Consider the following 243,793-nt stretch of genomic DNA (forward strand, 5'->3'; position numbering starts at 1 on the left):
TTTTTTTTTTTTTTAAATATTGTTTAATAAGAAAATAACTAATTCACATAGATTGATATAAAACTTCAACTCCTAAGTCTCCTAGTGAATCTTAATAATTAAAGATATTAAAAAATTTGGCAGCAATCTTATTTTAATGTAAAATTTTCATTTCAACAAATCTAATATCTTCCGTAGCTCATGTACGGCACACGTGAGTAGGTGACTCGTGTCAATAATGCTCAGCAAAGAAAACGCACGTGTTAATGAAGTTGTATTTTTATCTGCACGTATTAAATAAAGTTAATACAAAGGTACAATATTAAAGTTTTATTAGGGCCTGCCACGTTCAAAAGGCCTCATGCTATCCCATAGAAAAAAGTTATGACACTAGGCTATATTGGGCTTCTGAACAAAAACAAAAGTTATATTGGGCTTAGTGAACAAAACTAAACCAATTCTCAAACCTCATGGATCTAATAAAAGAATTTTATTCAGGTGCGGTGAAGACGTCCGCACCTGATCGAGCCTGCTTAAGAAAATATATTCAAACTAAATTGTAGAAGGGATGCACCAAAAATAAATTTAAGTTAAAGGATGAATGTAATAAAATATTGTCAAGTGCTCAGCAGATGCAAAATCTGTATTTTGAGCTAATTTTTGTCCTAAAGCTTAACTGCTTAAGTTTCCAACCGGTTGATCTTGTAATTAAGAAAATTATATTTTTTTGCTCTCTAATTAAAGTATCCTTTATTATATACTAAAATAATATTTCTCTCTTCATTTTAATGTGTATTTTTGTTGTAATGTAGATAGATAACTATAGAGGTTGAACAAATTTTTTATTTTGATAAAAACAAACAATTATTCCATTAAACCCTACAACCTGTGGTGGTAGCTAGGTTTAGGGCTCACCAAATAGCCCAAGGCCCGAAGCCCACCCGAAGCCCGCCCGGCCCATTGGGCCCGAAGCCCGATTTGGCCCGACATTTGGGCCGGCCCGGCCCGGCCCGAAAATTTCTTGGGTTGGGCTTGGGCCATCCCCTTGAAGCCCACGGCCCGCCCAAAGCCCGGCCCGAAGCCCAAAGCCCGTTTAATATCTTCAATAAAAAAAAATATAAGATTTTGGCTATGTTATGAATTGAACTTGAGATCTCATAGAACAAATTTCAACTCTCAACCAACTGAGCTGACTAGTTTATTTGTCTAATTTGTGAATCATAACATATTTAATAGGTTTTTCGTTTGTTTACTCTAATAAATTATTAATATGCTTATTAAGTTATTATATAATTCTATAATATTAGTAAATAGTAATAGTGTAAAGTGTAAACTATACTATGTAATACCATAAATAATAAACTTTGAAAATTATATACAACATTACAAATTTACAACTATAATAAAACATAAATGTATATGTATATATACAACTTTTATAATACAACTATAATTAAAGTTATTAAACCATGATTGTTCATTAATTTAATAATTTGAACCGTTCATTTTATATGTTGATAGTCAAAGATTATCCTTACAAAAAATCGGCCAAATCGGAATTCATTTACCCATTCGATTATCATTAAAAAAACCATGATCATTCATTAATTCGACCATCGTTACGTCACTTTTACATATAAATACACTTGAAGAGTTGAAGAGTATAATTCTAATAACTTTCTCGTTGAAACCTTATTGTTTTCATAATTGTGAAGACCACAACGTGATTTCAACAATCTGAGCCGTTCATTTTCTATATTCATAGTCAAAGATCATCCTTACAAAAAATCAGCAAAATCAGAACTCATCTACCCATTCGATTATCATTAGAAAAATCACGATCGTTCATAAGTTGGACCACCATTATCTAATTTCTACATTTCCAATTGAACTAATTTTTTGCAGGGATGATCTTTGAGTGAAAAACTAAAAAATGAACGGTTCGGATCATTGAAAACTTGGAAACACGATCGAGAGGTGAGCTTCTACATATAAATACACTTGAAGAGTTGAAGAATATAATTCTAATAACTTTCCGGTTGAAACATTGTCGTTTCCATAATTGTGAAGACCACAACGTGATTTTAACAATCTTAGCCGTTCATTTTTTATGTTAATAGTCAAAGATCATCCTTACAAAAAATTGGCTATATCGGAATTCATCTACCCATTCGATTATCATTAGAAAAACCACAATCGTTCATTAATTCGACCACCGTTATGTCACTTTTACATCTCTGATTAAGCTAATTTTTTGCAAGAATTCTCTTTGAGTGGGGAACTAAAACTTGAACGATTCGGATCGTTGAAAACACGATCGATATGTGAACTTCTACATATAAATACACTTGAAGAGTATAATTCTAATAACTTTCCCGTTGAAACCTTGTTGTTTCCATAATTATGAAGACCACAACGTGATTTCAACAATTTGACCCGTTCATTTTCTATGTTCATAGTCAAAGATCATCCGTACAAAAAATCGGCTAAATCGACATTCATCTACCCATTCGATCATCATTAGAAAAACCACGATCGTTCATTAATTCGACCATCATTATGTCACTTTTACATCTCCGATTAAGCTAATTTTTTGCACGAATTATCTTTGAGTGAGGAATTAAAATTTGAACGGTTCGGATCGTTGACAACACAATTGCATCGTTTGTTTATAAAAATATGTAATAAAATATATAATAAAACATATGTACATTTATGTTTTATTATAGTTGTAATGTTGTATATAATTTTAAAATTTTATTATTTATGGTATTACACTATTACTAACATAATAGTATTATAGAATAACTTAATAAGCATATTAATAATTTATTGAAGTAAACAAACGAAAAAGCTATTAAATATGTTATGATTCACAAACTTAACAAATAAACTGGTCAGCTCAGTTGGTTGAGAGTTGAAGTTTGTTATGTGAGGTCTCATGTTCAAATCACAACATAGCCAAAATCCTATATTTTTTTTTAACATATATATGTGTCTAAACAGGCTTTGGGCCTATTTGGGCCGCCCGTTTGGGCCTAGCCCGGCCCGGCCCTCCAAGCCCGCAAGCCAAAGCCCGATGGGCGGGCCTTGGGCTTGTGTATTAAAGCCCAAGCCCAGCCCGGCCCGGCCCGAAAGCCCTATTGGGCTTCTATCATTCAAGCCCGAGCCCGGCCCGGCCCATTGCCGACCCCTAGCTAGGTTGAACAAAATTGATTCTTCTATATATCAACTTTGGCACCCCACTGTCGAAAGTTTTGAACTTTTGATGACTTAACGAAGCTACTATATATATACCTATCATAAGCAAATTGTCCTAATAATCTTGGCTAGGAATATAGCACTCGCATTTATAAGGGACTATAACCTAAAATGTATATCCTCAATAAAAACAAAAAGAAATAATATATGGGTTATTTTCATTTTTTAAGACCATTGCCTCTGTATTTTCCTTAAACTTGTTATTTAATAATGTTGAGTAGCTGTAAACCTAGACACCTGAGTTTAACTCTTGGAGCCAGGCAACAAGGAAGGTAAAATTTTTTGTGAATCCCCTAGATCAGGCGTGAATTGGCTGCCTTTGACCGGCTCAAAAGATTAGTCTAGTACACAAAAGCTGACCGAGAATACCCTTGGTTACCAAAAAAAAACACTATTTACACAAATTATGAAATTTATATTAAATTGGTGTACTAATTAAATTCAGTTAGCTAGCATATGGATGCATGAGAGTACCATATACATATAGTTAATTCTATATTTCTAATTGCACCCACAAATATGCTCAACAAACACACCCATAAATTTATAATATCCTTTGTGTTGTTGTTGATTCATTTTTTTTAATAAAAATTCCCCTCCTCTTAGGCTGACATAACCATGTTTAGAAAAATTATAAAATGTTGAAATAAAAAAAGCATGGAAATAAAATATGGACATTAATAGGAAATAGTTCCATTGTGTTTAACATAAGTCTTGTTCGTGTGCCTTAACCCTGACTATTCAAAATGGAATAGTTTTGATATCTCCATTTAAATGTTTGGAACATACGAGAAATCAAGATTAAAGAATTATTTATTAGAGTGTGTTAATTTCAAGATACTGACAAGCTAAAAACTTATTCAAAACCACTGTAAAATATAAATTTAACTTGCATATAACATTTTAAGAGGGCAACTCTAACACAAGTCCAACCCATCCAAAATAAAAACTGAAATTAACATAAGCCCAACTCACTTAAAATAAAAACTGAAACTAACACAAGTCTAACCAACCCAAAATTAAAAACTAAAACAAACACAAGCTCAACTCACCCGAAATAGCTTCAGCAAAAGCCAAAGTGAAATTGCGTTAGAAAACTGCAGACATATTTTTACTACACTTTTGACAAATATAAGTTTTATATACTAAAGAAACTAAAAGAATTTGAGAGAAGATGATTTAAAAAAAAAAAAAACGAACCAAAACAAAACTAAATAAGCTAAGTAACCTAGAGGTTACAAATATTACCTTATTATTATTTTTTAACAATAGATATATTAGAGATTAAGTAGGATTCTTGGTAAATATTGAAATAGACTATAAATTTTTAAGCTTTTCCAATAATTCTCTTTTTTCCCCCGGATCACAAAATTTGTTTAGTTGGTTATCGAATAATGTGACAATATTAAAGTTAGGATAAACTCTGAAGAAATTAATGACTCTAGCTAATATTATTAGTAGAGTGTAAGTTTTCGAGTACTGCACAATTAGGTGATAGAATTGTCCTATGATTAATATATTTAATACCTTTATGGATCTCAAATTCTCAATTCTGTTTTACAGCGACATGATTACATTGGTATGGAGCACGTATCGTGTGGTACATGCAATGCGAATTGATAGCAAGGTAAAAAACTTGAAATATTTGAATAAAGAGTGTGTTAGAAATTTTAAATTTATATTCTAAATTTAATCTAATGATATCTCAATATGTCATTTATTCATACATTCATCTTCAACATTATTTATTTCATAATAAATAAAATATTGATATGTGTAAATTGTAATGACACATTATTTTTGGATCCAAATTTAAAATTTCTTGTTTAATCGAATAATTAAATTATTTAAATAAAATTCATAAAAAAACAAATAAATAAATCAAACAAACTGATTAATATAAATTTCGCTTTCAAGTTGGTTGCACCCATGAAAAGGACCAGTGCTAGCTATTGTTGTAGTACGTGAATAATTGGGATATACCCTCTACTTATGGGAATATATATGGACCAGTGCCACTATTTATATTTTTAAAATTTTATATTAGAAAGAATTGAAGAGTGAATTTATCATAATCCTAATCTATTATCACACCCACCTTCACTATTTAGGTTAACTCCAAAAGTTTAATGTCACCGATATTTTAGTCAATAACATAGTATTTGTACAGTATTTTAGTAGTTAAACATAAATTAACAAAATTCCAGACGACAAAATAAATAAATTTACAAAAAAGAACATTTCACGTAATCAATTAGATTATTAAATTAAGTCTTTTGGGTTAGTCTAGTAAATGTAGATAATTCTATTGGTTAGGATTAGGATATGTTCAATTGGTTAAAGGCCAAAAATGAAAAATACAATGATAACCCATCCTACCCTTAAAAATTGATGATAGGCTAGTCCACATTAATGAAAGCACGTGTTGGGCACGACGCACAGGCTCGTTGTTGTTGTTGTTGTTTTTTTGTTTTTTTTTTTTTTTTTTTCTGGTTTTTCATGTTTTACAATGTGGCTATTGTTTGACAAAAACTATGCATGCTTTATGTGCACTTAGCGTTTTTTTGTTTGTTTTGTCGATTTAATTGAGTGTTTTTTAACATTAGGTAGATTGATTTAACATTAAATATGTGAAATGGACTCTAAAATTATTAAATTTTAATTGAGATTGAGTGCGGCTAAATTTATTAATTAACCAAATATTATGAAACTCGTTTAATTTAATAAGTAAGATATTAACAGGAATCATCCATCCAGTGATCAATTTGAATCAGTCACAACATTATTGTTGGGATTTGTTTTGCTGACTAGCTTAATTATCTGTATCCCAGTAATTTGAAGCTCATTGTACGTATCAATCGGAATCTGAACAGTTCATCACTGGCAATCCTCCCTATTGAATGCACAGTAAAAGAAAAGTCAAACATATGATCCAATCTCTTGCAAAAAGCATAGGGTATACACTATACATAACCGCAAATTAAAGAAAAAATATGAGTGGGTGTTATTAATATTATACCTTATTAATATAAACACATTATCTAATACCATTACACGTTAAATTGATTATACCACATGACAGTATATTGGTTATAGACTATAGTCCATAATTTTTCCAAATTAAGAGAGAGAAACTAAAGAAATATATAAAATTGAAAACATACAAAAATATGAAGAGTAATTAATTAAATAAATACCAGGAAAAGATAATTAAACACAGCATGTCGTTGATATATCTTGGGACTCTGATACACATACAGGTTGTTGGAGTCGTAGCAATATATATATATATATATATAATATATGTTAATGGTCTAGTAAATTAAAATATTACGATTATGTTTTTTTGTTACATTTGACTATTTGAGAGAATCAAATTCTGAATTTAATTTAATATTAACTCTTATCTCATTTATCCTCGTCACTTGAATTAACCCAAAAGCTTTATATCACATCATTTTAATGCTTGTTGAAGACACTATAAACATAATTATTAAAAGAATTTATTAATTCTGTTAAAAGTGCGAGAAACGTGAGGTATTAATAAGTACTTTAGAATCCAAAATAGGGTTGATATATCAGACTTCTCATGCTTATAAGATGATTTCAAGATGATTTCTCTGATTCATAGATTGTATTGTATTGAAACGTGGGGCCCACGCTTCTAGAAAAAGGAGAAGCTTTTTTTTTTTTTTTTTTGCTTTTTCCTATGTGTGTATATATACAATGTGAGCATATTGTGATTCACCACCACCGACTCTTAGAAAGGCTACCAACATACCTTACCTAATCTAGTTTTGCATGTACACCTCCTTCCTCTTAAGGCCATAAGTCATAAAGCTCCACAGCCCCGTAATTTCCTATTGTTCCTTTGTTCCTCTCCACAAACCACGTAGCACTACTACCACTGCTTTCCTCTCATATCCTTAATTTGCTATTTAAATTGAAGCAAAAAGAATTTAGCATTCTGAGTATGTTATAGCCAGAGAGATCGATCGATCGATCACATCAAAGAAAAACAAAAATATAAAATTAATCCCAGAGAGGCAGACACCATGAGAGACGATGGCAATTCATCGAAAGGAGATGATATCAGTCAGAGTAGTGAGAAGCAGAAGGTTCCATTTTTCAAGATGTTCGCGTTCGCCGATCGGTTGGACGTGGCGTTGATGGTGGTGGGGAGCATATGCGCCGTCGGAAATGGGATTTCTCAGCCGCTCATGACCATCATCTTTGGTGGCCTCATCAACGCCTTCGGCTCCACGGCTCCCCACAACATCCTTCACATCGTTTCTAAGGTATACAGGATCAATCACATGATACATGCACCCCCATTTTTGTATATACTCGACTCGTGTAATATTAATTCTTTTTTTTTTTTTTTGGGTTGTTGATGGGGTTTCTTTGTATGGTTAATTGGTTATACATGTTTTTGTTATGGAGGAAGATATCTTGAGATTTTAATTCTTAATAATTGATTGATTTTGATGGGATTTTATTTTATTTTATTTTTTTTCTATCAATACAATATTGGGGGAGGAGAGTTCGAAATTAGGATTACAATCCCTGGAAGAGTTTGTCTAAAGTACTGATTAGTTGAAATGATATCTGATATCTGATTGTGCAATAATGGTTGATACTCTTTTTTTTTTCTTTTTTTTTGAAAGAAGAAATGGTTGATCATGTTCACATCATAAACCCTAAAAAATATTTATTTCGCAGTTACAGAACGGAGCATTTATTGAAGTGTTAATTTATTGTTCTAGACTTCTAGGAGAACCCAATCTTGCTATCTTCCTAAGTTTGAAGTTTGAACACATGGAAGTTTGGAATTTACCTAATTTCATTAATTGTGCTGCCATCTGTTAAAGGAAGCTTTTGATTTCCAAATACGTGTCAAATGAAACAACCGTAGCCATTGATTTCCTTATTTATTTCTTTTTCTTTATTGAAGAGGTTGTCTAATATCGTCATTTAAGCTGTCTAAAGTCCTAAAGTCCAATCCAGCTTTAAAGCCTGAAATACCCTATGCATGAAAACCATTTGTGAGCTCATTACCATAGTAACTGTATAATTAATTTTTAATTTGACTTCCTCTGTTTGGAACCGTTGTTTCAGGTGTCTCTCAAGTTTGTGTACTTGGCCATTGGTACCGGCATGGCTTCATTTCTGCGTAAGTGTCAAGAATATTAAAAAACTATATTAATTTTTTAATTTATGTATTATTAATTATTAATTATTGGATGATTTTATTTTTAGTTAGTCTGAAAATGGGTTGATACAGATAGCAGTAAATTGCTTAATTAATGGTTAATGACTCTGTGGCTTCCATATATATATATATATTAATTGCAGAGGTGGCATGTTGGATGGTGACTGGGGAAAGACAGGCCACTCGCATTCGAGGTCTGTACTTGAAGACAATACTAAGACAGGATATTGCCTTCTTTGACACTGAAACCTCCACTGGTGAGATCATTGGGAGGATGTCTGGGGACACCATTCTCATTCAAGATGCCATGGGTGAAAAGGTAATTATCATTGCAACGTGTCAATGTGATCATTAAGCTAGTCATCATTTGCATGTCTATTTTATTCATCAATATTTCATATTCAGTCTCTCACAATATACAGATTGTTTCAGATTAACTGATTGATAATTAATAGAGTATAACATGTCGACTTGTTCAGATTGAAATTGACAGTTTGACAACATAACATGTCAAACCGGTTCATTTTGATAATTTGTGGCAGGTGGGGAAGTTCATACAACTCCTTTCAACTTTTCTGGGGGGTTTTGTGGTTGCTTTTATCAAAGGGTGGCATCTCACCCTTGTATTGCTGGCCTGCATTCCTGCTATTGTCATTGCTGGTGGAATCATGGCAAACATCGTTTCGAAGATGTCTACGCGAGGACAACATGCTTATGCAGAAGCTGGCACTATAGTAGAACAAACAGTTGGAGCCATTAGAACAGTAAGCCCTTGATATTATATAAATCTCTCCTTAATTAATTTACTTACTTACCATATATATTACATACTTAATACATTATATCTTAATTAATTAATATTAAGAAAACGTTTTTGCAAGCTAGGTTGCATCTTTCACTGGGGAGAAGCAAGCAATAGAAAAATACAATGTGAAGCTGAAAGTTGCCTACAATACTATGGTTCAGCAAGGGCTAGTCACAGGGGTTGGACTTGGTGTATTTATGCTCATTATCTTTGGCACTTATGGACTTGCCGTATGGTATGGATCCAAAATGATCATTGAAAAAGGATACAATGGGGGCCGGGTCATGAATGTTTTATTTGCAATGATGACTGGTGGAATGTAAGTGTATACATATATACCACTGCACATTTTACATTTTGGGATTTATATATCTTGGTAGTTTGATTGGTTGTAGTAATTAGTAGTAGTATTACTCTCAGTCTAACACATTTGGTTGTGGTTTATTGGACTAGGTCACTGGGCCAGACATCCCCATCTTTGAATGCATTTGCATCAGGGCGAGCTGCTGCATACAAAATGCTTGAGACCATCAAAAGAACACCAAAGATTGACCCCTATGATACTAGTGGAATTGTATTGGAAGATGTTAAAGGTGAGGTCGAACTCAAAGATGTGAGTTTCAGGTACCCTGCCAGGCCAGATGTGCAGATCTTTGCTGGGTTCTCATTGCATGTTCCAAGTGGCACAACCACTGCTTTGGTTGGGCAGAGTGGGAGTGGGAAGTCAACAGTAATCGGCCTAGTAGAAAGGTTCTATGATCCAGAAGCTGGTGAAGTACTTATAGATGGTGTGGATTTGAAGAAGTTGCAGCTTAAATCGATAAGGCAGAAGATTGGGCTGGTTAGTCAGGAACCCAATCTCTTCACAACAAGTATACGGGAGAACATAAAATATGGGAAGGATAATGCAAGTGATGAGGAAATTAGAAGAGCAACCCAGCTTGCAAATGCAGCAAAGTTCATTGACAAGCTGCCCCAGGTAAACCCATTAATTCATGTTCATGATGAAGCATTTTGCTTGGTCTGCTTTGACATATATTTTTGTTATTTAGAGACTGGTGTTTGTAACATATATAGAATCCTGTGTTTTCTTTACAGGGGCTGGACACAATGGTAGGTGAGCATGGAACATCACTATCCGGTGGACAAAAGCAGAGAATTGCAATTGCAAGAGCCATTTTGAAGAACCCGAAAATTCTTCTTCTGGATGAAGCAACAAGCGCCCTGGATGCTGAGTCGGAACGCATTGTTCAAGACGCACTGGTGAAGTTGATGTCAAATAGGACAACCATAGTTGTTGCACATCGTCTGACAACCATTCGGAATGCTGATTGTATAGCAGTAGTGCATAGAGGGAAAATTGTGGAAAAAGGTAAGACCATACCATACCTACTATATATTCAAATTTGCAACAAATTGCTCCACAAGATGACATTGTCATTGGATTGATTCATAGGAACTCATGAGGAGTTGACCAAAGATCCAGAAGGAGCTTACAGCCAACTAATTCGCCTGCAAGAAGGAGCTAGTGTAGAAAAAGACGCACAAGCTTCTGACCCTGATAACATAGATAGTGGTTTAGATATAGATAGCACCATGCTCAGCTCTAGGAGCCGGAGATTATCAATGGGGAGATCTTTAAGCAGAGGTTCATCAGGTAGCCGCCGGTCATTCACTATTGGCTTTAACAACATTCCTGTTCCAATTAATATCCAAGAAACTGAAGAGGGAGATGTGGAGAATCTTGAAAGACCTAAGATTGATCCCGAAAAGCGTAAACAAGTTTCCATCAAAAGGCTGGCCTACCTGAACAAACCTGAGGTTCCAGTTCTACTGCTTGGAGCCATTGCTGCAGCAATGCATGGTGTACTTTTCCCTGTCTTCGGCTTACTACTCTCAAAAGCCATTACAATGTTCTATGAACCGCATAATGAGCTACGGAAAGACTCCAGAAAGTGGGCAGGAGTGTATGTAGGTTTGGGTTGCTATGGTCTGTTGGTGATTCCAGTGCAGAATTTCTTCTTTGGAGTTGCAGGTGGGAAATTGGTGGAGCGAATTCGCTCCATGACATTCCAGAAGGTTGTGCACCAGCAAATCAGTTGGTTTGATAATCCCGAAAATTCAAGGTGTGTTAAAGAAGCTGTAATTTTCTAAACTCTAAATTTTCAAATATTTAAAGTGGTAAAATTTTTTGTACTTTCAGTGGTGCCATTGGTGCAAGGTTATCATCTGATGCTTCAACCGTGAAGGGTCTTGTTGGCGACTCCTTAGCCTTGATTGCGCAGAATATAGCAACGATCATAGCAGGGTTAGTTATAGGTTTCACAGCTAACTGGAGACTGGCACTTCTAATTTTAGGTGTGTCTCCATTTATGATTTTGCAAGGCTTAGTCCAGGCAAGATTTCTTAAAGGTTTCAGTGCGGATGCCAAGGTCAGTCCTGGTCCAAGAGTTGTTTAGTCGATCAGAAAATCAAATCAAAGTGTGCTGAATAAACTGTCAATGTTTTGAATATGATCTGCAGGTTATGTATGAAGAAGCCAGTCAAGTGGCAAACGATGCAATTGGTAGCATCCGAACTGTTGCATCATTTGGTTCTGAAAAGAAGGTAATGGATGCATACGAGGAGAAGTGTGCGGCTCCCATGAAACAAGGAGTACGGACAGGAGTAGCAAGTGGTGCAGGTTTTGGCTTTTCGTTCTTGATAATGTACTGCACAAATGCATTAATCTTCTACGTTGGAGCTATTTTTGTGAAAAAGGGGCATGCTACATTTGAACAAGTGTTCAAGGTGATATTTTAGCTGTTTGTTCCCTTCGTCTTACCTTCATTCCCAAGTGCTTTTGCTCCAATTCTAACAAATCACTATTTGCAGGTTTTCTTTGCTTTAACAATCTCAGCAATGGGGGTTTCACAAGCTACTGGTATGGCTCCTGACTCCAACAAAGCCAAGGACTCAGCAGCTTCAATATTTCAAATTCTTGACAGCAAGCCTAAGATTGATTCAAGCAACGATGATGGCATAACTCTATCGCTTTTAATTGGAGAAATTGAGCTAGAACATGTCAGCTTCAGATATCCCTCACGCCCGGATGTGCAGATCTTTCGAGACATTTGTTTGAAAATGCCCTCTGGAAAGGTATTCTGGGTCTGTCTATTTTGCTTGCACATTTGAGTTACATGCATACTTAGCTTACAATTCTTTCTGCAGACTGTTGCTTTGGTTGGAGAGAGTGGCAGTGGGAAGTCAACAGTTATAGGCCTCATAGAGAGATTCTACGATCCTGATTCAGGTCGTGTACTATTAGATGGAGTAGAAATCCAAAAGTTCAAGCTAAGCTGGCTCAGGCAACAGATTGGGTTGGTTGGTCAAGAACCAGTCCTCTTCAACGAATCCATTCGTACCAACATTGCTTATGGCAAGCAAGGAGATGTTTCTGAGGAAGAGATCATAGCCGCCACCAAAGCAGCAAATGCACACAATTTCATATCCTCATTGCCTCAAGGCTATGACACCTCTGTTGGCGAACGAGGGGTTCAGTTATCGGGAGGGCAGAAGCAACGAATCGCCATTGCCAGGGCAATACTCAAGGACCCTAAAATCCTTTTACTTGATGAAGCTACAAGTGCACTAGATGCAGAGTCAGAGCGCATAGTGCAAGATGCTTTGGACAGAGTTATGGTGAACAGAACAACCGTTGTTGTTGCTCACCGCCTTACCACAATCAGAGGGGCAGACATAATTTCAGTGGTGAAGAATGGTGTGATTGCAGAGAAGGGAAGCCATGATTTCCTAATGAAGATCACTGATGGTGCTTATGCATCTTTGGTGGCACTTCACAGCTCAAGTACATAAGGAAAACTAAGACTAGTACTTGACTAGCATAGTATACATTGCAGGTTATGGCAACATATAATGCAGTGGATGTGGTGTTCACAGAAACTCTAAGCTTGTGATGTTTTAAGTTTTGTTTGGACATGAGTACGTTTTTGTATGTATCGCAATCTTGTGGCACATAAATGAATGCCACTAGACAGTGCAAGGCTCTAAGTTTAGTTTTAACTAGAATTTTTGCCCGCGCGTTGCTGCGGGTAACAACAATTGATAAAACGTTTTAAAGAGAGATGTGTTTGCTTTGTTAAGGTTGTGATGAGATGTTAAAAGAGTTATGAACATTGTAAATATATGATGAGTTGTTGCGTGTCAGATCATTCAAAATATAAGTGCCTTTCATAGGCTGTGTTTAAGTGCCTTTGATCCCCAGGCATGGCTGTTTGTTGTTTTAAGATATTGATGATATCTTAAAAGTGCAAACAGGATTCAAAAAATATTACAATACATGTGAGGAATGTGTGTGATGTTGAACAAAACATAAAGGGATGTACAGTGGTTGATTGTTCAAAAAAGCCATTTATGGTGATTGAGAATGGATTCAAATTGTGCTTGGTGACTTGTCCTCGCTTGCTTTCTGATGAGGGTTGGTTGGTTGCAAGGGGAGATGCTCATCATGTGTTTTTCCTTCTTTTGCTGTGGGGCTTTTGTCTTCTCTGTTAGCTTCTGTTGAGGGGATTTTTTCTGCTGTGCTGCATTTTTTGATGAGTATACAAAGTGTTAGAAATTGGAAGATGTTAGGTTAAAGTTAAGAAAGAAGGAATGAAGAGCAGATATTAATTGTCTTTTTTGTTTGTTGTGTGATTTGTTTTTGAGGTAAAAGAAATAATATATGATTATTAAATGATGAGGATGAAAGAATGAATGTTAAAATTGATGGTTGACTGCAATATGTATAAGATGAAACAAAATGAATAATGCAGGTAAGAATATATGTTTGGTCAAATTGATACATCATGATATGTCAGTGAAGGACTCGATAAAGTTTATTTTCATTACTTTTCTCTCTCAAGTCTCAACCATGAAAAGGTTATGAGAATATAAGATGCAGAGTATATACTTGATTTTATATATAGATAGCCCAAGTTCATTTTTTTTTGCCCATGTCCTGTAAAAAAATTTTCCTTCAAATTCAAGTATTCTCCATGCAGTGAATTGGAAAACTATTTACCATTGGTTGGAAAAGAAATAACCTAATTTCTGCATGGCATCATAAGTAGCAAAAAACAATGGTTGATGATTAAGAAGATTAGTAACTAAACCAAGCAATTTATGGCTATGAAGTGTAGCTTTTGGTTGGGTTTATTTGAATGTAATAATATTGCACCAAAAATTGTGTAAGTATGCAGTGGTGATCAAGAGTATTGTACGTCATCATTTGAGCATGGGTTATACCTGGCTGTGGATTTTGCTGTTTTTTTTTTGAAGGCCACGAGAGGAATGTCATCTGGGCTTGAAATGTCCTCTGTGGGTATTGGATTTGTAGCTGTCTCTGCGCCAGTGATTTCTTTAATTGCTGCTTCTCTGCTGGAGATGGTTTTTGGAACAACAGGGAAAAAAATAATGCATGTTAGAATTCAGAGAAATGTGTTATAAGTTGAATAGTATTAGGATGAGGGGTTAGAGGTTTTACAGATTGGGTACCTTTTGAATTTTTTCCTCACATTCATTAGAGAAGTGAAAAGAGCCCTTTTGACTGCAGCTTTTTTGGGTGATGGGAGAGTGGGGTATTTTGTGGAAGTCCTTGATGAACCAGAAGGTGTTTTTGGGGGGAATTTTTTGAAAGTAGGAGATGGGGTGGAAAGAAGATTTTTTTGGTTCATTTCTTCCGCTTCATGTATAACCATCTGTTGATCTGTGGGAAGAGAGGGTTGTTCAAGGACTTGGGGTTCATCATCAAAAACAGCGTGGATGAGAAGGTCATTTCTTTTGAAATCATTTTTCATGCTGCCAAACCTGATCTGGAAATTTTTAGTTTGGCCTCTAAGTCGAAGGATGTGATCTGGGAATTGATTCTGGTCACTAAAGCCCTGTTCAACAACCAAGCTGAAGCATGATATTCCAAAGAGTTGTTCAGCGGGGTCTCCAATTATGATAACACTGGTTGTGTTAGTTGCATCTGCAATTGCGAAGCTGACCTTGAACCTGTATTTTGAATGCCAGCAGCCATTGTTCAATTGAAGAATGCAAGTTAAGAAAGTATAAGAAGGTTAAACATATTTTATTGTGTGGTATATAGATGTGTTTAATTTTTATTTGATTGTTTGTGGTTGTGGAAATGTTATTAGGTCTGAAAGTTATGAACATTGTATTTTGGTAATATTATGAAGTGCATGCAGAAAAGTGATTATATATACTTTAATTATGTAAGGTGTGTGTTAAGGGATTTGTTATTGATGAAGCTGACCTTGAACCTGTATTTTCAATGGCAGCAGCCATTGTTCAATTGAAGAATGCAAGTTAAGAAAGTAGAAGAAGGTTAAACATATTTTATTCTGTGGTATATAGATGCGTTTAATTTTTATTTGATTGTTTGTAGTTGTGGAAATGTTATAAGCCTGAAAGTTATGAACATTGTATTTTGGTAATATTATGAAGTGCATGCAGAAAAGTGATTATATATACTTTAATTATGTAAGGTGTGTGTTAAGGGATTTGTTATTGATGAAAATAGTGATTATGGATGTGTGTTATAGATGGCAAATATAGGTTTTGTAAATGTGGAGTATGCATGGTATTTTGTAAGAATGCGTTTGATGTACAGCTAATAATCAGACAAAGTGATTATATTGTATGAAGTATACAGTCTATAATTGTTTGGTAAAGGTAAAAAGAAAGAAAAAAAAATTGGTTACCAAGGAATAGGAAGTGTGCTGAGGGTGCCGTGTCTTGGACAAAGGAGTTCATCACTCTGAGGTGAAGGCTTGACTTGTTTGTGGCAAGTTGGACATGCTCTGTACCACCATCCAGCATTTGTGTTGAACCGTGTAATGGTTGCACGGCACATAATCAGTTTGTCCTATAAGTTGTTGCAAATACATAATCAGGGTATTGAACATTTTTACATGAAATGAAAGATTTAAAATGTATGGCTTGACCTATTTGTTTTGATAAAGATGTGCATAAATGACAATGATGATGCAATTAGGAAAATAGGCTGTTTAAGTAAATTATATGAAGTGTATAAGAAAAAATAGACAATTTGATAATGGTTTAATTGAGAGGAGATTTTGATTTTTGGTGGTTTATGTTAGGCAACAGATATGCAGGATTAGAAATGGTTTAAATGCAGAATAATTTGAATAAAACTTTTGTTTAACATATTATATGAAGCGCGAAAGTTAATGGTTTTAGTTGTGTAGAAATGGTTGAGTTTGTGGACAATGGGTAGAAAGTTTTTGGTATTAGTGAAAACATTAAAAACAAATTGAATAAGTGTAAACATTTTTTGAATATTTGTTAGCATTTTATAGTTAATTGTGGAAAACAGGGTTTAGAAATAAATTGTAATCATTTGATGTCAAAATTGATGTTCCATAATTATAAGGATGTTATATTCAATGTTTCATTTTGTGGGAATATAATACATGATTATAAGTATTTTATGTCCATGTTGCTAATGTGTAAGTTATAGTTATTTTATAAGGACTTTAGTTGTCAGGTGGCAGTTAGTTAATATTAATATTTGTAGTTAATTGGTATAGATAGGTCTGTGTAAGCATTGTTTAGCAAGGTGTATTTGGTACAGGTATAGGACAGTCAGTTTGAGAAAGTTTGTATTGTGCAAGTGCCTGTGATTAATTAGTTGGTTAGAATGGATATGCATCGCTGGTAACCAGTGTAAAGCAATGTAGTTAGGCAGTGAGTAAATATTTAGAGACTTTATATTTCAGAAAGGCAAGCAGACATGTGAACATCAGTAAAGATGCCAAACCAGTAAAAGTGTGTAAGTTATGATATTATGAAAGAGTATAGTATAATAATCGTGTTAAAAATGTGAAACTATCGAGAGTTTGTGGCTGATAATCAAAAGAAGAAAAAAATTGTAGATGGTTATAAGATTTTGTTGTGAATGTGCATTACCTTGTGCAAATCTGGATCAAGTATATTCAATTCCGCTATATGCACCTTTTGACTCTCTTTTAATTGTTGATAAGGAAGGTGTACCATTGCTGAAGGTGGAAGTACTTTGATAGCCACTGCATTATCTTTGAAACTGAATTGTTGTTGCAAAAAAGATTGAATTAGAGAGTTATATTAAAAAAGTAGAACTCGTATATTGAAAAAGTTATAAAAATCTTACGCAATCTTGTAGGATTCAAGTTCTGGTATTGGTGGATTGATGAAATACAAGGTTGAGTTAGTGCTGCTAAGAACAGGTTTTCCTGTGCATGGTTAAAAGAAAGATTAAAGAGTTTTTTTAATGAATATTGGAGATGCAAATAATAGGAAGTTGAGAAAAGGTATCAGTTACCTTGATATTCTTTCACTTTGACGCTTGTGAAAACGATAAAAGTTGGTGGCGGCAACTGTTCTATAGCAGCATGATCAAAATTCTTTGCTGCATCGCTCCATAGTGTAATTCTAATTGTTTGATGGCTGCAACAATAAATGCAGGAGAAAATGTTTGAATGGTGATCATAAAAGCGTCAAGTTTGTAAGGTTTTGGTTAATGGTTGTACCTGATGTTTTCTATATACACTTCACATTTGCTCTCCAACCTTGTTTTCTCAATCATCTTTTGTTCCAAACGCTGTATTGCAGTTATGTGTCCCATCACATCTTCCAATGCATGAAAAAATGATAGTCAGTTGTTTAAAGTGTATAAGAGAAGTGTGCAATTAAAATTTGAGTGGTGTAAGAGAATAAAAAAAGGGAATGAAAATAATGGGATTAAATGTGTTCTGATCAGCACCTGTTAGAATGGTGGTTGTATTTATCCGTGCGGATAGTTGATTGTAATCCATGAGATGAAAACGGTGTGCTGGAATTTTTGGTTGAACAACTGTCAATCTCTTGAAGATGGTTCTCTCGTTGAAAATGATAGCAGCAGCATGAGGAACAACTTTGTAGACTGATCTGCTTTTGATTGTGTGAAAGCAGCTTATGTCATAGGCAGCTCCTGATTGTATCTTTGGAGCGACACAATCATAGTCAATCTCTTTGACTGTTGCTTGAATTGCGTCACCCTTGTTTCAGAAGAAAAATAAGGTTAATTAATCATGGTAGAATTGCAGCAATGAAGAAAATACATAAATCTTAAAAGTGCAAATACCAAATGATTGATGATATTGAAATATGAGAAAATGGAGCATAGAATTGATTGGTTTGTATGAGTTATGTGGACAGCATAGTAAGTTATACCTGTGCTATATAAACTTAGTTACATTACTCATGGTATGTGTGGAGCATATTAATTTTGATAATTGAATAAAGCTAGTATTTAGTATTAAAGACAAAATGTAGGTAGTTCAATATTTCACATGTGGAGACAATTTGTAGAGGGATTGTGTAAGGTTTTTTCAGCAGATAATTGTGGGTGTGAAGATCTGAAGTAATTATATATGAGTTTTGTTATTTAAAAGGTTGAAATGATGCTTTAATTATATGTTGTAATTTTGATTAAAAAAGATGGTGGTAGGCAGTATTAGCTTAATTTTGTTGAGATATTTAGATAATGTTAGTAGTATAAAGTGGTTGTGAGGAGTATTGTTTTTGAACATTTGATTTTTCATATGTAATAGTTTGGAAAAAAATATTGTTAGCTATTTAAGTTACATTATTTAGGATGAAAACAGTTTTGCAAGATGTTTTTACATTGAAAAATGGGGTTGGGAAAGTATGTCTGATGTACATTTAGGCAAAAATAATCTGTTTTTTAAAAATAGATTTGTTTAAAGGAACAAGTACATTAGTAGAATAAGTAATGGGGAGAGTTTATTTACCATTGCATCAACCAATATGCATTCTAAACCAGCAAATTGGTGATCAGATCCAAAGACTTTTGGCCTCCAGGTCCTGCAGATCCGAACTCTAATTCTGAGTTTGTCTTGATGAGGTTGCAAGCTCCTTATTGGACTTGTATCCATTGCATCAGTGGGCTGAAAAAACAAAGACATTTTGTGCAAGTAAAGGAAGAAATATATTCTGCTAAATAAGTATAGGTATAAATTATATAGAGATGTTTAGATATGCACGGAGAGAAGTTGAAACCTGAAACTAAATTTTGGAGAACATCTTTATAGACAATGTTTTTAGTGTATTTATTTGGCATCTCTCCATTGTTGTCTATAATTATTTTAAGGCCTTCCCTTGATGTAACCCTAGACAATGCAACATATAGTTGTCCATGGGTGAAGACAGGCTGGGGAAGATATAAACCAACTGTTTTAAGGGATTGTCCTTGGCTCTTATTTATGGTCATTGCATAGCTTGGTCTAATTGGGAATTGACGCCTTTTAAAAGTGAAAGGCCATTTTTTTTCTGTTGCTGTGAGGATGATTCTAGGTATAAAGAATTTATGGCCTATGTTGCTACCAGTTAGTACCTTTGCTTCAATAACCCTATTAGTCATTTGGGTTATGACTAACCTAGTTCCATTACATAGCCCTGAAGATTGATTTAAGTTTCTTAATAACATGATGGGCATGCCTATTTTTAAAGTTAGAGTATGTGGAGGTAAGCCATTGAATTCAAGCTGATTAAGGAATTCTGTGGGATACATCATGGTAAGATTTTCTAAATTTCCAGATGAGGAGCATAGACAATCAGAACTTAAATAAGTTCTGGCTTCTGCAGGTAATAAATTGATGGCATAGTTATTTATCTCAGTGACAGTAGAATTCTTAGGTGTAACTATGGCTCTTTCTCTTAAGTAAGCATAATTGTCAAAGTTGGTAAGAAAATCTGGGTATGCTGCTAAAAAAATTGATTCAACTGGATTTGTGTAAGAGTCAATCAATAAATCTTCAGGAATTTCTACCCAAGAGACCTCTTCATCTGTTTGATCATTTATATCACAGATTTCACCATCACCAATTTTGAGTATCCAAGCAGCAAAGTCTGCAAGTTTTGTTCTTTCCTGAATGTTTAACCCCTCTCTTAACAGCCTCATATTCTCTTTCAAACAAAAAATTTTGAAAGAGGGCCATAAGTATGAACTGTTAAGAGTGGCATGTATTATTTCTTCCCTTGTTCCACCTGGAATAACTGGCAGTATTTGCCTAAAATCACCCCCCAGTAAAAAAGGTTTCCCACCAAATGGGAGAGGTTGACCTGAACTATCTAAATCCGATAAAATATCGCATAATGATTTATCCAGTGCTTCAAAGCAGTCTTTATGATTCATTGGTGCTTCATCCCAAACAACTAAGGCAGCTTTTTCAATCAATTTAGCGAGATGAGTGTGTTTTTTTATTTGACATGTGGAAGAATCAGTCAGATTGAGGGGAATTTGAAACCTAGAATGAGCTGTTCTGCCTCCAGGTAAGAGCAATGATGCAATACCTGATGAAGCAACAGCTAGAACAATTTGACCCTGAGATCTAATTTTATTAATGATTGTGTGCCACAAAAAAGTCTTTCCAGTTCCCCCATGGCCATAAACAAAAAACAAACCAGATTTTTTTTCATTTATGGCAGTGATAACAGAATCATACACGTGTCTTTGTTCTTTGTTGAGTTGAGTGATTAAAACAGAATGCTGATTGGCTAAGTGATGAAGATCATAATTTAATTCTTCCCTTAACAATTTGTTCCTAATTTGTAACATGCTGTGCTCATCAGGAATTGGAAGATTATGATCTTTTAAGCTGCTAGATGATGCATTAAACAATAGCTCAAGCTCATACAGAAGTGAATTTTGTAATTCAGATTGTGGCACAATGAGATTAGGCATACAAAATGTTTTTCTAAGATTATATAACATGTCATCACACATATTTTGCCAATGAGCATTGAAAATGAATGCAGGATCTGCTACATCACAAAACAAAATGATTGTAACAAATAATTGTCTTAATTCAGAGCATGATGCTGCGTCAACAACATTTTCTAAGGCCTCAATCCATTCCTTATCATCCCCTAACAGACCTAAAGACCTACATGCAGACTGATATGATGGGTGTTTAATGCCATTAAGAGTTTTTATATCATCAAAATCAAAGGCACCTTTATGGGAATTTAAAAGCATTCTCAAGTAATATAATTCTCCAGCTGCAGGGTGTACATAGGCTATTCTCCCTATAGATTTCCCTTGTTTTCTAGGTGTCCAAATCTTATCGCGAGAATTCCATACAAATTTAGAAGGAAATTCTGAATAAGATAAGTTTCGTGCTTGAGGATAGTTTTTATTTGCTTGAAACCAACTGGTTAACATCGTATCTTGAATTGTGGCTCGGTTAAGAATTGAATCAAGTGATTGATCTTCAGCGAAGATAACACTTTGGTTTAAAGGCAGATGTATAGGCAATCGTTCAACAGCAGGTTGTCTAGAATGAATGGGAAATTGAAATAATCTCCATGCAGCTTCATATGGTGATATATATCTACAATTAAGATAGGATAATATTTCATCATGTGGCTTGTTTTCAATTATTACCCTAGCTCTATCCGAACCTTTGTTGATGTATTTGAATAAATATTTTATGAGCATTGATTGACAACACAGTTCAACATTTATATGAGCATTATATCTTAGCAGTAACTCTGAATTGTAAGGCACTATAAAGCTGTTATCAAGTTTAATTCCATTTTTGAGCACAAATCTATTAGGATTATCGCGACGCCTATACGTAGGAAAACCACTGGTTTCAAAAACAGTTTCACTTTTGTATTGCTTTGGGAAAAATTTAGAGCACTTTCCTGCTCGCATGCAAGGAGAATTAGGATTTAAATGACCACATGGACCATGGATCATGAACTGATCTACAATATGATAAAGTGTTGGATCCACAGCTTTGTCTGGCAATTCAGCTGAGATTATCGAGTCAATATCTGCTGCAGACAATGACTTGAAATCGTGTTCTAACCAAATGAGGAGGTGACAATGAGGCAAGCCTCTTTTTTGAAATTCAATCGTATGAACTTCTGTTTGATGCAACAGACATGAAAAAAAGGACACGATTAATTAAATTTGTATTTAAAAAGGTAGAAAATCAACAAAGAATAAATTATCTTTGATGAAATTCACCTGCTGCAAGTGGTCCGAAAGGTTGTCCTGATTTGATGTAACTAACCAAGTCATTTAGTTTGATTTTGAATATTCTAGCAATGATATCAGGCCTATCCTCTGGTTTGCAGCCAGGTTTTCTAAGAAGTTCTCTAATAATTTCAGGCCATTTGACATTGGAAGTAAAGGTAATAAAAAGATCTGGATTTCCATAATGCCTACAAATTGCCATAGCATCTTGGTAATTATTAATCATATATCTAGCACTTCCAATGTGTGAGGTTGGCAATATAATCCGCTGTCCTAGATCAGTGGCATTTGTATGACCCATTGAAACTGCATCATAAATGCCTTTATAAACTTCACTTCTGAGATTTTTTTGATTTTTTCTAATGAAATCTAATCTATCCTCTTCAAGAGTTGCATAGGCATCCACTAAAAATTGTTGAAATAATCTACCACCTTTCAACAGTGTACTAAATTCAAATTGTCTCTCCTGAATTTGATAGGCTATAAAGGCTCTCATAGGCACCCTTCCTGTTTTTGGCTGATGACCTTTAAAATCATGATTCCATTTAATATCAGGGCTATAACCATCTTCACCATGAGGAAATAGAATAGGATATTGTAAAGACATGAATTTTGGGTTTAATTTTGTTATTCGTTTCAACTCTCCACTTTGATTTTCTATGACAATATCTCTATTTGAGTCAAACAGACCAATATCTCCCACTATGAGACCAGCAATTTCATCAGATGTTGGGCTTTCATATTGTTTGCCATGATCTAATTGTTTTCCCATTATTCTGACTTTCATATCATTAATAGAAGTGCTTTCTAACTTATCCCTGACTGTTCTAAAGAATTTTACCAAGTCATTTGATTGGTCAAACATTTTAATAAGGCCTTCAACAACTTTTGGATCAAGATTTGTATTATTTTGTTTACAATTAACTGCATTAAGGCGATTCATAACTTCATTATAGGTATCATAGATATAGAGCTGGGCAAATTTTGGAGACTCACCTTCCGGTGGTAACAATGATCCCATTAAATGATGAACCTGCCCACTAATCTTAAAAATGTAAGGACCCGGCCTATTGTTAATCGAATGATCAATTTTGGCTCCCATTGAAGTGAATGCAAACATAGAATTGTATGCCCTAATATTGTCTCTAAATATTGAGCTTTTTTGGCCTTTGCTCGGATCAAGTAAATTGTCTAAAAAGTTGGGAGTTGGTTTGGTAATTGGAAGTTTAACTTTTCCTTGCAAACAACAGAGAGTGAACAAAGGCTGTTTGTCTATAGATTTTTTAGCAATGGATTCATTCAGCCAAAAAAGTGCACCACAGTAAATGCACTTATAATCCTTATCTCCAAAATCTACATATTTGTGAATCATTCCTATGGAAAGAAGAAGTGTAAAAGAAAGAAAGAGTATCAATGCATATTATTATTGATAGGAGAATAATTTAGAAATGCTGAAATAAATTTTAATAAAATATTTAACATACTTTGTCTTTTCTTCTGATAAAATGATTGGCTCCTATAGGTGTGATTTGCAGTGTTTTCATTCAATGTGGAGTTGAGGGGTGGAAGTTCAGAATGTAAAACATTTACATCAGAGGATAGAACATCAGAATCAGAGTCCAATTGTTCCAAAGGGACCTGTTCTGTAGTTGGCTGAATTGGATTAGTATGCGTTAAAGTTGTATTCCTAATAGACTTGTGTTTTTTCCTATGAGTTGGAGGATTTGATTCAGAGGCAGCGGTAGAAAGAACATGACAGACATTTTCAGGGGCAACTTGCACACCAGTTGAAATATGAGGACAGTCATCTTTATCTAACATGAGAAATCTAGCACGAACCCTAGACTTTTTATTCATCACATTCGAAGAAAGAAACCTGAAGCAATCAATAAATAGCTGGAAGAAAAGAAAGACAGACATATAAATAAATTGCAAATTTAATAGAAGATATATATAACAACCAATGAAAAGAAATTCATACTTATCTATGAGCAGAAGAATTCTAAGATGATAAATAACAGATGCATATGAAACACATTTAAAAAACAGGCAGCAGAAAGTGACCTTTTTGCGCAGCAACAACAAATGCCTTAAGAACGCAGCGTGAAGATCAAGCTCAAACAACTAATACAACAGTACCTACAAAACATACATATGAATGTTCGAAGTGAAGCAATCACATAAAAATAAAGGAAAACTTAGATATAGGACAAATAAAAGATTTTAAAAGTATACAAATAAATGTATAAGGGAGCCAATTAAAACTGATTGATTTGAAAGCCAAACATTTAAAAAAACAAAAAGAGATTTTTTATCGATGAGATTGAAAGGAAAAAGCCTGAAGCAATCAATAAATAGGTGGAGGAAAACAAAACAGACATATAAATAGATTACAAATTGAAAAGAAGATATATATAACAACCAATCAATGGAAAATCATATTTATTTATGAGCAGAATATGTCTAAGATGATAAGTAACAAATGCATATCGAAGATATTTAAAAAACAGGTAGCAGAAGCTAACCTTTTTGCGCAGCAAGAACAAATGCCACAACAACGCAGCCTCAAGATGAAGCTCAAACAACTAAGAGAGCAGTACCTAGAAAATATACACATGAATGTTAAAAATCAAGCAATGACATAAAAATAAAGGAAAATTTAGATATAAGAGAAATAAAAGATTAAAAAAGTACAGACATAAAAGTATAACGGAGGCAATTGAAATTGATTTATTTGAAAGCCAAACATGAAAAAAAACAAAAAGAATTGAAGTGGCGGCATAAATCTTAATATTTTTATTCTATCAAATGAAAAAAAAAAATAGATTTAGAATAAGAAAAAATGTTAAGGAAGATAAATAAGAATGGTTGATGGGAATATGTATAGCATGAGAGAAAATTAAGAAGATATGTAGAAAGCAATATTTGATAAGAGTCAAAGACTCTGATGTGCGCCAATATAAACCAAAGCAATGGAACCAGTTAAATTCAGACAGAGAAAGAGAGGAGAAAAAAGGGAAGGTCGAAAAACAAAAAGGCAGTAACATAATCTAATGCATACTAATGAAAGTTGATACCTGTGTAGGCAGCTATATAGCCAATAAAAATGATAGTTAATTAATTTTATGGCTGAAAAAAGTTGATCATGCAAGAACTATATTAAGAGAACAATTAAATAACTGCATAAACTAATTATTTTCATGGAGTGTATAAATTTTTTTCAAGGTAAAGATTTCTAAACAGAACCCAGGAGTACGGCGTAATAGAAAGAAAAAAACAGGAGGCAGACATGAAACACTCACAGAAAAAAACTAATAGAAAATAAACAAAAATGGATATTTAAAGATATAACAATAAATGCAAGCACACACCCAGAGCAATGATACACAAAATGCAAACAGAGACGCAGCGAAGAGAAGCCAAGCAAACAGAAGCAGAATGATATGAAAAAATGAGATAAGAGAGAGATGGAACTTATCTGATAAGGAGCAGGTAGAAACGAAAGGACGGATCTGAATCACACCACCCGAAACACAAACGAACGGCAATCGAAAAGCCAGATGAAGCTGAAACAGTGAAGTTGTCAGTGAGATTTGACAAAAGATAAAAGAAAAAAAAAAAAACCCTAAAAAATTTGTGGCTGACCTCTTCGATGCGATGAATTAATCGCATCATCTGTTTGAAATACTGAACCAGCCCAACACATCAAACGACAAAATAAACCAAGGCAGATTGTTGATCCACTCGGAATCACAACCACACAAATAAATGAAGGTGCGACCCAGTTCGAATCACAACCGGAGGAATACATGAAGGTGGGATCAAAGCCCCCACAGCAGATGGTTCATCTGGTTGAAACATTAACCATGAACCCAGATAAAGCAAGAGAACACGAATGACCATAAAGCACAGACGCATTTGTGGTATTATCAAAATGGCAAACAGATCAAAAAAAAAAAAGCGTGTGAGAAGAAACCGCAGAGAAATAAAGCAATGGCAGACAATGTAAAAATTTCGAAACAACATGGGCTAGAAACAGACAGGGACGAAATTACAAAAAAGGGCCGAAGAAAAGGGGAAAACTCAAAAGGCGAAGCACGTGTAAATTAAGGCTGTTAGAAGGGCAAAACGGAATTTTCACGATGAACAGGCTATGAACAGTGTGAACAGTGGCGACCGAACCCTGTTTTAGTATATATAGAATTTTTAGTATAATACTGTTTTATGTTGCATGAGTCTTACTAGCTACAAAATCTCATTAGGGATGTATAGAGAAGCAGCCAGAAATACCAATTTAAATCTTGGTGAGATAAAAGGTAGATTCTGCAGACTTTAAAGGTCTTTTTTTTGCTTCTTTTTGTTTTTATTTTAGTGTGGCATAATCAAATCAATCTTCCATGTGGAAAAAAAAAAAGTGTGAAACTTCAAGGCAAAACCCAAAAAGATAGGACAAAAGCCCAAATGAAGAGTCTTCCATTCCATGTGGGCCGAATACATAAAACTTCTCTTGATCTGAGGCCCAGTACGCCACCACTTGCGGCCGTTATCTCTAACAGTCTGTGGCTCTAACCTGTCAGACTGTGCAACCCATTCCACAAGTTTGGCTACCCTCTTTAATGATGTTGGGGATAATACTATTAATATTATTGATGAATAAAAGGACAAATAAGTCTAACCATTATTATATATTTATATATGAAGAGACAAATATGTCTATTAATGTATATTTGTTTATTAGATTTGAAGATCCATTAGATAATTTCTTTTTTTATCAATCTACACTTGGCAACAACATTCATGTTTTGTCTTTCATTACCATCTATGTATAATATAATTGATTTGATTTGCACAGTTGATAATGAACACAATTGTCATACCCATGAGTTTTATATTGATAGACTTGCATATACAGCCAACAAAATAGTAACATACCATGCAATAATCGTTTGCGTTTCTTTAGTAAGTAACTTGTTTACATAACTCCCTATTGAAATTAGGTAACGATTTTTTTAAAAAATTATAAGACCAACCAAGATGAGATCGATATGAGCTGTCTGTGTCTTGGGTCTTTGGCCCTCACGCTCACCCAAAAAAAAAAAGATGAGATCGATATGTAACCAAGTGAAGATCTCAGATCTTTAACTGACCGTAGCATTTTCTATGCCCAACAAACATAACACGCTCCCTGTCAGTAGGGCGTGAACCCTAGTAGGCTAGAAGCAATGGTTCCATAATTCCATTCCATGCCTCACTGACCAGCCGCCCATCCATTACTCTGATCTTCTTTTTTTCTTTTTCCTTTTTCTGCTAAAAAAAAAGCAATGGAATAACCACTTTCTAAGTATCTATGTAATTTGCATGGATTTTGAATTAAGGAGCTAATTAATGGCTTAATAACTTAATACAATAATGTAGTCCATGTAATCACAAATTTGAAGATTTCAATTTGAAAAATACTTAACACACAACTATTTTTATCTATGTCCTAAAGTCAAAGTTGGTAGAGAAATTTGGAAAAATTAACTTATTTTGGTTTCAAATTTTCTATTAAAGATTTTAAACTATTTTTTTTTTAACTTTAACTCTCGAGTAGTACTCGAGCTTTCTCGAGAAGTGTTTTAACCTCCTTGAATAGTGCTAGAACCTTACCGAGTAGTGCTCAAGGGATGTTCAAGCACTTCTCAAGAGAAGTTCAAACAATACTCAAATGATCAAATTTTTTAAAAATTATAAAAAGAAAAGTCTTTAATTTACTTAAATTTGGATTCGTTTTTCAAATTTCTCAAATTGGTACTTACATTTTCCTATATAATTTAGTGATCACCCGGATTTCTCATGAGTCATGAGTGACCACTGTCTATAATTAGCAAACCTTTTTTTACTATTTCTTTGCTTTTTAATAACAAGCAGCACCAACTCAACTGTCAAGAAAGGCCTGTGTTTAACAGAATTGCGACAGAAACAAAAAACAAATGCAGACCAAAAACAACAGTACTATACTTTCTTCAGCTTCTTGAGCTTCTTAGGCGCTGCACACACATACCACAAAGTCTTCTTCTCTTCTAGTTTGTGCTTTATTCTATCACAAACACATTCACTCAGCTTTTGGTTTTAGAACCAAGAGAAAACAGAGTAAAAACTGAGTGAAAGTTGACAGAGGAGAAGCAGAGGTCTCATCGTCTTCGGCGCTATGACGATGAGCAGTGACGAGTCCACGTTGTGGGCTACCTGGGCTATAGCTCATGTGGAATTTTGTTTTTACTAGTTTACTAAGGTTAATTTCACACTTAAACCCGCTCCAAATATTGACCCCAGCCCACTTATACCCAACTACCCAAATTCTTCACTAATCACTAGCAATCCAAAACAAACATTAGTCCTCTTCACTCTTCAGCTTTCTCTCTCCTCTGTCCACTTCAGTCTTCAACACATCGTCTCTCCACTGTCTAGGATCACATCTTCCAATCCAAATATGAATTATGCAAGTTTTTGGTGAAAAATCTACAACTCAACTTCAAGCTCCTAGGTAGTATTTGGCCCTCTCTTTTTTGTTCTTTTTTTTTTAATTCGCCAATTTTAAAATTAAGAATTTTATTATTTTATATGATGAAAATTAGAGATTTGATGATTAAATTAGTACTTGATTTTAATTAATATATTAGTAAATTAATTAGGATATGATTATTTTGATTATTGTATATAGAATTTGCTTTATTGGCCATCTGGTGGAGTGCCTCACTTGTCCTAGCTGTTGAGGTGTAGTGTCTTGCTAGGGTAAATTTATTGTCTCTATAAATCTATAATATTGATGCATGTTTAATTGTTCTTTTGTATTTGCATTGCATGTTTAATTATTTTTTTGTTATCTTTTATTTTTATGTGAGTTTTATCTATGTATAGATATGCATTTTAAGAAATAAGGCTCATTATGTCCCCCTACTAGATATATTTTTTTATTAATAAAATTTATTCGTCGAATTTTTTATAAACTAAGGTTAGTCCATTCCATTTTGGAATCCTAGATTCGTCCCTGAGGATGAGCCAAGCTGAACAAGAAGGGGATGTGAAAGCAGAGGACCAAAGGGTCCCATTCTATAAGCTTTTCTCGTTCGCAGATCGCCTGGACTTGGTGTTAATGGTTGTAGGGACTATAGGCGCCATAGTGAATGGGGTGGCGCAGCCTCTCATGTCAGTCATCTTCGGCGACCTTGTTAACTCTTTCGGTTCGTCTGATAAATCCCAAGTGCTTAAGCAGGTTTCTAAGGTACACTTAATTCCATTTACAGCTATACTCTAGTATTTATTTATTTGTTTATTTTGTTGGTTTTTATTAGCCTACCATTTCGGTTTTTTGAGAAGATTGTTGGAACTTGTGGGATTAATTCCCAAAGTTACTTATTTTACTATGAAGTGTGATTTTCTTTTTCTGTGTGGCAATGATGAATAACCATGTCAAACAAAGCAAGTGTGGTATACTGTTTTAGTTTGTTTATTAGAGGGATGAACTGATCCAAACCTTAACAGAGATTGTAAATTTGCGATTTTCAGGTGTCATTGGACTTTGTATACTTGGCCATTGGTACAGGCATTGCTTCATTTCTGCGTAAGTGCAATTTATCATTTTTCTCTAATGCATATTATTTTGGTTTTTCTTGAGTGGATATTTTGTGAGCCAAAGCTGCAAAAGGAAAATTTGAGTTCAATATTTTCTAAGCTTGCAGCTTTGATGTTATAATGCCTACAGATTTTGTTTAGTGCTTAGGTTCTACTCGTTTACTTCAAATAAGTTTTCAACACATCTACACAAAAAATGCTTAATTATCAATGTGTGCCATCCATTACAGAGGTGTCCTGTTGGATGGTGACTGGAGAAAGACAGGCCACCCGAATACGAACTCTGTACTTGAAAACAATACTTAGACAGGACATTGCCTTCTTTGACACTGAAACTACTACTGGAGAAGTCATTGGGAGGATGTCTGGAGACACCATTCTCATTCAAGATGCCATGGGTGAAAAGGTGAACTACTTTCTATCTCTCTTTCCTCCTCTAAATTTCATGTTAAATGCACATTTGATCCCAAATTTGGAAAACCAGCATTGACATCCTTTTTTGATAATCTGTGACAGGTGGGGAAGTTCATACAACTCATTTCAACTTTCTTCGGTGCCTTTGTGATTGCATTTGTGAGAGGGTGGCTTCTCTCGCTTGTTTTGCTTTCATGTATTCCTGCCATAATCATTGCTGGTGGAGTCATGGCAACCATGATGTCAAAAATGTCAAGCCGCGGACAACTTGCTTATGCAGAAGCTGGCAATGTAGTAGAACAAACAATTGGAGCCATCAGAACAGTAAGGCACTGATATCAAATCTCAATAACTTAATACAAATTCATATACTTACTAACTTGGAAGTGCTCTGTTCTAATTTTTGCAAAGGTTGCATCTTTCACTGGGGAGAAACAAGCAATAGAGAAATACAACAGCAAGCTAAAAATTGCATACAATGCAATGGTTCAAATAGGACTAGCCTCAGGGATTGGACGCGGTGTACTTATGCTAATTGTCTATGGAACTCTTGGACTTGCCATATGGTATGGATCCGAATTGATTATCAAAAAAGGATACAATGGGGGACAAGTCATCAACATAATGTTTGCCATCATGACTGGAGGATCGTAAGTATTCCACAGAAACCAACATGATGTTTTGTTACCTGCCAAATACCTGATGCGTTTGATTGTAAACTGTAGGTCATTGGGCCAGGCATCTCCATCTCTGAATGCATTTGCATCAGGGCAAGCTGCTGCATATAAAATGTTCGAGACAATCAAACGACAACCAAAAATCGATCCCTATGACACTAGTGGGATTGTATTGGAAGACATAAGAGGTGAACTAGAACTCATAGATGTGTGCTTCAGATATCCTGCTAGGCTGGATGTGCAGATCTTTTCCGGATTCTCCTTGCATGTTCCAAGCGGCACAACTGCTGCTTTAGTTGGGCAGAGTGGAAGTGGGAAGTCAACAGTAATAAGCCTACTAGAAAGATTTTATGATCCGGATTCTGGTGAAGTACTTATAGATGGTGTAGATTTGAAGAAGTTTCAGCTTAAATGGATAAGAGAAAAGATTGGGCTTGTTAGTCAGGAACCAATTCTCTTTACAACTACTATAAAGGAGAATATAGCATATGGAAAGGAGAATGCAACTCAGGAGGAGATTAGAACAGCAATCGAGGTAGCTAATGCAGCAAAATTCATTGACAAACTGCCCCAGGTAAACCACAATCTTTATGTTTGACCATTTATGTTCATCAACTGTAATAACAAGGTTTGGGAGATAGAACAGCAATTGAGCCAGCAATTGAGCTTGCTAATGCTGCAAAAACACAAGATAGTCTTTTATGCTCATAAGTCATAACTATAATAACAAGGTTTAGGGGAGAAGAACAGCAATTGAACTTTTGTAATACTGCAAAATTCACTGATAAGCTGCCCAAGGTAAAACCAATTCTTTATGCATCGCCCCTTTTAATTGTTTAAGTCTAGCAGTCCAATTGGTATGCCTTAACATCCTCTTTTGCAGGGACTAGACACAATGGTAGGTGAGCATGGAACACAGTTATCTGGTGGACAAAAGCAACGTATTGCAATTGCAAGAGCCATTCTGAAGAACCCAAGAATTCTTCTTCTTGATGAAGCAACTAGCGCCCTTGATGCTGAATCAGAACGTGTTGTTCAAGATGCACTAGTAAAAATCATGTCAAATCGGACAACAGTAGTTGTTGCACATCGTTTGACAACTATTAGGAGTGCGGACATTATAGCTGTGGTGCATCAAGGAAAAATTGTAGAGAAAGGTAGGACTCAACCATCAACATCATTTTCAAAGTTCATTTTGTTCGCTGTAACTTACACATAAAAAATTGACTTATAGGAACTCATGCGGAGTTGATCAAAGATCCAGAAGGAGCTTACTCCCAACTAGTTCGCCTGCAAGAAGGAGCTAGGGAAGCAGAAGATGGTGGAGCCTCTGACACAGATAAACTAGATTGCAGTACTGATATAGCTGAGGGCATGGTCAGTTCAGGGAGCCAGATATTATCAACACAGACATCCATAAGCAGAGGATCATCAGGTAAGGCCGATGTTCCTGAGCCTGCTTGTATTCATAAGACTGACGATGGAGGAAAGGTAAATTTTGGAAGAAATGAGATAGATGCCGAAAGGTGTAAAAAAGTTTCCATCAAAAGATTGGCCTACCTGAACAAGCCTGAGTTTCCAGCTTTGCTGCTTGGATGTGTTGCTGCAGCCATACATGGCATAGTTCAACCTGCACTAGCCCTATTGCTTGCAATATCCATTCAAATGTTTTATGAACCTCTAAGTAAACAACGAAAGGATTCCAAGTTTTGGGCACTTGTATTTGTGGGCTTGGGTTGCATTGTTCTGGTGGTAGCTCCAGTGCAGAATTTCCTTTTTGGAGTGGCAGGTGGAAAATTGGTGCAGCGAATTCGTTCCTTAACATTTGAGAAGGTTGTGCACCAAGAAATCAATTGGTTTGATGATCCTGCGAACTCAAGGTGTGTTAAAGAAACAGTAATTTTGAGATGCTCTAAATTCTGAAACTATTTAACTTGAACCTTTGTCACTTTGCAGTGGTGCAGTTGGTGCAAGGTTATCTTCTGATGCTTCAATAGTGAGGAGTCTTGTTGGTGATTCCTTGGCCCTGATTGCCCAAAATATAGCAACAGTCATTGCAGGGCTAATAATAGCATTCACAGCTAACTGGATACTGGCATTTGTTATTCTAGCTGTGTCACCATTGGTGATTATGCAAAACTACCTCCAGACAAAATTTCTTGAAGGGTTCAGTGCTGATGCCAAGGTCAATATCTGTCACCTCCGGCACTTTTCATTTTATGAATGAAAGTGTTTGAATATTTTGATAACGTTTTTGAAACTATGCAGGTTATGTATGAAGAAGCCAGTCAAGTAGCAAACGATGCAATCGGCAGCATCAGAACTGTTGCATCATTTTGTGCTGAAAACAGGGTGATGGAGACTTACCAGAAGAAGTGTGAGGCACCTGTGACACAAGGACTGAGGTTAGGACTAGTAAGCGGTGCAGGTTTTGGTTTTTCGTTCTTCACAGTGTACTGCACAATGGCATTTATGTTCTACATTGGAGCTATTCTTGTGAACCATGGAAAAGCAACATTTGAAGAAGTATTTAAGGTTAGATTTTAGCTGTTTGTTTCTTTCCTCACCTTCATGAATGAATGCTTTTGTTCTAATTCTCACAAATGCTTACTTGCAGGTCTTCTTTGCCCTAACCATTTCAGCAATGAGTGTTTCCGAAACTAGTGCCATGGCTCCTGACTCCAATAAAGCCAAGGATTCTGCAGCTTCAATATTTGAAATGCTTGACAGCAAGCCTAAAATTGATTCAAGCAACAATGAGGGCATGACACTATCAACTATAACTGGTGATATTGAGCTTGAACATGTCAGCTTTACATATCCCTCACGCCCGGATGTCCAAATCTTCCGAGACTTGTGTTTGGGCATCCCTGCTGGTAAGGTAAATATCACCTCCACTCTACTCCGGGCATGTCAATTTTATAAAACACTTGGATCTATTTGCTTAGCTTAAAATTCTATCTGCAGACAGTTGCTTTGGTTGGAGAGAGTGGTAGTGGAAAGTCAACAGTGATCAGCCTCATAGAGAGATTTTACAATCCAGACTCGGGTCATATACTATTAGATGGAGTGGAAATCAAAAAGTTGAGACTAGGCTGGCTCAGGCAACAGATGGGGTTGGTGGGTCAAGAACCAATTCTCTTTAACGAATCCATTCGTACCAACATTGCTTATGGCAAGCAAGGAGATGTTACTGAAGAAGAGATCATTGCTGCCACCAACGCAGCAAACGCGCACAGCTTCATATCTTCATTGCCTCAAGGCTATGACACCTCTGTAGGGGAACGAGGGGTACAATTATCAGGAGGGCAGAAGCAACGGATTGCCATTGCAAGGGCTATACTGAAGAACCCGAAAATTCTTTTACTTGATGAAGCTACAAGTGCACTGGATGCAGAGTCTGAGCGTGTGGTGCAAGATGCCTTAGACAGAGTCATGGCAGGCAGAACAACTATTGTTGTTGCTCACCGCCTTACCACGATCAAAGGGGCTGACATAATTGCAGTGGTGAAGAATGGTGTGATTGCAGAGAAGGGAAGCCATGATTTTCTAATGAAGATCAATGATGGTGCTTATGCATCTTTGGTGGCACTTCACATGACTTCTTCAGTATGAGGAGGAAGAAGAGAAGAGTGACTCGTTAGTGTCGTTTGGAGTGCTGTGCATTAGTTCAGTTTCTTAAACTGCAGACAGTGGATTATATATATACTTATTCTAGTAAATTGGTTCAAGATTTGTATCCACCAACAACAGTAATTGAATATATGTTGCACAAAAATGGCACATGCAATGGATGTGAATAAAAACTGCAAGATGCTCTAGTGTATGCTTCCATGGCGTTTGGTTGCACTTGGGCATATGGTGAAGTGGTGAACCAACGTTAAACTGTCAGAAAGGAAGTGAGTGTATTTAGAACTACTCATGCTATTTATACATTTATGATTTATGGTAACACATATTTTGGTGAAATCTACTATAACCGGGTATGACACTATCAACTATAACCGGAGATATTGAGCTTTTGAGCATGTCAGCTTTACATATTCCGAGACTTGTGTTTGAGCATCCCCGCCGGCAAGACTCTAGAAGTGTCAATTTTTTATTTATATATACTTTATTTTTAACACATTCTGGTGAAATTATCAAAGAACCCTCACTTTCTAATAGTAAAATATTGGAGAGTTTTTCTTTTATTTTGAGCCGTAAGTGCGAACTAAATAGGAACTCTAATCACTTGTCAAAGATGGTACTAGCCCCAAGTGCAAACAAACTAAACGGAATAATCTTAAACACTCTTCACAAAATGTATAAAAGGATTAATCAACCTACTGTATAGCCTTCACAATCAAAATGTTGTAATTGTCCATCATTAACCAGCTAAACAGACCCACAAGATTTTGTTGCTGCATAAAATGATGCATTCACACCTTTTCCATAATTTAAACACCGAGGGCCATACTCTGTCTTGAGAATTTGTAAGAAACAATATGCACACACATATCCTGACTAATGGAGACCAAACAACTAGCACATGAAAAACCCAACATCATAACCAGCAAATCTCGTCATTTTGCAAATAAAGACAATCGTAAAAATGAAATGAATACTTGGGCAGGGTCAGTAAACTTCAGTGGTGAGATCACTGGCTGGAATCCGCTGGCGCTTCTCCACATAGGCTGATGGAAACCATCCTGCTTTACCTTTGCACTCTCCTTCTGACCATCCTGATGAGCTCACCTGGAGTTTTTTCAGAACAGTAAACAAGCAAATATTAGGAAATTCCAATTCAACTAAGGAAAACACAAGGTTTGGCTCCTTTCCTATTTATTCCATAGCATCTGAACAAAGCATGGCCTATGTTTGCTTATGGTTGAATATGTTGAACTTTATGACTAAGGTAGGGAGGCAGTGACAATGCTGATCAGAATAAGTTTCATGTATGGGGGCTATCATACTAGTTTCCTGTTTTATATGTGCAGCACACACACACACGGAGAGAGGAAACAAGCTAAAAATGGAGATATGATACAACGGTCATGATACCAATGTGGTTGCAATGAAGGAAGCATTAGAAGCCTCACTGCCAGGGGAGTTAACTCATATCATAAGAGGCATTGGTTAATCAGCTTAGAGATTTCAAATTTAACTCTTATAACATTTTATTTTCTCTAGATTTGTTGAGCTACTAGAATAAATCTCTGAAAAATGGTGGAAGGATATACCTTCCACCCACCTTCCACCCCTTAATCAGTGGCAGGATATCGAAAATCTCAAAATGTCGACCAACATTCATTTTAAACACTGGGATTGAGGATATTACCTTTCGCACAACAACATAGTCACCCACTGACAAGCTTAGTTCCTTCTCTGATGCAGCACTGAAAAAATGAGTTGCCTGAAAGAGTTAAAACAAAAGGACTTTTAGACGTTCAGATTCTTAGATGTTTAACATATGGTGTGTCAGGGAGCCAGTTCAAGAATGACTACAACAAGCACTAAATCATATATTTTAAAAAGAAAGATTAACTTTATACGAAGTTAATATCTTCAGAAGAATCTACCTTTTAACCATTTTATGTGTCCTTTCCTAATTTCTTTCGCAAGAAGGTGCTGAAAGAATTTATGTTAAAATGTCTTAGCCACATCACTGTGATATATGACCATAAAACAATTATTTCCCTTTTTAATATCTCAATTTATCTGTTAAGTCCTCTCCAACTTCTTTCTATAAAACCTCAGTTGTTAACTTTCTCTATCAACTATATGACCCCTGCATTGTGCAGCTTATTGCTACTCTTACATATTCATGTGAATTTTTGAAAAAAGGGTGAATAACGTTTTTTCTATCTAGTTAAGAATTACAGCCTCCCAGACTAGAAAAAGGTAGCACACCTCAGCCAAGTAGTAAATTGTTTTCTCTGAGCAGTTCTCTTGTGGAATCATGGGAGGAGCAGACTCTTTCCGCTGTTTCTCTGATACCATCTGCCACAAAATCCAGGCCATGACTTAAGTTCATATTGTTAATTGGAAAAGAGTTTTTCTGAAGAAAATCAAGAGTGGAACTAACCTCAGCTTCAACCTCACCAAGAATGGCAGCCACTCTCAGATGATAATTCTTTTCTCCTTCAACCTTAACAAAGCCAATGTTAATATGTGTATCAACTGCAGAATCACTATAATCTTCAACATAGAAACTCATGCGCTGAAAATCAAGTGCATTTATACCAAAGCAACAAGCCTCTGGAAAGTCAGTCTTTGCTGCTGTGCTTCCACAGCAGCTAATGCAGCTGCAGCTTCTATACCCAGAACGGCCATGTTTGCTTTTAATTCCTGCATCTTTGCTTCTGCTGCATGCAGCTTTCCAACATTTTCGTGATTTTGGGCTTCTCTTACTCGTGCTTGTCTTCTGGAAACTTCTACTGCCTGATTGTGTCTTATGGTCAATAATGAGTTCACACGGTGAATATCTTAAGTTATGACGCATGATAAGATAGGAGTGTCAACTTTTACCTGTGTCTCTGCTTCCTGCCTCATTCGACTATAACGTTGAGCAAGATGGCGGGCATCTTCCAAAGGAGCACTAGTTATCATTGCTCTTAAAGGATCTAAAATCTAAAAATATAGAGAACGATGAGTTCCATGCCTCATCTTAACTCATTAATGAATATTACAGTTCAACACAAAATTAAGTGCATTAAAAGTCCACCTAAAGTTGCACTCTATTTATAAGCTTCAAATGTAAGTATTTAAAGTACAATAATTTCAATTTTACAAAAAAAGAAGTACAATAATTTCAGACACCAAATTTGTTAGCTAACGAAATACCTAGAATATAATTCTAAATCATGCACATGTGAACTTAAAAAATATTCATGTAAAATTTTAAGTCCTGCACCACAGCACCAAATAGTCTTTCTTCACTTATCCATTAATTTTGGATGAGAAATTTACATGCATTTTCTCTTTTCCAATGCTGAATGCTTAAATGCAACTATGGCTGAGAAATAGTTACCAGAAATACAGAAGAATTTTTTCATCGACAAAGTAATATAAAAATGATATTAATGTATATATATATATATATACATATATATAGATGAATCATGTATCCAACTGTGTGATACAAGAACTAATTTCTTCCAGAATTTATATATGGATTACATACATATGATAGAAAATATCTGATGATGATTTGAGTTCATTAGCACAAGATATATAAATTATATTTAGAAGTCAACCTGTGAAAATAACAGCTTATTCAAGTCTTCTTGTTCCTTTTCCACATGCTTACGAGCATCACCATATATAGATGCACCCTTAGCTAAAATTTTATCATCGATGTTTTCAGCACCATATCTGCTACAATCCTCAGACAACTTGGTTCCTGACTACCACAAAAAGATTACAAATAATAAGTGCAACAACAAAGGCTAATTACATGTGTTCTATTTACGAAGTGAAGTTATAGAAGCCAATTTCCAGGTTATTGACTCCATTACGCAATTTCCATTAGATAACCCAACGTCATTGAATATGAATAATATATTTCTACCTGCTTCAATATGCCTATACCCTATGGCTGTAAATGCCTCGGCTGCTTTAACAAGTTCTTTCTGAAAATCCTGTGAATAAAAATTACGAAAATGAGCTTAACAGATGTAACAGGTTTGGCACCAAAGGGAAAATAAAACCCCAAAGAAATTAAACATTTTAGAAAAGCATGACAGGAAGTTTCCAAATTTGTGAACCAAGGATTGTAAAACAAATAGTCAAGTATAGTGATGCCTACCAGGTCTGGAACCTACTTTCCTTTTGTTACAGTAATTGACAACATCAAAGCAATGCTATTTTCCATCTCTAAAATTTTTATTATTTCCCATCTCCTCCTATCTTCATAACATTGCTCCGCAATACAAGAAATTTGGGGAATCTAAAGAGTTTTAATTTGTTCAGGTGAGACAATTGAACATCTGATACAAGAGCATCTGTGAAGCTTTCCAAGACTAAGTAGACCCACTAGCCAACTTGGTTTCGGTTCTACTTAGTTTGGGATTTTAGTTGTTTGTTTATCTTTTATTTGTCTTATTTGATTTTTATGTTTTATTTGGCACATGTTAGTTACTTAGTTATGCTCCTAGTATTTTTTTTTCAATAGTCATGTGACATCATGTGAGCTTTTAAGTATTTTTTGAAGACTCAGATTAAATAGTTATTTAAGTAATCAATGGCTAGGATGCTACGGCTGCAGTAACCCTAGTATAAATACTCACTTAAGAGACTTTTAATGTTTTAGAACTCATTTATCGACGTTCCAACTTTGGTCCTATTACTTTCTATCTCTTTTTTCCTATTTGTTTGTAGCTAGATATCCTTTTCTAGTGTGGTTTACACTGCTAAAACTACCAGACAGTAGTCTACATTTCTATCCTACGCCAATATAAATTAAAAAAGCAAGTGAGATAATTGAGAATAAAAAATGAAATCAACAATTTTCCAATCGCCAAAGTGCACAAACTCAGACTTTGTTCTTTTCCAAATTAAGCATTTTCTTTCTACATGATAATCTCACTGATACAATAATGGCTCATTCATAATAAACTGACATGGCATCAACATATATGAGGCATTTTGCTTTAGCTTTCACAAATAGAGAAAGAATAGAACATTTCAAGTTAATGTATAATGTCAAAAGGCTCTTGGTCACATCTGTACCTTTCCAGCACGAGTGGACCTGTATAGTTTCTCTAGCTGTTGATGTCTCTGCATCTCAACCTCATCTATTACCACTACATCTGAGCTTTCATAACCAGTCCCACCGAACTGCTTTATTACAGCCTGAAATTTAAAAGAAACATATAACACCAAACAGATGGACAGAAACAATAGCAACAAATTGAGACATATAGAGCAAAATGAGTCCCATTTGCTCAATTTAAAATGAGATTTATATATTCCGAAATCATCTTAAAATGAGTCCCATTTCCTCAATTCAATTAACTGTCCTAGAATTGAAAGCATTATTCAACAACAATTAAATTTCGATCCAATAATTAACTGGGTAGCATGGAAATCACTTGTACTTTAGTAGCCTAATCATTTCTTGAGTAAATCAACACAAACACAAAGCATAAAGTCCATCCCGCATTTTCTCTGTAACCCAGCAGAGAACTAGCCAGCTTAAAAACAACAAGAACAAGATAATTATACTACAACAAATCAATGGGAGTTCGCAAATACCTGCTGTTGTTTCGCGACCTGTTCCCGGAGCTTACTGGCTTGTTTTCTTAAAGCATCCATTGTTCTTCTTCTTCTTCTTCAGGCTCGGTGTTCCCTTGGAGAGCAAATAATTGAGATCAGACTGAAAACGACGACGTGTTGCTAAAAAAGTGAGCTAGCGAGGCTTTGAATTTGAAGCTCTTATGGATCTGGAACTCCGAAAGCCAATCAGTGCTTTCACATTTTGGCCATTACTGGGTCGGGTTATGACTTATGACACAGCTGAGGAGCTGCTCTCTGTTTCTTGGGAAGAGATTGTGTGGTGGTGAGGTGTATGATTTGCTTAAGTTTATGACCGTTGGATGGACTTTGATTGAAATTTTTGAGTATGGGCCTAATAGATGAGCTTACACTGGATCTTGGGTTTTTTCCTGAAGGCCCACCTAATTCGTCGGGCATAGTCCACAAAACCCTTTTCATGTTTGCTAACTTACGGAGAAAGGCAAATGTTGGGAAGTGATTGTGTGGTAGTGAGGTGTATGATTTGCTTAAGATAATGCTTATGATAATGACCGTTCGATGGGCTCTGTTAAAGGTGACCCTTATGATTCTTGTGGAATTGTATTGGAAGATGTTAAAGGTGAGGTACAACTCAAAGATTTGCACGAAGAATGACTCTAGCTAGAGAAAAACTTACTTATAATAGTTATTCCAATAGATAGCTTCTGTATTGAAATTAAATAATTTTGTATGTAATGAAGTATAAAAGTATATGTGTCATCATGTTATTGGATTGAGATATCAAATAAGTCATATCTTCATTGTAGAGAAGTTTTTCTCCTCCAACTAATATTATTAGTTGTGCTTAAATTTTCGAGTTTTTGGAGAACTAAGAAAAAATTAATATTTTTTTAGAACCTTTGAATTAATTAAAAAAAATGCTTATTCCTTCCATCCTCCACCCAAAACCACCATCTTCTTCATCATCAGGGGGAGAGAGATGTGAGTTTTTGGAGACGGATGGAGGAAAGGGAGAGAGAAAGAGAGGGGGTGGGTCGGGGCAGGGGGTGCGGGGTGATGAAGGCTAGGTTGGGCGGGACAGGGACGCCACAAGGGGAGGGGGTTAGGGGAGAGGGGGCGCTGGGCGAGCGGGTGGTATTGGATGGGGAAGAAGAACCAAATTTATTTATTTTTATTCGAAGTTTTTAAAAATATATTGGCAAAAAAAAAAGTTTAAAAAAGTATTAATTTTTTTTATATGTGGTGAAAAGACGAAAGTACTCCAGCCATGTCAACATATAATATTTTCATTTACAAAAAACTAAAAATTTAATGGAGGTATGTTTTTAACACAGAATGAAAATTAAGATATTTTTTTACAAGTTTTTAAAATTGGAATACTAACTTGAAACAATATGTAAAGTTAAAATAATAAAATGTAATTTGCTCTAATTTCATTATGCCATTTGTTAATAGAAGCTTTTGGTTTTCAAATACGTGTCAAAAGAAACAACTGTGGTTAAATTTCTTTATTTGATTTGATGGCCAAATATCTTTCCCGTTATTGAAGAGATTGGTCTAATTTCCTCATTTAATCGGTCAAAACCCATGCTTGCAAAACATTTGTGAGCTAATTACCAAAAGTAAGCGCATAATTAATTTTTAAAGGTGTGAAGTTGTATTGGAAGATTTTAAAGGTTAGGTCGAACTCAAAGATGTGTATTTCAGGTACCCAGCCAGGCCAGATGTGCAGATCTTTGCTGGGTTCTCTTTGCATGTACAGCTTGCAAATGCAGCAAAGTTCATTGACAAGCTTACATGGCAATAAATTCTTCTTCTGGATGCTGAGTCGGAACGCATTGTTCAAGATGCACTGGTGAAGTTGATGTCAAATAGGACAACCATAGTTGTAGCATAGAGGGAAAATTGTGGAAAAAGGTAAGACCAAACCATACCTACTATATATTCAAATTTGCAACAAATTGCTCCCCAAGATCACATCAAGAACCAAATTGTTGGAAGTTGGATGATTCATTCATCAAATCAAGAACAAGGGTTAGCTACCCTTAGATCAACAAATTACTATTGAAGGTCAAATTAGAGGAATTCTTTTATAAAGAATCCAATTAGTGATATTACTTTTAGACATTTCATTTTGTACAAATTAAAACGAGTTAATTACACTTACACCCCTGAGGTTTATCGTCTTTTCACATATACCTCATGGGATTTCAAAAATTACATATACACCCCATGAGGTTTCAAAACTATTGCATATAACCTCTTACAAGAGAAAAAAAATAAATAAACAAAAAAGAAAATATTTGTATTGAGATTGGACCTTACACCTTGAATATCTTATTAGGTCATTTCACCCCTTAGAATGTTTTTTTGCATAATTTTTCATCATTTTTCATCTCATAGAGGGGTTATATGCACCAATTTTGAAACCTCAGGGGGTGTATGTGTAATTATTGAAATTTCAGAGAGTATATGTGAAAAAACGATAAATCTCAGGAGATGTAAGTATAATTAAGTCAATTAAAACATCTAAAGATAATGAAATCCAAGTTTTAAATGTAAATTTAAATTAAAAAAAGTAACGAGGAGAAACTACCTTTTTCTTTTTTTTAATTGCTTACCATTTAATCATTTATTACTTTATTTGGTTGTCAAATTTCTAAGATTCTTTTGAATTGTTTGTTGTAAAACATGAAGCAATTTTTCAAACTAATTAATTTAATCACAAGTTTTATTTCCTGCCAAGAACTTAAGCAACTTTTCAATTTGAGCAACATATCCAAAATTCCAAATCATATCATTTTTAAGCCAAATTTAGTTCCAACCATAAAATAATGACAATGATGATAATTTTCCCAAAAAGCAAAAATCAATAAAATAATGTTGATGGCACACAGTCACAAAGAATCACATGCACCCCAAATCCATTATTATTTATTACGAGTCCAGAAAAATCGTTAATCCAAACACCCCCATGAGGCCATGACAAAATCATTAATCCCATGACACAAGTATGACATATTCCACACCACACACCCCTCCATTGTTTTGGCCACATCCCCATGAAAATAACCAAAATGGCCCCACCAGTCCATTGGGCCCCACCCTAATATTTTCATATTTTCATTTCCCACTCATCACCAACATTCCAAAATTCAAAAATTCACACATATCCACCACCTCAGGATCCCACCCTTGACAAAATGACACTTGCATTAAAATTAGACCCTAAATCATATCTCTAATTTATTAGTACCCAAAAAACCAAACAAATAACAAATTCTCAAACAGAGAGCATCTTAATGCACAGAGATACATTACAGTCTCATTTCATTTCCACACACGAGGCTTCGACAATTTCTACGGAAATCCCAATAGATCCTCATCCCCAACCGGTCATTCCTTTCTTAAAGCACACCCACAGACCACATAAACGCTTTTGGAGAGACAGAGCTTCGGGGTCTCGAATACGATCTGTGAGAGACCCCATTTCGTGCACGCCCTAAAGACCCAATAATCATGCCAAAAGGTGCCAAGAAGAGAAAAGCTGCCAAGAAAAAGAAGGAAAATGAAGCCCACAGCGGAAGATCCTCACCCAACAACAATCCTCTAGGTGCTTTCATTATTTATGTTTGCCTCACCTTTTGAATACACGCATACCTATCTGTTACTCAATTGTTTACGCATCTTTTTCAGCGTTTGTTCTGGTTGTTTTTATCAATTTGGTCTAATGGGTATGATTGTTTTGATTGAATTAAGGTAACCCATCTGTCAGGTAATGATATACTCAGCTTTGTCAGTCTTGGTTTTGGTTATTTTATCCATTTGGTTCAATGGGTATTTGTTTATGTCGTCTGCTTAGCTTTAGTCTGGTTGAAATAATTGTGCTTGAATGGCAGTACTTACCCATCTCTCAATTCATAACCCATGTGTCCCTAATTTTAGCTTTGATTTTTGTTTGCTTCAAATTGGCTTAATGGGTATTGGTCAAATTCACTAGTTTTGTTTGATTTTGCTTCAAATTGGCTTAAAGGGATTTGGATAAATTTACTAGCTTTGTTTGATTTTGATTGAAACTCTTGTAATTGAATCAAACCATGTCAGGTAATGATGATGCGAAATCAGGAGAGGTTAGCCCAACATCTTTTCGACCAGTTGGTGAGGATAAGCCCATGAAGGGAGTTCCTAGTGATGCGGAGGCTGTTCAGAAAGTTGAATTGAAGAGGGAACTGAAAGAGGACTCGGAAAGCAGAAATGTGATCATTGACCATACCGAGTCTTCAAAGGAATCATATAATGGGGATGATAGAAGCTCTAGCAGTAGTAGTAGTAGTAGTTCGGATGACGAGTCTCGAGTTGTTGAGAGGATACGGAAGGAGAAGGCCTATGCTTCAGTTTCAGAGGAAAAACCTCTTAATGATTCAGTTACGCCAGTTGATTCTTTACCAGCAGAAGTGATTCAGACTACTGAAGATGCACCATCTGGGAAGATTACAAGTTCATCAGCAGAGAAGGCCCCTTTAGTTGATTCTGTCAACCCTGTGGTTTCTGTGTCTGAGGAGGCTATTCACCTTACTGAAAGTACTCTGGTTGAAAGTTCAGTGATCTCTGATAATGAGGTCAAAACGGGGTTGGAGAATGGTGCAAAGAAATTGTTGCCTACTGGGGCTCCAGTAACATTGACAGATTCTGTATCAAAGAAAATTGAGGATAGAGCATCTCCTTTACTGAACGGGAATGCTAAGGCATCGTCGAGTGTGGTGAAATCTGTGTCTAAAGGAAATGAGAGTAAAGTACAGCCACCATTGGGTGCTTCTCCGGCTCAAATTAATAATGATACTGAATCCATCAAAGATTCTGAGATTCCAGAATATTCTGAGAATCAGGTATTGCCCACATATTCTTGTTTGCAAGTTTGATTTGACTGATTGTAGATCTTCCTTTTCTTTGACAACTAAATGCAACTTTCTTTGCTGAACTGTACGTAGCCTCTGGTAGCTCCATCCCCACGAGTGGTGCAAAAAACATCTTGGTTTGGCTGCTGTGGGATTCTGGATGTGATAGCAGGCTCCAGTAGATAAGTTCAGGTTGGGATTTTTCTATGAAGTCAAATAGATTTGTCTTGCCTTTATTTCTTTTTTTTTTTTTTTTTTTTGGTTTTCAAGTTTTGCTTTATTACTTAGATCTGCTTATAATGTATTGTTTGTCCATGTGATAGCACACTGGAGAACTGAGAAGTGAGAAGTGGTTAGGATGTTTATGGTTGCCATAGCTGTTTAAGTCTATCACTATCATGCTTCAGAAATTTTTAATTCTTGATCTTTTCCAACTGAGGTCTCATATGTGTCTCTTTGCTTACCAGTATGTCTAGGTCAAGAGGCAATTGGTTACTCATTTATTAAGTTTCTATACAGTTCCAGACTCATTGAAAATTAATCTTATCAGTGTCCTCAATGTGAACCTACAAAATGTAGTTATTTCTTATCTAGTATAGAAGATAGTATATCTAGTAAATAATTATGCTGAGCAATAACTCTCATTTATAATTCATGTTCTTGTTTCACTTTTGAGGAAGTGTTATATTTAGATGAAATATGGGATACCATCTCACAGTGTCTCTAATTGCTCCTCATATAATTTAGACTTCAGACTCTAGGGCCATGAGATAAGATTAGAGTTTTATGACAAGTTACTTAGGAAGTGCTTTGAAATTAATTTTGTTCAGCTTGTATAAATTGCAATTTAGTGTAACATAGTAACCAAGTGCTGGAATTGTATAGATTGGTTGCCATGAAGGGGTTTTATATCAGTTATTATGCTTGCTGCCCATGAAACGTAAATGGTGGATGGTGAATTATCTTTGATGTGTTGTATTGTGTGTTTTTTTTTACTAAATTTAAAAGGAAATTTAGTTACAAGCCTAGAAGGATTGTCACAATGTAAGTATTGAGTAGTAAAGGCATGATGCCTGTGTAGTGGGTGTTGTCATTTTGGATGTTTCTGTTTCCTACTTCTATTCAGTTTTCTTTGCTGCATAGAAGTAGATTAATCTGCTTAAATTGTCTCATATTCTGGAAACTGCGCTGATGTTTCTCCGTAGATTCTTATACCTCAATATTTCTCGTTGGATTCAATCTGACTGCATGAAGGGTTTTAAGACCTTACAAACTGAAGGTTGGTTGACTTTTTCAAGGTTTCCTCTGATGCAGAAACAAAGCATGATGGGGTTTGGTGGACTCTTGAAGCTTGTGAAAGTGAAGGATCTGGTTCAGAGAATTTTCTGATATTTTGGTATTAGAACTTATAAGTTTTTCCCCAAAAGAATAATGGGCAAGAGGCCCGATGTGATAAATCATTTTAAGTTTTGTGGTGGTGATAGTGTCAGGAATGGTAGGCAGCTGAATATATCCAGCTTTTACAACTTTCATTGTTGTTGATTTTGCAGAATAGTTTTCTGTGTTGTATTTAGTTCCTTTTGCATTGGTAGGAGGGCAGTGGACCAATGGTGTGATCAAAAATTGCAAGAACCTTTATAATATCAAATATTCAACTTGATTGCTTTCATGGATCGTGGTTTTTCCTCAAAACAAAAATAAATTTATTTTTTTGTCTGGTTATAATGCAGCTTCATGTATTGCGATCTTGGTGGAGCTGTTTGATATTTGGATGCCTTCTCTTCAACAAAAGATGTTTATGTTTACTTTTTGGATAGGATTATTAAAGTTCCTTTTTGGTTTTGGGACTATTTAGTTGGGTGCAGACTCCTTTAACTTGGGTCTGGTTGAAGACAATGATTGAATTTTCTAAGGATTGGTCATAGGCTTCTCCATTTGCGAATACAAGGGGGCACTGGTCTGCCATGGATGTCGAATTGTTATGGATAGAAACTTGGTCATTTTTGTGTCAAACTTTAGCAAGTATGATGTTTTAAAAGCACAAATTTCCCATAAAGTCGCTGCAGTAAAATGAAACTTTCACCAGTTTGGTGCATATTACTGTGTTCGAAATCTATCAAGGTAGAGGAGGTGATTCATAATGCATTTCTGTGCACCTCTTACAATTTCTACATAAAATCCAATCCAATCATATCACACTATTCACACCATAATATGCTATTCCCATGGCTGGGTTTATACAGAAAATGTGTAGGATGAAAATAAAATAAAACAAAACAAGGCAATGCAGACACAGCAAACAAACACCAAAGTCACTCAACTTTCCTAGCTCATCTCCTTGACACAACGCTATGAATGGCAGCTATATATAGAAGCTGCGTAACTGAAAGGATGATCAAGAATGCCTCCATTGTTCTCTGCAAGAAACAGAGCAAGTGTGTCTCAGTATACTTGAAAAAACGCATTTGCCAAAAACTTAAAAATGTGTTTTTTCTTTGTCTTACCAAACGAGCATTTCTGATATTCAGCTCAATCTCCTTCCAAGCAAAGCTGCAGGAATTATGTGGCTGGTTAATATAAAGCAAAATTAGTTCAAACAGTTTGAATGCAAAGTTTGAATGCAAAGTTTGAATGCAAAATTAGTTCAAACAATTTCTACGGAAATCCCAATAGATCCTCATCCCCAACCGGTCATTCCTTTCTTAAAGCACACCCACAGACCCACATAAACGCTTTTGGAGAGACAGAGCTTCGGGGTCTCGAATACGATCTGTGAGAGACCCCATTTCGTGCACGCCCTAAAGACCCAATAATCATGCCAAAAGGTGCCAAGAAGAGAAAAGCTGCCAAGAAAAAGAAGGAAAATGAAGCCCACAGCGGAAGATCCTCACCCAACAACAATCCTCTAGGTGCTTTCATTATTTATGTTTGCCTCACCTTTTGAATACACGCCTACCTATCTGTCACTCAATTGTTTACGCATCTTTTTCAGCGTTTGTTCTGGTTGTTTTTATCAATTTGGGCTAATGGGTATGATTGTTTTGATTGAATTAAGGTAACCCATCTGTCAGGTAATGATATACTCAGCTTTGTCAGTCTTGGTTTTGGTTATTTTATCCATTTGGTTCAATGGGTATTTGTTTATGTCGTCTGCTTAGCTTTAGTCTGGTTGAAATAATTGTGCTTGAATGGCAGTACTTACCCATCTCTCAATTCATAACCCATGTGTCCCTAATTTTAGCTTTGATTTTTGTTTGCTTCAAATTGGCTTAATGGGTATTGGTCAAATTCACTAGTTTTGTTTGATTTTGCTTCAAATTGGCTTAAATGGGTATTGGATAAATTTACTAGCTTTGTTTGATTTTGATTGAAACTCTTGTAATTGAATCAAACCATGTCAGGTAATGATGATGCGAAATCAGGAGAGGTTAGCCCAACATCTTTTCGACCAGTTGGTGAGGATAAGCCCATGAAGGGAGTTCCTAGTGATGCGGAGGCTGTTCAGAAAGTTGAATTGAAGAGGGAACTGAAAGAGGACTCGGAAAGCAGAAATGTGATCATTGACCATACCGAGTCTTCAAAGGAATCATATAATGGGGATGATAGAAGCTCTAGCAGTAGTAGTAGTAGTAGTTCGGATGACGAGTCTCGAGTTGTTGAGAGGATACGGAAGGAGAAGGCCTATGCTTCAGTTTCAGAGGAAAAGCCTCTTAATGATTCAGTTACGCCAGTTGATTCTTTACCAGCAGAAGTGATTCAGACTACTGAAGATGCACCATCTGGGAAGATTACAAGTTCATCAGCAGAGAAGGCCCCTTTAGTTGATTCTGTCAACCCTGTGGTTTCTGTGTCTGAGGAGGCTATTCACCTTACAGAAAGTACTCTGGTTGAAAGTTCAGTGATCTCTGATAATGAGGTCAAAACGGGGTTGGAGAATGGTGCAAAGAAATTGTTGCCTACTGGGGCTCCAGTAACATTGACAGATTCTGTATCAAAGAAAATTGAGGATAGAGCATCTCCTTTACTGAACGGGAATGCTAAGGCATCGTCGAGTGTGGTGAAATCTGTGTCTAAAGAAAATGTGTAGGATGAAAATACAATAAAACAAAACAAGGCAATGCAGACACAGCAAACAAACACCAAAGTCACTCAACTTTCCTAGCTCATCTCTTTGACACAACGCTATTCACACCATAATATGCTAGATGAGTTTCTTCAGTTGATGCAGTAACTCTTCAACCTTCTGAATTTTCTGGTTGAGTTCTTCAGTCAGCCGTAAGGTCTCTGCTTCTACAAGCTTTGGTTGCTGGGCTATCTCCTCCACAAGCTTTAAAACCTCCTTTCTGGTAAGTGGCTTGTGATCTTCAAGCTCAGCTGCAATCTTTTGCTGTTTTTGGAATAGTATTTTCTGATTTTTATGGATTTCGTCCAACCGATCTGATAACCGGATCTGGAACTCGTGTAAACTATGAAAATGCTTTAAAGAAACACGAGATAATAATCCTATATATAGAAGCTGCGTAACTGAAAGGATGATCAAGAATGCCTCCATTGTTCTCTGCAAGAAACAGAGCAAGTGTGTCTCAGTATACTTGAAAAAACGCATTTGCCAAAAACTTAAAAATGTGTTTTTTCTTTGTCTTACCAAACGAGCATTTCTGATATTCAGCTCAATCTCCTTCCAAGCAAAGCTGCAGGAATTATGTGGCTGGTTAATATAAAGCAAAATTAGTTCAAACAGTTTGAATGCATCTATTGTAGTGGATGGTAATGGCTAACCCCATGGCAAGGAGAGTGAGGGTCCAGGCAATGGTAGCAGCTGCAGCTGCTGATGGCAAGCCATCAGCTGTCCAAGAACGAAGATGGTTGATTCCAGATATGGCTGAAGCAACACCAATAACTCCGGCGATTAAAGCGAATGTCACAAAGAACCCGGTGGCAGCATTTCCCATTGGAAAGTATATGGGTGAGAAATGTGCCGGCAGATCAAAACCAGGACCTGCAAGAGTCAATTGTTAGATGACCACTTGACCCCCAAAATTAAAGTTTAAACTGTTAAGGAGGTTTCAAATTTAGGACTTCATGAATTAAAACTCTAATACCATATCGGACTTCAAAAATTTAAAATAGTTAGAAAATGAACTAACAATGTACATCACATGCATGTAACAAGTGAACAAGAAAGAGGAAGAGAGGGAGGTTCACCAATAATGAAACCATGGTCAATTGCTTTATTCATGGCCCAGCCACCAATGGCCAACACAATGACATACATGCAGAAATTGAGAAGCAAAAGCAGCCCAGCAACAGGTTTTAACTGCTGGTTGGCCATTTTTTTGTGTGATCAAAAGCTGTTGGGGAGAGGAAACAGGCCAAAAGTGCAATGCAGAAAAGGGTTGTTGTACTTGTTAAATGTGTTTAGTGCAAGAGATGGGTCTTTATATATATAAATGGCCCTTTGGATGAAGAAGGTTTTGGTTCTTTTCTTGCTAAGGCTGTTGGTTCCAAAGGGTTCTGTGGGGTTGTAAAGGAGATGGTGAATGCTTCATAATCAAGGCATGCCAAGAAATTCCAGATTCTTACTTGGCTTGGCTCACATTTTTAAGTATTCTTTTAGTGGTACATTCTTCATCTAGGCTTTGTGCCATCAATTGTTCCTAAGAGATCAAAAAAGCTATATTCTTTGCCACTTGGGGTGGGGATGTAGTGCTAAATCTTTGTTTGGGTCTAATTCTAATCATACTTCTTTAACCCAAAAAAGAAAGAAAGTAAAACGGTGCCTTTGAGTAGGATGAGAAACCTAGGAAACGAACCAAAACGGTGCGTTTTATGTTGTTCATGGATAATCTCAACTACTATATGCAATCTCTGTCTGTTTCCCTCTTTCCTATAAACCGTTGCGGATTAACAGTCATGGTAAGAGTTCCCGCCATTTTTCAAAGCCTCGGAATATCACACTTTCCATTCTCATTCTCTATTTCACGCTCTAAGTACTCTAAAAATGTTACAGAATTCTCCAAATGCTTGGTGGGTTTGATGAAATACACCACATTGAGTACCCAATCTTACAGGTCACTGCTCTCAAATCACCTAAAGAACCTGTTGATGCAAATTTCCGTAAGAGAGATGCAACAACTTAGAGATGGTGATCTGGCTGATCAGAAGTCTTGCTGGATGATGATGTGAGATCTTCCTGTAAGAGAAACAAGATCAAAGGAGATGGACCGGTGTGGTACCAGCCAAACACGCTCCGATGATGAAGTCAGTGATGGTGTATTTGATGGTAGGTGAGGAAGAGCAAAGGATGAACTTGGGAGAATAGGAAGAACAAGGCAAATGTTCTAGGCTTATTCCCAGCAAGTTGGGTATGCTCTTGGGTGAGTGAAGGCTTTTTTGTAAGTGTTTGTCTGGTGAGAGGTTGATAGCTAGATCCCTCATTTTGCACATATAAGTTGGTATATATAGGCAAAGGAGTTTGTGATGAGTAAGTTACCTACATATGACTGGCTGGTTGAGAAAGATCCACGCGTTCGGTCGTGAACAGTGACATGCACAGCTACCCACCTCCTTTGCATTCAATGCTGCATTGAATGCAAGTATGGAAGATCCAGGTGAACTGCATCAGTAGTCATGAATGTAGGCTGGATTGTCTCTTTTGTCAGAAGACCTTTGTCAGGTGCATTTAAATGTGGCGGTTCATCCCAACGTGATCTTCCTTGGAATGGCGGCGGAGAGCCGAGCCGACCCGAACACATGTTCTTATGTGTATACATGAAGCCCATGTGTGATCGGGTCAGACACGGGACCCCGGACCGAACCGATCCAGCAGATAGGGGTCCTTCCGAGTCATAACTGGCTGACGCTAGAACTCGAAATAGGGTTCCTTCCACGCCGAGCCGAGCCGAGCCGGGATAATCATGGAAAGATGAACATTCAATCCCTTGGAAGATCATCGGTTCGGGTCAGACCGGGCATGGAGGACTCGGCGTGGAGATCCGGTCTGAGCTGGCAGAGGAAGTGCCGAGCTGTGATGATGTGGAGGTCAAAGTCTGACCGCTGAGAAGTCAAACACTGAAGTTGGGTCTGACCAGCCACGTGTCCAGCCTTGATTGGCTGTTGGATCGGTGTGGGTTTATCCACAAACAGGAGTCCCCCAGCTTCCGATCCGAGCGGACAGTGGTGGATTGGAAGTTGAGGTGTAGTGGCCTTCCCAAAGATGGCATGCTGCTTGATCCGAGCCGAACCGGACAAGTCCATGTTCCCAAAGATCCGAACAAGTGACGACTTGTGTTTGGCCAAAATATCTCGGGGATAGGTGAAGGGACGTTTGGTGTCTGCATGGGGGAACGTAAGGGTCACATCATTTATGGGTATTTTGAATGTTGACAGGTGGCAAGATCTGGGATTTGAAGCTCCACTTTTGGATGGCTGAGATCAGTTTGCATGGAGGTATAAAAATGGCTGTTTCTCTCTCTTCCCTTTCATTTTCCATCTTCAGTTTCCAGAAACTCTCTCTCTCTCCCCGCGAAACTCATCCTCTCTCCGTCGATTGAGTGGTGGTCTGATCCCAAATCCGACCAGGTACGGTCATAGGCGAGGTGGTTCCGAGGGTATTGGGAGCGGAGAGTTTGGCCGGACAAAAACCAGTAAGTGATTATGTCCATTTCTGTTTGTTTTGTGTTTTTCGGGTTTCTGGGTTTTGTTCTTGGCTGTTCTTCGAAAAAGAACTTTTCGATCCAAAAAGCGAGAGAAAGAGATAAAAAAGGTGTTTGTGATGTCTGAAACCGACTCGAGCGGTCGGCTCGGCTCGGGGGGCGCCTTTGAAGGTGACAGTGAGGCTGAACTGAGCCGAAGCCCACCAGGGGGTGAGGCAGACTGGGATAGTCTGTCCGAGGAGCTGAACGAGGTCATCTCGACCTTGGATCGGAACCCAGGTGAAGTACGCCAACCTCGGGGCGATGAGGAGGATGATCAGGCCGAGCCGAGCTCAAGTGTTCCGAGAAGACTCATCTCGGGTTTGGAGGAAAAGAACAGGGGTCACGAGGCGTCGACTTCGGATCGACTCGGCTCGGTGATGGGGAGTCCGATCGATCCGGACTTCTATGAGGAGTTGGCGTGGAAGGCCGACCAGATTCAAAACGAGATAACCGAGTTTCATCTCCAGGATCTGAGGGCTCGGTACACTATCCCCGAGGCCGTGCTGACAAGGCTGCCGACCGAGGGAGAGAAGCCGAGCCGACCCCCCAAGGGATGGGTGACCATGTACTCTGAAATGTTTGAAAACGGGGTTCGGCTCCCTCTGCATCCATTCCTGCAGAACTGGTTGGCGATGATCGGCGCGGCGCCGCACCAGCTCAACCCCAATGTGTATAGGATAATCTTGTCTATGCACATCTTGTGGCACAAGGTGCACAAGTGTGTGCCAGACAAGGATATCTTGTTCTGCTCCTACGCCTTGAGGTCGAAGCAGACTGAGCTCGGCTTCTACAACCTGCAGGCCTACTCGGGGCCGCTGTTCTCAGGGAATCCTTCTTCCCAGAAGACTTGGAAGATGAGATTCTTCTTTGTTTCTGGGGATTGGGAGTTCGCCGATCCGAACAGTCCCACTTCGGCTCGGGTCCCCAGAGCCTTTAGGATTCCAGGTGGGCATTGGAAGTCTGGGGCCGATCCGATGACAACTTGTATATGTTTTGTGATAATTATTTTTTCTTGTGTCTAACTCATTTTCGTTTCGTCTTTGCAGTTAGTTAGGGCAAGTACAAACTCCGAGGCGAGCTCAAGGATCAGATCGCTGCGATCAGGGACTCACCAGCAAAATATCTGTCCACGAAATTCCTGCTCGGGGAAACCCAAATCAGATCGAGCGGAATCTCCTGGTTTGTGCCCAGGTGGAATCCGCGAGCCGAGAAGGGGATGAGTTCCGCCGAGATGGAGGCTCGGCTGAGGAGGAAGGCGGAAAGGAGCGCACAAAGGAAAGCTGCAGGTCGGCCCCCTGTCGAGCCGATCCCAGCGCCAGCCGCCGCGGCAGCCCAACCTGGGCCTTCGGTGCCGAGGCCAGTTCCGCATGGGGAGAAGAGGAAAGGCCCCGCGACCGAGGCTCGGCCGGAGAAGAGAACCCGGACCGATCCCAGTGGTGCCGAAGCCGAGGTTTCTGGCTCGGCCTCCATGAAGACGGTGGAGGTGGACTCCTCCATCGAGCCATTCGTGACTGGCTTCAAACGAGTGGTCACGCCGAAGGTGGTGGAAGGGCTCTGGGCCGGTCAGGAGACGCCGAGCTTCGGAGGGAAGGCACTGAACGCTTCCCGCCAAGCTATGGTGGTAAGTATCCCTGACCTCGGCCTTCATATTCTTTTTATGCTCGGCTCGGACTAACTTTTTTCTATGTTTTACAGCTCGCCCTCAGGCAGTTTGAGGTAGCCCAAGCCGCCGTCGATGCCGAGGCAAAGATGAGGAGGCTTCGGGAGAGGAACGGCGAGCTGAGGGAAAAGCTGGCCGAGGCCGAGCGGGAGGTCAAGGCGGAGCGCGATCGGTCGACCGGTCTTCGGACCAAGCTGGCTGAGAAGGAAGTGGAGGTAGCTCGGCTCGGAAAGGAGCTCCTGGAGTCCGAGAAGAAGGTGGCCGACCTGGGCCAGTTTGTCGGCGATCTCCAGCGAGATGTGGAGGCTGCCGAGCGGAGAGCCGTCGAGTCTCGACGTCAAGCTGGACTGCCGAGCGTCCAGGCACTTGCCAATGCCCAATTCGAGAGGTACCAGGAGCTGCTGGAGGAGATCCGCTCGAAGAGACCGGACTGGGATGTGTCCTTCCTCGGCGAGTCCGACGGCGAGGAGGATACCCAGGGAAGTCAGCAGGAAGAGCTTCCTCTTCCCGATCGCCAAGCCCCCGCCGAGGTGGTCGTGTCAGTGGCTGAGCCGACTCCGGAGGATCCTTCGCTGCCTGAGTGTGAGCCGACCTCGATTCCTCCGATCCCCGAATCCGATCCCAACGCTGAGACGCAGATCGGTGGGGTCGAGGTGGTGTAGCTCGGGGAGGAGACGCCCGAGGGGTCCACCGAGCCGATCCAGGAGGGGCCAGCCGAGCGATCCGCATGATACCTGCAGTTTTTTGTTTATATGTGTTTGTTGTTTTTTTTTTGTTCCCGAGCCGATTTGTGGCTCGGGTTTGGTTGATTTTGGAACGATTTGTGTTTGGATTTATCTTGTCAATTTATTCAGTACTTTCTTTATGAATTAAGTTGTTGGCAGTTCAGCTCGGAAATTAAGCTAAAGACATAACCAGTAACACATGAATAAGAAAGTGATAAAAGTAACAATTATGATAAAAACAAAGGCATTTTGAGATCGGCCCGACTTGGCGATCGCAATGGAATAAAATGTAATGATAAATTACAAATTGTCTTCGAATCAGCCTGATAGGCAAGATGAAGATAAGTAAGAATTTGGAAACCCTAATGATCCTAGATGGGCTTGATATACCCATTGAAATTTTAGGATTTTTGTTTTTGGGAAAAATATTCAAACCTACTTTCAGATCGGCTCGGCATGCACGATGAAAGTTTGGGATGAGGGTATATTTTTCCTTTAGAAATATCTTGTTGAACGTTAGGACTGTAGAAAGTCACTTCGGCTCGGACATTGATTTTTATAGACCTGGTAAGTCTGTACTATGTCGAGCATCGGGCCGAAATTGGCGCACCAGCTCGGCACAGGAGTTTATAGACCTGATGAGTCTGTAATATGCCGAGCATCAGGCCGAAAATGGCGCGCCAGCTCGACACATGAGTTTATAGACCTGATGAGTCTGTAATATGCCGAGCATCGGGCCGAAAATGGCGCTTCAGCTCGGCACATGAGTTTATTACTTTTTTGAAGGAAACACTTAGATCTTTCCTCTTTGTTGAAAGTGTATAGGAGTAGAGTCCCCAGTGTTTGCTTCGAAAAAGGAGAAGAAGATGAGTCAAAATGTGTTCATCCTTTCATTGATTGGAACAAATGTTAGGTCGGACAGTCCCCGATCCTAACTATATTTTACTGATAATAAGTCTTCAAGTGTTCAGCGTTCCAGCTATGCTTGAGAGGCTTCCCAGCCAGAGTGGCCAAGTTGTAAGTGTCAGGCTTGACTATGCCTGTGATTCTATATGGTCTGGTCCAGTTCGGATCGAATGAGCTCTCCTTGATGGCAAGAGGATTCTTCTTCATGACGAGACTGCCCAATCTGAAGCTCCTGGGTTTGACCCTTTGGTTGTAGTATTTGGCTACCCTCTATTGGTAGGCGGCTCGGCGGAGATTGGCGTCGGTTCGCCTCTCCTCGATCATGTCTAGGCCGAGCCGAAGTCCGGTGTCATTGGTCTCCGGATTGTATGTGCCGGTCCTGAATGAAGGAGTCCCCATTTCGACCGGGACGACAACGTCGGTTCCGAATGCCAATGAATAAGGTGTTTCCTTCGTGGAGTTGCGATAGGAAGTTCGGTAGGACCATAACACCTCTGGCAAGAGTTCAGGCCAATTCCCTTTAGCATTATCAAGCTTGGTCTTCAGGGTCTTCTTGATGATCTTGTTGATGGCCTCGACTTGTCCGTTTGATTGCGGATGGTAAGGGGCGGTGAAGCGCAAGTTGATGTTCAGACGTGAACAAAAACTTCTGAACTTCTTACAGTCGAATTGTTTGCCATTGTCCGCGATGATGGTGTGCGGCATGCCGAACCGGCATATGATGTTCTTCCAGACGAAAGTTTCCATCCGTTCGGCTGTGGTGGTGGCTAGGGGCTCAGCTTCGGCCCATTTTGTGAAGTAGTCGACTGCTACTACGGCCATCGTTACTTGCCCTTTCGCCTTCGGCATAGGGTCGATCAGATCGAGTCCCTACTGCGCGAATGGTCAGGGACTGGATATGGAGGTCAGCAATTGAGGAGGTTGATGGGGGACCGCGGCAAACTGCTGGCATTTAACACAAGCGCGAGAGAGATGATCTGCGTCCTTGTTCAGCGTCGGCCAGAAGTAACCATGTCTGATCGTCTTGTAGGCGAGGGCTCTTCCTCCAGAGTGGTTTCCGCATATCCCCTCATGGATTTCTCTCAGTACATCCTGACCTTCTTGGGGGGTGACACACCACAAGTAGGGTAGGGAGAAACTCCTCTTGTAGAGCTGACCGTCGATCATGCTGAACTGAGCCGACCTCGTCTTGATGAGACGTGCCTTGTCCCTCTCTGGGGGGAGGATCCCGGAGACCAAGTGGCTGATGATCGGCGTCATCCAGTTCGGCTCGGCCTCGGTCTGCATGATGGCAGATCCTTCTTCGGTAGTGCTAGGCCTATTCAGGATTTCAACTGGAACGTGCCTAGCGGATCCGGTATCTGTGGCTGAGGCCACGCGTGCCAAGGCATCGGCTCTGCAGTTTTCTGCCCTCGGGATTTGGGATAATTTGTACTCATGGAAGTTCCCGAGCAACAAACGAATTTTCTCGAGATAGGCAGTCATGCTAGGTTCTCGAGTCTCATACTCTCCCAATATCTGATTGACGATCAGTTGGGAGACGCTGAAGATGTTCAGTTTGGTCGCACCGAGCTCTTTTGCCAACCTGAGTCCGGCGATGAGTGCCTCATACTCTGCTTCATTGTTAGATGCTTGAAATCTGAAGCGAAGAGCATATTCCATCACCACTTGTTCTGGGGAGATCAAAACAAGCCCGGCTTCACTTCCCATTGCGTTGGAAGATCCGTCCACGTAGAGGGTCCAGGTAAGAAGATCAGCCTGGCTGTGATCGCCGTTTTTGTTCGGATCGGACGCGGTTGGTGTAGCGTCGGCGCACGGTGGATCTTCCGTTGCGGTGGTTGACTCGCAGATGAAGTCTGACATGGCCTGACCTTTAATGGCCGTCCTGGGACGGTAGATGATGTCAAACTCGCCAAGCTCGATTGACCATTTGATGAGCCGACCCGAAGTCTCGGGTTTTGCCAGGATTTGCCTGAGCGGCTGATCAGTCAAGACGACGATCGAGTGAGCCTGGAAGTAGGGTCTTAATTTCCGAGCCGAGCTGACCAGGGCGAGAGCCATCTTCTCAAATTTTGGATATCTGGTCTCGGCATCGGCAAGGGCTCGGCTTGTGTAGAAGACCGGATGTTGTACACCGCCGACCTCTCTTACCAGAACTGAGCTGAGAGCTGAGTCAGAAACGGAGAGATAGAGAAAAAGTTCTTCACTTTCCTCTGGTTTGGATAAGATGGGAGGTTCCCCCATGTGCCTTTTCAGATCTTGAAAGGCCTGCTCGCATTGGGGGGTCCATTCTATGCCTTTCCCTGCTCCCTTCAAAGCCTTGAAGAAAGGGAGGCACCGGTCAGTGGACTTTGAGATGAACCGGTTCAGGGCGGCGACTCTTCCAGTCAGACTCTGGATTTCTTTGCGTGTCTTTGGGGATTTCATGTTAATCAAGGCTTGGATCTTTTCTGGATTGGCCTCGATCCCCCGTTGGCTGACCAGGTAGCCAAGGAACTTTCCCGACCGAACCCCAAAGACACATTTGGCTGGGTTCAGCCGCATCTGATACTCCTTCAGCACTCCGAACATGTCTGAGAGGTCCTTGACGTGGTCGTCCGCCTTGATGCTTTTGACCAGCATGTCGTCCACATAGACTTCTACGGTTTTACCTATGGAAGATCTGAACATGTGGTTGACCAGCCTTTGGTAGGTGGCTTCAGCGTTCTTGAGGCCGAAGGGCATGACCTTGTAGCAGTACATGCCGCGATCGGTTATGAAGGATGTGTTTTCCTGATCAGATTTGTGCATGAGGATCTGGTTGTACCCGGAATAGGCATCCATGAAGCTGAGGAGCTTGTGTCCCGCCGTCGCATCGACGAGCTGATCTATCCTGGGTAGTGGAAAACTATCCTTGGGACATGCCTTGTTCAGATCGGTGAAGTCCACGCACATCCTCCATTTCCCATTGTTCTTCTTTATCATGACCACGTTGGCGAGCCAGTTGGGATAGTTGACCCCCCGGATGAACCCGTTGTTTTGCAACTTGGTCACCTCTTCGGCCATGGCGGCGTACCTGACCGGATCGTACGACCTCCTCTTCTGATGGACCGGTTTGCATCCCGGGTCGATGTTCAGCCTGTGGGTGATCACGTCAGACAATATGCCTGGCATGTCATCGTAAGACCAGGCGAACACTTCCGCATTGGCGCGGAGGAAGTCGAGTATGGCTGATCGCTGTTCAGGGCCGAGCTGGGCACCTACTCGGACGAGCCGATCGGGTGTGTCCTCTGAGATCGGCACTTCTTCCCAGGCCTCGGCCGGGAGGGGGCGAGAATATGAGTTCGGCTCGGCCGTGAAGTCGAACGTCTCTGCCTTTGGCCACCTGCCCGAGTCAGCTATAGAGTCGAGTTCCTGGGAGTTCGGCAGTTGACTCTTCTGCCTGATAGAGGTGGCGTAGCAGGACCGAGCTGAACACTGGTCTCCCTGGATGACGATGCAGTCATCGCCCACTGGACACTTGATGAGAAGATTGGCGTAGTGGACGATGCAGTCGAGGTCGACCAGGGCCGGTCTGCCCAGGATGATGTTATAAGCTGATGGCCGCTTGACAACGATGAAGTACGTCATGCAAGTTTTCTTAACTGGCCCCTTCCCGAGCGAAAGGGGAAGGTAGATGTGTCCGAGGGGTTGAACCACTTCTCCCCCGAACCCGACCAAGGCGGGTGTATCAGCTTCTAACTCATCCTCGCCGATGGCCATCTGCTCGAACGCAGAGTGGTAGAGGATGTTGACCGAGCTCCCCCCGTCGATGAAGGAACGCGCGATGGTGGTTCCAGCCACCTCAGCCACTATGACGACCGGATCATAATGGAGGAAGATGATCTCATTCGCCTCGTTTGGCTCAAAGGTGACCGGTGCCCAGTCTTTCCGTTGTCTTTTGGAAGTGCTGGGCTGACCCGCTTGGATCGACAGGGACTCGTGAGCCTGAGCCGCCTGTCTGACGTACTCCTTCTGGGATCGGTTCGAGCTTCCCACAAAGGTTGGGCTCCCGTCGTTTGATCCAATGGCGGCATCCCGGACGTCGATGGTGTTGGTGGGCTTCTTCAGTGCGGCCTTGGGTACCCTAGGCCCGCCGGCCAGGAATTGATTGATCTTACCCGCCCGGGCAAGAGTCTCAATTCCGTCGCGGAGGGCGTAGCAATCACCCGTGACGTGGCCGTGGTTGGAATGGTATTGGCAGAAGACGCCCTCCTTGATCTTATCTGGGGGTGGTCCCTTGATCTCCCTTGCAGCTGGGAGTTGGTCCTTAACCTTGGAGAAGATCGTCTCCAAACCGGCGTTGAGGGGAGTGTACTCCGTGTACTGAACGAACTTGGGCCCCTTGCCCAGAAGTTGGCGCGGTTCCTCAACTCGGGACTTCTTGGTTTGGGCCTGAGGTTTGGGGCTCGCGACCTCTCCTTCCTTCCGTTGGGCCGGGGTTGGCTTGGAATTCAGGGCCTCCACCTGAGCATCTCACTCTTCAGCCCGCGCCCATTTGGTGGCTTCAGCAGAAAGCTCATCATAGGTGGATGGAGGGTTCCTCATCAGATGGGAGCGAAGTCCCCCGGCGAGCAGACCTTGCATAAGAGCGTTCTTAGCCGATCTGTCGTCGCAATCGTCACACTTCGTATATTCGATGTTGAAGCGGATCAGATAGGTCTTAAGGCTCTCCCCTTCCTGCTGTTTGATGAGCGACATATCGTTCAAGTTGTAGAGTCGTTCGGATACAACCCGATATCTCGTCAGGAAGGCTCTCCGGAGATCGGAGAAAGAGTCAATGGAGTTCGGCTGGAGAGTTCGGAACCATCCCCGAGCCGATCCCTTCAAGGTTGAAGGGAAGATTCTGCACTTCGTGGCCTCAGACGCCTGGCGGGCCTCCATGGCGTATCTGAAGCTGTCAAGATAATCGTAGGGATCCTTAGTCCCGTCGTACTGAATCATCTTGGGGGGTTTCGTATCCCGGGAGACCTCAGCATCCATGATCCTGCTAGTGTACGGGAGGGGGAGCTCTTCCCCGTGATCGGCTCTACCGGTGTACCCCCTGGAGACCTCGACCTGGCCGAGCCGATCGTGGACACTCCGGATTTGGCTTTGGACCAAAGTCCGGACAAGATTTTCCACATTGGGTGGGGTCGGCTCGGCCGCAGTTTCCTCTGAGCACTCGGTCCGGTTACCGAGTCTCTCATTCACCGGCTGACGAGTGATCCTCTCGCCTACCGGACGCCGATCAGACATGATCATGGTAGATCCTAGTCAGTCACTCGCGGATCGCCTCCCCGAATGAGCTCCTGATGGGGGAGAATCTTGGCTGGTGGTAGGGCCGAGCCTATCCCTGATTGGGACCCTGGGTTCGACCGAACCGGTTGGACTGATGGCCCCCAACCTGGATCGGGCTGGAGGTCGCTGACTGGTGTTGAGGTCGGCACGGTTTTCCCTCAAACTCCTGGGAGAATGTTTCCCGAAGGCCACCTGCTTTTGCTGAAGGAGACGGTGGGCGCTCAGGAACTCATCCTGTTCAGCCGGGGGCATGTCTTCGAAGCCCGAAAAGGTACAATACTCATCCTGCCGAGCGGGCTGATCGTCCGGCTCGGCCGGAGTACTCTGCCGAGAAGGAGACGGCGAAAGGACCTCCTGCTCGGTTCGGGTCCGACGCGATCGGAAACCCGATCTATCACTGTTCTCGAGCTGAGCACGATGACGCGCAAGTTCCCCGGCCAGCTCGGCCTGTTTTGCGAGCAGCTCATTATTCTGCTTGAGAAGTGCATTCTTAGCGGCTAGATGTCGTTGGTTCTCCCTAAGGAGTTTGTGAGCAGCCCTGATTTTTGAGGGGCCTTTAGACTTTGGCGTCCTGGGGAGTTGTGCTCCCCTCGTCTTCTCAGGTGTTTCAGGCTGATGTTGTTCATCATTCTGAGACGCTCGTGAAGAAGAACTGCTGTCACGAAAGATGGTAGCCATGATGACTTGTTTGGAGGAAGAAATTAGCACTTGTGGTGATGAACACAACGGCTGAGGATGATCTTCCCACAGACGGCGCCAATCTGTTGATGCAAATTTCCGTAAGAGAGATGCAACAACTTAGAGATGGTGATCTGGCTGATCAGAAGTCTTGCTGGATGATGATGTGAGATCTTCCTGTAAGAGAAACAAGATCAAAGGAGATGGACCGGTGTGGTACCAGCCAAACACGCTCCGATGATGAAGTCAGTGATGGTGTATTTGATGGTAGGTGAGGAAGAGCAAAGGATGAACTTGGGAGAATAGGAAGAACAAGACAAATGTTCTGGGCTTATTCCCAGCAAGTTGGGTATGCTCTTGGGTGAGTGAAGGCTTTTTTGTAAGTGTTTGTCTGGTGAGAGGTTGATAGCTAGATCCCCCATTTTGCACATATAAGTTGGTATATATAGGCAAAGGAGTTTGTGATGAGTAAGTTACCTACATATGACTGGCTGGTTGAGAAAGATCCACGCGTTCGGTCGTGAACAGTGGCATGCACAGCTACCCACCTCCTTTGCATTCAATGCTGCATTGAATGCAAGTATGGAAGATCCAGGTGAACTGCATCAGTAGTCATGAATGTAGGCTGGATTGTCTCTTTTGTCAGAAGACCTTTGTCAGGTGCATTTAAGTGTGGCGGTTCATCCCAACGTGATCTTCCTTGGAATGGCGGCGGAGAGCTGAGCCGACCCGAACACATGTTCTTATGTGTATACATGAAGCCCATGTGTGATCGGGTCGGACACGGGACCCCGGACCGAACCGATCCAGCAGATAGGGGTCCTTCCGAGTCATAACTGGCTGACGCTAGAACTCGAAATGAGGTTCCTTCCGCGCCGAGCCGAGCCGAGCCGGGATAATCGTGGAAAGATGAACATTCAATCCCTTGGAAGATCATCGGTTCGGGTCGGACCGGGCATGGAGGACTCGGCGTGGAGATCCGGTCTGAGCTGGCAGAGGAAGTGCCGAGCTGTGATGATGTGGAGGTCAAAGTCTGACCGCTGAGAAGTCAAACACTGAAGTTGAGTCTGACCAGCCACGTGTCCAGCCCTGATTGGCTGTTGGATCGGTGTGGGTTTATCCACAAACAGAACCAAAGAGTGGATGAAGCTCGTTTGGTTTTCAACCAAATCCCTTTTCCTGGGGTTGATTTATACACCATGATGAGCACGGGTTATGCACGATTGCACAGGCTCGATGATGCACTGAAACTGTTCTACGAAATGCCCGTGAAAGATACGATCTCCTGGAATTCAATGATCAAAGGGTGTTTGGACAGTGGGGATTTAAGTAAGGCCAAGGAGTTTTTTGATGGAATGCTTGGAAAGAATGTTGTTTCTTGGACAACGATTATGAATGGGTTCTTGCAGTTTGGTGAAGTTGAGGTGGCAGAGCAATTGTTTCGTGAGATGCCTGCGAGGGATGTGGCAGTTTGGAATTCAATGATTCATGGGTATTTTAATAATGGAAGAGTTGAAGATGCTAAACAGTTATTTAAGGTGATGCCTTGCAAGAATGTGATTTCATGGACTTCGATGATTGGCGGGTTTGATCGGAATGGGAGGACGGATGAAGCCTTGGTACTTTTCCGGGAGATGATGGGTTCTGGGGTTCAACCCACTTTGACCACATTTGTGTGTGTGGTGACAGCTTGTGCAAATTTGTTGGGTTTAGATTTGGGTGTTCAGATTCATGATCAGACTGTCAAGTTGGGGTACTGTTTTGATGAGTTTATAGCTCCTTCACTTATAACACTTTATGCAAACTGCAAGCAAATAGAGAATTCTTACAAGGTTTTTGAGGAGAGTTTGAATAAAAATGTGGTAGTATGGACGGCTCTTTTAACAGGATATGGTTTGAGTTGTAAACATGAAGAGGCACTAAAGGTTTTTAGGGACATGGTGAAATTGGATGTCCTTCCAAATGATTCTTCTTTCACTAGTGCTTTGAATTCATGTTGTGGATTAGAAGATCTGGATAGGGGAAAGGAGATTCATTCGGCAGCTATTAAGCTAGGTTTTGAAACTGATGTCTTTGTGGGTAATTCCCTTATTGTCTTGTATACCAAATGTGGAAATATAAACGATGGAGTTGCTATATTTAAGAGAATTGGTGAGAGGAACATTGTCTCATGGAACTCAACCATCGTTGGATGTGCACAACATGGTTGTGGCATGTGGGCTTTGACTCCCTTTAAGCAAATGATACGTGCAGGTGTAGACCCAGATGAAATTACATTCACGGGGTTGCTTTCTGCATGTAGCCATTCCGGGATGTTGCAGAAAGCAAGATGCTTTTTCAAATTTTTCCTTCAGCATAAATCTGTTGAGGTGAAACTCGAGCACTATGCATGTATGGTGGATGTCTTAGGTCGATGTGGCAAGTTGGAAGAAGCGGAGGAGTTGATTAGAAACTTGCCTGTGCAAGCAAATAAGATGGTATGGCTAACTCTACTCAGTGCTTGTAGGTTGCATTCCAATTTGGATGTGGCTGAAAGAGCTGCAAAAAGCATTTTTGATTTGGAGCCGCATTGTAGTGCTGCTTATGTCTTGTTATCTAATTTATATGCTTCTGCAAATAGATGGAGTGATGTCTCCAGAATACGAGAGAAGATGAAACATAGTGGAACTGTAAAACAACTCGGTTCCAGTTGGGTTACTCTGAACTCTGAAGGGACTGAGGCATGAACTTGTTTCTGGAGATAGGTCCCACGTACTTTGTGAGCAAATCTATCAAAAACTGGATTTGTTGGGAGGAAAATTGAAGGAACTTGATTATGTTCCTGATCACCAGTTTGCTTTGCATGATGCTGAGGTTGAACAAAAGGAAGAGATGCTGTCTTACCACAGCGAGAGGCTTGCCATTGGATTTGGGTTGATTAGTACTGTGGATGGCAGTACCATCTCAGAAGTTGAATCAAGTTGTTTGAATATATATATATATATATATATATATATACGGGGTCATTCTTCTAGTCCAAGTAACCAGGATGTCCTACACTTCTACAATTTCTGAGATTTTAACCAGAGTTGTTTTTCCGGAATAATTCATACTACAATGAAAAGCAGAAGCTGAAGAAGAGAGGTAGGTGTCAATAAATTATTTTACCGAATGTAAAGTTTGTGATTTTACTTTTACTTTATTTTTTCTAGCATTCTCTTGATAGATTGGGCTTATGGGCTTAGCGGGCCCTTATTGTCTTTTGGGTACCTTTGTTTATTGGGCTACTAATCTCACTCTTGTGGGCTTGCTCTGTCGCCTTTTCCTATCAAAGAAAGTTTGGATTTTTCATCTTTTGACCAAAAAATTCGTTTTACATAAATTTAAGTAAATTACTCTAAATTATATTTTATAGTCCTTAATAATAAAAAAACTCACCTAAAAATTTGCAATGATAAATGAGTTCATTTTGTATAAATAAAGCATACGTTATATTTTCTTCTTTGTTTTTGATACCGAGCACTCGACGTGTTTTTTTGTTTTTAACTAGACATCGCACAGTGACAATTAGTAACAGTATAATACGGGTGTTTTATGCAATTCAAATAGTAACTGTCGCACAGTGACAATTGTTGAGTACTCTGTGTAGCATTCGATGAATAGTACCTAGTGCTCGGTAAAAGTGCCAAGCACTCGGCTCAATAAAGTGGATTGGCTTGTCATCGTAGTTTTGTAGATGAACTAGTCAATCATGGGTTTTTTTGTTTTGGACTTTAGAGAAAAACCCTAAATTTTTTTAAAATTTCCAGTAATGTATAAACAAATCAAATGTCAATTAATTCAAGATTAGGATGGGTAGTTAACTAGTTCTATACTTCATAAAAAATAAAAAACAAAAGATTTGGTCCTTTTAGTTGAATTCATAAAACTGCGTGCTAGAGTTAGACCCAACTTTTTTAAAAAAAAATTGTAATTGCAAAAAGACAAAAGATAAAAAAGGAAGTTGTTTTTTCCTGGCTTTTAAAACTGTTCTTTTGTGATTGAGAAAAAGGAAGTTGTGATTGAGACTTTGAAAGAGAGAGAGAAAAAAAAAACGTTGAATGTCTAAAATGCCTGTTTCCTAAAAGAAAAAAAGAAAAAAGAGAGACAGAGAGAGCAATATATAATTATATATTGTGTGCGTGTGTATGGTGTGTATATACTAATGGCTTATTATTTGGTTTATCTCTGAAAAATATTTTGAATTCTCACGTCACCTTATGATTGTTTTATCTTATATTACCCTTTGATATTATATCTCGTGTCTTATTTAATTTGATTTCGTCAAATCCATCAATATCAACGATAAAAGTGCTGATGTGACGTCTATGTGTGCATAAAAATTAATTAAATATTATTTTAAGATTTTTATTTAAAAAAAAAAATCAATGTAAGGATATACAGTGTGATGTGAGAATTTGAAATACTTATAAGGCCGAACCAAATAATAAGCCTATATTAATTTGAGTTTGGAAGAGTTGTTTACTTGTTTGAAGAGATGGAGAGTTCTAGTTCAGTTGCTAATCGAATTAAACCCAATCTTTTGAGAACTGATTCAACAAAATCTCAGGGAAAGAGTTGTATGCAGTGGATGAAAGAGTATTTTCAATCTAAGAAACAATTGGATGCTCTGAATACCATACACGTTCTAGCAATTAGGCTTGGGGTTCGTCTCTCTCGCAGTGTTGTAGTCCTAATGTTCTTGATGTGTGAAGGGAAAGAGATGGCAGCCAAGTTTCAAAAGTTCAGGCGCTCAGTTTCAGAGGCAATGGCTCCAAAGTCCACAATCGATTGCAAGAGCTATGCTGTAAAACGCAGAATCACTCATCTACTGGAAATAGCAGACCAAGAATTGGACAAGATTAAGCAGAAGATGAATGAGAAACTGAGGGAATGCTCCGCCGCTATGATATATAATTCGATAAGTATTTCGATCAATTATATTTCGGGGTAATTTCGAAGATGGAGGCGATTTTGAGCTATCCTTATCTGCCGGAATCACAAGCATTGATGTACACAAAGTTACCAATTGTGGTAGAACACCTCAAGAAATTGGAGACCCTATTGAATGGGATGGAAACGAAGATAAATAGGTTTGGCGAAGACTTCACTGACCTGGTTGTGTTTTCAGATTCGACCATTAGTGATTTTCTGAATGTAATGGAGCCCAAGATAAAAGAAGTGTGGAACAATTTGGGGTTGCCAGAAGAAGAAGAAAGAGAGAATAAGAGACAAAATGCTTGAATCTGACATGAATTGAATTGGCATACTCTAGTGGTTTTTGTAGCTACATATAAGATTGAGTAGTAGTTTTCTGTTTTTCTTTTTGGCCTGATCGAGTAATTTTGTAGTGGTTGATACAAAATATCAGTATTTTGTAACCCAGTATCTAATTAAGATGGTTAAGCTTTGCAAATTTCATTTGAGTACTCCTCCAATTATCATACCTAAACCACATTGTATCATAGTTTTCTTAATTTACGTACCATGCTAAAATGACACTCTTTGGAATTTTACAAACAGCTTAGAAATTGATTCTCCCTATATATTCTTCACTAAGCATGTGATCGACTTTCTTGAACTTTTTATTTCATAAATATATTTTATACAAGACCAAGTTACAAGTCAAGCATAGACGCGACGTTGTTTCAGATTGGAGTGGGGAGGGTCATTGTAATTGCATGTGGTCTCCAATATAGTCCGACCAGAAAAATGTAGGATGCAGCAGCAGGATCAAAGAGAAATATTCTATGATGAGCGTTTCTCTCACATTCCGCATTAATCTCCCATCCGAATTGCATACATAAATAACAAACCCAAGAGTTATGGAAGTGTCTGGCTTGCGGCAGTAGCATAAACCTTTTCCTCAAACAAAACAAACTATTTTTTCTCTTGAATTGGTGTTCTTGACAGTGCTGGTAAAAGAAAGAAGATGCAGAATATAAAGTAATCTAGTGTATGCATTATCAGGAATTTCACAAACATCTGAGGAATTGATTCTTTTATTCATTTGGTTGAGGAATATAAAGTAATCTAGTGTATGCATTATCAGTAATCTAGTGTATGCATTATAAGGTAACCCATCTGTCAGGTAATGGTATACTCAGCTTTGTCAGTCTTGGTTTTGGTTATTTTATCCATTTGGTTCAATGGGTATTTGTTTATGTCGTCTGCTTAGCTTTAGTCTGGTTGAAATAATTGTGCTTGAATGGCAGTACTTACCCATCTCTCAATTCATAACCCATGTGTCCCTAATTTTAGCTTTGATTTTTGTTTTTTTTTTTTTTGTTTGCTTCAAATTGGCTTAATGGGTATTGGTCAAATCCACTAGTTTTGTTTGATTTTGCTTCAAATTGGCTTAACGGGTATTGGATGAATTTACTAGCTTTGTTTGATTTTGATTGAAACTCTTGTAATTGAATCAAACCATGTCAGGTAATGATGATGCGAAATCAGGAGAGGTTAGCCCAACATCTATTCTACCAGTTGGTGAGGACAAGCCCGTGAAGGGAGTTCCTAGTGATAAGGAGGCTGTTCAAAAAGTTGAATTGAAGAGGGAACTGAAAGAGGACTCGGAAAGCAGAAATGTGATTATTGACCATACCGAGTCTTCAAAGGAATCATATAATGGGGATGATAGAAGCTCTAGCAGTAGTAGTAGTAGTTCAGATGACGAGTCTCGAGTTCTTGAGAGGATACGGAAGGAGAAGGCCTATGCTTCAGTTTCAGAGGAAAAACCTCTTAATGATTCAGTTACGCCAGTTGATTCTTTACCAGCAGAAGTGATTCAGACTACTGAAGATGCACCATCTGGGAAGATTACAAGTTCATCAGCAGAGAAGGCCCCTTTAGTTGATTCTGTCAACCCTGTGGTTTCTGTATCTGAGGAGGCTATTCACCTTACAGAAAGTACTCTGGTTGAAAGTTCAGTGATCTCTGATAATGAGGTCAAAACGGGGTTGGAGAATGGTGCAAAGAAATTGTTGCCTACTGGGGCTCCAGTAACACTGACAGATTCTGTATCAAAGAAAATTGAGGATAGAGCATCTCCTTTACTGAACGGGAATGCTAAGGCATCGTCGAGTGTGGTGAAATCTGTGTCTAAAGGAAATGAGAGTAAAGTACAGCCACCATTGGGTGCTTCTCCGGCTCAAATTAATAATGATACTGAATCCATCAAAGATTCTGAGATTCCAGAATATTCTGAGAATCAGGTATTGCCCACATATTCTTATTTGCAAGTTTGATTTGACTGATTGTAGATCTTCTTTTTCTTTGACAACTGAATGCAACTTTCTTTGCTGAACTGTACGTAGCCTCTGGTAGCTCCATCCCCACGAGTGGTGCAAAAAACATCTTGGTTTAGCTGCTGTGGGATTCTGGATGTGATAACAGGCCCCAGTAGATAAGTTCAGGTTGGGATTTTTCTATGAAGTCAAATAGATTTGTCTTGCCTTTTTTTTCTTTTTTTCTTTTTTTTTTTTTTTGGTTTTCAAGTTTTGCTTTATTACTTAGATCTGCTTATAATGTATTGTTTGTCCGTGTGATAGCACACTGGAGAACTGAGAAGTGAGAAGTGGTTAGGATGTTATATGGTTGCCATAGCTGTTTAAGTGCTTCAGAAATTTTTAATTCTTGATCTTTTCCAACTAAGGTCTCATATGTGTTTCTTTGCTTACCAGTATGTCTAGGTCAAGAGGCAATTGGTTACTCATTTATTAAGTTTCTATACAGTTCCAGACTCATTGAAAATTTATCTTATCAGTGTCCTCGATGTGAACCTACAAAATGTAGTTATTTCTTATCTAGTATAGAAGATAATATATCTAGTAAATAATTATGCTGAGCAATAACTCTCATTTATAATTCATGTTCTTGTTTCACTTTTGAGGAAGTGTTATATTTAGATGAAATATGGGATAACACCTCACTGTCTCTAATTGCTCCTCATATAATTTAGAATTCAGACTCTAGGGCCATGAGATAAGGTTAGAGTTTTATGACAAGTTACTTAGGAAGTGCTTTGAAATTAATTGTGTTCAGTTTGTGCTTGTATAAATTGCAATTTTAGTGTAACATAGTAACCGGCCAAGTGCTGGAATTGAATAGATTGGTTGCCATGAAGGGATTTTATATCAGTTATTATGCTTGCTGCCCATGAAAACGTAAATGGTGGATGGTGAATTATCTTTGATGTGTTGTATTGTGTGTTTTTTTTTTCTAAATTTAAAAGGAAATTTAGTTACAAGCCTAGAAGGATTGTCACAATGTAAGTATTGAGTAGTAACGGCATGATGCCTGTGTAGTGGGTGTTGTCATTTTGGATGTTTCTGTTTCCTACTTCTATTCAGTTTTCTTTGCTGCATAGAAGTAGATTAATCTGCTTAAATTGTCTCATATTCTGGAAACTGCGCTGATGTTTCTCCTTAGATTCTTATACCTCAATATTTCTCGTTGGATTCAATCTGACTGCATGAAGGGTTTTAAGACCTTACAAACTGAAGGTTGGTTGACTTTTTCAAGGTTTCCTCTGATGCAGAAACAAAGCATGATGGGGTTTGGTGGACTCTTGAAGCTTGTGAAAGTGAAGGATCTGGTTCAGAGAATTTTCTGATATTTTGGTATTAGAACTTATAAGTTTTTCCCAAAGAATAATGGGCAAGAGGCCCGATGTGATAGATCATTTTAAGTTTTGTGGTGGTGATAGTGTCAGGAATGGTAGGCAGCTGAATATATCCAGCTTTTACAACTTTCATTGTTGTTGATTTTGCAGAATAGTTTTCTGTGTTGTATTTAGTTCCTTTTGCATTCGTAGGAGGGCAATGGACCAATGGTGTGATCTAAAATTGCAAGAACCTTTATAATATCAAATATTCAACTTGATTGCTTTCATGGATCGTGGTTTTTCCTCAAACAAAAATAAATTTATTTTTTTGTCTGGTTATAATGCAGCTTCATGTTTTGCGATCTTGGTGGAGCTGTTTGATGTTTGGATGCCTTCTCTTCAACAAAAGATGTTTATGTTTACTTTTTGGATAGGATTATTAAAGTTCCTTTTTGGTTTTGGGACTATTTAGTTGGGTGCAGACTCCTTTAACTTGGGTCTGGCTGAAGACAATGATTGAATTTTCTAAGGATTGGTCATAGGCTTCTCCATTTGCGAATACAAGGGGGCACTGGTCTGCCATGGATGTCGAATTGTTATGGATAGAAACTTGGTCATTTTTGTGTCAAACTTTAGCTAGTATGATGTTTTAAAAGCACAAATTTCCCATAAAGTCGCTGCAGTAAAATGAAACTTTCACCAGTTTGGTGCATATTGCTGTGTTCGAAATCTATCAAGGTAGAGGAGGTGATTCATATTTCATAATGCATTTCTGTGCACCACTTACAATTTCTACATAAAATCCAATCCAATCATATCACACTATTCACACCATAATATGCTATTCCCATGGCTGGGTTTATACAGAAAATGTGTAGGATGAAAATAAAATAAAACAAAACAAGGCAATGCAGACACAGCACACAAACAACAAAGTCACTCAACTTTCCTAGCTCATCTCCTTGACACAACGCTATGAATGGCAGCTATATATAGAAGCTGCGTAACTGAAAGGATGATCAAGAATGCCTCCATTGTTCTCTACAAGAAACAGAGCAAGTGTGTCTCAGTATACTTGAAAAAACGCATTTGCCAAAAACTTAAAAATGTGTTTTTTCTTTGTCTTACCAATCGAGCATTTCTGATATTCAGCTCAATCTCCTTCCAAGCAAAGCTGCAGGAATTATGTGGCTGGTTAATATAAAGCAAAATTAGTTCAAACAGTTTGAATGCATCTATTGTAGTGGATGGTAATGGCTAACCCCATGGCAAGGAGAGTGAGGGTCCAGGCAATGGTAGCAGCTGCAGCTGCGGATGGCAAGCCATCAGCTGTCCAAGAACGAAGATGGTTGATTCCAGATATGGCTGAAGCAACACCAACAACTCCGGCGATTAAAGCGAATGTCACAAAGAACCCGGTGGCAGCATTTCCCATTGGAAAGTATATGGGTGAGAAATGTGCCGGCAGATCAAAACCAGGACCTGCAAGAGTCAATTGTTAGATGACCACTTTACCCCCAAAAGTAAAGTTTAAACTGTTAAGGAGGTTTCAAATTTAGGACTTCATGAATTAAAACTCTAATACCATATCGGACTTCAAAAATTTAAAATAGTTAGAAAATGAACTAACAATGTACATCACATGCATGTAACATGTGAACAAGAAAGAGGAAGAGAGGGAGGTTCACCAATAATGAAACCATGGTCAATTGCTTTATTCATGGCCCAGCCACCAATGGCCAACACAATGACATACATGCAGAAATTGAGAAGCAAAAGCAGCCCAGCAACAGGTTTTAACTGCTGGTTGGCCATTTTTTTGTGTGATCAAAAGCTGTTGGGGAGAGGAAACAGGCCAAAAGTGCAATGCAGAAAAGGGTTGTTGTACTTGTTAAATGTGTTTAGTGCAAGAGATGGGTCTTTATATATATAAATGGCCCTTTGGATGAAGAAGGTTTTGGTTCTTTTCTTGCTAAGGCTGTTGGTTCCAAAGGGTTCTGTGGGGCTGTAAAGGAGATGGTGAATGCTTCATAATCAAGGCATGCCAAGAAATTCCAGATTCTTACTTGGCTTGGCTCACATTTTTAAGTATTCTTTTAGTGGTACATTCTTCATCTAGGCTTTGTGCCATCAATTGTTCCTAAGAGATCAAAAAAGCTATATTCTTTGCCACTTGGGGTGGGGATGTAGTGCTAAATCTTTGTTTGGGTCTAATTCTAATCATACTTCTTTAACCCAGAAAAGAAAGAAAGTAAAACGGTGCCTTTGAGTAGGATGAGAAACTTAGGAAACGAACCAAAACGGTGCGTTTGAGCCTTGAAGAGTATGATACGGTGCGTTTTATGTTGTTCATGGATAATCCCAACTACTATATGCAATCTCTGTCTGTCTCCCTCTTTCCTATAAACCGTTGCCGATTAACGGTCATGGTAAGAGTTCCCGCCATTTTTCAAAGCCTCGGAATATCACACTTTCCATTCTCATTCTCTATTTCACGCTCTAAGTACTCTAAAAATGTTACAGAATTCTCCAAATGCTTGGTGGGTTTGATGAAATACACCACATTGAGTACCCAATCTTACAGGTCACTGCTCTCAAATCACCTAAAGAACCAAAGAGTGAACGAAGCTCGTTTGGTTTTCAACCAAATCCCTTTTCCTGGGGTTGATTTATACACCATGATGATCACGGGTTATGCACGATTGCACAGGCTCGATGATGCACTGAAACTGTTCTACGAAATGCCCGTGAAAGATACAATCTCCTGGAATTCAATGATCAAAGGGTGTTTGGACAGTGGGGATTTAAGTAAGGCCAAGGAGCTTTTTGATGGAATGCCTGGAAAGAATGTTGTTTCTTGGACAACGATTATGAATGGGTTCTTGCAGTTTGGTGAAGTTGAGGTGGCAGAGCAATTGTTTCGTGAGATGCCTGCGAGGGATTTGGCAGTTTGGAATTCAATGATTCATGGGTATTTTAATAATGGAAGAGTTGAAGATGCTAAACAGTTGTTTAAGGTGATGCCTTGCAAGAATGTGATTTCGTGGACTTCGATGATTGGCGGGTTTGATCGGAATGGGAGGACGGATGAAGCCTTGGTACTTTTCCGGGAGATGATGGGTTCTGGGGTACAACCCACTTTGACCACATTTGTGTGTGTGGTGACAGCTTGTGCAAATTTGTTGGGTTTAGATTTGGGTGTTCAGATTCATGATCAGACTGTCAAGTTGGGGTACTGTTTTGATGAGTTTATAGCTCCTTCACTTATAACACTTTATGCAAACTGCAAGCAAATAGAGAATTCTTACAAGGTTTTCGAGGAGAGTTTGAATAAAAATGTGGTAGTATGGACGGCTCTTTTAACAGGATATGGTTTGAGTTGTAAACATGAAGAGGCACTAAAGGTTTTTAGGGACATGGTGAAATTGGATGTCCTTCCAAATGATTCTTCTTTCACTAGTGCTTTGAATTCATGTTGTGGATTAGAAGATCTGGATAGGGGAAAGGAGATTCATTCGGCAGCTATTAAGCTAGGTTTTGAAACTGATGTCTTTGTGGGTAATTCCCTTATTGTCTTGTATACCAAATGTGGAAATATAAACGATGGAGTTGCTATATTTAAGAGAATTGGTGAGAGGAACATTGTCTCATGGAACTCAACCATCGTTGGATGTGCACAACATGGTTGTGGCATGTGGGCTTTGACTCTCTTTAACCAAATGATACGTGCAGGTGTAGACCCAGATGAAATTACATTCACGGGGTTGCTTTCTGCATGTAGCCATTCCGGGATGTTGCAGAAAGCAAGATGCTTTTTCAAATTTTTCCTTCAGCATAAATCTGTTGAGGTGAAACTCGAGCACTATGCATGTATGGTGGATGTCTTAGGTCGATGTGGCAAGTTGGAAGAAGCGGAGGAGTTGATTAGAAACTTGCCTGTGCAAGCAAATAAGATGGTATGGCTAACTCTACTCAGTGCTTGTAGGTTGCATTCCAATTTGGATGTGGCTGAAAGAGCTGCAAAAAGCATTTTTGATTTGGAGCCGCATTGTAGTGCTGCTTATGTCTTGTTATCTAATTTATATGCTTCTGCAAATAGATGGAGTGATGTCTCCAGAATACGAGAGAAGATGAAACATAGTGGAACTGTAAAACAACTCGGTTCCAGTTGGGTTACTCTGAACTCTGAAGGGACTGAGGCATGAATTTGTTTCTGGAGATAGGTCCCACGTACTTTGTGAGCAAATCTATCAAAAACTGGATTGGTTGGGAGGAAAATTGAAGGAACTTGGTTATGTTCCTGATCACCAGTTTGCTTTGCATGATGCTGAGGTTGAACAAAAGGAAGAGATGCTGTCTTACCACAGCGAGAGGCTTGCCATTGTATTTGGGTTGATTAGTACTGTGGATGGCAGTACCATCTCAGAAGTTGAATCAAGTTGTTTGAATATATATATATATATATATATATATATATATATATACGGGGTCATTCTTCTGGTCCAAGTAACCAGGATGTCCTACACTTCTACAATTTCTGAGATTTTAACCAGAGTTGTTTTTCAGGAATAATTCATACTACAATGAAAAGCAGAAGCTGAAGAAGAGCGGTAGGTGTCAATAAATTATTTTACCGAATGTAAAGTTTGTGATGTTACTTTTACTTTATTTTTTTAGCATTCTCTTGATAGATTGGGCTTATGGGCTTAGCCAGCCCTTATTGTCTTTTGGGTACCTTTGTTTATTGGGCTACTAATCTCACTCTTTTGGGCCTGCTCTGTCGCCTTTTCCTATCAAAGAAAGTTTGGATTTTCATCTTTCGACCAAAAAATTTGTTTTACATAAATTTAAGTAAATTTCTCTAAATTATATTTTATAGTCCTTAATAATAAACAAACCCACCTAAAAAATAATGATAAATAGGTTAATTTTGTATTAATAAAGCGTACGTTATATTTTCTTTCTTGTTTTTTGTGCCAGGCGCTCGACGTGTTTTTTTTTTTTAACTAGACAAATTGTCACTGTCCCACAGTGGCAATTAGTAACAGTATAATACAGGTGTTTTATGCAATTTAAATAGTTAATGTCACACAATGACAATTGTTGAGTACTCTGTGTAGCATTCGATGAATAGTACCTAGTGCTCGGTAAAAGTGCCGAGCACTCGGCTTAATAAAGTAGACTGGCTTGTTATCGTATTTTTGTAGGTGAACCAATCAATCATAGGCTTTTTCATTTTGGACTTTAGAGGAAAAACCCTAAAATTTTTTAAAATTTCCAGTAATGTATAAACAAATCAAATGTCAATTAATTCAAGATTAGGATGGGTAGTTCTATACTTCATAAAAAATAAAAAACAAAAGATTTGGTCCTTTTAGTTGAATTCATAAAACTGCGCGCTAGAGTTAGACCCAACTTTTTAAAAAAAAATTTGTAATTGCAAAAAGACAAAAGAGAAAAAAGGAAAGTTGTTTTTTCCTAGCTTTTAAAACTGTTCGTCTGTGATTGAGACTTTGAAAGAGAGAAAAAAAAAGACGTAGAATGTCTAAAATGCTCGTTTCCTAAAAGAAAAAAAGAAAAGAGAGACGGAGAGACAGAGAGAGCAATATATAATTATATATTGTGTGCGTATGTATGGTGTGTATATACTAATGGCTTATTATTTGGTTTATCTCTGAAAAATATTTTGAATTCTCACATCACCTTATGATTGTTTTATCTTATATTACCCTTTGATATTATATCTCGTGTCTTATTTAATCTGATTTCGTCAAATCCATCAATATCAACGATAAAAGTGCTGATGTGGCGTCTATGTGTGCATAAAAATTAATTAAATATTATTTTAAGATTTTTATTTAAAAAAAAAATCAATGTAAGGATATAGAGTGTGATGTGAGAATTCGAAATACTTATAAGGCCGAACCAAATAATAAGCCTATATTAATGTGAGTTTGGAAGAGTTGTTTACTTGTTTGAAGAGATGGAGAGTTCTAGTTCAGTTGCTAATCGTATTAAACCCAATTTTTTGAGAACTGATTCAACAAAATCTCAGGGAAAGAGTTGTATGCAGTGGATGAAAGAGTATTTTCAATCTAAGAAACAATTGGATGCTCTGAATACCATACACGTTCTAGCAATTAGGCTTGGGGTTCGTCTCTCTCGCAGTGTTGTAGTCCTAATGTTCTTGATGTGTGAAGGGAAAGAGATGGCAGCCAAGTTTCAAAAGTTCAGGCGCTCAGTTTCAGAGGCAATGGCTCCAAAGGCCACAATCGATTGCAAGAGCTATGCTGTAAAACGCAGAATCAGTCATCTACTGGAAATAGCAGACCAAGAATTGGACAAGATTAAGCAGAAGATGAATGAGAAACTGAGGGAATGCTCCGCCGCTATGATATATAATTCGATAAGTACTGGACTCTATGAAGATTCAAATTATGGTACGATTGGTCAAGTGCTCGATCAATTATATTTCGGGGTAATTTCGAAGATGGAGGCGATTTTGAGCTATCCTTATCTGCCCGAATCACAAGCATTGATGTACACAAAGTTACCAATTGTGGTAGAACACCTCAAGAAATTGGAGACCCTATTGAATGGGATGGAAACGAAGATAAATAGGTTTGGCGAAGACTTCACTGACCTGGTTGTGTTTTCAGATTCGACCATTAGTGATTTTCTGAATGTAATGGAGCCCAAGATAAAAGAAGTGTGGAACAATTTGGGGTTGCCAGAAGAAGAAGAAAGAGAGAATAAGAGACAAAATGCTTGAATCTGACATGAATTGAATTGGCATACTCTAGTGGTTTTTGTAGCTACATATAAGATTGAGTAGTAGTTTTCTGTTTTTCTTTTTGGCCTGATCGAGTAATTTTGTAGTGGTTGATACAAAATATCAGTATTTTGTAACCCAGTATCTAATTAAGATGGTTAAGCTTTGCAAATTTCATTTGAGTACTCCTCCAATTATCATACCTAAACCACATTGTATCATAGTTTTCTTAATTTACGTACCATGCTAAAATGACACTCTTTGGAATTTTACAAACAACTTTTCTTGAACTTTTTATTTCATAAATATATTTTATACAAGACCAAGTTACAAGTCAAGCATAGACGCGACGTTGTTTCGGATTGGAGTGGGGAGGGTCATTGTAATTGTGGTCTCCATCACCGTCAATATGTTCCAATAAATTATCCACATATAGTCCGACCAGAAAAATGTAGGATGCAGCAGCAGGATCAAAGAGAAATATTCTATGATGAGCGTTTCTCTCACATTCCGCATTAATCTCCCATCCGAATTACATATATAAAAAACAAACCCAAGAGTTATGGAAGTGTCTGGCTTGCGGCAGTAGCATAAACCTTTTCCTCAAACAAAACAAACTATTCTTGATCTTGATCGAATTGGTGTTCTTGACAGTGCTGGTAAATTAAAGAAAGAAGATGCAGAATATAAAGTAATCTAGTGTATGCATTATCAGGAATTTCACAAACATCTGAGGAATTGATTCTTGTTATACTTGAATAAATATATTTTATACAAGACCAAGTTAGAGCACATACGTAGACATGTTAAGCATAGAGTCGACCACATCGTTTGAGATTGGACTTGGAGGGGGCCATTGTAAATGTGCTGCTAAGAGATTTGGTCTCAATCACCATATCCATCTGCCTAATAAGTGTCCTTCCATAGTACGTCCAACTGGAAAAAGAAGAGGCCACACAACTTAGATTACATTGCTATCCACAATACAAAGAGGGTTGAAAAGCAAACAGCATATGTGTAAATATATGTAATATTTAGATCTCTATGTAAATGTACCATGCATGAAAATTTAGAACTCTAGAGTTATGAAAGCACCTCACTTGCTGCAGTAGCATAAGCCAGTTCGTCAAACATAACAGCAAAGTTCTTGATCGAGTTGGTGTTCTGAACCAGATGAGGGAAGGTGTTTCTTAAATGCCCCCACTCTTCATATACAGCAATATAATAATCTTTTTCTCTATTTATCAATATATATAGAGACCCTTTCCATTGAGAGATTCCTTTAAGGAATCTCTCGTGGGTTCACTCCATATTATATTTTGATAATCGAAACCATATACATATATATACTTACGTTTTCTTGACCATTTTTTGTCGTACAATTGGCAGCAATTGAGTCCTCCAATTGTCTCTTGTGTCCATTGAGGGTTCTCCACTTCGAGAATGTTGAGGAGGCCTCCGATTAATATTGGCCATACCCATCAAATCAAATCTTGCCAAACATAAGCTAAGGTCTACCTCTTACAAGAGAAAGACTTGATGTCACTAGACCAAATGGTCATTAGTCACTCCCCACAAAAGGGATACAAAGAGCAATACGAAGCCATGAAGAGGGCAATTGCAGAGTTGCAGAAGGAGAAATAAAAAGCCATGAAGAAAAAGTTCATTGGAAAGAAAAAAAAAAGAAGCAAAAGTTTGGTGAAACGTTCCTATAACTACAGGGTTTCCTTGTTGGATTTGGTTTACTAGAAGTTATCCACACCACTACATATAATATATATGATAGTGATTGGTCTTCCTAAGTGTGCCGCATAGCAGCTTTTTTCTTGTACTGTTCTTAGAGATTGGAAGGATCAAATTCTCTCTTTTTTTTGGTAGAGTGGAAGCTGAAAAACCAAAACCAAAATAACTATTATTACAAAAGCACTCTTGGACATGCCCAAGATGCCATCAATCAAGGGAAAGAGATTGCAGCAAAGTTTCAACACTTCAGGGGTTCAGTTTCAGAGGCAATGACTACCAAGTCTACAATCAATTGCAAGAGTTATGCTGTAAAACAGAGAATCACTGATCTACTGGAAATAGCAGACAAGAATTGAACAAACTTAAGCAGAGAAGGAATGAAGCACTGAATGAATGCTCGATTGCTGTGAAATATAATTCAGCAAGCACTGGCCTGTATGAAGATGCAAACTATGGTTCGATTGGTCAAGTGCTTGATCAATTATATTTCAAGGTAATTTCAAAGATGGATGCGATTTTGAGCTATCCATATCTTCCTGACTCGTTGGCATTGATGAACACAAAATTACCAGTTATGGTAGAAGTACTCAAGCAATTGGAGAGGCTATTGAATGGGATGGAAAGGAAGATAAATGGGTTTGTAGAAGACTTCACTGACCTGGTTGTGTTTGCGGATTTGACCATTAATGATTTTCTGAATGTAATGGAACCGAAGATAAATGAACTGTGGAACAATTTGGGGTCTGAAACTGAATTTTTTTTTTTTTTACCACTGATTTGAAACTGAATTGAATTGGCAGGCTTTAGTAGGTTTTATAGACGGCTGGTTATGGTGGTTAAATTTATTTTCATTATGAATGTTATTTATATTATACTAATTTTAGTAAAAGTGAGGGATGATGTGAGATTAAATTTTTCTTTCCTAATTAAGTCAGAAGTGAATTACCATCCTCCATGAATTCCACCTTAAGAAAGACTCCATACAAAATTACACCACATTAAAAAACTCTTACCTTTAACACACCAAAATTTGACTATAAGAGTTTCTATTAAAAACACTAAACTGATATGGCGTATAAGAATATGGATTGCTTCATGTGGTAATGGCTGTGATCACAATTGCTGCTACAAAATGTACTGACCAGTGGCCACTTTATGGAATGTCTTGCAAAGAACCAACTGGTCAAATGCTCAATCAATTGTTTTGTGCAGTGGTTTCAGCTGCCCGGATCGCTGGCATTGATGAACACGAAAGTTGCCAATTGTGGTGCGACAACTCGAGGAATTGGAGACCAAGTTTTTTTTTTTTTTTGGCCAAGAATTGGAGACCAAGTTGAATGGGATCAAAACGGACATAAGTACATTGAGAGAAAACTTGGACGCCAGGGTAGGGTTTGTGGTTGGACCAATAATGAATCATTTTTTGAATACAATGGAATCCAAGATAAATCAACTGTGGAACAATTTGGGCTTGCCAGATGAGAAGAAACATAGAATAAGAGAGAAAGGACTTGAAGAAGTGAATTGAAGTGGTATGCTTTAGTAGTTTCTGTAGCTACTGGTCATGAATGGTGCTTTAGTATTTTGTACTAGATTTCTGCTCCTTTCTTTTTGTGACCTCATCCAGCAATTTTGTACTCGTTCATAGAGGTCACAATTTTGAAGGGAAATATATATTAGACTAGTTATAATTTTCTCTTGTTGTTCTTGTTGTTGCTGGTTAGTTGCTTGTTTAGTGGAGATCCAAGTCTTGACAATATGTAAAAACGTTTTCTCTATACAAGACCAAGTTATAAGTTATAACACATGTATACATGTCAAGCATGGATGCCACATCATTGTTTACTAGTGATATAGTTAGCTTGTTTACTACTGTGGGTTTATGGGCTTAGCTTTTGGGTTTAGTCAAGCCCTTACTGTCTGTTGGGTGTCTCTGTTTGTTGGGCTGGTCCTTAGTGGATCTCTCTCTTTTGGACTTCCTCATTCAAGTAATGTATAAAGTATAAACACAACAAAACAACAACAAAAATTGTCAATGAATTCCATATGGGAAGAGATGCAATTTTGCAAGTTTAACTTGATCTCCAACAAGTTATTTACAGTAAAGAACAGAATCAATCAATGTTCCTCAAGAAGCTGAAAAAAAAAAAAAAAATTCCCACTTATTATAGGCAGAACTAGCTATATGTGCATGCTTAGAATTGTTCAAAATTGAAACTTTGCAAGTACCCACTTGATCTCTCTCTTGTTTGATTTGTTGTTGTTGTTGTTGCTTCCCTTCTTGTCTGCTTCTTCTTCTTCACCACATTCCCACCAAAAACCAGAGCAGCCACAATCCCAACACAAGCAGTCAAACCCAGCAATGGCAGAGCCCACTTTACCTTCCACCAACCCTTCACAGCCTTTTCCTCCTTTCCCTTCAACTCCTCTCTCTTCTTCCTCTTCAACTCCTCTATGGCCCTCTTCAGCTCCAGAGACTCACTCATCTTCCACTCCATCTCCCTCTCCCTCATTGCCCCTTCCTCATTCTCTTTCACAGCATCCAATTCCTCTTTCATCACCTGAAAATCGAGCAGCCCAACCGCGCTCCTCGCTATCATCAAGTCCAGCATTTCGATCTCCGCGCGCAGCTCGGAAACCCCTTTCTCGCTGATACTGTTGGTTCCTCTCTCCGGCATTACGTCGAACACCTTGTCGTCGAGTTGGGTTGTTCCGAGTTCTTCGGGTTTGCTCACGTCCATGGCTTTCTCGTAACTTTCTTCAGCTTCGGGGATGTTTTTGGAGTCTTCGATTTGAATTTCCAGAGGTTCCTCAGTGGGATCGTTCTCCCGTGCATGATGGTCCGCGCGCTCCATGGTAGTGCAGCTCGCCATTGATATACGGACAAGGAAGATTGCGGTTTGCTTGGTGATAGTGTGGTAGATTCTCATTCAAGCAGAGTTCACTGAAACTAATAGTAAAGCCGATTTAGCGAGCCATTGTTTAAAAACTGCTTCATGTGATCATGTCTAAGGTTGGCTTCAGCTGGTCAAAAAAAATTTGAATAGGGTTGCCTTCCGGAGTAAATTTTATTTTTTATTTTTTACCAAAGCTTCAGGGGTAATTTGGGTAGTGCATCATGGAAGGGTAACAGTAACACTGCTGAAATATGATTGGAGTGCATTTTGTAACGAGTGCTTCTATATGCACACGAGAGTACACAAAGAGAGAAGGAAAGGAGGAGTGAGGACAGAGGATAGAGGGGAGGGGAGGATGTTGGTATTCCCGAGTTCCTCTCATATGCACACATTCTTTCCTCTCATTACATACCCCTCATTTTTAATTTAGAAAATTACAAATTTATTCTAATTCTAAATTACTATAAAGAATAAATATTATTTAAAAAAAAAAAACCAACAAACCACCTAAGACTCTGATCTCAACCTCCACCCTGCCTCTTGCCACCTCATCTCTGCCCTTGTTGCTAGCGGTCAGTACATTCCTCCTCCCTCTCTCTCTCTCTCTTTCTTTCTCTTTTCCACCTCCTTTGTCGGACGAGAAGGGAGGCCGGCAACCTTGTCGGCCCCCAAATTAGAGGTCAAAAACTTCTGATCTAGAGGCCGAAAAGACCTCCCTTCTTGTCCGATAAGGAGGGTGCGAAAGAGAAAGAGAAATCCTCTTTCTCTCTCTTTCTCTATCGCACCTCCTTTGTCGGACACCCAAATTGGAGGTCAAAAACTTCTTATCTGGAGGCCGGAAAAGTCGTCGGCCTCCCTTCCCGTTCGACAAGAAGGGTGCGAAAGAGAAAGAAAAAGACGAGGAAGAGACAGAGAAAGAGAGTGGAAGAGAGAGAGAGAGAAGGAACTCTAGCGACAAATCTGACAAGACCGGTGGGTGTAGGGGTGGAATCAGGCCTTGGGTTGGTTGTTTGTGTTTTTTTTTTTTTTTTTTTTTGTAGGTGTGGGTATTTTGGATTTTTGGGAGTGGTTATTGAGAAATTGTAAAATTTAAAAAGTTATATGGAGTGTATAAGAGTAAATGGTGTGTAGTAAAAAGAAATTATGTGTGTATATAGCAACACTCACTCTTTGTAATTTACCGTTTGGGTTAACTACAAAAGCTCTCAGAATTATGATCGGTTTTATACTCTACCCTTGAATTAAATTCTGACATTTTACCACCTCCATTATGTTCCGTCAAACATATATCCGGTAAAAATCAAATAGGCCTTCAAACATATTTCGAGACGGCATTAAAAATGATATATCAAAAGCTGTTTGGCAGGCTTGGATTAAGGGAGCGCAATTTTTTTGAAAATTATAATAATAGAACCCCATGTATGGATTGATAGGAAGGCAACAATCAAGTATAATTGGATGCTCGATCAGTATTAAAATATGTCTACAACACATCAATATAAAACAAGAACATGCTGACAATAAAACATAGCACAAAGACCAACTCATCCATATTGAACAAACAAGAGCTGAGTAGTGAAATTACTAGTTCACCTATTCTCAGCTCACCTATTGTGCATCGCGAGTTTACCGCCTTTCAGTGTGCTTATTCATATTAACAAAGAATTGAACAAAAACAAAAGTTGGAAGACAGCTGTAAAATCTTATTTTGAAGAGTATGAAGGCAAAGAAAAAGATGAACAACTTTTCATCTTGAGGATTTCCAATAAATTTCTTCTTAAACATTCAGTTTTTACCACATGTACACTTGTACATCACTACATCGCCCCCCGATGAAATTCCAATCTATGCTATATTTTACCCCGAGTGGCCTTACTAGTACGATAGAACAAGAGAGGCCACCAGACTACCCTACTATAATCTACTTCAACCAGTAGAAAGCCAATAATACCACAGAAACAAGCCACTCCTTAGTATGTAGCAACAAAGCATAAGCTAGAACAATCAAACAGTACAGAAAACTACACCATTTTTTAACAAATCATTTCATTAAATGAATAATGAAACCACATGTAAGACTGCTAGCGCTGTAACAATCAAGTAAAAATTCAAAGCTGAGTATAAAAATATGTCTACAACTCATCATAATAAAGCCAAGAAAAGGCTCACTACAAAACATAACACAAAGATTAGCTCATTCATCCTCTTGGCTACGCAACCTTGCAAGTTTGTTTGTAACAACAACATCAAGCTGGGCAGCTCTCTCAACAATTTCCTTCCTCTTCCTTGTCGACACATTGTGTGCAATCTCAGCACAGTAGGTCCTGATAACATAAATGCAAAAAAGCTTACTGGTCAGAACTGAAAGTAGAAAAGCAGATTAGAAAAAAAGAAAAGAGAAAACAGTTCTCAGCTCACCTATTGTGCATCATCAACAGTTCTAGTTCCTTGACATTGTGCACAACAAACTTCTTGAAATGATTAGGAAGATAGTGACGAGTCTTCTTGTCTGAACCATAGCCAATGTTGGGCATCAAAGTGACTCCCTTGAACTTTCTTCTTACACGTGAATCAATACCCTTTGGTCTTCTCCAGTTGGTCTGCAAAGAAATATCGATGCACCAGAATTATTCAAAGCACTTGTGACTAGGGAAATAAACCAGCTTAGACTGACAAAAATACTAGTTGACAAATGGATGTATGCAGGGTTATAGTAACAGTAAGCTGTTGAGAAACAAAGCTCACTGTGTCGCAAGACCTGTATAAAATTTAATGTATGCCCTGTAAACGAAATGTCCAGCTACAAATATAAAATCTGGACATCAGATACCATAGGCAAATGACTCCATAAATAAACATGCACGGATATCCACAAAATCACAAAATCGGCACGACAGATAAGAAATCACAACTTTATCTAAAAAACCAAATCTAAACACTGCAATCTCAGCCGAAAGATGGTGATAATTAACTTAATAATCACAAGTATATCAGAAATGTTAATGTTTGCATCATAGATTGCAGGAGAACTTTAGAAAATCAAAGACGATTATTAAAATTAGTAAAAGAACTAGATTAGTAAATAATGAAAAATACTGTAAGAGAAAAAGGTATGCAACATAGATCAGATGGTAGTGCATGTTAGAATTCATCATTCAATTGCAGAATAGATGGGTAACAAATCATCACTTCTGGTTGCATATCCCCAACAATAAAACCTTTTCGGGAAAAGGGACAAAAAAGTAAAAACAAAACACTATCATATTCATCAAATGGGATCAGATAAAAAATCTGGTCTAAATCACCACTTTGCACAAACACAAGGGAGAGTAGAATTATATTTAGTGGCGCCAAACAAAACAAGCGCACAAGACAAACAAGATGACAAAAAAATGACAAAAGAAGTAAGTTACTGTAAATAAGATCAGATAGTCGATCACTGATTCACCCTATTGCATCTTAAGATGCAAGTAAGACGTCAAAAGCTATCTTCATATCTGTCATAATGAAGTTCAAAACAATAAAATACAAACAAAAAAATGATTTGATAAATAGAAAAAAACATTGATCCATATAAGATCTCTGCCTGTCAGTATAACTTTTTTGGAATTAAAAATAGCCCATAGAAATAATCAAGCCCAAAATCCAAATGAGTATCACAGTAATTTAATTTTGAAACAAAAACAAAACCCAAAGAAATGCATATAGAATGCTATCAAACAAAGCAAGTTAATAATAAACATATGTCAATAGAATCAGATTTGAGCATGTCATTCACCACATGCATCAAATAGATGCAAGTAAGACTGGGGCGACAACAGTATCATCATTTTCACCAGCTAAACTCAACACTAACAGCAAAAGAAAAATATGAAAAATTAAAAAAATAAAACGGAAGGAAATTAAGCAGCAAGTGATAATTGTGAAGGTGGGTATACCTTGACGCAGATCTTGCGGTCGCTTTGGGGCCTTATGAACTTCTTGACCCGCTTCTTCACGATCGCCTTCTTCAGCAACGGGACCGCCATTTTCACTTACCTCCTGCAATTATTTTTAACCAGCAAAGAAGAGTAAATTGTGTTAGCCAAAACCAATCGAATCAAATGAGACTAATGGAACAGATCTGAAACCATAGACGAGTAAGGGAGGGAGGCAGGGAGGGAGGGAGGGAGAGAGAGAGAGAGAGAGAGAGAGAGAGAGAGAGAGAGAGAGAGAGAGGCTCACAGGGAAGTTAGGGTTTTGCTTAGCCGCCGAGCTCCAGTTTCTTCTGGGGCCTTGCGAGGTTTTATAAGCAAGAGTGTGCTTTCGGGTTACTAGGGTTTTGTCATTTGGGGTATGAAAACTAATGGGTCTGTTTGGTAAACGGCTTAACATAACCCCACTGAAGTTACCCTTCCTCCATTTGAACTGGGCTTAAAGAGACCCAAAAAAAAATAACTGGGCTTAAAGAGCCTACTGATTCTTTCCTCTCATGTTGACCTTCCAAACTGGGCCTGGCCTATTATTTTCTTGCTCATGGTCACAAATTAGGGTTAATCCAAAGATTAGTTTAATACAAAAACAATGTGGTTTGTGATTTTCCAAAAAATAAAAAATTGTAAAACATCCCATCTCGAACACCTTTCGATGTGTTGTTCTCGTGATCTGTTTTAAGTATCTAATGGTCAGGATGGGATATCTTGCAAACCCTTTTTTAGCTCCTAACTTTTTCATAGAGTATAATGCTATCTTATCATATATCTAGAATATATAGTTATCTTAAAAAGATTTTGTTGATTTTAAGTAACAATATGTAATTTTTTTTATTTGAAGTTTGAACTATCAAAATGTTTATGTCATTTCACTTTAGATATTAAATTTCAGTTTAGATACTAACTTTAAAAAATACAATTATATCTTTGTCTAACGGTCATTACTTTTTTATTAATTTATTATTTTTTCAATATTTATAAGGCTTAAACTTTAATGTTTAGTTTTTGAGTTATAAGACTTCATCCTCCAAACATAAATCAAAAGCATTAAATCTTTATAAATTTTAAATTTTTATTAATTTGAAATTAGTTGTGCCTGTTTTTCAAGTCACAACTGTATAACAAATTAATTTGTAACCTAATCCAAAATGTCTTGCTCTAAGTTAATACTTAAACTAAAAATAATAATATTTTATTACTTTACTAAAAAACTATTAATATTTGATATTTAATCCTAATTTTCTAAACTTAAAACAACATATTTTTTTGTTTGTTGCATTGGTAGTAACATCTACCTTTTCATAATAAGCAAAGAGAGGTATTAACTTATTTCTTAAAACAATATATTTTCGTTTTTTTTTTAAATAATAATAATATATATTTTTTCCATAAATAAGAGTTTTTGTCCATTATATTACAAAGACTCGTATACACCTTTTTTCTTTTTCTTTTTTCTCTTTTGCGTAGATAAAAAAAAATGTAGATTCAGTTGGTTGCGATTCACTCTGTAACCTCCATTATACAAAGCTTATCAAAAGAACAGGCCTTTAAAGAGCTGTAAATCGAACAACAAAACTCATAGGAGTTGGGAGAGCTAGGGGTAACATCAACCCACTCTTTATCCACCAGCTCCACATGCAAATTTTGCTTTGGGATCACATAAAACTTGAGTTTATTGATTTGTTTTGTCAACTTGTTCACAAAGTCTGTTGAGAATATCATGTCAAAACTCTCTTCAAAATCCTTTGTATCTTTGAAGATTTGGATCCCAACCTCAGCTTTGCGCGAATTAACAAACCCAAGAAGTAGTGAGTTCCCACCTACATATCTTTGATTGGTGCTGCATACCTGAAAGAAGGTACAGAAGCAATGAATCAAGTAAAAGAAAATAATAAGCTTAACGAATCATCAACAATGCAAGCAGACACAGCATTCATATGCAGCCTATGCGCCATGTGAAACACTAATAATCTGCAGCATAGTTTGGCATGCTGTAAGCCAGTAGATAAATGCAATAGCATTCTGAACAGCAATGGCAAGTAGCCATGACACCATATGAAATGCTTCCATATGCAAACAAAAAAAATTGAAGCATCAGTCCACTAAGTATAAACCTGTTGGAACAGTTTAAGATAAGAAAATTTAGTACTTTAACTTCACTCAACTCCACATAGGCAGGTTATGCAACAAAGTAGGTTTCTTCCTTTCTGTAACGTTTATTTGGAGAAGGTTTCCAATAGATGCCTTCATAACTTGAATGCCTAGTGGCTAAAGAAAGTTGGTGAAAACTGACAAGCATATATGACATGCAGCCATGAAACGTGGGGCTTTATTGTATGTCTAAATGATGCAGGAGCATCTGCTAGGGTTTCCAAAATAATTTCCTAGATTGATTAGGAATTTAGGAGTCTAGTTTCTTGATTATTAGATCTTAATTAATAAGGATTTGCCTTTATGTTTTCCTAGTTAGTTTAGGTTTATGTTTTCCTCGTTACCTTAGGTTTATGTTTTCCCTATATAAGCTTAAGGCTTAGGTTGTAATACAGTTTTTATGCAATATATTTTTTCTGATAATTCAGATTTGAGAGCTTCTTTTGGGTCCCTAACCCTAGAACTCATTTATCTACGTTCCAACTTTGATAATATAGCTTTATTCTCTTCTTTTCCTATTGTTTGTTGCTGGAAGTATTCTATACAGTGGTGTTTTTGCCCTAAAACTATTGCTAGACAGCAGCCTTTGCTCTTGTCTTGCATCACTAAAGCACAATAAACCATATATGTGAGTTCTTGTCGATTTTTTTTCCTTTTTTTTTTTTTTGTGTGCTCTGAGAGAGACAAAACTACAAAAGTGTCTTCTAACATCAATATATGTGTAACTTGTGAACCGACTCAACATCTAAACTATATAACCAATTTTTCTAACCTCAATATACTCCACACCCATTTCACCAAGATTCTCTGGAATATTGTGTGAAGAAAGCAAACTGAAAACTCCTCCAGACCCAACTGGTGACTGGAGTATTTCCCAGGGTGATTTCATCAAAATCTTATGCTTCTTCTCTTCTTCCACTGAATTGCTGACAACCGGAAGTTTTTCTTCCTCTAATAACCAGACCTGTGAGAGGGTCAAAGAGGACATAAGAAACATATACAAATTATAAAATCAAACTCTAGGCAGCTGTGATTTCTTTCTATCATTTTTCACTTGACATAAAATAAGGACACCTTTCCCATCTGAAAAAGAAGTAAGACATATGTATCTCAGTGTTCTATAAATGATGATCAGTTTAAAGTTCACACGCATGTGTGAACCAGGGGTCCGAGGATCACATCATTAGGTTGGACAATGCATATCACAATTAGTGTCTACATTTTGAGTTCAAATACTTGGTCCAACTGGAATGTTAAAATAATATTTTTTCTGTGAATTTCAATTAAAACATCGGTATAAGTCAAGTTTAATCAGAATTTTGGATTACTGAACTTTGAAAGGAAAATATAATTTTGAATTTATGCCTGTGAAGTGAGAATTACTGTTTCCATGGAGTACCGGATTGGCGGATTGTGGCCATTATTTATGGCAATTAATATGACTAGTACCATACCACGCCATAATGCTATATCAAAATTGTAAAGAGAAACTCTTCATGTTATGCTATAACCACAAACCTTTTCAGGGACAAAGCCGAAGTAATCATTTTCTGAGAAATGCATCCTTAAAGATTGAATATTCTGAGCTGAGCAAACCAAAATCAAAGGCACTGATGTACGGTCTTCCATCTGCAACAAGATACGTCCATTAGACCATGCTGTGAAAACATTCTCCAAACAAGGGTAGCCCCGCCACGCCACAAAAAGAAGGGAAGAAATAATTTTGACCATTTTTGTACAAGTTATTCTCACAAGTAATGAAACATGAATCTTAATGGAGAGCTATTAAGTACTCAATAAAGTTTCTACAATGAAGTGGGAGCATGAATACGCTCAAGGAAACTGACAACTCAAATATGCCCGCACTCTAGTGTGTATATTCACAAGTGAAAGAAAATCTCTACATGTATAACATTTGTTACTGACCCCAAAAAAAAAATATATAACATTTGTTACACATCGTTTGCCCCACTGAAATTTACTTGAGAAAAATTGTCCATATTAAGCACAGTTTAAATTGAAGTGGAGAGCTGAACAACAAAATCCTGAAACGTACATAACACCAGAACTCCAGCCAGAACTTGAAGTGATCACAAATTTGTTGCAAATTTTATAATGAAAGGGAACATGTGGAAAAATATAGATTATCTTTAAAGATCATCAGAAAGAGCACCTCAAATCAAAAATAAAGAATCAGTATAACCTTTACAAATCTCTGATCATCGCAAAGTAATGTCTGAAGATAGGGAATTATTGATTTCTCAGTGCCGTCGGAATTTTCAAGATCAGGTTTACAGCCCAGTTGCGGATTTCCACTGTCATTTACAACTAAAGCAATGGCAACTTTGCCTTTAGATATGAGATCTACCCCCTTCTCTTGCAAATGAAAATGTGTACCCAGCTTATCTTTACTTGCAGAAGAAATGAGACATTTCTCTGATATTTCCAGAATACTACTTCGTTCTTCGGCTTTGAGGGCGCTGACCATCTCAGTTTCTTTCCACCTGAATCAAGAAGTCAGACAAAGGTTAAATGCCAAAACATCTGACAGTAGAACAGACATCCATTATGCAGTCAGTGCACACAGTTTCATCTCGAGTGGACACAGTGGCGGAGCCACAGCATAACCAGAGGGGACACGTGCCCCCCTTCTCTCAACTTAGTTTGATTTGTTTTCTGATTTTAATTTTAAATAGATATAGTTTTTGGTATGTAAATCACAAAATTTACATCCAAGTGCCCCCCTTCAAGTATCTCCCTTCCAGTCTTTTCACTCCTCTCTTACTCTCATGCTAATTCTTTCAGATATTTCTTTCTTAGCAAGGGTATGATCACACATTCTTCTCATCTTTGGTTAATATTTACTCATGTAACAAATTTGAATAAATAAAGAGTGTAAAATTGAAAATTTTTGTAACAAAATAAAAATTAGCTTGAAATGTTACTAAAAAAAATAGCTTGCATTGTTAGGTGCCCCCCTTGTCAAAATTTCCTGGCTCCGCCACTGAGTGAACATCTTTGTTTGAGAGAGAGAGAGAGAGAGAGAGATTCCTACAATCAGATTTCAATAATAGATACCGAAACCACTTTCAGTTTAGGTTAGAATATTTGAAGCATAAATCCATTCATTCTACTTCATGAAACAGGTGATCAAGAAAATAAAATGTAAACAAATCATATTAAATTCACCTTTTAGACAGTATCTCAACATGTTCTATAGCCTGTTGAAGCAATTTTGAATTTACACCAACAATCTGATCAGCAAGTAAGTTCCGTTGTGCTTTCTCTCCAAATCTTAACCCATCAAACACATGTTTTTGGTCCATTTCACACAGTTTCTTTTTTGCTGCTATGAAGCGCTTCTGGAACTTTTTTTTCTCTTTCCATTCCTGAAATGTATCAAAAGATGAAGAACTGAAGGCACAAATGCCACCAAGTACAATAGTATGCTAATTTAAAGAAAACAATGGCATATTAATCTACCTTAAAAATGCACTACAGTTGTAGTGAATTAACACCCCCTGTGATCTTGTCCTTGATGTATTCTAGAGTTAAAACAGATATAGCAAACAACACACAATATGGCAGCAAAAGTAAACACAAAGAACACCAAGATTTGTTATCGAGGTTCGGCTAACTTTGCCTACGTCCCCGTGTGATCCTTAGAGAATCACAGCTGCACTATGTATAGAATAAGAGTACAAGAACTTATTGAAACCCTAGACTACCCAACTCGCAGCCGCTCTCTTCTCTCTTGCACAAATAGCTCTCTTGTGTTTTTCCCTCTTGAAAAACCCTTCCCTTGAAGTCACTCACCCTTGAGTCTCTAACCCGAGTCTCCCTTTGAGTTTCTTCCCTAGAAGTCTCTAGCTATATATATTTTTTTTTTATGAGACTTGCAGCAGCCTATTTATAGAGCATAGACTTACCACTTACAATATGGATTCCTAATCCTAATAGAATTAGGTAATCTACCTATTAGCTAATTCTATTCCCTTGTACACAAGGAAAACCCTTTAGAACTCCTTCCCACATTAGGAAAGTCTTGTGCAAGTCCTATTTGTCTTCCAAAATCGTACCCCACTAGGAAAACACCAAACTACCCCACTGCCCAGTCTCCCTACTGCTCTTGGCCAGATCTGTAGCTTCCTCCAGAAATTTCCGACGAGACAAAAACACAACAATCTCCACCTTGGCGAGTCGGAACCAAAGCCATGAATGTTGTACCTTCGAGATATTCTCTAGTCTTGAAGTAACCTCGAACAAACCTCCAAGAACCCCTTCACATTGGCAAAAAACCTATTGCCTCTATGCACCTTAAGTGAGAAGGTGCTCCACCTCAATCAACTAACTTTGAAGATTGAGCAAGCTCACCCCGAGCTTGTACCTTCGAATCTTAATTGCAGCCTCAAGATTCTCTTCGCCTTTTGTTCCATAAACCCATTCATAGCCAACGTTCTCCTTGGATTTAGGAACTAACTTCCAACTGAAGTTCCTTTGTAGAGACAACCTAGCACACCTCCGACGTTCCCATTCCTTGCTCTCACAAGCCCCCTTGAATGTAGCCGTATTTCCCTTACTAACACCATAGTAACCTCTGTCCTTTTCCCACCAAAACTTGTGAGTTAGCTTGATGGTACTTTTGGGCTTGGACTGCCTTGTGCTCTTTTTCTCCACCTGTTCTTGAACCTTTGTTGATTGTTGTTGCTGCCCAAACTCTTCAACCCTTGTGTTATGCTCCACCAGCTCAGAGTTGGCCTTCTCTTGAACTGGATTTACCTTCATAACCACCTTGGTTGCCTTCATGGTTGCATCTTCCTTAACAACAATCAAACCTTCCTCATCTTTATTGACTTCCCTTGCTGCATCCTTGAAGTCAATCTTTGATGAATAACTAACCAAGCAACAATCATGGTTTGTTGCTTCTTCTTCTTTAGCCGTAGCACTTATTTGATGAGACTCTTCCTTTGTGAGATGATGCCCTTGCTCTCCCTTGTTACAATGCTCCATGAGCTCAACATCCAAGCTCTCTTTGGTAGACGCAGCTGCTCCACCTATCACTGTAACCCCGGAAAGCTTGTAGAGATTATTAGATTGCACAACTCCCTTCAGGATCACACTTAATCCTTTTGAGACTTGGAGCTTCCCTGCTCTAGACTTGAATGCATACCCATTCTTCTCTAGAGTTCCAAGAGAGATAAGATTTCTTTTCAATGTAGGAATATATCGCACATTCCCAAGCAACCTAACAATTCCATCTCGCATCTTCACCTTGACTGTGCCGACGCCATGAATCTTGCACACAGAGTTATCCCCCAACAAAACTTTGCCCTTACTAGATTCCTCATATGTATGAAACCACTCCTTGTTTGCACACATATGAAAACTACATCCGGAGTCCAAATACCAAGCATGTGGAGTAGAATTACCTGAAGATACCACCAAAAGCTCCCCATCGTCGACCACGACGTTACTTGAGTTTTCATCCCTTTTCTTCTTCTTCTCCAGCCATATCTGGCAATCCCTTTTCCAGTGGTCTAGTGAACCACACTCAAAGCAACCACCTTCTTCATCGGAATCATTGGACTTCCCCTTTTTGCTAGATCTACCCCTCCTTTCCTTCCCTCGACTCTTCTCCTTGCCCTTAGCATAAAGACCTTGTGATGACTGAGTGCCTTCGGTCAAATCATCTAACTTTGCATATGACTGAAGCGCTTGCACCACGTCATCAAGCTTTAGAGTCTCCTTTCCAAACATCAAAGTTGTTCGGAAGTGCTTGAAAGAAGATGGCAGAGATCTCAGCAAGATGATAGCCTTATCATCATCTTTGTAAACTTCTTCGACCTTGTCGAGATTAGCTATGCAATGCTGAAATTTGCATACATGATCCGCTACATCTCCACCTTCTTCTAGTCGAAGTCCGAAGAGTTCATCCTTCAAGAAGAGTTTATTGGACACCGTCTTGCCCATATAAACACTCTCTAACTTGTCCCATGCTTCTTTTGCTGTCATCGCCTCTGTGATGTGAGACCTCACGGATCTTGTAAGGTGGATCTCTATTGAACTCTTGGCCTTCTTGAGAACCTTGTTCCATGTTCCTTCTGACGTGGTTGTCGGCTTCTCACCAAGAAGTGCATCATCCAGATCCTGCTGCACCAGCACATTCTTCATCATCCGTTGCCAATCTGTGAAATCATCCTTGCCATCATATGGCTTCAAAGCATGCCTTAAATCCCCTAAGTCCATGCTTCGACCTCCTCTAAACATTGCAGAAACCTTCTAGCCAACCTGGCTCTGATACCAATTGTAGTGAATTAACACCCCCTGTGATCTTGTCCTTGATGTATTCTAGAGTTAAAACAGATATAGCAAACAACACACAATATGGCAGCAAAAGTAAACACAAAGAACACCAAGATTTGTTATTGAGGTTCGGCTAACTTTGCCTACGTCCCCGTGTGATCCTTAGAGAATCACAGCTGCACTATGTATAGAATAAGAGTACAAGAACTTATTGAAACCCTAGACTACCCAACTCGCAGCCGCTCTCTTCTCTCTTGCACAAATAGCTCTCTTGTGTTTTTCCCTCTTGAAAAACCCTTCCCTTGAAGTCACTCACCCTTGAGTCTCTAACCCGAGTCTCCCTTTGAGTTTCTTCCCTAGAAGTCTCTAGCTATATATTTTTTTTTTTATGAGACTTGCAGCAGCCTATTTATAGAGCATAGACTTACCACTTACAATATGGATTCCTAATCCTAATAGAATTAGGTAATCTACCTATTAGCTAATTCTATTCCCTTGTACACAAGGAAAACCCTTTAGAACTCCTTCCCACATTAGGAAAGTCTTGTGCAAGTCCTATTTGTCTTCTAAAATCGTACCCCACTAGGAAAACACCAAACTACCCCACTGCCCAGTCTCCCTACTGCTCTTGGCCAGATCTGTAGCTTCCTCCAGAAATTTCCGACGAGACAAAAACACAACAAACCTGCTTTAGTAAGCTTTGCAGAAGGTATCCGTGTAATGCTTATCAAGGGGAAAAAAAAAAAAAAAAACTTAATCTAACAGAAAATCATTTGCCAGTTTCCACACTCTAATTCTGCATTAGTACAAAATCTCATAGATAATATGGCATAGGACCAATCTCCATGAGATCACATAATCCACCTATAATTCAACCCATAGAAAGCCAGGAGTTCCCTACTGTAATCAGGGTATGAGAGGACATAAGATTACTATATATATATATATATATATCTAAAAGTACAATCCAATTAGCCTCTAACATATCTATTGTCACAAAAGCACCAACTGGTGGGACTTTGACTTTGTAATTCTTTCAATGATAGAATGCAAAGCTTGATAACATGGATTATAATGCATGAGCATATTAGATAATGCCATTTTGGAAAAGGTTGGGGTTAAGTAAAAACAAATTAGTGTAGAACAGGAGAGTGTGCCTCACAAGCTGGCGCCTTTCTTTCTTGGACCTCTCATCAAAGCGTAAATTTAGTTCAAGTAGTCCCTTTGGAGGTGTAATCTGCATTTCTTTTCTTTCCATATCAACATTTGGAACAATTTCTTCGACAAACGGTATCCATACAAGGTGACCAGATAATCTTGTTCCTGTTGGCTTTGACTTTCCAGTTGAATCAAGGATATCTAGAGATGAATCAAGCATAACCTGTAGAAGATCACTCGCTCCACTGTTGAAAACATTAACAACATTTCCCACAGGTTCACCAGTTTCCTGAAAGCAAGAAACATATCTTATGACATTAAAAACCCTAAGTTAAGTTCTGACCATGATAAGAAAAAGAAAAAGACAACTTTCTCCCCAGAGTAAGAGAAAGAAAAATCAATAAGGATAAATAAAAGCTATTAATAAAACAAAGTTCAGGTTATCAAAGGAAGAACTTCAGTATAAAATGATGCCATTTTTTTTTTTTTAAACAGACCACAGGGATACAAAAGAAATTAGCTGTAAGGAACACACACATATGCTTGTGCGCAAAGCCATATTTTCAAAATACAATACATTATCAACACAAACCTTGAGAATAACTCTCATTCCGACAAGATCACGAGTATAGATTTCACCTTCCCCCAACTCCGGCCTATCTTCTTCCCTCACAAGTAAAGTTGAACCAATAAGCTGCCTAGCCTGAACAAATAATCAATGGTTAATTGGTTATAGACACATTAAAAATTTATGATTGTGAACACAAACAAGTTTTCAATGTTCTCAAGGACAAAGAAGTGTGCCTTGGAAAGCTTAATCATGAAACTCTATTATAAGTATTTTAAACCCAAATTAGGCTACCCCCATATGTTTATGCATAAACAGAACTAACACAAAATGAAATTAGAGAAAAGAAAGTGAAACAAGTGAATTAATACATGAACATCTGAAAACATAAGTTAGCTCTCAATAAGCTTACTTGGTCCACTGTGTCAATTCCTCTCAATCTAAGTATCCAACTCTTTTGGCCAGGGTGTCCTCTTCCCTCCACCAGCTCAACTTCTTGAACTGTTTCTCTGCCTGATATTTGTTGTCTCAACCATCTTCTTCCAGGCTAAAAGAAAACATCAATTTACCATAAAATAAATTATAGTATTCAAGGAAAACCACCCCAATCAAATAATGACATTCCAAATGCATTTTCATTGTTTTACCTCGGAAAACCTCAATTCAGGAAAGTCAGTGCTGGGTTTCACACGAATCTCCCCTTGAAGCCCATGGACATTGGCAATGTACCCAACTTTAACGAATCCTGACTCTGTCTTTGCAGTCTCAACAATCTCTTCAGCAACTTGAGTCACAAAACAGACAATGAAAAAATTTTATTATACAATTGACTAGGAAAAGGATTTCAACATCATCAGAGGATATTCCACATGTGTTTTCAAGTCTCATGAATTCCAAGATAATTTTTCTATCTGGAAAGACCAAAACCACCAAATGGCATTTCCATAAGCATTTCATAATTATTCAGTATATTATGCATCATATATACCAGTTTTTACAATTATGTAGTTGCAGGAGAGAACAAACAAAAAGAAAAAAGCACACAGACTCAAACATGGAAAGATTATAGGCATAAACCCAAAGAAAATTACACCCAATAACAAATTTACAACGAATAGGTTAACAAACAATAGCACAAATCTATCAAATGAAACGAAATCCTCAGAAAATTCTTAAGTGACTAAACAAGCAAATTCAAAAACTTATTACATATATGAAAAGTGTACAAGTGTCTATACATATGTACGTGCATATACATAATATATGGTGATGAACGTATACATGCGTACCTACGTACATACAATGCTTACATGCATACATACATATATGTTAAAGGTTTTAACACATTAATTACTGGTGGTTCAACTAAACATATGAACTGCGACTACAACTTACTAACCTCATTCATTTTTGAGCTTCTGAGCTGCTCAAAACCAAAATTAAGCAGACCCAGTACACAAAAGACCGAGATAAATCAAACCCATTAACAATATATCTCCGAATTAAAGGAATAAATTCCTATTGATAAGTGAAGTACAAGTTACCAGTGCTGTGTAGAGGAAGGAGGGCAGGGCGGTAATTGTGCAGACGATTGAAGGGCAACCGGAGAGTTGAGAAAACTGAGTCAACTCGAGTGAGTCGACTTTGAAGTGGAGCAGCGAGTCTATGAGAGGTGGGGGGAAGAGTGGGAAGTGGATTTGAAGAACAGAGAAAGGAAGCTCTCTGCATTTTTGGGCCGACTCACTGAGAGTAAGCAAAGCCTTGGGTTTTACACATGGATAATGGTTTAAACACACGGTGCTGCTACTAAGAGTATGTACACTGATCTTTTACTATATATTATATTATATGCTATATTTAGTATGATTTTTAACATTTAACAATAACTTTTGTGTCTTAGCCAAAAAAAAAAAACAATAACTTTTGTGTTTTTGGCCAAAAAAAAAAACAATAACTTTTGTGTTTTTTGCTTGAATGACACAAAATTATAGCTATATGTTTATATTTTTAATATATTCATACAATAATGCTAGTTGTCCCACATTTTTTTTCTCACATTATTAAATTATTTTAATAATTATATTATTATAAATATTTTAATGAAATCTTTAATATAAACCTAATATTAAATATATTTTAATATTATTATTTTAATACTCAAATTAATATTTTAGTATTTTTGTAAAATTTAGAAATTGTAAAATTTGAATAGATGGTCAATTCAAGGAGTAAAATTTCGAAATTTTCGGCGAAATTTCGCTGAAAATTTCGTTTTTTAAGGGTATGGAAATTTTAACACTATACCAAATTAATTTCGAAAAAATTTCGCCGAAATTTTCGAGTCACGGGGTGGGAGGCGCGGGTTCTGGGCGAGTGAGGAGGCGCGAGGCTAGCTGGGCAAGGAGGGAGGAGGCGAGCGATGGGCGCGGACGGTGGATCTGTGCGAGGTGAGCGAGCGGCGCGAGACTGGCTGAGGAAGAAGGGATGAGGCAAGCAACAGGCACGGGCGGTGCGGGCGGCGCGGGAGGAGGGCGCAGATCTGGTGGCTGGGGAAGGACTGAAGGAAGGGAAGACCAGTGGGGGAAGAAGAGGAAAAGAAAAGAAAAAAAGAGGAAGGGCACGGGGGAAGAAGAGGAAAAGGGAGAAAAAGAAAAGAAGAGAAAAGAAAGGAAAAGGAAAAAAAAAAGAAAAAAAAAAAGAAGAGAAAAAATGAAAGAATTATTTTTTTTTTTTAAAGTAGATTGAGATTTGGAGTCTTTAGACAATTGGAAAGAAAAAAAAAAGGTTTGAGATTTTATTTGGGGTTTGATCTGGTCATTTTTGTGTTTCGTTTAGTTATAAACATAAATTATGAAAAAGAAATTTATCCCCTTATCATAAAGTTTCATTTTCTTAATGGTTTTCCAATTTTGATAATTTGTAAAATTGAAATTTTAAGTAAACAGTTGTCGCCGCTGCTGCTATCGGATTGATTCTATTTTAACCCAATTCGGCTTAATTTAACTATCAAAGACCATTTCCAAGTCCCTTTGAGCAAGCTTGCTACTTTTCGTTGCCACATTAGTGATTTATTCGTGTAATTTTATTATGTAATTATTAATTAGTGAAGTATTTTTTTAACAGTATTGTCTCCGGCGCACATTATATTCATCACATATCACATGAAATCTACTATATTATTTGATTTCTTCAATGTTTTTTATCAATGTAGTAGACTAGTAGATAATATGTTAAATAAACATATGGTCAAGTTTCATTCAAAATTTTCATATTTTGATAGCAATTTTCAACGTTTTTGTCTAATTTTATCGAAATCGAAATTTCCGCGAAAATTTCCGTCGAAATTTCCATCGAAAATTTCCTCGAAACCGAAATTTTACTCATTGGGTCAATTAACTTATGACAGCTGCCCATTCTCATGCCTCTTGCTGAAACATTTTTCATTCTTGTGAATATCATTTCCTCTCTTTCTCCTCGTGGGACCCAACACTTTTTCAACCAATCGCTTTTTTTCACTTTGTTTTTTATTTTTTTTACCCATATTTTTAAAATTGTGAGTCTACTTTTTTCTTGAGTTTCTCAATAACAATTGCTAACTTTTCTGCTATATATAGTGAAAAATTTAACAATAGTATAGTAGATGCTAAATTTAGCTATATCATTGTAGTGAGCTTTTTTATCAATTCAGCTATATTTAACATATAACATAGCATTTAGTCATATCATTATACATGCTCTAAGTACTAGTAAAGCCAAAAATTTTGGCCAAAATTTAATAGAGGTTAAAGTGCGAGGGTTTTTTTTCCTAAAAATGAACCATTTTTTATCGAGGGTTAATTGCAGTTATAAACTTATAGTACTTGAATTATTGTCCATGTTCCACTTTTGTCCTCAAATTAAAATTATATCAAAATGGTGCTTAAATTTCTAACCTATGGCACTTTGGTCCGAACATCAACTTTGTTAATTTTTTTATTTATTTTAGGGCAAATTACATAAAAGTACCTCAACTAACCACCCTATTTCACTTGAGTATCCTAATAAAAAAAAGTTGCTCGTAGGTACTTCAATTATTGATTTTGCACACCCAGGTACCTTCGTCAACTATTCCGTCAAGAAAGCCGTTAATTGTCCACGTGGCACACTGACATACCTTTAAAAAAATGTCATGTAGACAAAAAAATAATAAAAAATGAAATAATTATTTTAAAAAACTAAAAAAATAAAAAAATAAAAAATGGAGCACTGTTGTAGCACCCCTCCCTCCGAGACCTACCCAACCTAGCCACTCACCCCCCGACCTCAGCCACCTTGTCGCCGACCCCAGCCATCACGCCGCCGACCCACCTGGCCATCTACCCTCTGTTTCCCCGCCCTCTCCTCTCTCTCTCTCTCTCTCTCTCTCTCTCTCTCTCTCTCTTTCTCTTTCTCTCCGAAGTGGTCGAGGAATCAAGGACGAGAAATTAAGATGGAAGCTATCATAGAGTGAGCTGGAGGGGTCAGCAATGATCCTCTGAATGTTGGAAGGGTTGGGGTTGGGCTGGGGTTTCGGAGAGAGAGAAGAGAGGCGGGGAAACAGAGGGTGGGTGGCCAGGCGGGTCGGCGGCGTGGTGGTTGGGGTCGGCGACAAGGTGGCTGGGGTCGGGAGGTGGGTGGCTGGGTTGGGTAGGTCTCGAAATGAGGGGTGTTGCAACAGTGCCCCATTTTTTCTTTATTTTTTAGTTTTTTTAATTTAATTATTGTGTTTTTAATTTTTTTTAGTTTTTTAAAATAATTATTTCATTTTTAAAGTTTATTTCATTTTTTATTATTTTTTGTCCATGTGACATTTTTTAAACGGTATGTCAGTGTGCCACGTGGACAATTAACGGCTTTCTAGACGGAATAGTTGACGGAGGTACCTGGGTGTGCAAAATCAGTAATTGAGGTACCTACGATCAACTTTTTTTTTATTGGGATACTCAAGTGAAATAGAGTGGTTAGTTGAGATACTTTTGTGTAATTTGTCCTTTATTTTAAGAGTAAAATCCAATCTCCTACCACCTCCCCACTCTCTTCAATGTCTCCATCAATTCATCATTCATCATGCCAATTGCGAAGGCCATTCTTACCGAGGCCAAGCTCCAAAGCTTCAATAAGCTCTTCCTTTTTCTTATCTTAACCCAATCCAAATAGATTGAAGCCATACATACCTTGTTGGAGAAACTATGCAGTAAAGATAAATAGATAATAAAAGAAATGAACTTTATTAGAGCTTTGGAGCTTGGTCTTTGCGGGAATGGCCTCATAAATTGACTAATGAATTGAGGGATATGGAAGGGGTGGGTAAGAAGTTGAGGAACTACGTCAAAGTGGATAGATGATCTTTTATTTTAAATAAACATAAAAATTAACAGAGTTTATGTTTTAAACCAAAGTGACACATGGAAAAAAAAAATTGAAAATTATTTTGATACAAACTTTAATTTGAGAATAAAAGTATGACATAAATAATAAGATTTAGGGACTATTGCTGCAATTAACACTTTTATTAATTAACAATTAGTTTTTTGATATTTTTCTCTACTTTGAGAGATTCTAAATTTGAATCCTCGTCTCCCTCATAAAAATATATTTTTCATCCTTCTTTTCTTTATTAAGACAAAGAGATAATCCTAAGTTGGTAACACATAGAAGCAAACTTTCCTTTCAAGTACGTGGTGATGAGTCTGATGACTGATGAGAGAATGAAGCCACGGTGGCCGTACGATGCACCACACGCCAACAGCTCCCCACACGCCTATGTTATGTAACTTGTGTTATGTTATGCGCCAAGCCGCCAACCCAACCCGCTTTTATTTTGATGTTGAAGACACTCCTCCTTCGAAAGACACACATAGATAGGGATGTTTTTATATTTTCTTTTTCTTGCTTTTTCTGTTTTCCTTTTTTTGTTATATATGGTTTTTAAACTTCAATTTCAAATATCATTCAAACTCTCTCGATCAATTCATTTTCAATATGTCTCTATCCTGCCAACAAAAAAAATCAATTTCAATAAATATCTTCAAATTAATGAAATTTGAAATTTGAAATTCATAATAATGCATCATTCAAATTTATAGATTAAGAAGTGGTGGGATGACCAATGAATAACGATGGTGGTTTAGTAAAAATTTTAAAACTTATAAGGCTTTCATGAAAAAAACAATTCTTACAAGTTTCTAAAGTAAATGTTCGACACTTATTACAATTATTCACAATCAATACATATTATATAAATTCAATTATTCTTTTGTGCCTCACGTATCAATTTGATAGCGTAATCTCATACTGGTCTTTATTTTCATTGAATCATTCGAAATTTAGGAAAAAAATAATTTAATCCATATACATTATTTATGAATTTTATCAAGTTCTATACACATTACAGGTTTGTGTTTATTTAAGATTGGGAAAATGAATGTTCATTAATAAAACAAACAGAGAGGACGAGGGACAGCCCTTTAATTTCTTAACTAATTTATGTATGAGTTGTAAGTAAGTGCATCATCACTCACCTTCTTTAGTCCACTTGGCACCAAAGGATACCTTTGGGCTTGAGTCAAGAGACGCCATAAGAAAATTTAAAGTTCACTTTTCTAAATGCATATCCTTTTAAGGAAAGTTTTCTTTAAATTATCAAAACGTATGTTCTCAAAACTCAGGCTGGCGTACTTCACTATCTTGGCAAAACAAATTATGCTTTCTAAAAAAGTTAGGCTGCATAACCTCTAACAGGAAATATGCTTCTTTTTCCATAATCAAACTACGTTTTTTGGAAAATACTATTTATTTAAGTTTTTTTTTTTTCAATTTCTTTTTTTATCACAGTTTTTTTCCTCAACTTATGTGTTATGTTTTATGCACACCACATAATTATGTGTGTACGTTTATTCTAATTACAATCCTAAAACATCTAATAATGATTCCCTAGTAATTAGAGTGAAAATTTATATATTTTAGTAAGAGGAATACTATCCACCTTTACAATTTATTTTTTTCTTTATTATTCTTATTTCACAGTGTAAATTCATGATCGGAACCGTTCATTTTTTAGATCTATGAAAATTATTTATGCAAAAAATCAATCAAATCGAAAATTATTTGATTATGTAACTGTGATCATATAAACATACAGTTTTAGTAACAATTTGATTCACCATTTGTTTATTTAATAACAATTACATGCCCAAACAATTTTTGATTTAGTTGTTTTTTTGCAAAGATCATCTTCAAATAATTATCTAAAAAAATAAACAGTTTTGATCATAAAAATATAATGTGAAATAAGAATAATAAGGAGAAAGTCAATGAAGAAGGTGGATATCATTTCCATTTTAGTAATTAATTATAAGAAGTATAGTCCCTCGTTTTTATTCTTTAATGAAAAATATAGACCATTGTCAATAGTATTTGAGAGGGCATTTTTTTGGTTGTAGACACCAATGAAATAAAATAAAATTCCCAATATATTCCCATCACATTAGAGTATTAGACAAATCATCTTCTAATACACCTTTGAGGCATTGACAACTCATAAGCTTGTATTTATATCGAGTTTGAATATTTTATATTTTGTCAAATAAAGAAAGAGAAAGTCAGGTGCGAGAGTGAATATGCAAGTATGAAACCAAATTGGAAAGGTCCATTAATCAACATGTGAATGAATTACCAGTGGAATATTCCTACAATACTTTAAATTAAAAAGCTTTCACATTTTCTTGAAGAGGAAATTACAGATTTAGTCCAGTTATTTTATAACTAGTTCAATTTTGGTCCACAATCTTTTTTAAGTTCTGTTTTGGTTCACTAATTGTTTCACTTGTTCAATAAAGGTCCAGATTTGTTTTCTCAAATTTGGCCTGCTTTTTATCCTATCAAATCTCACCCAAATTCAGCAAATATATACTTGTTTTAAAGCTATGCATTTCTTCTTTACAACCATATAAAGATCATTCAAATTGGAGTTCTAAAACTCAAGATAATTGACCCTAAAGTAGGGTACCAAAAACTGCCAATTTTTCAAATTTCACCAAATCTCAATTCTCTTAAATTATAATACTCCAAATTTGTTTTTATGACTAAGAAATGATGAAATATAGCTTATACTTCAATTATAATTGAAGAAAACACAATCCAAAAGATTTAAAGTCACAAATCTGGACCTTTATTGAACAAATGAAACAATTAGTGGACCAAAACAGAACTTAAAAAAAATCGTGGACCAAAATTGAACTAGGTATAAAATAAGTGGACCAAATCTGTAATTTCCTCTTTTCTTGAATGATGGGACTCATCTCACACTATCTCTTAATTAACTAGTGGATTATCCTTACTTTGTTTTTTTTGGCCACCGGATTATCCTTCGTTAACCTAACTTAAAAGACAACAATTCACTGAAAGATTATATTGCAAGATGAATCCAACAATATAATTTTTAACTTAAACTCGTACCAAAAAATATATATATGTAGAAAAATAAAGTTATGATTTTGTTTAAACATAATTAGGCTAGTACACAATAATTTGAATGAATTGAGAACAGTGAACACCATATCAGTATAATATGCATATTATGTATTACAAATTTACAATCACACACAAAATTATTCATTACACAATAATTTAAAGTACAAAAATAAATGGCAACTACCTAAAGATATTATGGTTTAGTATAAGCTGATGCGGCTTATCTATTATCCAAATTTTATCACGTTATCCTTTTCATAATTCATCATCAAATTTTACCATATATAGTCCGGATAAGTGTTTAATCAAATGGCAAACTTTCCTTTTTTTTAATATTAAATAAAATTAATCCATTAAAAACACCAATGCTATTGAACATCAAATTCAATTTAAATACAGTTGAATCCACCCCACCACCATCATAACCCAAACCCAAACCCAAATCCAAATCCAAATCCAAACCCAAACCCAAACCCACTCTCCCTCAATCATTCTCCACTCCTTTTTGCTCCTCACGTCCAATCATCATCACTCTCTCTCTCTCTCTCTCTCTCTCTCTCTCTCTAAACAAATTCCAATTAGTTTTTAGAGAGAGAAACTAGCAGCAGTGGCAAGGAACACTGTTTCTCTCTCTCACTAGCAATCCTCTCCCTCTGATCGTCTGCACTGTGAAGCTCTAGGGCTTGGCTTGCCTTTGTACGTCTTAAGGTACTTTCTGTTCTCAATTTTATAGTATTTTGCAAGTTTGATCAAATGGGTTTGTGGACTTGCATAGTTTTTTTAGTGCAGTAGTTGCCGAAGTTTGTATATAATATTCCTTAATTTTTCTCGTTATTTATTAAGGTCTTTGGTTGGGCTTTAACTTATATAAAATATGGCCAAATTGCAAAGTTTATCGAGCTTGTTGGTATGTATATGCCAACCGTGCTAAACAGTTTAGTCCCAAAAGAAGCAAGGAATTAACGGATTAATCAATAATCAGCGACCCCAGGAACTTAAGAGCTTAAAGTGATATGCTTTTCTAAGATTTTATTTTTAGTTTTATATTACTTTTGAGACGGTTTTAATGTATTCTATTAAAAATATGGTCTTTTTGTTCCATGTGAAAAGGTGTTTGATATATATGGGCTTAAGCTGGTTGCGATTATATGTGTCCCCGTAAATTGTCCCGTTTGTTGAGGAGGACACGTACCTACTTAACAATTTGCTGTTAATTTGTATCCCAACTCTTAATTAAATGCATTTATATGGTTGATTTCATGAATTAGGCGCTTTTTTTTTTTTAAGTTGTATTCTTATGTGGGATTTGATTTCTTGTAATTAGGGTGCTTACATTGAAGTCGTTTTTCTGATCCAGTTCTCTATGGTTTAGCGTTTAGGGTAATCAGATTGCTAAACTACAGTTCTACATAAAAATCAAGGTTTTCTGGATTTTGCAGGACTGAATATTAAACTAAATTTGATTCTCTGCCACTTTGTGTACAAGAACTTCACTAATTTGCTTAAAAAGTTAAGAAAGATTTGAAATTTATGCTTGAATTCCTTTACATTCTATAACTCAGTGCTATTACTTTGAATGGGATGATGAGTATGGGGTTTAGGTTTCTTTTAGACAGATATTACTGCATCTTTCTGAAACTTATTGCTAGAGAACAAGTGAAGTTTGGGTTCATAATAATCTCAATGTGCGTGCATGGGTGTTTTTCATTGACCAACAGCATACCTTGTTCTTTTTGGTGATAATGTATATCAGATTTTCTAGTACTCTGAGTTGCAGCTTTTCAATTTCTCTTACTGTCTTTACCACAACAGTAGTTAACTCTTATGTATTGTTATTTGTAAGCAGAGACGGGATGCAATGAATCAGTATTTGAACTTTTCATCTTCTGGTAATATTCCAATATCATATATCATATTATGTACAGACTATATGCAGTTTATTTTTCTGATTGACATGTCTGTTAACTTGTCATCTTGTAGGTCCTACTGAGATTCCAATGGTGGATGTACCTAAAGAAGCGGGTAGAGGAGCATGGGGGATTTTATCTGGATCTGGTTCCCACCATGCCTCAAGTGATGCTACCCTTTTTTCAAGCTCATTACCTGTTCTTCCACATCCGAAGTGTATGTGCGAGCTATTATATGAAGATTTTCAATGCCACATTTAGTAGGGAGATTCTTATATATTTTTGCATCCTTGCAGTGAACTTGAATGATACTGAACATGGCTGCCAATCTATTGATGATCTCTCGTCTGGCTTAGAGAAACTCCAACATAATTTGGAGACTCATGCAATTGGAAACTTGCTTCCTGGCGACGAAGAGGAGCTTTTAGCTGGCATAGCAGATGATCTTGACCTCAGTGGGTTGCCTGGTTCACTGGAAGACTTGGAAGAGTATGATCTCTTTGGTAGTGGAGGTGGTATGGAATTGGAAAATGATTCACAGGAGAGCCTGAGAATTGGCATGTCAAAAGTAAGTTTATGTGATGGTGCTCTTGGGAATGGGATGGCTCATTATGCTCTTTCAAATGGTGTGGGAGCTGTTGCTGGAGAACATCCATATGGAGAGCATCCTTCCAGAACATTATTTGTGCGAAATATCAATAGTAATGTTGAGGATTCAGAACTGAAAGCACTTTTTGAGGTAATTCAATTAAGGCAGAGCTCCTTATGTTTTAGCTTTTATGTCAGTACTACCCATATTATTTGTTCACTTGATCTGCTATGTCTATGGTCTTCATAAATTCTGTTCAAGTTCTTTGATATATTGCATATGCTTCCTGTGTGACATTATTACAATTTTCATGTTTTCTCTTAGATACTGGTGCATCATTTATGAAAACTAAAGAAGTTTGTCCGAGTGTGGTTAATTTTTACCATAAAAAAGTATTTGTAAAAAACTGTAGTTTGGATGCGTCTACAAAAGTAATTGAAAAGAAAATCTGGGGGCATCAATTGTTCTATAGCTTGTCAGACTGGCATTGATATGACTTGCTAATCCCCTCTCAAGCAATAGTGATGGATTAAATTATTCAAGGATATGTCTGACACCCAATTGATTTTAGCATATCTACAAGACATGAATGCAGAACTAGTTATTAAGGTCCGAGAGTCTAGTCAAGATGTTTTATTTTATTGGCCCACCATAAACATTTGTTTTTCTTTTATTTCATAGGCTTCGTGTTAAATTATTTATTTATATGTTTATCTATTTTGTAGCAATACGGCAATATTAGAACACTGTACACTGCATGTAAACACAGGGGCTTTGTGATGATATCTTATTATGATATTCGTGCTGCTCGAACTGCTATGCGCACATTACAAAATAAGCCACTGCGACGGAGGAAACTTGATATTCACTTCTCAATTCCAAAGGTCAAAATAGCTTTCCAGTTCTTTATTAGTCATTTACTGTTACCCTTTTATAGTTTCATCAATTTTGCATTCTTTTTCATATACCACACCAGGATAATCCATCAGAGAAGGATATTAATCAAGGAACCTTGGTAGTTTTTAATTTGGATACATCAGTTTCAAATGAAGACCTCCGTCAAATATTTGGGGCTTATGGCGAGGTCAAAGAGGTGATAAGTTTATCTTATTTTTCCTCTTCCATTTCCTGTTTTGCATTTCTTTTTTTTTCTTTAAACAATTGTCTTAGGTGCTTAACAATTTTTTTTGGTGTTCATTATACAAAGCAGATAAGGGAAACACCGCACAAGAGACATCATAAATTTATTGAGTATTATGATGTTAGAGCCGCAGAAGCAGCACTTAAGTCGTTAAATAGGAGCGACATAGCTGGTAAACGCATAAAGCTTGAACCCAGTCGCCCTGGTGGAGCTCGTCGAAAGTTAGTATATTGATATAAATGTTATGATTTCTTGATATTTTTTTTATTTGGACTAAATGTTGGTGTCTTTAATTGATTTTACATTGTTCCTTTTAGCTTGATGTTGCAACTGAATCAAGACCTTGAACAAGATGAATCTTGGAATTATCGGCATCCAGTGGGTTCACCGATAACCAACTCTCCACCAGGCAACTTTTTCTTTGAGACACTTTGTATCACTAGTGAACATATAATGCCTTCATCAAGATATTATTTGTGTATATTCTTTTCATACTGCATTTTCTTTTTTAACAAAATGCGGTCAATGTGACATTCTTGACAGGTAGCTGGGTGCAGTTCAGCAACCCCATTGAACATAGCCCTATACATAGTATTAGTAAATCCCCTGGTTTCAGGACCCTGAGTCCAACAAACAGCAATCACTTGGCTGGATTAGCGTCAATTCTGCATCCCCAAGTATCAAACACTGTGAAGGTTGCACCTATTGCCAATAACCAAGGAAGGGGGAGTCATGTGGATCATATATTTACCAATACAAACTCATCCCATGGATCTGCGTTTCAACAATCGCATTCTTTTCCAGAGCCAAAGCTAAGCCATTCCCATGGGACCATGCACTCATTTGGTCCTTCAACTTCTAGTGGTTCTGGTATGGAAACATTATCAGGTCCACAATTTCTTTGGGGAAGTCCGACTCCGTACTCAGAACACACCAATTCTTCGGCTTGGCCTCAAAAATCAGTGGGACATCAACTTACATCCAATGGGAAGGGCCATGCCTTTCCATTCTCAGGTCATCATGGCTCTTTCCTCAGCTCATCCCATCATCATCATCATGTTGGATCTGCCCCATCTGGTGTTCCTCTAGACAGACACTTCAATTACTTTACGGAGTCACCAGAAACTTCATTTTTGAGTCCTGTTGCCTATGGTGGAGTGGGTTTAGGCCCCAGTGGTGGAAACTTTATGATTAACATGGGTGCTCGTGCTCCGATGAATGGTGGCATTTCCATACCAGGAAACATGTCTGAAAGTAGTTCTTCAAGTTTTAAAATGATGTCCTCACCGAAGCTTAGCCCTGTGTTTTTAGGTAATGGCCCATACACAGGACTGCTGCCTACAAGCATTGATGGTTTGATTGAGCGTGAGCGGAGCAGACGAGTTGAGAATAATGGGAACCATGTTGATAGCAAGAAACAGTTTCAGCTTGATTTGGATAAGATTATCAGCGGGGAAGATACTCGTACGACATTAATGATAAAAAATATTCCAAATAAGTAAGACCTGATCTTTATAATAGTTCTCTCATATTTTTATTATTTTGGATGGTTGGTTATCATGATTTTCATATTTTTATCATCCTATAGATACACCTCGAAAATGTTACTTGCTGCAATAGATGAAAATCACAGGGGTACTTATGATTTTCTCTATCTGCCGATTGATTTTAAGGTAACTTTTGGCTTCTTCAAGAGTACGCGTTGACACTTTTTCTTCAATAGTTTAGTTTTCACCTTCTTTTCTCCTGCAATTCTTCCTTGAGTTGATTACAATGAATGATTTTCCTTTATGTGCAGAACAAATGCAATGTGGGCTATGCATTTATCAATATGCTATCTCCTTCACACATCATCCCATTTTATGAGGTGCTATTTATATTTATTTTATTTTATTTTTGCTCTTTTAGGTTTTGTATGTTCAATTCTTTGGTTTGTTTCTGCATCATTGTCTTCATTGAATGCTGTGCTGTGTTCGGTCTATTTCAGTCTTTTCTTTTACCCTTACAAATCTTAGTTTTAGCTTAGCAACTGACATGGTTTTGGCATGTTATACAAAGAAAAAGGATTTGTTACTAATGTACACTTATTCCTGTGATTCATACAGGCATTTAATGGAAAGAAGTGGGAGAAGTTTAATAGCGAGAAAGTTGCCTCTTTGGCTTATGCTCGAATCCAGGGGAAGGCAGCTCTTGTGGCCCACTTTCAAAATTCAAGCCTAATGAATGAAGATAAACGTTGTCGCCCGATTCTCTTTCACTCAGAGGGTTCAGAGGCTGGCGATCTGGTGCTTGAATTTCCCTGATGTTTGCCTTTTGAATTGTTTGTTTTGATACACACACACACACACAAATGACATGTTTGATATAATCTTGTGCATATTTTCTTTGTAGATCATCCAGGAACATCTTCCTTCGATTAATTTGAACATCCAGGTCTGTCAGACAAAGGAGTTGGACTCTGAGTTGTCAGAAAGCCCAGAGTTTGGCTCTGATGAGAAGCCTGATAAGAGTTAACAGTGTATTTGAAGCTGAATGTTCTCGGCCCAATTTGGTGGTGGCCGTGACTTCTAACCATCATATATGATAAGTGTATAAATTTAGGAGTCGAAAAAGGACAAGGCATGCAGATTTTGTATTGTAGTCCTTTTGTAGTATTTTCTAGGGGTTCAGGAGAAACAGTAGCAGCGTTTTGTTTCATGTCCAGTTAATGGCCTGATATGAGCAGGACAAAGTAAAGCTTATTGGTGAATCCAATTCTCCCAGCTGCCAGATGCATTTGTCACCCAGTTGTGCAGGTCTCTTATTTTTGTTTTTGTGACTTGGGGTTGGATAATAGTCTGCAAATATGATGTTGATGTAGGTATATGGGTAGATTTGTTTTGAGCGTGAGGGATGGTGATTTAACATGGGGTACAAAATTGTATAGAGGCGGACAAACATGCTTCTTTTTTTGGCATTCTTGTTGGTGTTATTGAAATGGGAAATTCAAATATGTATTTGAGATGTGAAATTGCACAGATAATGGTTTCCATTTTTATCAAACTTGAATTATTCAAAGACATTCAAATGTGAATTTATCTTTCTTTCAAACGTGCCTTAAAAAAAAGACATTCAAATGTGTATTTGAGCATCGAGATGTGAAGAAAGAAAAATGAGACGATCGCTCATGAATTATTGTCACTATTTCTTGACTAAAACTTCTGGTCAAGCCATGTCTAATTGCTATGACAGGATGTTTACCTATGTATTCAAGGTCCAAATTGGTTAAATTGATTTCATTAACCTCTCACCCAACTACTAGTAGGGGTGGGCAAACGACCCAATAACCCGACCAACCGGATCACGTTGGATAAAGTTGAGCCGATCGGTTTTCTTTCTCAAAATGTACACAGAGATAAGTTTCAATAAAAAATTTCTAACTTCAAAAAACTTAATCTTTCATATAAAATAATAGTAAAGTCAACGGAAGGTCCTAGCAACTTATTAGGCTACTTAGCTGTTACTATCTTGAATTCTGCAATTAGAGAAGTCAATTTTTATTTTTTATTTCATCACAATTCACTTTCTCTTTAGTCATGTTTTTCTTTGATAGTTTCTTTATTCCAAGGACAATGTACAAGAAATTGCAATGGTGCAAGATGAATATGCTTTGCATGGCATTGAACATAGATTTTACCATCACAGGAGTGCAAGTGCATCTAATAATTACACACCTACTTACTTTGATTGAGGGGCTGGAATGGTAGGACATTTATATACATCATCATCTGAAGATTTGCATTTATACTTAATACCTTTTTTTTCCATTCAAAGTTGGAAAAATACAATGATGAACTGCTGGAGTGACAATACCTGCACATGAGGAAGGATTGCTGCTTGACAAACCAAGTACAGTGTAAGTTGAGTAAAGCTGTGATAAATACTATGGTTAATCAGATTTTAAGTGTTTCAAGCAAAGATAGATTCCTTGGTTCAGACAACCTTCCTGATGCCATAAACATCAAGAAACTTTAATAAACCGAGATTCTGATGAAATTTAAGTCATCCTGCTCATATCTGCTTGTGATACTGACACTCTCTGCCTTTCCTTCTTTGTTTTCAGTGCAAGGTCAATGAGGAAGTAGCATTTAGCATGCTCTCTAACATACTGGACCTGACCATTCATTCTATTGAGAAGTTTCCTGGACATGTTTAGTCCAAGCCCTTCTTGTGAAGTCCACCGATTTCCTCCCTCAAACATATCTTGGATAAGTGCAGAGGGAAGGCCTCGACCAGGGTGAGTCATTCTACATGCCAAAGAAAATGACAATTAGTCTGCTTGGACCATTAACAATGGTTATAACCTTCTTCTAACATTGTTGTAATAAACATACGGATGTAATATTAAGATACCAATAGCAATTCAAATATGTTAATGGAACATTTGGAGAAATAATGAACAATAATGGCCAAGTGGGTTTGGCAGAGAAGCCATTTCTCAGTAGTTAACAGGAGGGACAGAGAGAGAGAGAGAGAGAGAGAGAGAGAGAGAGAGAGAGAAGGGGGGGGGGGGGAGGAACAAAATTGACTAAGAATAAAAAAAGGTGATAGAGAAATGGTTAAATAAAAAGATAACTCCTCAGGTCATAAATATGTTAAAAAATTACTTTAAAAGATGATAAGGACAAATACAACTGCTGTTAAATTTAGTAGTTGTGCATAGTCAAAATATGAACCAAGCTATGGTTGAGGTACCTGAACTGTAAACGGATATAATTGTTGCCCTCCTGTATTAACTTTAGACTAGGTGAAATTTTGATTTCAACCCATCCATCTGGGGAAGGTGCATGATGCACCACATTGAGCAGGAAATCTGACAAGACCAACTGAAGCCTGAGTTGATCACCATGCAAAGATAATGATTTAATTTCTTCTGGAATCTCATGTAACAGCTGCAGATTCTTTTCCCTCAGCGAGATCATTGATTGACTAACAATGGCATCCAAAACGTTTCCCAAGAGAAATTCTTCCATGTTCAGCTTCACACTGCTGCTATATTGTCACACAGGTTCAACAGTACACCAAAAGACTATATCATTTATGTATTAAGTGCTATCTTATGGTGCAATTATTTTAGAATGTTTTGGAGAAAAATTAACTGTTTCGAAAAGATAAAATGATCAATATGTTTATAAGAGAATATCCTCAGTGATAATGAAACCAAGAGGTAGGAAAAGCATTAGAATATGCATTGTGAAAAATGAAAATCTGAACCATAAAATAAGCAAAAAAAAAAAAAAGCTAAAACATCTAATAAAGAGAAAAAAGAAAAGAAAAAAAACTTCACAATACTCGGATGAGTTGCACTATCAAGAAAAGGAGGAATAAATAGATTTTCTTCACCGTTTTAATAATTTTTCTGCTTATTCTTCATGGGATGTGCTGTTGAATAAGAATGCCTTTCAAAACAAAGTTCTAAATAAGTACAAATCAATTGCTCCAGGTCCCATTTCTATTGTATATCTGTTTTATTTATTTTTTTATTTTTTTAACATTCTTCAGATGATATGCATGCATGCCCTTTAGAGAGTGCATTTTCATTTGCCTTTTCTGTGGGTCAAGAACTTGAGAAGACACAAGTCATGTTTGTTATAAAAAGCTTTGAAAGGTTAAGCTAATGTCAATGCTTGTGATTAAATTTTTTTGTGGTGGTAACAGTGCCTCTTCAGTGTAATTAAAAGTTAAAACCTATTGATTTTGTAAAATTCTCATTCTAGATTATATAATTATTATGCACATGGTGAAAGAAAAGAATCAATAAACTACAAATAGAGTTAAAGTGTTCACTTATGCATATCATGAACTAGTTAAGAAGAAGACTCACCCTTCCTCCATGCTTCTCATATCCATATCCTCAATGATTGTCATGATTTGTCTTTCGCATGCATCACTAGTGTCAAGAAATTGCTTCTGATATTCTGAAATAGCTGTATTTTCAAGGAGTCTGTGGGTAAACCGAATACCATTTAAAGGATTTTTCATCTCTTGTCGTATATAAGTTAACTCCTTAAGTTTTGAAAAGCATTCACTATCTTCTTGTCTGCATCCTTCCAAGGCCTGCTGCAGGTCAGGCAAAAAAATTTGCAAGAAGCAGAAACAACCAATTATATTCCCACTTGCATCAGTCCTCTTGTTTGCTGTTAAGATCACCTCAACAAAGTTCCCTTTTCTATCAAAAAACCCAAATGGAAACTTCTCAATATCTTGACCACTGATTCCTTGATACAATAGAATCATAAATTTAGTCAGTGTATCTTGACCTTTAAGCCGACAGATACCTCCAAATATTTCCCCAGGAAGCATTTTACCAATGACATCATCTCTTGTCCAACCAGTCAGCTTTTGCATGGCCGCATTCCATTCAGAGCAGCAGGTATTCTCGTCAGATGCAAAAATGGGTGGAATCAATGGGTTAAGACTCTGTATGATAGCCTTATAATCCCCTTGCAAGCGAACAAATTTATCCATAACAACTTTTTCACAAGTAATATCTTGACCCACAAAGCATACACCAACAACATTCTTTGCATAATTCCTACTTGTGCAAGTGTTGGCCACAATATATACCACTGAGTTTTGTGGAGGAAGCCCAAAATTTCTCAGTTTTAACTCAATATTCTTGTCCTCCTCACCTGGATTGTATTATAGAAGTTAACAAATGGACACACTGTTTCGGAAATTTAAGATTTAAACTCAAAGAGGCATATTAGGACAAATTCTAGGCAATTTTGAAAATTTCAAAAAGAAATGCCATGCAAAAGTCCAAAGCCTAAGTCATCATGTGTATCATTCAAATTTTTGCCAGTACAACTGACTGAACAAGAAGTCTTACTTAATGTATGAACCATCACTCAAAGAATAAGAAAAAAGATTTTTGTGTCCGACAAAATATTAAGAACGCAGATTCATCATGATGGATACCATTCCTCATAATGCCCTTGAAACAGGCTCTGTTTTTATCACATCAGTTTCTTAATTATACCACAGCCTATTTTGCCGAGGTAAAGGAGGATGTAAATTTTTAAATAAGGAAAATTGAAAAACATAGGATATTTTGATAATGTCTGTCAAGATAAAGATTTGACAGGGTAAAAGAAACTTAAACACTCCTGTCTTCACTAGTAGAAGGATGTTTGTCTGTGAGCAATAAAGCACAACAGTTGCACTAATAAGAAAAGTCATCTGCTCTACTTTGAGGCAGTTCTTTAGAAGAGTGAAGGCGAAGGACTGTGGACCAAATATTTGAGAGATCATAAGGTGGCCTTTTAACTTGTTGGAAGATATGAACATATGGTCCCAGTTAGGCATTTACAGTAGAGAGGACAAATGGATTAGTGCAACCACGCCATACAGCACAAAAATTCAAGAAGTTAGCCAAAAGAACTGATCTTTCATGCAATGGATGACAATAGAAGTTGTACAAGTTAGAAAGCTATTTGCATAATACTCGGTTAGTTATAAGCATGCAATGTAATATGCTATGACATTTGAGTGACATTAAAATCCTAAAAGATATGTACTTCATAATAAATGCAAGAAAAGGTTTACCTCGTAAGGCTCTGGATAAAAGATTTCCAACAGCTCCACGTGAGTCCTCATGAACAATTTCATTAACCAAAGACTTCCCCATAGCTTTGCTATCTTGTAATCCTGTCAATTCGGCCATCTTTGCATTCCATCCATTGATGAGACCAGCTGTATCAACCCCAAAAATTGGGACTGTAGCTGTCTCAATCAATTTAACCATTTCACATGCAACAGAACTGAGTTCATCCATGCCCTGCAACTGCATCTCAGTATCATTCTGACGGGCATTATTTATTGCCCTAGAACCACTTTCCTCCATATCCTGAAAAGAGTCTCTCATTATGAGCTGTAAAGAGTGAATTGCATTAATTTCTGAGACCTCCCAAGGCAAACTTCTACTTTTTACCACTTCAAGGAAAGCTTTAAATGATGATCTTGGGTGCATCCTTCCACCATCATCCTTATCCTCTGGATGATGTTTAGCTCCTCCCCATTTGACTTCCTCTGCAGTGTGAGACCTGAACCAAAACAAGAAATCCTTTGAACTGACTCTTGCAGTAGCCATACCACAGACTGCATCACCCAGTAAAGCTGCACCTGGGTAGCCAGCATCCGCCAAACTGTCAGTACTCAGACCTGTGGAATCCCCATGATTATTTAGCAGCCACTCTGCTAAATCTTTAACCTGTGATTCAGTTGGAGTTACACCCAGCAACCAACATGTCCCGCCATAATACAATGCAGCCCCATCACACTTCACAAGATTCATTATACTGGGAGATTGGGTCACAATACCAGAGGGGGAATCGCGGAGGAGCATGTCACAAAGTAAGGTTTGTGTTTTCAGAACCTTCTTTTCGGCCAGTTGTGATGCCAATTGAAGCTCCATGTAGAGCTGCAGCCCGAATGCTTGCATAAGAAACTCGCAAGCATAGCGAAGAGGAAAAGGGACATAACGGGGTGAAGTGTGATGACACACCACCAACCCCCAAAGCTTTGTCGAATCATTACCATTGATAATAACAGCCATCACCAATGAGGCAATTGAGCCCATGTTGGCCATGTACTGCCTGTGGCAGCCATGTGGTGACCGAAGGGTTGAATTGACCAAGCATAGAGGCTGCTTTAGTTCTTCACTTTGAACAATTCTAACTGGATTTGCATTGCAATCACAAATCATGCGCACACGATTCTGCTTGAACAAGAAACGGGCAGCTTGAGGGATATCTGTGGCAGGATAATGTAAACCCAAATAGGATTCTAAATCTGACCTTCTGATTTCTGATACAACTTCACCATGATCATCATCATGGAACTTGTAAACCATGACTCTGTCATATCCAGTAAGCTTCTGAACATCTTCCACAACTGTATCACATAACACACCAATATCTCCTCCAGGAAGTGACTGAAGCCTAGAAATTGCCTGAACCGCAAGTTTCTGTGACTGCACAGCACCTGCAAGTGACAATGCAGGATCACCAGACCTAGCAGGTTCCAAATCAATCACAATGCCCACGTCAATTCTATGCAATATAGCATAAAATGGCTTCTGGGTACTCCTAGAATACACCAAAATTGGGTTTAACAATGATATCTCCCTGGACCCAGCAGCTTTTTCCAGTGAAGCCCCGGAAGAAGGGGTAAACAGGGTTCTAGAATCAACTCCAATTAGACCCTTCAATTGTTTTGACTCCAAGAGACTATTCAAGCCCAACAATTCAAAGCAATTCTCACTATAACTGATAATTCTAAAAGTGGGTTCTTCAATTGCAAGCATGCAACCAAAGGATTGGACAAGAGCACCCCTTTGGAGTCTTGAGAAATAGGCAGTTATTTGCTCTTCAGGCACAGATTGTGGTGGATAAAGCGACGATCTTGAATAGTTAAAGGACTTACCAGACGCAGCAGACTGCTCAAACTCAGCTAAAAGGCCAGCATCTGCATTGTACTGAGCAATTGCTTTGTCTCTTTTGGCGGTGCTGGTGTTGTTGGGCCTCATGTTGCTTGCAGCTGATGATGAGAATGTTGTGGTGCCTCTCTCTCCGCTTTGAAGCTCCATTTAGAGGGTTCTGGGTAATGGGTGTTTCTCAGAAACTCATGTAGGTATTGGAAAAGCTGGAACTTTATCATCACCGTACTTGCTGCTTCTGTTGGTTGGTGATTCTTCTTGTAGCTTGCACACGTCTCTTTCATCGTTTTTGCAGTTTGGGTTTATCTTCCTCATCGGGTTATTATTGGTTCCTAATCCAACTAGTTTTGGCTGATCAGTCCCCCCCTCTGTCCTCGCTACCTTGTCTCTCTCCTTCTCTCTCTCTCCTCTCTCTTTCCCTTTTGTGTTCCTGCATTTTCCTCCATGCAAATTGCAAGACGCGTCACCACAAAATCAGTGCTTTTTTTTTTTTTCCTGACACAAAATCAGTGCTAACTGCTAAGTAATAAGTATAGAAAAGAACTTTTGTCATTTGTCAAGAACAGTTGTTTGATAGAGCATAAGTGCATAACTTTGATCAAAAGAAAATAGAAAAGAAAAGTTATTTGACAGAAGGGTGTTTCTGGGTCATATACTCATGAGAATAATTTACCTGTCTTAATAAGGCAAAGACAGGTGTTATCCAATTTAAAAAAGAGAGAGAGAGAGAGAGAATAAGAAATATAGAAAGAGAAAGGGGAGGGAATAACAGGTGGCAAAGCTGCGTTGGAAGTAAGTACTTCTTTATTCTTGTATATATATATATCTTTTTTTTTTTTTTATAAAATTGTTGGATCATAGTTCGGTCAAGTTTTACAATGATGGCCAATATACAAGATCTTCGGCATATACTCAATTGCTCATAGCCCAATATTTGATAGAAATAATAGTAAATTATAAAAAAATCAATAAAAAATTTCAATATTACAAATAAGTCGATATAAATTTTTTTAGGGTAAATTACACAAAAGTACCTCAACTAACCACTCTATTTCACTTGAGTACCCCAATAAAAAAAAGTTGTTCAGATGTACCTTAATTACTGATTTTGCACACTCAGGTACCTCCGTCAACTATTCCGTTGGGGAGGCCGTTAAGTGCCTATGTGGCACACTTACATACCCTTAGAAAAATGCCACGTGGACAAAAAAATAATAATAAATAAAATAAACTTTAAAAAATGAAATAATTATTTAAAAAAACTAAAAACAAAATAATTAAATTAAAAAAAGAAAAAATGCAGCCCCTTCCTCTGCCTCCCACCCCTTCCTCCGAGACCCACCCAACCCCAGCCACCCACCCTTCCGACCCCACCCACCTTGCCGCCAACCCCACCCACCACGCTGACAACCCACCCGGACCTCTCATCTCTATCTGCCTCACTCTCTTTCTTTCCTCGCCCCTCACTTTCACTCTCTGCCTTGCTATCTCTCTTCCTGACCGAGCCACCCACCCCCTCTCTCTCCTCTCCCCTATTCTCTATCTCTGCCTCACTCTCTCCCTCTCCCTGAAACCCCAGCCCCGACCCGCCCTGCCCCGAGCTCCACCCTCCTTGTTCAGATCAAAGACAGAGAAAAAAATAGAGTGAGAGAGAGTGACAAAAAGAGGAAAAACAGAGTGGAGCTGGTGGCCGGAGAAAGGAGAGAGGTGGGTGGGTCACTGAGTTGGGTGGTCAACGCGGGGGAGAAGGAAGGAGGAGGGCTCGGGGCTGGGGTTGAGGTTGGGTTGGGGTTTCGGGGAGAGAGAGAGAGAGAGAGAGAGAGAGAGAGAGAGGAGAGGGGTCAGGGTGGGTCGGCGGCGTGGTAGGTGGGGTCGGCGGCAAGGTGGCTGGGGTCAGAGGGGTGGGTGGCTGGGGTTGGGTAGGTCTCGGAGGGAAGGGTGAGAGGCGGAGGGAGGGGCTGCATTTTTTCTTTATTTTCTTGTTTTTAGTTTTTTTAAATAATTATTTCATTTTTTAAAGTTTATTTTGTTTTTTATAATTTTTTGTCCACGTGGCATTTTTCTAAAGGTGTGCCACGTATGCACTTAACGGCCTCCCCAACGAAATAGTTGACGGAGATACCTGAGTGTGCAAAATCAATAGTTAATGTACCTCTGAGTAACTTTTTTTTATTGAGGTACTCAAGTGAACATGGTTAGTTGAGGTACTTTTGTGTAATTTGCCCATTTTTTTTATCTCATATTAGTCAATGATATATTTAAAGAAATTACATTTTAGTCAATGATTTAGCTCGCTTTAGTCACTAAGTCTAATTTCCTTGATCATATCATGTATTGTGGTGTATTAAAAAATACTAATTTGCCCATTCATTTTTTCATTACTTATGTGCGTAAAATTATGATATCATCCTTAATTTAGTTTAGTATATAGAAATAAAGTATATGGTATATAAATGAAGTTTAGAGTTTAAAAATAGGATTTAGAATTAGGATTTCGTAGCTTATAACTTAGAGTTTATGTCTTAATTTTAGTAATTGTCAAAAATTTTATAGTCTGTAATTTTAAACTCCCTAACCATCTTAAAAGTTTCCCTAAACCCCTATCCATCTAAAAACCTCTCAAAACCCCCTAAAATTTATAATATCTTTTTTACCCTTCTAACGCGCACTGACGAGCACGCTGACGTACGCGCTGACGTCACTGTGACTGAATTTTGAGCGCACGTCACTGTAACTGAATTTTACTGTAATTGAATTTCCACCCATTTAGAAACTCTCTCAAAACCCCTATAACTTATATTTATAAATTAGCATGCTGACCCGCTGACGTCACTATAACTGAATTTTACTGAAACTAAATTTTGCTGAAACTAAATTTTTTGTTGAAACTAAATATTGCTTAAAAACTAAAATTTTTTCAATTACAACTAAAACTGAACCAAAATCTTCAGATCTTCAAATCTTCAAATTGTAACTGAAACTTAACAATAAAACAATTTCAATAGAAATGAAATGAAACAAAACACTATAATTATATACAAAACATAGTTATAAGTGAATCTGAATTTTCACGGAGTAAAACTGTATTTTCACGCACTGAAACTGAATTTTCAGGGAGTGAAACTGAATTTTCACGAACTGAAACTAAATTTTATGATATTAAAGATTCAAGCACCATCATTAAATTTTATGATATTGAAGATTGAAGCACCATCATTTAGATATTCATTGTTAAATTACACATTGTACAAACACAAGCAGAGAAAAAATATGAATTTTCATGATACAAACATACATATATACATGAATATATAATTATATAACCCTTATTTCAACAAAACAAGCAAACAAAACAGGTCTTAATCTTCCAACAAAACATACATATGAACAAAATGAAACTGAATTTTCATTTTCATGATATTTACATACACAAATTGCAATCAAAATTCAAGCGCATTGAACATAAAAAAAGTCTATAAGCGACAGAACTACAGAGCACACAATAACCATATAAAAATGAATAAAATAAGGTTTTAATCGCTACCACTCGCGGCGGAGCAGCCGCAGTGGTCGTGAGGTTTGATTTGGGTTTTCTTGTTTTTTCAACACTTGGACAAATCCAAATACATATAATTGAAGAGCACAACGAGGTGAACAAGATAGGTACCTGACTCGTCGGAAATGGCTGCCGGAAAAGGTAGATCGCCGGCGGAGAAGCCGCGGCCTTTGTGGCTTCGATCTGCCGTCGTGGCTGATCGGATGGAGAATTCGAGCACACCATCGTGCTCAGGATGTCGAGAGGAAGAAGACTTGGGTGGTTTGGAATTCCAACTTCGCCAAAAAAGGCAGATTGCCGGTGAGCACCACTGATCTGGTCGCGGCGATTTGGGCTGTTTGAGCATGAATCGGGGCGAGTGATGGTAGATGGAGGAAGAGGAGAGAGAGATAGAGAGAGACGAAGCTGATGATGGTGGTCTAGTTGGCAACCGTCGCCGGACGACGACGATATCACCGATCAACATGCGCGGGGATAGAGAATGACGAGAGAGAAGAGAGAGATCGGGTTGGGGGAGAAAGAAAACGATTTCCAAAATAGCTGGCCTTGATATTTTTTCAAGGTTATAATTGGAATATTGAAAACAAATGGGGGTTAAAGCTAGCTGGATATAGTTGACCAGGGGGTTTTGGGATAAATTAAATCTTTAATAGGGGTTTTGAATTAATTTAATTAAGGCCGAAAGTTTTGAATTATTCAAGTTCAAAAGTGGGGATTTTTAATAGTTTACTAAAAATTTTATTAACTTATTTATAATTAGCCATAAAAATAAAAAACAAGACAAATAGGAAAGTGATAGTACAAACAAGGTGATACCAACAACCTTAAGTTAAAGGCTCTAGTAATCACCACAACAAAGTCTATGGACCATCATGGACCCCCAAAACATGTCACGACAAACTACTTTTCATACATACAATTAAGAGACTAGGAAAGCAGTATCAGTTGCAAAATCAACAATTCAACACGGTTTACTTGTTTTTTGAAAAGGGTTTTGGGCAGGGGCGGATCTACAGTGGGGTCAATGGGATCACTTGACCCCATGAACTCATAAATGCTGGGGTTGAGAAAAAATCTTGACCTCATGAATAAAGCTTGGGTCTTAGTGGCAGCCATGGCTAGCAGGGGCAAGATTGCAGATTTGCAGGAAGAACATAACAAAGGAAAGGGATGAAAGGCTGAAAACACGTGAGATGCATATGGGTTTTAAAAAAAAATTCTAAATTTGCCAAAACGACGTCGTTTTGGCAAGTTAATTAAACAAGCAAATGAGACTGACCCAACCAGACCCCTGCGCACAATTACACAAACGAAGACCAGACCCCCAACTTGGCAGCTTGCCTGAACTGTTGAAGGCTGCGCGCCTGTCCCCGTCGCCCATTGACCCCTGCTCCCTTGTCGTTGTCGGCGCCTGTCGCCCTTTGCTTCGCTGCTCGCTCAATCGCTCGCAACTCGCAAGCCTCGCATCCGCCCCTGGTGGCTGCTGCCTCTGCTCGCAAGTCGCAAGCTTCGCATCTGCCCCTGCTACTTAATCTTGCCCCCATAACAATAAATTTTTGGATCCGCCACTGGTTTTGGGAACAACATAATCAAGCCTTCGTACCCTCTATCCAATGGCATTGCATGAATTGAAAAGCAAAACCAAGATGTATATGCTGCCAAGCCAACCCTGCTACATATGGTAGTTTTCAGGGCTGTTGTTCATACTTCATATGCCATACAATCAAAAATATCAACTCCATGCTTTATACAAAGAACTAAATTATTAACGAACTGGTGGATACACTAATGATCTCGCGATTCATATATAATTATATGAAATGAGGAAAATTGTACTGTACAAATACATTTTTTCTTTAGTTTTTGATGAATTTTCGTTTTGTCATTACTAGTGTATATATATATTTTTTTTACTATATAGCATTTTGTTTGTATGTTACATCTATTTTGTACCATAATTGAACTGGTGCAACAGAATTCATTGTATCGCCCTCATTATGCTTTTGTACGTGTTTGTTTCGTCCACATAAAATAGCTTTCCTTTTCAATTTTCTTTTGGTTTAGACTTTTAGTTAGGATAGGAGTAATAGGACCTAGGCTACCTAGCCACCTTAGGTGGATGAATTGCTCATCACTCGTACTATGGTCATCAAACCAATAGCTGGCTACAGACTTTTGTTTTGTTTTTTTTTTTGAGTTTGGGAGGTAAAAGACTAAAAGTTTTTGTTAGGAGGATGGGCTTTGATAATCAACACCTTTTAAAGCCCAAAATAATGGGCTTATAATTGATCAAAAACAAAATCATGGGCTTGTACCAAAAAAGTAAAACTCTCTCTTGTGTGCAAAATGGTCACGTGTATGAAGATTTTGGGCTTTCTCTCGTAGAATCTCTCTTTAGGCCACTCATAGTATTTCTCTCTAAACCTTGAACTCTCCCTAGTCCCTCCATGTTGAATTGCTTTTAAGTTTTTAACATAGGAAGATTTTCATTTTTTTTTTTTGCCAGGGAAGATTTCCCTCACATAAATTTGAGCTTTTGACCTGCCACTTCACTGAGCTTCTCTTGTCAATAAATTAGTTTGGTGCACGAAAATTAGTTCAAAACACTTTCGGTTACCAAAAAATTAAGAGATTTCAAGTACAATTTTAGGTTTGTAATATAATATCTATATAGGATTAATCCCAATTATATTTTTGTAATAGCCTAACGAATCAAACGAGAAACTAATCAAAATTCATATTTTTGTAAATAAAATACTCAGAAAATACCTATATAGGCTATATTTAAGTTTATGTATCTTTCTATAAATAAAAATGATTTTCAATCCAATATAAATGTATGGTTTATGAAACAAAAAAACTTTAAAATTATAAGATGTTTTGCTTTGACGAGAGTGGTACACGCGCTATGAAAGAGGGTGGGCCAGGAGTCCTGCCCACCACAACACATGTCCCTCTGTTTCCGCGAAGGTGCACGTGTCAAGGTATCATGGTGAGCTGGTTCCGCAGATTACGTGGCGAAATACTACTGGAGAAAATCAGTTAGCGAAGATCCCATCAGAGCCGTCCGTATGATCCAAGAGAAGCCGACATATTACCTCTGTCTGACCGTTAAGAGAGAGAAGAACAGAGTCTTACAGAGAGAGAAAGAAAAAGAGAGAGGGAGAGACTAGAGATAGAGAGAGAGTCAGCTGCTGTACAGGTATTGTCTATTTTCCTCTTCAATTTTTCACCTTTTTATTTATACCATTTATTACTTTTTTTTTCTTTTTAGTTTAGCTAATTACAGCTTTATATTACTGTTGCTCGGAATTCATTTCTTCTTGGTTCGTTTTCTTCTTACTTCATTTCTTCAAAGTGTGTGAATTTGGTAGTTCAACAGTATATAACTGTCATTGGAGCTTGTTGTTTTTAGGGTTTTAAGTTCATGGTTAGGTTTTGATTATTATGCCTTTGAGGAATGCTTATATGATTTGTGCGTAGATTTTTCTCAATGGGTTTTTAGAACCTTGTTAATGTTTGGGTACGGGTCACTTGGTTGGTTGACTTTAAATCTTGAACGTTTACTTGAAAATTTGGACTTTTGAAATATGGTTTTTGGATTTTGTGTCTTTTTATGAAATAAGGATGTTGTTTTTGGTCGTTTCTCTTCTTTTTTTCTTTATTTAAAGTATGGTTTTGAAAGTGTTTTTTTTTTGCCCGTAGAAAAAAGCAAAAGAACAATTTTTGCATTTGTAGTATATTTTCAATTAGATGTTTGAATTTTAAAATATATCAATATTCTGTATTTTTAAATTTTAAGTAAATGTTGATGAAATAGTTGGTAGTAAATTTTGAGGTCAAAGGCCTTTTTGGATGGAATTACATTCTGTATATGATTCTGATATATGATGCCTGGACACCCTAGTCATATCCTGTTTCACAAAACGCATGAACATGTGAAACACAATACTTGGCTTTGTAATGGTGATTACAGCACTGGGGCACCAAAGGTGTTGTGGTGGCTGGAACTTGGCTTGAAATCTTTCAGAGGGGAAATTGTTGGTGGTGGCTGGAACAGGGCATGAAATCTTTCAGTTACTTTGACTTTAGAGGGGCAATTGACCTACTCACTTAGCTACCAGAATTTGTTTTTGATATTGATAGATTTAATCAATCATTATTAGATGAGTTCAGAATGAGGAGGTATGCAAATTGATAATTTATAACTTTAAAGATTAATATATTATTATATATATTATATATACACACACGTGGATTTTCGATTGCGGGACGTAGTGAATGCCATGCACGGTTTGCAACTGTTGATCGTGTTGGCTGCATGGTGAAGTTAACATGATCCATGGCATTAAAGGGTGTTGCACATTGCTGTCATGCAGGAGAAAGAGACTATATAGATGTATATAAAAACTCATCTTAATTTGGAAGTCCAATTTTAGATGTATTTCTCTAATATTGTGCTTTGGATGGATGACTCAGCAGCTGATATTATTATTTATTATTATTTCCTTGCTAAAAAAATCAGCAGCTGATAACCATATTCTTTTACTTGGTTACTGCATGCTTGTTTGGGAAAGATAACTGTGGCTATTAATTGATTCATGCCCTAATTTCCTTGGTCAAATCTTTCTTTTTCTACTTGGTGATTATTGTATGTAGATTATTGATATCCAAGTTACTTTGCTTGTATGTGGATGAGTCTAAATTTTTTCCCTCCCTAAAACAGATATGTTAGCAGCAGTTTGATACACTTCCGGGAAGACTTTAAAATACTTGGAGTTTAGATGCCCATCATCATTGTATGAATATTTTATTAGATACCAGACACAGATACGTGGATCTCACTACCTAACTGTATGTTGCTTAAAAATTGTACTTCATGGCGCCTATTGTTTTAGTTTCCTTAAATTGGTATCTTTAACATTGTTTACTTCTTATCTTGATTGTTTCTCTGACAGAGTCAAGGTTGTGGCACGCATTACACTTACAGATCAAATGCCATCTTTAAAAATGAAGGCTCAATCAAGCACGGGATGTTTAAGAGAAAAAAACGGTCTTCGTGTATGTCAAAAGTCATGTGTGATTTCCAAGAAAGCATGTTCTGATGTCAGGAAATCAGAACATACAGCAGATTCTGACACTTGTAAAAAATGTCAAGAGGGTAAGCAACTGAACATATAAAAGCTGATGTTTGATCTCTCAGATAGTAACATAGTAAACGCTGTGTAGTGTATCTTTGTATGGAAGTGATCAAGCTTTCTCATACTGCGTATCCAGATTTCAATAGTCCATGCAAGTCTTCTATGCGTAATATGGTAAAATATGACACTGGATTGTACTGCTTAGGAAGTCGGGAAATAGTTCACAACCAGTATCATTTCAAAGTTTTATTTCTTAAACATGGATGCTTCTGTTTCACATCATCAACATGTATAGAGAAGAACTAAATGATGAGGTCTCTTTGTAATTTTGGGTGGTTGAATGAAAGTTCTACTTTTAAGTTTGTATAATTTCACAAAGAATAAGGTTTTGGAAGGACAAATATCAGAATGGAAAAAAAAGTAAAAAAAAAAAAAAGTCTTATAATTGCAACATATTGGTTGCAATTGATTGCATGGTTATTAGGATTTATTTTGTGTTGAGTTTCATGATACGCAACCAAAAAGGAATTTGTACAAACCGTAATTAATTTTTCCATGCATTTTGAGCTCTCTGGTTTTCTAGTTTAGTAATTGGAGACATTTTATGTAAAATGCTTGTATTCAAATGCTTCCTATGATTCTACATTGAGCATGCAATGCAAGTTTTAATCAAGGACATTGATTCTGCCCATGCACAATGAGCCGCATTTAAAATTTCATGTGTAATTCTTATTTTTAGAGCTTCTTATTATTCTCATAGTTTCTTCGAGCACACAAGTTTCTACTAAGGAAATTGGAAGTGATGAAGCAATTGACCATCGTGAATTTCTTGATGAAGAAAATTGTCAAAGTCTGGAGCAGTCATGCGATTCTGCAACCAAAAGAGTGGTATGTGTATAATTTCCAAATTACTGTGTTGTAGATATCATCATACTTCTTTCTTAAAATTAGTAGTTTTTTCATTTTGCCATTTTGAGACGTCTTAATAGAGTTACAATTTATGCTTGTCACACATTTATTGTTTTGCCCTTGTGTACAAGAAAATTTGCTTTATTTGTTGAGTCATTAAAAGCATTGACATGCAGTCAATGCCTGTAAAGCATTTTAAGTGCATGTCCATTCAATTGTGATTCTTATAATTATCTTTAATTCCTAGGAAAAAAAACTATTGTCTTGATATAGTTAAAATGTGGGTTGTTCTGCAATTTTTCTCTCCGACTTTTGGGTTCTGAAAATTATATCATGAAATTCATACAGAGAGAGTAACTCATAAATGAAAATTCATTATTCTCCTCTATGTCCTCTTGCTCAAAGTTTTCTTGAATTCCACTGTATGGGTACTTAGAACCTCTTATATGCTTGTATTCCAACGTTAGTTCATAAATTTGCAGGAATCCTTTCACACCTGCCCATCAAACATAGAGACAATTTTCTCTCCTGCTTTAGAGCCCATTGAAGTTCATAGCGAACCAAATAGTGAACCAAATGCTGACAATGATGCAGGTATGCCTCAAATTCAGTTGATCAATCACTTAGAGATCAATCTGATATAGTTTTTATTCTCCACTGGTGGGAAAGTTACTGTAATTGAACCATGTTTATTTCTGGCAGTAAACGGGTTAAAAAATGTCAAATCAACCATGTCATGTAATGTAATGTCACATGTTACAATAATAGATATATCTAGTATGCTAATCTGATCCTGACTTTACAGGGTTAGGAGCTGGTGACAGTGATGATAACAGAAGTTCATGTGGAAATCAAACTTGTGATGTATCAGATTTCTACATTTCTGACATGATTGTTTCGAGCTTACCCTTCAACGGGAATGCATTTGATGATGATATTAGTGAAGCCAATTGCTTTTCTGACTACAAATGTGCTGAACCAAATATGTTGTTTGATGTGTCTGAGCAATGCATGGTGTTGCCTTTCCTAGAGGACACTATCAGAAGCAGTAATATGATTACTAATGATGAAAAATCATGTGAAGAAGCCATTATGGATACAGATCCTGCTGGCTTGTATTTAGAACTTGGTCAAATGAGACCCTGCAACCAGGAAACTGTTGTTAACTCTTCGGACTCAGAACAGGCAGAGTGCTTTGATCCACAGCTGTTTATAAAAAATTTACCAGAATTATCAGATGTGGTATCGAATTTTCAACCCAATATTTTGCCTGAGGAAGCTCCAAATGGAAAGTCAGTAACTCTGGTACTTGATTTGGATGGTAAGTAATGTTGTACAGATGCACCACAGATACCATCTGGGATTCTCTCTAGCCCACAAATTGCTAATTTTCTACGATTATACTTACATGTTAACACATTCATGTGTGTGTGCACGTGCCCAAGTGTGTGCGGGTGCGCATTAATACATTCATATGTGCATGCATAAATACATGTTGAATACATCTCACATCATTCAAGCTTAGAATATAATGCACCAAGCCGTTAAGAATGTTGTTAGTGTTTTCCTTTTCTTCTCTCTATTTGGGTTAATCTTGTCTGTAGGAGAGGGCTCTTTTAAGAAAATATTTAATCAATCATAAATACTACTTACAAATGAGCTATGATGAGAAGTATATAGATATGGACCGCCATACGAATTATGTCCTTGATGCGGTTAGATCAACTAGGGTTCCACAAACCCAATCTTCTACTTAGATATTATTCAGCTTAATCTTACTGTAATTTCTTTCCAGGGTTTCATTTGAGAAATTTATGTTCAAGTGTATGTTACTGATATATGGGTGATGATGCTATTGTATATACAGAAACACTGGTTCATTCTACATTGGAACACCGTGATGATGCAGACTTCACATTTACTGTCTTTTTCAACATGAAAGAGCACACTGTATATGTGAAACAGAGGCCTTACCTCCACACATTCTTGGAGAGAGTTGCAGAATTGTTTGAAGTAGTCATTTTTACTGCCAGCCAAAGCATATATGCAGAGCAACTTCTTGATATATTGGATCCATATGGGAAGTTTATATCTCGCCGAGTTTATCGTGAATCATGCATTTTCTCAGATGGCAGTTACACTAAAGATTTGACAGTTTTAGGTGTTGATCTTGCAAAAGTTGCCATAATTGATAATACTCCGCAGGTATATCCCCCAGTCATTTGTGTTAATGGCTTGGCCCTTGGCTAGCTCTCTCCTTATTTCTTTCTTTATTTTCTTTAAAATCTTCTTCTCAATTTCCATCTGTGTTATTTCTTGTGTTTTCACATTATGGGAGGTCCTATTGCTTGAGAGCTGGCACTTTGTTTCAGACTCTCAATGTTTTTTTTTTTTTGGCCTAAGTGGACTTTAGGAGTTATGACTGGACAGTATTTGGAGCTTGGCAGTTGTAGGGGGTAATAAAGGAAAATTGGTCTTACAAAAAGCATAAGTAGGCAAGAAAATCATATATAACTTATCTTCGTAGGTTTTAGGTTCCAAAATGGCAAAGGTGGCCAATTGGGTGTGCTAGCCTAGCCCTTGACTTAGCCAAGAGGACAGAGATAAAGAAACAAAGAAAGTGATAATTAGCCTACTATTCTTATACCCGCAAAGGAGGATAGATAAAGAGAGTGAAAGGTAGAGAGAAAGGTGAAAAGAACTGAGCCTGGTTGTTACTGGATAAACTGACTGTTTTACCCTTATTTTCTTTTGATCATTTCAGGTTTTCCGCTTGCAAGTTAATAATGGAATTCCTATAAAGAGTTGGTTTGATGATCCCTCCGACAGTGCACTGATTTCATTACTTCCCTTCTTAGAGACCCTGGTCAATGCTGATGATGTCCGTCCTCTAATTGCCAAGAGATTCGGTAACAAGGAATAAGAGTCCCTTGTCTTAATCATTTGCTTGAATATAGCAGCTCCTTGTCTATCTCATCTATTTTTAGAAAAGATTGGCCTTTAATATAGATGCTCCCCTTTCTTCTCTTTTCAGCTCATGAGATAATTAGCTATACAATAAACTCTTACTTTACTTATTGTCAGTCGGCTCTTGGTTCTTGTTCCCTTATTTTCATCCTTTCAGCTTACAACACTGTGGAATGGTTTGTCTAATTTTTGTTCAAAGGTAATTGTAGAGAATGTCTTATTTATCCTCATTGTACAGTTTAAGTTGCTTTTATATCAGGGTTAATACATGAGAATTAACTATAAATTATTGGCCTCCAATCTAGAATTCTAGATCTTCAGCTTTATTTCGATTGATCTCATGAGATAATTATCTATACAATAAAATATTTGTTTCCCTTACTGTTCAGTCAGCTCTTGGTTCTTGTTTCCTTATTTTCTTCCTTTCAGTTGAGAACACTCTGGAGTGGTTTGTCTAATTTTTGTTCGAAGGTAATTGTAAGATTGTCTATTTTATTCGTATTCTACAGTTTTAAGTTGCTTTCTATATCAGAGAGTGTACATGAAAAACCATTAAGTTGTGAAATATTTTCTTGAAGACGTTGCTTTTAACTGAGTTTGGCCTTATTACACCCACCTTTTGACATGTTGTCGTTTATTAAATAATATTCACAATACAAGTATGCTTGCACTTGGAGCTGAAACTTTGGACCTGATCTATTCATTGCTTCACTCTCACTATTTTGTTGGTAGAATTTTATTGGTAATTACAAGCTTCTGTTGCGTAGGGAAAAAAAATTAATAGCTTATGTCCACAAATGGAATTGGAAGCCTGTGCCGTAAGGTTATTATATATACTACTGTTTCCTTGAGAGATTTATGACATGCATAGTGGATACACAAGGAGGAGCCTTGAATAATTAATGTAAATAGTTAGTTACTCTAGGAACTAAAAGTGAAGGGGCTTATAAAAGAAAATCTATTAAAAGCTGAACTAAGTTTAAAGTACAATTATTAATTCCATTTTAACTATCTTTCTGACAATTGCATGGATGCCTATCAGTAAGGAATCTTCAAAAAGTTGAATCTTAAGTCTTGACTACTTAAATTTTTTCCCTTAAGGTTGAATAAACGATAGCCATGGAAGTGATAATTACTGTATATCCAAAAAAATGGTTACCAAGGAAAAGCCAAATGGAAATTCTATAATATTTTGCATTGAATTCTTTCTGACCGTACAAGCAAATCTTACTTTCAATGCTATCATGTCTCAAATTATGCTAAATGAAGTTCAGAACTTGTCTGTAGTTCTATGAAGTTTTCCCCTGGATAAGAAACAAGAAACAGGAAAGAACAGAAAGAGAAGGACAAGCTACTTGTGCATCCTCTGTCTACTTGTGTGAGATCGCACCATGGCATCTTATTTCCACAGGATTTCTTCCTCCACTCTTTCTGGCTTACTTGTGTTCTAGAGATTAGTTTTTATGTCATTTGACTACACTTCAGTTTCAGATTGGGTTTTATCACTTGTATTTTGATCAGGGTATTCAAAGCCTGTATGTTTATTGGATTATATATTATGAATCAAGATTGCTCTTATAATTATGGTAGACTCTCTCCTAATTATGCATACTATTTCAGAACATAAAACAAACAAATTGATTACATAGGATGTAAGTGAGTTCAGGTTGAGAAAAACTAGAGGGTATGTGTCTGAGATGTACAATATGAAGAGGTTTAGTTTATGCTCTTCATTTAGGAGCTTTACTGGCTGACCTCTAACTTACAAGTGAAAATTTCATGAGGATGCTTGTGTCCATTCATGATGACCAGATACTTCCAAAGATATTGCATTAGAGTGTGGAAGGTTGTTTTTTCTGCATACAAGATTATGCATGTCACTGTTGAATCAAGAGATGTATGAATGGGAGTGGCCTCCTGATTAGATTGCCTCCTTTGAAAGGGTTGTGCAGACTGTGGGATACAAAATTGGGTTTGAATTATTAGGAGCAAAGATTAGTTTGGGTTGTTAAAATTAGATATCATTGCTTGCCATGTTCTGCCAATTCAAGTCTTCATGCTTTTACAAATTTGCATGCCTTGTCTGCAGGTCATGCGGAGAACACTAATGCATTTTCTGCTAATGTGAAAATAGTAGGTATGGAAATTTTTTTTATTATTTTATCAAGTAGGAATGTCGAGTTTTGTTGCTACTTATTCCTTGAGAAGTCTGTAGAGATGTGTATATTTACAAAAGCATAGATTTTCCTGACTGTATCTTGGATTTCTGAGGTGATGTTTGAAGCGAGGTGGTCGTGTAATTCCATTTTAGATAATCATATTCTTACCGCTCTTTTGTTTTCTTTTCTGTCCTTTGGTGCCTTGGTCATTAGCTTGTTTCATGCTTGCCAATGGATACGACTATTTGAAATAAATGAAAGGGTAGGCATTCTCTTTTGCTATTTAGTAGAGGCTATGGCAATAATTTGATAATTTTTGATATACATGTTTTGTGGGCTTCTGCTGTTATTGCCTTTATATGTCCTATAGTGGCTTTGGCCCCTAAACTGTAAGTTCTGAATTTTGCATTTACAATCCGATCTACTGAAGAAGAGAACTTGTCACCTTCAACATGTTCTCTCTGCAAGTTCATTTGTGATCTGCGCAAAATTGAGGTTTTCTAAATTTAATGAAACGGCAATTTCCTAACGTAAACCAGGAGTGGCTAACATCGAAAGTTACCTCTCTTTCCGACCCATTACTATTTCCTTTGCTCTATGAATAGACATGAATAACGAAGCTAGAAATGCCATTGCTTTACAGCTGCTAATTAACAAATTCACGTGCAAGTACCAGCTCCAGCTGCATCGTGTAATCATCTTAAATATTGGTCTCAATCCCCAGTCAAGAATTTCAAACTAGCATGAACAAAGCAATCGTATCATTTTACGGACCACAGTCTTTTCTGGCTAAGCAAACCTCATTACTGCCTGGTTAAATACCTTAAACGTAAACTTAACCCACCAGCAAGCATCAACTCTACATTTCACAATTATGACCATATCAGAGACTAAGATGTCACGAAAAAAATTTCTTAGATGTAAGATCGCAACCATATCAAAAAGATGTTATATTACATGTTACGAGCATATAAATTAAGCACAATGGTAATTTTGTACTCGAATAAAGTCCAAGTAAAGATTCCAATTCTCCTTCCTAGAATGGGGGTTGGCCTGCTGAGAATCAGTGTGTACTTGCAGCACTACTGCGTTGCCTCAGCCATGTATGGGATAAACGAGGGCATCTGCCTTCACTTCTGCAGAGACTCTTCTGGGGTATGAGGAGATACGGAGGATACAACTGGTCCATACCCATCAGAATTATTTGGTAGTGTAACTGCTTGATCCTACATATACCCAGAAACAAAAGAAAACAAAAATTTATGCTTGATTAAGTGTGCAGATGATGATTTCTCTTATTAGTTGGACAATAAAATTTGTGTACCATTAATTTTTGCATACATCAATCATAACTTGGGATAAATCTGGCTTCAAAGCAAATCGGGGTTGAAGCAATGGGTGAAGAATTTTTGATAATTTTCATAAATCAGCTTGGAAACATTGTAGTCTAGACAATGAGACTGTTGACAGTCGACTTTTAAGCATGAACAAATGATATCCCAACATACCGATCTTTGGAACAAATATTTTGAGGGGAAAAAGAATCCTCAAACACATTTTCACAATTTTCTGTTTCTCATAACTAGTACTAGAACACAACTGTCTTAGCATAAGGCCAAACAGAACCTTCAGTGGGGAAGGGGAGAGAGAAATTAAGATGACCCAATGACTACCTTGTCTGTGGCGGTTTCAAATTGTGATGACTCTTAAACTCTTGTTTTTCCCTTTTATGGTTGCATTGATTTAAAATTGGGAAGAGGAGAGAAAAATAGATAACCCAAAATCTATTATTCTTTTATTCTTTATCTGGTTATTTGAAATTGTTAACTTATTTCGATAGCCAGAAACAAATAAAACTAAAACAGTACATTGATGCATGGTGTAATAATTACATACTCATTTAATTTTAACATGCATCTGGCCAACCCTTAGGCCTCCTGACTGGTTCAATTTGGAGTTATTGCCCTTTAGTTTAGACATGTATTTCCTAGTTTACTTGACAATGCAGTAACATAATTATTCATTGTAATCCAAGCTCACTATCATACCTGATGGTAGTAGTTGTCATTCTGAATCCTTGATGGACTAATTGGCTGCTGCTCCTGCATATGTGATTGTTGTTGGAGTGGCTGCTGCTGATGAGGTTGCTGAAGTTGCTGCTGCTGCAACTGCAATTGCTGATTGTATAGCTGTTGGTGTTGCAATTGCTGCTGTTGATAAGGTTGTTGCTGTTGCATCTGAACATAATATTGTTGAAGTTGTTGCTGCTGCTGCTGATGATACTGTTGCAACAAGAGCTGTTGCTGCTGTGGGTTTTGATGCAGCTGTTGTTGCAAAAGGAACTGCTGCTGCTGCTGCTGCTGCTGCTGGTAATAATACTGCCACATCTGATTATATGCTTGGCTATTCTGCCCATTGCCTAAAATTGATGATTGAGGCATTTGTGGAGGAACGGATTGGACAGGAAATTGATGCTGAGATGAAGACACATAATTTGGTTGCTGTACATTTTGCATAGGCCAAGTAGGTGCCATGCTATTAGCATGGGCGGTTGCTGCTCCATACTGATTATGATCCTGGCTGCCTTGCTGAATTTGTGGGATCTGTGAAGACACAAATTGAGGAGGGTGACCTTGACTTCCAGGCATTGGACCACCTGTTTCAGCTTGTTGGTATTTTTGTGTAGAAACATGCTGCGGTTGATGTGATTTTCTTTGTAAAGGCCCCCGAAACCCAAATTTGGAATCTCTACGAACTTTACCCGAACGATTATTTTGATGCCAGTCTACATGAGGTTGGGAAAGCATCTGTGTTGGCATAGGATTAACCAGTTCATTACCAGCTGTTTCTAAGGCCCTAGAATTTCTTGGGCTGTACAAATAAGAGTCTTGATTAGATTTGCAATTGCTCTCTAGCTCCCTTCCATTTGAAGTACAGGTTTCTTGAGAAGCTTCGCACTTGGGAGAAATGGAGGGTGTCAAATCCAGATTTATATTATCCTGAGAGTTTAAAGAAAGACTCTCCAACAACAGTGGCTTTAGGTCTTGTTCAGACTTGTTGACACTCTCATGATGAACATCACTTCTGTTATTGTATTCTTGTGAAGATTCTATGGATTCATTTCCTTCAGCAACTTCACATCCTAATTCTGCAGATGACGCCTTTGGTTCAGGAGTATTTTCTCTACGTTCCTCAGAAACTTCTGGAGATACCTGCTTCACTTTTACTAAATCTATGGATGACAGATTTGCTTCTGGTGTATGATCTCTGGGCTGCTCTCTTGAAACTTCCGGAGATGGTAGTTTCACTGTTTCCTGTATGTTTTCAGGTTGCCTTGATTGAAGCTTGTCAAAGGTAGTCTGTTCAAGTTGACTTCCCAGTGATGGCGATTTCTGGTCTGATATCTGGTCAGTGGGATCCTGGCCAGACTCGATATTATGATTTTCTGGCAATAAAATTTTCTTGTCATTCAATGGAAGCTCAATCAGGGAGTTAGAATCACAATCTCCTGATGGCTGCTGAGGCATGGCAACAAAAGTTTCCTCCCTTCCTCTAGACAATTTCAAAGGTTCTGTAAATGTTGCTTGCTGATCAAATGAAACTGTCCTAATAGAGTATGGGAACAATCGTACATGCTGATTCCACGCCTTTTTTACTTCATGGATGGTTCCACAAAAGTCAGCACACTGTTGCCACCATACATGAGTTAGCACCACAGGAATTACATAGAATAGAGCAAAATAATTATTCAGAGTACATTACATAGACTGCCCAGAGGTTTAGTGAAATTACAGAACTCTCTCTCATATTATAGGAAATTTTACTAACCTCCCTTGTCACAGTAAATTTTAGAAAACTTGTTAAAATAATTTGCACTTTCATCTTGTTTCATAGTTTAAACTTTAAATCCACTTAGATATACAACCCATCCCAACTACATGCCAGCAGTAAAAACTATTTTGAAATTTACCATGAGAAGGGATGTTTAGTTTAATTTTTGAAATTAGAGGGGAGGAACTTGTAGTTTCACAAACCTCAAGGGAGCTTGGTGTAATTTTCTCAATTAGTTAGTATGTGTGACTGACATGTGGAGGCTACAATCCATGTGTCCCTAGATGCACGTTTAAACACCTAACAACTTGTTCATAAAAATAAAACGGTTGAATCTTTCAGCACAGAAAAAATTATTAAAAGATCAAATTATGAATTGACTCTACCAATACATATAAACCCACAGAAAAGCATGCTTTCTATTTTGAGGGAAAGGGTGGACGAAATTTGGGAAGTCCAAGTGTTGCAGCAAGGCACCATGCACCCTGTAATTACTGGAAAAGTAATTGACTTTCATGCTGAATGACAATAAGGTGATTAAACTAAACATATAAAACTATAGAACATGGTTTGTAAATGTAGAGAGGCAAAACCCAACAAGTAACACCTTTTCATCTCAAGCTATTCCTTTCCCCAAAACCAGAGATGACAGCATCTACCATATAAAAGTGTTCAAAGAGAAATTCTGACCTCTAAATATAAGCTTGAAATATCCTCGGCGTCTTTTGCATTCAGACTATCAGATACACCTGACTCTGGAGATAATGCACCGGCCACAATAGAGTCTACCACATTCAAGTGTTGCTTGCCTCCATGCATCATTACGAAATTTATCAACTCCTGTAGACATACTAATCTAGCATCTTCAGCAACTTTACTACTTCTCAATAGCAGTCACAATTCTATCATGATGCTATAATGTGGCAAGGGTTTACCTATGAAGCACAGATACTCCAAAATTTAAGGCATGGAGTATCTAATATGGATTATGGATGCAGCCCCATTACACCTCAATACCTATCGGATACTCTAAATCTACATCTAGTTAACTTTTAGATACAGCATGGATATGGTATGATATGCCATGGGCACATGTCTGATACACATCAGCTGATCAGGATAGGGGAGGGGGTTGTTTTGCAATTTTTTTAAAGAAAAAAAGGTTTGAGGCCAATTTTAAAATATCCTGAAATTGTTTCTGAAAAAAATGGGGTTTGGGGGTAATGTTAAGAGTTAACGGTTAACATGGAAAATAAATAACATAGATATAAATTTCCACAATAGATGTATTCATGATCTGGGAAATGTTCATATTCATAATTAGATGCTAAAAAAGAGAAATACCTCTAGAAGTAACTTGCAATGAGGCAAGCATTTGATGCCATCTATTAAGACATCTCTGGCAGCCTCTGCACTATCAGTCATCTGTAACCAGGAAAGCAAAAAGATGTCAACAACCATATCAAGCATCAGCGCACTCATGTACAACTAATAAATGGAATAATCAACTGAAAAGTCAAATGTTAAGAGATAAAATGCAAGCATACACAGGAATCGAAATCCAAAGATAAGAACTTTGTAAAAAGACCACACAAACATGGATAACTTGTTTGTTTCAACATATTAGCTCTCAAACTTAAGCAAGCACGCCCAAAATCAAAAATCAAATAAACTGTTCCTCTGGAGGAAGAACTTATTTTGTATAAACAGTAAGCTCAGTGAAACACACAAAAACCACTGCCAGATGGCATATTCGTTAAAAATCATATCATTATAGATTAGGCATTGCTAATTACTAAATTAGCCTAAATGACATTTAGTACATACAACCTAAACCTGGAAGGGGGAGAGGGGAGAACCTGAAACTAGAAACAAATGTACATAAAACAATTGCTATAATTGCTACGTCCCCACTGCTGAGAAATTGGATTTTCCCGTGTTCATGTATTACCTACCATGTATGTAAGTCGAGAAAAATGAACATATAAAATAGGAAGAGTTTGCAACTTCTTCTTCTCTGCTGTGATTTCTATTGCTTCTTTGTATATATTGGAAGCTGCTGTCAAATTTCCCTGATAATGTAGGAAAAGCAATATCATGGGTTAGTCCTCATTCTTAATCTAGACAACATGTGCAGGTAATATTTCCTTTAAAGTGATGAAAGAGTGGATTGCATACCATACGTTTTTCCATATTAGCCTTTAATATAACATTCTTCACAAAGTGGGGATCTGGTTCTGTATCACATTGAAGAAAAGCGGCATGGGCACCAAATATATCCCCTATTTTCTCCTTAAACCTGGCATTGAAAAGATGAATCACCGACACTTTCTGCAACGAACATATGAGCAGGGCCATAAACATCTCCAGTCATGTACAAAGCAAACAAGTCAAGGCATCCTATAGAAAGCAGCAATCGAACAAGTTTCAGCATGGCAACAACTTGTCACACAGGTACTAATACTAGATTTAGAGGAGCATTCAGATATAAAAAATTTAAACAGTGCTACTGTAAGTTGTCCTCAACAGGATTCAGGACAAAAGATATGACTCTCAACACAAATCCTAGAATAATGGAATTTTTTTCACAAAAAGAAAAACTATATATCTAATACATATATGTGTATAATCCAAACCATAATGAGTTCCCAGTGTATCCTTACATGGCAGAAAATTAAACCCATGCCTTCAATTGCATAGTAACCAATGTAGGTGAACAATGAAGTCATAACTCCATCAAAAATAGAATTAAAAAAAAATCCTTTTTAACGAATTAAAATCGTTTAACTTTATCTAACTTTTTAACGCCATCAAGAGTGAAGCTACATATGTTGCATAACAATGAAAGAAAAGTAAATATGAAAAATGGACCAAATGTATTAGTTATCATTTATCAATTTTTTGCTGTGAATATTGAAGGGAAATGTTGGTGCCAAAGCTTCTTGATTTACAGGAAATTTTATTGACCAAATTCTGATCGAAACATAGAATAAGCACTTTTAAAATTGGAAGCAGGAGAATAATGATGGTTTCAAGGTAAAATACCTTCAGAAATATCTGGGTTGCTCGGTCAAGAGCATAGTTTGCAATCTCTCTTCCTCCGTTAATTTCCGTGAATTCCACATAACGCATCCAAAACTCAGGGTAATTAGCACATGAAATCAAGCATCTCTCATAAAGTTTAATAGCCTACACTCAATGAACAAAAGGGGGTTCAGATAACAATAAGAGAAAGGCAATAGGCCAAGGCCACATAAGCAGAAGAACAATATAAAGCCATACCCAGTCAAAATCCCCTTGCATCTCAACAAAGTCCAGATAGTGATGCCAATTCTCCAATTGAACCACATCAAGTGGCTTGACATGGAAGTAAGACCTCTTTATATTACTCTCAAAAGTACCAATTTTTTCATCCAGCCAACATGCATCCTCATACAACTGCTTTCCGATATGTATGTATTTTTGCAGTGCTTTAAACCTTGCTAAACCAATTGCTGGATCCAGCAGGTCTTTGACAAGAAGAGAAATTTCATCATCCCTATAAATTGTAGGGATTTTGCTATCAAGCACAGTTTCTGACCGCAAGTCTTCTGTAGAATTATTCTGGTAGTTCATCTCCTCTTCACACAAGGCAGCCAACTTCTTCAAACTGAATAAAACATGGAACCTATGCCTTGTAAGAATAACATCTATGTGGTTCAACTAGAAGAGGGAAAAAGACACGAAATAGTAAAAATGTTATATTTCACAAGCATGATAAAAATCAAGGTGATTAGGAAAAAATTATAACAGAAAAACCACGCATTGTGGTAAACTGTCAACAACCACAAGTGCACACAAAGTTTATGAGGTTCTATTTCAAAGCGTAATGGAGCGCACACACTTCATTGAGAATGATAATTTCAATTTTTTCCTTTTTGTTCACATTTCAAAAACTCTGAAGATCAAAGGAATCAAGGCAATGTATACCTTTCATGGTAACGATGCAGCTTTTTGGTGGGAAATCTAAGAGCTTGGATGTAAATCTGGGCAAGTTCACACCATTGCTGCTGAGAATACTCAAATTCAATGTATTTGTCCCACAGAGTATGGCATAAGTAATCCTTTCCAACAAAGGACATGCCTCTTTTAAATAATCTGTCAGAATTTTAAAGAGAAAAAAAAAAATTGCCTCAAAATATTATATTCAAATGTAAAAAATACTTCTAAAAATAATGTAGTGGTAGGAACTATTATTTCAACAATAACATCATGATTTGAGTTTGACAGCTGAATATTTTTGTGGAAGCTATGGATAAATTAATATTACCTGCGAATATCAGAAGGGTCTTCGAAAACTGACACACTGAAGTTACAGTAGTCGAGCCACAGCGGAACACAATACGTTGCTGATTGCACCGCTCGTTCGAAAACTTCAACAGCCTTGTCAACGGTGCATAGGCGTGTCTTGTGATCAGCATACCTCCTCCAATATCCATGGCACAGTGGAAACTCGGACAAGAATGAGTCGTAAACTGAGCTTATTTTCTCTATGTCGTCCTTCAGAGAAATTTACAAGCAAGCAAAATTTATAAGAATTGAGAAAAAAAAAAAAAAAAAAAAAAAAGGAGCAAACTGAGAGAAAGAAGACGAAAGCAATTTGCTTACAGGATATGTGTTCTCTGTCTCGGAAATGAGTGAAGTCCAGTGATCGAAGTCTAGTGAGCCTCGACGAAAATCATCTGAGGGAAAAAAGCGAGAGTCTTTGAGTGGTGCATTACTTGTTCAGCATTCAGAGAGAGAGAGAAAGACGGCGTCGTTTACCTGGAGACTCTGAATCCATGGGTTGAGCTTCCGAGTCAGAATTGCAACTCATAGCGCTCTTCAGTCTTCAGAGAGAGAGAGAGAGGTGCTGAGGCTCATTACGGAGAAGGAGAACCGATAAAGAGAGAGGGTGTACTATTTGGGCCGCGTAAGAGCTGAGAACTGGCTCTTTTTGGCCCATACCCAATCAGATCTTAATTAGGCCCAGATCTACCTATGAACCAAGTGATTTTCTAGCCCATAGGTGGGCTATTAGGCCGGACCAAATGTGCCTCTAAAGTAGGGGCGGCAATTTATGTTATCGTGTGCTATTTATGTTGTGTCATATATTTGGTTTGTGGTGGACAACTACACAAATCTTAAAAATGTATATTGTAATCGTGTTATCGTGTCGTGTCATATTCGTGTATTCTATAATCATGTTATCATGTTAAAAATTGTCACCCCTACTCTAAAGGGACAAAATTGTCCGGCTGAATTTTCATACATTTGAGATATTTGTTTGGCATAATTTACATTTGAGATATTTAGGCCACCGAACAATGAACATCATTACATCAATGAATATTTTAACAAGAAAAAACAAAAACATCAGTTCATACGAGATATTAAAGAGATATTAGAGTATACATAAAGAAGAAAACAGATATTATAGAGGATGGGTCAAATTCTACTACATTAGTAGTCGGTTGGTAAAATAAAAAGTGATTAATTAGTTGTAAAGAAGGATAACATATCTAAACCCGTTACAGATAAATTTTTTGATATGACTATAACATTATTATATGAAAACAAATTTATACTTATAAAATATAATATTAATAAATATACACATTATAATATATATATAAATTAATAACATTACGTTTGTTATTGTTATGGTCACACAAATAATTTAATCCATATTATATGGTAGATGAAGTTTATATTTTAGATTAATAAACACATCACCGACAGCTACAGAAATATAGCTAATAATGTTTTTTTATAGCTAATATAAATATGCTACTTTAGAGTTACTTGCTCTTTCCGTAAAAAGCAATTTTGAGTAAAGTGAGTCTCTAAGATCCGGTGCGTACGGTAACGTATGAGAAAATGACTCGTGTACTAAATTGCAGTAAACTTAATTATTGAGGGGCATTCCATGGTTTCCAACTCCCGTCTCTCTCTCACTGTCTGACTCACTCTACACTCCACTATTATTATTGTCTCTCCGCTCGAGCCAAAGAGAAAGACGGACAGCAAAACGAAAATGGCGAGTCTCTCACTCTCCTCTGCTTTCTCTCTCTACAATAGCAGCAGCAGAAGAAGAACGGTTTTTTCTCAGCCAAGGCAGCAAGTGCAGGCCAAGAAGCTCTTTGGTCTTGGTTCTCACCCCTGTAGCTCACTCCGTTACAATCCTCTCAGGTAAGTTCGTAATTTCTCATTCAATTGTTCAATGATCGAGCTCTGGATTTTGTAGACCTTGAATGCAAAGCTCTCTCCTTTTGTGTTTTTGGGTTTAGGGTTTCCATTAGTGGAAACGAAGGATTAATGCTGATGCAGAAGAACAAGAGGAGAGGATCGGGTGCGGTATGTTACTCTGGACCTCTCGCTGCCGATAGCCTCCAGTGGATCGTCACCATCTCTTCTGTGTAACTCTCTCTTTCTCTCTACTATTTTTTTTTTCTGAGTTTCCATGAAATTTTTACATTAAAAGTGAGTCAAGTGACTAAATAAAACAATTGAAAGATGGGTAATTGATTTTTTGACATTTTCAGGGTTCTATTGTTTGCAAAAGGCACTGCTGTTCAAAAATCGTTTCTTGCTCCCTTGTTTGCTCTCCAAGCACCGTCTACCGTCATCTCATGGATCAAGTAAGCCTTTCAAAAAGACTCCTTTTTTTTTGTTTTTATTTCTGAAAGTTGCTCTTTTTAGTGTCATATTATGTTGTTCTTGTTACACTACGTGTCGATCTATCTGATACACCTAATAATTTTTCGTCTAGTGGATCACGTTACCCTTTTAAGGTTAAATGCATAACTTGGCTAACTTGTATGAGTTTGGCTTGCAGGGGTGAATATGGTATCTGGACTGCATTCTTAGCACTTCTTGTTCGTCTCTTCTTTTATTTTCCTGGTAGGTTCTCTTTTAATTCCTTGGTTTGAAAGTTAGGGTAACAGGTTGTTTCTAATTTCGGCATGGCTTGTTGACTTTATTGGTTTATTTGGTTCACTAGAAGGCAACAACCTATTCAGTGAATCAGTATAATCTATCTTTTCTTTTATTGGGGCATTATTCTTATAAACATCTCACTAGTAATGGTCTGAATTCCTGCCTACATTTTTCAGAATACTGACCTTTGTGTTTGGTCTGAATTCCTTTGTTGGACCTCATATTTTGAACCATGACCAGATGATAGTTATAGAAGAAATAAGAAATGAAGCAATATGGAAAGAAATATATTGATTGGTTTCTTTGCACTTATCTAAGTCTTGTTCTGTTTTCTAATTTCAGTTTGAAATTCAAGGCGTGGTAATATGGTGGTTCACTTACAATTTCAACTATCCTCTCTCAACTAATATGATGTATGGCCTTATTTTGTTTTTTCAGGTGAACTTGAATTGCCATTGATAGCATTGCTCCTGGTGATTGTGTCTCCTTACCAAGTTCTGAACCAAAGGTAAGCAAATGCATTGTTTGAGATCAACCTTGACCATTATTTTTAATTTTCTCAGTTCTTATATTTAAATATGTTCCACTGGCAGGGGCAGACAAGAAGGTGCTATTATTGCCCTGGTCATTGCAGGATATTTGGCTTTCCAGCATGTCTCACGAACAGGAAGCTTGCAGAACTTATTTGACCGAGGTTCAATTGTTGCCACCATAGCCATCATTGGTATCACTGCTGTGTCATGCTTGCTCCTGTTCTGAGATTATTTTGAGATAATAAAGAGTAAATTATCAATCATATCTAAACTATGGAACTCGTGTGAAGGGGTTGGAAGCCCGAGAACAGTCATAACTTATGAACCTTTCATTCTCATGTAAGATATATGTGTGATTTCTTTAACAGATACAATAAGATAAGTAAAGTTCTCAATGTTTATTCATGTTTTCTCAATATAAGGAAATATTGTCAACTAGTGTAATCTTTCCTCTGAATTTCTACTCTTGAATTATTCATATATACAATATAAAAAGAGATATTTACTGAATGGTAAATATCTACTCTTGAATTATGTGTTCTACTCTGGATTTTCAAGCTTAATTTTCTGAATGGTAAAGAATATCTATAATTAAGAAATTTAAATTTCACTTTAGACCACTAAGATACATTTAATTTAAATCCATCTTTGTGCACTATGCATCTTGTTTTTGTGTATGTTAAGTTGGAATGTGATACAAAAGCCATGCGGGAGGGGATCATAAAATTGGCATGTTACTGACTTGGGCCTCCCAATGGTTGAGCTAGGTCCATTTCATTTGTAATAGTGCCATTCGAATGCACAAAATTGTATAATTTCCTATGATGATTATATAGGAATCTAGAATGAAACTATAATAATATGAATTGAGCAAGATTTGGATTTTTGAAATAAACTGTATTAATATTATATATGTAGCAAATGAAGAAGAGCTTAGGTATCTGTTGTCTTCATCATCCAAGTAAGAACTTGTTATGGTGCATGTGTTATGGTCATATTTTTATGTGTTGTAGCTCAAGAAGGCATTTTCATTTGTTGAGAAAGGAGAAACATAGATCCCTATATTTGAATAAATCGGTTCTTCTAAATTTATAATGTCCTACTATAGACAAGACATAGGTAATTCCTTCTACCAACTACTCTACATCCATTGTTTCTAATTAGGACAATAATTTTCATAACTATACCTATTATTGTCATATTTTTATATATTTTTGCTACTCATTGTCGTCATAAAATAAATAATGTGCTAGCTAATATCACATTATTAAGCAATAAGCATCTTATCAATTTATATAAAAACAGGCCTAAAGCCTGGTGGACTTGGCTAATAATTTATTGTGCTAAAACTGCAGATAAAGGACCTATATGTCTACAAGTACAAGAACCTAAAAAATTTCTATGCTTTTCTGTCCTTTCCCTCAGGCTTCATAGTCAACTAATTGGTATACATAAATGAAGTATGACAATAATCTAAATGGTGAGAACAAGGCCTAGAGATAACATGATAGCTCATTTTGATTCTCAGTGCCTCCTTGAACTTTACGTAGGGTGCTGGCAAGTGAATGAATTGCCATCTAATTGCAGATAGAATAATTGGAACTCTTAGTTTCCTTCTAGAGATAATTTACTGCAAGAAGTGATCCCAAGAGCCCAGTCGTGGTGAATAGCAGCAGCTTGCAAAACGAGATAGAGGTGGCTGAGTTGGGGGACTCTGTTGGTGTTTCCGAACCATAAATTGTTGATCCACCTGGGGTACCAATGGTCGGGGTGTATGTCGTTGTTGGCGTTGTTGGCGTTGTTGTCATTGGTGGTGGTGGCGTTGTTGACATTGTTGATGCTGCTGGTGGCGGGGGTGAATATGTGCTGAATTTGGAAACAAAGAATAAGTTTCCTTTTTACTTGATGTTTTCATAAGTGAAGTTGGAGGTGGGGTTATGAAAGATTACCTGGTTGATGTTGTGGATGATGCAAAGCGACAGCTACCACTACCTGCAAAAAGGCAGAGTGAGGAGTTAAGCATTTATTCAAGCAGACATATAACAAGAACAAGAAGGTTGAGAATTTGAACTTATGAAGTGGCAAATCTGAAAATTTAGAAAAAGAGCTAGGAACCTGTAGCTGGCTGGAACATTGAGCATGATATTTTCAATTGAAAGAAATGGAGGGTTCTTTTACCTTTTATGATATTTAAGTTAAAAAAAGAAATAGTTGCTTAGCAGTGAAGTTTTGGACAAGTTATAATCTTAGGTTCAATCCACATTTTTTAGAGATATTTCAATAATATTGCTTTGATAGGACTAAATTTTCCAGAAAATATCTTACTTGGGTCAGTATTGGTAAGTTGAGCTGTTCCTCCAAAACTGCAGCTAGTAGGAGCTGGGTTCTTCTGGTAGTAGTTATTGAAGGCGTAGGATGCATGATCACGGAGAGTGTTTGGGTTATAACAGCTTCCACCTGGTTGAACTGCTGAACAGTCTGCACCTCCATAGCCACAAGCATAATCAAGAGCTACCTGTAAGGCAGTTTGTGAAGCTGATTGGCTTGCAATACACCAGGAACCACCTGATGATGCAGGAGTTGTGGTGGGAGTTGTCGGGGTTGTGGTCGGTGGTGTTGGGGTTGGGGTTGTGGTCGGTGGTGTTGGGGTTGGCGTTGTGATTGGCTCAGTTGTGGTTGGTGCTGGCGGGGATGGCATGTACACAATAGGTGTGGGAGTTGTTGCAGTTGGACTTGGATTGACGACAGGAATCGTATCAAGCTGAGTAGTAGACACTGAAGATGAGAAAAGTATATGGTTTTCATGATTCACTTGTGTTTTGATTTGGTGGATTGATTCCAGAGGAGGATTCTTTGGAAGACTTGAACCTGAAAAAATGAAAAGCATGATAAGTTATTTTTCTTTCATTGAAATAATGGAAGAAGTTGCTAACAATTGTATGATGGGAAATCATCATGCTATATTCGTACAATTAAGTTAAAGGTAAAAACAAGATAAACCTGAAAAATTGTTAAAATAAATATCTAGAGTTATTCCAAAATCAAAAGAAGATATAACAGAAACATGTGCGGTATATCATAATATGGATGAGATTCGACATTAGATTTAAGTGTTTGATGCTTCTTATGCGTGTAGTTTTACCTTCTCTTTCTCATATTCAAGTTAATTAAGATGATAAATTACTTAAAAGGGATGAATTTGAAAGAGTAATCAGATTTGAGTTCATAAAATGGCAAATGCTTCTTGTGCTTGTGTATAATCTTTGTTCATTCTCATGTTTGGATCATATAGAAAGGATTAGTATATCTAAATTGGTGCAGGTTTGAAAGAGTAATCAGTTTAATCTTTCATAAAATCAACTCATGCACCTCCTGACCCTACCCATAGACATGAAGGAAAATTGATTATCATTTGAGAAAAAGAGCAAATCCAGATTGGTGTTTAGTAGGCTCATGTGGAAACACACAGAAGAAGAGAAACACATAACCATGCAGGAGCAGAGACCTATAAGACAATTCAGATTACCTGAACTGAAGAAAAGAAACAAGAAAAATAATGCAGAATGCCGAAGAGAGCTAACACCCATCTCTCCTAGCTGCTTCTTCTACACTTTTTGGTTGTAGATTGTCTTCTGGGTTCAAAACAATGATGGAGAAGAAGCTAAGATATACTACACAAGAGAAACAGCAATGGTGTTATTGCAAAAGAAGAGTTTATCTCTTTTCTCTGCATTTATTTTATATATATCTTGAGGAATCATAGCTTTCTTGGATCGAAGAGAGATGAAAAGAGAGAAGGGAGAATATAGAAAACTTGAGAAAGGAGGCATTGGGTAGTTGGATATTGCAAGCAAGAGATGGTACAAAAAAAGTGTGTATGCAATGGGGAAAGCCAAAAGAGTAATCTGCTGGAATTTAAATCTGATGTTTTGGCTGATAAACTGGGTTTCTATATGACGGTGATGTTCCGGTATTTTTTCCTTTCTCTTTTGTGCTCTTCTTTCTACTGTTTTTGCTGTACTTTTTGTTTAGTTTAGACTGTTTAGTTAGTTTTTTTTTTTCATGGTACTGAATCAAAAAGTTAAAGGTGGGCAAGAGGGATTTTATGAGTGACATCTCATGGTTTGTAATCAAGAATATTGTCCCCTGGCCGATTTCTTAGTCCATTAAGCTTTAATGGAAATGCCAACTGAAAATACAGATTTAGATTCTCTTTGTACTTGTTTTTTCTTTTTTTTGGGTTTCAATCCATGTTATAGTTATGTATTACAAATCTAAGCATTATGATTCCATAAATGTGGTCTCATACACACACTAAAAAAGTGTTATGAATTAATTTTCTTTTTTCTTTCACTCTTAAATTTAGAATATATAGTTAAGATTAAAAGTTAAATAAAAACAAAGGATTTAGATTAAAAAAAATAAAAAATACATGATTCCTTCAGTAAAATGTATAAGGGGGGGGAAACTCGGCCTTGTATGTGATCTAATTCAAAGTTCAAAACTTCAAACCCAACATATTTAATCTGGGCCTATTCCATTTCAGTCAAGTTTCATGACCTAAGAACAAAACTTAAGAAAGGAAATGTTTGGGGTTTCTTGCTTTCTTTCTTTTGGGGTCAGTTAAATACTTAAATGTTTTGAATAAAAAGGTTTCGTGGCAATTTAGGTTGATTTCTCAAAAAGCAGAATCGCCAAATTAGGAAAGGAGGTATGGGACACAGTGACTTTTGGTGGCATACGTAAGATTCGACAAAGTTAACGCAACCTCTATATTTTAGTAACTTACTTGAATAACTAGAAATAGTAATGAAAATGAACAAATCATTTTGTCACAAAATACAGAATAATCATATCACAAGGGTTTCTGATCTTCACCTATTCCCTAACTTAAAGTAATAATTTTAATTTCCAAGCTGCTATATCGTATCTGTTCATTTGGGAAAATATTTAACGATTTTCATTTTATGCTTCACTAATTAACTTTTTCTAGATATGAAAGTTCTGTGCTATCTTTTTTTTTTTTTTCTTAATTTTTAAGTTATATGCCATAGTCACTTTTTATTCATTTGGGTACTTACACATTGTAATATTATATATTAATCTTGCAGTATCCTGGCTTCACATGAAGCTAGGCTACATGGTTGATGTTCAATTTTATTATTAACCTTGCCCCGTTTGCGATTGCGGTAGAGGACCCAAAAGCTGCTGTGGATGACAATTCTCAATCACCTACATCAGTTTTGGTGTTTGGTAAAAAAATAATAAACTGATTTTTCCCACAATTCTCAACTCCCCACAACAACAACAGAAAGCAGGTTTCTAGGTACTTTTGAAAGCTGCAGTGATTCACAGCAACAATAAATATTTTATTTTACCCATAATACCTTCATTGATTTCTATAATTTTTATTTGTTTATTTTAAATTAAAAAATATGTTCATTGTTAGTTATATTTTATATCGTGATAATTAATTATGATATTTTATTTATACGATTAAAATTATAATATACCTAAAAAAATAATAGGCATAGTTATTTAATAATGTTGTTCTTAGAAAATTAATGCTAATAAAAATTTGTAGTAAAAAATTTCAAAAACAAGTAAAAAAACATTTTATTTTTACCAAACAAATAAGTGAAATGCACTTTCAGCATCATGTTCATTTTAGTAATTATACACAGTCACAACATTTTTATATTAACATTTACCAAACACTTTGATACTGTTTTTTGCACTCACAGCACTTTTGAAAACATAGTTTACTAAACACTCAATTGATTTACTTTACAACTGACTTTATTTGACAGTTGTTTTACTTCACAGCTGTTTTTTCTCACAGCAATACCAAATTGACCCTAAATCCATGAGTCATCACTTAGTATTCCACACTAGCTTATTAGTAGTAGCCTGGGGACAAACCATAATTAAACATAATATGATGTCTTAGACTTTCTTCAATAATAGGATTTAATTTTTTTTTTGGGTGGAAATAGGGCTTTAATTCTTGCTATAATCGATATTGACTTTCCACTATTGTATCACATATACAACATATTTGCCTATACTATTGTATAACATCCAAATTCCACCCTTAGGTTGTTGTGCAATACAAAATCCTCAGACACAAGATTCTATTGTTTGCAGAGACCAAAATATAAATGTTTAATTTTCACCAATATCTTACCAAATAATTTCAATAGTATCTAAAAGTTATTTATTTTAACTTTGAATGATATGACATATTCTTTGAAAGACACTATATATAAAAACTTTGTAAATTCATATAGATATTTATAATTACAATTTATTTTATTATGAGCATGTTAAAAAATTATTGTTAGAACTATATTTTACACATTTGTTGCACTAATCATTATCATCATCTATTATCTTTGATCTAATACCAAGTTCTTAAATATTAATTTTCTTATTTTATTTTATAAAGGGGTTTTATTTAAGAAATTAGGCTTTGAAGAGGTATGGTTCTTAAAAGTTAAAACAAAGGAAACTACAAGAATAAATTATCAATTGTTGTAGTTTTTTTGCAAGTATAAATGTGAGGGAAAAATTAGGGTACAAAAAGTTGAGCTAAGACTAAATACAAAATAATTGAGTTCAAATAAACTCAGTCTTTAACCAAAAAAAAAAAGAAGCAACTATGATCAATTAAATATAAAAATAATAATAAACTCATATTACCAATAATCATAAAAAATAAATATCTAAATGATGTTGTGCAGTTGGAGTTTGTGTGACATTTGATTTAGGCTTAGTTTGAGATTGCTGTGAGAAAAAACAGCTGTGGAGTAAAACAGCTGTGAAGTAAAATCAGTTGTGAAGTAAAACAATTGAGTGTTTGAGTACAAAAAACAGTATGAAGGTATTAGGTAAATTGTAATGTAAAACTGCTGTGACTATTTATAATTACTAAAATGAGGGTATTATGAGTAAAATAAAATTTTCATTGTTGCTGTGATTCACCGCAGTTTTCAAAAGTATCTACAAACTTGTTTTCTATTTTTACTTTGGGGAGTTGAGAATTGTGGGGCAAAACACTTTTTCATTTTTTTACCAAACACCAAAATTGCTATGGGTGATTGAAAATTGTCATCTACAGCAGCTTTTGGGTCCTCCAACAATCCCAAACGAGACCTTAATTGTAATGTTCACAAAAATAATAGAATAGAAAGACAAAAAATGTAATTACAAAGAACAAATATGCTCAACACATTGGTATTCTACAACTTATATTAATTTTCATTTTACAAAAGTTTGCACGGGCCATGTCCCCTCTTACTCCCTTATACATTCGGCCTCTGCCACTGAAGCATGTTGCACTGTGAAAGCCGTTGTATGACGTCATTCCAAGCTGCACAAACAGAGGGTTCTTTAGATTACATAGGTCTAGGAGGAATTTAAGGCCAAATAATGAATTATACCTGGGAAATTTCGAAAATCGGGCTCTATTCCGTTTCCATTTATGTCCTTATGATTCGGTGTGACGTACTTCCCAACAGTTACAACCACACCAGAGCCGTCATGAAGTTCAAATACAGATTGAATCAAACCCTATTAAAACATCAGGAATTCCATCAGAATATATCATATAGGCAGAGTTCCTCTAAATGAGATGTTGGAGATATTTTCATTGATTCAATGCCTGCAAAGCCTGATTAAATGAAGAAAAATATCTGCTTTCTATCCTCAACCATGAAAAGGCATCTGTTGCTCTATCCACCGAGAAAAAATCACCGTACAAAAGCAAGTTACTGGGATCTAGGTAACAAATGCATTCTAGCTAAATGCAGTTCTTTCACAAGACAGATGTACATTAAATATGCTAGGACAATGCTGAAGCACTACAAACAGTTAAAAAGCTACCAACTATGACAATTTTTTTACCTTGCCAAATGTCCGTTCACCCACAAGAACACCTCTACAGTTATCATGCAGTGCTGAAGCAACCTGCAATGAGAACCACCAATGTAAATGCTACAATTGTATGAGCCAAAAGGAATCGCACATAATTGGGTAATCGAGCTGCTCACAATTTCACTTGCACTAGCTGTATTGTTGTTCACCAAAACCTGCATTAGAAGTAAAGTAAGGAACCTTGTTAGACTTGAGAAGTTTAAAATTACATTGACACAACTCCTAACTCATTGGTACAGAAGCAAAACTCACAAGATTCTTCAAGCCAGGAAAAAAAATATAGCAAAGATTTATCAACCTTTTTACAAAGGCATAATTTGACAATTGATACTACTAAAATGAGAGAACATCAACAATTCAGACAGTAAGAAGGCTTTGATGAAACACAATTGAAATGCCTAAACTTGAACCTATTCTTGGAAACAGAAAAAAAAAAAAAATATCGAAGATGTACAAGGGCATACAATAACTGGAGCTTTAACCAACGGTGCAGTATCAGCAACAATATTTTGTTGGTATTGGGGATCCTTCCCGACAGTATGAATCACCTGGTCACAAACATCACAAGGAGAATGAAACACATTTATATAGTTAGTTTAATGGAATTAGTTATATGCAACAGATAATGCAGAAGCACTCTGCAAGGCTCGTCACCACCTCGCATAGAGGAATGACTTAAAGGATAATGCAATATGCAGGACAAATGCCATTTTTTCAAACACTATGGCCACCAATGAGAAATGAGCAGGAAAAGAATCTCCTGAATCAACATACCGTCTCCCCTTCATTTAAAAATAGCTTGGCAATTTCTATTCCAGCCTGAAATATGCAAAAGGGTAGAAATAAAAACAAATAAAAAATCTTTAAATTACAAAGTTCAACTGAAGCAAACTACTAAGTTTAAACATACAAACATGAATGAGCTTGTTCCAAGCATCAAGTGGACATGATTGAGTAAATACAATAACATGAACAAAGGATGTATAACTTTCTCCAGAATAAACCTGTACTAGTCCACCACGATTATCTCTAAGATCCAGAATGAAATATGAGGCACCCAAGTCCTGAAGTCGCTTCATAGCTGCAACAATAAATATTCCCTTCAATACAACCATAAACTAACTAAAACTATATATCTCTAGTTTAAGCAAAAGAAGATCTTACTACAGTTGTAAGTAAGGTAAAGCATAAATATCCAAGCTAGCAAACTGGAAAAAACAACTAACAGTGGAAAATATATTAATTATTTTGGGGGTCTTTGGACAGTTTTCCAGAATTTCAAAAAGAAATTGAACCTGGTGGTGATTCATAAAAGTGGATATCCCATTTGAGACATTGCCCAAACTCTCTATATTTCCACGACAGTAAAATAAAGCTTTATTCATTATCAGGTTCCTCTATTTAGTGAGCAGCCCTAGTACTAATTCCTTTTTTACTTGCATTTACAGTAATGTTTAGAAACCAAAGATATGTAAGGAGAGAAACATGTGCACACTCAGAAAGTTTACCAATATAGCAACCTGCACACGTAATATTACATAAAGAGAAGTAATAACTATCATTCAGTTAAATTTTTCAAAACCACTTACCAGTTACCAAGTCCTTTCTAGCCAATGCATTGAACTCTTTCAGGCGCATGTACCCAACAGATTTGGTTCCATTTTCTATTTGCTCCAACCCATAAGAGACAGGGGTTCGAGCAACAAGTTGTCTCTGGACTTCTATAGATTGAATAGGCCCACAATTGCCATGCTTGACCTAAAAGTATGACAATGTTTATTCTCAAGAGTCATTGCGTAAACAAACCAACAAAAACGTAAGTTGATGAAAACCTATTTTCTCTAAAGAAAAACAATAACATTACAAATTGTATCACAACCTTAATAGTAACATATGTTTCATTAGGGCCTTGTATCAAGGATGATGCTTCAAAGGCTGATTTCCCTTTCACATCTACTCCATTAACAGCTAGTACTTCATCCCCCTGACAAAAGAGAAGAGAATGCAAGAAAAACTATTATATATATACTATTTTTCTGCGATACACACTACTCTGGGAATCAATAGCAATTGACAAGCCAAAAGCATACACAATATTGCATCTATGACTGCAAGTTTGGCTTTTATAGATACCTGCCTCACACCAGCAGAATGTGCAGGGCCATCCAATACAAGTCCTAATACCTTCAATTTCACATCTCCATTGTCATCTGGAACTTCCCTGAGGTTTATTCCAATACCACTCATGTCATACCTCGCCATCTTGGAGAACTTTCATTTCAACAATGAGAAAGCAACATATGCCATGGAATAAGATGCACTGTAGATTTTTTAAGTAGAGACTAAGTAAAGACAGCACCTATTTTGTAATGAATTACCTCTTCAGGGGAAAGAAAACGTGTATATGGGTCACCCAAACTCGCCAACATTCGCTTAATCATATCATGAGCCTTTGATCGCGTCCTAATTGAACTACTCCTTATGTCTTCCTTTTTCCTCTAAGAGGACCACCAACCATTAACCACACACACAAGTTCAATAACGTTATTATATTACTCTATCTCACACACACACAAACACACACAAGTTCAATAACGTTATTATATTAATCTATAAAGCACACACACAAACACATACAAGTTCAATAACGTTATTATATTACCCTACAATTCACATGCACAACACACACAAGTTTAATAACTTAAATATATTACTCTATAATTCACACACACACACACACAAGTTATTCACATCTGTACATGTCATTATCCAGTCTTTTCTATACGTATGTGTCAGTGTGTACCTGCCAAGTCTCGGGCAACCAACGACCGCGACCGGCGTCGAGGAAGCTGTCATTGACGATTTCCCAAGCTTCCTCCACAATCCCCTCATTGCTCACCACCGGTTCAGACCCTACCGGTTCAGACCATAACTTCGCGCTTTCGTCTCCTTCGTCTTCGCGACAGTACTCCGAAGAAGCAGGCGGGACTTGAACAGATGAAGAAGACTCAAGCGCTACAGAATAAGGCGAAGAGACTACAAGACCGACTGACAGAGCCCCAGTTAGGGCTCCAATCAGCGCTTTCTTGGCCCAATTGGTCGTTGAATTGCGCTCTAAATTGTAGGGAATTAGGGATTGTGGCGCGTACGGGGATGGCAGTGGTGGTGGTGGTGGTGGTGATAGTGTGAGTGTGGTGTTGCTTAGCAGCAACAAGACCCTCATCTTCTTCTTCCAAGCAATAAGCTTTTGTTTGGTTCCCGTTGGAGGTTTAAATACGAACCGTTTTAAACGGTTGTTATCGTTGGACTTGCACCTTGCGCTCAGGTGATGGGCCTGTTTGGTTTTGTGTTTGACTCTTCAAGTCCAGTCCACAAAGCGACAGAATTGGATGGGCCATTGGCCCGCTGTTGAAAACCTGGCCGGCTGGTCCACTATCCAGGCCTTGACTGCCAACTGTTCGATTGCCGAAATAGTTGGGACTTGTGGTTCATTAGGTTAGGATCAGTGTATGTGACCTATGCGTATCAAAACTTTAGGATAAGCACCAATCATTTATTGTTTACTATATCATTTGTACAAAAACGTACACGCTTTAAAGGCGCGTCCATGCCACTCGCAATTCAAGAATGAATCCCCCATTTTTATGTCATAATCATATGATGATTAGAATTGGTGAATACTAATTTTTGCTGAGTATGTGACTTCAAAACAGAATTACCATAGCAGTTTTTCTATTATAAAATTACTATAACAAGTTGTATGGCTCATTACTAATTTCGAAAATAGTAATTAGGATTCTTAGGATTTATAGGTGATGGTATTAGGATTCTTGATTTAGAAGGTTTGCTAAAATTGTTATATTAACAAAAAAAAAAGGCATAATTGACCAAAGAAGAATATGGGGGCAAAAAATGTAATATAAAAGAGGCATGATTGACATCTTGTACAATAAGAGGGGTGTAGTATATATAGATTTATATAGACTTTTGTAGACTTTTTCTAATTAATAGATTTTTGCAGAATTTAGAGATTTTACAGAGTTTTACGAAGTTATACAGAGTCTATATAAATCTTTATAAATCCGTAGGGGAGAGGTCAGATGTATAATGACTTTTTCAAAGCTTATTAAAATTCATCATGAATTCTAAAAAAGTCAATGACTTTTTAAATATATTAAACTTTTACATACTTTTTAAAAGTCATTAAAAGTTTTAATTGAATATATATAGACTTTTACGATTTGTTAAAAGTCTTAATTGAATACCACATGACTTTTAAACTCTACAAAAAATCTATATACAATACACCCCACTAAATTTGACAAATATGGCTTTCCTAGTCCTAGTGTAAATCTATACAAAATAATATTACATTTAATGACTTTGTCATTATTTCACTTTCTTTATTTTCATTTTAATCGTCACTCATTACATATGTATCGCTCATTTAATTAATATTTATAATAATATTTTTTAACTAGATAATTTGATATATTATAATATGATAATATAAAGTGCTAAACTATTAAGTCTTAAATCAGTAAACTTTAAGAATAATCCGAATTATTTTTCAAATACTAGGTAATGATTATTCATCTACATTTACAATACTTAAGAAAAAAGTATTTGATTACAATTAGTTTTGGTAATTGTTACTTATATTAGGTGTTAAGGAGAAATAAAAATTACAAAAGGAACCGCAGAGGTTTAAATTTGCGAAACCGAAAATAATAAAAAACACTCGCACTCGCAGAGCAAAGAAAGAAAAAAGAAAGAGCGAAAGGGAGGGTTTTCGGTGCAAAGACAGAGAGAGAGAGAGAGTTTGGATATTTATCGCTGTCCATCAGCAAGCAGTCCATCATCTTCTTGTTTTGTTTGTGTCAGCGGCGGAACCAACCACAAAGAAGAGAAGGGCAAGAAGCGAAAGCGAGCCGTCCCGGCGGTCTCAGATCTGAGGGGGATTTCTCACGGAGGGAGCAGCGAGAATGAGTGGCAGAGGCGGAGGCGGAGGCGGCGCGAGCAATGGGAAGGGCAATACTGGAATTTCGGGAATACCGGCGGGGTCGAGAAAGATGGTGCAGAGCTTGAAAGAGGTTGTCAACAACTGGACTGAGCAGGAGATCTATGCTATGCTTAAAGACTGTAACATGGACCCTAACGAAGCCGTTAATCGCCTCCTCACCCAAGGTCCTCTCTCTCTTTCCCTGTGTCTTTGTAAACAAAGCTTTACTTTTTCCTTTTTCTTTTCTGGGGTTTTTTTTTTTTTTCTTAGTGTTGGGTTTTGTGGTCTTTGCTATTTTAGGGTAATGAGAAATTTGTACTTGACTGAGCCTAACTGCTGTGTTAGTGTCAGTCCAGTGTGGGTTTTTTTTTTTTTAATGTTATAAAAAAAATAACAAAATATATTCTGGGTTGAAGAAAATTGTGATTTGATATATAAAGTTTTGTGCTTTCTCTACTATTTTGTATATCAATTTCCAAAAACGATTTTATTCAGCTATTTTATATCATTATCATGCTCTGCGCTGTTTGCTGAGCTATAGCCCACTTTTGGGTTTTATGTACGTATTTTGTTCTGAATTTCCTCTCTCTCTCTCTCTCTCTCTCATATATATATATATATATATCACTTACACATTTTGGTTGACAGTGTCACTTTTTGAGCTTACGTCTATTTGCAAGACTGGAATTTTATCACACTTTGAACAGCAACAGAAATAGAAAGCAATGAACTTTTGAAGAAACTCCTTGATTTGACTTTATTTATATCCGTTAGCATGCTACTATGAATGTTGGGTTGTCAAGCTTTCAGTTGAAATATGTTTTTTTGTTCATAATTTCTTGTCTTAATAGTCATTGGAGGTCTTAGAGCTATTATGAATGTGATACTGTAAAGATATATGTTTTGTTGAAATTTACTTCTAATGCAAACCTTATAACTTGTGTAGATCCTTTTCATGAAGTGAAGAGCAAACGAGAAAAGAAAAAGGAGGTGTGTTCGTGTAAACTGTATACTAATTTTTCTATACTTTCTATTTTCCTTATATATTAGTTATTCTGCTATTTATTTAGCAAATGACCAAATGTTCCTGCTTTTTTTTTCCCTCCATACACTGACAAGGGGTTTGATTTATTTTAGTAATACCATTATAGTCTTTGTTTTTCTTGTGATTATGGTGGTTGACGTGGTTTTTGCATCCTTTTTCACCTCTCTCTCTCTCTCTCTCTCTCTCTCTCTCTCTCTCTCTCTCTCCCTCCCTCTGTATTATTTTGATTCAGAATAAGGAACCAACCGATTCCAGGTCTCGTGGCGCTAATAATACTTCAAATCATGGTGGTAGAGGTGGTGACCGTTATGCTGCACGTGGCGGATCAAACCACTTTAGCTCTAATGGTATGTGGCCGATGCATTTCAAAATTAGATTAGACTGTGTGTATGTGGTTTGAAATTTCTGTGGAACCTTGATGAACTTACCCTTACCTATCCGTTTCTTTGTCCCCTCAGAGTCTGGTTTTTTGCATGGTAAATCTGCATACAAGAAGGAGAACGGAACACATGCTTATGCAGGTTCTTCATCTTCTGCATCTGGCTTGACAGGACAAAACATGAGTCGGCGACCTCCGTCCTACAGGTTATAACCATGAACCTCAAGGTTTTTTCATTTGAAGAATAGAAATGCGACTAACTAGGACAATTATTAATTTTAAGAAAGTTATGGTTAAACTTTTTATCTGTTGGGATTTTGGTCCCACTTGTTAACTTTCAGTGTTATTACTAACTAGCTTCTGTTCAAGATATTTGTGCTCTCATGGACATGTTATGATTGCACTAGAATACTAATTAGGCCTTTTTTATGTCATGAGTCTTGATATGCAAATCATATGTTGTCTGTTTACATTGCCGTAATTATTTGTAGTTGTACTCTGTAACAGTTTCTCAATTTTATAGTTGGGGAGTTGTGTGTTACATCATTCTTGGGGTGGTAGAAATTGTGCAATAAAGCATGGGGATAATACATTCTCTATAGTGTTGCTCATCTATGTGTAAAATATGCTGCAGTGATTTTGTGGCGACTGAAAATAAAATGCCAACAGTAGGCACAGATGATGGAATATCTTCATCCTCACAGCCTTCTTCTGGATATCAGTCTGCATGGGTAGGGGTCCCAGGTCAAGTTTCAATGGCTGACATTGTTAAGAAGGGTAGGTCTCAAGCCAAGGCTTCCACCATGCCAAACCACCCCCCTAATCATAGTGTTAATCATCATGATGTTGGGGCACCTCCTGCAGCAGCATTGCATCACAATTTGCATTCATCGCAACATCATGTTTCCAAGGGGTCGGTGGCACAGACGGAGACAGGAGCTGCTACAAGCCAATTTATATCTACCAACGATGAGTGGCCCTTGATTGAGCATCCACCAGGTGTTAGCATGTCCTCTGTTTTAGACGCACCTGCAAACTCTGAACTGTATGCTGATTCCTCTAACTTGCCCTCTGATAGAACTAATCAACATATAAAATCCCAGTTAGACGAGGTTCAGGTGGAAGAAGATGGTTCTGTTGAGGAACTTAGTCCAAGCCATAATGGGCCTACTTCTGTATCTGGTAGAAATATACAAGAAGATAATTCTGGAGGTGCATCTGCTTTTGATAATAACTTGTATGAGGACATAAATTCTTACCAAACACAGAGGCATACTTTTGAGCATAATGAAGGTAACTATGGGGCTTTATTATTATTTTGTTTGGGCCTGCAATTTACCCTTTTTCTCTGTTCTTTGCAAATTGCAGCCCATATTTTTCTCATAGAATTCACTATAGAATTCAATATGAACATTGAGTATAGATTGGAAAAATTGTATGTCATTGTCAAGGATTATTTTAAGCTTTTGAACTTGTAAGATGAATACCAAAAGCACTGAGTATTCTGGAATGAATAATTCAGGAGGTCTGTTGTAATGGAAAATAACATGTGCTCTGAAGTAAGTATTTTGAATCAGAAATAGAAAAGCTTGAAACTCAGTTGTGATCCCTTGCAATTTCCTGTTTCAGCTGAAGATGATGCTTCATCAGTGGCTGCAAACATGCAGCAACTTGATTTACAGAAGGATGATAGGGGAGCACAACCTGAAGACGACAGCCCTCCTGTAGTCATTCCGAATCACCTACAACTCCATACTCCTGACTGCATGCACTTGAGCTTTGGAAGTTTCCGATCTAGCACTAATTCTGCTCCTACTAACTCTGGTTCATTTGCATCTCGCCCGCTAAACAGTAACTTGGAAGAGACAACTGCAGCAGTAGACGTTTCTGAAATTGGGCACTCAGATGCTAGGTATGTACTTGTGAACCCTTGATTTTACTTGTTGGTTGTTCAAGATTGTGTTAAGAAACAATTTTCCTGCAGAAATCCTGAATATTATGGAGATGAACATCTTAGAGCTGCCTCAGATGGAAATTTAGTTCATAGAACTGGGGCCAGTGCTGGAGATTATGATTCCCCTTCAGTTTCACAACCGGAGGTCTTAAAACAGGAAACCCCTGAAGCTGGTCAGGGTAATCAATATGCATTTCCTTCTTCTGCACCTGGATTTGCGTATGATAGCTCCCAACAATTGAATGTTGCATTTCCTCACCAGACAAGCTCACAGATGCAGAATATTGCTCCTTTTTCAAGTGTGATGGTAATATGATGAACTGTGAAGCTTTGTTTTTTATTTGCTGCATTAATAGTTTGAGGTGATCATGCAGTCCATACATGATTGATTTTTGGCCAAGCAATAAGTTGCAAGTTGGTTCTGAAGAAAACATCATTGGATGGGAGATCTCACATGTTTAGCGTCTTTAGATATACAAAAAAAACTTTAGTCTCATTCATGTTAGCAAGCATCATTGGAGAGATCTCATGAGCATGGTTTTGGTTATAATTTGTATCAGTTTCTGAATGGTTCCTGCCTTTTTTTTTTGTTATGACATTAACTTAGGTAACAGCTAAATGACATGTAGTGCTAGTGCTAGAAGTGCTGTGTGTGATTTAAATTACAAAACTGTTGTGTTTTCACTAGTGGATTAAAGTTAGGGAACAAAAAGGTGCATGAGATTAGGATTTGGCAAGAGATAGTGAAGGGCCTGTTTGGGAGTGCTTCTGTTGGAAACGCTTTTGCTCAGTAGCGCTTTCAATAGAAGTGCTTTTGTTAGAAAAACAAATTTTTTTTAAAAAAAATTCAAAGTGCTTCTTGTGAATGTACTAGGAAGCGCTTCCAAGTGCTTTTATAATCCAAGAGCGCTTTTAATTTTTTTTGCCAAACACAAGCCAAAGTGGTTTTAAGGCTTCTAAAAGCACAACCAAACAAGCCCGAACACAGTATGAGTATAAAACATTATTGGTTAAGGGGGCATGAGATGAAGCCTATTCTTTATATACATTATACTTTAGATAATTTGGTTCCGTTGCTGTGTTTATTTGTCTTATAGTGTTGTAGTTGTATTTTGCATGTGCAAAACCATTGATACTACTTTTCCAATCTTAGGTGGAGTAGGAGTTTATTGATTTAGTTGAATCTCACTTTCCATGTTGTCATCAAAGCAGGCATATACAAATTCATTGCCCAGCACTCTGTTGGCTTCAACTGCTCAGACTGTAAGGGAGGATTTTCCGTACTCACCCTTCCCTGTGACACAATCTATGGCCACAAAATACAGCAATGCTGCTTCTTCCATCAGTGGTCCCACCATGTCCATGCCAGAGGTACCTTCCCTGCTATAGCTTATTTGAACATACCAATTATTCTTTCAAGAGATGGTTTGACTAGTATAAAAACATTTTTACGACTTGTGTTGTGGACTTAAATCACTTATTTTTTTGCAAAGAATAAGTTTATCTGAATAATATTAGAATGTGATACGCAGAAGTTGAAACATTCTTGTTAATTAATATTCTTATGTAAAACCAAGAACTAAGCTCAATGCAACATATCTTAGTCAAAGTACATTAAGTTGGCTGCAGTCTACTTTGTATCTGTTGTGTTGTATGAAGACCCTGGACTTGTTGGTGCAATCAGATGCCTTCTGCTCATTACTGAATTAATTAGGATAAATGTGGCTTATTATGATTCAGTTGAAGCTATATCCGTAGTTTCTTAAGGAAAGATTTGCTTCTCCTTACCTCTCTCTTGTCGCTCAACATTTTCATTGGTGTGATTTGATTACCTTCATTAACAATTTCATTATCTTTAACTTATTTATGAGAGGTAGTTGCCTGTGTTTCTGGATTTTGTGTGTGCTTTGTATAATTGTTCATTATGGATGATTAGTCCAGATAATGCAAATGTTTTAACTTCTTTTTTTGGTGTGTTTTCTGGCCAATGTATTTTCTCTGACCATTGTCAGGAGTCAGGACTTGTTAGAGATCTGAATCTTTTGTCCAATTATTTTCTTGTGTATATGCAGGCTTTGAGAGGAGGTGGTACGCCTCAGCCTACTCCACAGACCCTGCCTGGGGCTAGTGTTGCGACTGGACCTACTCTTCCACAACACCTTGCCGTGCACCCTTATTCCCAACCTACTCTTCCTCTGGGGCATTTTTCCAATATGATTGGTTATCCTTTCTTGCCTCAGAGCTACACATATATGCCATCAGCATTCCAGCAAGCTTTTGCCGGTAACAGCACATACCATCAGTCTCTGGCTGCAGTTCTCCCACAGTATAAAAATAATGTTTCTGTTAGCAGTTTGCCTCAGTCTGCTAATATTGCCTCTGGTTATGGGTTTGGTAATTCAACTAGTATTCCTGGTGGAAACTTCCCTCTGAATCCACCCTCAGCACCTACAGGCACAACGATTGGCTACGATGATGTTATAAACTCTCAGTACAAGGACAATAGCCATTTAATCTCTCTTCAGCAGGTAACTTTTTACTGGTCTGGGGAAATTCATGAAAAGTTCTTAGCTTTTGTTAGTTTAACAGCATTCTCACACACAAAGGAACTATTTATGTACTTATGGAGTCTTGCCTATGATTTTGATTCCAATTGCCAAGTGAACAGTAGGATTTGCTTAGAAGGCTATGAATTATGTCCTATTTTAATATTTAAGTACACATTATTGTCTTGAATCTTGAAGCTATCTTTTTTATGCCCTTTTCTCAGAACGATAACTCAGGCATGTGGGTTCATGGACCTGGTTCCCGAGCAATGTCCGCTGTTCCCGCCAACACCTATTACAGCTTTCAGGGGCAGAATCAGCAGCACGCTGGGTTCCGGCAAGCTCAGCAACCTTCGCAGCAGCAATTCGGAGCTCTTGGTTACCCAAACTACTATCATTCCCAGACAGGGATGTCCCTGGAACATCAACAGCAAAGTTCCAGGGACACATCCCTCAGTGGCTCTCAAGGTCAACCCTCCAAGCAGCAGTCTCAACAGCAGTTATGGCAAAACAGCTACTAATCTCTCTTGTCACTCAGTCAGCCACAGTCACCTCCCCCACTCCCAGGTTTTTCAGGGTCTTGTAGTCAGTTTGAAAGTGGCCAATCAGAGGCATTGCTGCCGTCTTAATAATTATCATGTATCATTATTTGGTCAGAAGAGACCTTGACTGGCTGCTGCCCTGTGCCACGACCACGAGCTTGTATTCTAGATATTTATTTTCGGGTCATGTTTAACGTAGGAACGTGTGCTAATTTGGATTAGTGGAGTGCTATTACTGCGCCCCTTTTCCTTTACTTTTTTCTTAGCTTTTGTTGTTCTTGTTCTGGCTATAGTGAAAATCTGGCTTTCCTTTGGATAATATAATTGACTTAACGAGTCCTTGACTTGGATCACTGATGATTTGCACGTTTTCTGCAGCTTTAGGGTCCGTTTAAATTTGCTTTTAATTATAAGCCATTATAAATATTTATATATATTCTCTTTTCTCCTGTATCTATCATCTCTTTAATTTTTTTTATCCTTATTAAAAAGAAAAAAACAGTATTGAACACATCACTTTTTTTTCTTGGAGAAAACCTGTTTTGAGTCGTAGATAAACCTTATTCATGAACCCTCGCGGGTTACAAGTGTATGTTAAAAATGTTGTGTTCATCTTCCTACCAATAAATTGATTACTATTTTTTAATTCTCCTCACAAATCTAAGCCTCACATCACAAAGTAGAGACATACAAAACGGGTTGGACGCATGTGAGTCAGCACGTGCTATGCAATTGGTTGATTGCCACGTATTCTTCCATTCTCTTCCATTTGGATCCATTTTTCTCCTTTATGAGTATATCAAGATTTTTGCATATACACTATAATTAGAACTTTCCATCTTTATCTATCGTGGACAAATTTATTGAAGTTTTTAATTTTTTTTTTTTGGCCACATTGAATATAAACTGGTTGTTGCTCTTCACGCGTTCACGTTGCTTTATGCCTTTAATGCCTCACGCGTTCACGCTCAGTAGCTTCGTTACTCATAGAAGCTCGAAGCATCGCCACAGTGACAGACTGCAGAGTGGAGAGAGCCAAACCCATATTCATATCCTCTCACCTTGGCGCAGTCTAGCCCATCCATCTCTACGTGCGCCGGGCGCACGTTAGCAACCTCTACACATCCTTCCTCTCTCACTCACTCTCAGTCTCAGAGGTTCAGAGTGCTTGCTAGTTGCTTCCTAGCTAAGCTACGCCGACGGGTAAGTTTGAAACTTTAAACATTCTTTCTGGAAAGGAAGAAAGGCATTCTATTTATGGGATTTAGTTTGAAAATCACTCTTCCTTCATGCTTTGGTAAGCTCCTCCTCTCATTTACTTATAACAATAATAGTAATACTAATCTTTTTGTTCATTCTAGAACCTACTTGTGAACAATTTTCTTTCTTCAATATACCTTTCTTCTTATCAAGGTCATTGTTTTCTTCAGGCACAAATTTTTATTTTTATTTTTTTATGTGGGTATATCTTAGCTCTTTCGAATCATGGTCTTATTTGCTTATCTGGGTAAAGTTTATTTTTCTCTTATTTCAGCTCTTCAATATCCTTTCCTCTAATATGATTTTACGCTTTGGATAAAATTGAGATAATTTAATAAAAGGAGGTGAATTGCTTAGTTTGGAGGTTGCAATGAGTGTAACTTTTTGATACTTAGAAATGTCAAGCTTTAAATGTTTATAATTATTTTGTGCCAATTAAAAGTGTTAACTGCTATTCATGGAATGATTTTGGTAAATTCTGAACATTGCAGTATTTAGCTGTGATCAGTAGTTGCAGCTTAACTCTGTCTCTGATAAGAAATGAAAGCTATGATGCCAAATTCAGCCTCTTGGTTTAAAGACCCTGAGAGTATGAGCTGATTGTTAACTTGTTTGTATGCATAGATGGAACACAAGAAGAGTAACATGGGTGACAACAGCTCTTCCTCCCGTGGAAATCAGACGAAGAACCCAGATAGCCATAAAAATGGTTTTATTAAAGATGTCATGCCTGGAAGTGATCTTTGGACAGATGGGCTTATTTGCGCTTTTGAATTTATTCGAGGCCGAAAGAAATCAATTAGTTTGAAATCTGGTTCAAGAATCATATGTAGACAACAAACAGATGGTGACCATGAGAGGCTGCATGTCCCTTCTAATGGGTTTTCTGAATCTTCTTCCCCAATACAAGATAGGAACAAGCCCCTAAATGATGACTACAAAGGTGGCCAGATCCATCAATATGATAATGAAAGATTTGAGGGTGGTCATTGGGATCCCATTGGGTGGGCTAGAATTTCAGAAATTGTCCAAAATGTGCAAGCTGATGCTGGTTGGGCCTCTCAGCAGTTTGGGATGGATGATGAAGATGACTTCACTGTTGCAGATTTAGCAGCTCCCTATTGGGAGCGGCCAGCCGGGCCCATTTGGTGGTGCCATGTCTCTGCAGGTCACCCTTCTGTTGATGCATGGCTCAGAAATGCCCAGTGGTTACATCCTGCCATTAGTTTAGCTTTAAGAGATGAAAGTCGACTGATTAGTGAGAAGATGAAACACCTTCTTTATGAGGTAAGTTGCAGTGTACATATCTGAACTTGCTATTAATTGGTAGAACCGGTTTTGTAAAGCCTCTTGTAATCTTGTAATAATAAAATAAACCCAGGATTGAATCCCTAAACCATAGATTGGTGGCTTATAGGATGCCGAGGGGGGTGGGGGGGACCTCCTATTGTGACATATGATCCTTGGACCGAAGAGAAAAAGTTACAATAGAACATATGAAGAATGTTTACTTAGAAACTATTGATAAATTTTATAAGGACTAGTAGGATCATCCGATATTCTTATGTTTGAAATGTAGCTTGTGTGTTGCCAATATGAAGGAGTAGGCTCATTATGGCAGTTGGCAAGGTGGTTGGCTTGGTTGAAAGGGTTAGTTGGACTAGTTTTCACCATCTGAGTGAGACCATTAAGCTTTTGGCTCAGAATAATGCACCAAACAACTTAAGCTCTTTTTTTCTTTTCTCCTTTAATCTTTCGTCAGCTTAGTTCATGACATGATGAAAACTAGAACATTTTAGTAATTTTAGATAGTTCTTGGAGTTGGGAACTGTTTAATACTTGTGAATCTGTTGCAAGTGGATCCACAGATGTGAAGTGTAATAAAAATGGTGCGCGCATGAGAGCCCTCATACATATGAGCTATAGTTAATATATTGAATGCGATTCTTGAAACAGTGAATTTTGGCTTTCAGTTTAAGCTTTTTTGAACTCTGGTCTGTCTGGTTATTGATTATGCTTTGATACTTCTATTCAGGTCCCAGTTAGAGTAGCTGGGGGATTGCTATTTGAGCTCTTGGGACAGTCAGCTGGTAATCCATTTGTCGATGAGGATGATATCCCCATTGTACTTCGATCCTGGCAAGCACAAAACTTCCTCGTAACTGTTTTGCATATAAAAGGGCCCATATCAAGTATAAATGTGTTGGGAATCACAGAAGTTCAGGTTGTTCATGTTTGACAAGGATCCTTTTAATGGTCTTGATCTTCTAATTTATTTATGCTTTTTTGTGCATAACATATAATGGTTTCATACTTCCTTCCTTTGCTTCTCTGCTTTGGTTAGGAACTTCTTTTCACTGGAGGCTATAATGTACCGAGATCAGTGCATGACGTCATAGCACATCTAACTTGCCGCCTTACTCGATGGGATGATAGGTAATGTTAATATTTTGTGTAGGTCCATGCATTCAATCTTTTGTGTTTCCGTATATAGTGAATCTTGTTAAATGTCTCCTTTTTTTTCCCCTTTCAATCTATCTATCTATCCAACAATGATGCACGTGAATTGTCTTTCAACTGGTGTGTTTAGTCTATTTAATGTTGAAGTCATTCCATTTATTGCATGTTTTCCGATTCTAATCTCTCAACTTTTGGTTCCCTTCGATGTCCTGGTTGTTTCAGGTTATTCCGTAAGTCCATATTTGGGGCAGCAGATGAGGTTGAATTAAAATTTATGAACAGGTTCTTCCAATATACAACCATTCCTCCTAAAGTAAATATATCCAATTAATTATTAATTAATTTCTACTTCACTGATGACCTTGACTTTTTTTCCCCTCTATGAATAGGAGACACCATGAGGATATGAATCTTTTTAGTATAATCCTCAACCAAGAAATCAGAAAGTTGTCAAGACAGGTATGCTACATCTAGCAAGGCACTTCCACCTGAATATCATCTGCGATAGTATTAGTGTAGAATTTTCAGAAGTCATGATTTCTGTTGGGTGATTAGTGTCTATGAATCTAATATCAACTGTACTGTCTTTATATAGATGGCCCAAAATTTATCTTTAACATTTTACTATAATTTGCAGCATGCGGCTTGATTTTACATCGCCTGGTTCTCATATTTTTATTTGTTCTTGTTTGAGTTGGGCATGAGGATGAATTTTGGTGCTACTACATATGTCCTTAACACAACCAAAATAAGTGGGATTAGTGAAAGAGAGAAAGGAGCCCTTTAAGCTTTTGGATCTAACTCCTAATGAGACAATGGCTTCTATGAGCTGTGAGGATATTACGAATATACTGATTACTGATGTACCAATCCTGCATCCAATTGGCATCAAGAAGTTGAGTCATTAGGAAAGGGATATTGGTTTCAAGTGCTTCTAGTTTTTGTGGAGAATGGAAATAAATGTTACATGATTTTTGATTCACATATAAAACCTACATTTTTTATAGTCTCGGAATATATTTCCTTTGGATGTCATTGACTCTATCCTACTTGCATTTTCTTCTACCCATATAATCTGTGTTTGTCTACATTTGGAGAAACTAACCTCTAGCAACTATATGTTGTGTTGCGTCTTTATTTTTGTCTGACCTTGAATTCCCCTCTCCTTTTCAAGTGGGAAAAAAATTGAGTCCCAATAATATTTATCACTGGCAATATCAAGGTAGTCACCAGTCACTTCTTGTTTGACTATGTTACCCTGCCAATAAAATTGATAGATTTTGTCGGTAAATTCCACTGCAGGTCATCCGAGTGAAGTGGTCACTTCATGCAAGAGAGGAGATTGTATTTGAGCTTTCCCAACATGTGAGAGGAAATGCAGCAAGAACCTTGTTGGATAAAATAAGAAAGAGCACAAGAGAAATGATTGAGGAGCAAGAAGCAGTTCGTGGCCGCTTATTTACAATTCAGGATGTGATGCAAAGCACTGTTCGTGCATGGTTGCAGGTCTGTGTACACAAATAAAAACAGGAATTATTTCTAATTGATATTTAACATAGCAGTTCATTTAGTTTAACTGTCATTTTCATCATCTCCTAACCCAGGATAGAAGCCTTCGAGTGACACATAACCTGGCTGTTTTTGGTGGTTGCGGCCTTGTTCTTTCCATCATCACTGGGCTTTTTGGGATCAATGTTGATGGAATCCCAGGAGCAGCAAACACACCCTATGCCTTTGGTGTATTTGCAGCCGTTCTCTTCTTTCTAGGAGTTGGGCTAATTGCAGTTGGGTTGCTCTACCTTGGATTGAAAAAGCCTTTCGTTCCAGAGCAAGTGGAAGTTAGAAAGTTGGAACTTCATAAGTTAGTTGAGATGTTTCAGCATGAGGCAGAGACTCATGCCCGTGTTCGTAAAAATGTGTCTCGAAACAATTTACCCCCAACAGCTGGCGATGGATTCCCACAAGATGCAGATTATGTTCTCATTCAATGAGTATGTTATAATTGTTGAACTACATTTCACACCAATTGCTTGGTCTTGATAACTTCATGTTGAACAAATGGTCAGAGGAGTAGTTCTATTTGATGACACTGTAGCCGGGACTCTCATGAAAGGAAAAGAAGAGACTAGGACTGTTATTGGTGATGCCTCAACCAAATATTTGTATAATGAAAATATGAAATTCCTGAATAGTTGCAGTTATACGTTAGAGTTGGTATTCTTGAATAGTGGTGACAACAGCTTCATATTAGTCATATATTCAAAATACTCCCCAGCATAGTAATACAACAATGATTTTTTTTTTTTTTTTAACAAATGATTGCGATGCAAAGCTTGTGTCACTTTTTCTTGTCAATGATGCAATGAACTTAGGGTATAAAGGCCAGTATCAGTTTCTGAAATGGCCAAGAAATTTGTTTTCCAATTTTTAGACTTTCAAGTTTGGCTTGTGCGGACAGTAACCAGCACTAATGTAGAATCAGACCGGCAACAAGCACTTCAGCACCATACAAATGCTCATCTGAATGAAACTTGAATGATCCAAATTGATTGACAGATGGATTACTTATTTATCTTGGATCAGTTCTGTAAACATTACCGTTTTGGATTGAACTGATTCATCGAAGTCTATGCAAATGAAATATTAGGAAGGCTTTTGAATGCTGAAGACACTGAAATGTGGCAGCAACGGCGCTTATTGGGAATTTCTTATGGTGCTAAATGTGTTATTAACACAATCTCAAGTATCCATGGGATTGCTTGCATTCAATTCAGAAAAACATGTTAAAACTGTATATCTCAAATCCATAATTTGAATTTTGAATCTCTAACACCAATTGTTATGATGCCCAAATTCATCAAATTCTACAAAAAACATGGAAATTGAGCAGAAGAAATCAAAGTCGATAACAATGTGACATTTTTAAGTGAATTTGATACTTATAAACAAGTAAACCATGTCTAACGGATCAGAAGAATATAAAACTGCTGCTCTCCTTGCTTCTCCCCTTTCATATGGTGTACACATCATTTGAGAAGGGATCTTGCTAGATGTTCACGAGCAGTGGCCAATGCTTGGCTTATTGTCTGCAGAAAAATTTAAAAAAAATACACATCAACATAAAGTATGGTAGCAGGGATGTCCAGTAGTTTACTTAGTGTTCATTTCGTGTCAGGTTTAACTATCTAGTGGAAGAGATTGGTAATTGGGAGAGGGGCAAGCAATCTGAGAAGAACAGAATTTGTATACCTGCTCAGACAACGGAGCTCCAGCATCCATACTATGACTTGCAACCTTACTTGCTATAACATTTGAATCGGTCTCAAGAACAATACTGCACAAAGAAAATATGTAAAGCCCAGGTAGCAAGATTTGCCCTCATAGGCCTAGTGGGTAAGAGAAATAAAAGTACAATCAACTACCAATCCACCTTGTCCATGCAACGGAATACTCATAAAAAGAAGTAAACTGTAGAGCACATTTTAGCACTAACTAAAGAACAGTCACAGTCAAATCCCCCTACCTACTCAATAGAACGAACCACAACCAAGACAAAATTCCCCGTCAAAAGACTGGAACAACAATTTGAAATTCAGATGCAAAACACCCAAACATGCAATATGCATTACTAAAAAATCATTATTTAGTTAAAATAAACTGCTACAACCGTGGTTCTTATATCATTCACAATCTTCAATTCTAGCTTACAAGAAAAATGTACTAGCAACCTTAGAATTTGAACTCACTGAATAGCACTAGCAAACTTTATTTGCATGAAGATCATAAGCTTACCCGCCATCAACAATTTCATCAAGGCATAGTAGAATGAGATCCAAATTCTCAAGTGCCTCCTTCTTGTCCACATTGCCTCTGGACAAAAGCAACCCAAAACGAATACCAAAATTTGATTACTTCAGTGTAAAGAATTTGATTGTATAAAAACACAGGATAAACAGTAGCAAGTTAAATGAGGGGAGCAAAAACCTAAGAAGAATGCCAGCTGCATCAAAGAACCCTTGAAGAACTGTGGCTAAAATGAGCTCATTTTCATTGTCACCCCCAGTAACAAAAAAGTGAAGGTCTTGAACAAACTTGTAAACCACAATGCTGTTCTCAAACATTGCAATCTCAGCTGCACATGAAGAAGCAACAACAACTTAATATGCAAATGGATAAACTTCAAAACAACACAATGCATCATATAAGAGCACAAATTACCTTCTGTCCTTGCATTTGTCTTCTGGGTTTTGGTAAACACAGCTTTCTCAAAAGCTTCCTTTGCAGTATTTGTTGGCCAGTCATCTGAATAATACTTCACAGCTACACGTTTGCCTTCAGAATCGAGGAGGAGGATGTTCTTTATGGAAGGGCACGACTCCTACAAACACCAGACATTGAAGGGTTTAGAGATTGCCCAAAAGCTTGAATCGTAATCGGATCACACAAAATCAGGATCTGCAAGATCCAGGTAAGGAACTCGGATCGGATCCGAGTCTAATCATTCCACTCACAAATAGATCAAGAAGCTAAACCTAACCCTAACCCTTAAAATTGATAAAATCAATTTGAACTACGAGACATAGATGGAGTGTGAGGGAAAGAGAGAGTGAGAAGAAACTGACCATTTTGTTCGGAGGAGAATTTCTCTGATGAAGAAGCAGAACGCGAAATTTTTTGATTTTGAGACACGTTGTTCAATTTTATACTTTCCCCAACCCACCACTCAAGTTTATTTTATTTCTATAAGAACCCCGTAATTTTTTTATTTTCATACTTCTTTACCACAAATTCTCTGTAACTTTCACTTTTTCATGTTCTCTCTCTTTTTTACCCAGTCACGTCCAGTGTGGACTTCACCCAAAATACAGAAGGCTTAATTGTGTTTTTACCACCCAAAGTTTGGGGTGATTCTCATTTTATCACTCAAAATTTTATTTGTCCCACTTTATCACCCAAAGTTTACATTGATTCTCACTTTACCACCCAGAACTTTATCTGTCCCACTTTACTACTCAAAGTTTACATTGATTCTCACTTTACCACCTAAAGTTTACATTGATTCTCACTTTACCACCCAAAGTTTACATTGATTCCTACTTTACCCCCTGAATCTAGAATGACAGAATAGACGGAAAAATGTTAACTGGGACACGAAAAATAGTTTTGGGTGGTAAAGTGGGAATCAATATAAACTTTAGGTGGTAAAGTGGGACAAATAAATTTCTGGGTGGTAAAGTGAAAATCAATGTAAACTTTGAGTGGTAAAGTGGAACAAATAAAATTCTGAGTAGTAAAGTGGGAATCAATGTAAACTTTGGGTGGTAAAAACACAATTAAACCGATACAAAACTACCACCCATTTGGCCACTACTCACCGATCTACAGCACCGCGCCATCTCGAGTTCTACAGTTACTTCTATTCATGAGTCGAATGTTACAGCTCCCATTTTCTAAGGTACCCAAATAACCCTCTCTGTCTCTCTCTGTCTCTCTCTCTCTCTCTGCTGGTTTTACTTTTCTGAAATTTCCTTGTGGTATTTCCAGGTACCATTAGCATCGGTGTTTCAAAGCTTCTTTGGAGCTCATGGACGGTACTTCCCTAAATACCCTTTCTTTTATTTTTTTGGTATTTGTGTCTGTGTGTGCTTGCATGCATTGTTTTAAAGGCCTAACTGATATTTTAATTTGATGAACACAATGGACTGTGTCTGTAGACGGTCTGCCTAATCTGTATTGGCTATAATTTGTACTTTTTTTTTTTTTTTTTGCAAAATTTGTATTGGCTCCATCCAACCCATGGATGGATTGCCTTGAAATTATATCGGCAAAGGGGTCTTTTTTTACAATTTTTATTTTGATTATAGGTCCAAATGTCCATTTACAAGTTATTAAGGAAATTATGTTTTCTTGGTGTGTCCAAGAGCAACCACAAATTTACTTGGTTTCTGAAGGATTTAAATGCTGTTTGAATTGTTTAATTACAGTGTCATGAAATAGTGAGCAAAGGAAGGTTGATTTATGTCGATCACTGTATGTCGGCACTTGATATGAATGTCACCTGTACCCTATGGGTCGATTTGAAGTTAGATGATGATAAGGAAGGTTGTTTGAATTTTGAAGTACATTGTGGAATTAGAAGGAAATTGTTCCTATGTTCCCACAAGATGTGAAGCACCAAATTAGCCTTTCCAAATTCAGAAGCAGTGTTTTCTGTAATTGCTCTACTTTGTTAAAAAAAGGTTAAGATTAGTATTGTCTTAAATCAAAAAATTGTGGCCTTATACCACATGCTTTGTAATAACAGAAAACAAGTTTTATAGGATATAAGATAGCATCTGTGCATCCACTTTTCTTCTTTAATTTTTAAATTCTGATCATTTAGTACTTCACTCCCCCTTCTTGAAGTTGTATTGTTTTATAAAAATGAATTTTGTACTTAAAATACAGTTCCAGTTGCCGAGTATTTAAGATACTTCAGCACAATGTGGGGGTGTCATCCAGTAGAAGTTCACTTTGTGGATTTAGAACATTTTGCACTGCCGAAGGTGCGTGTAGACCTTTCACATTTTGTAATTTGATAACCAAATGTGATTACATGGGCTCTTGCCATGGCTTATGGATTGGATATTGATTAGGATTACTTATTAAGTCAATATGTGTATTTTTTTCGCATTTCAAGCTTAGTTTATTGGACAAAATTGCTAAACTTTTAATTTTTAAATTAGTCCCATTCTTGTTAGAGGTTAGGAATACAAAATTCACTTCAATCGTGGTGGACGGGTGAGAACTCTTCACTTCTTGGTATTGGGGATGCATATTTTTCTATCTGATGTTAATTAGTTCAAAGAATTACGTGCAATGAATTGTACTTTTGTAGCTTCCAATCGCGATATTTCTCTTAGTAATTCTGCTTTTTTCTTTTTCGTCATGGCTTTCATCTCTGTTTTTGTTTGCTCTTCTACTTAATGGACTGTTTCAGTTTCCAGTAAATAGAAGTTCTTATTCATTAAAGGGAAGGAACCTGCTACTGGATTTTCTGACTTATCCATAGATTGTGTTTTTGTCAAATATCTGGCTGGCATTGGTTCTTGACGCAATATGTTTCATAATATCAAAATTTGTTAACTAGCTTTGTGCTAGCTTGGTTGTAATTTGTATGGGAAATGTGATTCTACTTATCTAATACTGTTTACTGGCTGGATTAGATTTGTCAACAAAGAAGTGTGTGCCTTGCAACTCAAAGGATATGCGACCTATGACTGAAGAAGCAGCAAATGGTCTAATCCCAAAGGTTCATGGTTAATTGCATTATCTATCACCAATAATATAAATATATATATGCATTTCTATTTTAAGCTATTATATTTGGATTAGGTGGATGGATGGAATTTGGTGAATGAAGGTGGTACATTGAAACTGAAAAGGTCAATGAAAGTTAAGACCTTCCTGAAAGGATTGGAATTGTTTAAGCTCATAGCTGATGTTGCAGAAGCAGAAGGTATCTTAAATCTGATTTCTGATACATAGCTGTGTGCATGTATGAATAATGCATTTAGTTGAAATCAATTGGAATTTGTCTCTAATGTAGATGAGCAACAATAATGTAATTGCTGCAGGTCATCATCCAGACCTTCATCTCGTTGAATGGAACAATATAACAGTTGAGATCTGGACACACGCAGTTGGTAAGCACATGGCATTAATGAAGTGATGTTATGCATTTGTGCTGTTGTATTTATTTTCTGTAGAGAACCCACCCAAACCAAACTGTGGATAACCATTGTTTATAGGTCACTAACTCAATCATGGTTGATGTATGATGAAAATTCACTTAGCAGTCATGAAGTTGATTGCACATTAATAGAATGTTGAAAGTCATTGTTCAATTTATGTCAAGAACCAACTTTCTATCTGTAAAGTTTACTGCACAAGACAATGAGTTTTTGACATGATATGCATTGTGCAGGTGGATTGACTGAGAACGATTTCATACTTGCTGCTAAGATCAATGCACTTAACATGCAACACCTATTGAGGCGAAAAGCTACTACTTGAACTGTTCGGTCGGAATTGTGTGAATATGCCACCATGGGAAAACATGTCTGTTGTCTTTTGTTGGCATCTTAAGGAGGTTACTTCAAATTTCTTTTTTCTTTCCTGCAAGTGTGCCTGAAGATGATACATGAATGAAGCAACTGTTTTCTTTGTGCTCTATTGATGAAGATTAATTTTTGCCCTTTTTACTTTTGCTTACTCTGGGGGTTTGTGATCCGATGGAAAGATGATGCTTTTTTTTTTGTAGCAAAATATTTGATGCAGCCGATTAAAGGTTGTCATAGCCAATTGTATCAAATTTCAAATCCTCGTCTACAATTAGCAGTGCTTATTATGATATGAGATCTAGAAACCTTCTCATGGGATTATTAACATGTAGGCAGCGATAAAGATTGACCCACTTTCCTTCTTCCTTTGCCTTTTGTTTTATCAGTCTTTTATACATGGAATCCACGCACACTTTCACAACACTTTTAGCCACTTCATACACACATAAATCCAGTCATAAATTTCCCATGGGAACATGTGTTGGCCTACCAAAAAGTATAATAGCTCTACAGATTTTAGATTTATTTTTTAAGAATTAATTGGAATAAATCTTACATTACAAGCAGTCAAGGGGCCCCAACAAAAGCCCATTTATAAGTTGAAACAGGATTTTCCCCTTGGGGCCCTTTGTGAATTTACACCCTACCCATGATCCCCATATTATAATTCTTTCAACATTCAACAGTTGTTTACATCATTAATAGGCAGCTGAAAGTATAACTCACTGAGTCACTTCACAGGATGCAAGTAAATATGTTCTGCTTCATTGGTCAACGACCAAGGACTTCTAGGGACAGGTAGTTCTGCACAATCAGTTTCTCATCAGCCAAACAGCAAAGCTTGGACTGCAATACCTGCAAGTCAACCAAACCCCATTCAAAGTAGTCAGATTGGAGGTTACAGTCAGTACTCAGTAGCGGGAAAAAAAACAGTATACTAGGCCATAACACATCCTCATATGTCCAGCTAAAACCTATCATTTCATTTGAAAAGAAAAATCTTGAAATCCTTCTTAAGTTTGAATTCATCATACGCAAATACTGGAATGATCCAATAACTCCATTGCCAAGTAATTGAGATAATCCAAATTGAAATGTCATGGCTCCAAAAAATTGATCCAAGGTTTATGTATCACATCATGCATTATTCATCACATCACTGAATGTCCTAGAAAACACATCTGCAGCTCTTACAGATTCTACTCTCCAGTAGCAACAGGAAAAAAAAAAAAAAACACCAACTTAAAAACAATGAATCCTAGCAAACACATCTGCAGTTCATATATAACCCAATTGCCTTTTGTGCATTTGATTCACTAGTTTCCCTTGGAAGAGAAGTTCTTCCTAAAATACTCAGTTAAGTGTGCCCGGAAAAAGGAAATATTACCCCTGTTCTGACTTCTGAGAAGAAACAACTAAGAACCTGTAATTAAAACACACCCGCATGCAACAATTTTTGGGTCATACTTGGTCTTCAGAGGTTTAGTTTGGTCCTGTTCAAGTGGAAAATAGATAATGTATGATGAAGGTGTTACCAGGGCCACCCTAACTAGTTTGTTCATTTTAGGAGGTATGAGGTATCACCTTCCTCCTTGAAAGCCTGGTTAGTGTCTTAGTGATAACAATGACAGGACTTGTGTGATTGGATATCATCCAACTTTGTCCAACAAAGATATGAATGCCCTATATATTAGATCAACCAAAACACATAGGAGGGACAATCAACCGGTACAGATTACCAAAACAATCATCTTTTGCAAAGATAATGCACAAAACTTCACCCCAACTGAAAGAGTAATACTTTATGATTATATTCAGCTGACACTATAAGCTGCCCATACTCACCAACAAATGCTGGATCCAACTAATTACACTAATCAACTTCTGCCACAAATTCCAGATTCAAAAAACATACTAAGAGCTAGCAATACCCAGTACCCCAACAAAAATAAAAAAGTAAAAAAAAAAGCACATTAGTACCTCAAACTCCAAAAGTCCAACCTCATTTTGAAGCAGGCTTTTGCAGAAGAGCAGACAAGTAAACTTCCCCGCTCTTAGAATTAGAATCAGTTTTAATCGCAGTAGCCCACTTGACCTTCTTGTACCCCAATTTCCCAAACAATGGCGCAAAAACCTTCTCAAGATCCACTGCTTTGCTGAAGAAATGGTCCATCCACAAGTAACCTCCTCCTCTCAACACTCTGTCCACGTCATACAGCAAGAACTCCAACGCCGTGACCGGAATCCACCGGTTCACTGCGTGCCCGCACCGCACGAGATCCACGACCCCGTCGAACACCGGCAGCCGCTGCTGCAGCGGCGCGTGAAGCGGCACCAACCCCCTCAGCGCCACGGCCTCGTTGTACGGCGCGCCGAGGTTCATTGTTGTGGTGATAACAGTCACATTGTACACCTTCATTCTCGCCGCGAAAGTCCCGGTCCCGCCACCAATGTCGAGGCCGAGGCGGAGGACCGAGTTGGCCGCTTTGGCAATTTGGAAGAGTTGAGGTATGGGCAGGTCGAGTTCGGACTTGTAAGTCATGAATTTGGTCAATTCGTGAGGTGGATCGAAACCCAAATTGGGGTTTTGGCGGTTGAGGCAGCTGAAGCTTTTGCAGGAGTATTTGGTCCACAGGACATTGGAGTCTGGAAGAGAGGAAGGGAATGGGTTTTGGAGGAGAGAAGAAGTTGGTTTTGGTGGGGTTTTGGTGAAGCATCGACGGCGAGGAAGCGGGTGACAGCCACGCAATGTGAGAGCCTCGGCGAGGTCGGAGTCTTGTGGGCAGAGAGAGAAGGGGGTGTAGGTCATGTAATTGTGGAGGAGGTCAGGGTGGTTGTGGCAGGAGGAGGCTATGGGGGAGAAATGGGAGTAGAGGAGGAGATCTGAGGGGATGGGGGGTTTGGTTGTGGTGGTGGCGGTTGATGGGGTGGTGGGGCGGTGGCGCGTGAGGTGGTTGATGGTGGCGCGTATGGTGTGTAGCTGATGGAGAAGGTGGTCAGGGACTGATTTGGGAGGCGGGGATTTGGGGGTTTGGAGAGTGGAGGAGAGGTGGTATAGAGAGAGTATGTTGGTGGCCACCATGGCCATCAAGAGCAGTAAGTTCAGACCCATTGTGAAACCCATTCACTTTGCTTTGAGCTTGTGCTCTTTCTTTCTTGATCTCTCTCTCTCTCAGTCTCTCTCTGGATTTTGGGGACTCTCAGATTTTGGTTTTGAGCTCCTTGAATCTTGTGATGTCTCACTGTTTGACTTATCAGTGAAGTAAGTAGCTTTCTGAGTAGTGTACTAGTGTCTGGGTAGTGATTGTGTATGAACAAGTTTTGGGTTCAATATTTGATTAGGGATGTTTGTCCGTTCGATTATGACAAATATGTGGGTTTCTAGACCAAGCAAGTTTTTTATTTGTTCGAATCCAATGGCAATGGATGTAAAGTGTGTTAAATGGGCTGGCAATCAGGACTTGGGATTATATTATTTCTTTCTTTGTCTTTTTCTTTTCCTGCTCTTCTTGCATCTTGGTCTTAGAACTGGATCCCCTGCCTTGCTTCCCAGCAAGGCAGGTACCATGCTCAAATATGAGCCCTTGACATCATGTTTTTCAAAGGCTCAGATTGAACCTGATACCAGCCTTGCAGAGAAAGAAAGCAGAGAATCCAGGTCCCTTGGTCTTGGTCTTGGCCCTGGTTGTAGGCTTGTGTAAAGTTTGTTGTGGGTTTAAGAAAATAGGGAAATGAATAATATTAGATAGATAACATGTGAAAAAGAGGGTGGAAGAGACTTGGGGCACGTGAAATATGAACCAACTTGCATATTTTTAAAGCATTTCATGCAGAGCCAGTTTTCTGAATAATAATTAAGAAGTTATTGCCGATTTAGTATTTACCATGTTTTTAGGGACTGCTGATCCTAAGCCAAACCCCAAATACTACATATTAGGGAAAGTTGACCAGGAGTTTTCAGTGCTAAATTTCTATTTAAATCATGGCAAACACTACGTACATACCTCTACTAGAAAGGTCAGCACTATTGAGTTATTGACACTCATGTTTAATTTCTTACACTCATTATGAGTGTATAAAAACTGTAGAAAAATACTAGTTTCATTTCATTTTTATTTTTCTTTTAATGCAATAGCCAAAGGTACATACTTTCTTCCTCTTTAAGGGCCAATAGTGGCTCTAAGTCTTCCTTAACCAATTCTCACTATTAGTACATGTAGGTAACAACTTAGTCAAACTATCAGCTATATTGTTAGGCTAATGTTAGTCCAAATAATTAATTTGGACTATTTACTCAAACAAACTTTTTTACTAATTAATGATTTAGATTAGTCTGTCTGCTAAACTCAAATATTTGGTGAAATATATAAATGTTACATCTAAATCTAATAAAAATAGGCTTGTTAACACTTTCAAATGTTCACTAAATGAAAGTGTTAAATGCCTATCCTTTTTAACATTAGTCGAAGCCAATTTAGCCACTAAATGTTGTTTTATATGAAAAAACGCTACTCCTATTAGAAAAAAAAATCATTAATGGTGCCAATAATTTAATAACAGTTAAATTGAGAAGTTGACAAAATGTCTCTCTTTATTTCTAATTTTCTATTAAAGATATTTTTTTATTTCATAAGAAATAATAAAACTAACCATCGGAAAGTGTAAAATTTATCAAGCATTACTCTGTAGAGTTCGAGCCATTCAAAAAAAGTTTAAGCACTTTTTGATGATAGCTCAAGCACTACTAATAGTTATTTATATTTAAAACAAAAAAAAAAACAAAAATCTTAAAAGTAAATTTTTCAAAAGTTTATATTACACCCTTTAATAAAGGATAAACAAACTCACTTAAAAAGTTGGAATGATAAATATATTCACTTTATATAAATAAAGCCTACGTTATGTCTTGTTTCATATTTTTTGCACCAAACACTCACTCGGTGATAGTTGTTTTTTTTTAATGGCAAATTGCCACTACCACACAGTGATGATTGCCATTTATTGCCACTATCACACAATGACAATCATTGTCATTATCTAACAATGACAATTTATAAGGTGTTTTTGCAATTTAAATAGTTATTGTCACATAGTAATAGTGATTGTCACAGTTTGACAGTGGTAATTTTAGAACGCACAGTAGTATTTTTCTGAGCACTCGATGGGTTGTATCGAGTGCTCGGTAATAGTGTCGAGCGCTTGGCTTATTAAAGTGGATCGACTAGTCACCGTGTTTTTGCAGGTGGGCCATCAGATCATTATATTTTTCATTTTAGACTTAAAAAAAAAAAAACCTCAAATCTTAAGGTCTTTAAATAGAATAAATTTTGACTATTCTTTTTTTGTATTAAGTGCTCGGTGATGGTGCCGAACGCTTAACTCATTAAAATGGACTAACCAGTCATCATGATTTTGCAAGTGGGCTGACCGATCAGAATATTTTTTATTTTGGACTATAAAAAAAAAAAAAAAAAAACCTCAAATCTTAAAGTCTTTAAATAGAATAAATTTTGACTAATTTTTTTTTTTTTTTGGGTTAAATGACGAAGGAATAAAAGAAAAAATAAAAGTAAAGAAGGCGCGATCTGCCTATCACCGCAAAACAGTAGTAATCACTATTCAGTATTCACTATGTATTGCTGAGTAAGAGTGAATATATAAAGACTTAAATCCGCGTCTGCCTAACGCAACAAAAACAATCTCCCCTCCCCTGTTTGAAGGACTAGATCGCTATTCGCTGCTATTCGGGAATTTGAATCAATGGTACGTACCCTCTCAAAAATTTCGATTTCATTTATATCGTTTTATCTTCCACTAAATGATTTTACTGCTTTTTTTAAGAAACCAGATGTAGTGTTAGGGTTTCGGAATGTTCTCTAAGATTTCATGTCCATTTTATTTTGGTTCTCGAAATTAGGGCTTGAGTTGTATCCATTCACACTCTTTTACGGTGTTTTTCATAGTTATAATTTCGTATGGTAGCGTTTCCGTATTTTGATTGTGGTTTTAATTGGGGTTTTGGTGTTTAATTGGCCAAGAAAATGGGTAATGGGAGCTGACTATTGACTAAGAAATAGATGTTACCCATGCACTCTGATGTTGTAAGAGTAAGAGACTATAGAATTGTAGTTGTCTGGGATAGGCATGGTAATGGGTTTTGTAAGAACAACCATTCTCACAAGAGTTATAAGCAAATACTTTCTGAAACATGCTTCAAGAGAGTTAGGTAGCTCAAACCTCAACACCAGGCCCTATAAATAATGGGTTTCAAATTGAAACAAGGTGGGCATATATAATATTGCAATGGTAATTGAAATCTTTGCAGTTTCGTAAAACATTTCCCATATAAGGGAAACTATCGTCCTTTTAAATTCTTGGCAATACTCATGGCAAATAATTAAAGATACTTGTTCATCTTCTCCACCATGCCCAACTAGATGTCAAAATTAACTTTTTCAAATTGGTTAGATTTCCTCAAGCATTGAATTCATTCTGTATTTTAATTTTTTTTAAATGTATATGTAAATGTAGGTAAATAATCATTTAGTTTGCTAAATTGGTATGGATGCATAGCGGAATCTGGAAACCAAATACTGTAGATATATTTTCTTGTATACAAATCATTGTGGTTGGCACAAAATTTAGTAAAGTCTTTATCTATGATTATGTTTTTCATTATCATGATTTATTGTAAGGTTTTCTTTGTCTGTCATTGGAATTTTGTTGTTTTTTAAGTTTATGGATTTATTTTTAGGCTGATCCTGAACTAGAAGCAATCAGACAAAGAAGAATGCAGGAGCTTATGGCCCAACAGGGCGTGGTAAGCAATCATTAACTTAAGTTTATCTGAATATATTTTTATTTTCTAGAAAAAGCAGTTGCCTGCTTTGTGCTTTACATGCTGATCTCACTATGTGACATTGATACATAGGGAGGAGGGTCACAACAAAACCCGGAACATCAGAAGGCAAATGAAGATGCCAAGAGGTTGGGTTTTCAATCAATTGGGGCATCACTTTTTTCTGTTTTTGTTTCTCCAAAAATGCTCTTATTGATCTGATACATGAAGCAATTAATGTAGGGAGGCAGACGAACGGAGGCAGATGATGCTTAGTCAGATTTTGTCAGCTGAAGCTCGAGAAAGACGTAAGTTAATATATGAGACAGGCATTTGAGTTGATATTATGATCATTACACTGCGCTCTTTGGAAAGTTTTCCATTATTATTTCTTCTCAAGGAGAGAAACATATTCTTCGTTTAAGATAGTACGTTTGGATTACTGTTACTGACAATAGTAAATAAGATTTACTACTTGGATATCTTAGTACAAGATCTAGGTTTTTCAGAGTAAGAAGGGTGAAAAGATGAGATAGCAATTATACGGTGGGTTAGGCTATTCATATGTTGATCTTATACTTTCTGCTATGCATGTGTAGTTGCTCGAATTGCATTGGTGAAACCTGAGAAGGCAAGGGGTGTTGAAGATGTTGTACTGAGAGCTGCTCAAATGGGCCAGATAGTTGAGAAGGTATGGTCTATTTTATAGTTTTTCTACAGGGCTTTAAAAAGTAAAAATCATTAACAAGAGTTCGTTTGAATCATGCTTCATCGTTCAGGTGTCCGAGGAGAGGCTCATTTCATTGTTGGAACAAATCAACAACCAAACAACCAAACAGACCAAAGTCACTGTGAGTTATGACTCTTTAATAGTGGTTTTTCTTAGTTTACATTTTACATGAAAAAAATGGACTGATTTTTGGCAAATGTCTTGTATTATTCTTATATTTGCAGATTCAGAGGCGTCGGAGTGTCCTCGAAGATGATGACTAATTTGTTTCAGTTAATGACAGTTTTTTTTGTTGGTTGTATATTTGAAGATAAAGTACTTGATATTGGATTGTGAAATTGTACTTCTCCTTAGTCATTTTGATATTTCTTAGTAATATCTGAAGTGAGGTTGAACTTTTCTATATGTTATTGTTGTAAACTTTGCTATGGTGAATTGCAATATTGTGACAGTTGAAACACAATGACTCAGTATCTGCTATTCTGCCTAGTTTTATAAGATCTTTATCATTTATTTGTTGATCCATTTTAAATAATGGACCAACATTTGTAGACACCAATGAAAAAGAGAAAATGTGTTTTATCTAGATTTTATCTCTTTATAGCAAGTGTATTATAAACAGTAATAAGTTCAGTCTTATCCTTACTATTGTGATATATGTATTACCTTATACAGACAACTACAAAATAGATGATGACAAATTGACAATGCGAAACTACTAAATATTCAAATAGGTGATGATGGCGGTGGTTATAGGGTTGCAGCCCACCATAGCTATTAGTTTCTACTGGACCACTAGAAGTCATGAAATGATTGATGAAACCAAAAATTCAAGAATAAATAAATAGAAACTAGTATCGCTGTCATCAAATAATTCAATTAGGAATGTATATTGGCACAATTTGTTTTGTTCATAATTAATTTGTAATTTCGTCCACATCTAATCATGTTAGTATTTTTTTATTAGAAAACAAAGCACAGGACAAAATGTGAAAAAAAAAAAAAAATTACAAGTTGCTTGCAGTGGTTCGATTCTTTTTATAATAGTAGGCTTGTATTAATTAAGAAAATTAATATAATACTAAATTTTTGTACTAATTAATATATCACAATATGTGAATTTCAAATTATTAAAAATACAATGAACCTTTTAAGTCTTTGTAGTTTTCCATTTATTCTTGCACAAATCCAAAAACCACCTACTACACACTAATGGTAAATAATTACTAATTTATAATTAAATCAATCTAATCAACATTATAAACGAGCATTTTTTTAATAATTATTGATCGTTCGAAATTTCGAATGTCCATTTTAATTATTAATTAATTACAAGTATGTGTGGTTAAACTTGTGTGTATAACTTTTTTGAGCGTTTAAACACTCAAACTTAACTGTATCATTTTGTAGCATTTCTACTCATTATTGTGTTGTATGAATTGTTAAGTTAATTTCACTACTCGTGTTGTGGGTGTTGAATCAGGCGCGTGCTTGTAGCATTTTCCGTCGCATTAGCCGAATCCGGCTCACACATGTCAACCTCTGTCTCTCTCTGTAATCTCTAACGTTGGCACTCTCCAGTCTCCATTGCGCTTTTGCTTCGCTTCCCAAAGTCCCAACCAACCGACCGAATCGAACTCTCCCTCCCTCTCTCTCCCTCTTACATGTCCCTCTTTCAAAATCTCGACCCAGTTCTCTACTAATCCCATTTCTCCAAAGCCAGCCTCAAGTTCCCTGCTTCCGGTTTCCCGGCCAGCACCAAAAGTTGTTTTCCGGTTGACCCAGATGGAGAAAGAGCCTCTGCTCCCTTACATAAACAGCCCAAGACGAAAGCTTTCTCCTTTGCCAATTCTCTGCCCACTACCAGAACACGACGAAATCACTCTCCCTTTAACCCCTTCAGAGTACAAAGACCGTATTATCTTTGGCCCACCCTCTTCTTCACAACAAGACTTGTCTCCTACAGTTGAGGCCTTGACCCTGTCTCTCAATTCATCGAGAACCCCTTCCTCTTCTTCTTTGCTAGACCCCACAACCCCACATGACCCACAAACCCCATCCCTGCAGTCTTGGCTCATTGATCCCAACTACTCATGGACCAAAACCAATCTGCATCGCTCCAAAACCGCACCTGCTATGGCTGTTATCAATGAGGTAAACCGCCGTTCTGTTCCCAGACCCCAATTTGGTTCACAGTCAATTGTAAGACAAGCTTTTGTTCTTCTTGTTTTATATTTGTCATTGGGTGTGATTATATATTGGTTTAACCGTGATCATTTCAAAGCAAACCAGACGAACCCAGTAGTGGATGCATTGTATTTTTGTATTGTGACCATGTGCACAATTGGTTATGGGGATATTACACCCACTAGTACAGCCACCAAGGTGTTTTCCATAATGTTTGTGTTGGTGGGGTTCGGGTTTATTGACATTTTGCTTAGTGGGATGGTTAGTTATGTGCTTGATTTGCAAGAGAATTATTTGCTGAGGAGTGTTAAGGGTGTGGGTGAGAAAAGGGAGTCCTATATAATTGATGTCAAAAAGGGGAGGATGAGGATTAGGATGAAGGTGGCATTGGCATTGGGGGTTGTGGTCCTTTGTATCGGGGTTGGTGTTGGTGTTATGCATTTTGTGGAGAGGCTTGGATGGGTGGATTCATTCTATCTTTCAGTTATGTCCGTTACCACTGTTGGGTATGGTGACCGGGCTTTCCAGTCTTTGCCAGGTCGTATCTTTGCTTCAATATGGTTGCTTGTGTCGACACTTGCAGTTGCTCGAGCATTTCTGTATTTAGCTGAGGCAAGGGTGGATAAACGGCATAGGAAGATGGCGAAGTGGGTTCTTGGTCAGGATATGACTGTTTCTGAGTTTCTAGCTGCTGACATTGACAATAATGGCTTTGTGAGGTAAATGTTATATTTAATCCTTTGAGATTTTGATCAGTTATGTTGTTTAAGATTAATGACCTATAAAGATGATTCATCAAAAGTTATTCACTTGGTAGATTGCACTTTTTTCTTTTCATATTTTGTGTTGTTTAGAGTACTCACGCTTGTACTTCATTTTCCTTTTGTCTTAATTTTGTATGAAAGAAACATAACTGCATAGTAAGCAACTTGTTATACATGTCCTTATTTGTTAGAAATGTAGTTCAGTAAAATATGAGACTGAATGAGACAAGTGTGAAAAATGTGACAGTTTTTTTTATCGTTTCCTTGGGAACAGAATGTGATAGTTTATTGAACTTACTAACTTTTGCCAACTTTGCTGTTATGGAGTCATGCACTTACTATAACATAAAACATGCAGTTGCACCACTACAGCTATATATTTTCATTTGCATTATTTTAAGTACTTGTTTTATGAATTCAAAATTGTATTTGGTTAGTGCCCATATGATGTAGAAGAACACATCAAATAGTCAGATTTTGTACAAAGTGTAGCAGGGTTGTTACTATCTTCTTATTCCCTATACGTGTATATGTGATATAAAGAAGATTTTTCCATAAAAGTGTGTGATATAAAGGAAATTAACAAGATCTGTAAGGTGCTTCTTCATCCTAGTGTACCTTATAAAAACAATTGTCACTCTTTCTGGGGGTTGACTGAAGTTTTATTTCCATAATGCTGCCAGAAGTAGTTATATGTCAATGAATTGTAACAACTGTGGCAATGAATGTATCATAGTGAGATTTAAATGTGGTCAGTATTGGCTATACGTTTATGAATCATATTTAATAATGTGTATCAAAGCCTGATGCTTTTTTTTTTGGACGGAAAAGCCTGATGCTTATGTTTAGGTATTTTCTCTGCCCTTTTGAGTTTGATATTGATGGTGCTAGTCTTCTCATGACATTTTTAGGTGTTTCTTATTTACTGAATTATCCAAGTGAGTCTGGACGTTCTCCACTTTGAGAAAATTATTTTGGTTTCTTATGTGAAGAGAAGGAATTCAAGTCTGTACAAAGATATCAAAAGTTTTTTTCTTGTTTCTATGAGGGTCCTTCTGTCCCACCTCTAAAGATATTGATGCCGTTCTCTTTCCCCCTTCCCTACAACTAAAGAACATCTCCCCATGAACAAACACTAAGCCCTTTGTTGTATTTTCAAACTCATGTTGCACAAGTCTCTCATATCCTGTAATGCAAATGACTACAGCCAGCACTTCCATTTCCTATTAATCTGAAGGATATTTCATTCAGAATAAAAGCGCTAAAGCCACTCACCAAGCAAGTGTTATTACTTCCACAATTCTTCTTCTATAGGTAGAGGCTCCAAAGGCCAATTTAGTCAATGATCTTATATAATTTGATTGTGGGATGGTCCCTCGCAATAGATGCGCCAAAGGCCAGATACAAAATGATGGCAGAGTACCAGTTGAACAGCCTTCATCAGCATTGCCAACTTGGTTCTATAGGCTACAACTAGTATTGAATTGGCCTTTCTTCTTCTCTACTTACTAAAATACCATTTGGAATTTTCTTGAGCCTAGTAATCTAGAGCCATTATTGTTGTACTAAGTTAAATGTATAAAGTAGCAAATTAGCAATTTGAAAATTATGTGTTATAACTACTTTTGGATGACAAATTATAATATAGTACCGGCTTACTAAGTTTTCTGAAGCCTGAGACCTTTTATTTGACTGCCCAAGCTCACAGACATTTGGACCATGAATGAATGTATAGATATGAGTAACTTTATGTACGTTTCAGATATTATATGTGAAAGTGAGGGTTGTAGATTGCAATTAACAATTATCGATGAATTGTTATTCAGTCAGAAGGGGGTGAATGCATGTGGAGTAAAACGACTTTGTATGAAATAAGGAGTATTTGCATATAATAGTGACTGTGCAGGCTCCTCCCCCTTCTCCATATCATTTTAAGCTCACGGGCCTAACAACTTAACATTTCAATTGCGTTGAACACAGTATTCCTTAAATATTTGAAGCTTTGTATGGTGAATGGTGTATTGTTAGTTAGGGGGACTGTATCCTTATGGGATGTTCTATCTGAATTAATGTTTGGTCCTGTTTATGAGTTGCAATTGGTAATTTTGATATCTTGCTTAGTGCTTACCAGAAGTTTGGTTCGGTTTTTTTTTTTTTTTTTCTAATAGTAAATAAAAGTTTGATTTAGTTATAAATACATAGTAATATAAAACAGTTTAACTTTTGTCTGAATTCTAAATTCTTGGCAACGTGGAGATTATGAGTACCGTTAGTTAATTCAAATGCCTAGGTTTCATCAATTTTGGAGAAGAATAAATGAAGAGTTAAATATGCGACCTTGATGATTCAGTGGCCATTGATTATTGAGTTTCTTCTAGAAATCCAGAGATTGAGTGACCTGTATAAGTTGTGCTCAGTGCTAGGCAATAATGTGGTTTGAACTTTGTTTTCTCTTGTTGAGTAATAGTTTCAATTGTGTTTGCTTTAAATTCTGACAATGAGGTGTGCGGAAGATGGAACTTTTGTGTAGAAAAGATTCAACTTTATTGCCTGGACTCCTTTACTTATCTGTTAACTTACTATGACTTGCAGCGAATTGCAAGTAGTCAAGTTTCTGTTGGCTAATTTTGTTGGTTTTATATATGCAGTAAGTCAGAATATGTCATATACAAACTCAAGGAGATGGGAAAGGTATCAGAGAAAGATATTATGCAGATCTGCAACAAATTTGATAGGATAGACACAGGGAACTGCGGAAAGATAACCCTTGCTGATCTTATGGAGAGTCATAATTGACATCCAAGTACCTTTTGCTCTTTACCTCATGGTACATCAAGGCAAGAAAATACCTTATCTCCTTAAACACGAAGTATGATAAGCCTGATCTTATGGAGAGTCATCATTGATATCCAAGTTGCATGCACATGAACTCTGAACTTTACTGTCTGATCAGTTGGTCCTCTTTTCCATGCATCCTGAGCATCAAATCCGCCAATTCATATTTTATACATAGATGCATGATAAGCCTCGGGGATGTATTCCCGTTTAAGTATACAACAAAACCAGTCAACAACAAAGGTCATTGCATATTCTAGGAATACTGGTGATGGAAGAACTGAGCTGATTGGGGGCACTTCTGATTTTATACACACTTTTGAAGATAAAAGATAAAGCTCATAAATCAACAATATGTTACTTTTTGCTTAGAGTTGAGACCCTCTTTGTGGCTTCAGAGTGTAAATGATTGTAAATTTCTATGAATGAAGGTGAGCCACCTTGATTACGTCTCTCAAGCTTTCTTTCTTGCTTGTGTTATTTCCGAGATCAAGTTGTTGATAATCACATATCTGAACACTTTATTTTTATAAAGAATCTTGATTTTCTCTGCATCAGCTGGTAATGGGTGTTAGTATTTTGAGTTCCGTGTTGACCATATGAATATTAGATTTGTCAACCAATTAGGTTGATAATGCTATTGAATGACAGGGAGTAGCGTCCAAAATAACATTCTTCTCAGTCCTCCCTCTCGTCACTCATGGGCATTGGCTTGATAACTTGGTACCAGCTGATGCATTGTCACCAACATATAGGATGTTTGTCCTATATGTTTGGAAACAAGTGAACCTGAATGTGAAAAAGTTAGGTTCTGAAAGTTCCACATTGGTGTTTTTATTATGTTTTGCAAATTGGTTGCATCCATATCAATTGGTTACATCTCTCATCCATATAGAAACATATTTTTGCTTTTGGGACATCATGCATTTGTCGAGTGTGTGTGGGTGGGGTGGGGAAATAATGAGTTTGCCAAGGGATCATATGCATGGTTTTAAAAATAATGTGTTTCACAGCATGGTTTTATTTTGTTTTTGGTCGAGACTGCATGGTTTTATTTGTTTCTTGAAAACATAGTCATGAATCATGAACCCAAAAGTTGTGCTCTTGAACTCATATACACGTGAATTTGAATGAGTATTAGGACCAGAGCAACCCCTATGTATCTACTAGAAGTACTATACTCTGAACTTTGATTATAATGAAAGTAGCCTTGGACCATGTCGGTTTCAAAAGCTTCATCATCATAGGAATCCATTCATAATCTATGGCGACTTTTAGGGTAATTGAATTGAAAGCTGACCAAGGACCTTCTACTGCTTGAATTGCTTTTTTCCTGTCCTCTTCAAAAGTTACTTTAAAAATCTGAACACTATCTTTTATGAAAGTAGACCTTTTCTTTGAAGCAACCGAGAGCAATGTACATGAACCCACATCTCTTCAAAACAAAACTAGTTCATACCAAGTTTCTCTGTCTCTCTCAATTTAATAACTTGATGAACCATCATAACAAGCCTTTTGAATTTTACTGATGAAGTACCGTCTTCAGTGATATTGACTAGGGTAGCAAAGACTATGTCCTGTTGAATAATCCATAGCGTTTACCCAAAAGGAGAGGAAACACTAAAAAGAATGCAAATTAAACATAAATATATATTACGGCAGGGCTGAGTCAACTTAACTCATTGCAACTTATGACTCCATCAAATAAATAATAAACTAATAATTTGGTAAAGAAAGGTTTTTCCTTCCATTTTTCTATTCTTTACCAGTTAGTAAAATGGTGGGGGCATTATATTATAAAATTCAAATTGTATAAATAATTTAAAGGAAAGCTGCAGTTGTTAGAACCAGTCAAGTAAATTTTTGACCTCTTGAAGAATCTATGCACAAGGGCTCCTTTCACATTAGAAGAGTTGGCTTCTTTTAACACTAGGTGATGAATATGAGACAAACCCATGTTGTATTTTGCTTATTAAAGTTTCAATTTGCATCATAAATCATTAGTACTGTTCTAAGTGGAGTGGATGGGGAATAGTCATTTGGGGATGTTGACTTTGGCTTTCAAAGTCCATAGGAATCATTGATATCAGGATTTAAAAATGTTAGCTTAAGATGGATAAATGTTCTGGTGAAGTGGATTGTAGCTCTTTTCTATACTTGCAAACAAATTTGTACGGAAAACTGACTGTAAAAGAAAAAAAAGGCCAACAGAGAAGAAAGAAAGAAAGTACATGCAAATTTGTTAAATAAAGTTATGTACATAATAAAAAGTTCTCTTATCAAACAATTTGACTAATGTATTATGTAATCAGAATGACACTATATGAAGTAATATATCGTATATATGATAAAGAAAATATGACTTATTGTGTAAGACTATTATGAGTTTATCAGTTTTCTATACATGTAATTGAAATGTAATTAAAAAATAGTAAAGTTTGTGATATTTGCAGATAATTTTGTTCATATGTAGATGAGTTAAGCATACACAAAAGCTAACACATCTGTTAACTTTTATGGTTACAAGTTAACAGAGTCTTGTATTGGAGTTCTCCCTTACAAGTTCATACGCATACGCAAGAACAATGGATATGATAAATTAAAGGACATGCATGCATATATTATGAGTTTATTGCCCCTCTAAACCATCAATTATTGAGTATAAAAAGTTAGGCAGAGTACTCTGTTTTTTGTTGATGAATTGGAATTCCAACCCATTATTGTTTAATTTATGGGTGGGCTGATTACTGATAGGTAAAACCTCGGATACTCTGGTCTACTTCTGATTCGATATGGGTGTACAGTCACACACAGAATACTGCTGTTTTGGACAGTCATTGAGGTATACACATTGACCATGCATGGTTTATCCATCTTCCAACCAATGTCCACAGTTAAATGTATTTGTATAAGATACGGTATCTATATTTGGTATGAAATACAGTATCTATAAATAATTGCTCGCTTTTATTGAAAATGTGATTCACAATATTATCTGACAAGATATACAGACAGAATATTATTTGGGCGATGAGAATGAAAACATAATTAGGGTTGGGGTGCAAGTGTGCAACCCAAATGTGTCGACATCCCAAAGATTCTTTTCTTTCTGTGTGCACACCTAACAAAAAACCTGCCCTCTTCTACTACATCGATGGGGACTTCCAATACCAATTGATATACCAAAGTCCTTATTTTATGTCACTTATAGTGGACGCAACTAATTAATTAACGGTCAACAATTTCATGCTCTTTTCTCTTTCCTTTTAAAGTCATCCCTCTTAAGCAACCGCCCCAACCCCAACCCCATCAGATGATTCAGATTGAATTGAATTACACTTTGTCCACTTTGATTTGATTTAACAAAGTTGCAATGTTCTACACTTTCCGTAATTCGTGTATTTATTGCTAACCTTTTGATTAGATTATCATTTATCCACTTAAATACACAAGATTACCCCTTCAGCCCTTCTGATTCGACATTAATCTTCCAAATTATTTAAGTAATTTGTCATGAGAAACATGATATGCTCATGACGCACAAGTAGTCATCATGCACGTCATGTTTCTTCGTCTTTTAGTAGAGTGCCATTTTTTGGTTGCAAGTTTCAAACAAGGGGGCAATGCAGTAATAGTTAAAACTCTAAAGTCGAATTATTGTGATCATAAAGTGCTATATCATGTACAAATTAAAATTTAATAATACATGCATTAGGTTTGGATAATATTAATAAATTAATGTATCAAAGTGGTGAGAGATGGTAAAAAAATAAAGGATAATTTCAATACCTATCTAAGTGGTGAGAGATGGTCAAAATAAAGGATATTAATACATATACCTATCTAACTATAATTTCAATACTAATTAAGAATAATATCTAATTTTTGTTTTATTTTGGTTATCTTTGTACCAATCGAGTTTTAATTAGAAGTTGATACTACACTAGTTATATGTAGATTTGGGTCTATTCTTACTACATGCAAGTTGTGAGTTGTGACTTCTTAGTTCAATTATAAGACACTGTTCAATGCACAAACTGCGGCCTAATTTGTTTCGTAACAACTAACATTTTAGGAAGGTAGGTATATGTCATATAAGTGGATGACATGCACCTATGCTTAATTAAGCACCAAATAATAAAGTTTAGAGGAAATGCCCTCTTACCAAATTGAGTAGGTAGTCCAAATTATCATTTAATTAACATACATATTAAATTAAATTATTTAGTTTGTATACCCATTTCAATCAAATTAGATGTTCACGGTGATCACATAATAATTTAATTTAATATTGCTCATGCATGTGGGCAACACATCTATTTAAAATAATGATGATGGTAAATGGTAATAGACGATAATGTCACTCTCAAAGTCTCAAGCAAAGTAACTTTTTGCTCCTTGAATTTTTCCAAGTTTGACCAAATCTCAGAATTTTAGAATTGGTCTCTCATAATTTCAATTGGTCCATGATGTGTTTGATAGCTAGAAAGTTTAATTTTGTTGACTATACAAAAGTTGAGATGTGTATGCATATGTTTTAAATTTCTCTCCTTACATAAAGTAGGCGGTGACAAGCTAGAAGGTTGGCTCAACATATGAGCTTGTCCGGTGGTCTTTCTCACATCGAAAAAGAAACTATATAATTATATATACATCATCATATATATATATACAAGTATAAATTTCATTGTGTTTAATTTCTATTTATGTTATGAAAATGAAAATGAAAATGTAATTAATTAATTAAGATACACGTAATAGTATATAAATATAATGCACATTCCTATCGCGGTGGGTGCTTTACTGGCTATCAATTGGCAGTCACCAACTCACCATTAATGCATGGAGTGGCTGCCGTTTAACTACTACTTCGCATCCACCAATCACAATTAAAGTCGGTGTTAACAATTTAGAGATTATTTGGTAGAACAATAGTATATTGTGTAATTTTTAATAGGATTAATTTCAGTTTAATACTTCAAGTTTGTTTCAAATTTTAATTTAGTATTCTATGTTTAAAATTTTACAATGTTATATCTCATTTTTTCAATTTGTTACAATGACATGCCTCTATGGCTCTCTTAAATGCTGATGTGACACTTACATGACACTTCTACAATAATGACTAGATGTCACGTGGTCTGATACATGTCATGCTACGTGACATAAAAATAATTAAAAATCTAGAAACATGGCATGTAGTTATTAATTTTTTTTCTTTCAATTTTTAGATTTTAAATTATTTTTTATGTCATGTGGCATAATGTGTCATGTTGTGAGACCACGTGGTATCCAGTTAGTATTGTGAGAGTGCCATGTAAGTGCCACATCAACATTGAAGAGATCTTTACAAAGGTATAATATTGTAACAAATTTGAAAGATGAGGCATGACATTGCATAATTTTAAACATGAAGTACTAAATTGAAATTTGAAACAAACTTGAGGTACTGAAATGAAATTAACCATTTTTAATAATATATTTATCTACATATTTAATTTAAATAAAATTTATAATTTTTTAAGATAAATAAAACAAATAACATCATAGTAGTGGGTGATCGATACCTACAACTTTTATCTAACAATTTTACACAATTTACACAAACCCGAATCTAATTTGTCAAATTATCTGAATCATTTAATTTTGAAAAAGAATACATATAGTGTTAAATTAATATTAGACTGCAAAATAAAAGTAAATATAATATTTATGAGGAGTCGAGCATGAGAGAGGCGACAAGAGTCGCAGAAAGGCAGAGGGGGCCAGAGGATAGAGGGTGACGTAGGTTTCCCATCAGCACGACAAGCACATGGTTGTAAAAGATATGAGAGGCCTCACAGACCACAGTGGTCTACCACGTGGCCCTCTCAGTCGACTAGACTACGGTCAAATACCGATGCCACTACTGCCACGTGTTGCCTAATATTCCAAACGAACTGTCGCCCCAATAAAGTTTGAATCATTGACCACACTTATCAATTAGGACGCCCTTCATACCTAGCTAGCTAGTAAAATTACTTTTAGAAATCAAATTTTTGTCATGGAATGCCATTTTTGCACTCTCTTTTTTTCGTTTACACTTCATTTTTTTAATATATTTTGTATATTTTTATTATATGTTTTTTCAAATCTACATTTTATGGTTGTTAAATTATTATTTTAATTATTTTTTCTTAAATTCTCTCATTATTATTAAAAAAATAAAAATAAGTAATTTTCTCTCTCCTTTATTGTATCTTATTCATAGTATATCTCTTTGCCTTCTAAGCTTTTTTCTTCTTCTCATTTTTCAGTCTTTTGACACTGCATAGCAACCACTACTAATTTGTAGCATATTTGATTTTTTAAAAAATGAATGTCACATGATGCTTAATAAGAAAAGAGAGCTAGGTGTACTATATATCAAGAAAACGAACAGAAGTGTAGAAAATTACGTAAGTTTTTCTTCCTTAAAAAAAAAAGAGTTATAGAAATAGATATATTATTATGAAAATTTTAAAAAATTAAATGTGTAGGATTTAATATGGCATAGGTGACATTCTATAATTAAAAGTTAAAGGGTATATATGGAAAATAAATAATAAAAATATATACAAACATTAAAAAAAATAAGAAGGAATGCAAATGGAGAAAAGAAGAGTGCGAAAATCACCTCCATTTTTCTAATAGTGATTTTCATCTTTTTACTTATGCTTAAAACAATCAATGCTTATAATAGTAATTTACTTTTGAAACTACGTATAAATGAAGGTGGCCAGAAATGACGAGTGCCTCAAAATTTTGTATATCTTAATTAAAAAATAGATGTATGCAAAAGGAAAAGATGGATTGGTAATATTCGATCTTTTGTATGTGAACACAAATGTGAGTGGACACAAATGAAAATGAAACAAAAGTTTAGTATCAATACCGATAGAATAACACAAAATCACATGTGTATATATATAATTATATATATATGTATATAGGAATGTTCTAAAACTAACTAATTAGCAAGTTAATACGAAGCTAACCATGCTTTTGAGATCACCAGATAACTAATATCATAATCTGAACCGTCAATTATTTAGGTTATACTTCAAAGATCATCATTACAAAAAATCAACTAAATCGGAAATCATTTAGTCATCTAATTGAGATCAAATAAATAGACGATTAGTGTTTTCGATAAAGCAGATAAATAGTTGTTATAATCAAATGACTAAATGATTTTCGAATTTGGAGATTTTTTACATAGATGATCTTTGAAGTAGGGCCTAAAAAAAAGACGGTTCGGATTTTGAGATTACATTGTGCGGTGGGCCCAACATGGTGGTTAACTTTGTATTAACTTACTAATTAGTTAGTTTTAGAGTATTCTTGTATATATATATATATATATATATATATATATATATATGCATGAATATATTATAAGGAAGACAAACCAAAAGAGAAATGATTTTATTTGAATAAATGGGAATAGCAAGGACTAGAAATGTTTCCATATGAGGAGGCACTTTTTGCTCCTCTCATTGGAAGGTGTTTTGTCAACTTCCTTCATAAAGTTATTATAACAAGTCCCATTCAAACCAAAAGACTCTCTCTCTCCTTTCAAATATATATTAATACTCAAATCATCATACATTTCAAACCATATATAGAGAGACAGATTCCAAGGCCTAAAACAAATTAAGAGTCCTCCAATCTCCATTAATCTAATTCTTTCTGTCCAGCCCTTCAATTCTTCTTCTTCTTCTTCGATCTTCTAGCCTTCTTCCAGATCTTCTCCCATCCATGTCTGACCATAAAGACCTCTACTTCCAAGACCTATTTCAGTATGAAGATCATGACCAACACCTTAATGGTGGAATGATCATGAGCATGAACAACAACCAAAAGCTTCTTCCAGTGTCCAGTTCATCACCATCAGCTTACAGTCTACAAGGGTTTGATCCTTCATACATGAACACCAGCTTCACAGAGTGTTTGAAAGGGCCTATGGACTATAATTCACTTGCAACGGCTTTTGGCTTGTCATCTTCAACCTCTGATGTTCATGATCAAGTATTTTCGTCCATTAATGAAGGCAACAACCAAAACCCTAGTAGTGTTGATCATCATCTTAAATATTTAGGCGGCAGCAGTGGTGGTACTGGTGGCGAAACTACTCCTGTGACGCCAAACTCTTCGGTATCTTCTTCTTCAACTGAGGCTTGTGCTGAAGAGGACTCGAGCAAGAGTAAGAGAGATAGGCCAAAAGGGTCATCGGAAGATGGAGGAGATCAGAGCTCTAAGAAAGTCATGTAAGTTTAAAATGAATAAATCGATCTTAATTAATTAATTGTTCAGCATTAATCATATGTAGTGTGTACATGATCTTCTTGAGATGATGACATGCATGAATAATATCTAAATAGTTATATATGTTTGAAATGATCATCAAATTAAACAGGAGCAAAGCTGCAAAGAAGAAAGGAGAGAAAAAGCAAAGAGAGCCGCGATTTGCGTTCATGACCAAGAGTGAGGTTGATCATCTAGAAGATGGATACCGATGGAGAAAATATGGGCAGAAGGCTGTGAAAAATAGTCCATATCCAAGGTAATTAATTAATTAATTAATTTGGAGTTTGGACACACATAAGGGGTGTAATTCTAGCTCATTTCTTTGTTTGCACTTAAAAGAACCCACCAAGAAATTAAATAGTCCTTGATCAGGAGATTAATTAACTCTAGTTGAAGGATTAAGCATTGATTCATTATTTTATTTTTCTTTTTCTCTAGTTGATCAAGTTGTGCCCAAAACCCAATTGTTTTAAGATCCCAATTAAGACGTACTTTAGTTTCTATCAATTGCGCGCCTTGCTAGAAGATAAATGCGACCAAATTAATTAAACAATAATTAAACAATAAAACCCAATATTTGATTAAGATTCCAGCCAGCATGATTTTGATTTGTTTGCCGTTTTCTCGTTTAATTTGTGCTCCGGATCTTTCTTGGTAGCTAGTAATAAAAAGGAAAAAGTAGTTTGATTTGAGCACGACTCTAAAAGGTGTACGTGTTGTTGAGCAATGCAGAAGCTACTACCGATGTACGACACAAAAATGCGGGGTCAAGAAACGCGTTGAGAGGTCGTTTGAGGACCCGTCCACTGTGATTACGACGTATGAAGGGCAGCACAACCACCCAATCCCCGCAACGCTCAGAGGGAATGCGGCGGCATTGTTCCCACCTTCTCTGTTGAGCACACAAACGACATCAATGGCTGCTGCTGGTCCAAGCTTTCCTCATCATCAACAATTGCTGTTTCATCAAATGATGAGTAACCAAGGTGTAGGTGGTGCAGGTGCAGGTGCAGCCTCTCTTAATTATCACCTACAGCACTACTATCATCATCAACATCAACATCAACTACCTGCTGCGGATCACTTTGGATTTCTGCAGGACGTGGTTCCCTCCATGTTCCTCAAACAAGAGCCATGATCTCTCTCCAGCTCTCTCTCTGATTAATGTAGATATGATTAATTATTAGCTTACAGATTTCTTCATGACTTCTGATAGATCCTCGATCTTTTTAATTAGAGTACTTGTGGGGTCCTTAGCTTCAACCATTGACATAGACCTATATATATATCAGAGTTCGAATCTCACTCCCTCTTCCCAAAGAGGTTTTAGACTCTCCTTAATTTATACAGCAAATTAAAGGGTTCACTAATTATGATGTTCTAACATCTAGAGGAGTGAGATTTTTTTTTTTTTTGGGTGATTTGAAGGTAATTTGCTGGCTCGAACTGCTATATTGCTAGGGGAAGTACTGGTTTTGTAAGATGAGTTTAATATATATAAGATCGACGATTGGTTGCATGCTTGTACTAATTACTATAAAAAGCAATGCAATTGATTCCTTGCATGCATGCATTCATGGTGGGATTTTAAATTAAGATGAGTTTAATATATAGTAGGGTTATATATGATCTCTACGTACAACTTCTATATATCCATTTTTTAATAATATCTAGTAGCTAGTGATGATGATCTCTACAAGTTGTATATATATTCATGATTTTATAGGGAATCAATGAGTCCTTTCATTACATTAATATTGCAAGTAGAATGTTTTTGTTTTTTTTTATATTTTTATTAATGGTGCTATACATTTGACATGCAGTTGCTCGCTAGCTAAAATGATTTTCATTTTGAGCATATATGAGACTTTATTTTCATGGGCCTAAGGCAATTTTAATGTTGTGCACAAAAACTCTTGGTATAGTTAGCAGCCTAGTAGGCTAGTACGTACATACTCAGATAAAGGCCCTTTTCTTAAATACCTAACAGGCCGGCTAAAAAATGTTATATATATATATATATATATATATATATATATATATATAAGCTAGAAAGGTGAGCCCATGGAGGCCTCAGCTCTGCCGGGAGCATCAAGTAATTAATAAGCTAATTAAACAGAGTATATATGCACCCTGAACAATCGATAACCTCAGACCTGTTGGAAATTTCATATTAATATATAAAATTTAACATGAATAAGAAAATTGCAATGATCCCATTTCAAAGGAAAGGATATGTTTTCTTTGAATAACATACGTTAAAAGATGCCAATTGCATCACTTGGTGAAGAGACGTCATTGCATACCCAATCCACATGTATGAGAAATGTATTGTTTGTAAATGTTGTGTCTGTTAAATTTAAAAGGTGCAATTTATTTTAACAGGTGTAGTTTTTCTTAATTGACACTTTGTCTTCTATATAAAAGCCACAAGGTCATTGTCATTATATCTTGAGTCTTGTACCCTCCTCCATGTTAAGAGTCAATTTCTAGTGAGAGTTCAAACACTATCTTGGTTCGCTGGAGTCTTGTGATTTGAAGTGCTACTATCACAAGAACGTGGTCGTTGTATCCTAAGAGACGAGCGCCGATTGACCGTAACATTAGTGGGCGGGCGTAATTCATCTTGAGGACATAGTGTCAAACACTAGCTTCGATCAGATTTGGAAGTTCTTCTAACATTTTTCTTCTTTTATTTTATTTTGATTGTGGTCTTAAGTTTGCATTAAATTTTATATTTAATGTGTACTTTTTTATTATTAAATAAATATAGCAAATAAACCCAAATTTTTCCAACAGACCAATCAATCGAATATTTTAATAGGTAATCGATCGAACGCTACTTCTCTTCTCGATCTGCTCAGTTTTGGCTTTAGGGGGTCATGTGCTTGAAGAATTAGGTCAGCAGATATCATTTGAAAAATTATTCTTCAATTCTTTTATGATCACTAATGTACTCTTATAGAACAAAGAAAAGTAGTTTATTCTGGCCGTCCAGCACAAGAATAATTAAGCTCATGTTAAACTTAAGTACCTCCTAATCTCCTATATATACAAACAACTTCGATCCTTGCTTATTCAAGTCTACCTATCATGGAGAGATATAACATGCACCCATGAAATGGTTGGGTTGGAGATTCTTGATTAATTTGGTATATGTTGATGTTAGTAAAAGGGATAAAGAAAAAAATCAAATTAATTCACTGGATCTCTAATTAAGAATCAGTAATTAGATCAATGGGGTTTGCACATATGATCCCAATTGCATGAGAAGCTCTTTGAGTCTTTGAGTCTTAGTTTGTACATATTTCAGTCTTCTTGAGAAACAGCAGCTAAGCCAATTTCAAATATAGCAGATAATCTAAACCTTTCAAGTAGTCTTCGATGAACTTCAAGGTATATACCTGCATTTGATAGAATTAATGTCCAAAATATTGTGAAAGGTGTACATCTTTTATAATTTCAAAGAATGAGTTGCTACATATTTGTCCCTTCTGTTGAGCAATTGTGAAGGTGTGATGACCAAATTATCATGCTATTCAATTGCAGTTACCAAAACACTCTCAAAGCACATAAATTTAATACTTAAGCATGAATTAATTTGTCCCTTCTAGCTAGGAAGCTAAGCAAGTAACCAGCACTTATCCCCAAAATTGTTAAACAAAATCTAAGTAGGTGGCTTGGTTCCTTAATATGCACTTCTACGTACCCAAATCTGATGCTGGTGGGCTCCCTGCAATACAGCCACACCACAACTCAATGTACGAGAGAGAGAGAGAGAGAGAGAGAGAGAGAGAGAGAGAGAGAGAGAGAGAGAGAGAGAGAGAGAGAGAGAGAGAGAGAGAGAGTATGGCAGAAGTCATAATCTCAATTGCCAATTGGTATTAATTAATTAATTGCTTAATTATGACTAATTAACATACAATATTTCTGCCACCATTATTGGCGCCATTAATATAAACCAAGTTTTATAACCAACCGCTATAATCCTTCGTGCCATCGACTCTTTCTTTCCAACCAATTACTAGCTAGTCATAGTGCGCAACCTCACCCTAATAAGCACAAAAACTTATTAATTAGTACCCCAAATTTGGCTTAATTTTTGTTCAACTTTCAATTAAGCACAAATTAAAACTAATTTCCCTTTAAAGGTGAGACATTTAACCATATTACTGTTTGTTTCTACAGAAATAAGATTTATACAATTATACCTCTAAAACTTTATTTGGAAATCAAAAAAAAAAAAAACTGAAAGGTGTACATACATCATCATAAAATATGTAACAAAAAACTTTCTCACGAGTGTATATATATATATGTATTTTGTCGATCTCTCTTATTATATATTAAATTACGAAGAAATAGACACTACTTTTTATATATGGGTGACAATGTTGGAGAAAAAAATTAGATATATAGATATATAGATGAGGTATAAAATATTCCCAAGTTTATTTTCATATATAGTGAAAGATCTGGTTAAGATGTAGTCAACAGTAACATTACTGACAGGTAAATAAGAAATGAATCAAATTAATAATGGATAGGAATTTAATAGTTTAGATTAGTCCTAAGCAAATCCCAAGAAGAACCTGAAAATTACTAACTTAATAATATGTTTAATTTTGTTCAAGTCACTCTCTGTCATGTACTGAAAGAAAACAAAAGGACAACCACAACCAAACCACACAACGACCATCAACAACCGCTGAGGAAAGAAACCCAGTGGAGAGGGACGTACCTTCCGACATTTTCTTTATTCTTCAAGCAACAGCCTAAAACGACCGCGTTTTCTTCTTCTTCTTTCTATTCTTAATCCTCGATCTTCAGCTAGGGTTTCAATATTTATGTCCAATGTCCTATAGACTACTCACTCTCTGAACTCCTTCCACTAGGTACTTCTCTGCTCGATCTACGTCTCGTATTTTCGGATTCTACTGTCTCTTGTTCATTTTCGTTTGGATTTTGTAGTTTGGAGCAGATTTGAGTGATCGAAAGAAAATGGTGGACGCTGGGCCAGTTACGCCTGGACAGGTATTTGGCCGAATTTGTAATTTTCTTTTACTTAATTTGATCTTCTGCTAATTTCGATTCAATACTGAGAGATTTCATTTTCTTAGTGTGATTTGTACTTGTGCAATGTTGATGAAGATGTGAATGCGTATGAATTACTGGTTTCTAATTTTTGTTGAACAGTCAAGAATTGCTTTATTTTGTAATGCCATTGCCGTTTGCTGTGGTTAGTGGGATTAATGCATTCGGGCCTTTTAGTAGGTGATAGAAGAGAGTCCTGCGTATGAGTTTATTCTCATGTGCCTCATTTTAGTGTCAACTGGGAATTAATATTTATATTAATCGATCTTTTTCTCCCACAAAGTCTCACAAAAGATGTTTAAAGTAGAAAATGGTGTATCTTAGTACATTGGGAGAAGGAGATTGTTTTGCTTCTACAAATATGACTATATGAGAACCAAGAGACCCGAGTTTGTGTTGGACCCACGGGAAACACAATAACCCTATATGCCTGGATGTGTTTGATGCAATTCTAGATGCTTGACATGCAGTCAGTTTGCAACTAACTCACAATGGTGTATCCTCCTGTACTAATTGGAGCATATTGGAATTTAGTTCAGCGCTGCATCCCTCCCCCTTGTTTAATTTCCTTTTATATTTGCTCATTCCTTTTATTGTCTTCATGAATTGATTCTAATTGAAGCTTTTCATATCATGTCCCAGGTGTCTTTTTTGCTTGGAATCATCCCAGTTTTTGTCACATGGATATATTCAGAGTACTTAGAATATAAAAAATCTTCATCTCATCCTAAAGTGTAAGTTTCTTCCCTTCAAATTGGAGAGATATGAATTGGGCCTAGTTTAATCTTATTGGCATCAATTTCCATATTGATACTTACCTTTTATAGAAATATATGAGATGGAGAAAATCATTTAAATTTGTCTTTACTTCCCTTAGCTGATGAAAGAATGTGAGATTCCTTAGATCACCATGGTATAGTTTGTCTTGAGATAATAATGGCTAGAAAACGATTAGTATAAAAACACACATTTACATTTTGAACAAAACTTAGTTAGATATATGATCAAATAGTGGCAAATTTATCATGTACACCAATCCTATATACATAATCAAATTTGGACCTTAATAAGTATGTGCAAATATGTAGGATGAGTGGTAAAAATACTTCAGATTTGTGTTTGATTAGAAAGGAGATACAAGGACTTGCACAAATATGATTTTTCCAGTCAATATTCTCTGATGCTGAACAATTGAGTTTTTTCTATTGTAGTCATTCAGATACTAATCTGGTTGAGTTGGGGGAGGAGACGACCAAGGAAGATGATAGGGCTGTTTTGCTGGAAGGCGGCCTTGCGAGATCAGCTTCTACAAAGTTTAATAGTTCATCCATTAAAATAAACTTGATTAGGTTACTTTCCATAATATACAGTATATTCGTTGATTTTTCTATTAAAGATCTTTCTCACATTCCTCCGCTTCCCATGAATTTCTAGGTTTCTGACTATGGATGACTCTTTTTTACTAGAACACCGAGCAACTCTTAGAGTGATGTAAGTATCTAGTGTAATATCAATCATCTCATGGCCAAATTTATTATTATATTTTACTTATATAATACATAACATTTACTTATATAATACATAACATCAAATGTAGGTCCGAGTTTGGGGCAATTCTGTTCTATTTCTACATATGTGACCGCACAAATATACTGGGAGATTCTACAAAGGTACCTTTGTTCTGCTTCCTGAATTTATTGTTAAATTACCTGTGATTCTGTTTATGAAAAATTTGCACAGAAATGCTACTCTCATGATATAATACTATCTTTTATATGCTTTCTATGTTTTCAAAAGAACTATTTATTTCAATTTAGTGAATATTCTATCAAATAAAAAATTTAATGGATGACAGCGTTATTATTGTCACTTGTTGATAAACACAAGAGGTCCTGTTTATATTCACATCATCACATGTTGATAAGCACAATAAGATGGATTTTACTGTTGTAAATGTTTAATAATTTTGTGGTTCCTTCTCTTGGACAGAACTACAATCGGGATCTTTTCATCTTTCTGTGCCTTCTCCTCTTCATAGTTTCAACAATGACATCTTTGAAGAAACATAATGACAGATCGGCATTCTCTGGAAAATCCATACTTTACCTAAATCGGCATCAGACGGAGGAATGGAAAGGATGGATGCAGGCAAGTACTCATTTCCAAGTCCATAACTTGAAGGGAACTGATATTTTAGTTTTGGAAAGAACTGTATTTTGTGATTATTTCTTCTCTCTTTTTTCTTTAGGAGGGGAGTTCTGAACTTACTTCCTACTTATGGTGACCTGCCACTGTTATTTTGTTTCTACTCTTTGGGTATTTGCATTATGACACCATCTATGTTCATCTGGCTAGGACAAGCATATTTCATCCTTTTATATTAGTGGTGTTGGTTGAACTTGAATTTGGATGCTATATGTTAGCGTGAATCTGTAGATTATGGACGTGTATTTGTGATTCAGTTTTGATTCATTTAGAATAATAAGATTTGAGTTGGAAAAACCTACATTAATGCACTTAGTTTTCATATCCAGCTGAACTTCAAAATTCCTTACATTATCTTACTACATCATTGTTTGTTACAGTTCACAAGTAATTTATTTACCATGAGTATATTTCATTTCTTTTGCTTCATGGCAGGTCCTATTTCTACTGTACCATTACTTTGCTGCAAGCGAGATATACAATGCAATACGTATCTTTATTGCTGCATACGTTTGGATGACTGGATTTGGAAACTTTTCCTATTACTACATTAGAAAGGACTTTAGTCTAGCCCGCTTTGCTCAGGTAAAATGTAGTTCTGGGCAGTATTATCTTTTCACATAGTTCTTTGGGCGTATTATGAAAATGATCTGAGATGCTTGTACTCTTTACTCTACAATGCAGATGATGTGGCGGCTGAATTTTTGTGTGGCATTTTGCTGTATTGTTCTTAACAATGACTATATGCTGTATTACATCTGTCCAATGCACACACTGTTCACTCTTATGGTATATGGAGCCCTTGGTATCTTCAGCAAGTACAATGAGATCAGATCAGTGATGGCTGTGAAAATTCTTGCATGCTTTCTTGTGGTTATCTTCATTTGGGAAATTCCTGCAGTTTTCGACATAATCATGCGTCCATTAGCTTTCCTATTGGGTGAGTAACTTATTCAACTTCTGGTTTTGATTTATTTTGATGTTAGTTGCTGTTGTAAAACTCAGCAACTTAATAATTATCCTTTTGTGATTTATTTATGTGTTATGTGAATATTGTAGCTTTAAATAGTTTAATCTGTCTAAATACTTTCAAGTTAATATGGGTCTCAAGTTGATTTGAGATTCTTATAAAGAAAAAAAAAAAAAGATTGATTTTGGATTCTTGAATTTTAATTTTTATAAATATCTACTGGTTCATGCATAGCTCAAAACTTATTATTTCTTTATTCCGTGCTTTTCTATCACAGGATATACTGATCCTGCAAAGCCAGATCTCCCTCGACTTCATGAGTGGCATTTTAGATCTGGACTTGATCGCTACATATGGATCATTGGAATGATATATGCCTATTGTCATCCTAATGTAATCTCTTGAGTATGTAGGCATCTGGTTGCTTTTGCTTTCTTGATACTCCAACTACTAAATTTTTAAATGTAATGTCTTAGGTTGAGAAATGGATGGAGAGACTGGAGGAGTCTGATACCAAAAGGAGAGTCTCAATTAAAGCAGGAATATTTTCTATTTCTTTATTTGTAAGTTGCATGCTTTTGTGTGAAAGTTGTTATCTTCTTATAGATAATGGTTAATGCTTCCATATACTATAATCTTGTAATTTGATCTCATGCTCATTATTTTTTCTAGGTTGGTTATCTGTGGTTTGAATATATTTACAAGCTGGACAAGGTTTCATACAACAAGTTGCATCCCTACACATCATGGATTCCCATAACGTACGGGCTATAAAACATTTTGTTTCTTCAAGTTAAAGGGAATGCTTTTCCTGGGAGTTTTATGAGATGTCATATTGTCATCTACAATATTTGGTCAACTTTATTTTTCAGTTCATTCCAGTCACTTATTGTCACCTCTCCTTATTGTGATTTCAGAGTTTATATATGCCTGCGGAACTTTACTCAGCAGTTGCGGAATGTCTCTTTGACTCTCTTTGCGTATGTATTTTTATCTGAGTATAGAAACCAGTCAACCCTTTGAACAGCAGTCCCCTGCAAGTTAATTAATTTTCACCCCTAATTTTGTTCATGTTAATGCAAGATTTTGCTGACTCATTTTGTGTGTACAATTGTACTTTGCATTACTAGGTGGCTTGGCAAGATTACTTTAGAGACCTATATTTCACAGTTCCACATCTGGTTGAGGTATGTAACACTTTACCTATCTGTTTATTCTTTTAACTTTAACCACTAAAGTCATACTCTTATAACCCCATGTAATGCATCTTTAGTCTTTACAAATACCTTTCTGTTGTGGTGATACTTACAAATGCTGTTTGCTTGAAGAAGATAATTAAATAAATTCCTATATTCATGAACAGATCGAACACACCTAATGGACAGCCTAAGTGGCTTCTGTCTGTCATTCCAGAATATCCCATGCTCAACTTCATGTTGACAACTGCCATTTATGTTTTGGTAAGAGAATCTTTATTTTACCCTTAAATATTTTCAAGCCAACAATGCTTACTAATTCTCACCTTCTTCATGCTCTACTGTTCACTTGATTCTGCAGATATCTCATCGGCTTTTCGAGTTAACCAATACGCTTAAGACAGTCTTTGTACCTACAAAAGACAACCAAAGGCTGCTTTATAATTTTCTTGCTGGGGCAGCCATTTTTACTTGTTTGTATTTCACCTCATTCATTATTCTTCAGATACCTCATTGACCAGTAAGCACCTTTCTGCTATATGCTAGTCTTTCTTTGTTTTCTTCTTCTTCTTGTCTCTCTCTCTCTCTAATGATTTAGGAAGATTCTAATGATGCTTGCATCTTACATGATGTGCAGAGCTTTTTCAGAAGTTTCTGAACTTAATTGTAATGGTCGTAGTTTGCATTTACTGTTACAGGCTTAACAAATCAAGACCCAAAAAGAGGGTTATATAGATGTTTCCTGTTGGATGTGCAAATATAGAGATAATTAAATAAGGGAGTTGGCAGATGTTGATTGCAAACATAGCCTGCAAAGCTACTGGTTCCTACAGTTTTCAAGGAGAAAGGAACTCTATTGCTGTGTGAAAGCTGAATAGGATGTTAAATTGGCCTTGGAATGTTTGGCTGGGGACAGGAAGCAGGAAGCAGGAAGCAATAGAGAAAGGAATTCTCTGGAACTATTGTGGATTGCCGTGTATCTTCCTTTTCTTTTACCCCCATTTTTGTTAAATCATTGAAGAAAATGTAGATCCCTGTGACATAGATTTGTTGTTTGGTATAAATCAAGTTCAATATTCATGAGTTACAAGATGTCGCGATCTGTTTTTTGGGCCAATGGTCCATGGATGGAGAACATATTCGAATCTGTATATTCAATTGGAAAGAAAAAGTTGAGATTTCCATTATGTTATGGCTCAATTTAGTTCTAAATTTTTGGGAGGGAGTTAAACGTACAGGTATCTTTTGCCATCTACTCATGGTGACAAATGTTCCAATTTGTTATATCACACTTTCCATGCGACCATATGAGCACCAAAATACAGATTGTAAGTTATAACAAATAAGGATGCTTATCGATTAAAACTGGACTATTTAAGAGAATATTTCATCCAATTTTATTGCAATCAGCTTTTGGTTTTTTTTTTTTATCCTTAAAAACCGATGACTTGATCCCTTAATAGCAAAGTAGTGCAAACACACTAATCTCTCGCCCTAAAAAATACCTTTAAAATTGTATACGTGTTATAATCTAAGTAGATTGGTAATATATATCACATGGTGTTACGGTTACGTACAAAAATTTCTCAATAGAGTGCCCACTACTCACTAATCACTTGTAATTTAGTAAAGCCATAACTCCAATAATTTGCAGATATTTTTTAGTGTCCATTGAAATATCGAAGATAATAGTATAAGGGTAGGAAGGGCATGATCTTGACTTGTAACTGTGACAAAATAAATACTGAGATTGAATTGCAATCCAAAATCAATATACAGGTCAGACTGTCAGAGAATAAATAAGGTCATGACTGAAGTTTATTAGTCTTAGATTCAAAATTTGAAGGAAAAAAAATGTCTCTACGGCAATGGCTCTCAAATCACACATATCACCTTTACATCCTAAATGTTGTGAGATTTTGCCTCGAGAGCTTAAATTTCTATATTTTCTGGAAGCAAGTTGTTAGAGTGGTTAATCAACACCTACTTCATCCCCTCCATAGTTGGTTGAAAAAAATTATTGTACGTGATTATATAACAATAGATCTTTCATACACACTTTGTATCAAACTTCTAAGACTTTATTAGAAAACACCATCGGAACCCACACAAACCGACTCAAATGTAAACTCAAATGTCCAAAATTCAAACTCCTGTAACCCCAAGATTGTCCTCATACCCAAAATAAGGGCAGTTACCCCAGCTTCTCCCATGTATAAAATGCTTTCTATACACATGCACCTCATGGGGCCCAGCAATTGAGTTGTGGCTATCTCCTTCTTTAATGATCTCATCAGACACCTGAGAAGACGTTGAATCGTGTATCAAACAAAGAGAAGTGATTCAATTCAGGCCGTCTTATTCATTTATTCATTTATGATTTTTATATTAATTTTTTGCAATTGTTGAGAGGGCACAGACTAAGGTCTATTGGCTGTATATAATCTAGAAAACAGTGAATTGGAAGTATTGGACAAACCCATGCAATATACTCCAAAATATTGAGTCTCTTTCATTTGGTGCTATATGAGACCACAGCTCACACTCTGTGAACTGAAATAAGACCCTCTCTCTCTCTCTCCCCCCCCCCCTCCATCATTTGAGAGTTTCTTCACCATTGACATGGGAGAAACTCATCAGCTCAAAACAGACATGGGGGAAGCTCAAAAACTGCAACTCAACATCATGGGTATGTCACTTGTTCATTTACTGATTACTGGCTTTTAAAAAATAAAAAAATTAATGCAAATAAGTCTATTTTTATGCAATCTTGTCAGAGTATAGCAACTGATATATGCTTAATATTGCTGGGAGAAGTGAATTCTTTTCTTATGAGTTATGAGAGTCATAAAACTTACATGAGGAGGTGGAGGGAGAATTCTGAAGAATCCCAACTTTATTAAATTATTAATATCATAGTATAGCAAATGATGAAAAGCTATGCAGCAGAAGTGTGATGCATAGAGTAGTGCACAAAGCTGTCATTGAGGAAAAATCTCATTGCCTACACCCTACTTGCATGCTTGGATATGATGAAATCCATGAAAGGTGATGTGTGCCTAATTAAGTAAATCCTTAATGACAAAATTTAATTAAAAAGAGGGGAGGCCAGAAAAGGAATCCCAATTAAGTTTTCCAAGCAAAAGACAATGGTTGGGTACTTATTCATCTTAATATCTTATGAATCACTGAATGAAGCAATGGCCAAGACAGAATTTTATGTGCAGACTTTTTCTCAGATCAGATAGCTGGTAAAGCATTGCAGGCAGCACTTACAAGCAAAGCACTATCTTTTCTTGATAAATATAAGCAAAGCACTACTTAGTTCAAGAAAGGGGTCAGTTTTATAGATGATCAATTCATAAGTTCCAATATTGATCATTGTTGTACATTTGTTCTTGTCAGTTGAGGAAGAAAATGAAGCAAACTTCCCGGAGTGTAAAGATGTTCCAGACCAGCGCAGAAGTGTTAACTGGTGGCTGAGAATGGCCATTTATACACTCTTTGTGATCGCTGGCCAGTCAGTTGCAACACTCTTGGGAAGATTGTACTATGACAAAGGGGGCAAAAGCAAATGGATGGGAACACTAGTACAACTTGCTGGCTTTCCAATCCTCCTTCCCTACTATTTTATCCCATCAAGCAGAAATCCAACCACAAATAGTACTATCCCATCAAAACCACCTTCCACCTTAATTCTTGCATCACTTTATGTCTCTCTTGGCCTCCTAATATCGGCAGACTGCTTCATGTATTCTGTAGGACTATTTTACCTCCCTGTATCTACTTATTCCCTCATTTGTGCATCCCAATTGGCCTTCAATGCATTTTTCTCCTCCTTCCTCAACTCTCAAAAATTCACTTCTTACATTGTCAATGCACTAGTCCTCCTCACCATCTCCTCCACCCTCCTTGTGTTTCAAGGCAATGACTCTGCAGACGACCCAACTGGAGGCTCCAAAAGAAAGTATGCAATTGGGTTCATATGCACCGTTGGGGCATCAGCCGGACATGGAATGATTCTTTCTCTTACACAGTTTGCTTTCAGAAAGATTATAAGAAGGGAAACATTTACAGTGATCATGGATATGATAGTGTATCAATCAATAGTTGCAACCTTTGCTACCTTGGTGGGACTTTTCGCTAGTGGAGAGTGGAAGGATTTGAAGAAAGAGATGGAGGAGTTTGAATTGGGGAAGATATCCTACGTAATGAATTTAACATGGACAGCTATAGTATGGCAGCTTTTTGCTATTGGCTCAGTAGGATTGATTTTTGAGGCATCTTCCCTCTTCTCCAATGCCATCAGTGTTTTGGGTTTGCCTGTTGTTCCAGTTCTAGCTGTGATCTTCTTCCATGACAAAATGGATGGAATAAAGGTAGTGGCTATGGTTTTGGCCATTTGGGGTTTTGTTTCATATGTTTATCAGCACTACCTCGATGATCGCAAGTCCAAGACTCGGAGTCAAAATGCTAATGATCAAGTTTCTAAAGCTTTTCCACTGGAAAACATTAATGGTTGAATAATAGTCAGGGCTTCTGTATATCGATCTGAGACTAGTTTAACACAAAAGAAGAATTACTAGCTTTCTAAGTTTCTAGCTACCATCCACGTTGTGAGCTCTAATTCTGATCTCTAAGAAGCAGAGAGAGTTTTTTATTTTATTTTATTTTATTTTTGAATAAACAAAACAATATTTATATAAACAAAAATGTTTCGAAACTAAACAGTTAGTAAGATAATACAGTGCGAACTATTTTGTTAGGCCTACTACAAAATGTAATCTCATGATTCAAACTATTTATAGTTTAGGTCTTCATTCAAAAATCAACCTTACAAAAAATCAACCAAATCAGAAATTATTTAGTCATTCAATTATTATTACAATGATTTCATGTTTTATTGAAAAATTTGTGTTCGTTCATTTACATGAACACAATTAGCTTATTAATAGTTGGTTAAATGATTTCTGATTTGGTTGATTTTTTGCAAGAATAATCTTTGAATGGGAACTTAAATAATAAATGATTCGGATCATGAGATTACATTGCGTAGTGGACTCAAAATGATGATTAGTGTCGTATTATCTTACTAACTAATTAAGATAAAAATCATAAAATTAAGTGAAATTATAGAAATTTTTATGTGATGAAATATAAAAATATAGGTATCATATTGTTATATCCTGTTGTAGAAAAGTTTCTCACATGACATATATGCTTTTATATTTTATTATATAAAAATTTCTCAAATTTCAAAACATAAATTGTCTTTCGAATGTCAAGTTAGTCCATAAGTCTATTGTAAGGTTTCAATCGAAAAACATTGATATTAAAAGAACAAAATTTCACAAAAAAAAAAAAAAAAGAGAGTAGAAAATAGCTACATTTCCCCCGGTAAAAATGTAAGTTTATTTGCTTAAGAAAACGGCGCGTTTTACTCTTTTCCTTGGGAAACTCTGCAAACTCAGTCTGTCCCTAGAGTCAGTTTCTTCCGTTGTCAGGTTTTCACCAAAGTCCTCATCTTTGACGGAAGCAGAAGGCTCTGGATTTCCCAATTATGGCCTGCAACGCCTCAATTACTATGATGATCATCACCATGCCGTTGATCGTGATCCTGATTCGTCTTCTCTACGTTTTACACCGAACCGGAAAACCCCTCAAACCCAGAGGCTCAGCCGGTTCAGCTCCACCACCACCCCTCAGTACCCTCATCGTTTTAGGCTCAGGGGGTCACACTGCAGAGATGATCAACCTATTGCAGGTGCTGCAAAAAGACAGATTTGCCCCCAGGTTCTACATTACTGCTGCTACTGACAACATGAGCCCTCCAGAAAGCTCGCTTGCTCGAAGAGACTGGGGACAATAGGGAAGTGACTGTGAGTTCACAGTTCATGCAGATCTATCGAAGTAGGGAAGTGGGTCAGTCTTACATAACCTCTGTTTGGACGACTTTGATTGCTTTGGCTCATGCGCTTTGGCTAATGCTTAGAATCAGACCCCAAGTGGTATTTTTTTGCTTTTTCTTTACTCATTTCTATTGCTTTCGAACTTTGTATATCAAATCATTGATTATCAACTCTTTTGAAATCGCAGATTCTATGCAATGGGCCTGGGACTTGTGTACCGCTTTGTGTAATTGCATTCTTATTCAAGGTTTGGATGCATTCTTAGACCCTTTTGCTTTTGGTTTTTTTTTTTTTCCATTTATTTTGGTCGATTCGGAATTTTGATTCTTAAAGTTGAAATTGGAAATGTGCAGGTTGTGGGGATTAGATGGTCATCTGTGTTTTATGTCGAGAGTATAGCAAGAGTACAAAGGCTGTCCTTGAGTGGCTTGCTTCTTTACAAGTTACGCATGGCTGATCAGTTATTTGTCCAATGGCCGCAGTTGCAGAGAAAATATCCCAGAGCTCACTATGTTGGTTGTCTCATGTAGTTGATTCACTTGTGCTGCTGCTGCTATGGTACTCTCACTTTCACAGTTTAGCCTCCAAGATTTTTCAATGTAATATGTTTTTGTCAAGTTTACAATTTATTTGATTTCTTCAACTATAGTTGTCTACATGTTTAACTTTTTACTAATTGAGGAAAAGTGTGTTCTGATCCACCGATGACAGTTGGGTCAGAACTATTGATTATGCATAACAATTGTGTTCTGATCCCAATGTGAAAAGTATTTTCCCATTTTCGAGTTCACACTTCCATTTGACTTTATAATTATTTGGTGAAGATAACCCGGATGAAATATTATAGGGATACCTTTAAGCCTTGGGTACATGATTTTGCAAGGAAAATTAAACAGAATAAGATATAATGCTAGTAGTAGATGCATATAAATGCATTATGCTTATGTGAATGCAGTATGTGGGTACAATCTTAAAATGCCAACCTTTTAGTAATGACAAAAAGCTTGGATAACTACTGTAGGACAAAAGAGAAACTGAAATTATAGCATCATTATTATATAATCCTTTGAATTTGATGAGCACAAGTTTGAATTGAACTTCACAGGGAAAGAAATGGCTAGTATTTTTAATGATTAAAGATGGAACAAAAAGGTCTAGGTGAAATGCTTCCATCTCGAAACCAAAACAGGGGATGAGAAGGATCAAGAGTATTTGTAATGCTCATAAGACGTTTCTTTCCTTTGTTAATGGATCTTTAGTTGTCCATTTATTAATCGCTCAGCAGGTGGCCCCTTTCAGTAAAGGAATCATTGAAATTTCTCTTACATGTTTGGTTTCAGCCTTGGACTCTGAATCGTCGAGATAGAAAAGCCATGACTCCAATAATTTGCAGATATTTTTTAGTGTCCATTGAAATATCGAAGATAATAGGATAAGGGTAGGAAGGGCATGATCTTGACTTGTAACTGTGACAAAATAAATACTGAGATTGATTTGCAATCCAAAATCAATATACAGGTCAGAGAATAAATAAGGTCATGTTAGTCTTAGATTCAAAATTTGAAGGAAAAAAAATGTCTCCACGGCAATCGCTCTCAAATCATACATATCACCTTTACATCCTAAATGTTGTGAGATTTTGCCTCGAGATCTTAAATTTCTATATTTTCTGGAAGCAAGTTGTTATAGACTTATAGTAGTTAATTAACACCTATTTCATCCCCTCCATAGTTGGTTGAAAAAAATTATTGCATGTGATTATATAACCATAGATCTTTCATATACACTTTGTATCAAACTTCTAAGACTTTATTAGAAAACACAATCGGAACCCACACAAACCGACTCAAATGTAAACTCAAATGTCCAAAATTCGAACTCCTGTAACCCCAAGGTTGTCCTCATACCCAAAATAAGGGCAGTTGCTATACACATGCACCTCATGGGGCCCAGCAATTGAGTTGTGGCTATCTCCTCCTCAGACACCTTAGAAGACGTTGAATCGTATACGGTATATCAAACAAAGAGAAGTGATTCAATTCTGGCCGTCTTTTCATTTATTCATTTATGATTTTTAATATTAATTTTTTGCAATTGTTGAGAGGGCACAGACTAAGGTATATTGGCTGTATATAATCTAGAAAAGAGTGAATTGGAATTATTGGACAAGAGGGCTGCTATTTGCACACCATTTTTTTTTCTTTTTGCACACCTTTAAAAAAAAAAAAAATTCAAAAATCAAAGAAAAAGACACACACACCCCTCACCCAACACACCTCTCATTCTCAGAAAAAAAAAAAAAAAAACACACCCCTCATTCTCAGCCTCACCCCGACCGGCCACCTCCCCTCCTTCACCTGACCCACCCATTCCCTTCCCTTCCCTCCTTCATCCGACCACCGCAAGCAAAACCCGAGCCCCACCCCCAACCTCCTAATCTCTCTCTTTTCTTCTCTCCTCTCTCCCTTCCTTCATTCGTCTCGCCTGCAACACCAATGGCCGAGCACATCATCTCCAGCTAACAAGTTGAGCCTCACCCTTCTTCTCCGAGCTCGCCTGCGACGCCGCGCCTCTACCTACTGCAACCACAGCGAAGCACCACTGCCAACAAAAAAATCGCAGCTGGTTCGGTGCCTATATGCCGAATGGGTCGTGGATGTTCGACGGCTACTTGTCGAATGGGTCATGGATGTTCGGTGGGTGGCTGCCGAATGAAACTCAAATTTTCGGCAGACCAGTGCCAAACGAAAGAGAAAGCAGAGAGAGAAAGGGAGGGAGGGAGGAGAGAAGAAAAGAGAGAGATGAAGGGATTGGGGGTGGGGCTCGGGTGCTGCTCTAAGTGGTCGAGTGAGGGGGCGAAGGGCTGGGTGGGTATGGCTAGGTGAGGAAAAGGCTAATGAGGGAACGGCTGCGTGGGTAGGTGAGGGAGAGGAAGGGGCTGGCCGGCTGGGTGTGTGTTTTTTTTTTTTTTGGTCTGTTGATGAGGTGTGCAAAAGAGAGAAAATGGAGTTGGTTTTTGGGTGTGGGAAGGAGAGTTGTGTCTTTTCCTTTAATTTTTGATTTTTTTTTTAAAGGGTGTGCAAAAAGAAAAAAAAAAATGTGTGCAGATAGCAGCCCTCTTGGACAAACGCATGCAATGTACTCCAAAACATTGAGTCTCTTTCATTTGGTGCTATATGAGACCACAGCTCACGCTATATGAGACCACAGCTCTTCACCATCATAAGGCCCTCTCTCTCTCTCTCTCTCTCTCTCTCTCTCTCTCTCTCTCTCTCTCTCTCTCCCCCCCCCCCTCCATCATTTGAGAGTTTCTTCACCATTGACATGGGAGAAACTCATCAGCTCAAAACAGACATGGGAGAAGCTCAAGAACTGCAACTCAACATCATGGGTATGTCACTTGTTCATTTACTAATTACTGGCTTTTAAAAAATAAAAAAATTAATGCAAATAAGTCTATTTTTATGCAATCTTGTCAGAGTATAGCAACTGATATATGCTTAATATTGCTGGGAGAAGTGAATTAATTCTTTTCTTATGAGTTATGAGAGTCATAAAACTTACATGAGGAGGTGGAGGGAGAATTCTGAAGAATCCCAACTTTATCAAATTATTAATATCATAGTATAGCAAATGATGAAAAGCTATGCAGCAGAAGTGTGATGCATAGAGTAGTGCACAAAGCTGTCATTGAGGAAAAATCTCATTGCCTACACCCTACTTGCATGCTTGGATATGATGAAATCCATGAAAGGTGATGTGTGCCTAATTAAGTAAATCCTTAATGACAAAATTTAATTAAAAAGAGGGGAGGCCAGAAAAGGAATCCCAATTAAGTTTTCCAAGCAAAAGACAATGGTTGGGTACTTATTCATCTTAATATCTTATGAATCACTGAATGAAGCAATGGCCAAGACAGAATTTTATGTGCAGACTTTTTCTCAGATCAGATAGCTGGTAAAGCATTGCAGGCAGCACTTACAAGCAAAGCACTATCTTTTCTTGATAAATATAAGCAAAGCACTACTTAGTTCAAGAAAGGGGTCAGTTTTATAGATGATCAATTCATAAGTTCCAATATTGATCATTGTTGTACATTTGTTCTTGTCAGTTGAGGAAGAAAATGAAGCAAACTTCCCGGAGTGTAAAGATGTTCCAGACCAGCGCAGAAGTGTTAACTGGTGGCTGAGAATGGCCATTTATACACTCTTTGTGATCGCTGGCCAGTCAGTTGCAACACTCTTGGGAAGATTGTACTATGACAAAGGGGGCAAAAGCAAATGGATGGGAACACTAGTACAACTTGCTGGCTTTCCAATCCTCCTTCCCTACTATTTTATCCCATCAAGCAGAAATCCAACCACAAATAGTACTATCCCATCAAAACCACCTTCCACCTTAATTCTTGCATCACTTTATGTCTCTCTTGGCCTCCTAATATCGGCAGACTGCTTCATGTATTCTGTAGGACTATTTTACCTCCCTGTATCTACTTATTCCCTCATTTGTGCATCCCAATTGGCCTTCAATGCATTTTTCTCCTTCTTCCTCAACTCTCAAAAGTTCACTTCTTACATTGTCAATGCTCTAGTCCTCCTCACCATCTCCTCCACCCTCCTTGTGTTTCAAGGCGATGACTCTGCAGACGACCCAACTGGAGGCTCCAAAACAAAGTATGCAATCGGGTTCATATGCACCGTTGGGGCATCAGCCGGATATGGATTGACTCTTTCTCTGACACAGTTTGCTTTCAGAAAGATTATAAGAAGGGAAACATTTACAGTGATCATGGATATGATAGTGTATCAATCAATAGTTGCAACCTTTGCTACCTTGGTGGGACTTTTCGCTAGTGGAGAGTGGAAGGATTTGAAGAAAGAGATGGAGGAGTTTGAATTGGGGAAGGTATCCTACGTAATGAATTTAACATGGACAGCTATAGTATGGCAGTTTTTTGCTATTGGCTCAGTAGGATTGATTTTTGAGGCATCTTCCCTCTTCTCCAATGCCATCAGTGTTTTGGGTTTGCCTGTTGTTCCAGTTCTAGCTGTGATCTTCTTCCATGACAAAATGGATGGAATAAAGGTAGTGGCTATGGTTTTGGCCATTTGGGGTTTTGTTTCATATGTTTATCAGCACTACCTCGATGATCGCAAGTCCAAGACTCCGAGTCAAAATGCTAATGATCAAGTTTCTAAAGCTTTTCCACTGGAAAACATTAATGGTTGAATAATAGTCAGGGCTTCTGTATATCGATCTGAGACTAGTTTAATACAAAAGAAGAATTACTAGCTTTCTAAGTTTCTAGCTACCATCCACGTTGTGAGCTTTAATTCTGATCCCTATGAAGCAGAGAGAGTTTTTTATTTTATTTTATTTTATTTATGAATAAATAAAACAATATTTATATAAGCAAAAATGTTTCGGAACTAACCAGTTAGTAAGATGATACAGTGTGAACCACTTTTTTGGGCCTACTACAAAATGTAATCTCATAATCCAAACAATTTATATTTTAGGTCTTCATTCAAAAATCAACCTTGCAAAAAATCAACCAAATCAGAAATTATTTAGTCATTCGATTATTATTACAATGATTTCATGTTTTATTGAAAAATTTGTGTTCGTCTATTTACATGAGCACAATTAGCTTATTAATAGTTGGTTAAATGATTTCTGAGTTGGTTGATTTTTGTAAGGATGATCTTTGAATGAGAACTTAAAAAATAAATGATTCGGATCATGATATTACATTGTGTAATGGGCTCAAAATGATGATTAGTGTCGTATTATTTTACTAATTAATTAAGATAAAATTAAGTGAAATTAGAGAAATTTTTATGTGATGAAATATAAAAGTATAAGTGTCATCTTGTTATATCTTTGTTGTAGGAAAGTTTTTCTCATGACACATATGCTTTTATATTTTATTATATAAAATTTTTCAAATTTTTAGACATAAATTATCTTTTGGTATGTCAAATTAACTTATATCTCTATTACAAGAAAGTTTCAATCGAAAAACATTGATATTAAAAGAAAAAAATTTCACAAAAAAAAAAAAAAGGGTAGAAAATAGCTACATTTTCCCCGGTAAAAATGTAAGTTTATTTGCTTAAGAAACGGCGCGTTTTACTCTTTTCCTTGGAAACTCTGCAAACTCAGTCTGTCCCTAGAGTCAGTCTCTTCCGTTATCAGGTTTTCACCGAAGTCCTCATCTTTGACGGAAGCAAAAGGCTCTGGATTTCCCAATTATGGCCTGCAACGCCTCAATTACTATGATGATCATCACCATGCCGTTGATCGTGATCCTGATTCGTCTTCTCTACGTTTTACACAGAACCGGAAAACCCCTCAAACCCAGAGGCTCAGCCGGTTCAGCTCCACCACCACCCCTCAGTACCCTCATCGTTTTAGGCTCAGGGGGTCACACTGCAGAGATGATCAACCTATTGCAGGTGCTGCAAAAAGACAGATTTGCCCCCAGGTTCTACATTGCTGCTGCTACTGACAACATGAGCCTCCAGAAAGCTCGCTTGCTCGAAGAGACTGGGGACAATAGGGAAGCGACTGTGAGTTCACAGTTCATGCAGATCTATCGAAGTAGGGAAGTGGGTCAGTCTTACATAACCTCTGTTTGGACGACTTTGATTGCTTTGGCTCATGCGCTTTGGCTAATGCTTAGAATCAGACCCCAAGTGGTATTTTTTTGCTTTTCCTTTACTCATTTCTATTGCTTTCGAACTTTGTATATCAAATCCTTGATTATCAACTCTTTTGAAATCGCAGATTCTATGCAATGGGCCTGGGACTTGTGTACCGCTTTGTGTAATTGCATTCTTATTCAAGGTTTGGATGCATTCTCTTAGACCCTTTTGCTTTTGTGTTTTTCCATTTCTTTGGGTCGATTCGGAATTTCGATTCTTAAAGTTGAAATTGGAAATGTGCAGGTTGTGGGGATTAGATGGTCATCTGTGTTTTATGTTGAGAGTATAGCAAGAGTACAAAGGCTGTCCTTGAGTGGCTTGCTTCTTTACAAGTTACGCATAGCTGATCAGTTCTTTGTCCAATGGCCGCAGTTGCAGAGAAAATATCCCAGAGCTCACTATGTTGGTTGTCTCATGTAGTTGATTCACTTGTGCTGCTGCTGCTATGGTACTCTCACTTTCACAGCTTAGCCTCCAAGATTTTTCAATGTAATATGTTTTTGTCAAGTTTGCAATTTATTTGATATCTTCAACTATAGTTGTCAACATGTTTAACTTTTTACTAATTGAGGAAAAGTGTGGTCTGATCCACCGATGACAATTGGGTCAGAACTATTGATTATGCATAACAATTTTGTTCTGATCCCCATGTGAAAAGTATTTTCCCATTTTCGAGTTCACACTTCCATTTGACTTTATAATTATTTGGTGAAGATAACCCGGATGAAATATTATAGGGATACTTTTAAGCCTTGGGTACATGATTTTGCATGGAAAATTAAACAGAATAACATATAATGCTAGTAGTATATGCATATAAATGCATTATGCTTATGTGAATGCAGTATGTGGGTACAATCTTAAAATGTCAACCTTTTAGTAATGACAAAAAGCTTGGATAACTACTGTAGGACAAAAGAGAAACTGAAATTATAGCGTCATTATTATATAATCCTTTGAATTTGATGAACACAAGTTTGAATTGAACTTCACAGGGAAAGAAATGGCTAGTATTTTTAATGATTAAAGATGGAACAAAAAGGTCTGGGTGAAATGCTTCCATCTCGAAACCAAAACAGGGGATGAGAAGGATCAAGAGTATTTGTAATGCTCATAAGACGTTTCTTTCCTTTGTTAATGGATCTTTAGTTGTCCATTTATTAATCGCTCAGCAGGTGGCCCCATTCAGTAAAGGAATCATTGAAATTTCTCTTACATGTTTGGTTTCAGCCTTGGACTCTGAATCGTCGAGATAGTGCTGATAGAGATACGAAGCAAATCCCCAGATGGCCAACACTGTGGCAATCACCTTTATTCCATCCATATTATCATTGAAGAAGATTACAGCAAGAACTGGAACAAAAGGCAATCCCGAAACACTTATAACATTGGAGAATAAGGAAGACACCTCAAGAATCAGTCCTATTGCGCCAATGTTGAAAGTTTGCCATGCTGTGGCCGTGCAAATCAAAGTCAGCAAATAGGATAGCCTCCCCAAGCCATAGTCCTCCATCTCTCTCTTTAATCCCTTCCATTCTTCATTGATGAAAAGTCCTGCTAGGGTAGCACAGGTTGCAACTAGTGACTCATAGATTATCATTTCTAAGACTGCTGAAAATGTTTTTGATTTTAGAACCTTCTGGAAGGAGACCTGTGTGAGCGAAAGCATCAAACCGTACCCAGCGGATGCACCAACTGTGCAAATGACTCCAATTGTATACTTCTCTTTGGAAATTCCAGTGAGGTTTCCTGAGTTGGTGTGAAATACAAGCAGGGTGGAGGAGATGGTGAGAAGGACTAAAGAATTGACAATGTAAGGAGTGAACTTTTGAGAATTAAGAAAGAAGGAGAAGAAAGCATTGAAGGCCAACTGGGATGCACAAATGAGTGAAAAGGTAGAAACTGGAAGGTTCAAGAGCCCAATGGAATACAACATGCTGTCTGCTGCAAGTAATACACCTAAACATAGATATATCAAAGCAAATACGAAGGCAGATGGCTGGTTTACATTGCTGTCTGTGGTGATCTTTTTGGATGATAAGATGCAGTGGTAAGGAATTAGGATTGGAAACCCTATGCATTGCACCAGTGTTGCCAACCATATGCTTTTTCCACCTTTGTTATAGTACAGTCGTCCCAAGAGTATAGCTGCTGACTGACCCCCGAGGACAGAGAGTGTATAGATGGCCATACGAAGCCACCACTTTGAATCTCTGGGATGAGAAATTGTTCCTTGGTGGGTGATGTTCTTAAACTCAATTGTATTAGCTTCTTCAGCTTCTTGAACTGGTATGAAACACATATTTGGATTACTATAGGGGCAGCTTCATCTATGAATCAGTTTATCAATAAAATCACCATTTCCTCTATATTTTAATAGCATGAAAACTATTCATTTTTTGTTTCTTCATTTACTTTCAACATATTATGTTCTAAACAGATTAAGGGTCGTTCACTTGAGTTGATTGTGCTTTGTTGGTTAATGTTGCGTGCTGTACTGTGTTTCTATTACACCCACTTTAACATAGAATGATGAAGAGTAAAAGCTATTATGCAGCAGTTCAGGTTCCTCCCTTGCACCGATGTGCTACAATTCTAGTGGTAGAAAGTTAACAAATCAAAAGGGAATAAATCCATAAAAATGCTTTTCCTTTTCTATTTAGAAAAACAATAGAGAAACATGAGAAAACCTTTGTGCACACATAGAAATCTGACTTACCTATGATGTGGAGTTGCAGATCTTGAGCTTTTCCCATGTCAGATGTGGAGAATCTTAAAGTGATAAAGCAGAGAGGGGAGAAGGGAAAAGAGGAGAGGGGAGAGAGAGCCTATACAATATGAATGCCCTGAAATTCTTGCAGGTGATGTGGTGTCCAGTCTCAGTGATTTGAGGCTTTGGTCCACATTAATGCACCATTTTAAACATTTCTGGAAAACTACATATGGGCTGCATTCATCACAATAGTCAGTCAGCATCTAAATAATGTGGTATGATCTCAAACATGTTTCAGGCACTTGGAAAGAACATTTAAGTAAACTCCCAGCAAAGCATTCCCTTTAACTTGAAGAACAAACAAACAGTTTTATAACACGTACGTTATGGGAATCCATGTTGTGCAGCCTGTGCAGGGATGCAATTTGTATGCAACATCCTTTTATTTTATTTTTTATATGTTATTTTCTTTCACATCTCATCACCATAGTTGTCAGATAAAAAAAAAAATACCGCATTTATAGTTTTACCCTGTTATAAAAAAAAAATATAGTTTTACCATGTTAACTCTTCATACGTACAGTGGCCAAAAAAAGAAACTCTTCATACGTACTTCTAGCTGCCAACACCTGAGAGTATCAAATTATCAGATCACTCTCTGCCCTGCAACCGTCATCATGCCAACAATGGCGGCTATTGCTCCACCCTCTTCGCCTTCTCAAAACCCTCTCCTTTCCCTTCTTCAACAAAATCCCAAAACCCCATTTCCAGATTTACCCTCCCCTTTCCCCTTCTCCCCAGAAACACACAGTTTCCCGCCATCTCAACATTTCCAAATCCCACTCTCCCAAAGCCACCACCACCACAGAAACTTTAATTCCCCGATTTGCCCCTGACGAACCCAGAAGAGGCGCCGATGTCCTCCTCGAGCGCCAAGGCGTCACCACAGTCTCCGCCTAGCCAGGAGGCGCGTCGAGGGAGATCCACCAGGCGCTCACGCGCTTCTCCACCATTCGCAACGTCCTCCCACGCCACGAGCAAGGGCGGAGTGTTCGCTGCCGAGGGCTACGCGCGCGCGTCTGGCCTCCCCGGCATCTGCATTGCCACCTCCGGCCCCGGTGCCACCAACTTAGTGAGCGGCCTCGCCGACGCGCTCTTAGACAGCATTCCGGTGGTGGCGATCACCGGACAAGTCAACCCCGATGATCGGTACCGATGCATTCCAAGAGACCCCAATTGTGGAGGTAACAAGGTCCATTACAAAGCACAATTATCTAGTTCTTGATGTAGAGGACATTCCTAGAATTGTTAGTGAGGCTTTTTTCTTGGCCACCTCGGGTCGACCCGGCCCGGTTTTGATAGATATACCAAAAGATGTGCTAGCAACAGCTTGCTGTTCCTAATTGGAATCAACCCATTAGGTTATCTGGGTACATGTCTAGGTTTCCGAAATGCCCATCTGAGGCCCATTTGGAGCAGATTGTGAGGTTGGTATCCGAGTCCAAGAAGCCGGTGTTGTATGTTGGTGGAGGGTGTTTGAACTCCAGCCCGGAGTTGGGGTGGTTCGTGGAGCTTACCGGGATCCCGGTTGCCAGTACTTTGATGGGTCTTGGGGCATACCCGAGCTCGGATGAATTGTCACTCCAAATGCTTGGAATGCACGGTACATCAAGAGCATGTCCTGCCTATGATTCCGAGTGGTGGTGCTTTCAAAGATGTGATAACCGAGGGTGATGGAAGGACTAGTTATTGATTTCCTCGGCAGCATCCCTGTTTCAACTTTCATGCATGGTATGCACAATGTATTTAAAGTCTTTAGTTTATGTAGTAGTGTTAGTTTGAACGAGTTGTACTTGGAATAACCATAAAGATGTGGTAGGTTTCTTAACTTAAAGTTATGTGTACGGATCTCGCAAAAATCCTAATTAGCCCTAGGGGCTAGGGTTTCACATGATAATATGCCGAAGCCCAGCCTCAATAGAGAGAGAGTAGAACGAGTACTCTCCGAACTGTGGAAATCCAAGTGATCGACCGAGAGAGAGAGAGAGAGAGAGAGAGAGAGAGAGAGAGAGAGAGAGAGAGAGAGAATGGGGGTTTGTGAAAAAATAGTGACAGAGAGCGTGAGAGTGGTGGTGTTTTTGGAGGCTTATTTATTTATTAAATTGTTTATTTTCTTTTGATGTGAAAAAGTTTAAACATTTGGAGAATATTTTATGTTAATTCTTCTTTGGTTCTGTGAGTTTTGTCGGCTAATTGAGCGATAAGGGTTTGAACGGTCGGAACGGGACAGTGAGAGTTGGGGAAAACAGAAAGGATGGGTTGGCTTGGCCGTTCGGGTTGGGAGGGTTTATATGTTATTGTCGGCCTTCATGGTTGGGTTTTTTTTTTTTTTTTTTTTTTATTGGTTCTGTGGCCTTGGTTTTGGGTTTGCAATTGCAATTAATTAAAGTTGAGAAAAACTTATCTATATAATTGGATCGGGGCTGAATTGGTATCCCAAGAGATAGTTTCTGTCTTGAAATTGGAGAAATTTTTATGTAATGAAGAATAAAAATATAAGTGTCATTGTGTTATTGAATTGAGATACTAAATTAGTTATATCATGTTGCACGAAAGTTTCTTTCATGTTTTTCTTGTACACAATAGCCTTCAGCAATTCAATTTTTTTTTTCTTTTATCAATTTGTCATTAATCTAATAATATCTCTATAGTATTGGAGAGGTTACCAATTCTAATTCTCCTCCTTTTAGATTAAAAAAAAAAAAAAACTATTTATTCTTGTGAAATAAGAAATAATTGATTAAATCAACACGATTCATTTTGTTTTTTGCATTAAATATCAATGTTTTCTAGTCCACATAGCGTCGTAGTACAGTGCAGTCCAAATGAGAGCACTGAAGTTTCGGCTTTTCTGGACAGTGCTTTTGTACTCATAAATGAATATAAACTTGTCCTCACAACCAATCACATGAATCTATAATGAGGTCTACCATAAGAGAGAAGGTTGAGAGAGAAGATGATGGACCCCATCATGGACTCATGTGATTGATTGTAAGGACAAACTTGGTACTCAGAAATGAGTACCAAAGTATTTTCCTAATGTTAATTGTCCTGTTTGTTTTCTGTCCCATCTATTGCAGGGAAAATTGAAAAAAATTTCTATTGAGAACTGCCATGCTGGACTTCAAAACAAGTTGAGTTCTAGAAATGAGGCACATATCCATGCTCACGAAGACGAGCAGTCAATGAGTCCAATTCAGCATAAATAAAGTTGGATTTAGGATGGGCTCTATCAGCAGTAATAAAAGCATGCACACCATCCTTGAGCTCAATCCAGCTACAGCCTGGTGTCTTCTTCACATTTTGTTGCCTCATCGTATGTCTAACTTCTGATACCTCTTCGTATCGACCATTCACTACATAAAGATTGGATATCAACACATAGTTACCACAGTGCCCTGGATCAAGTTCAATCACCTTCTGTGCAGCAATCTCTGCAAGGTCTTGATTCCCATGGAGTCGGCATGCTGCTAGCAGTGCCCTCCACACCACAGGATTGGCCTCAATCGGCAATTTAAGCACCAATTCATAAGCCTCCTCCAGATGCCCAGCTCGACCAAGCATGTCAACCACACAAGTATAGTGCTCAATGGTTGGAAGCACACTGTACTTTGAGTTCATTTGTCTCAAGAATTCATGCCCTTCTCTCACTAACCCTGCGTGGCTGCACGCAGACAAAACCCCAACAAATGTGACCTCATCGGGTTTAATTTGTGCCTCACGCAGATGAGAGAACATATCTAATGCCTTGTTACCATAACCATGCATGCCATAACCCATGATCATGATGTTCCAGGATGCCACATCCTTATTCCTCATATTCTTGAAAACCATATAAGCGTTTCTCATGCTCCCACATTTTGCATACATGTCCATGACTGCATTGGCCACAAGCACATCATCAACATCTTCTTTATTCACATCCTTCCCCAACCCATTTTTAATCATATGTCCATGAATTTCTCTACCATGCATCAATGCTGCCAGATGAGTGCAGGCCGGAAGGACTGTCGTGATTGTTACCAAATCAGGACGAAGCCCATCACCTAACATTCTTTCAAAAAGCCTCAGAGTTGCTTCGTGATCGCTGCACTGTTCATGCACTGCTATAATTGAGTTCCATGAATATATATCCTTCTCAACCATCATCTCAAAAATCTCCAAGGCATCTCCAGTACACTTGCATTTCCCATACATGTCAATCAATGCATTTGAAACCTCAAGAGCTGAATCATACCCCATTTTCAGTACAAACCCGTGCACTGCTCTCCCATTGTTAAAATCTCCCATCATGGCGAAAATGGACAAGACCCCAGTTACTGTAAATCTACTTGGCACAACCCCTTCCTCACCCATTATCCTAAAGACCACCAAAGCGTCCTCAAAACGGCCAATCTGCGCAAACCCATTAACCATTGCATTCCAGAGCACAACATCTCTTACAGGCAATTCGTCAAACACTTCTTGTGCCTCCTCCATTGACCCGAATTTCAAATACGTATTCACCAAAGCACTGCCAACATATAAATCCAACTCCAACCCAAGTTTAACCACCAACCCCTGAATCTTCCTAACCTCCAGAACCCCACAACAAGCTCTGATCACACACGGAAACGTAAACTTATCGGGCACAACACCCATCGACCGCATTCTTTTATAAAACTCAAACCCATATCCAGCCATCCCATTTGCAAGGAACCCAGCAATGACTGCATTGTAGGCGAACACATTGTGGTCATGGGATTGGTAGTTGAAAATTGAAACGGCGTCGTCCATTTGGCTGCACTTGGAGTACATGTTGATGAGGCTGGTTATGGATAGAGGGGAGTGAAGGAGGCCATTGGTGAGCATGTGGGAGTGGATTTGCTTGCCTTTGTTGAGGTTCTTGTGGCGGGCACATGCTTGCAGTGAGGCTATGCAGGTAGTGAGGTCGTGCAAGGACTGAACAGATTGTTGGGTAGTGGAATGTGAAGAAAAAGAGAAGCTGAAACACAGAGAAGACAGAGAAGGTTTCTTGAACAAGTTGGTGGTTTTGTTCATTTAACAGAGTCGGACTTGGGGAGCGTCTCTGTCTTGACTCTTGACCACCTAGCACGATACAAACTAATCGCTAATCATTATGAACATGAATCGTTGTAAATTTAAGGTATTTGTGATAATTTGCGACCCGAAAAATTTTAAAATATTTATTTATTTATCTTTATTAATCAAATTATATAACATCTCGGTTTTGTAATTTGTAAAACGTTGCTTCCAAGTTTCATCGTCGTCGCGAAATCAAAGGCAACTATGGTTTAGAAAATATTAAACTTCTGTCAACCACATGCCGTAATATATTAATCTCGCAATGAATTATGGATTCGTTTTTTGTATAATCTAGTAAATCTGTCGACGTTTAAGAATTAGAAAATAATCATAAGATAAAATTTCTCTTGAATTATTATTACAATAAGATTACTTTTACTTCACATATTTTTTCTCTGTGTTGGCAGTTGGCCTCAAGTAGTGGTTAAAAGAACTTTTTTTTTTTTTAATCATTGATTTATGATTTGCTATCCATCCCTTGTGGAGAATAATAACTTATCTGTCCTTGTAACAGTTACAGGGACAAGTGTTATCCTAATTAGAGAGAGAGAGGAAGAGAGAAAGAGAGAAAGAGAAAGAAAGTGAGAGAAAGAGAGAGAAGAGGGGAGGGGATAGCAGGTGACATCCCTGTTGTTGCTGGTAAGATCTTCTCTCCATTGTGGATGAGGTGCTCCACTAATCCGAGGATTGGGACGTGTTGAACAATATCTTGTCTATGTGATTTAACTTATTTAACATAATTCTGTTAAGTTACAAATTTCTGTTATAAAATTTTGATAAATTTTTTAAAATCATATATTTTACTTTTTAAAAACAATTAAACAAGAAAACATGAACATATATTACCTTTAGAGAAAAGTAAAGTTTAGAAAGGAGCTCGAATATACAAAAATGAGGCAATTTTATTTCATCATCTTTAACTTATAATCTATAAGAAATTTGCATGTTTGAATTAAACTTTCAATTTAATAGAAGAAGATATGATTTAAATCTCTAATTGATGGTATGGATTAAAAATCTAAATTTTTTAAAGATAAGTAGGAGATTCAAACTCATTAATTAATGTAACGAAAGTTTCAATTTTTCTAATTAGAAGAAGAAGAAGAAAAAAAATTGCAAATTTTTTCGGGGCCCCACCAAATATGGACCTTGACCCACAACCCATCAGTCCATCACCATTCGATTTAAGATAAGCTCACTTTTTGTGTACATCCTACACCTCACCTGCTTACTAATCCATTTTTGTTTCAGTAAAAAAAAAAAAAAAATCGAAGAAGAAGATTCGAATACCTTCCTTGGACTTGAGACTTGAGAGTACCTGCTTCGACTTACCTGAGTCCTAGTTGTTGCGGCAAAGAAAGCAGTTGTTCTCCGTCTCTCAGACAAGGTGAGAAAGCGCTTTGGGTGTTTGAATTGATTATCAATGGCGGTGAAGCTAACGACCTGGTTTTTGAACCAGGGGCTTAGCATCAGCGGTTTGAACTCCAACAATTCCGAGCGTTCAAATTCAAACGCCCGCTTTTCATTTCCTTGCTCTCCTGCTTCGTCCAAGTTACGTCACCGTAATCTCAGGTACACTGGCTGTGCTCCTCACTCTTTCTCTCTCTCCCTCTCCAGTGTTTGATCAATCACCTTCATGCTTCAATCTATTAACTTGGTGATGCTTCTTTGGGTTCAATTTCTTCTTGAGCAGTTGCAATTGCGTGCAAAAGAGGCAAAAGCTGAAGAAGAAAGCCTCTCGCAAAACAGATGCAGATTTCCAGCCAAACGGCGAAGAAGACTCTGATGTTGAAAGTTCTTCCGTGGTTATCGTCCCTATTGCGAATCCAGAAAGCACATCTGATGATGAAGCTCACACTATCAATGCCGAAGATTCGGTTTCGAGTGCTTTAATCGCTTCTGATCAAACAAATTCTTCGGTACTCTCTTTTCTATTCACCCTCTCAGTCTTTCCGTATAAAAAATCCAAGGGCAAATTGTAATCTGATGACTTATTGTATTGCCTTACAGGCCGTTAATATGCAGGATTTGATTGGCATGATTAGAAATGCAGAAAAAAGTAGGATACTTTGCTACCCTTTTCCTTTGGCTTACTATTTATGACTTTATGTTTATTAGATATGATGAAATATGTATGTGTATATCTTTGTTGGCAATAGATATCCTTCTTCTAAATCGAGCACGGGTTCGAGCGCTTGACGACCTTGAAAATATTCTCAATGAGAAGGAAGCATTGCAAGGAGAGATGAATGTTTTGGAAATGAGATTGGCAGATACTGATGCACGGATCAGAATAGCTGCCCAAGAAAAAGTACATGTGGAACTCCTGGGAGACCAGTTAGCTAAGATGCGGAGTGAACTGACTTTCAATGGTAATGGTGCTGGTGCTGAAAGAAGTGTGGGGGTTGAGATTTTTAAGAATCACAACGAACTATTCAATGAGGAAGCCCCTCTACCATACAAAAGTAGCATCAATGCTCTTTTTGCTGATCTTACTTCGTTGAGATTAGAAAATACATCCCTCAAGAATGATGTACAAGCACTTAGGGAGGAGCTTAGCAATGTGAAGAATACTGATGAACGCGTGGTAGTGCTGGAAAAACAACGGTCCTATTTGGAGTCTGCCCTGAAAGATTTGGAGGCTAAACTGTCAACTTCTCAGGATGATGTTTCCAAACTTTCCAATCTCAAAGTTGAATGCAAGGGCTTGTGGGAGAAGGTGGGAGATTTGCAGCTACTGCTAGATAAGGCAACCAAACAGGCTGATCAAGCTATTACAGTGTTACAGCAAAACCAAGAGATTCGAAAGAAGGTTGATAAATTAGAAGAATCTCTTGAAACAGTTAATGTCTATAAGGAGTCATCAGAAAAGATGCAACAATATAATGAGCTAATGCAACAGAAGATAAAACTAATGGAGGACCGCCTTCAAAGATCCGACGAAGAGATATATTCTTATGTTAAATTATATCAAGAATCTGTGGAGGAATTTCAAGATACACTAAACACTCTAAAAGAAGAAAGCAGGAAAAGGGCACTAGATGAACCCGTGGATGATATGCCTTGGGAATTTTGGAGCCGTTTATTGCTGATAATTGATGGTTGGCTGCTTGAGAAGAAAATAACAGTCAATGATGCAAAAGTGTTGAGAGAAATGGTATGGAAGAGAGATAGGCGTATTCATGACACATACATGGCATGCAAGGAAAAGAACGTACAGGATGCTGTGGCTATATTTCTCAGACTGACATCGTCACAAACAAGGTATGAACTTTTTAGCATTAAAATGCAGGGTTATATGTTTATTCTGCTGTTTAATTTATGACTTTGTTAATTTTCAGTCAAGGATTGCATGTAGTTCATATTGCAGCAGAGATGGCACCAGTAGCTAAGGCGAGTCCATCCTGCCTCTATGCATTGTATCTTTTTGCTTGATTTTATTAAAAGATATGAGCAGGGTTTCTTACATGTCAAACATATCAAGGATGTTGCATTTTAATTCTTCAAACATAACATCTTAGTTTCAACCTATCTTGGTTCTTATGGCAGACTGCAAATTCACTCATGCCTCATTGAGGGGGGGGGGGGGGGGGGGTTGTGTTGTGTTTATTGGTTGATTAGTTTAGTTTATGCTCTCTGTGAATCAGGGGGATGGTCTATTTTGATAATGCTTTTGCATAATGTTTAATGTCATTTGAGAACTTTATAAAATAATTGGTTGTTACTTTTACAGGTTGGCGGTTTGGGGGATGTTGTAGCTGGTCTTGGTAAAGCATTGCAGAAGAAGGGACACCTTGTGGAAATTGTTCTTCCCAAATATGATTGCATGCAGTATGATCGTGTTTGTGACCTAAGGGTATGCTGATAATTTACAAAATTGTGCAAAAATGGTTTTCTACTTGAGTTTCAAAACATTATTTAATAACATGTTTTCATTCACAGGCCCTAGATACGGTGGTAGAGTCATACTTTGATGGTCGACTATTCAAAAATAAAATCTGGGTTGGCACTGTTGAAGGTTGGGAATTTTGAAGTTGCTGTTTGCATGACATATTTTAGCATTTGATTCTCACTGTAGTTTTAATTCTGCAGGTCTTCCTGTTTATTTTATTGAGCCTCTTCATCCTGATAAGTTGTTCTGGAGAGGACAGTTCTATGGAGAACGTGATGATTTCAAACGTTTTTCCTATTTCAGCCGTGCAGCCCTTGAGTTGATTCTTCAAGCTGGCAAGAAACCAGACATAATTCATTGCCATGATTGGCAGACATCTTTTGTTGTATGGACCATTAAACCTTCATTTTTTTTTTACTTTGCTTTCTTGAGTACCAATATACTCTCTCTCTCTCTCTCTCTCTCTCTCTCTCTCTCTCTCTCTCTCTCTCTATTTTAGCAACTGATGTATTTCTGTTCTCAGGCTCCACTTTATTGGGATTTATATGTGCCAAAGGGATTAAACTCAGCTAGAATATGTTTTACATGCCACAACTTTGAATACCAAGGGACTGCACCTGCTTCAGAATTGGCATCTTGTGGTCTTGACGTGAACCAGCTAAATAGACCAGATAGAATGCAGGACAACTCTTCACATGATAGGATCAATCCTCTTAAGGTATTGTTATTGTTGATTCGTCTGTTACCAGCATCTTTTAGGATGGACAAAATTTTTCCTGATTCCATTTACATTTTTCACTTCTCTATTTAAGGGTGCAGTTGTGTTCTCTAATATTGTGACAACAGTATCACCCACCTATGCGCAAGAGGTGCGGACTGCTGAGGTATGGCTTTTGCCTCCTATGCAATGTTTTGCATTAACCTTTTCTACTCCTCTTTTGAGGATGTTGGACTCTTAAGACGAAAGAAAAAACTTTCAAATTGTGTTGTTCTATGAGAGCCTTGATACATAGTCAGCCAAGATGTTGAGTGCTTATATCACTCACATGGTTTTCTGATGTTGAAACTCCTGCTTCCATGTTCTATGTTATCCTTGAACGTCCTTTTTTTACTAGTTGTTTATCTATGATTACAGGGAGGACGTGGTCTCCATTCAACGCTTAATTTTCATTCTAAAAAGTTCATTGGAATTCTAAATGGGATTGATACTGATGCATGGAATCCTTCCACTGATGCATATCTCAAAGTGCAGTACAGTGCTAATGATCTTCAGGGGAAAGCAGAAAACAAGGAAGCTATAAGAAGGAGTCTAGGGCTTTCTTCTGCAGATCCCAGGAGGCCATTGGTAATTATATTTTCATAAGATGATATGATTAATCTTGTGATGCAAGACATCCCTATATATTACTATTTCTTTTTCTATAAATTTTCTGATTAGGTGCGATTTCTCTGTTGTTAAAATTTAAATACACAGGACTGATATTGTTACTACATTATGACACCTTTTGAAAGAATAATTTCAAAACTTAGCATATCATATCTCAAAGTGCAATACACCATATTTTGATATTGTTAAGGGTAACCTACACTTGGCGGCTCTGGTACCATATTTAATATCCATCCTAAAAGCTTAAGTTGTTAGGTGGAGAGACCCAATGGGTATATATTGTTTAGTAGACACTTAGCCCAACCATTGTATAGTGCTCAACAATATCAAATACTTACCTTGGGAGCTTTTGGTTGGCCCATGCGAATAATAATTTTTGTTTTGTGTTAGTTTGCTCTGCATGTAGGATCATATCTGGGATTCCAAGAAATGACATTATTGACATCGGTTATTCTATTTTCATTAAGCCTGATTAGTGGTTGGTGAAGCTGCTTGAATTCTTACTCGAAACAGTTTTATCTTTTTGATAGGTGGGCTGCATAACAAGATTGGTGCCACAGAAAGGTGTACATCTTATCAGACATGCAATATATCGAACATTGGAGCTTGGAGGACAGTTTGTGCTTCTGGGTTCAAGCCCAGTGCATCATATTCAGGTACTGCTCTACCTTTCTTTCTATTATTATATCTTAGCTATGTTCCTTTACTGTTATTAGAATATAATTTGTTATTTTATGCTAGGATCATTATTGTAATCTCATATCTGTGTATAATCTCTGATCATATAAAACATTGCTAAGGTGAAGGGGCTGATATCAAACCCTAAACTTATTCTTTTAACTCTCTTCTCTTTTCTATTTCTTCCTCTTCTCTAACCCTAGTCTTACAATGCTCAACTCAACTTAGTATCAGAGTAGGAGATTCTGAGTTCAAACCCCTGCAACTGCAATCTCCAATTTAATTTCACGTGTTTTTTTTCCATGCTTATACGATTAACAAGTGGAAATAAATGCATCAAATGTCTTGAAGCTATATATCGGCTGGGTTTCCCTATATGATTGTTGTATGTACTTTTCAGAGAATTGCTAGACTTGTTTTGCTTTTCATACTTTCTCTAATCAAATAACTTAAAGGTTTCTTGTTTTATTTTCCTTTGTAGAGGGAATTTGAGGGCATTGCAAACAATTTTCAGAACCATGACCATATTCGGTTGATATTGAAGTATGATGATTCTCTTGCCCATTCCATTTATGCTGCTTCTGATATGTTCATCATCCCATCTATCTTTGAGCCTTGTGGACTTACACAGGTAAAGTCTGCTCTCTTGCCTGTGCAAAACTTCAGCACATCTCTCTGTACTTACTTCTTTTTTGGCAGATGATAGCAATGAGATATGGTTCTATACCCATTGTAAGAAAAACTGGTGGTCTTAATGATAGGTGAGTACTCAATGCCTCACCTATTTATAGCTTCTATTAAATATTTTTAGGTTATTCGTTCTAGAGAAACTTGAATTTTTAATCACTTCTTGTGCAGTGTCTTTGACGTTGATGATGACATCATACCTCTCCAGTTTAGAAATGGATATACATTCTTGACTCCCGATGAACAGGTAAATCGATGGAATAATGACATGTAGTAAATACGTATACATACAGTTTTAGTCAAGTAGCCTAATACATACATTTTCCTTCTCCCCCCCCCCCCCCCCCCTCTTCTTTCTGCTCTAAGTTTCTTGTTTTTTCTCCACGTTAGTAAATACGTTATCCTAATTTTTTCCAGTTTATTATTTAATGCATCCTGGCTTGAAATTTGAAATATTGACAGGGAGTAAACAGTGCTTTGGAACGGGCATTTAACCACTACATAAGTAAGCCTGAGAGTTGGCAGCAGCTTGTTCAGAAGGACATGAATATGGATTTCAGTTGGGAAACATCCTCATCACAGTACGAAGAACTCTACTCTAAGTCTGTGGCCAGAGCAAGGGCAGCAGCTCACACTTAAGCTTTATCATACTTTGCTAAACCAGGCATTTCTATGCTTATCCGGTGGAACAAATTTGGCATCGACTCGGATAAGTTGGGGCTCAGACTGATATATAGTCTATGTATGGTATGTATACTGTTAATGGAAGTAATCCAAGTAGCAAGCACACCAGCACTTGATATCAAATCGGATGAATGCTTTTAGTGGAAGTAATCCGAGCAGCGAGCACACCAACAGCTAGATATCAAATCCGTATAAGTTATCAAATTTGGCCAGGGTTAGATGCTTGCTGCGACTTCATCCTAATGTTCTTTTTTTTTTTTTTTTTTTTTTTTTTTTTTCATTTGATCATCATTTATTTGTTCATAAAAGCTGTCACAGTTGTTATATACTAATTATTAGGTTCTCATTAGTTTATAAAGACTAGTGTATACCTTCTATGGGCTGATGTGCCTTTTCATTTAGGCGTACACATTTATACAAACTTGGATTTAAAACTTATATCTCTACGCAAAACTTAGATAAGATATGAAAAATAAATAGCTTAAATCGTCTTGATTTTGAGCAAATTAATGGTAAAATCAAGACGATTAATTTGATGTCATGCTATCCAATTACTTATTATTTGTGGACAAAAATAAAAAACGAAATTAGTTGGTCATCAAAATAGAAGATCGAAATTAGATACATTATTACACAGATCAAATTTCTTTGCCCATTAACTTGAAACAAATGTACATCACCGACAACAGTTGAAACAAAATAAGAAGATAATTCCAAGCTCACTTTCCGGGAACAAAGTTTGTAGCATAGGACCAGGCATTGTTGTTGACAGGGTCTGCAAGGTGGTCAGCAAGGTTCTCCAATGGCCCCTTTCCGGTCACAATGGCCTGGACAAAGAAACCAAACATGGAGAACATGGCCAATCTTCCATTCTTGAGCTCCTTCACCTTGAGCTCAGCAAAAGCTTCTGGGTCATCAGCAAGGCCCAATGGGTCAAAGCTTCCACCAGGGTAAAGTGGGTCAGTTACCTCTCCAAGTGGCCCACCAGCAATGCGGTATCCCTCAACTGCACCCATCAAGATGACTTGGGTAGCCCAGATGGCCAAGATGCTTTGGGCATGGACCAAGCTTGGGTTGCCCAAGTAGTCAAGCCCACCCTCGCTGAAGATTTGGGCTCCCGCCTTGAACCACACGGCTTCGCCAAACTTGACACCGTTTCGGGCCAAAAGCTCGGGGAAGACACATCCGAGGGCTCCAAGCATGGCCCATCTGGAGTGGATCACTTCGAGCTCACGGTTCTTGGCAAAGGTTTCTGGGTCAGCTGAAAGCCCAGCAGTGTCCCAACCGTAGTCACCGGGGAACTCACCAGTTAGGTAGGATGGGGGCTCACCAGAGAATGGGCCCAAGTACTTGACTCTGTCTGGGCCGTACCATGGGCTGCCAGAGGAAACGGGCTTGGCCACGGTTTTCCTCATGGACACCCTCCCATTGCCGAAAAGCTCGGTAGCTGCCGGAGCAAGTTGCACGGCCTTGCCGGCGAATGATGGGGAAGAGAGAGCCATGGAAGCTGCCATTGTGGACTTAGAGGTAAAACTGGTTGAAGGAAAAACAATTGGAAGAGGAGAGAATGATGGGTGGTTGTAGTTTGGGTTTCATGGGCTTAAATAGGACAGGGTACCCTTATCTTATAAAGATCAATTCCTTAATTCCCATTGGTTGTGACATTTTGAAGTTTGATTTTCCTTGTCCAGTTGGCACCCTCTAAATCACCTACAATCCTTACATTATTGTGTGTGATAGACTACTAGTCTAGTGTATCAAAACTACCACTAGTTCTTCCAATGAGGTATTGCCAACTTGATCAATTGGATAGCCTTTATCTGCTTGCATATCCTCTGTAAGTCTGTGGGACCAAAGCACTAATTCTACCAAGCAATGCATCTTTCCAAATTTGTCTGTGGGACCACTCACATGGCTACTAATGTAGTCATGAGTGAAGCGACTAATAGTGGCAATTATGTGCCAATCAACTTTCTATAGCTTGCAGAATTTTTACGATAACCTTTTGTTCTGAATTCATATTTTCTACTTCAATAACTAAGAGGTAATAAATTTCAATAGTAATATATACCATTTAGTTTTGAATGTAATTTTGAGAAGGATGTGATCTGCAGCATCTGCTGGTGCATGTTACAAGATTTGACAAGTATTAGTTCAACAGCTGAAGAACCCTATTATATGCTGCAGTTGAGTCTATAATGCATGATCAAACTAAATGGGAACAAGGATGTCTTTAATTTTTGCTTTTAGGAAATTTTTTTTTTTTATTTTATGAATAGATTGAAGAGTCAATGCTGCATAAGAAGAAGAGCTTATCAGATCCTTGTAAAAGGCATCCAAATACTGTATCACGTGAAAGTGAGTTTGAGAAATGGAACAAAGATCAGATTCTTACAAGATTTTTTTCCTTCTGCACAGATATTTTACTCAGACACCCTGCCTGCCATTCAATTTCTTGAACTTTTTTGAAGTGAGAAAATTTTACTATCAATAATACTTGAGCGTTGAGGCATTGTCTGTTTGTCACAAGTCCTACTAGCTATAGCACTTCAGCCATTTATATAATATATGGAAAACCACATTCTCTTGAAAAACTTTCAAAATTATTTTTTATTTTTGGTAGACTTTCAAAATTGTTTTATAAGACAAATCCCCCAATATTCTCGTGGTTGAGTGGAATCCCACAGCTCAACGTGGACAACCCACATTGGTCATAGCCAAGGAAATGAATCTGATTACTTGGTGGATTAGAGATTGCCATGTGAGTAGTGAAAAACAAAAACAAAATCTTATAAAGCCAATGAGATTAAAGCTTTAGACACCATAAGATAAGGAGCATTGCTCTCAACACATCTATTAATACATACCCAACAAACCACCATCTTCATCGCTTTCAAATTGCAACTATCAAAGCCCATTACCTCAATTCTCTCATTTCAACGATGGCTGCTTCCACTATGGCTCTCTCTTCCCCATCATTCGCCGGCAAGGCCGTGCAACTTGCTCCTGCAGCCGCTGAGCTTTTCGGCAATGGGAGGGTGTCCATGAGGAAAACCGTGGCCAAGCCCGTTTCCTCTGGCAGCCCATGGTACGGCCCAGACAGAGTCAAGTACTTGGGCCCATTCTCTGGTGAGCCCCCATCCTACCTAACTGGTGAGTTCCCCGGTGACTACGGTTGGGACACTGCTGGGCTTTCAGCTGACCCAGAAACCTTTGCCAAGAACCGTGAGCTCGAAGTGATCCACTCCAGATGGGCCATGCTTGGAGCCCTCGGATGTGTCTTCCCCGAGCTTTTGGCCCGAAACGGTGTCAAGTTTGGCGAAGCCGTGTGGTTCAAGGCGGGAGCCCAAATCTTCAGCGAGGGTGGGCTTGACTACTTGGGCAACCCAAGCTTGGTCCATGCCCAAAGCATCTTGGCCATCTGGGCTACCCAAGTCATCTTGATGGGTGCAGTTGAGGGATACCGCATTGCTGGTGGGCCACTTGGAGAGGTGACTGACCCACTTTACCCTGGTGGAAGCTTTGACCCATTGGGCCTTGCTGATGACCCAGAAGCTTTTGCTGAGCTTAAGGTGAAGGAGCTCAAGAATGGAAGACTGGCCATGTTCTCCATGTTTGGTTTCTTTGTCCAGGCCATTGTAACAGGAAAGGGGCCATTGGAGAACCTTGCTGACCACCTTGCTGACCCTGTCAACAACAATGCCTGGTCCTACGCCACAAACTTTGTTCCCGGAAAGTGAGTGAGAGAGTATGAGACATGTTGTGACCCAGTTGAGTTTGATGTGAACTAATGTGAATTATATGTATGTGTATGTATTTCGGAGTGGAGTAAAATTCTTAATTTTTTCAACATGTCTTCCCTCTTTTCTTGTTTCCTCTTCATACTGCACTAAACAACAATTGAAACGACACCGTCTGGTAGTCTAGTCAAATGCGTAGAAGAGTTCAAAGTTCAAACCTTCACCATCTATGAATCCCATAAAATATAAATCGAAGATGGGAAATGCGAGACCCCCAGCGTCCCTGCACTCCAATTTCTTCTCCTCCCTCAAACAGGTTCATTTATTTCTTTACTTCCCACGTTTTATATTTATTTTATTTTATTTCTGTTTCTTGGTATTGAATTTATTTTTAATTCTTGGTATTAATTCCATAGGTTGAAAAGAGACTGAAACTAGAACACCCATCAGAACGATCCACTGTCTCACCATCACCATTACTAGAAAGCAACAAGTTATTAACAGAATCACTAAGCTCACCCATATACCTCCACTTGGACCAGCCCACCTACAATAACAACAACAACCACAACCACAGTTCAAGTACACTGCAAGATAGTAGTGAACCCCCTCAGGCATTCCTCTCATGCTCCTCTCTGTTCCCACTAACCCAGGAAAACCCACCTCAACCAAATAACCTGCATCATCCAAAAACCATCAATGACACCGGAGTAGACGATATCGACCAGTTAATTCAACTCTTGGGTTTATCTCATTGTCAAGAAGAAGGATTACGGGAGGAAGAAAGGGATGGTTTGGAGTTGAAGGGTGGTGTTGGCTGTGATGGTGGTAGTGGCACTGGTGGTAATTCTTGTCATTGTGAAGGTGGGTTTTATGAGAAGATTGTTGGGGTGAAGGGGCCAAAGTGTGGGAAAGAAGTGAAGAGGTTGGAGGATTGGATTAACTGCTTGTTGAATGGTGATGGTGAGGGGAGGATTGAGCCTTTGAGGTTGGCTCATTTGCTTTTGGGTAAAGCTGCTTTTGTTTCTGGGGGTGCTGATCATGGTTTTGGAGGCTTGGACTTTCCTTCAACTATTGGGGACTTTTTGCACAATGATCCTCCCCCAACAGATTACTAAGGCACCCAATCTTTCTTCATTGTCTTATGTCTGTTTTAACTTAAGACTGTGAGTGCTTCTGCATAAATCAGCTTTATGAAAAGGATATTCACAATAATTATATTTTGCATAATTTCATAGCAAAAGGTTGCTATGTAGTCCTTTTTCCTAATAGTTGTTTGATCGTAAGTAATGATTAAGTGAATGATACAACTTGGTTTATCAAATTTAGATAATTTTCATTTCTTAATTTATGCTTTTAACCCAATTTTCATTAAGAAGCTTTTTTGATATCCAAGTAATTGTCGGACTTATGGAATCAATATATCAGGATTTATTCTACAGAACATTGTGAAAATGAATTTGCTTAAAGAACAAGAGAAAATTTTATTCTTCATTGCTCAAAAATTATTGCATGATGATGAGACTACATTATTCTCCCATTCTTCCATCTCTGATACAACTCTACAAGTTTGAGCTAGCTTGAGTCAATATTCATAGTACTGTGAAATGTAGTCACCATGTTATTGTACTATGTTTCCCTTTTCAGCTTCAAAAGGGCAGGCAACACTTCATTCATGTTAGGCCGGTCCTCAGGATTTGGGTTGGTGCAAAACAAGGCTATCTTAAGCAGCTCTTCTGAAATTTCCTTCTGTTCCCTGGAGATATTTGAAGCTAGCATAGGGTCCAGAACTTGAAGAAGCTTATTCATTCCATCTGCAAGGGCTTTCTCCACAAGTTGGCGCAAGCTCATTGGCAACCCGTTCTCTTCCATGTGTCCTGTTGGCCTCTGTTTTGTCAGTAACTCCATCACTATTACACCAAAGCTGAACACGTCGACCTTAGTTGTGACATTCCTCATGTATGCAAACTCTGCAAAGACATGTTAAGCAGGTGAGTACCAAGGAAAGCAATGTCTGTAATTTTCCAGACATTAAAGTTGAAAATAACGGCAAAACTGAAAAAGGAGAAACTTAGATGTAAGGCGTCTGCTTAAGATGTTACTCTGTTGAGTTGGTCAATATATATTTCAAATAAGGGTAGAAAAGGCACAAAATTGCATGAGATGATTTCAGGGTTTAAAGCAAATGAATTTCGCAGATAAATTTTATAATTGAGAAGAGCAAGACTGCAAGAGCCAGTAAATGGTCACCTGGTGCCAAGTAGCCAATTGTGCCTTCGAAAGCCGATGCTGAGGAAAGGCTACTCCCATCCTGGAGATGAACACCCAACATTCTAGCTGTCCCAAAATCACTCACATGGGCCTCCCAATCACCATCCAGCAGGATGTTAGAAGGCTTCAAGTCGCAATGAACAATAGAAAAATCATAGCCCGAATGCAAGTAATCCAACCCACTTGCTATGGAAATTAAAACATTGGTTCTCTCAGATAATGTCCATCTCAACTGATTCACCTCATCTTCATGTATTACGCTCTCCAGATTCCCATTCTCCATGTATTCCAGAACTAAAGCCTTTATTTTCCTGCTCTCCCATGCATAGCCTAGTACCTTCACCAAATTCCTATGCCTTAGCTGGCTCAGTGTCTTGATCTCTCTATTAAAGCATTTATCTGACTCAACAGAGAACTGGTGCAGATTCAAACTCTTTATAGCTACTATCTGACCATCTTCCAGTCGACCCTTGTACACAGTGCTCAAACTGCTTGCCCCTAGAATATTATCTTTGCTGAAAAAACTAGTGGCAATTTCTAAATCCTTTTGATCAAACCTCTTGAGTGTAGCATACTCTGGTTGTGGATCCTCAAGCTTTTCTGGTTTATGCAATTTGGTGCATCGACGGAGGAATAGAACAATGAGCACTAGAATTAGAAGTACAGAAACAGATCCAAGTGCCAACAGGACAAACATGGTTTTCTTGGATAGCTGGTGTGAACTTTTCTTGCATGTCTTGAGAAATTTGTTTCCACAGAGATCTGGATTTCCCACCAAGCTGGATGCATTTATTCTTCTGAATATTCCAGTGTCTGGAACATGACCTTCAAGTTGATTGAAAGAGAGGTCTAAGTGTTTCAAGGTGGAAAAATTGGTAAAGCTCTCAGGGATAATGCCCTTCAGGTGATTTTGAGAAAGGTCAAGGGAGCTAAGATGCTTCAGATTTGCTAATTTTTCTGGGAGTTCACCGTCTAAGTTATTCCTTGAAAGGTTCAAGCTTGTGAGCATGTCTATCTTAGCAAAAACTTCAGCTGGAACTGGACCAGAAAGTTTGTTCCCTGACAGATCAAGTGAGAACAAGTTCCTGCAGCCTTCTATTGTTTTGGGAATGATCCCTGAAAGATTATTGTTGGAAATGTCAATGGCTTGTACCATTTCCAACATACCAAGCTCATCCGGAATAGTGCCAGCCAAGGAATTGGATGAAAAGTTCAAATATATCTGCATGCTTCTCATGGCTGAGATCACAGACCCAGGAATGGATCCTGAGAGATGATTGTGAGAGAGATCCAGGGTTGTCAGTCGATTAAGGCGAGCAATGCTTTTTGGAATGGAACCATTGAGCATGTTATGCTGGAGGTTTAAGTATGAAAGAAACTCGAGTTTTGACACAGTATCTGGAATTGGACCCGTCAGTTTGTTGTGCTGCAACTGAAGATTGGTTAGCTGTTTTAGTTCAAAAATTTCATCAGGTATGGTTCCTTCTAAAGCATTGTCATCCAGGGAAAGCCCTTGGAGGTGAGAGAGCTTAGATAACTGTGGTGGAATTGGACCAGAAAAGCTATTCTCAGCAAGTGTTAGTCGGATAAGTTGGCCTAATTGGCCGATTTCTGGTGGAATTGGTCCTACAAATGAATTTGAGATGACTTTCAAAATCCTGAGATTGGACAGTTTTCCAATTCCTGGTTCCAACAAACTGCTAAAGTTGTTCTCGGACAAATCTAGAGTTTCAAGACTTGTGCAATTGAAGATGTCATCTGGGATTTCCCCGAACATTTTATTGGATGCAACAGAAAAGAAAGTAAGATTTGGCAACTGCCCCATACCCTCAGGAATTTTCCCCGTTATTCTATTAAAAGCTAAGCTTATAACTAGAATACGGGTACAATTGATGATACTAGATGGAATGGATCCCTCAAGAAGGTTGCTGCTCACGGTCAAGTTTTTCAGATTAGAAAGCAACCCTATGTTTGATGGAAGCTCCCCTGTTAGGAAATTGAAGGCCGTTGACAAATATGTTAAATTTGTCAAGTTTGTCAAGGATGAAGGGATCTCTCCAGTAAACTTATTGGAATGCAGGGTCAATACTTGTAATGATCTTAAAGATCCAAGCTCAGATGGTATTGTCCCGGTTAACTGGTTGTCTGAAAGTCCTAAATGGGTTAATGATTTCAACTGAAAAATGGAAAGTGGGATTGTGGAATTTAGCCTATTCTTGTACAACCTCAGTGTTTCTAAGTGAACCAAATTTCCAAGCTCAGAAGGAATGGCTCCAGTGAGCTGATTGCCATACAGTTCAAGATTAGCAAGCTTCTTACAACTACCTAGTTCATAAGGGATTTCCCCAACAAAGGCATTGCCAAACAATAGGAGAAATTCTAATTTTGACAAATTCCCTATCTCCCTGGGTATTACACCTGACAACTGGTTTTGACTTAAATCAAGAGCTTGCAAAACTCCCAACTTACCAATGGAAGCAGGTATTGAGCCTATCAAGTTGTTGCCATATGCTACAAAAACCTGAAGATTAACAAGATTTCCTATGTTTGGTGGGATTTTTCCAGTGAGATTATTAAAAATGGCACCAAAAGCTGACAAGTTTTTGCAGTTGCAAATGCTCTCCGGAATGCTTCCACTCAAAAGGTTATCACCTAAATCGAGTGACTGCAAATTTTTAAGGTTGCCAAGTTCCGGCGGAATTGGACCCGAAAGAGCATTTTCATACAAGGCAAGCGCAGATAGTTGGGAGCAAAGTCCCAACTCAACTGGAATATGTCCAGTGAATGAATTTGAAGTTAGATCAATAACCTGGAGGCCTGAAATGTTTCCAAGGAATGGTGATATCTGGCCTTTGAGCTGCTTATCCCCCAGAGAAATCGAAATGACATGATTTGTGGAGGGGTCACAAGCAATACCTGACCAATTGCAGTGGGGGTTTGCATCTGAAGTCCAATCTGCAAGTGCTCCATTTGGGTCACCGGTGATGGATTTCTTGAATGCCCTCAAGGCCTCAACTTCAACCTCCAAGCTTGGCTGAGCTGATAGAACAGTAAACACAGCACAACAGACTATGACTATGACCATACTGACTCTTTGAGACACCATTGTAATGGATAAACTACTAACTGATGATAAGGCTTTTATATACAACCCAAGTCTCTAACTAATCAATGGTCCTCACAAAGCTCGTGTGGACTCATGTCAATGTATTACTGCTTCAGATTTTCAAACAATGATCAAAGGTTAAGAAAGAAAAGTGTGATTTTTTGAACCACATATAGATTACAATTTGACTTTGAACTTAACCCAATATGACAAAACCTATTGCCGCCCTCTAGAGATAAGCACATACCCAGAAAGTATAAAAATCCAGAAAAGCTAGTTGCCCTACCCGCCTACCACTATGGCATTATGACAAAAGGAAAATCCCGGAAACCACAAATTCAAATCAAATTAAGTTGACATTGATTCCTTCTCATTAATTTAGGCCTTGAGTACTCTGTACTTCACAATATGAAACTTTTTTTTCTTGCCAGGACACAAGTACACTGTACATATGGACATATGGTATGGGAAGCTTGTGATTGAGGACTCTAGGGAGTGTGAATTCTCTAA

The 243,793-nt window shown here is 37.3% G+C and overlaps 41 protein-coding genes, 3 non-coding genes and 2 pseudogenes across 62 annotated transcripts; 25 read left to right on the plus strand and 21 right to left on the minus strand.

Moving 5' to 3' along the window:
• The first annotated feature begins 7,295 nt into the window (after positions 1-7,295).
• On the plus strand, positions 7,296-13,291 carry LOC147297052 (ABC transporter B family member 9-like). The gene is made up of 12 exons (XM_086229098.1): positions 7,296-7,538; positions 8,359-8,413; positions 8,596-8,771; positions 8,995-9,216; positions 9,338-9,576; positions 9,711-10,236; positions 10,356-10,629; positions 10,714-11,383; positions 11,461-11,689; positions 11,781-12,047; positions 12,132-12,395; positions 12,468-13,291. Exons 1-12 carry the CDS (start codon positions 7,296-7,298, stop codon positions 13,110-13,112), a joined length of 3,810 nt encoding a protein of 1,269 aa, XP_086085224.1. The 3' UTR covers positions 13,113-13,291.
• A 155-nt stretch (positions 13,292-13,446) lies between these two features.
• Positions 13,447-26,132, minus strand: LOC147297053 (uncharacterized). 3 transcript variants are annotated; one of them, XM_086245025.1, is made up of 13 exons: positions 25,993-26,132; positions 24,873-25,913; positions 24,412-24,486; positions 19,094-19,249; positions 18,064-18,337; positions 17,831-17,930; positions 17,623-17,747; positions 17,452-17,533; positions 17,232-17,364; positions 16,004-16,167; positions 14,793-15,293; positions 14,544-14,672; positions 13,447-13,840 (listed from the first exon to the last, which is right to left on the minus strand). In XM_086245025.1, exons 4-13 carry the CDS (start codon positions 19,235-19,237, stop codon positions 13,690-13,692), a joined length of 1,803 nt encoding a protein of 600 aa, XP_086101151.1. In that variant the 5' UTR covers positions 19,238-19,249; positions 24,412-24,486; positions 24,873-25,913; positions 25,993-26,132; the 3' UTR covers positions 13,447-13,689. The 3 variants fall into 3 exon arrangements, with proteins under 3 accessions (XP_086101151.1, XP_086101135.1, XP_086101144.1); XM_086245009.1 differs by having other exon boundaries at positions 14,544-14,675; XM_086245018.1 differs by lacking the exon at positions 24,412-24,486 and having other exon boundaries at positions 14,544-14,675.
• On the minus strand, positions 19,748-22,273 carry LOC147297054 (uncharacterized). Its single transcript, XM_086229953.1, has 2 exons — positions 19,871-22,273; positions 19,748-19,757 (listed from the first exon to the last, which is right to left on the minus strand). Exons 1-2 carry the CDS (start codon positions 22,063-22,065, stop codon positions 19,748-19,750), a joined length of 2,205 nt encoding a protein of 734 aa, XP_086086079.1. The 5' UTR covers positions 22,066-22,273.
• On the minus strand, positions 22,319-24,204 carry LOC147297055 (uncharacterized). The gene is made up of 2 exons (XM_086229954.1): positions 23,832-24,204; positions 22,319-23,721 (listed from the first exon to the last, which is right to left on the minus strand). The coding sequence occupies exons 1-2, from the start codon at positions 24,202-24,204 to the stop codon at positions 22,319-22,321; spliced, it is 1,776 nt and encodes a 591-aa protein (XP_086086080.1).
• A 2,599-nt stretch (positions 26,133-28,731) lies between the features above and the next one.
• LOC147297056 (ABC transporter B family member 9-like) lies at positions 28,732-35,183 on the plus strand. The gene is made up of 13 exons (XM_086245001.1): positions 28,732-28,873; positions 29,370-29,611; positions 29,896-29,950; positions 30,192-30,367; positions 30,478-30,699; positions 30,787-31,025; positions 31,101-31,626; positions 31,936-32,209; positions 32,287-32,932; positions 33,009-33,237; positions 33,321-33,587; positions 33,670-33,933; positions 34,020-35,183. Exons 2-13 carry the CDS (start codon positions 29,384-29,386, stop codon positions 34,665-34,667), a joined length of 3,774 nt encoding a protein of 1,257 aa, XP_086101127.1. The 5' UTR covers positions 28,732-28,873; positions 29,370-29,383; the 3' UTR covers positions 34,668-35,183.
• A 193-nt stretch (positions 35,184-35,376) lies between these two features.
• LOC147297057 (SH3 domain-containing protein) lies at positions 35,377-40,527 on the minus strand. Its single transcript, XM_086245037.1, has 10 exons — positions 40,290-40,527; positions 39,765-39,887; positions 38,605-38,674; positions 38,291-38,436; positions 37,563-37,664; positions 37,278-37,475; positions 37,120-37,182; positions 36,945-37,034; positions 36,373-36,447; positions 35,377-35,789 (listed from the first exon to the last, which is right to left on the minus strand). The coding sequence occupies exons 1-10, from the start codon at positions 40,347-40,349 to the stop codon at positions 35,670-35,672; spliced, it is 1,047 nt and encodes a 348-aa protein (XP_086101163.1). The 5' UTR covers positions 40,350-40,527; the 3' UTR covers positions 35,377-35,669.
• Positions 40,528-43,537: 3,010 nt separating this feature from the next.
• LOC147297058 (suppressor) lies at positions 43,538-46,853 on the plus strand. 3 transcript variants are annotated; one of them, XM_086248645.1, is made up of 4 exons: positions 43,538-43,902; positions 44,394-45,175; positions 45,278-45,376; positions 46,390-46,853. In XM_086248645.1, the coding sequence occupies exons 1-3, from the start codon at positions 43,809-43,811 to the stop codon at positions 45,368-45,370; spliced, it is 969 nt and encodes a 322-aa protein (XP_086104771.1). In that variant the 5' UTR covers positions 43,538-43,808; the 3' UTR covers positions 45,371-45,376; positions 46,390-46,853. The 3 variants fall into 3 exon arrangements, with proteins under 3 accessions (XP_086104771.1, XP_086104763.1, XP_086104756.1); XM_086248637.1 differs by having other exon boundaries at positions 46,483-46,853; XM_086248630.1 differs by having other exon boundaries at positions 43,539-43,902; positions 46,499-46,853.
• A 393-nt stretch (positions 46,854-47,246) lies between these two features.
• On the minus strand, positions 47,247-50,656 carry LOC147297059 (membrane protein PM19L-like). 2 transcript variants are annotated; one of them, XM_086248675.1, is made up of 4 exons: positions 50,390-50,656; positions 49,964-50,183; positions 49,830-49,875; positions 47,247-47,601 (listed from the first exon to the last, which is right to left on the minus strand). In XM_086248675.1, exons 1-4 carry the CDS (start codon positions 50,514-50,516, stop codon positions 47,515-47,517), a joined length of 480 nt encoding a protein of 159 aa, XP_086104801.1. In that variant the 5' UTR covers positions 50,517-50,656; the 3' UTR covers positions 47,247-47,514. The 2 variants fall into 2 exon arrangements, with proteins under 2 accessions (XP_086104801.1, XP_086104794.1); XM_086248668.1 differs by lacking the exon at positions 47,247-47,601 and adding an exon at positions 49,273-49,742.
• On the plus strand, positions 47,816-49,286 carry LOC147297060 (uncharacterized). The gene is made up of 2 exons (XM_086248656.1): positions 47,816-48,093; positions 48,586-49,286. The coding sequence occupies exons 1-2, from the start codon at positions 48,000-48,002 to the stop codon at positions 49,269-49,271; spliced, it is 780 nt and encodes a 259-aa protein (XP_086104782.1). The 5' UTR covers positions 47,816-47,999; the 3' UTR covers positions 49,272-49,286.
• Positions 50,657-63,105: 12,449 nt separating the features above from the next.
• Positions 63,106-65,418, plus strand: LOC147297061 (pentatricopeptide repeat-containing protein At5g46460, mitochondrial-like). The gene is given in 5 exon segments (XM_086229971.1): positions 63,106-63,159; positions 63,279-64,844; positions 64,846-65,107; positions 65,215-65,271; positions 65,354-65,418. Coding segments are annotated over 5 exon segments (2,004 nt in total).
• Positions 65,419-68,594: 3,176 nt separating this feature from the next.
• LOC147297062 (uncharacterized) lies at positions 68,595-69,581 on the plus strand. Its single transcript, XM_086229981.1, has 2 exons — positions 68,595-69,380; positions 69,483-69,581. The coding sequence occupies exons 1-2, from the start codon at positions 68,595-68,597 to the stop codon at positions 69,573-69,575; spliced, it is 879 nt and encodes a 292-aa protein (XP_086086107.1). The 3' UTR covers positions 69,576-69,581.
• A 1,925-nt stretch (positions 69,582-71,506) lies between these two features.
• On the minus strand, positions 71,507-72,650 carry LOC147297063 (membrane protein PM19L-like). Its single transcript, XM_086229435.1, has 4 exons — positions 72,460-72,650; positions 72,034-72,253; positions 71,900-71,945; positions 71,507-71,812 (listed from the first exon to the last, which is right to left on the minus strand). The coding sequence occupies exons 1-4, from the start codon at positions 72,584-72,586 to the stop codon at positions 71,726-71,728; spliced, it is 480 nt and encodes a 159-aa protein (XP_086085561.1). The 5' UTR covers positions 72,587-72,650; the 3' UTR covers positions 71,507-71,725.
• Positions 72,651-73,166: 516 nt separating this feature from the next.
• LOC147297064 (pentatricopeptide repeat-containing protein At5g46460, mitochondrial-like) lies at positions 73,167-77,092 on the plus strand. 2 transcript variants are annotated; one of them, XM_086229452.1, is made up of 2 exons: positions 73,167-75,381; positions 76,827-77,092. In XM_086229452.1, the coding sequence occupies exon 1, from the start codon at positions 73,198-73,200 to the stop codon at positions 74,974-74,976; it is 1,779 nt and encodes a 592-aa protein (XP_086085578.1). In that variant the 5' UTR covers positions 73,167-73,197; the 3' UTR covers positions 74,977-75,381; positions 76,827-77,092. The 2 variants fall into 2 exon arrangements, with proteins under 2 accessions (XP_086085578.1, XP_086085579.1); XM_086229453.1 differs by lacking the exon at positions 76,827-77,092 and having other exon boundaries at positions 73,340-74,727; positions 74,871-74,970.
• Positions 77,093-84,271: 7,179 nt separating this feature from the next.
• Positions 84,272-86,516, minus strand: LOC147297065 (Ribosomal protein L32e). Its single transcript, XM_086245934.1, has 4 exons — positions 86,408-86,516; positions 86,122-86,224; positions 84,602-84,783; positions 84,272-84,507 (listed from the first exon to the last, which is right to left on the minus strand). The coding sequence occupies exons 2-4, from the start codon at positions 86,209-86,211 to the stop codon at positions 84,378-84,380; spliced, it is 402 nt and encodes a 133-aa protein (XP_086102060.1). The 5' UTR covers positions 86,212-86,224; positions 86,408-86,516; the 3' UTR covers positions 84,272-84,377.
• Positions 85,123-85,206, minus strand: LOC147297066 (small nucleolar RNA Z196/R39/R59 family). Its single transcript, XR_015120104.1, has one exon. It is a non-coding gene; the product is annotated as a small nucleolar RNA Z196/R39/R59 family (small nucleolar RNA).
• LOC147297067 (small nucleolar RNA Z195/SNORD33/SNORD32 family) lies at positions 85,302-85,379 on the minus strand. The gene has a single exon (XR_015120102.1). It is a non-coding gene; the product is annotated as a small nucleolar RNA Z195/SNORD33/SNORD32 family (small nucleolar RNA).
• On the minus strand, positions 85,936-86,017 carry LOC147297068 (small nucleolar RNA U31b). Its single transcript, XR_015120107.1, has one exon. It is a non-coding gene; the product is annotated as a small nucleolar RNA U31b (small nucleolar RNA).
• A 1,116-nt stretch (positions 86,517-87,632) lies between the features above and the next one.
• LOC147297069 (16S rRNA processing protein RimM family) lies at positions 87,633-98,133 on the minus strand. Its single transcript, XM_086257186.1, has 10 exons — positions 97,879-98,133; positions 96,982-97,118; positions 96,747-96,881; positions 96,359-96,469; positions 95,771-96,055; positions 91,495-91,694; positions 90,509-90,809; positions 89,824-89,934; positions 89,078-89,269; positions 87,633-88,002 (listed from the first exon to the last, which is right to left on the minus strand). The coding sequence occupies exons 1-10, from the start codon at positions 98,060-98,062 to the stop codon at positions 87,655-87,657; spliced, it is 2,004 nt and encodes a 667-aa protein (XP_086113312.1). The 5' UTR covers positions 98,063-98,133; the 3' UTR covers positions 87,633-87,654.
• Positions 98,134-105,373: 7,240 nt separating this feature from the next.
• On the plus strand, positions 105,374-111,522 carry ML5 (MEI2-like protein 5). Its single transcript, XM_086249620.1, has 13 exons — positions 105,374-105,532; positions 106,671-106,713; positions 106,805-106,948; positions 107,028-107,470; positions 108,046-108,204; positions 108,297-108,413; positions 108,531-108,682; positions 108,779-108,870; positions 109,005-109,959; positions 110,050-110,134; positions 110,260-110,328; positions 110,567-110,746; positions 110,853-111,522. The coding sequence occupies exons 2-13, from the start codon at positions 106,683-106,685 to the stop codon at positions 110,973-110,975; spliced, it is 2,550 nt and encodes an 849-aa protein (XP_086105746.1). The 5' UTR covers positions 105,374-105,532; positions 106,671-106,682; the 3' UTR covers positions 110,976-111,522.
• An 839-nt stretch (positions 111,523-112,361) lies between these two features.
• Positions 112,362-118,564, minus strand: PHYE (phytochrome E). Of its 2 annotated transcripts, none has more exons than XM_086230134.1 (4): positions 116,049-118,564; positions 114,325-115,132; positions 113,196-113,492; positions 112,362-112,747 (listed from the first exon to the last, which is right to left on the minus strand). In XM_086230134.1, exons 1-4 carry the CDS (start codon positions 118,087-118,089, stop codon positions 112,498-112,500), a joined length of 3,396 nt encoding a protein of 1,131 aa, XP_086086260.1. In that variant the 5' UTR covers positions 118,090-118,564; the 3' UTR covers positions 112,362-112,497. The 2 variants fall into 2 exon arrangements, with proteins under 2 accessions (XP_086086260.1, XP_086086261.1); XM_086230135.1 differs by having other exon boundaries at positions 113,196-113,489; positions 116,049-118,563.
• A 6,054-nt stretch (positions 118,565-124,618) lies between these two features.
• Positions 124,619-130,900, plus strand: SSP4 (SCP1-like small phosphatase 4). 3 transcript variants are annotated; one of them, XM_086254926.1, is made up of 8 exons: positions 124,619-124,697; positions 126,222-126,349; positions 126,454-126,656; positions 127,397-127,524; positions 128,028-128,139; positions 128,351-128,866; positions 129,413-129,750; positions 130,310-130,900. In XM_086254926.1, exons 3-8 carry the CDS (start codon positions 126,491-126,493, stop codon positions 130,466-130,468), a joined length of 1,419 nt encoding a protein of 472 aa, XP_086111052.1. In that variant the 5' UTR covers positions 124,619-124,697; positions 126,222-126,349; positions 126,454-126,490; the 3' UTR covers positions 130,469-130,900. The 3 variants fall into 3 exon arrangements, with proteins under 3 accessions (XP_086111052.1, XP_086111069.1, XP_086111060.1); XM_086254943.1 differs by having other exon boundaries at positions 127,475-127,524; XM_086254934.1 differs by lacking the exon at positions 124,619-124,697 and adding an exon at positions 125,873-125,894.
• A 2,669-nt stretch (positions 130,901-133,569) lies between these two features.
• Positions 133,570-141,361, minus strand: PRP39-2 (Tetratricopeptide repeat (TPR)-like superfamily protein). The gene is made up of 12 exons (XM_086252553.1): positions 141,306-141,361; positions 141,150-141,223; positions 140,812-141,041; positions 140,472-140,639; positions 139,785-140,151; positions 139,548-139,691; positions 138,681-138,833; positions 138,458-138,574; positions 137,847-137,927; positions 137,193-137,342; positions 134,720-136,357; positions 133,570-133,897 (listed from the first exon to the last, which is right to left on the minus strand). Exons 1-12 carry the CDS (start codon positions 141,355-141,357, stop codon positions 133,802-133,804), a joined length of 3,270 nt encoding a protein of 1,089 aa, XP_086108679.1. The 5' UTR covers positions 141,358-141,361; the 3' UTR covers positions 133,570-133,801.
• A 1,101-nt stretch (positions 141,362-142,462) lies between these two features.
• LOC147297074 (cold-regulated 413 inner membrane protein 1, chloroplastic-like) lies at positions 142,463-144,526 on the plus strand. Its single transcript, XM_086252565.1, has 6 exons — positions 142,463-142,712; positions 142,811-142,939; positions 143,066-143,161; positions 143,359-143,423; positions 143,898-143,967; positions 144,053-144,526. The coding sequence occupies exons 1-6, from the start codon at positions 142,558-142,560 to the stop codon at positions 144,216-144,218; spliced, it is 681 nt and encodes a 226-aa protein (XP_086108691.1). The 5' UTR covers positions 142,463-142,557; the 3' UTR covers positions 144,219-144,526.
• A 739-nt stretch (positions 144,527-145,265) lies between these two features.
• LOC147297075 (uncharacterized) lies at positions 145,266-147,726 on the minus strand. The gene is made up of 4 exons (XM_086229195.1): positions 147,519-147,726; positions 146,318-146,860; positions 145,942-145,984; positions 145,266-145,858 (listed from the first exon to the last, which is right to left on the minus strand). The coding sequence occupies exons 1-4, from the start codon at positions 147,577-147,579 to the stop codon at positions 145,609-145,611; spliced, it is 897 nt and encodes a 298-aa protein (XP_086085321.1). The 5' UTR covers positions 147,580-147,726; the 3' UTR covers positions 145,266-145,608.
• Positions 147,727-151,160: 3,434 nt separating this feature from the next.
• Positions 151,161-155,174, minus strand: LOC147297076 (Peptidase S41 family protein). 3 transcript variants are annotated; one of them, XM_086246133.1, is made up of 12 exons: positions 154,731-155,174; positions 154,306-154,425; positions 154,061-154,198; positions 153,807-153,911; positions 153,517-153,685; positions 152,932-153,008; positions 152,702-152,746; positions 152,392-152,475; positions 152,044-152,082; positions 151,898-151,960; positions 151,435-151,564; positions 151,161-151,364 (listed from the first exon to the last, which is right to left on the minus strand). In XM_086246133.1, exons 1-12 carry the CDS (start codon positions 155,148-155,150, stop codon positions 151,297-151,299), a joined length of 1,458 nt encoding a protein of 485 aa, XP_086102259.1. In that variant the 5' UTR covers positions 155,151-155,174; the 3' UTR covers positions 151,161-151,296. The 3 variants fall into 3 exon arrangements, with proteins under 3 accessions (XP_086102259.1, XP_086102276.1, XP_086102268.1); XM_086246150.1 differs by lacking the exon at positions 154,306-154,425 and having other exon boundaries at positions 154,061-154,148; positions 154,731-154,957; XM_086246142.1 differs by lacking the exons at positions 154,061-154,198; positions 154,306-154,425.
• Positions 155,175-156,664: 1,490 nt separating this feature from the next.
• Positions 156,665-163,745, plus strand: LOC147297077 (Serine/Threonine-kinase, putative (DUF1296)). 2 transcript variants are annotated; one of them, XM_086227691.1, is made up of 10 exons: positions 156,665-157,114; positions 157,876-157,919; positions 158,207-158,321; positions 158,433-158,559; positions 158,988-159,646; positions 159,983-160,265; positions 160,338-160,614; positions 161,517-161,678; positions 162,380-162,835; positions 163,078-163,745. In XM_086227691.1, exons 1-10 carry the CDS (start codon positions 156,913-156,915, stop codon positions 163,372-163,374), a joined length of 2,622 nt encoding a protein of 873 aa, XP_086083817.1. In that variant the 5' UTR covers positions 156,665-156,912; the 3' UTR covers positions 163,375-163,745. The 2 variants fall into 2 exon arrangements, with proteins under 2 accessions (XP_086083817.1, XP_086083808.1); XM_086227682.1 differs by lacking the exons at positions 156,665-157,114; positions 157,876-157,919; positions 158,207-158,321 and having other exon boundaries at positions 158,416-158,559; positions 161,520-161,678.
• Positions 163,746-164,356: 611 nt separating this feature from the next.
• Positions 164,357-169,539, plus strand: LOC147297078 (uncharacterized). Of its 2 annotated transcripts, none has more exons than XM_086237005.1 (8): positions 164,357-164,692; positions 165,280-165,942; positions 166,691-166,879; positions 167,000-167,091; positions 167,338-167,397; positions 167,505-167,574; positions 168,418-168,621; positions 168,720-169,539. In XM_086237005.1, the coding sequence occupies exons 2-8, from the start codon at positions 165,280-165,282 to the stop codon at positions 169,104-169,106; spliced, it is 1,665 nt and encodes a 554-aa protein (XP_086093131.1). In that variant the 5' UTR covers positions 164,357-164,692; the 3' UTR covers positions 169,107-169,539. The 2 variants fall into 2 exon arrangements, with proteins under 2 accessions (XP_086093131.1, XP_086093137.1); XM_086237011.1 differs by having other exon boundaries at positions 164,357-164,598.
• A 345-nt stretch (positions 169,540-169,884) lies between these two features.
• LOC147297079 (coatomer subunit zeta-2-like) lies at positions 169,885-171,809 on the minus strand. Its single transcript, XM_086237040.1, has 6 exons — positions 171,738-171,809; positions 171,334-171,493; positions 171,100-171,247; positions 170,908-170,985; positions 170,365-170,449; positions 169,885-170,201 (listed from the first exon to the last, which is right to left on the minus strand). The coding sequence occupies exons 1-6, from the start codon at positions 171,738-171,740 to the stop codon at positions 170,142-170,144; spliced, it is 534 nt and encodes a 177-aa protein (XP_086093166.1). The 5' UTR covers positions 171,741-171,809; the 3' UTR covers positions 169,885-170,141.
• A 684-nt stretch (positions 171,810-172,493) lies between these two features.
• On the plus strand, positions 172,494-175,362 carry LOC147297080 (Transcriptional coactivator/pterin dehydratase). Its single transcript, XM_086229150.1, has 7 exons — positions 172,494-172,570; positions 172,660-172,706; positions 173,563-173,660; positions 174,321-174,406; positions 174,490-174,613; positions 174,732-174,800; positions 175,082-175,362. The coding sequence occupies exons 1-7, from the start codon at positions 172,538-172,540 to the stop codon at positions 175,168-175,170; spliced, it is 546 nt and encodes a 181-aa protein (XP_086085276.1). The 5' UTR covers positions 172,494-172,537; the 3' UTR covers positions 175,171-175,362.
• A 347-nt stretch (positions 175,363-175,709) lies between these two features.
• LOC147297081 (S-adenosyl-L-methionine-dependent methyltransferases superfamily protein) lies at positions 175,710-178,516 on the minus strand. 2 transcript variants are annotated; one of them, XM_086237028.1, is made up of 2 exons: positions 177,219-178,516; positions 175,710-176,072 (listed from the first exon to the last, which is right to left on the minus strand). In XM_086237028.1, the coding sequence occupies exon 1, from the start codon at positions 178,339-178,341 to the stop codon at positions 177,220-177,222; it is 1,122 nt and encodes a 373-aa protein (XP_086093154.1). In that variant the 5' UTR covers positions 178,342-178,516; the 3' UTR covers positions 175,710-176,072; position 177,219. The 2 variants fall into 2 exon arrangements, with proteins under 2 accessions (XP_086093154.1, XP_086093149.1); XM_086237023.1 differs by having other exon boundaries at positions 177,198-178,515.
• Positions 178,517-180,826: 2,310 nt separating this feature from the next.
• Positions 180,827-183,248, plus strand: LOC147297082 (double-stranded DNA-binding family protein). The gene is made up of 7 exons (XM_086228700.1): positions 180,827-180,980; positions 181,972-182,037; positions 182,149-182,204; positions 182,299-182,363; positions 182,655-182,746; positions 182,835-182,906; positions 183,010-183,248. The coding sequence occupies exons 1-7, from the start codon at positions 180,978-180,980 to the stop codon at positions 183,046-183,048; spliced, it is 393 nt and encodes a 130-aa protein (XP_086084826.1). The 5' UTR covers positions 180,827-180,977; the 3' UTR covers positions 183,049-183,248.
• A 1,046-nt stretch (positions 183,249-184,294) lies between these two features.
• Positions 184,295-189,123, plus strand: LOC147297083 (two-pore potassium channel 3-like). Its single transcript, XM_086247933.1, has 2 exons — positions 184,295-185,691; positions 188,385-189,123. Exons 1-2 carry the CDS (start codon positions 184,571-184,573, stop codon positions 188,530-188,532), a joined length of 1,269 nt encoding a protein of 422 aa, XP_086104059.1. The 5' UTR covers positions 184,295-184,570; the 3' UTR covers positions 188,533-189,123.
• A 7,111-nt stretch (positions 189,124-196,234) lies between these two features.
• On the plus strand, positions 196,235-198,201 carry LOC147297084 (uncharacterized). The gene is made up of 3 exons (XM_086238403.1): positions 196,235-196,859; positions 197,009-197,155; positions 197,632-198,201. Exons 1-3 carry the CDS (start codon positions 196,351-196,353, stop codon positions 198,035-198,037), a joined length of 1,062 nt encoding a protein of 353 aa, XP_086094529.1. The 5' UTR covers positions 196,235-196,350; the 3' UTR covers positions 198,038-198,201.
• Positions 198,202-201,578: 3,377 nt separating this feature from the next.
• On the plus strand, positions 201,579-207,571 carry LOC147297085 (protein REDUCED WALL ACETYLATION 3-like). Of its 2 annotated transcripts, XM_086236329.1 has the most exons (17): positions 201,579-201,794; positions 201,871-201,933; positions 202,636-202,727; positions 203,205-203,342; positions 203,428-203,484; positions 203,591-203,663; positions 203,983-204,141; positions 204,634-204,783; positions 204,883-205,138; positions 205,446-205,561; positions 205,645-205,731; positions 205,841-205,929; positions 206,086-206,148; positions 206,299-206,355; positions 206,532-206,628; positions 206,726-206,884; positions 207,063-207,569. In XM_086236329.1, the coding sequence occupies exons 2-16, from the start codon at positions 201,901-201,903 to the stop codon at positions 206,879-206,881; spliced, it is 1,623 nt and encodes a 540-aa protein (XP_086092455.1). In that variant the 5' UTR covers positions 201,579-201,794; positions 201,871-201,900; the 3' UTR covers positions 206,882-206,884; positions 207,063-207,569. The 2 variants fall into 2 exon arrangements, with proteins under 2 accessions (XP_086092455.1, XP_086092447.1); XM_086236321.1 differs by lacking the exons at positions 201,579-201,794; positions 201,871-201,933; positions 202,636-202,727; ... (3 more) ...; positions 203,983-204,141; positions 204,634-204,783 and having other exon boundaries at positions 204,868-205,138; positions 207,002-207,571.
• A 1,357-nt stretch (positions 207,572-208,928) lies between these two features.
• Positions 208,929-210,958, plus strand: LOC147297086 (putative purine permease 10). The gene is made up of 2 exons (XM_086230174.1): positions 208,929-209,053; positions 209,770-210,958. Exons 1-2 carry the CDS (start codon positions 208,987-208,989, stop codon positions 210,885-210,887), a joined length of 1,185 nt encoding a protein of 394 aa, XP_086086300.1. The 5' UTR covers positions 208,929-208,986; the 3' UTR covers positions 210,888-210,958.
• An 867-nt stretch (positions 210,959-211,825) lies between these two features.
• Positions 211,826-213,063, plus strand: LOC147297087 (UDP-N-acetylglucosamine transferase subunit ALG14-like; annotated as a pseudogene). Its single transcript, XR_015120078.1, has 3 exons — positions 211,826-212,372; positions 212,461-212,520; positions 212,627-213,063. The product of XR_015120078.1 is annotated as a UDP-N-acetylglucosamine transferase subunit ALG14-like (transcript).
• A 2,450-nt stretch (positions 213,064-215,513) lies between these two features.
• Positions 215,514-217,573, plus strand: LOC147297088 (putative purine permease 10). Its single transcript, XM_086230173.1, has 2 exons — positions 215,514-215,664; positions 216,385-217,573. The coding sequence occupies exons 1-2, from the start codon at positions 215,598-215,600 to the stop codon at positions 217,500-217,502; spliced, it is 1,185 nt and encodes a 394-aa protein (XP_086086299.1). The 5' UTR covers positions 215,514-215,597; the 3' UTR covers positions 217,503-217,573.
• A 792-nt stretch (positions 217,574-218,365) lies between these two features.
• On the plus strand, positions 218,366-220,351 carry LOC147297089 (UDP-N-acetylglucosamine transferase subunit ALG14-like). Of its 2 annotated transcripts, none has more exons than XR_015120077.1 (4): positions 218,366-218,974; positions 219,063-219,122; positions 219,224-219,469; positions 220,211-220,337. XR_015120077.1 is itself a non-coding variant. In XM_086230176.1 (4 exons), the coding sequence occupies exons 1-3, from the start codon at positions 218,528-218,530 to the stop codon at positions 219,398-219,400; spliced, it is 684 nt and encodes a 227-aa protein (XP_086086302.1). In that variant the 5' UTR covers positions 218,369-218,527; the 3' UTR covers positions 219,401-219,428; positions 220,211-220,351. The 2 variants fall into 2 exon arrangements, 1 of the variants encoding a protein (XP_086086302.1); XM_086230176.1 differs by having other exon boundaries at positions 218,369-218,974; positions 219,224-219,428; positions 220,211-220,351.
• LOC147297090 (putative purine permease 10) lies at positions 219,413-221,762 on the minus strand. The gene is made up of 2 exons (XM_086230175.1): positions 221,700-221,762; positions 219,413-221,266 (listed from the first exon to the last, which is right to left on the minus strand). Exons 1-2 carry the CDS (start codon positions 221,734-221,736, stop codon positions 220,149-220,151), a joined length of 1,155 nt encoding a protein of 384 aa, XP_086086301.1. The 5' UTR covers positions 221,737-221,762; the 3' UTR covers positions 219,413-220,148.
• Positions 221,763-221,817: 55 nt separating this feature from the next.
• On the plus strand, positions 221,818-223,427 carry LOC147297091 (acetolactate synthase 1, chloroplastic-like; annotated as a pseudogene).
• A 1,194-nt stretch (positions 223,428-224,621) lies between these two features.
• LOC147297092 (Pentatricopeptide repeat (PPR) superfamily protein) lies at positions 224,622-226,806 on the minus strand. Its single transcript, XM_086230172.1, has one exon. It carries the CDS (start codon positions 226,791-226,793, stop codon positions 224,895-224,897), a length of 1,899 nt encoding a protein of 632 aa, XP_086086298.1. The 5' UTR covers positions 226,794-226,806; the 3' UTR covers positions 224,622-224,894.
• A 1,281-nt stretch (positions 226,807-228,087) lies between these two features.
• On the plus strand, positions 228,088-234,707 carry SS4 (starch synthase 4). Of its 2 annotated transcripts, none has more exons than XM_086250768.1 (16): positions 228,088-228,410; positions 228,532-228,757; positions 228,849-228,897; positions 228,998-230,102; positions 230,180-230,231; positions 230,572-230,694; positions 230,781-230,856; positions 230,931-231,115; positions 231,254-231,448; positions 231,543-231,614; positions 231,866-232,075; positions 232,648-232,773; positions 233,277-233,426; positions 233,495-233,556; positions 233,654-233,729; positions 233,945-234,707. In XM_086250768.1, exons 1-16 carry the CDS (start codon positions 228,262-228,264, stop codon positions 234,119-234,121), a joined length of 3,033 nt encoding a protein of 1,010 aa, XP_086106894.1. In that variant the 5' UTR covers positions 228,088-228,261; the 3' UTR covers positions 234,122-234,707. The 2 variants fall into 2 exon arrangements, with proteins under 2 accessions (XP_086106894.1, XP_086107671.1); XM_086251545.1 differs by having other exon boundaries at positions 231,983-232,075.
• Positions 234,708-234,743: 36 nt separating this feature from the next.
• On the minus strand, positions 234,744-235,751 carry LOC147297094 (chlorophyll a-b binding protein 21, chloroplastic-like). The gene has a single exon (XM_086253396.1). The coding sequence runs from the start codon at positions 235,678-235,680 to the stop codon at positions 234,886-234,888; it is 795 nt and encodes a 264-aa protein (XP_086109522.1). The 5' UTR covers positions 235,681-235,751; the 3' UTR covers positions 234,744-234,885.
• A 1,286-nt stretch (positions 235,752-237,037) lies between these two features.
• On the plus strand, positions 237,038-238,016 carry LOC147297095 (chlorophyll a-b binding protein 21, chloroplastic). Its single transcript, XM_086252391.1, has one exon. It carries the CDS (start codon positions 237,109-237,111, stop codon positions 237,904-237,906), a length of 798 nt encoding a protein of 265 aa, XP_086108517.1. The 5' UTR covers positions 237,038-237,108; the 3' UTR covers positions 237,907-238,016.
• Positions 238,017-238,084: 68 nt separating this feature from the next.
• LOC147297096 (uncharacterized) lies at positions 238,085-239,674 on the plus strand. Its single transcript, XM_086254429.1, has 3 exons — positions 238,085-238,222; positions 238,323-239,072; positions 239,554-239,674. The coding sequence occupies exons 1-2, from the start codon at positions 238,136-238,138 to the stop codon at positions 239,022-239,024; spliced, it is 789 nt and encodes a 262-aa protein (XP_086110555.1). The 5' UTR covers positions 238,085-238,135; the 3' UTR covers positions 239,025-239,072; positions 239,554-239,674.
• Positions 239,536-243,521, minus strand: FLS2 (Leucine-rich receptor-like protein kinase family protein). The gene is made up of 2 exons (XM_086249727.1): positions 240,157-243,521; positions 239,536-239,876 (listed from the first exon to the last, which is right to left on the minus strand). The coding sequence occupies exons 1-2, from the start codon at positions 243,281-243,283 to the stop codon at positions 239,536-239,538; spliced, it is 3,468 nt and encodes a 1,155-aa protein (XP_086105853.1). The 5' UTR covers positions 243,284-243,521.
• Positions 243,522-243,793: the final 272 nt, after the last annotated feature.

This window comes from Dryas octopetala, chromosome 1 (genome assembly GCF_963921425.1).
Source record: "Dryas octopetala chromosome 1, drDryOcto1.1, whole genome shotgun sequence".
NCBI lineage: Eukaryota > Viridiplantae > Streptophyta > Magnoliopsida > Rosales > Rosaceae > Dryas > Dryas octopetala.

Bases quoted from the DNA above. Each gene is read 5' to 3' on its own strand.
- LOC147297052 (XM_086229098.1), top strand. From the start codon at position 7,296: ATGAGAGACGATGGCAATTCATCGAAAGGAGATGATATCAGTCAGAGT. The intron at 8,414-8,595 runs GTAAGTGTCAAG...TATTAATTGCAG, and splicing joins CGGCATGGCTTCATTTCTGC to AGGTGGCATGTTGGATGGTG. The intron at 10,630-10,713 runs GTAAGACCATAC...ATTGATTCATAG, and splicing joins AGGGAAAATTGTGGAAAAAG to GAACTCATGAGGAGTTGACC.
- LOC147297053 (XM_086245018.1), bottom strand. From the start codon at position 19,237: ATGGATACAAGTCCAATAAGGAGCTTGCAACCTCATCAAGACAAACTC. The intron at 17,365-17,451 runs GTAAGATTTTTA...ACAACAATTCAG, and splicing joins CTTGAATCCTACAAGATTGC to TTTCAAAGATAATGCAGTGG. The intron at 14,676-14,792 runs GTACCCAATCTG...AACCATCTCCAG, and splicing joins GTGAGGAAAAAATTCAAAAG to CAGAGAAGCAGCAATTAAAG.
- LOC147297054 (XM_086229953.1), bottom strand. From the start codon at position 22,065: ATGATCCATGGTCCATGTGGTCATTTAAATCCTAATTCTCCTTGCATG.
- LOC147297055 (XM_086229954.1), bottom strand. From the start codon at position 24,204: ATGAATAAAAAGTCTAGGGTTCGTGCTAGATTTCTCATGTTAGATAAA. The intron at 23,722-23,831 runs GTATGTTAAATA...TTCTTTCCATAG, and splicing joins TTATCAGAAGAAAAGACAAA to GAATGATTCACAAATATGTA.
- LOC147297056 (XM_086245001.1), top strand. From the start codon at position 29,384: ATGAGCCAAGCTGAACAAGAAGGGGATGTGAAAGCAGAGGACCAAAGG. The intron at 31,026-31,100 runs GTAAGTATTCCA...TGTAAACTGTAG, and splicing joins GCCATCATGACTGGAGGATC to GTCATTGGGCCAGGCATCTC. The intron at 32,210-32,286 runs GTAGGACTCAAC...ATTGACTTATAG, and splicing joins AGGAAAAATTGTAGAGAAAG to GAACTCATGCGGAGTTGATC.
- LOC147297057 (XM_086245037.1), bottom strand. From the start codon at position 40,349: ATGGATGCTTTAAGAAAACAAGCCAGTAAGCTCCGGGAACAGGTCGCG. The intron at 38,437-38,604 runs GTAGAAATATAT...TGTGGTAGTCAG, and splicing joins GTATAGGCATATTGAAGCAG to GAACCAAGTTGTCTGAGGAT. The intron at 37,183-37,277 runs GTATAAATGCAC...GGCTTTGTTAAG, and splicing joins TCCAGAGGCTTGTTGCTTTG to GTTGAAGGAGAAAAGAATTA.
- LOC147297058 (XM_086248645.1), top strand. From the start codon at position 43,809: ATGCCAAAAGGTGCCAAGAAGAGAAAAGCTGCCAAGAAAAAGAAGGAA. The intron at 43,903-44,393 runs GTGCTTTCATTA...AAACCATGTCAG, and splicing joins ACCCAACAACAATCCTCTAG to GTAATGATGATGCGAAATCA. The intron at 45,176-45,277 runs GTATTGCCCACA...AACTGTACGTAG, and splicing joins CAGAATATTCTGAGAATCAG to CCTCTGGTAGCTCCATCCCC.
- LOC147297060 (XM_086248656.1), top strand. From the start codon at position 48,000: ATGCCAAAAGGTGCCAAGAAGAGAAAAGCTGCCAAGAAAAAGAAGGAA. The intron at 48,094-48,585 runs GTGCTTTCATTA...AAACCATGTCAG, and splicing joins ACCCAACAACAATCCTCTAG to GTAATGATGATGCGAAATCA.
- LOC147297059 (XM_086248668.1), bottom strand. From the start codon at position 50,516: ATGGCCAACCAGCAGTTAAAACCTGTTGCTGGGCTGCTTTTGCTTCTC. The intron at 49,876-49,963 runs GTTAGCCATTAC...TAATTCCTGCAG, and splicing joins CTCACTCTCCTTGCCATGGG to CTTTGCTTGGAAGGAGATTG. The intron at 49,743-49,829 runs GTAAGACAAAGA...TGTTTCTTGCAG, and splicing joins ATATCAGAAATGCTCGTTTG to AGAACAATGGAGGCATTCTT.
- LOC147297062 (XM_086229981.1), top strand. From the start codon at position 68,595: ATGTCAGGTAATGATGATGCGAAATCAGGAGAGGTTAGCCCAACATCT. The intron at 69,381-69,482 runs GTATTGCCCACA...AACTGTACGTAG, and splicing joins CAGAATATTCTGAGAATCAG to CCTCTGGTAGCTCCATCCCC.
- LOC147297063 (XM_086229435.1), bottom strand. From the start codon at position 72,586: ATGGCCAACCAGCAGTTAAAACCTGTTGCTGGGCTGCTTTTGCTTCTC. The intron at 72,254-72,459 runs GTGAACCTCCCT...TGACTCTTGCAG, and splicing joins TGACCATGGTTTCATTATTG to GTCCTGGTTTTGATCTGCCG. The intron at 71,813-71,899 runs GTAAGACAAAGA...TGTTTCTTGTAG, and splicing joins ATATCAGAAATGCTCGATTG to AGAACAATGGAGGCATTCTT.
- LOC147297064 (XM_086229452.1), top strand. From the start codon at position 73,198: ATGGTAAGAGTTCCCGCCATTTTTCAAAGCCTCGGAATATCACACTTT.
- LOC147297065 (XM_086245934.1), bottom strand. From the start codon at position 86,211: ATGGCGGTCCCGTTGCTGAAGAAGGCGATCGTGAAGAAGCGGGTCAAG. The intron at 84,784-86,121 runs GTATACCCACCT...ATTTCTTTGCAG, and splicing joins ACCGCAAGATCTGCGTCAAG to ACCAACTGGAGAAGACCAAA. The intron at 84,508-84,601 runs GTGAGCTGAGAA...TTATGTTATCAG, and splicing joins CTGTTGATGATGCACAATAG to GACCTACTGTGCTGAGATTG.
- LOC147297069 (XM_086257186.1), bottom strand. From the start codon at position 98,062: ATGCAGAGAGCTTCCTTTCTCTGTTCTTCAAATCCACTTCCCACTCTT. The intron at 96,056-96,358 runs GTTTGTGTTGAT...TCTTGCTTTCAG, and splicing joins GAATGAGAGTTATTCTCAAG to GAAACTGGTGAACCTGTGGG. The intron at 89,270-89,823 runs GTTTGTGGTTAT...ACCCTCTCACAG, and splicing joins TCGGCTTTGTCCCTGAAAAG to GTCTGGTTATTAGAGGAAGA.
- ML5 (XM_086249620.1), top strand. From the start codon at position 106,683: ATGAATCAGTATTTGAACTTTTCATCTTCTG. The intron at 106,949-107,027 runs GTATGTGCGAGC...GCATCCTTGCAG, and splicing joins TGTTCTTCCACATCCGAAGT to TGAACTTGAATGATACTGAA. The intron at 110,135-110,259 runs GTAACTTTTGGC...CTTTATGTGCAG, and splicing joins ATCTGCCGATTGATTTTAAG to AACAAATGCAATGTGGGCTA.
- PHYE (XM_086230134.1), bottom strand. From the start codon at position 118,089: ATGGAGCTTCAAAGCGGAGAGAGAGGCACCACAACATTCTCATCATCA. The intron at 113,493-114,324 runs GTGAGTCTTCTT...GTGACAATATAG, and splicing joins ATGAGAAGCATGGAGGAAGG to CAGCAGTGTGAAGCTGAACA. The intron at 112,748-113,195 runs GTACCTCAACCA...TTTGGCATGTAG, and splicing joins TATATCCGTTTACAGTTCAG to AATGACTCACCCTGGTCGAG.
- SSP4 (XM_086254926.1), top strand. From the start codon at position 126,491: ATGCCATCTTTAAAAATGAAGGCTCAATCAAGCACGGGATGTTTAAGA. The intron at 128,140-128,350 runs GTATGCCTCAAA...CTGACTTTACAG, and splicing joins AAATGCTGACAATGATGCAG to GGTTAGGAGCTGGTGACAGT. The intron at 128,867-129,412 runs GTAAGTAATGTT...TTGTATATACAG, and splicing joins TCTGGTACTTGATTTGGATG to AAACACTGGTTCATTCTACA.
- PRP39-2 (XM_086252553.1), bottom strand. From the start codon at position 141,357: ATGAGTTGCAATTCTGACTCGGAAGCTCAACCCATGGATTCAGAGTCT. The intron at 138,575-138,680 runs GTATGCAATCCA...CTACATTATCAG, and splicing joins CTAATATGGAAAAACGTATG to GGAAATTTGACAGCAGCTTC. The intron at 137,928-138,457 runs GTAGGTAATACA...TCCTGGTTACAG, and splicing joins TTTCTCGACTTACATACATG to ATGACTGATAGTGCAGAGGC.
- LOC147297074 (XM_086252565.1), top strand. From the start codon at position 142,558: ATGGCGAGTCTCTCACTCTCCTCTGCTTTCTCTCTCTACAATAGCAGC. The intron at 142,713-142,810 runs GTAAGTTCGTAA...TTTTGGGTTTAG, and splicing joins CTCCGTTACAATCCTCTCAG to GGTTTCCATTAGTGGAAACG. The intron at 142,940-143,065 runs GTAACTCTCTCT...TGACATTTTCAG, and splicing joins ATCGTCACCATCTCTTCTGT to GGTTCTATTGTTTGCAAAAG.
- LOC147297075 (XM_086229195.1), bottom strand. From the start codon at position 147,579: ATGGGTGTTAGCTCTCTTCGGCATTCTGCATTATTTTTCTTGTTTCTT. The intron at 145,985-146,317 runs GTAAGATATTTT...GCCTTTTTGCAG, and splicing joins ACTTACCAATACTGACCCAA to GTAGTGGTAGCTGTCGCTTT. The intron at 145,859-145,941 runs GTAATCTTTCAT...TTCCAAATTCAG, and splicing joins TCATCCACAACATCAACCAG to CACATATTCACCCCCGCCAC.
- LOC147297076 (XM_086246133.1), bottom strand. From the start codon at position 155,150: ATGAGGGTCTTGTTGCTGCTAAGCAACACCACACTCACACTATCACCA. The intron at 154,426-154,730 runs GTACACACTGAC...TGGTCCTCTTAG, and splicing joins GGTTGCCCGAGACTTGGCAG to AGGAAAAAGGAAGACATAAG. The intron at 152,476-152,701 runs GTATGTTGATTC...GTTTGTGACCAG, and splicing joins TTTTAAATGAAGGGGAGACG to GTGATTCATACTGTCGGGAA.
- LOC147297077 (XM_086227691.1), top strand. From the start codon at position 156,913: ATGAGTGGCAGAGGCGGAGGCGGAGGCGGCGCGAGCAATGGGAAGGGC. The intron at 161,679-162,379 runs GTACCTTCCCTG...GTGTATATGCAG, and splicing joins CCACCATGTCCATGCCAGAG to GCTTTGAGAGGAGGTGGTAC. The intron at 162,836-163,077 runs GTAACTTTTTAC...CCCTTTTCTCAG, and splicing joins ATTTAATCTCTCTTCAGCAG to AACGATAACTCAGGCATGTG.
- LOC147297078 (XM_086237005.1), top strand. From the start codon at position 165,280: ATGGAACACAAGAAGAGTAACATGGGTGACAACAGCTCTTCCTCCCGT. The intron at 165,943-166,690 runs GTAAGTTGCAGT...ACTTCTATTCAG, and splicing joins TGAAACACCTTCTTTATGAG to GTCCCAGTTAGAGTAGCTGG. The intron at 166,880-166,999 runs GTTGTTCATGTT...TGCTTTGGTTAG, and splicing joins TGGGAATCACAGAAGTTCAG to GAACTTCTTTTCACTGGAGG.
- LOC147297079 (XM_086237040.1), bottom strand. The intron at 171,248-171,333 runs GTAATTTGTGCT...CTTCATGTGCAG, and splicing joins GACAAATGCAAGGACAGAAG to CTGAGATTGCAATGTTTGAG. The intron at 170,202-170,364 runs GTATACAAATTC...ATTTTTCTGCAG, and splicing joins GAGCTCCGTTGTCTGAGCAG to ACAATAAGCCAAGCATTGGC.
- LOC147297080 (XM_086229150.1), top strand. From the start codon at position 172,538: ATGAGTCGAATGTTACAGCTCCCATTTTCTAAG. The intron at 173,661-174,320 runs GTGCGTGTAGAC...TGGCTGGATTAG, and splicing joins AACATTTTGCACTGCCGAAG to ATTTGTCAACAAAGAAGTGT. The intron at 174,614-174,731 runs GTATCTTAAATC...TAATTGCTGCAG, and splicing joins TGATGTTGCAGAAGCAGAAG to GTCATCATCCAGACCTTCAT.
- LOC147297081 (XM_086237028.1), bottom strand. From the start codon at position 178,341: ATGGGTTTCACAATGGGTCTGAACTTACTGCTCTTGATGGCCATGGTG.
- LOC147297082 (XM_086228700.1), top strand. The intron at 182,038-182,148 runs GTAAGCAATCAT...ATTGATACATAG, and splicing joins TTATGGCCCAACAGGGCGTG to GGAGGAGGGTCACAACAAAA. The intron at 182,364-182,654 runs GTAAGTTAATAT...ATGCATGTGTAG, and splicing joins AGCTGAAGCTCGAGAAAGAC to TTGCTCGAATTGCATTGGTG.
- LOC147297083 (XM_086247933.1), top strand. From the start codon at position 184,571: ATGGAGAAAGAGCCTCTGCTCCCTTACATAAACAGCCCAAGACGAAAG. The intron at 185,692-188,384 runs GTAAATGTTATA...TTATATATGCAG, and splicing joins GACAATAATGGCTTTGTGAG to TAAGTCAGAATATGTCATAT.
- LOC147297084 (XM_086238403.1), top strand. From the start codon at position 196,351: ATGTCTGACCATAAAGACCTCTACTTCCAAGACCTATTTCAGTATGAA. The intron at 196,860-197,008 runs GTAAGTTTAAAA...CAAATTAAACAG, and splicing joins CAGAGCTCTAAGAAAGTCAT to GAGCAAAGCTGCAAAGAAGA. The intron at 197,156-197,631 runs GTAATTAATTAA...TGAGCAATGCAG, and splicing joins AAAAATAGTCCATATCCAAG to AAGCTACTACCGATGTACGA.
- LOC147297085 (XM_086236329.1), top strand. From the start codon at position 201,901: ATGGTGGACGCTGGGCCAGTTACGCCTGGACAG. The intron at 203,664-203,982 runs GTACCTTTGTTC...TCTCTTGGACAG, and splicing joins TACTGGGAGATTCTACAAAG to AACTACAATCGGGATCTTTT. The intron at 204,784-204,882 runs GTAAAATGTAGT...TCTACAATGCAG, and splicing joins GTCTAGCCCGCTTTGCTCAG to ATGATGTGGCGGCTGAATTT.
- LOC147297086 (XM_086230174.1), top strand. From the start codon at position 208,987: ATGGGAGAAACTCATCAGCTCAAAACAGACATGGGGGAAGCTCAAAAA. The intron at 209,054-209,769 runs GTATGTCACTTG...TGTTCTTGTCAG, and splicing joins ACTGCAACTCAACATCATGG to TTGAGGAAGAAAATGAAGCA.
- LOC147297088 (XM_086230173.1), top strand. From the start codon at position 215,598: ATGGGAGAAACTCATCAGCTCAAAACAGACATGGGAGAAGCTCAAGAA. The intron at 215,665-216,384 runs GTATGTCACTTG...TGTTCTTGTCAG, and splicing joins ACTGCAACTCAACATCATGG to TTGAGGAAGAAAATGAAGCA.
- LOC147297089 (XM_086230176.1), top strand. From the start codon at position 218,528: ATGGCCTGCAACGCCTCAATTACTATGATGATCATCACCATGCCGTTG. The intron at 218,975-219,062 runs GTATTTTTTTGC...TTGAAATCGCAG, and splicing joins TTAGAATCAGACCCCAAGTG to ATTCTATGCAATGGGCCTGG. The intron at 219,123-219,223 runs GTTTGGATGCAT...GGAAATGTGCAG, and splicing joins TAATTGCATTCTTATTCAAG to GTTGTGGGGATTAGATGGTC.
- LOC147297090 (XM_086230175.1), bottom strand. From the start codon at position 221,736: ATGGGAAAAGCTCAAGATCTGCAACTCCACATCATAG. The intron at 221,267-221,699 runs GTAAGTCAGATT...GTTTCATACCAG, and splicing joins TCTGCAACTCCACATCATAG to TTCAAGAAGCTGAAGAAGCT.
- LOC147297092 (XM_086230172.1), bottom strand. From the start codon at position 226,793: ATGAACAAAACCACCAACTTGTTCAAGAAACCTTCTCTGTCTTCTCTG.
- SS4 (XM_086250768.1), top strand. From the start codon at position 228,262: ATGGCGGTGAAGCTAACGACCTGGTTTTTGAACCAGGGGCTTAGCATC. The intron at 228,411-228,531 runs GTACACTGGCTG...CTTCTTGAGCAG, and splicing joins TTACGTCACCGTAATCTCAG to TTGCAATTGCGTGCAAAAGA. The intron at 230,103-230,179 runs GTATGAACTTTT...GTTAATTTTCAG, and splicing joins CTGACATCGTCACAAACAAG to TCAAGGATTGCATGTAGTTC.
- LOC147297094 (XM_086253396.1), bottom strand. From the start codon at position 235,680: ATGGCAGCTTCCATGGCTCTCTCTTCCCCATCATTCGCCGGCAAGGCC.
- LOC147297095 (XM_086252391.1), top strand. From the start codon at position 237,109: ATGGCTGCTTCCACTATGGCTCTCTCTTCCCCATCATTCGCCGGCAAG.
- LOC147297096 (XM_086254429.1), top strand. From the start codon at position 238,136: ATGAATCCCATAAAATATAAATCGAAGATGGGAAATGCGAGACCCCCA. The intron at 238,223-238,322 runs GTTCATTTATTT...TTAATTCCATAG, and splicing joins TCTTCTCCTCCCTCAAACAG to GTTGAAAAGAGACTGAAACT.
- FLS2 (XM_086249727.1), bottom strand. From the start codon at position 243,283: ATGGTGTCTCAAAGAGTCAGTATGGTCATAGTCATAGTCTGTTGTGCT. The intron at 239,877-240,156 runs GTGACCATTTAC...ATGTCTTTGCAG, and splicing joins AATTGGCTACTTGGCACCAG to AGTTTGCATACATGAGGAAT.